This window comes from Triticum urartu, chromosome 4A (genome assembly GCF_056163025.1).
Source record: "Triticum urartu cultivar PI428250 chromosome 4A, HENAU_Tu73, whole genome shotgun sequence".
In the NCBI taxonomy this organism is placed as follows: Eukaryota; Viridiplantae; Streptophyta; class Magnoliopsida; order Poales; family Poaceae; genus Triticum; species Triticum urartu.
In genome coordinates, this window is record NC_141876.1 from 524,641,983 (window position 1) to 524,930,340 (window position 288,358).

Here is a 288,358-nt window from a genome sequence, read left to right on the forward strand (position 1 = left end):
ACACGCAAGTTGAAGGGATTGACTTCGATGAAACATTTGCTCCCGTGGCTAGACTTGAAGCCATACGCATACTGCTGGCCTATGCAAATCATCATAACATACTTCTATATCAAATGGATGTGAAGAGCGCTTTTCTCAATGGCAAGATTGAAGAAGAAGTGTATGTTGCACAACCACCTGGCTTTGAAGATCCAAAACATCCTGACATGGTATACAAGCTCAACAAGGCACTGTATGGCCTCAAACAAGCCCCTCGGGCTTGGTATGACACACTCAAAGACTTCCTGAAGAGCAAAGACTTCAAATCTGGTTCCCTCGACCCCACTCTCTTCACGAAGACATATGATGGTGAACTGTTTGTGTGCAAAATATATGTGGATGACATTATCTTCGGCTGCACCAATCAGAAATACAGTGAAGAGTTTAGATATATGATGCAAGAGCAATATCAGATGTCCATGATGGGTGAGCTGAAGTTCTTCCTTGGTCTTCAAATACGTTAGCAACGCAACGGTATCTTTATATCTAAAGAGAAGTATCTCAAAGACTGCTTGAAGAAGTTTGGTATGCAAGACTGCAAAGGCTTCACGACGCCAATGCCAGCCAAACATCATCTGGGTCCCGACGACAATGGTAAAGAGTTTGATCAAAAGGTATACCGCTCCATGATTGGTTCTTTACTTTATCTATGTGCATCTAGGCCAGATATTATGCTTAGTGTTTGCATGTGTGCTCGATTCCAAGCGGCACCAAAGGAATCGCATCACTTAGCTGTGAAGCGAATTCTTCGATATTTGGCTTACACCCCAACTCTAGGATTATGGTATCCAAAGGGCTCAGAGTTTGATCTGTTGGATTCTCGGATGCTGATTATGCTGGTGACAAGGTGTCTCACAAGTCTACATCAGGCACATGTCATTTTCTGGGACGATCACTTGTATGTTGGTCTTCAAAGAAGCAGAACTGTGTATCTCTCTCCACTGCTGAATCTGAATACATTGCTGCTGGATCTTGCTGCGCTCAGCTTCTATGGATGAAGCAAACACTCAAAGACTATGGCATTCATCTGAAGCAAGTGCCACTCTACTGCGACAACGAAAGCGCCATCAAGATTGCCAACAACCCAGTTCAGCACTCGAAGACAAAGTACACTGAAATTCGTCATCACTTTCTCAGAGATCATGTTGTGAAGGAAGATATTGATATCATACACGTCAACACTGAAGAGCAATTGGCAGATATCTTCACCAAGCCCTTGGATGAGAAGAGATTTTGCAAGTTACGATGTGAGCTAAATATCTTGGAATCCTCATATGTCATGTGATCAGGCACACATCCTAACACTTATGCATACTGATGACTTAGATGTGCAACACACGAAGTAAAGTATATCTTCAATCAATGAAGACATACATTCTAAGTGTGAATACATTAATGTGGAATTTGACTTCAGAGCGCCACGATAATTGTGTGCCGTGTCTGGGTCTAATACTTCCTATACGGTGGGTAACGCCACCACAAAATTCGTCTGTTTGAAGTGTTTTACCCATGGTGTTACATTTGCTGTGTCTTCACATTTGATTTGGCTTCAATCTCAACATGTCTTCATGATTATCTTCATTATGTTGATCATATATATATATATTAGTGTTATGTCCTCTACAGCATTCACTTATAGCTATGTCTTCTTGTTGAATCTTTTGAACAAAGTGAATGTGATCGGACCCTAACCTCTCTATGCTTTCTATCTCAAACTCTATCTCTCCAAATCATATGCATTCTATTGAAACTGCCGAATATCTTCTCTGCGTCCTTGTCAGCAGAAGATACAGAGACAAACATTAAGTCCGTTTTCAATGCTAATTCCTTCACCTGAAACTCGGAGAAGTGGGAACGACCACCGGACAATCCAGGCGTGCGTGGGAACGTGGAACAACCTCCGATATGTTGCATGATGGCCACGTGTTTTTCAGATGTGAATCGCCAGGGGCACCTGTGTAATAACGTTGTGCCGTCCCTGTCCCTATAAATACATGCCTTACCACAGTCATTATCCTTTCTTCCACTCTCGCACGAGCCCTAGCACCACCGCTAGCCCTCGACGACGCCGGCGACAAAGCGCTTAGCTGCCGCGACCTCTCCGACGCCGTCTTCACGCCGGCCGCGGACATCGTCTTCTCTGCCGTCGCCATAGGTGTCCTCCGTCGCCAAGTTAGGGCACGGACGATCGAACTGCTCGGCCTCCTCTTCCACTCCGTCTAGCAGTTCCTTGTGTGGTAAATAAAATTTCCTTTTTACGGCCCCTTTGATCCTATAGATTCGTCACTTTCTACCACAAGCAGTTTCTGTTCACACAAGTTGGATCCACTTCATACTGCATCTCATATTATGCCTAGTATGTTCACTTATGCTTCACAAAGTAGTTAGATTCCTCACTTGTACTGATCTATGGATTCGTACAAATCTGGAACCAACTCCTTATCTATGAGTGAATGTCTTCGCACGATGAGGTCAATGTCTTCTAAACTGATTTATCTTCAAAATCTTCTGAGAATGCATATGACCTCTTCCCCTTCCCTCGCACCTTAATGTTGTCACAGGTACATGTCCGTGGGAGAATCCCTTGGTTCTCATAGTCTGCATTCATTTGCAGAATTCTTACAGCATCATATAAATTCTCCCGAAGCCAGTTCATGTTTGTCCAGCAAGCGAAAGCCCTTGAAGCCTTTGAACGTATTGAAGCCATTCAGTTTAGCGTTCATGGCTGCAGAGAAATCAGCAAGGAAGGGTGGCAGAAAGCGTTGAGGTGAAACATCAAGAGATCTGCCTGATGACCTCTCAGAAGTGTACAAGACAGATCCAGAAGAGGATTACAATCAGCGCAAGACACGAATCCAATGGATTCGACGATATTGGGCAGAACAGTGGTTCAAGTACAGGTTTGTGACAAAGGAATATGCTGAGAAGAATGCCATCAAGCGACCATGGGGAGACATCCTATACAGAAATCTTCAATCCAGGTCCAGAGATGAAGCCATTGAACAAGGCTTCTATCCCTGCATGGTCCGTGGACCACAGCCTGCGGATGCTGACCCATCGTCACTGCTATGGTGTCGTGACGACAATATGTTCAAGCGCAACTTCCAGTTTGCCTAGAATTCGGCGAAGCAGAACAAGAAGTCATTGGGACTAGACTTCAACCCTGGTCCCTCTGCTCCCCGTGCAGATGGCACCCGCGATGCTGAACCCAATGTCGTTGGTCCGTTCTACAACCTGGATGGCCTCATCACTCACATCTTTGTTCAAGGTGCCAAAGTGGATCATTCTGATGATGATGCTGACACTGATGAAGCCCCAGCTCCTACTCCAAAGCCGTAGAAGCCAAAGCTACCTAAAGCTTCAAAGCCTGCCTCAGCACCAAAAATCTCACGGGCAAAGCCACTAGCTACTGCACCTCCTGAAGACAGTGTGCAGTCTGAAGATCTGTCACGCATCTCCAAGCCCCCGAGAGTCAAGATGCCTCTGCCACATACCAGCCAAGAACTGACTGCTGCTGCTATTCTGCGCAACGATGCCATTGATCTGTCCAGTGATGAAGATCTTGCAGATGACGCTCTTGAGCAACTGATCAAGAGCAAAGAAGAAGCAGAAATCTTCAACAATTTGCCTCTCTTTGACGTGGCAATCATCCACGACTTCATCGATGAGTGGTTTGACACGCCCAACCTCAGCTTTGACGATCTGCAACTTCCCATTGGCCTCGGTGTTGCCTTCCATGGCGCCATTCCTTCAGAGTTAGCTATAGCCCAGCGCATCGTTGAACTGAAGAAGAAGATTTACTTGGAGAAAGCTCAGTTCAAGAAGCATATGGCCAAGCTCAGCGTTCAAGAGGTCAAGAACTTAAAGATCATGCTGCGCCAGCTCAAAGAAGCCTTTCTCAAGAAGCGTGAAGAAGCTCAAGGTTCTCGTGAGCGCATGAAGAGCCTGGCTGACAAGTGTGTGCAAGCCTACAATGAGGCTGAGAAGAGCAAGGCCCTTGGGCGTCCTGGCATCGACCCCAGGATGGCTGCAAAGTAGAAGAAGAAGAAGCCTGCTATGGTCGAACCCGACGCACCAAGGAAGGAAGCACATCCCATTGTCTTCCCAACCAGCATGACTGGCTCGAAGCCAAAAGCCAGGTCTACCGCTTCAGAACTGAAGAAGACGAGGACTGCTGAGGCTGAAGCCGGAAAGAGGAAACATCCTGAAGCCTCTGCTGCTGCTCCCTCCAAGAAGAAGCGGAAGACCAAGAAGGAACGGGCTGCTCCCACAGAGCCCTTAATTGTTGAACCTATCTCCATGGTTCGCCCTGCCGCTGAACATCAAGAGTGCCAACTGACTGTCCATGAGCCTGCTTTCACAGAGGCTCATGAAGCTGAAGACATTCCAGCAGCTGATCCCACCGCTGCTGAAGACATTGGTCACCATGACAATGTTGACGATGATGTAGTTCTTCCTCTGATCGAGCACCAACAGGTATCATCGCCTGTGCTTACGCACAGCGAACTCATCAGCATTGGTCGTCCTCTGACGCCAATTGCTCAAGATGCATCATGGGCTGATCACCCACAACAACAAGTCACACCACCCCGTCAAGAAGAAGAAGATGACTTTGAGGCCCAGCCAACTCCATCTCCAAAGGTGTCGCCGGTGTTACGCAGGCTTCACAAAGGACCAAGGTCTCAAGTCTCCGAGTCTGAGGCTAAAACTGCTGAAGACATTCCGGCTGCATCAGCCGATGACACCCAAGAAGAAGAACGTGTCCCTACTCCCCCAACTACTGAAGAAGCCGTTCTAGAGGAGAACGTGTCTGTGCCCGACCCTCCAGTTCATCAAGTGGAGGTAGAAAATCTTGAGGCTGCCACCACCAACACCAATGAAGCCACTGACGCTGTCATGGCTGAAGCAAATGTGGAGCCTACACCAACCCAAGAACCAGAAGTCAGCGAAGCCAACGATGCTACTGCTTCTGTTCCTGCGCCTGCTGTTGGTCCTTAGTTTGACTATCATATTGAGCATAGGCCTCAGGTACAGAAGCCAATGCCAAGGTTTCCCAGGTTTCCAGGTCCTGCATCAGCACCTGGATCCTTCAATGTCAATGGCTTCAAAGCAGACAACACCTTCTTCAATAGCTCCAAGAACCCCTACTCAAGGGAACGAATATCTTCTGATTGGTTCTGGAGCTATCCGCAGCGAAGCTATTACTCCTGCATTCTGTACAATCAAGGTCGCATCTTCCCACATATGTGTCTTGACACCGAAGCAATAGCTGGTCTGCCCTGTTTGGAAGAAGCTCTTGATTGCTTCAAAGAGGTTGCACTGTTGCCTTTCGTCACCGACCAAGAGCACTGGAACGAAGAGTTGCTGCTCCAATTTTAAGCCACACTTCACATACATGGTTACAACAGAGATCCGAAGACTTGGGTCCTTGAGTGGATGATAGGAAATGTTCATCAAGAAGCCAAAGCCTTTGATATCATTGAGCTCACCGGTCTGCCCACTCCTGGAGATCTCTATGAACCTGGTTGTCAGCTTCACAATGAAGCTATGGAGAGCATCTTTCAGAAGCCTGAACCGAACATGAGTCAGATGCTCAGTATGATGAAGCCTTTGCCACAAGATGCTGCATATCCTAAGGAGTTCTTTGTTGATGACCTTCAGTATCTGCCAAGGACTATCTATCACATTATAAGGCAAACTCTCTGGCCCATCAAAGGACATTCTCCACATGCAAAGCTAGAAGGTGCAATGAAGACTTTGGTATTCTATATTCTTCATGGCAAATGCTTCAATGCACAAGACTTCTTCATCTGCCAACTTGCTGCATCAGGATCTGATCTTTTTGGCTTGAAGTTCTACGCTCCATGGATAATGCGGCTGATTAAACTCCACTCAGCTATCTCATATCAGCCATCTGCTCGCAATCATCGGATCTTTCTGCCTGATGTGGATATGTCTGTTGAAGCCATTTATCCAGAGCCTGCCAAGGAACCTCTTAGTCTTCAGAATGCGGAGCATCAAAGTTTCACTCAGAACATTGAAGGAGTTGAAGCAGTCACTCGTGTTTATCCTCTGGCTGGTACTACACATGCACCTCATCGTGCTCTTACTGAAGCCACTGAAAGCACTATTGCCCAACGACCCAAGAAGCGATCTCGTGTTCTCAATGACCGAGAGCTTCTGGTTGCTCTTCATCAGAAACAGGATAGGCATCATGACTGGCTGAAGCGCCAAATGCACAGCCTCTTGGTGGATGTCAACCGCATTCGCAATCTTGCCACCAAGAATGCCTTTGTTGCCCATGAAACCAGTCGGCGTACATGGAAAGGGCTGACGCTTATGTGTTTTGAGGATGATATTCAAGAGGATGGCTTCTCTGAACGTTTCAAGTTTGACTCCACACCTCCCCGAAGGGCTGTGCTGCGACGAACTCCATCTCTTGAAGACTCTGAGTTCTCTTCCTCTGCGGCAACTGTGAATGCCAGAGTGATCAAGGACGAAGATGATGCCACTTCACCGCCCCCTACTTCTGCACGCCTCGACACTGCCCCAAGTTCTACTGCACCACCGAACACCACCGACGACCCTGCTGCTTCACCTACTCTTCATGGGAACGAGTAGATGCTCTATGTCTTCAAACCTTCTTGGTCCTCACTGACAAAAGGGGGAGAAGCATATGAGTTTGATAGTCTTCAAGCGGGTCCATATGGGCGGTTACTTTATGTTTTGCCTAGTGTTTACAACTCTCGTTTTGATACATTTGGTTCTTTGAGTTGTAACACTTAAACTCGATGGTCGTCTTCTACTTATTTGCTATTTTGTGATGCGATGATAAATCCCGCATGTGCGACGATAAATTCCACACTTAGATCATTTTGCAGACATCCATTTTTCATTATGCATGTCATTATCTTCACATACCTTTCATGCATGATGAATTGTCATCATAAGTTGAAGAGGATCTCCACAAGTACAACCTGCCGTGTGCATTTGCACTCCAAAAGAAAATTACTTATATGCACATCTTCAGGGGGAGCCCTTGCAACTTATGAAGACAATTCCCTATCCTTTACAATTTCACATATTATATTCCCCGTTGAAAACTTCAACTAGTTTGTCATCAATCACCAAAAAGGGGGAGATTGTAAGTGCATCTAGTGCCACCCCTAGTTGGTTTTAGAGTATTGACGACAAACCTAGTTGAGGGACTAATGCGTTTGTGAGAATTGCAGGATAACACAGGTAGAAGTCCCTCATTGATTCGGTTTTCCTACCAGAGATGACCCCTAAAAATGTATGAAGACATTGAAGTCAAAGGTGGTAAGTGAAGACACTCACCTTGAAGACTATGACAAGAGGACATCGCATGAAGACTATGGAGCACGAAGACTTAGATCTTTCGTATTTCTTTTTCTTCTTTGTTGAGTCATAGGAACCACCGTACTATTAAGTGGGGTCCAAGAAAACCAGTCAGAATGACTGAAGTGATGCTTAACGAAAATCCTATGTCTTCGAGTGAAGACTATGAGAGGGAATCTTGTTCAGAGTTGGACAAGTCAGCTTTGCTTGTAGCCCAAGTAAAGTTGCCGTGTGTGTTTGAAATCTGATCGTTGGAACACGTGTCAGTTCCTTAGTGACCCAGGATCATTTCGGACAAATCAGGTCGGGTTGCCTAGTGGCTATAAATAGCCCACCCCCTACAACCATAAACGGTTGGCTTCTCAAATTTAAAGTACGGCTTTTGTCGTTTGAGAGCAACCCACCTCGAAGCCTTTGAGAGAGAATTCCTTGAGAGGATAAAGCCCTAACCACCCAGAGCCAAAGAGTGTTAGGCATCACTTAAGTCTTCTTGTCTGTGTGATCTGAAGACTTATTACACTTGAGGACTATGAATCCTCCAGCCGGTTAGGCGTCGCGTTCTGAGCATCCAAGAGTCGTTGTGGATCGCCGGTGAACAAAGTCTGTGAAGGCTTGGAAGTTTACCTTGAAGACTTACCAGAGTTATTGGGCGAGGTCTGTGTGACCTTAGCTCAAGGGGAATACAGAGAGGACTAAGTGTTCTGAGCTGTGTGCTCAGGACTAAGTGTCCGGGACTAAGTGTCCTCAGGTTTAAATACCTATCCGCTCTAACCAGACGTACAACTGTCACAGCAGTTGGAACTGGTCTACCAAACCTTTGTCTTCGTCACGCACACTGGTTCTATCCTTCTCATCTCTTTATTTACAGTTGGCTCTTGTAAAGTCAGTGCCTATTTGCTTTATCTATTTGTCTTCACTGTGTACCTGATCCTTACTGCCTAGCTACTATTAGTCAGTGTGGTTTCACTTCATTGAATGCTTGACTATTGTCTGTCTAGTGTAGTCTATCTTCCGCTGCATGGAAGTAGGTTCATTTCTATCATTTGTCTTTGAAACTTCCATGTTTTGAAGACTTTCATAAAATTCGCCTATTCACCCCCCTCTAGTCGATATAACACACTTTCAGCTACGATAAACCCCTGGAACGACACAGCTATCACATTCAACGGCGGCGACAAACCAAAGTATAGAACCGTGCGAGCGCCAGCTGCGTCAGTCCTTAGTCCCATCATGGATGGGTTTCGACTTACCCATGTCCTCATGGACGGTGGCAGCGGACTAAACCTCATTCATGAGGACACACTCCATAAAATGGAAATAGACAGGAGCCGCATCATGCAAAGCAACACAACCTTCCGAGGAATTATTCCTAGTCGGGAGGCGCGGTGCGCGGGCAAAATCACACTTGACGTAGTACTCGGCAAGCCGGAGAACTACCGGTCCAAAGAAATAACTTTCCAAGTGGCCCCTTTTAGGAGCTGATATCACGCCCTGTTGGGGTGGGATGCTTTTACACGCTTTTAGGCCATACCCCATTACGGGTATATGAAGCTCAAGATGCCCGGACCAAACGGTATAATCACTCTCGTCAGTGATCCGGACATAGCACTCCGTGCCGAAAACAAAACCGCATCAGTGGCCCTAGAGGAGCTATCTGAAGCCCTCGTAGCCGATGAATTAACTGCATTACGCTCCACAGTGGACAGGGACGACGTAATCCTTGACAAACGCCCTAAATCCACATCATTTAAACCAGCAGAGGAAATAGTCAAATTCCAGGTCCACCCAATGGACCACAAGAAGATAGCATCTATCGGAGCTCAACTGAACCCAACAGTTGACACCGCACTACGAGAATTCCTGCACGAAAACTGGGACATATTCGCCTGGAACCCTTCAGATATGCCAGGGATCCCACACGAGCTGCACGAAAAGGGGTTCAAACCGTTCAAGCAATCACTGCAACGCTTTTCCGAACCCAAGCGACAAGAAATGGGGGAAGAGCTGGCCAAACTCATCGAGGCCGGATTCATTAGAGAAATCAAACACCCGGACTGGCGGGCAAACCTGATGATGGTACCAAAGAAGGACAAATCATGGCGCCTATGCGTCAATTTCAAAGAACTCAATAAGGCTTGCCCTAAGGATCCCTTCCCCTCCCCCGCATTGATCAAATCATCGACGCCACTGCAGGACATGACTCATTGTGTTTCCTCGATGCATATTCTGGATACCATCAAATCAAAATGAAGGAGTCCGATCAAGACGCAACAACATTTATCACCCCATATGGGCCATTCTGCTTCAACATCATGCCCTTTGGGGTCAAGAACGCAGGCGCCACGTACCAACGCATGATTCAAACGTGCCTGGAGAAACAGATTGGCAAAACAGTAGAAGCTTACGTCGATGACGTCGTCGTCAAAACCAGGCACGACGAAACACTAATAGACGACTTACGTCTTACATTCAACAACCTCCGGGCATATGACATTAAACTCAACCCGGAAAAGTGTGTCTTTGGCATCCCCGCTGGAAAACTAATAGGCTTCATCATCTCCAATAGAGGAATTGAAGCAAACCCAGCGAAAATCCAAGCTCTGTCACAATTGGCTAAGCCAACAGACCTTAAACAAGTTTGAAAGCTTGCGGGCTGCGTAGCAGCTCTAAGCCGCTTTATCTCCAGATTGGGAGAAAAGGCACTGCCACTCTATCGCCTTCTACGGCAAATCGACCACTTCGAGTGGACGGAGGCGGCAACAGCCGGATTGGAGGAAATAAAAACCCTTCTTGCGAGCAATCCAATACTGGCCGCACCAAACGTCGGCGAACCGATGTTGTTATACATATCGGCAACACACCAGGTAGTGAGCGTCGTACTCGTCGTCGAACGAGAACAGCACGGACATAAATTCCCGCTTCAGAAGCCAGTATACTACGTATCCACTGTCCTCAGACCATGCAAATCCCAGTACCCTTATTATCAAAAAATAGCATGTGCGGTCTTCATAGCATCCCGAAAGCTCCGCCACTACTTCCAAGAGTGTTCGATCACGGTGGCTGTCACAGCCTCAGTTCAGCCCTTGCTTGACTTTGCTTGTTCATCATGCCATCATGTTTAAATTCCAAAGAAACTTGAAATGGGGATTGTTGAAACCCTAGCACCAAATGAAATTCAACCAGGTTCAATAAAAATATTTTCAATGATCCCAAATGCCCTTTAGAAAAGTTCATGATTTTAGTTAAAGGTGAAAACCTCTGCCAAAAATGATGAACATGTTTCTAGGCCATTCTGGATTTTTGATTTAACTCATAAAGTATTTGCATTTGGGCATTTAAATGCTATAAAATATTTTAAATGCTCAAATAATCATAAACTAAAATATTTATTATTGGATATATTCTAAGCAGTAGCCATGATTAATTTTATGATTTTTGGAAATGCCCTGGCATTTTTATTAAAGCCCTGAAGTTACAGAAGAAATAGAAAATAGAAATTATAGAGAGAGAGAGAGATTTACCTGGCCTCACATGCGCAGCCCACTGGCCTCCTCCTGTCGTCTTCCTCCTTACCAGGAGGACGGGCGCGTGCCCGACGCGCGCGCACCGCCATGCGGCCACCTCCACCCTGCCTGACTGCTCCCCCCCCCCCATCGCCCTGGACCTCCCTCGCGACGCGACGCACCCCCTGAACCTCTCTCGCTCTCTCCCCGAGCTCCTCTCCTCCTATGGCTCCTTCGCACGCAACCACCGAGCGCTGTCGTCGCCGTCGCCGAGCACAACCACAATCGGAGCCCCAAGACAAAGCACACGCCCGCGGGACGCCCGAAGCGACGCCATCATCCTCATCCCCACTGTCGGCCGCCGGAGATCCCCCTCGCCGCCCCGCTCGCTCCGATTCCGCCCCGACCTCGCCGTCTGCTTTGCCGTGACCGCTGTGAGCTTCTGCCTCTCCTCCCCCTCTCTGTTCTCGCTGCCGCGCACCATAGCATACGCACCGAGCACACCCGCATGCGCCACCGCCTGAGCTCGCCGCCGACGTGGCACCAGCCACGCAACGGCCACGTCGTCCTGTCCTTTGAACTCCTCGCACCTTGTAGGGTTTGTAGGAGTTAACCCCGAGCCTCCACGCACGCCGTGGCAACGGCTTCGAGTTCGCCCGAACTCCGGCCGCCGCCCAACTTACCGCCGCCGCCGCCACAGACCACCCCAGGTCCAGCCACCACCACCATCGGATGCGCCCTGCTGTGGGCATTCCAACACGCCCGGCCACGCGAGCTCCTGTCACCGGAGTTGGCCGGATGGGCGTCGCCGTCGTGTTGTGCTTAGCACCGGCGTTTAGCGGCCGACGTGGCACCTTCATTAGTGGGTAATGACGCTGCTAATTTAACCCCACATCCACTGACAGATGAGCCCCACACCCTAATTAATCCCAGTTTCATTTCTGGTTAGGTTAGTTTAAACCCCAGCGGGACCCACGTGTCGGAGTTGACTGTGCTGACGTGTCTGTTGACCGAACCCACCTGTCATTGACCCTAGGATGCACTGGTCACTGACCAGTGGACCCCACTGGTCAGGTTTGACCTGGACCAGCCCCTATTGACTCATTGACGTCATGCTGACACAGTAAAGGATTTTCTAGATTAAATCTAATTCAGGAAATCTCAGAAAATAGCCAAAACTTCTAAAATTCATAGAAAATCAACCGTAGCTCAGAATGAAATAAATTATATATGAAAAATGATCAGAAAAATCCAAAGAATCTGTTTATGGCATTTGCACGCCTGTTAGAGCAACTTATATCCTCTGTTTAGGACAATTCATTTAAATGGCATTTAAGAAAGCACATATGGGGTTTGAATGTGAACCTAGGGTTCAAACCCACTTCATTTAATATGGTTGCTAGTTGCATTAGTTTAATCAACAGCATATTGCCATGTCATGAGCATGCATCATATTGTTGCATTGCATTGATTTTGTTTCCTTCTTTATAGACGTGGTTTCGACGATGAGTTCGATGACACCGATGAAGAGCTATACTATCTTCAGAAGTGCCAGGCAAGAAAAACCCCCTTGTTCATTCCGATACAATCCCACTCTCTCGCTCCTCCTCTGTTTTATGGCATTAGGACAACAAGGATTCAACTCTTACATGATGCGGTAGTTGAACCCCTTTCCTCTGCATGACCTGTCATTGCCACAGTAAATAGATGAAACCCACTAGCATGAGTAGGAGTTGTTTGAGCCCTGATGTGCTACTCATTCATGCTTGTTTTTCATGCCTGCTACTGCCTAGAGTTGAGTCAGGTCTGGTTCATCGGGGATTAATCGGAGGTGTGTGAACATGTCCTACTGTGTGTGAGCTAAGTGTGTGGACACAATTTGGTAAAGGTAGCGGTGAGAGGCCATGTAGGAGTACATGGTGGGTTGTCTCACTGAAACCGTCCTCAGGAACTGAGTTATGTGTTTGTGATCCATGAAACAGCTACTACCACACATTGGGCCCTGAAATATGACCCCGCTCGACTTACTGACCCTCTCGTCCTCTGTCCAGGAGTTGCAACTAGTTTTTGGTGTTTATAGGATATGTGTTGGCGGCCGTGCGTAGTGCTGACCCTAGGGGTGGGCTATGATGCGATAGATACACCATGGTCGGGTATGTCGGGCACCCGTTTGGCATCTCAGGACCCTGTACACATCGTTTGGGGCCGTGGAGGACACCCCGGCCAGATTTCCTTGCGGATGGAACCCGAATAGGCGATAAACCTGGACTAGAGACTTGTGCGGTTAGTCAGGTCGTGGTCTACACCCACGTCGGCTTTCGCTTGAAGTCTGTCAAGCACATGTCGTGTGCAGACGCTAAGTGGTGGAAACATGTGTGACGAAGTACACCCCTGCAGGGTATAAAACTATTCGAATAGCTGCGTCCGCGGTAAAGGACTTCTGGGTTTCCTATAGCAGTTCTTAGACGAGTGAAAGTGGATACTCTAAAATGCGCAAGATAAGCGTGAGTGCTATGGATGGCGTTCTCGTAGGGAGACGGGAGCGGATCCATAGTGGTGTATTGATATGGTGAACATGTGGACTCGTGTGTGCCACCTCAAAAGAGTTACTTGTAGTTGTAGTTTAAGATAGCCACCGAGTCAAAGCTGGCTTGCTGCAGTTAAACTCCACCACCCCCCTGTTGATACCGATGCATATGTAGCTAGTTCTGATGTAAGTCTTGCTGAGTACTTTTGTACTCACGATTGCTTAATTTATGTTTTGTAGAGAGATTTCAGTCTCACTAGTAGTTTCGCGTGGACTTCGACGTTTAGCTTGATACCTCAGCTATGATCTTGTGCCCTCGGCAGGATCTGGTAGATAGTCAGGCTTCTCAACCTTTTTCATTTGTAGATGTCCGTACTCAGACATGTTAAGCTTCCGCATGTGCTTTGATTCGTTTGCTATGATTGTTGGGTCATGAGACCCATGTTTGTAATATCTCGCTCCTTGGAGCCTAATGAATAAATATTTGAGTCGTAGAGTTATGTTGTGATGCCATGTTGTATTTACACATATCAAGCATATTATGTGTATGATTGAAATGCTTGGTATGTGTGGGACCCGACAATCTAGTTGTTTATCCTTGGCAGCCTCTCTTATGGGGAAATGTAGTCTAGTGCTTCCATGAGCCATAGTAGTCCGCTACAGCCCGGTTCACCGGAGTCCTGCTAGCCCAGCACTACTGCTCAGGACACTTGACTGGCCGGCATGTGTTTCACTTGGTTCTTGTGTCTGTCCCTTCGGGGAAATGTCACGCGATGACATCCGGAGTCCTGCTTAGCCTGCTACAGCCCGGGTTCCCGGAGTCCTGTTAGCCCAGTGCTATAGCCCGGATTCACACGCTGCTGACTGACATGCTCGATGTGATTCATGTATGCCTGTCCCCATAGGTTGGTGCCGCTTTGGGTTCACGACTAGCCATGTCGGCACGGGTTCTCTGTCATATGGATGCTAGCGACACTATCGTATACGTGAGCCAAAAGGTGCAAACGGTCCCGGGCCATGGTAAGGCGACACCCGTGGGAATACCGTGCGTGAGGCCGCAAAGTGATATGAGGTGTTACCGGCTAGATCGATGTGACTTGGAATCGGGGTCCTGACAGTTTTGGTATCAGAGCCTGACTACCTGTAGGATTACCAAGCCAAACCAGTCGAAGTTGAGTCTAGAAATGCTTTAGTTATATAAGGGAATTGATTGTGGAAGGGAACATAAGGCTCTTTTACTCCTTTACCTTATGCCCTTCTGATCTGAGTCATCCTCTTCCTTTCTACGGGGTTAAGAAACTAGGCCTTCTCATCTATCTATCAGGATGACGTGTTACTAATCCATAGACTTATAGGATTGATGGATTCATGTCTCAGTTCGGTTTCCAGTACTTCCGTGTGTTCATAGTTGGTCTCGGAACCTTGATATTGTGTTGTTGAGTGGTTATGCCACCATTTTGCAGGATCTCTCAAATCTTTTGAGCATTTACAACCATTATGCTATCCGAGTTATCCCAGATTTCTAAATAGTATGATGCATTTGCAAATCCCTTCATCCCATTTCTGATTTCCTTTTGGGCCAGATTAAGCACACTAATCGGTCTGTTGAGGTACTCTGTTGCCTTGACGTGTATGTTGGAGTTAGTATTATGACCCTAGGTGTCCTCGAGAATTTAGCAATGCTTTCGTATCCCAAGTGTGATGATTCTGGCCATCATTCTTGAAAGCATCCCGTGATGCCATTTAGTAGTAGGTATTCTATTCATGGGTTCTTGACCCAAGATCCACTCTACTTACCTCGTGTTGATAGTGTTGCTCGTACCTTTAGGATATTAGAAATCTTTGTGATAGTCCTCGGGGTCCGTGGTATATCATTCTTCCAAATACCATGAACCATCATGGAAGAAGTTCTCTTGAACCAAAGATCACAACCAGGGTGCTCTTGAGGAGTACTCCATTCGTATTGTGAATCTGCCAGTTCCTTTTCCTCTGCATGGGTTATCCGGAAGAAATATGTTGAACTCGTTCGACATACTAATCTACGCATCCACAACTCAGAAAGTTATATGTTCCTTTGAGTTGTTCCCCTTCAGTTATATTCCGACCTTCATCTATCAATTGATAGTCAAGAGTATGTGAGCATTCGTTCATCGGTGCCTATCATTATTGTGGTATGTCAAACCATTCTAGTTCAGAATGACTAGGAGAAACAAACTCCAGTACCTCATCCATATCCAGGATTGGGTCAAAGTAGTTGTGTTCTGCAGATCAAATGCCCATCCAGCTTTTGCTCTGTTCTACCCTGGAGTATTACCCACTTTATGTCAGGAACATCATGAGAATTGCACCTTCTCTTATGAATTCTTGACGTAGAGATACTTCTCGCCATAAATGTTCATTCCTCGGTGACGTGTTGTCGCAACCGGAATGCCGACAAGTGCATCGTGATGTGTGAAATCAATACTCCTAGCAACAATTTGCTTGGTAGTAAATGGACAGTATTATCATTCTTAGTGTGTTGGTTATTAAATCATCATTCTAAGATTGATCGTGCTACCTAGTACTTATTTCTGGTGCACTCTTTGATCCATGAGTTAGGACTGTGTCAATCCCTTGCTCTTTTGATCACATCGTCTTATCTGAAAAGCAAGATTGTTCTCGAGTTTAGTAACATATTGATGGTTCATGATTTTCCGAATATCTTCTCAGAAGTATCACCAGGTTGTTCCCCGACTGTTATGTTGACCTCATGATCAAGTTGGTTTTCTTGTAAACCACCCTTTCTCCAAGAATCTGTGTAGGATACCCTGAGCTAGTTGGTTAAGCTAAACAACAACTTGGAGAGTTGGAAGGTAAAAGCTTGTCTGACTTAGTTCATGTTAAGGGATATCTTTTGTGTGTGTGTGTTGAAGAAAGATGATATCTCCATTGATTGGTCCTCGTGATCAGTTGTTGGATCTATTGCCTTGTCAAAACTTTGACTTGAGTACGGGCTATCGTCAAGTCAAATCAGAACCAACGATGTTCGTAATGTTGTCTTACTCGTGGTTGATTCCTCGAGCATACACCATTACATCCTTTGGTCTGACCAATGCTATCACTGTGTTCACATGATGGTGGAAGTCCAGCGATATGGAAATTCCGATGAGTTGCTATTGAGCCCATCAGCAACATTTTGTCTCCCCCATGATTCATGTTGAACATCAACCTAGTGTTGAAAACTTGTAAGCAATGCCTTCGTGTCCTGTTCATGAAGCATATGTTGGATGAAAGAAGTGACCTTCTCCGGTTCACGTGCATTTGGTGTAAGTTGCCACCGTGAGTTCGAGAAAGGTTGTTTTTGTTTCCTCTGGTACCATCCCAAGTCAGTTATGCATGTGCGAATGTATTCTATGGTTTGGTAGATTAATTACCTCCACTCCATATGTATTCCCTAGCACACCAAGCCACTGATTGAATTGTTCAAGGACAAGGAGTTGTTGTGCGAATACTAGTTCATGCACAAGGACTTCGATATCCTCAATGACGGTTCCCCACCTGAACTCGGTAGTGTTTTGTTGTAAGACTTCTACATGGTCATGCTTGTCTTGGACAACGTGTTCACATATATGTAACAGAACCAACTCATGTTTTGGAGTTTACTATCGTAGTTCAATTCCCGAGAATCTCGCAACATCGTCTCGTCGGTTTGTGTTGCAAACTTTCTTTCTGGACATGTTGTCTGAAATATCCCGTTACCAACCAAATCTGAATCTCAGGCAGATATGATGGTTGGAGCTATTCCAAGATTTATGATGTAGGTCCCGACAAGGTTGATGTTCTGGCCGACACACCTAGCCGGAAGATCTATCGTTGTAGTATCTTGATTGAGATATTTGACCATCTTCTCCATGAGGATTTAGTGCAACTTATTCTAGAAGTTGTTCCTCAGGGGTCGTTGTGCTCTCGGTTTCCTCGATTATGCTAGAACCATTCAAACAGTGGAATCACTCTCTACTGTTGAGTTTATCCCCAGTTACTAGAATCATTCCCAACATTTGCATTTTATTCCCAGCTTGCACCACCGTTGTGCCATTCTATCTTGGACTACCTTCTCGGTAATTCCTGGTCAGGATCATCTTCAACAGTGGTACTACCATGGGTCCCATCCATTTCTGATGATAAGCAAAATCATCCATTGCGTTTTCTTCAACAAGGTAGTCCACATCATCCATTCTAGTCGATATATGCTATTCTATCGAACCTCCCGAACGATCATTTGTGATTGCCTTAGGCTGGCATAAAGAGTTTCAATGAGCATTATATCAAAAGTAATTCTTTTTGCCACTTAAGGGAATAGCTCTATGAGTCACCCTCCTTGAGGTGCCCCGTTAGGTAATCATAGTAACTTATCTCCTTGCTGCTTTGACTCTCACTGACCATCTCACCTAAGCGTGGGATTGTTGCCTACCAATTTGGACCTTCGTCATATGTCCCTCTACATCCCTCTTGATATGTGTTTTGTGTCTCAGTTCGCGAGATGTTTCTATGTCTCATTCCGTGAGTTAAGACTGAGCTGCTCGATCTTTGAGAAGATCGATCCTTCTAGAGTTTATTTTCCCTCTCGTTGTCATGTTGGTAGGAGTTCCTGGAGCAAGACTTCGAGACAATGAAGGTGATCAAATCAACATTCTTATGGAGTGCACCAGTATCGCGAAGATTGTGTTGGTCTTGTGCCCCCTCTGTCTTCTTACCTCACGTCTTGAATCTCGGGACAAGATTCTTGTTTAGTGGGGGTGAGCTGTCACAGCCTCAGTTCAGCCCTTGCTTGACTTTGCTTGTTCATCATGCCATCATGTTTAAATTCCAAAGAAACTTGAAATGCGGATTGTTGAAACCCTAGCACCAAATGAAATTCAACCAGGTTCAATAAAAATATTTTCAATGATCCCAAATGCCCTTTAGAAAAGTTCATGATTTTAGTTAAAGGTTAAAACCTCTCACAAAATGATGAACATGTTTCTAGGCCATTCATGATTTTTGATTTAACTCATAAAGTATTTGCATTTGGGCATTTAAATGCTATAAAATATTTTAAATGCTCAAATAATCATAAACTAAAATGTTTACTGTTGGATATATTCTAAGCAGTAGCCATGATTAGTTTTATGATTTTTGGAAATGCCCTGGCATTTTTAATAAAGCCCTGAAGTAATAGAAGAAATAGAAAATAGAAATTAAAGAGAGAGAAAGATTTACCTGGCCTCACCTGTGCAGCCCACCTGGCCGGCCCAGCTAGCAGCCCAGCCAACTGGCCCAGCCCACTGGCCTTCTCCTGTCGTCTTCCTCCTTGCCAGGAGGACGGGCGCGTGCCCGACGCGCATGCACCGTCGTGCGGCCACCTCCACCCTGCCTGGCTGCCCCCCCCATCGCCCTGGACCTCCCTCGCGACGCCACGCACCCCCTGAACCTCTCTCGCTCTCTCCCCGAGCTCCTCTCCTCCTCTGGCTCCTTCGCACGCAACCACCGAGCGCTATCGTCGCCGCCGATGAGCACAACCGCGGCCATCGCCTCTCCCTTGCCTCTCCGTGCTATCCAGAGGCTCCGCCTCGACGCCACGGAGCCCCAAGATGAAGCACACGCCCGTGGGATGCCCGAAGCGACGGCATCATCCTCATCCCACTGTCGGCCGCCAGAGATCCCCCTCGCCACCCCGCTCGCTCCGGTTCCGCCCCGACCTCGACGTCTGCTTCGCCGTGACCATTGTGAGCTTCTGCCTCTCCTCCCCCTCTCCGTTCTCGCTGCCGCGCGCCATAGCAACCGCACCGATCACACCCGCATGCGCCACCGCCTGAGCTCGCCGCCGACGCGGCTCCGGCCACGCAACGGCCACGCCATCCTGTCCTTTGACCTCCCCGCACCTCGTAGGGTTTGTAGGGGTTAACCCCGAGCCTCCACGCACTCCGTAGCAACGGCTTCGAGTTCGCCCAAACTCCGGCCGCCGCCCAACTTGCCGCCGCCGCCACAGACCACCCCAGGTCCAGCCACCACCACCATCGGATGCGCCCTGCTGCGGGCGTTCCAACGCGCCCGGCCACGCGAGCTCCCATCGCCAAAGTTGGCCGGACGGGCGTCGTCGTCGTGCTGTGCTTAGCACCGGCGTTTAGCCGCCGACATGCCACCTTCATTAGTGGCTAATGACGCTGCTAATTTAACCCCACAGCCGCTGACAGATGGGCCCCACGCCCTAATTAATCCCAGTTTCGTTTCTGGTTAGGTTAGTTTAAACCCCAGCGGGACCCATGCGTCGGAGTTGACTGTGCTGACGTGTCTGTTGACCGGACCCACGTGTCATTGACCCTAGGATGCACTGGGACACTGACCAGTGGACCCCACTGGTCAGGTTTGACCTGGACCAGCCCCTGTTGACTCACTGACGTCACACCGACATCATGCTGACGCAGTAAAGGATTTTTTGGATTAAATCTAATTCAGGAAATCTCAGAAAATAGCCAAAACTTCTAAAATTCATAGAAAATCAACCGTAGCTCAGAATGAAATAAATTATATATGAAAAATGATCAGAAAAATCCAAAGAATCTGTTTATGTCTCTTGCGTGCATGTTAGTTCATTTAATATGGTTGCTAGTTGCATTAGTTCAATCAACAGCATATTGCCATGTCATGAGCATGCATCATATTGTTGCATTGCATTAATTGTGTTTCCTTCTTTATTGCCGGAAGTTGTCCCCTCTCGATAGACGTGGTTTCGACGATGAGTTCGATGACACCGATGAAGAGCTATACTATCTTATGAAGTGCCAGGCAAGCAAACCCCCCTTGTTCATTCCGATACAATCCCACTATCTCGCTCCTGCTCTCTTTTACTACATTAGGACTACAAGAATTCAACTGTTACATGCTGCGGTAGTTGAACCCCTTTCCTCTGCATGACCTGTCATTGCCACAGTAAATAGATGAAACCCACTAGCATGAGTAGGAGTTGTTTGAGCCCTGATGTGCCTACTCATTCATGCTTGTTTGTCATGCCTGCTACTGCCTAGAGTTGAGTCAGGTCAGATTCATCGGGGATGAATCGGAGGTGTGTGAACATGTCCTACTGTGTGTGCGCTAAGTGTGTGAACACGATTTGGTAAAGGTAGCGGTGAGATGCCATGTAGGAGTAGATGGTGGGTTGTCTCACTGAAACCGTCCTCGGGAACTGAGTTCTGTGTTTGTGATCCATGAAACAGCTACTACCACACATTGGGCCCTGAAATATGACCCCGCTCGACTTACTGACCCTCTCGTCCTCTGTCCAGGAGTTGCAACTAGTTTTTGGTGTTTATAGGATATGTGTTGGCGGCCGTGCGTAGTGCTGACCCTAGGGGTGGGCTATGATGCGATAGATACACCATGGTCGGGTATGTCGGGCACCCGTTTGGCATCTCAGGACCCTGTACACATCGTTTGGGGCCGTGGAGGACACCCCGGCCAGATTTCCTTGCGGATGGAACCCGAATAGGAGATAAACCTGGACTAGAGACTTGTGCGGTTAGTCAGGTCGTGGTCTACACCCACGTCGGCTTTCGCTTGAAGTCTGTCAAGCACATGTCGTGTGCAGACGCTAAGTGGTGGAAACATGTGTGACGAAGTACACCCCTGCAGGGTATAAAACTATTCGAATAGCTGCGTCCGCGGTAAAGGACTTCTGGGTTTCCTATAGCAGTTCTTAGACGAGTGAAAGTGGATACTCTAAAATGCGCAAGATAAGCGTGAGTGCTATGGATGGCGTTCTCGTAGGGAGACGGGAGCGGATCCATAGTGGTGTATTGATATGGTGAACATGTGGACTCGTGTGTGCCACCTCAAAAGAGTTACTTGTAGTTGTAGTTTAAGATAGCCACCGAGTCAAAGCTGGCTTGCTGCAGTTAAACTCCACCACCCCCCTGTTGATACCGATGCATATGTAGCTAGTTCTGATGTAAGTCTTGCTGAGTACTTTTGTACTCACGATTGCTTAATTTATGTTTTGTAGAGAGATTTCAGTCTCACTAGTAGTTTCGCGTGGACTTCGACGTTTAGCTTGATACCTCAGCTATGATCTTGTGCCCTCGGCAGGATCTGGTAGATAGTCAGGCTTCTCAACCTTTTTCATTTGTAGATGTCCGTACTCAGACATGTTAAGCTTCCTCATGTGCTTTGATTCGTTTGCTATGATTGTTGGGTCATGAGACCCATGTTTGTAATATCTCGCTCCTTGGAGCCTAATGAATAAATATTTGAGTCGTAGAGTTATGTTGTGATGCCATGTTGTATTTACACATATCGAGCATATTATGTGTATGATTGAAATGCTTGGTATGTGTGGGACCAGACAATCTAGTTGTTTATCCTTGGCAGCCTCTCTTATGGGGAAATGTAGTCTAGTGCTTCCATGAGCCATAGTAGTCCGCTACAGCCCGGTTCACCGGAGTCCTGCTAGCCCAGCACTACTGCTCAGGACACTTGACTGGCCGGCATGTGTTTCACTTGGTTCTTGTGTCTGTCCCTTCGGGGAAATGTCACGCGATGACATCCGGAGTCCTGCCTAGCCTGCTACAGCCCGGGTTCCCGGAGTCCTGTTAGCCCAGTGCTATAGCCCGGATTCACACGCTGCTGACTGACATGCTCGATGTGATTCATGTATGCCTGTCCCCATAGGTTGGTGCCGCTTTGGGTTCACGACTAGCCATGTCGGCACGGGTTCTCTGTCATATGGATGCTAGCGACACTATCGTATACGTGAGCCAAAAGGCGCAAACGGTTCCGGGCCATGGTAAGGCGACACCCGTGGGAATACCGTGCGTGAGGCCACAAAGTGATATGACGTGTTACCGGCTAGATCGATGTGACATGGAATCGGGGTCCTGACAGTGGCCTCCGAAGTACCCCTCAATGACATCATAAACAACCGCGATGCTACAGGCCGGATTGCCAAATGGGCCATTGAACTCATCCCATTTGATATTACATATAAACCACGTCGAGCCATCAAGTCCCAAGTATTGGCCGACTTCGTCGCCGAATGGCCAGAGGCTGAACTCCCTAAAGAGTACGGGACATACTCTAATTGGGTCATGCACTTCGACGGCTCCAAAATGCTGGCAGGATTAGGAGAGGGGGTCGTTTTAACGTCCCCTACGGGAGACATCGTCCAGTACGTTCTCCAAATACTATACACAGACTCCAATAATGCAGCCGAATAAGAGGCCTTATTACGTGGTCTCCGGATGGCTGTCTCCATGGGCATACAACGCCTAGAGGTACGCGGGGACTCGAACCTTGCAATATCTCAAATAAACGGAGATTTCGACGCTAAAGATCCAAAGATGGTAGCGTATCGTAACGCAGTCATCAAAATGTCGGACCGGTTTGAAGGACTCGAGTTCCATCACGTGGCCCGAGAAAGTAATCAAGCGGTGGACGTTCTTGCTCTTATCGGTGCTAAGCGCGAACCCGTCCCACCTAATATTTTCCTGGAAAGGCTCTTTAAGCCATTCGTGGTGTGGCGGGGGGAAACGGCAATACAAGTCCGGAATCAAACATAATCCAAGATTTTGGAAACACCGATGTCGTCGGGGGCTCAACCACCGAAATAACACCATTGGCGCATCTCATCATGGCAGTCATTGCCCCATGCACCGAACCCTTCCTGGGCTACCTCAACAGGAAAGAGCTTCCCGAGGACTAGAATGAGGCCCGCTGCATTGTTCGGCGTTCAAAAGCCTACAAGGTTCATGATGGAGAGCTCTACAAGAAAAGCGCCACCGGAGTCCTACAGCGATGTATATCCGAGGAAGAGGGGCGGCAACTCTTGGCTGAAATCCATGCCGCAGCTCGGGCCCTTGTTAGCAAGCCCTTCCGTATAGGATTTTATTGGCCGACGGCCCGAGCAGATGCACAGGACCTTGTCCAACGTTGCATCGGATGCCAACTCTTTGCCAATCAAAGCCATATGCCCCCCACCGCCCTACAAACAATCCCCATCACTTGGCCTTTGCGGTCTGGGGACTCAATATGGCCGGACCCCTTAAAGGGGGAAGCCATAAGAAAAACTATCTACTAGTTATGGTGGACAAATTCACTAAGTGGATAGAGGCTAAGCAGGTCAAAACGGCCGAATCCGGCCCGGTGATGGACTTCATATCTGACATTGTGCACTGTTACGGTGTTCCACACAACATCATCACTGACAACGGCTCTAATTTCACAGCCGGCGAGGTAAAAACCTGGTGTACTAATCTGGGTATTAAACTCGATTACGCCTCCATCTACCACCCACAAACCAATGGTCAAGTCAAACGGGCCAATGGTCTCATTATGAGCGGCATCCAGCCCAGACTAGTGCGGTCCTTGAAAGAATCAGACAAGCACTAGGTTGAGGAGCTTCACTTCGTACTCTGGGGGCTACGGACCACGCCCAACAGCACTACCAGATACACACCTTTCTTCATGGTGTATGCCGTAGAGGCTGTATTGCCTTGTGATATTATTCACGACTCACCCCGAGTGGGTATGTATGAAGAGAGAGAAGACGAGCTTGATCGGCAGGTGGCCTAGATGCCCTGGAGGAGGAACGCGATGTCGCAAAAGCCCGTTCAGCATTTTAACAACAGCAGGCTCGAAGATATCAAAGAAGAGAAGTACGGGCCAAGACTTACAACGTTGGCGAACTTGTTCTACGCCTACCGGAGAAGAAAAAGGACAAACTCAAGCCCAAATAGGAGGGTCCCTTCATAATTGACGAAGTCCTCACCGGAGGGGCGTACCGTCTTCGCGACGCATCAGACGATCGCCTCGAGTCGAACCCCTGGAACACGGCCAGACTCCAAAGATTCTATGCCTAGAGCCAAACCCCATGTTCGTCTCCTCCTCCCCTGTAGCTTCCATTATTTTTTCTCTCTTTGTCCATTATTTTCTTATTTCTTGCTTTAAAGCTTCGGTACGGCTAGACCGCACAACATCGACACATACATCTTTAAACATGTATGTTACTTGTACCTGGGGGCTTCTCGGACATAAGTTCTTGTCATTTATTGAGCATTAAGCTCCTCACATATGAGTTTTTGCATATGTACCTTTTCTTCACCACTATATGCATCGATATGACTTAAGTTTTGGCCAAGCTGGGTTGCCTGGCTCCTGTGTTTATGCCCTACGTTCCCGTTAGTTCGGCTAGGGCATAAAGGGAGCACCTCTGCGATTGTTACTGATGGGTCATCCGGATGTGTACCTCGGACTGGGTGAAGCTGAAAGCTAGCGTTCTTAAGGGAATATTCGGTCGATGAATTCAAGATGTTTTCTAAACTCACTCCATTGTGCACCCCCAGAAGTTATACAAACTGTGGTGCTCGCATCACAATTCGGACATGTGCATTAAATGGATGCACACCCAGGGAAAGGAACCCTTAACGGAACTATTCTCTCTGGAAGGTGTTTCTTACGACCTTAATGTAATATAACATAGCTAGCCGGATACAACTTGTCTGTTCAAGCAACTATGACCCCTACGCCTAGTTTTCCAAGAATACACCGGCCTATTCGGCCGCGACGGTATTCGGAAACACTCCGCACCTTAGAGTCCGGAGGTTGAGGCAGAAATGTCTGCCATGACAAATGATATACAATTCAGCTAGACGAGGAAAGTACACAGTCATTTGAACTCGAACACCTCTTCATCTACACCTTCCAACAGGCAGTCTAACTTACAATCCTGTTGGTAATATTTGGCGGCCACCTCTACTTGGCCATATACTATACTAACGGGAATTTCTTCCCCATTCAGCCCTATCGGCCCAACATGAGCCATGTGATTAGGATCCAGCTTGGTATAGCGCGTCTTCACCATGGCCCAGGCCTCTCGCGGACCCTCTTGGCAGGCAGATATATTCCACGGCCGGATACACCGCCGCGCTCCCTTGAACAGCTCTAACAACTTTTCCATGCTTCCTAGAGGGGAGTCGGATGGCCATAAAGCCTTGGCTACACTCGGCATAGCCTGCCAAGCTTTCTCGTGCAACTGTGACAGCTCCTGCAGAAGATCATTTGATGATCCGGACACTTCCTCTTCGGGGTGGTTCGTTAACACACCTGCAATTACAACTATATCAGCTACCGCCACATCCAAATTGTTATAAGACAAAAGCGGCCACATACTGAATATGCCGCCTCGGAGCTTCTTGTTCTCCTTCACAGAGTCGGCTAGTTGCGCTCGCACATCTTTCAGTTCTTCGCGTAGGTTGATGTTCGAATCCTGGAGTTTCTTTTTCTCTTCAACAACCATTGTCAATACACGCTCGCCCGCTTCTAGTAGCTTTTTGGCTACGTGTTCTTTGCCTCGAGCGGCGTCAAGCTGCTCTCGAATTTGGTCTAAACGACCCAACACAAAGATTAGAACCCATATTCACACTATCGGTGTAGCCTTATGAATTTTTTATGGAGGAAAACATTACCTGGAGATGCCTTGTATTTCTCCAGTTCGGCGTTAGCAGCAAGTAGCTGGCGCTGACACTTTTCTAGTTCCTGAGCCAGCTGGGTATTCTTCTTCGTAAGCACCTGGTTGTACATTGATCCTTAAATCAGTTGTTTCAACTCCTTTAAGTTCGGGGGCTACTGGCATATGGTTATCATAGTCAGACAAAGCAAATTTACCTACACATCTTTCAAATGTTGCTTTGCAGCCCTGATAATCCCATCTCGAGCAGCCCGGATGTATGCGTCGGCTGCGTTGAAGGCGTTAAACGACCCTTCCGAAAAGCCAGGATCTTGTAAAATGGCCCGGCGATGCCGATGATTCATAGCACTCTCCACTTCCGAGTTGGTGACGGATACATCATCCGAGTCCTCAGCTGGAGGACAGTCTGGCGTCGCCCCTGCATCAGCCCCCGTCTTCACGGCAGGATTTGAATCCTGGCTATGGGAAGTACGGCCGCTCGGACCCCTGGATATATTCCAGCGCATCTTCCTCCTTGAAAACGGAAAACGAGAAGGTCACGGTTGGACGTGACTGCTGAGGGGCAGGTTGGCGAATTCATACCTCTTCGATGAAGGCATGGCCGTATCTTCATTTGCTTTCCTCTTGGAAGGATTGTCCGGCGCGGGAGCCGATCTCTTCGAAATCGCTGAACGTCTCCCCTGTGAAGCATGATACAGTGCGATGGGTGAGACGGAATAAGAGCACTCTTTTAGAGAGGGTGTTTCTTAATTATTTACATGAGAAGCAGGAAGAAGGCCAGGGTAGTCTACAGTGATGGCCACTTCTGTGCCGTCACAGCTTGTCTGGTAGAACACTCCCCCCCCCCCCCCCCGTGATCACCACGAATATATCCGGATCCTCTTCAAACCCAGGATCTAGTTCCCGGTTGTGGGTCTCCGGCTGTGGGACAGGACTATGAAGTCCTTCGGTGACCTTCCGCCAGTGGTGCCACAAACAAACATACTTGAAATTTATCAAAAGTAATCCGGAAGGGGAATGAGTAGAATCGAAGGGTCGAAGCTTACCCAACTGGGAGATTTATACATAGAATATCCATCTTTGTGCTTAATGCGAAGAAACTCCTCTTCTTCCCCTTTAAAAAGCTCCGCCAATATTTTGGCCAGAGTGGCGGGGGTATCCGGACCCTTCCGTCCATAACGGGAAGCATCATCCTCTCCATTATAATGCCACATGGGCAGCCCTCTGTATTGTAGCGGCTGAACCCCACGCACTATGGAGATCGCCATTACCTCGATTATTGTAAGCCCGGACTGGGCGAGCATCTTTATCTTGCTCATGAGCTAGCGAACTTCTACACTGTCCTCCTCTTCCAGACTCTGAGGACGCCAACTGTGGTGTTTCCTCAGCGGAACGCTTGCAAATTCAGGAAGACCCTTTCAAACTGGGTCGGGAAGCGTGATGTCCTCAATATAGAACCATTTGGAACGCCATGCTTCAGATGCCTTCCTTGGTGTACCGGACAGATATCCGTTATCAGCGATGCGCCATACTTCGGCTCTGCCCACTTCAAATATGGACCCCTCGTGATTACGCGGGACAAGGCAGAATGACTTCCTCCATAGCTCGAAGTGAGCCTCGATACCGAGGAATAATTCACATAAAGTGACATAACCCGCGATGTGCAGAACGGAGGCAGGGATGAAGTTGTGCAACTGGAGGCCATAGTATTCTAGAAGCCCTCGAAGGAACGGATGAATGGGAAATCCAACGCCCCTTAGCAGGTAGGGGACGAAACATACTCGCTCTGCCCGGATGGATTGGTGAACTCCTCTGCCTGAATCTCACCGTCAAAGGAATCTAGCCCCGCTCGAACATGAACTAGATCTGCGGGGGGAAGAAATCTATGTGTCTGTAGCTCCGTCAATTAACTGTGGGACACTGAACACCTCTCCCACTGGCCTTTCTTGGGGCCGGAACGGGTGAAGGAGCTGGGGACGCTAGCCATGCTGGAATGGTTTCTCCCAAGCAGTTTCCAGGGATTTCCTCTGTATGGTGCTGAATGGATCTAGGATCCGATCTCTTTAATAGGCGCTCCCCCTTGCATAGGCGGGGTGTTATTTGCACAATTACCCTGACCTTCCGCCTTCACTTGATGCGTGGGAGGCGAAATTATTTACCGCGCAAAAGCCGAGGGGAGTGACGTGGAACCGATGGCCAAATGCATCACTTGGAGATAATTAAAGGATGAAGCCGCCTTGCAATGCCGAAGACAATCAGCGCGCCGAACTCCTCGTCATTTAAGCCGGGTTCAGGGGCTACTTAGGGAGTCCTGGACTAAGGGGTCCTCAGGCGTCCGGCCTGTTATCCATGGGCTGGACTGATGGGCTGTGAAGACATGAAGGCCGAAGACTATACCTGAGTCCAGATTGGACTCTCCTTGGCGTGGAAGGCAAGCTTGGTGACCGACTATGAAGATTCCTTCTTATGTAACCGACTCTATGGAAACACTAGAATCACCCAGTGTCTATATAAACTGGAGGGGATAGCCCGGAAAGGACACATTCATTACCATAGTCATATAGGCTAGGCTTGTAGGGTTTAGCCATCACGATCTCGTGGTAGATCAACTCTTGTAACACCTATATTCATCAATATCAATCAAGCAGGACATAGGGTATTACCTCCATAGAGAGTGCCTGAACGTGGGTAAACATTGTGTCCCCTGTCTCCTGTTACCATCGATCCTAGACGCATAGTTCGGGACCCCCTACCCGAGATCCGCCGGTTTTGATACCGACACCGGTACAAAGTTTGAACACAATAGATGAACTAGGGGTTGAGAGGAGATGATGCTGGCGAAGATGTTGATGAATATTGGCCTCCCCAAGATGATAGGGTTGTTGGTGACGATGATGACGATGATTTCCCCCTCCGGGAGGGAGGTTCCCCCTGCGGAATCGCTCCGCCGAAGGGCAAAAGTGTTCCTGCCCAAGTTCTGCCTCGAGACGGCGGTGCTCCATCCCGAAAGTCCTCCCCCTAATTTTTCTAGGTCAAAATGACTTATATACCAGAAGATGGGCACTGGAGGTGGGCCGAGGATGGCACAACCCACCAGGGTGCGCCTGGGCTCCCTGGCGCGCCCAGGTGGGTTGTGCCCACCTGGTGGGCCCCCTCTAGTAGTTATTCGCTCCAATAATTCTTATTTATGCCATAAAAATTCCTCGTAAAGTTTCAACTCATTTGGAGTTGTGCAGAATAGGTAGCCTAACGTAGCTTTTTCAGGTCCAGATTTCCAGCTGCCGGAATTCTCCCTCTTTGTGTGAACCATGCATATTATGAGAGAAAAGGCATTATAATTACTCCAAAAAGCATTATTATGCATAAAAACATTATAAATAACAGTAGGTAAACATGATGCAAAATGGACATACCAGACCTATATTGCCAAATTTATTTATGTTAGGATTATGTATAAGATATATTGAAATGTTTTTGTTAATATTTTCAACCATTGAAATGCAATGAGCATCAAGTTTGAATGCTCATGTGTGAATGCTCATGTGGCGCAGGGTACGTAGATCACAGACGAGCCAGTCGACGACACCTGCACCCTCGACAGCCATCGTCTGTAGTGGGTAAACATGTATATCTATTGTTGTGTACTAGCTAGTGTTGCTCAAATATGATGTAGATATAAACATGTATATCTAGTGTTGCTCAAATAGGATATGTGCTTGCCCAAGTGGCCTATGTTTGCAGGGAACACCTCCGAGTGGCCTATGTTTTGCCGGAGTGTTGATTAATTTTCGTTCTGGCAAATTTCGGGCGCTTGATATGTCCTTTTTAGCAAAGGTCATGCTGGATATTTTTCATGAATTTTAGCATGGCTTGTGATAGAATGTAGGAAATGTCGATTGGGCTGGATTTTTTGGAAAGAGCATTTAGCGACATTTTGGGTTGACTTCAAGTATGTTGGGGCTCCATATATGACAGTCAAAAAATAGTGAGGGAGTATCCACCATATATGAGAGAAGAAGAATGCCGACTGCGGTCGTGGGGGTCATTCTTCCTCTTCGTTCTCATGATAGACCTTTTGGCAATGCACGGGAAGGAAGAGAAGAATGACCATCACCGACGGTCGCAAATGTCAGAGAGGAAGAATCCCAACTGTTGTCGTGGGGGCCGCTTCTCCATTGTTCTCGTGTGCTAGACATTTTGGTGTAATGCACTCGGGAACGGAGGGAGGATCTACCATCACCGACGGTCGAAATAACTGTGAGGAAGTGCCCACCATATACGCCACATGAGCTAAGTGTTTTCAAGAAAAGACTCGACAGACTGATAGTCAACCTTCGGTCTTGGTGATCCTGAAGATGGCACTGACAAAGATAATATCGACGAATATAGTATCAACGAAGATATTATTGACATTTGGGTCGATGTTGATATGCCTCCACTTCTACCTCTATGTGGGTTTCTCAAAGATATTTATTAAGTAATGTATATTGTTTCTTTCAAAATAGTTGACAGCTTATTTTCAATCTTCAAAAAATGTACAAATAGTAGACAAAAGCTACTACACTGATGTCTCTGAATTAACTTATGAGGAGAAAGATCATATTATGTCATTTATTATTGATGTTTAGAATTACTATATCAAATATGAAACTCCTACACATTATGGTCAATATGTGCCACTAGTGCACGTGTTGACCTACGATAACATCCATGGATATGGCATGGTAAGATTTTTTACTATTATGACATCCGTGCATATTTTTCATACATTCTTATAAAGCTAAAACTATACATTGCTAACCATGACGTTATTATTATGTTTTTCAACAGAAAATCCCAAAGGATTGTGTGCCTGATCTGATGTTTCTGAAAGGTCGCCTTGATGTTATTAGCTTACGGCCAGGTCCGCCTAGGCTTCACCTCTGTTCATACAAGATTTCTCGAACCGATGAAGAAATGACAATCAAAGAATGGAATAAATGTATGGAGAATCATAGGGAGCTACTTGGAAGCAACATTGTGCGAAGCGCAAGAATTGGAGACAGGATAATCTCCATTCTCCATAATGGAGAGTCAGGGCCTATCTTGTTTTATGCTATTTTACCTTAGAGAGGGTAGTAGGTCCTGGCTAATACTCATGACCATGTGTTAAGAACAATTAAGTAGGGTTGCTTAGATGACTATGATGATGATGAGTATGAATTTTTATTATGATAACGAGTAGAAGTTGTTACATGACTATGATGATGATGAGTATGACCTATTATTATGATATCGATGATGAGTTATTATTAATGATGATGATGCTTAGTTGTTTTATCATTATGAACATGATCGGTTATTATATATTAGTCGGTGAAATAAACATGGACTAGATTCAAGTGGAGGCAACACATGGTGCAGATCGAAAGTACTACTAATCCAAACTTGATCATACTAATCCAAACTAAAGTGATCAAATTTGGATTAGTAGTACTTTGGATATGCACCATGTTGCCCCCACTTGAATCTAATCCATGTCTCTTTCACCCACTAAAATAATAACTCATCATGCTCATAAAATCATATGATGAGACTACTATATAAAACTAGTACAAATACAGCAGCAATATACAGCAGAAAATAAATAGCAAACTTTACTAGTAGCGTGGGTAGCCCACCAGGCGCTACTGCTAGGGAGGTGTAGTAGTAGCGCCCAGTGGAACAAACACGCTGCTACTAGGAAGGTGTATTAGTAGCATTGGGCGCCCAAAGAGCGATACTGCTATGCAGGATAGTAGTAGCGTGCCCAACCCGCGCTATTGTTGAACATTAGCTGTAGCACCGTATCAGTAGCGCGGGACCCCGCGCTACTGATAGAGCTTGGACCCGTGCTACTGCTAGCCTTTTCCCTAGTAGTGTAATCACATGCAAACACAACTTATAAAAATTCTTTCTCAATAGTAGCATAATTGCTTTGAGAACTATCCAAGGTATTACTAGCATAATGAATAACATTCAATTTCTTATCAACTCTTTGACCTAGAACAACACCAATAACATAATTTCGAAAGGCAAATTCCAATCCGGTGGTTGGACAATAGGTTCAGAAATTAAGGCTTTCTTAAGTATTTCAAAGGCTTCTAAGCAATCATCACCAAAAACAAAATGGAATATCCTTTTAAAGGAGATTAGTTAGCGGCCTAGAAATCTTAGTGAAATCTCTAAGGAATCTTCTATAAAAACCAGCATGTCGAAGGAAGCTACTTATGCCTTTTATATCTTTAGGGCATGGTATTTTCTCAATTACATCAACTTTAGCTTTATCTACTTCAATACCTCATTCGGGAATTTTATGCCCAAGGACTATACCTTCATTCCCCATGAAGTGGCACTTTTCCGAATTCAAGACAAGATTAGTTTCTTCACATCTCTACAAAACTCGATCAAGGTTTCTTAAGAAATCATCAAAAGAAGTCTTGTAAACGGAAAAATCATCCATGAAAACCTCAACAATCTTTTCACAAAAATCAGAGAATATAGCAGACATACATCTTTGAAAGGTATCAGGTGCATTATATAAACCAAAAGGCATACGTCTATAAGCATAACTTCCAAAAGGACAAGTAAAAGTAGTTTTATCCTGGTCTTCTTTTGACACAGGTATTTGAGGAAAAATAGAATGTCCATCTAGGAAACAAAAGTGTGTATGGTTAGATAATATTTCTAACATTTGATCAATAAAAGGCAAGGGCTAATTATATTTTTAGGAGCTTTATTTAATTTCCTGAAATCAATTACCATCCTATAGCCAGTTACAATTCTTTGTGGAATAAGTTCATTTTTATCTTTAGGAACAATAGTTATGCCTCCATTCTTAGGAACATAATGAATAGGACTTAACCATCTACTATCAGCTATAGGATAAATTATACCTACCTCTAGAAGCTTCAATATTTATTTCTTACAACTTCCTTCATTTTAGAATTCAGGCGTCATTGATGATCAACAACAAGTTTAGCATCTCACTCCATATTAATCTTGTGCTGACATAAGCACTAGTACAGTGAGGTGCTATACAAATAGTTTTTAACCCCTTTCCATGATGGCATTTTGAACCATCGCCAAGTGAATGTGGGTAATAGGGGGTTCCTCCCCACACAACCTAGAAACCCCCGTGGATCTGTGGAACCCGTAGAATATCGGGCGGGATCGCATCAGTGATCTCCCGGACACCATCCTTGGGGAGATCATCTTCCTTCTCCCCACCAAGGATGGCTGCCACACATAGGTCCTCGCATCTCGATGGCATACTCTGTGGCGCGCCGCGCCTCTTAATCTCAATTGTCGTCGGGTATCTGTCATTCATGATTTTGAACTCCACGGAGCCATCATCTCCTCCCACCAGGGCTCCGTTCAACACCTATGCATCCCAGCATGCTTCCTGTTGCACATACCCTGCACAGTGGATGCCTGGCTAACATCCCATCAATTTGAAAAACTCTAGCATCTTGAGTTCTACCATTACTATGCAAATAGCTTTCCACCAAGCATTGTAGCTGTGCCCTCACCACCAATGTCCATCTCATGGTTTTCCTCCTCTCTCCACACCGCCACCCTGGTCCGATGTCATCTACCAGACAATCTGGTACAAATGCTTCAACTCCCACTTCTAAAAAACTTGCGCTTGTGGTTGTGGATCTATCGGAGGCCTCACTGCACAGCATCATCCACTCATGTTGCACTACCCTAGAGCGCTTGTTGCTTGTTTTTGGAAAAGAAATCAATATCCGTTATCTCCAAATAAAGTCACCTCAGCTTGTAAGCATTGGAATTTGCTTAAAGGAGAGGAGCTCATCATCAAAGATGCCCTTCACTCCAAAGGTAGCTCCTTGATTATCGTTATGCACCTTTGCAAATAACTGTGGTCTCTGCGCCTAAACTGGAGACCTTGGGTGTAATTCCTGATCCGTTTGAAAGTTACAAGATGTTGGTTGGCTCCACACTTATTCAGGTATTGTATATTATCATCAACACTTTTGTAATCATAAGCTGCATTTTTCATTTGTGTGCATAAGTTTTATATAATCTTGGAGTACAGTTTTGGTACTAATATTATGTTCTATGCTCAATAAGAGTTTGTCCATGGGAACCCTATCAATGGTGTTGGATTCTATCAAGACGTTACATATTAGTATGTGTTGTTTTGATCTAAACATGATTATTGGCTTGCTGTGATGCCTTCCATGTCTGGAGAATTTGGATATAGAGGTGATGATATCAAGCACATTGATATACTTTATTAGAACTAACCGTTCAGCTGCACTATTTTTTTAGACATTAACTATTTTTCAGTCTTCATGTCTATTTAGGCTAAAGTACATGGACAAAAAGGTATAATCAATCGATGGCATAAGAAGCACCGCGATTTTCTCAGTTCTCATGACATTCATTTGAGGACAATAACACTGGAAGGATATGCATCCAACCATGCAAACACTAGCTTTGTCACATTCTTTCTATTGAATGCGAGAGTATTATTGTCCATGAGGATTAAGTTTTTTAATAAAAACTTTCTCATAGATGGACACATTGAGCATCATAAAAAGAAGTTTCAGGTGGACAAAAGGGCTTATCAACGTGCTCGGCTTCTATTTACAACAACTTGTCTTCATGTACCGGTAGATTTTCTGGCTCAGGATCTTGATTTTATGGATCAGGCCGATCCATTTGATTGTGACTACCGAAAAATTTGGTTGAGTTAGTTGTTATTGTCCTGTTCAATCTGGATTTCGTGTAAACCTGATGAACAATTAATCATCGTGCTTTTGTACCTTTTGTAAGCTAGAGTTAGATATTGCTGCCCTTGTCAACTCAGCTTTGACCCATATTTTCTTTCATACAAACCCGAGCTTCTATCAAGAAGCCTCATGGTTCCGAGAGGGATCTTGGTCACATGATCTATGTGTGAAACGACATGCGCTATACCTTCCCGCCTTGATTTATTTTACAGAGGCAACATGCAACTATGCTAAACATATGAAATTATTTTGGGTTTGTTTTGCCTTTTTATACATTGATTTTCCTAGGCATTTTTTACAAATAGCCACCACATTATTATTGTAAACGGTCGTATTAGTCCAACCATGGGCATTCAGCTAACCATTTACTACCGTGGGCAGCTGTTTGATTAGACGAGACGACTATGAGCAGTCCGCCGCGCACGCTCACCATACCAGGAAGTGAGCCGCGAGCGCTGCAATTTATTGCTGGTTTTGGACTTTTGTTTTGGCTGCCTCGGGAAGGTATGTAGAACAGTCCTCCGTTCTCATCTACAAGCACCGCTGCCGAGGATCGCCGCGTTCTGCGAGATGGAGGACGAGTCGGCCGACAAGCGGGGGCATGTCGAGCTAGAACCGTAAGAGCCTCCGGCGAACATGGACTTCATCAGCAGCCTCCCTGACGAGATGTTGGTAACCATCATATCCCACCTCCCCATCAAATTTGGCGTGCGGACCACTGTCCTCTCGCGGCGGTGGCGCCTCCTCTGGCACTCCACCCCCCCCCCCAGACCTCATCATCGACCATGAGTTCTGCAACGCGGAGAAGCAACACCTAGACGCATTGTCACACGTCCTCACCACGCACCCTGGGCCGGTCAGACACCTTGCTATCGGCAGGTTCAGTCCCCATTGCAAGTCCGAACCCAGGTTTCACTACTGGTACCTATCCCCAGCCCTAGATCGGCTAAAGGACCTCAGCTTTAAAGCTGGGCGTCCGTGCTCGCTACCACCGTCCGTGCTCTGCCTCACGCCCACGCTGTGCCACGCTTCATTTAGGCAGTGCATTTCCCGTGGATTGATGTCATGCGCTCTTCATCTCCCTAAACTTAAGCACCTCGAGTTCATTGCCATCCGCATCTCGAAGGAGGATTCTGAGCGCCTACTCGTCGGCTGTACAGCGCTCGAGTACCTTCGTCTTCATGCGATGGATGGGTTCAGTAGCCTCCAGATCACCTCGACGAATGTCCGTGCGATTTATGTGCATTGCTTGCACCGCCCAAGGCTGTCAGTTGAGGTGTTTCAGGATATGTTCATTGAGAATGCGCCTTTCCTCGAGAGATTGTATGTACTTGATAAATTAGGTCCAGCAAGAATCAGGGTCATTCACGCACCGAAACTGACAGTGTTGGGCTTTTCGTGTGCTGAATTCAACGAACTTGTTACTAAATCATTATGTGTTCAGGTACAACAGTCTTCTTCTTCTCCTTCTTATATATTATTGGACAACACATTTTATCGATTTTTTGTAGATCTAATATGTCCGCCTGTCATTCAGAAAATGATTCCCACAAGCTTGACCTGGCCTCTGCGCACAGTGAAGATCTTGGCACTACAATCAGCCGGCCCTGATCTGGATGAAGTTGTTAGATTCCTTAGATGCTTTCCTTCCACGGAGAAGCTATATATCGAGGTGATGCTCCTTTACTGTTAATTGTTAACCACAATGGAGCTCAATTTTTTGTTACTTTTACCCATGATTACAATGACAAATGTACAATGATTTCTAAAGGAAATTTGGAGGATTTTAATACATATATGTTTTGAGATGCTAGTGTTGTACGTGTTTTATTCCTTCGCCCGACATGCTTTCATGATAATAGTTTATCATGAAAGATTGAAGGTGGCATTTCACTCTTTTCATGTATTTTAGAAATCCTGCAAATCAAAGAGGCCCCAAGTGTTCACATCTACAGCTAGGCACTAACATATTGTCTTCGTTTGCAGATACTAGCAAGCCCGAAAGTAGAAATTTTGGGGAATATAACAATCCCATTGAATGCCTTGATCTTCATCTCACAAAAATTACTTTTAACAAATACCGAGGCACCACACCAGAAATTAAATTCGCCAGGTTCTTTGTTGAGAAAGCAAGGTTGCTCAAGGTAATGAGGTTTGCCCTATACTTACTATGCAGAAGTGAATGGATTGCTAAAGAGCGTAGGCGTCTACGGCTGAATGGAAAAGGCTCTGCAGAAGCTGAATTTCAGTTTGTAACTTCATATGACATATTATTCGAAAGTCACTGTATTTAGCCGCTATATGACTTCTCGATGGCTGATCCTTTCGCAGAAATAATGCATGGAGAAGATTCTGAAGAAGGTGAGTTTTATGTGTCAAAATAGTTTGAACCTTGTAATCTTTGAATTTGGGCCTTGTAATGCTGGAATTTGAACCTTGCTATTTATTGTATTTGTTATATAATGTAATTTGATGCTTAATTTGGTTTTGCAATCATGTCCTGTTATAAGTACATATGTGTTGTTCCTCTCTATACAGAGCAAAGATGTTGTGCAGACAAAGCATATCACATCGCACACGGACCACATTAGGGAACCCATCAGTGATGAATTCATCAATCGCAGACGGTTGTATACCAGCAAGCATTTGCCCACAACACACACGGCTTATTCGATCACAAACAGCTCGGATGGATCAATGTATGCATGCCATGTATCACACATGCAACTCTAATCTGATTCATGCTTCATGTCTCCGCCATCCATCGCACAGTTCATCTTATTTGTCATGTATCACTGTGCCGGCCTCTGCTCACGTCCCTCGGCGCGCTCTGCTCGTGTACCTCCACACGCTTGGCTTGTGGACAGCTTTTCCTTGCGTGTTCAACTGCTATATGCATATATATGGTTGCTTGCCGTTGAGGCGACCGCAAAGCGCTCTGCTCGTGTCCCTACGCGCGTGCTCTGCCAGCGGTTCGGGCCTGCGCACGATCACGTTGGGGACCCCATATGCATGCGGTTACACCACACGCGTCGCCACGATGCAGTTACGTGTGGCATGATGGAGTTACGCGCTGCAAATTAGAACTTCCATCCGGGCATAAGGATATTCCAGGACGTCCGGCTTCCCCATTAATTCCCGCGGCCATTATAACCTTAGTCTCTTCAACCTTTCGATCTCGCCCCACAACACAACAAGCACGCCCACATCAACCCGTCATTATAACCTTATGGAGTTCGGTGAGCATAAAGTGGAGACCCACGCGAGGGAGACGGATCTCTTGGTGGTGTACACCATCGACCCGTCTGTGGTGGAGGACCACATCAACACCGTGGAGTAGTTGCTTGCTCGAGAGAAGTACAAGGTGGTCGGCATCGACCTACAGTACACCGGTGGTCATCCCGGCAAAGATCATAAGGTTGTCGTCGCCTAGTTGTGCGTGCACCATCATGTCCTCATCTACCACTACTGCATGGCCACAGAGCCTTGCGACTGTTCCGCCAGGTTTGTCAACAACACCGACTACAAGTTCGCTACAGTGGACACCTCCAATGATGTAAAAGCGCTCATGGTTACGGGCTTGGCCTGCAAGAACCTTATCGAAATCAGTGACCACTACAGGGTCTGGGGCAGCACAGAGAAGGACTCTCTGGTTGAACTCGCCTCGGCCATCATCGACCCCTACTATGAAAAGATGAAGAAGGATGCCAACAGAACAAGTCCGGTATCCTGGCACGGGGCCTGGATGCGGCAACTAGATGAACCTCACCTCAGGTTCGCGGCCAAGAGTGTGTGCACATGCTATGAGATGCATAGGTGGATTGTTACCATGAGGAAGTGCCTCGTTCCCAAAATCGACGAGGTCGGATTGAGCCACAAACAGAGCAGTAGCGGCAAGTGTCACAAGAAGTAGATGATGATCAGATGATCGTTTATCCTAGTTAATTATGCATGTAATATATTGTTTACTTTAGTGTGTGAAAATGTCATGTGTGTAGTAGCCACCTATGTAATTATGCAGGTAATAGTTTACTTTGGTGTGTGCAATTGTCATGTGTGTAGTAGCCACCTATGTAATTGGATGTTTAATTTGTTGTTATGTATGCAATCCCATCACATAAAACACACGTCTTCTTAGCAGCAGTCGTCTTTGTTATTATCGGTCTTCGCACATATTTCTGATTACAGACCTGTTTGTCGTGTATCACACACATCTTGTTAAATTGAACGGTTTCTGTTCTCTTGGCTCAATGTAAACAGTTCATCCGAGTGAACTGTTTGCCCTCTATCGCACACACCTTGATCTGGCTGACCATTTCTTTTGTTCCGCCTAATCACAAACAGTTCATCCGAGTGAACTATCTGTCATATATCGCACACACCTTCATCTGGCTGCCCATTTCTGTTGGTCCACCTCATCACAAACAGTTTATCCGAGTGAACTGTATGCCGTATATCGCACACACCTTCATTTGGCTGCCCGTTTCTGTTGTCCTGTCTCATCGCAAACAGTTCAATGAACTGAATCGTATGCCCTGCATCGCACACGCAACTAAAATATGAACCGTGTTTGATGTATCCACCATCGCAAATGTTTTGCATCTTTTTTTATGGTTTTTTTACATCATCGTTTGCGACTAATACATCGCACACAGTTTCATCGAAGGTTCTGATTGTAGTGTCGCGTTAGCAGCATCCTGCAGTAGTGAAGGTGGGACTGATGCCCTTAAGATCATCAAGAGTATACCCAATAGCGGCATGGTGCTTCCTCAGAGTTTTAAGGAATCTCTTTTTTTCATGCTCTGAAAGGTTAGCATTGATAATAACTAGATATATCTTCTTTTCACCAAGATAAGCATATTTTAGTGTATCAGGCAATTTCCCTAATTCGAACACAGGATCACTTTTAGGTGGAAGAGGATCTCCCAAAGTATCAACAGGAAAATTGTGTTTAAGGATAGGGGTTTGTTTAAAGAATATCTCATCTATTTCATTACTTCCGTTCATATGAATATCATTTTCATAGTCTCGCAAATATTTTTCTAACGGATCAGTAGGAGGTACGGCAATAGAAGCAAGACCAATAATTTCATCTTTGCTAGACAATTCTTTCTCATGAGGTTGACTATGAAATTTGGAGAAATTGAACTCATGAGATACATCACTAAAATTAACACTAATTGTTTCCCTATTGCAATCAATCTTAGCATTAACTATATTCAGGAAGGTCTGCCAAATATAGTGGGACTAAAATCATCTTGTGGATCCAAGAACTAAAAAATCGGTAGGGTATTTGATCTTACCACACAAGAATTCGACATCTCTAACAATCCCAAGCAATGAAATCGTATTTGTTTTTGCAAGCTTAATAGTAACATCAATATCCACTATCTCAACAGGTGCAATATCACTCATAAATTCTTGATATAAAGTAAAAGGAATAGCACTCACACTAGCACCCACATCACATAAACCATGATAGCAATGATCTCCTATTTTAACAGAAACTACGGGCATGCCAATAACAGGTTTATTTTTATCTTTAGGGTCAGGTTTAGCAATCCGAGTTGCTTCATCACAGAAATATATAACTTGCCCATCAATATTATCAAACATAAGATCTTTAATCATTGCAACATTAGGATCAACACTTATTTGTTCAAAGGGTCTATATGTTTTAATATTACTCTTATTGACCACAGCTGAAGCTTTAGCATGTGCCTTAATCCTAACAGGAAAAGGTAGTTTATCAATATAAGCAGTAGGCACAACTAGATCAACATTATAAATGATTGTTTCGTCTTTAGCTATAACAGATTCCTCTAACATCTCTTCAATAGGTGGATGAAATTTAAACCACTTCTCCTTAGGGAGATCAACATGAGCAGCAAAAAATTCACAAAAGGTAGCTATTATCTCAGAGGCAAGTCCATATTTAGTACTAAACTTATGAAAAGCATTAGTTTCCATGAAAGATTTAACACAATCAAACTCAAGTTTTATACCTGAGTCTTTATCTTTGTCTAATTACCAATCTTCAAAGTTGTGTTTATTCTTTCTAGAAGACCCTATTTGAATTCAATAGTTTTCTTCATAAAGGAACCGATAGAAGAAATATCGAGCATGGATCGATCATTATGAGAAATCCAAACATAAAAGTTTTGAATAATAATTTCTCTTGAGAGCTCATGAATGGGGCATGTGTGCATCATGTACTTAATCCTCCCCCAAGCTTGAGTGGTACTTTCTCCTTCATGAGGCCAAAATTATATGTATATAATTCTGATCACAATGAACCAAATGCATAGGATAAAACTTCTGATGGAATTCCAATTTCAGTCGGTTCCAATCTCATGTTCCAATATCATGCAATGGCCTATACCATGTAAATTCCTTTCCTTCCAAAGATAAAGGGAATACCTCCTTTTGAACTCCATCCTCGGTTAAACCTACAAGCTTAAACAATCCACAAAGTTCATCCACATAGATTAAGTGCATATCAGGATGTACCGTTCCGTCTCCTACATAAGGATTAGTTAGCAGTTTCTCTAACATACCCGAAGTAATCTCATAATAAATATTTTCAATAGGTTGATGAGAAACTCCTATTGCTTCCGGTCGAGGAGAAGATACCCCAAACAAACCCCTCAAAGGATTATTTTCCATAGTGACAAGTGACAGAAAATTTCAGCATGTAATATAAATGTTTCCCTACCAAAGGCACTTCACTCCCCAGCAAAGGCGCCAGAAAAGAGTCTTGATGACCCACAAGTATAGGGGATCAATGGTGTCGGTGTACAAAAGTAGGGGCTCTCCTTTTGACCCCTTTACTTGTGCGCGGGCAGTCAGAGCCAAGCGTCGCGGCCACACTTAGTAGGGCAGAGGAGGGAAGCCGGAGAGAAGCTGAAGCACCAAGGCAAACAAGACAACGCTAAGGCTGGGATCACAAAGAGCAGAGGGAAGAAGCAGGTTCCCCCAGCAAGACCCTTGCCGGGGCGGCTCGCCCAACACCAGTGGAGTGCGCCACCATTGAGCCCACGGTCTCCAACAACATCAACCACGTTGGGCCAGGGCTCGGGAGGCACCTCCATGGTGGCATGCACATCTTTGTGAAGACAGAGAATACTCAAGATCAGATGAGGACCAGAAGACGGTGACCCTCGGCGGGATCCTAGCCGAGGAAGTCCACAAGGCCCCTGGTAAGACCCTTGTCGGGGATGACAGCAAGGCCCCTGGCAAGACCCTTGCCGGGGATGACGGCAACGCCACGGCAGAGACCCTTGCCAGGCCCCCGGCAAGACCCTTGCCGAGGGCATCAGGAGGGCCACTGACAGACCCGTACCAACCAAGGCTACCACTACCATTCGCATGCAGCTGCCAGCCCAACCAGCTGGGCAGGCACCAGCGTGGCAACATGCGACTCCCAGGACAAATTAGCAGGCACCTGCGTGACGGGGTGCGGACCTTCATGAAGGCCCTACCACCACGCCACCTCAGCTGCCTGCCTGTCTACACAACACTGCATGCATCGCTAGCCTGGGCGCGTGTCGAAGCGAGGAGGAGCGGCGACGGACGGGACGGGCCTCGTTCACGTCCCCGATAAAGCTAAGGGACACCTAAGCGACGCATTAAATGTGTCTTGTCCTGTAATGCGGGTGATAAGCTCGCAGTACTATAGCACTTTCCACCTCCTGTGTGCCACCATGGCAGCCCCTTTCGACTATAAAAGGAGGCATGTGGTGTACTAGAGGGGGATTCGGCTCTTCTGAACGACACAACCACCGTAGCTAGTTCGAGAGCCCAATAACACTCAATACATCCACCAAAGCAGGACTAGGGTTTTACGCATCCTCGCGGCCCGAACCTGGGTAAACGATCTTTGTGCTAACTGTTAATCCTGCTCTTCTCACGACCCTGCACCTCGGCAACCGTAGTAGGGATTCTTGTGATCCCATAGGTGTCGTTTCCCACCGACATCTTTGGCGCACCAGGTAGGGGGCTCCGTTGTGAGAATCTAGTCTAGCGGCCGGCTTAACAGTTCCTCATGGCCATGGCTTCCGCAGAAGAAGACAGCCAAGGGAACGACGCCGCATGCAAGCACGAAGGACGCCGGTGCGGCGACAAGAAAGCTAAGTCATACGAAACCTTAAGCAATTTCCTTTTTATATATGAGGTTATTGTCCTCGGAGGTCCTGCCCTTTGTATGAAAGCCTGCACGGAAAGGGGCCCTTCCGCAATTGGCAACTCCCTTGTTCTGTTTCGAGTCCACTCAACAGCTCTAGCGGCCGCGCCGAGAGTGGCAGGGTAGCCTTCCACAATTGGCAAAGCTCTCGGTTCTGACTCGAGTCAAGCTCGACAGTTCGAGCAGCCGCGTTGAGAACGGTAAGGTGGCTTGCTCAGTAGCAAGCACACCCGGCAGGCCATTGAGGATCCGTCCTCAAGGTGCCGCCCTGGGTTTACGCGCCGGCAAGCCTACCCGTTTAACGTAGGGTAAACACACAAAGGGGAAGATCGAACAGGAAGATAACACGCATTGTACCAAAAGTGTTGCAGAGTTATATTACATCAATTGTTGCTGCGGTTCTAACTAAAGATAAAAACTTTCTTGGTCATGAACCTGCAGCGACAGTGGGAGACGGGGTGCCTAATCTCGGTGATGGCCCTCCACCCTCTCGATTTCACCGATGCAGATGATGATGGGCTTGATACGCTCCTTGAGCGCCGCGAGGTCCACACCCGCCGGCAAGCTGTCCAGCGCGGCGTCGAAGTCGAGGTTGAGGTTCCAGTATGCCATCTTGGTGAGAACCTTGGTCATGGCACCCTGGCAAAGCCTCCGGGCCTCATTGTCCAGCGAGGCCGCCCGGTTGGCACGAAGCCGCTCCAAGGCACCGACAAGCCCTGGCCGTAGAGACAGACGCTCCCATGGCGGAAGAGATGCCTTTGGCCCTTGCCGTCGAGCCCCAGGCTTCGGCGTGGGCACAGCACATCGTCCGTTTCCTTCAGACAGGGGAACTTCTTGAGGAGCAGGAAGAAGCGGAAAAGGTAGCCCATCGGTCTGCCTTGTATCAGTTCGTCGATGACGTCCTATACAAAAAAAGACCGAACAGTGTGAAATTGAAGTGCGTCCCCCTGGAAGAAGTACTGGAGTTGTTGGCAGAGATACACGGAGGCATATGTGGCTCCCACATAGGGCCGAGGGCCCTTGCCGGCAAGGCGTTCCGGCAGGGTTTCTTCTGGCCCACTGCCCTCCAGGATGCAACGGCACTAGTAACCAAGTGTGAAGCGTTTCAGTTCCATACAAAGAAGCTTCATCAACCAGCTCAAGCCCTTCGACCACATCGGCGAGAGGTCGAGGAGCAAGATGCAGGGTTGGTCGGAAAGATTGTTTGCGTGCGCGGGATGCGAGACTCTTATTAAGTCTATTGCACAAGCAATTCCTACTTTCAATATGAGTTGCTTCCTCCTGACCAAAAAGGTATGCAAGAGTCTAACGCCGTGCATGGCAAAATATTGGTGTAGTTCGATTGATAAGCGGTCGCTCCACTGGATCTCATGGAAAAAACTGTCTACACCAAAGTGCAAGGGGGGAATGGGTTTTCGTGATCTTCATAATTTTAACTTGTCCCTGTTAGGGAAACAAGGATGGCGGCTCCTAACAAATCCCAACACTTTGTGTGCCAGAACTTTGAAGGGAAGGTATTTCCCTGACACTGATTTCATGCAAGCTTCGGCTCCCAAAAATTCGTCCGCAACTTGGAGAGCAATTATCTCTAGAAGGGAAGCGTTGCTTGCTGGTTTGATCAAGAGAGTAGGGGATGGGTCAACCATTGCGGTCTGGGATGATCGATGGATCCCGTCAACCACCACGATGACTCCGCTGTTTCGACCACCGAACACAAATGTTTCCCGGGTTGACGAACTGATTGATACTGAAAACTGGACGTGGAAGAGACAGCTGGTGCGAGACACTTTTATTTCACCAGATGCGGAAGCTATTTTGAACATCCCGCTTCGCTCTGGAGGACGAGAGGATTTCTTCGCATGGGCACACGAGCCCTCAGGCAACTACACCGTCAAATCGGCGTACCGAGCTCTAATGACTCAAAAAGAGCGTCAAGCTCTCGAGAAAGGGCAAGCTACTGGTCCTTCAACTGATAATCAACGGATGTGGAATGCCTTATGGAAGCTAAATGTGTTGCCAAAGGTCAGGGTGTTCTTCTGGCGGGTGCTTAGGGGCATTTTGCCGGATGAAAACACTCTTAAACACCGGCATCTGAGAGAGATCAGCACGTGTAAAATCTGTTTGGCAATGGATGAAAATCTGGAGCATGCCTTGCTAAAGTGCTCTCATGCACAACTATTTTGGGAGGAGGCCCAGCAGCTGTTTGACTTCCGTATGCCCAGCCTACATCCAGTTACATAGGCCCAAGATATCATATGTGATGATCGATTTTCTTCCAGAGCCCGAGCCATCATTGTTTCTGTTATGTGGTCGGTCTGAAACTCAAGAAACAAGTTGACACATGGGGAGGATAAACTGGATCCGGTTACTTCAGTCCGGAGGACCAGGGAGACACTTGCACTTCTAGATGTTCCCCGGCGCCAAGTTTTTGTGTTACCAGGACATGGTTGCCCCCCCCCCCCCCCCCCCGAGGCCGACCTCGTAAAGATCAACACTGATGCTGCTGTTCGGCGCGAGGACGGGAAAGGCGGAGGAGGCGGCGTGGCAAGATCACCAAGTTCCTTCCTAGGAGCTTGGAGCAAACCATACCCAGGTGTGATGGATCCTCTCATTGCGGAGGCGATGGCAGTACGAGACGGTGTCATCTTCGCCAAGCTGAGGGGCTTTACGAGCGTCATCCTCGAGACGGATTGTTTGGAGGTTGTAAACCTCTGGACCAATCGCCACGACTAGTGTGCAGTTGTGGCACCAATCTTAGTAGAAATTGAAGAGCTAGCTAGCACTTTTATCTCTTTTGTAATTGAACATGTATCCAGGTCAGCGAACGGTCCTGCTCACCTTTGTGCCAAGCACGCTTGCACAATTAACGTGACTGAGAGCTGGCTGGACAGTACCGCTAGCTTCCTGATCAGCAATATGTTGGCTGACTGTGATGTGAACGCTTTTATCTAATAAAGCTCTCGAATATCCTCCGCTAAAAAAGATCAACCTAGACACCATTACTATTTTACCCGGAAGTACAGACAGGTCCCCAATCTGCTTGCCCTGCAAAATTTACCTTTTAACCACTTCATGTCTTGCATGCATTGATCACAACTGGTAGCTGACGGAGGAGCTGAGCAGACGCGCACTGGATCGATCGATCGATCGATCTCGAGTCGAGCTATCGACCGCGATAGCGGAGGACCACGAGCAGATAATTAATCCCCGTAAAGACGAAACTACGGCAATCCGCTCGCTCGTACGTAGGCCCGCCACGGGCCGTGCTTGTCCCGAGTTAGCATTGGCGCTGTAATGCGTTGGCTTGCGCGGTTAGACGTACGATTGCATCTATCTCCAAATAATTTCTCGCGAGATCTATGAATGCGGCAGCGCCCTGCCTGTCTCCATCGATCGGTATATCATTTTCGCTGGTCCAGGCGATCCCCACATGGCACATGGAAACTAAGTGTTCAACAGCGTATTGATTATCTGATTGGAAGCAGCGTGGACGGGTGGATGGCATTGGATATTTGGATTAGCGAGAGCGGCCTACCCGTATGTGCAGTGCTTAATGTTTAGTCCGGAGATCCAGGGGGGGCAGGCCAAGAGCAAAGTGCCGCAGCTGATCGCCATCGACACGACAGCAAGGGCAAAAAGGGACTACCTGCATGCACAAATCTTGGAACCACACCGCTGGACCAGAGAGATTAACTTAACTAGCCAGGAGCCTATGAAGCATATGCATGTGCGGCAAGTTTGGGGCCATGCTATGTTTTGGAGGTTCTTAGTAAAATCGTGAGACGGTGAAGCTAGCTTTGGTGTCGTCTAGCTAAATGGAGCACATGACGATAGACAAAATATACGGATAAGTATATGTGAGCGGTCTGAATTGTTGATGACCCTTCAACCTGAGGTTATCAGAAATGTCGGTACGTAGGAGAGTGGTGCCCGTGAGTGAAATTTACTTCCTCTGTAAACTTTTATAAAACTTTTAGATCACTACAGTATAGGCATGTAGGTGGATCAAGGGCTGAACTGCAGTTTGGTTGCGCTCTGGACCTGCAGACATTCCTCTGCTATGTAGGAACGAATATTCCAACAGTTGAGCAATGAAATCCTTTTAACCCCGCAAGAAGAAACTTATGTACTATTAGTAGTGCTTTATAATTAACCTAAGTTAATTGATTACCGTAACGAATACAATTAATTCTGCAAAAAAATCATAGAGTTGCAAATTAAACCATGTAAAAGCAGTCACCCGGACAGTGTTAAATACTCCCTCCATTTTTATTTAGTCCGTCTATTAGTTTTGGTCAAAGTCAAGCTTTGTTCCCTACAAAAAAAAGTCAAGCTTTGTAAACTTGAAAATGTTTATAAACAAAAATATTAACATATACAATAACAAATCAATACCATTAGATTCATTATTGAATGTTCTTCGCAAAAAAAAGATTCATTATTGAATGTACTTTCACATCGTATAGATTTGTTATGTAAATTTTTATATTTTTTCTATAAACTTGGTTTACGAAGTTTTACTTCAGTCAAACCTAATATGCAAAGTAAATAAAAACGGAAAGAGTGACTTCAATTGTTCTGTGTCTGGATATGGCCTAGCGGCAGCTGGTACAATTCAAAAATAAACATCAAGCTTTAACCCTTATTTTCCAAGTAAGAGCACATAAAATTACGATGAAAGTACTACTCATCGTTATGAAACATGTCCCCTCCTAATCCAGTGAAGCGCATTCTCGAACAAGAATGAAGACGGTTTTCGTAAAAAACCAAGAACACAGCGTCGCAGCTCTAAAGCATATCGAATTATCGATCCGTTTGCTCTACGGCTAGCAGCAGCACTGCAAGACATATCACCAGAAACCAGTGGAGTGTTCGTGAAAACGGCCGGCCCATCTTTGGAGGAGTTGACTCCCAGGTCCTTGCCTGCGCGTACCTCAACTAGCTAGCTGTCCTGGGGAAGGCGTGTTGAGATGGAGAAGCGCGCGACAGGAAATGTATTATACGCCCATGAATGTCACGTCCAAGCAGCAGCCGGAGCCGCAGAGCGAGCGAAGGAGAAGCATCTAGCTAGCTAGGTAGCCATCGCCGCTCCCAGGTTCGGACCCGAGCACGAGCAGAGCGATGCGACGCGCGCACGGCACATCCGCCGCCGCGGAAGCACCACGCGTTCACGGGCGCTGCCTGAGCGGGACTGCGCGGTGTCGGCTGGATCCACTGCGCTGCGGTGCTGCCGCCGTGTTGTGTTGGGTCGGGGCTCGCGGCGGCAGCGCACTGACACCGCGGCGGTGATGCGACGGGCGGCTAGCTGGAAGAGACTTTCTTGTTTCTTCGGCGGATTCATTTGTTTGGGTTACCGAGCTCTGATCCGGTAGCCTGTACCGCACAAACAGCAGAATGCAATGTACATCACGTGAACAAGGCGGAATGTCCCAAGGGGCCACTTTACCACGTATTCCTAGAAATTTAGTGTGTGTGTGTGTGTGGTTTTTTTTTTGAGAATTACGTAGAAATTTAGTGATTGATTGATTGGGCCTCGCTCCTGCTGAAAGCCCATCTACCTATTTTCAGGTCCAGCCCGATGGGACCGCGAGAACTACATCTTTTTTATAGCGAGAGGAGCGTGAGAGCTCCTATTTGCCGCCAGCAGGCGGAATAGTGGAGGCTTCGCTGAAGAGAGGCGGGAATGTGTCGGGCCATTCTGCCCGCGAGTGATTTTTTTATCTTCGTTTTTTTAGCCAGTTTAATATACTGTAGCGACCCAAACCGTAGCATCCGCTTACTACATCGGACTATTTTTTGGTCGGATTTTATTTTGAACATTTTGAAATACAAACTAAACATTTTTAATATATGATGACCATTTACTTAATATGCGATGAACATCTTAATAGTTCATGCTGAACCTTTTTGCAATATACAATGAACATTTTGAAATGTACTAAAAAAATTGAAATATAATGTGAATAAATATTAAATACAAATCAAACACTTTTTTAATATAAGATTAACATTTTTAATACATGATGAATATTTTTATAATGTATGGTGAACTTTTTCATAATATAGCACGAACATTTTTGTAATGTAGAGTGAACTTTACATAAAATACAAAAAGAAAGAAAAACAGAAAAAGTGAAAGGGAAAAATGAAACGGAGAAGGAACCAATATAGAAAAAATAGAATAAAAAACACAAAACCAACCCACTGGAAACCGAACAAACAGTGAAATTTTGAAAACAAATAACCACAGAAGAAAAACGAAAAAACAAACGCATGAAAAAAGCAGCCAATGAATATCTCGCGAATCCCGTACCTGGGCAGGCCCAACTGTAGCCTCGCCTTAGCGAAGATATGCCTATTAGCCGCCCGCATGCGGCATATATGATTGAGCCGTCCTATTCAGCGTGCGACGCTGGGGGAGTCGGCATTTCCTAAACGGCGCCCGTTGCGCCTGTTACAGGCATCGGCGCAATCGGGCGCACACCCCTCGCCGCACCCGCTCGCTACGCTGGGCCGGCCCGTTGCTGAATGATATCATCGAAGCAAAAAATTACAGTGCGCGAGGCAGGGCTCGAACACAGGATCGATGAATTGAGAGTGAAGCGCACTCACCACCAGGATAAGAACACGCTTGTGCTTACAACTTCTTTCTTTTTTTAATCTTTATCTATGCTGTTCGCTGGTCAGTTTCTGGACGTTTTTTTTTCTTGTTCCTTTTTCCTTTTTCTTTTCTCATTTACTTTTTTTTCTTTCCTTAAATGCGCAAACTTTTTATCAAATTCGTGAATTTTTTTCAAATTCAACGAACTTTAATCAAAATCGATGAACTTTTTTCAAATTCGATGAGCTTTTTTCAAATCTGATGAACTTTTTTCATTTTCAATGAACTATTTTTTAAAATTGATGATTTTTTTATCATTTTTGATGAACTTTTTTCAAATTTGATGAACTTTTTTCAAATTCAATGAACTATTTTTCAAAACGATGAACAATTTTCAAATTCACTGAACTATTTTTTCAAAATGATGAACCTTTTTTCAAATCTGATGAACTTTTTTCATTTTTGGTGAACTTTTTTTCGAATTCCATGAATTTTTTCCAAAAATCGAAGAACTTTTTTTCAAAACCGATGAATCTTTTTTTCAAAATGATGAAACTATTAAAAATTTCGTGAACTTTAAAAAAAATGGTGAAGTAGTTTTCAAAATCAATGAACTTTTCAACTAATTTTCAGATTTACATTAATGTTTCACTAAAAATGGTTAAGTAGAACGTTTTCCTAGTTAAAGAACAACAGAACATCTTTCACAAAAAAAGAACAACAGAACGTGGTTAGTCTACTGGTTGTCGCGTTAGTGGAGAAAACTACATGCGGTCCTGAATTCGATACCCAGCTTCAGCTCTTTTTCTTCTTGTTCACTTTTTTTGCGTCGTGGTCAAAGCTTACCTGGGCCGGCCCAGTAGCGCCATGCTTCGAGCGCCACAACGCAAAACCAACGCTGAAGGCGCCGGTTAGGAGCTCCCGGGGGAGTCCCAGCACGCACCCCTGGCTCCCCCTCGCACGCCAATTTGGGTCGGCTCATGAGCGGTGGCGGAGCGCCCCCTATTTTATTTTTTTATTCCTCCATTTTTTTTCTTATTTAAATATTTTGGGATTTCGAAATAGTTCCAAAAATTCAGTAACATTTAAAATTTTAAAAAAGTTTGTGGAGCCAAAAAATGTCCTTGAATTCAAATAATGTTCATGAATTTGAAAAATGTCTGTGATTTCAAAAATTGTTTGATATTTCAAAAAAATGCTAGTGAATTTGTATAGATATGAGCATTTTTTTAATTTGCTCAACATTATGGTGAACAAATTTTGAACATGATGGACATTTTTTCAGATAGATGAACAATTTTTTTGAAAAAACAAGGATGAACAAAATTTTAATTTGATGATAGTTTTGAAACCAATGAAAAAATTTCGAATTTAAGGTAAATTTTATGAAAACAATCAATAAATTAAGAATTCGATAAACAAATTTTGAATATGATGAAAAAAATTGAATTTTGATGACCATTTTTTAAATCCCAGTGAACAAATTATGAATTCTATGAACATTTTTTGATTTCGACGAACATTCTTTGAAGTTGATGACCAAAACAATTCCGTGGATTTTAAAAGAAGAAAAGGAAAGGAAGAAAAAAAAACGAACGAAAAAAAAAAGATAACACACGAAAGAAAAGGCAGGTCAAGGAATGGGCAAAAGCTCAAAACATTAACCATCCAAAAAATGGAACCCTGAACTCGTGTTCGCTTTGCTTACTTGTCGATCTGCGACCTATGCGCTCACCCGCGACCGCGTCTCCACCCCACCTACCCCACACCCACGATCCCCACCTTGTCGCCGACCCCCCCGCGGCGGCGAGCCTCCCCGCCCCACACCCCGCCCCCATGCTGAGAGTCGACAGATCCACCTGCTCGCCGCCCCGCCCGGGCTCGACGATCCCGTACATGCCTCCCCCCGCCGTGTACCGGGCCTTCCCGGATATGTTGCGCCCGATAGGGTCGGTGTCGCCGGAGACGCTGCGGGCGACGAGGATGCAGCGGTGGACGGAGCGAGCCACGCGGATCCGCGACAACGCGTGCTCCTACCTCCTCTGTGTACGGGAGTGGAGGGCACTGCAGCTAAAGGCGGAAGCAGAGCCAGATCTGAAGATGAAGTTATGGGCGTCATGGGGAGTCGAGACCTATGGCCACACCGCGGATCAGGAACTCCTCAATCTGGCGAGGAGGATCTATTTCGAAGGCAATCGGGAAGAGAAGTGGAGGATGCCACATCCGACTGCCTCCTCGAAGGATTTCGTCAATTGGGCGCGGGCGGAAGCAAGGAGCGCAGATCCACAAAGGCGGGCAGGATGGGAATGTACCGAGGGGAAAATGCCAACGGCGCCGCCTTCTGACTCTGAAGAGGTCGACCCCTGGCCATACATGTCCCCTGCCCCAGCCAGGGACTGAGAGCAGAGGCATCCTGCAACAGTGGCACAAATGGCCCCGAATGTCACGAGTGTCCAGAGATAATTTGGCTGGATTCGGGGTTTGCTGGTCTTCACGATGTGGATTGCGGGCCGAGGTTTGCAGAGGGCATGGATAGAGTGACCTGAGCCTGCTCGGCCTACCATTCCGACCATGAGTGTGCGAGGAGCAACACCAATTCTAGAGGAGGAAGAGCTATAGATTGTGGAGCTCGCTAGGAAGCTGCAGAGAGAGTTGAGATTGCTCGGAAGGGGCGTAGAATCAACCTAGAAGCTCGTTACTCGAATCCTGATGCACGCAGAGGAGGAGGAGAGATTTTTGATTGCGCCAAGTCAAACTTGTTGGGCAACGCAGTAATTTTAAAAAAATTCCTACGCACACGCAGGATCATGGTGATGCATAGCAACGAGAGGGGAGAGTGCCGTCCACGTACCCTCGTAGACCATTAAGCGGAAGCATTATGACAACGCGGTTGATGTAGTCGTACGTCTTCACGATCGACCGATCCTCAGTACCGAACGTACGGCACCTCCGCGTTCAGCACATGTTCATCTTGGTGACGTCCAACGAACTCACGATCCAGTAGAACTCGGGGAAGTGTTTCGTCAGCACGACGGTGTGGTGACGATGTTGATGAAGCTACCGCGGCAGGGCTTCGCCTAAACACTGCTACAGTATGACCGAGGTGGATTATGGTGGAAGGGGGCACAGCACACGGCCGGGAGAGATCTTTGTGATCAACTTGTGTGTCTAGAGGTGCCCCCTGCCCCTGTATATAAAGGAGCAAGGGGGAGGCCGGCCAGCCCTTATCGGTGCGCCAGGAGGAGGAATCCTCCTCCTAGTAGGAGTAGGATTCCTCCCTTTCCTACTCCTACTTGGAGGGGAAAAGGAAGGGGAAGAAAGAGAAGGAAAGGGGGCGCCCCCCCCCCTCTCCTAGTTCAATTCGGACCAGAGGGAGGGGGCGTGTTGCCTGCCATAGGCCGGCCCCTCTATCTTTTTCTTATGGCCCAACAAGGCCCATTAGCCCCCGGGGGGTTCCGGTAACCCCTCTGGTACTCCGGTAAAATCCCGATTTTACCCGGAACTCTTCCGATGTCCAAATGTAGGCTTCCAATATATCAATATTTATGTCTCGGCCATTTCGAGACTCCTCGTCATGTCCGTGATCATATCTGGGACTCCGAACTACCTTCGGTACATCAAAACATATAAACTCATAAAACCGATCGTCACAAAACTTTAAGCGTGCGTACCCTACGGGTTCGAGAACTATGAAGACATGACCGAGACATGTCTCCACTCAATAACCAATAGCGGAACCTGGATGCTCATATTGGTTCCTACATATTCTACGAAGATATTTATCAGTCAAACCGCATAACACTATACGTTGTTCTCTTTGTCATCCGTATGTTACTTGCCCGAGATTCGATCATCGGTATCCCAATACCTAGTTCAATCTCGTTACCGGCAAGTCTCTTTACTCGTTTCGTAATGCACTATTCCGCAACTAACTCACTAGTTGTATTGCTTGCAAGGCTTATAGTGATGTGCATTACCGAGAGGGCCCAGAGATACCTCTCCGACAATCGGAGTGACAAATCCTAATCTTGATCTATGCCAACTCAACAAGTACCATCGGAGACACCTGTAGATCACCTTTATAATCACCTAGTTACGTTGTGACGTTTGGTAGCACACAAAGTGTTCCTCCGGTATTTGGGAGTTGCATAATCTCATAGTCATAAGAACATGTATAAGTCATGAAGAAAGCAATAGCAGTAAACAAAAACGATCAAGTGCTAAGCTAACAGAATGGGTCAAGTCAATCACATCATTCTCCTAATGATGTGATCCTATTGATCAAATGACAACTCATGTCTATGGTTAGGAAACTTAACCATCTTTGATCAATGAGCTAGTCAAGTAGAGGCACACTAGTGACACTATATTTGTCTATGTATTCACACATGTATTATGTTTCCGGTTAATACAATTCTAGCATGAATAATAAACATTTATCATGAAATAAGGAAATAAATAATAACTTTATTATTGCCTCTAGGGCATATTTCCTTCAGTCTCCCACTTGCACTAGAGTCAATAATCTAGATTACACAGTAATGATTTTAACACCCATGGAGCCTTGGTGCTGATCATGTTTTGCTCGTGGAAGAGGCTTAGTCAACGGGTATGCAACATTTAGATCCATATGTATCTTGCAAATATCTATGTCTCCCACCTGGACTTGATCCCGGATGGAGTTGAAGCATCTCTTGATGTGCTTGGTTCTCTTGTGAAATCTGGATTCCTTTGCCAAGGCAATTGCACCAGTATTGTCACAAAAGATTTTCATTGGACCCGATGCACTAGGTATGACACCTAGATCGGATATGAACTCCTTCATCCAGACTCCTTCATTCGCTGCTTCCGAAGTAGCAATGTACTCCGCTTCACATGTAGATCCCGCCACGACGCTCTGTTTAGAACTGCTCCAACTGACAGCTCCACCGTTTAATATAAACACGTATCCGGTTTGCAATTTAGAATCATCCGGATCAGTGTCAAAGCTTGCATCAACGTAACCATTTACGATGAGCTCTTTGTCACCTCCATAAACGAGAAACATATCCTTGGTCCTTTTCAGGTACTTCAGGATGTTCTTGACCGCTGTCCAGTGATCCACTCCTGGATTACTTTGGTACCTCCTTGCTAGACTAATGACAAGGCACACATCAGGTCTGGTACATAGCATTGCATACATGATAGAGCCTATGGCTGAAGCATAGGGAACACTTTTCATTTTCTCTCTATCTTCTGCAGTGGTCGGGCATTGAGTCTTACTCAACTTCACACCTTGTAATACAGGCAAGAACCCTTTCTTAGCTTGATCCATTTTGAACTTCTTCAAAACTTTATTAAGGTATGTGCTTTGTGGAAGTCCAATTAAGCGTCTTGATCTATATCTATAGATCTTGATGCCCAATATATAAGCAGCTTCACCGAGGTCTTTCATTGAAAAACTCTTATTCAAGTATCCTTTTATGCTATCCAGAAATTCTATATCATTTCCAATCAACAATATGTCATCCACATATAATATTAGAAATGCTACAGAGCTCCCACTCACTTTCTTGTAAATACGGGCTTCTCCAAAAGTCTGTATAAAACCATATGCTTTGATCATACTATCAAAATGTTTATTCCAACTCCGAGAGGCTTGCACTAGACCATAAATGGACCACTAGAGCTTGCACACTTTGTTAGTTCCCTTTGGATCAATAAAACCTTCAGGTTGCATCATATACAACTCTTCTTCCAGAAATCCATTCAGGAATGCAGTCTTTACATCCATTTGCCAAATTTGATAATCATAAAATGCGGCAATTGCTAACATGATTCAGAAGGACTTAAGCATCGCTATGGGTGAGAAGGTCTCATCATAGTCAACTCCTTGAACTTGTCGAAAACCTTTCGCAACAAGTTGAGCTTTGTAGACAGTAACATTACCGTCAGCGTCTGTCTTCTTCTCAAAGTTTCAGATCACGGGCTAAGGCATTTAGCGGCTGGCTCTGTGCCAACGCTATAGCTGCTATCACCGGCTATAGCGGCCGCTAACCCATTTCGCGGCTACAGTATTTGCACATGTATATCACACATCCATACTAATACATGTGCATGCTTTTCTCAGAAAACAAGGTATTTTCAGTACAAAACAAAGGATTCTCAATATAAATTCGAACATAACAAGTATAGTAGAGATCTGCAGCAGTTCAACAGATAAATAGAAATACAAATTCAAGACTTGCATCAAGCATAACATCAGAAGTTCGGCACTTACGTTCAGTAACAACAGCAGCATGTCCATAGTCCATTACATGCATCACAAAGTATTCAGAATTCATTTGTCAAAAGCACACAGGAAAGGATAGAATCATGAGCGCCAAAAGGAACTTCATAGAGAAACCCACAAGCTCACATGCCAGAAACAGAACTCATGTCGGTGTCCTTGTTGTTGTCGTCGCTTTCTAAAGCAGAGAAAGCAGAGAGCAGATCTTCTTGAGGAGTAATAGGGATCATCATCTTCTTCTTCCAATCAACAAACAAATCTGAATCCCTCCCAGAGCCTACAATCTGAATCAACAAACAAGTCTGAATATTCTACCAATGAACTATGGAATCGGAGGACTCATGTACCTTCTGGCGATGTGGTTGCCCCGGCTGCTGGAACCGTGTGAGAGTGAGACTAAAATGTCATCGTGGTCACAGAGGCGGCGGCGTGCAGAGGCCCCTCGTCGTCGGTCGCCTTTCCACCTCCCCCGCAATCGAATCTGGCTTCCAAGGAAGCATCAGTCGGCGCTGGTGGGAAGAACGGCGCAGCCGCCGCAAACTTTTTGATGGGAGGGAGAGAAGGGAATGGGGGGACACGAGCTAGGTTTTCTGGAGGAGGTGATATATACCATCGTGAAATTTGGGCCATTTTTGGTCTGTTTGGGCCTTGTGTTTCAGTCTTTCGGCCCACAACCGCGAATTTGCAGCGACAGCAAAGTCAAATAGCGTCTAATCGCGCGTGATCACGCAGTTAGCGGCAGATCGCGTTTTATAAGGGATCGCCTCGCGGGAAGGCTTCCAGCACGCGATAGCGCTGTTTTCGCCCGCAATCTGAAACTTTGCTTCTTGAAGATCCATTTATTCTCGATGGCTTGCCGATCATCGGGCAAGTCAACCAAAGTCCACACCTTGTTCTCATACATGGATCCCATCTCATATTTCATGGCCTCAAGCCATTTTGCAGAATCTGGGCTCATCATCACTTCCTCATAGTTCATAGGTTCGTCATGGTCAAGTAACATGATGTAACGCCCCGTATGTAGCTTGCCATATTTGTATTCCATCTCTTGCCATTTTCGGCTCTAAGTTATGATATTCCCTCGTGGTTGGGTTTTGTCTTCGTTTTGCATTTTGTCCATGTCATGCATTTCATATCATGCCATCATGTGCATCGCATTTGCATACGTGTTCGTCTCATGCATCCGAGCATTTTCCCCATTGTCCGTTTTGCGTTCCGACACTCCTATGTCCTCCGGTGCCTCCTTTTGCCTCTTTTCATGTGCAGGTGTTAAACGTTCTCGGATTGGACCGAGATTTGCCAAGCAGCCATGGTATACTACCGGTAGACCGTCTATCAAGTTTCGTGCCATTTGGAGTTCGTTTGATACTCCAACGGTTAACCGAGGAACCGTAAAGGCCTCGTGTGTGTTGCAGCCCAATACCCCTCCAAAGTGGCTCAAAACCTAGCCAAACCCCCTCCATCCTCTCGGCCGTTCGATCACAATCGCATGGCCAAAAACCGCACTCCATTTGGACTCTCCTAGCTCCTTCTATGTATAAATATGTGCCTCCCCCGTCCAAATTCGCGGATGAAACCAACCCTAACCTAGTCCCTCTCCGTGCCGGACACGTCCGGACGGCGCCGGATGCGTCCGTCGCTGTGCCCCGTCCACTCGCAGGCCGCCAAGTGGCGCCCGTGCCCACTTCCCCCCTGAAGCCCGCCGGGCCCGTCCCCGGCCCCCGCGGCCTGCTCCGCCCCGCCGCCTGCCCGGCTCCGCCCGCGCCCTCCGCCACCCGTCGCCGCCAGCCACCGCGCCGCCCGCCGCCGAGCACGCCGCCGCTCGCCCCCGCGTCGCTGGCCGCCAGATCCGGCAAGCCCGCAGCTGGATCCTGCCGTCCCGTCCTCGTCCGCCTCCGCCTCGCCGCCCGGCTCCGGCAACCTTGCCGGCGAGCTCTTCCGCGACTCCGGCCGCCGTCTCCTCCAACTCCGGCGTCGTCTCCGGTGAGATCCGCTGCCGCCTTGTTTTGCGTGCCCGGGTCAACCCTAGATCTACAGGTGATTTTTTCTTCTAAGTCCCCGGATCTGTAACTTTTTCAGGCCATGTTCATCGCACCATATCTCATCATCCGTAGCTCTGTTTTGCGCGTGTGAGATATCAAATTGTTCGTTAGGATGTCCTCTTCATTTCATTCCATTGCACCATGCTTGTTTGAGTCCATCTTGATGCCTAAAATGCTGTTGCAAGAGTGCTATATAATGATAGTTTCTGTTTCTTATCAGTTTATGAGCATTTGTCTTTTTGCCATGATTATTGTGTGCCTCCTATGAACTTGAGCCCTACATGTGTTTTGGGCTATGCCATGCCATTCCAGGGGATGCGACCGAACTCAAGTCGGAGTTCGACGAGGACTCAGGATGTTACTAGGTTTCCTTTCCAGACGATCAGTAGTGGAGCCCAGTTGGGGCGATCGGGGATCTATCGCATTTGGGGTTGTCTTTATTTTGGTTCCGTAGTCGGACCTTGATTGTATCTGGATGATGTAATGCTATATTTATGTATTGTGCGAAGTGGCGATTGTAAGCCAACTCTGTATCTCTTTCTTATTCAGTACATGGGATGTGTTAAGATTACCCCTCTTGCGACATGCCTACAATGCGGTTATGACTCTAAGTCGTGCTCCGACACGTGGGAGATATAGCCACATCGTGGGTGTTACAAGTTGGTAATCAGAGCCGTCCCTGACTTAGGAGCCCCCTGCTTGATCGAATCGCTGGCATTGTTGAGTCTAGAAAAAGGTTTTGAGTCTTTTAGGATTATATATATCGGAGAGTAGGATTCTTTTTACTCCTCAGTCCCTTTGTCGCTCTGGTGAAGCATCCTGACGTAGAGTTTTGACTCTTCTCTTCTCAAATTTCACTAAAAAAATTAGGATCACGCGGGTATCTTGGAATTGTTCCGATGGTTTTGTGACGAGAACATTGTTCTTGGTGCCTCCTGACATTTAGGTGTTGTGGCAGTGTCCCGGGGAGTTGAGCTCCGAGGTGTTGTCGTCACAATTTTATCGTTGCAGTTCTGGAATACCTGAGTTTTGCAGACATCGAAAATCTCTTTTATGCAGTTGTTGGTGAGATAACCTCGACGCCACCAAGTACTGGGGCGGGAGTTCGGGAGTATTGCCATAACTCGTATAACAGATGCTTTTCGAAGGTTGAGGTAAATGATTTCCGAAGGTTTCTTGGTTATGTGTTGAAGGATGGATATAGCTGGATGTAGGATTTGCTAGTTTTGGGTGAGATATTATGCGTCCCGTGTATCCCCAACACCCGATTGCATAACCGGAAAGTTTCGAGAGTTTCATAGGTGGGAATTCATGTAGCTCTAGTATTTCTTCCCGCGGATATTTGGTTTGTGATTGCGTAATCCTTACCAATTATTTGTTCATATCCGTACCTTGTTGTTTTATTCATCTACCTCTATCTAAGTGGCTTCTCAATTTATGGAACTGTGGTCATTTAATTTGGAATCCATTCGTTCATTCTTGTTCGAATGTTAAGGCTATATGTTGCAATTTCGATCCATTTGATTCAGCTTGAATATATGTCTTTCATGATGCTAACGGATGTCACCCTCTTCAAGATGGCTCCTCCAACGTGTCAGAATCCGGAACCTCCGCCACCACCTCCACCTCCGGAGGCATGGCAAGCTGTGATGGCCGCTACCAACGCCAACACGCAGATGATTATGCAACTCTTGCAAGAGCGCAACCAAGGAAATCAAGGCCATGGCAACAATCAAACTCAGTTTGCTACCCTCAACCAGTTCCTCACAAACCAGCCGAAGTCTTGCAGTAACTGTGTCGAGGCCACAAACGCTGACGATTGGCTCGTGGATATCTGCAAACATTTTGAGTGTAGCAACGTCAGGCCTGAGGACTTTGTCAAGTTTGCTTCGTTCCAACTCAAAGACCAAGCTGCTGAGTGGTATCAACAATACAAAGATTCCAAAGGAGGTCGTGTGATTACCCGGGATGATTTCCACCAAGACTTCAAAGATCACCACATTCCTCAGAGTGTTGTTGAGAGTAAGCGTGAGGAGTTCCGCAATCTGAAGCAAGGCAACTTGTCTGTTTACCAATACAACATCCTGTTCCAGAGGCTTGCTCGCTTCGCTAAGTAAGACGTCCCTAACGAGAAGATCATGATTAATCAGTTCAGAGGTGGCCTCAGAGAAGATCTGCAACTAGCTCTTGTGCTTTTTGAGCCGAAAAAGTATGATGAGTTCTACAACATGGCACTAAAGCAAGAGGTTGCTCAGCTCAAGTGTGATGCTTCTAAGAAGAGAGTCAGGGATGCAACTCCTTCTTCTTCTTCAACTCAAGTGGCGGCTAAGTAGAAAAAGTACTGGTTGCCTCCTCCTCCTCTGTTCCGTCAGCCTTATCAGTAGAAGAGCAAAGGTGGCAATGGATCTTCCCACCCACCCAACCCAGGCTTTTAGAACAAAGCTTCGTCTCATGCTCCAAGGTCAAGTGCTCCATATCACCGGCCGCTCTCAGAGGTTACGTGCAACAAGTGTCAGCAGAAGGGTCACTATGCAAACAAATGCTTCAACCAGAGGCGTCTTCCGCCTCCTCCTGTGAGATCTGCTAGCAATGCAGTGGTCAAGCATAATCCCAAGCATGCCAAGGTCAACATGATGAACGCAGCTCAGGCAGAGGACTCTTCAGAAGTGATCATGGGTAATCTTCCTGTTAATGATATTCCTGCAAAAGTTCTTTTTGATATTGGTGCATCGCATTGTTTCATCTCAAGACCATTTGCATCTAAGCATGAGTGGGTTTTCCAAGATTTGCCTAGTCCGTTAGCAGTTGTCTCGTCGGGTAAATGCTTGCACGCAAGTTACATGGTTCTGGATGTTTCTATCAAGATGGGTGACTATAAGTTTCTATATTCTCCAATGGTCCTTGGTGATTCGGATATTGATCTAATTCTCGGCATGGACTGACTTTCTAAGCACAAGGCTCAACTTGATTATGCTGCCAGGAAGATTCAATTGACACACTCGTCTGAGGATGTGATCGTCTTTGCCGCTCGTGATGATACCATTCGACTGTTTTCTCTCAATGAGAAGGGCGAGTTGAATGCCATCTCTCAGATTCCAGTCGTTTGTGAATATCAATACGTCTTTCCAGAAGAGCTTCCGGGAATGCCTACTCACCGGCCAGTTGAATTCGTCATTGATCTTGAGCCAGGCACAGGACCTGTTTGCAAACGTCCTTACAAGCTTGGACCTGAAGAGTTGAAGGAGCTGAAGAAACAACTCGATATACAAGAGCGTATGGGTCTGATCTGACCGAGTTCTTCTCCATGGGGTTGTGGTGTTCTTTTCTTCAAGAAGAAGGATGGCACGGATCGACTTTGTGTCGACTACCGCCCATTGAACAAGAAGACCATAAAGAACAAGTACACACTTCCCAACATCAACGAGCTTTTCGAACAACTCAAAGGTGCTTAAGTATTCTCCAATCTTGACCTCCGTATGGGCTATCATCAGATTCGCATTCGTGAACAAGATATCCCCAAGACAGCATTCAGAACAAGCTATGGTTCTTATGAATACACTGTCATGTCTTTCGGCCTTGTCAATGCTCCTCCAACGTTCTCTCGCATGATGAACTTCATCTTCAACCCTTACACAAATGACTTCGTCTTGGTCTATCTCGATGACATTTTGGTCTTTTCCAAGAACAAGGAGGATCATGCTAAGCACTTGAGATTGGTACTCGACAAACTCAGAGAACATCAGTTCTATGCGAAGTTTTCAAAGTGTGAGTTTTGGCTCGATGAGGTTCTCTACCTTGGGCATATCATCTCCGCCAAGGGCATAGCTGTTAATCCTGAGAAGGTATCTGCAATTGTGAATTGGGAACTGCCTTAGAATGTGAAGCAACTCCGCAGCTTCCTTGGGCTCGCAAGCTATTGTCGAAGATTCATTGAGAATTTTTCTAAGATCGTGAAGCCTCTTTCCAACCTTCTCCAGAAGCATGTGAAGTATGTCTGGACGCCTGAATGTGACATCGCTTTCAACACCCTCAAAGAGAAGTTAGTCACAGCTCCAGTTCTGACTCCTCCTGATGAATCCAAACCATCCGAGGTTTTCTGTGATGCTTCCCTTCAAGGTCTCGGTGTTGTGTTAATGCAAGAGAAGAAAGTTGTGGCCTATACCTCTCGCCAGTTGAAGCCCAACGAAAAGAACTACCCCACTCATGACCTCGAGTTGGCGGCAGTTGTCCATGCTCTTTTAACATGGAGACATCTCTTGTTGGGAAGGAAAGTGGACATCTTCACTGATCATAAGAGTCTCAAGTATATCTTCACTCAGCCCAACCTCAACCTCAGGCAGACTCGTTGGGTCGAGATGATTCAAGAGTATAATCCGAGTATTGAATATACTCCAGGCATGGCCAATGTCATTGTTGACGCTTTGAGCAGGAAGGCTTACTGCAACAGTTTGATTCTCAAGCCCTTCCAACCGGACCTTTGTGAAGCTTTCCGCAAACTTAATCTCCAAGTTGTTCCTCAAGGATTCCTTGCCAACCTCCAAGTATCTCCTACTTTGGAAGATCAGATTCGTGCGGCTCAACTTCTTGATGCAATGGTGAAGAAGGTGAAGATTGGGATTGCCAAGAGCCAACCCAAGTACAAGTGATATCGCCTTGATTACAAAGATACTCTATTCTTCGAGGATCGCACTATTGTTCTTAAGGGTGACCTTCATAAAGTCATTATGAACGAGGCTCACAATTCACTCCTTTCTATTCACCCTGGAAGTACAAAGATGTACCATGACCTCAAGCAGTCGTATTGGTGGACTCGAATGAAGCGCGAGATTGCTCAGTTCATGAATGAATGTGATGTCTGCAGAAGAGTGAAAGCAGAACACCAACGGCCAGCTGGTCTCCTCCAACCTCTTGCCATTCCATAATGGAAGTTTGATCATATTGAGATGGACTTCGTGACTGGATTTCCCAAGTCCAAGCGTGGCAATGATGCTATCTTTGTTGTCATCGACAAGCTCACTAAAGTGGCTCATTTTCTTCCTATCAAAGAATCTATCACAGCAGCTCAGTTGGCAGAGCTATATACCTCCAGGATTGTCTCGTTGCACGGCATTCCGCAGTTGATATCTTCAGATCGTGGAAGCATCTTTACTTCTAAGTTCTGGGATTCCTTCCAGAAGGCCATGGGCACCAGCATTCGCTTCAGCACAGATTTTCATCCTCAAACTAGTGGCCAAGTCGAGCGAGTAAATCAAATTCTTGAAGATATGCTCAGGGCTTGTGTCATTTCTTTCGGTATGAAGTGGGAAGATTGTCTTCCATATGCCGAGTTCTCCTACAACAACAGCTTCCAAGCGAGTTCAGGCAAGGCCCCATTCGAGATTCTCTATGGCAGAAAGTGTCGTACTCCTCTTAACTGGTCAGAGACTAGTGAACGCCAACTTCTTGGCAATGACTTGATCACAGAGGCTGAAGAAATGTGCAAAGTCATTCGTGAAAATCTCAAAGCCGCGCAATCGCGCCAGAAGAGTTACTATGATAGCAAGCATCGTGACTTGGCTTTCGAGATCGGAGACCATGTCTATCTCCGCGTCTCTCCAATGAAAGGTACTTGTCGCTTCGGTATCAAAGGGAAGCTCGCCCCTAGATACGTGGGTCCTTTCAAGATCTTTGGAAAAAGAGGCGATCTCGCCTATCAACTTGAGATTCTGCCCAACTTTGCAAATGTGCACGACGTGTTTCACGTGTCTCAGCTTCGCAAGTGTTTCAAGACTCCTGACCGCACCATCAACTTTGAAGAGATTGATCTCCAAGAAGACCTGTCTTATCATGAGCATCCCGTTGCTATTCTTGAAGAAACTGAGCGCAAGACTCGCAACAAGTCTATCAAATTCCTGAAAGTGAAATGGTCACACCATTCCGACCGTGAAGCCACCTGGGAATGCGAGGACCACCTCTGTTCCGAATATCTGGAGTTTTTCCAGTCCTAGATCTTGGGACGAGATCCTTTCGTAGTGGTGGAGTGTTGTAACGCCCCGTATGTAACTTGCCATATTTGTATTCCAACTCTTGCCATTTTCGGCTCTAAGTTATGATATTCCCTCATGGTTGGGTTTTGTCTTCGTTTTGCATTTTGTCCATGTCATGCATTTCATATCATGCCATCATGTGCATCGCATTTGCATACGTGATCGTCTCATGCATCCGAGCATTTTCCCCGTTGTCCGTTTTGTGTCCTGACACTCCTATGTCCTTTGGTGCCTCCTTTTGCCTCTTTTCGTGTGCGGGTGTTAAACATTCTCGGATTGGACCGAGATTTTCCAAGCGGCCTTGGTATACTACCGGTAGACCGTCTGTCAAGTCTCGTGCCATTTGGAGTTCGTTTGATACTCCAACGGTTAACCGAGGAACCGTAAAGGCCTCGTGTGTGTTTCAGCCCAAAACCCCTCCAAAGTGGCTCAAAACCCATACAAACCCCCTCAATCCTCTCGGTCGTTCGATCACGATCGCGTGGCTGAAAACCGCACTCCATTTGGACTCTCCTAGCTCCTTCTATGTATAAATATGTGCCTCCCCCATCCAAATTCGCGGATGAAACCAACCCTAACCTAGTCCCTCTCCGCGTCGGACACGTCCGGACGGCGCCCGACGCGTCCGCCGCTGCGCCCCGTCCACTCGCAGACCTCCATGTGGCGCCCGCACCCACTTCCCCGCCGAAGCCTGCCGGGCCCGTCTCTGGCCCCCGCGGCCTGCTCCGCCCGCGCGCGTGCCACCCGTCACCGCCAGCCACCGCGCCGCCCGCCGCCGAGCACGTCGTCGCTCGCCCCCGTGCCTCTGGCCGCCGGATCCCATCGTCCCGTCCTCGTCCGCCTCCACCTCGCCGCCAGGCTCCGGCAACCTTGCCGGCGAGCTCTTCCGTGACTCCGGCCGCCGTCTCCTCCAACTCCAGCATCGTCTCCGGCGAGATCCGCCGCCACCTCGTTTTGCATGCCCGGGTCAACCCTAGATCTGGAGGTGATTTTTTCTTCTAAGTCCCCGGATCTGTAACTTTTGAGGGCCATGTTCATCGCACCGTATCTCATCATCCATAGCTCCGTTTTGCGCGTGTGAGATATCAAATTGTTCGTTAGGATGTCCTCTTCATTTCATTCCATTGCACCATGCTTGTTTGAGTCCATCTTGATGCCTAAAGTGCTGTTGCAATAGTTTTATATAATGTTAGTTTCTGTTTCTTATCAAATTATGAGCATTTGTCTTTTTTGCCATGATTATTGTGTGCCTCCTATGAACTTGAGCCCTACATGTGTTTTGGGCTATGCCATGCCATTCCAGGGGATGCGACCTAACTCAAGTGGGAGTTTGATGAGGACTCAGGACGTTACTACGTTTCCTTTCCAGACGATCAGTAGTGGAGCCCAGTTGGGGTGACTGGGATCTATCGCATTTGGGGTTGTCTTTATTTTGGTTCCGTAGTCGGACCTTGATTGTATCTGGATGATGTAATGCTATATTTATGTATTGTGTGAAGTGGCGATTGTAAGCCAACTCTGTATCTCTTTCTTATTCAGTACATGGGATGTGTAAAGATTACCCCTCTTGTGACATGCCTACAATGCGGTTATGCCTCTAAGTCATGCTCCGACACATGGGAGATATAGCCGCATCGTGGGTGTTACACATGACCTCCAAAATAGGATTACCGTACCACTCTAGTGCGGACCTTGCTCTGGTTGACCTATGAGGTTCGGTAGTAACTTGATCTGAAGTTTCATGATCATCATCATTAGCTTCCTCACTAATTGGTGTAGGTGTCACAGGAACAAGTTTCTGTGACGAACTACTTTCCAACAAGGGAGCAGGTACTGTTACCTCATCAAGTTCTACTTTCCTCCCACTCACTTCTTTTGAGAGAAACTCCTTCTCTAGAAAGGATCCATTCTTAGCAACAAATGTCTTGCCTTCGGATCTGTGATAGAAGGTGTACCCAACAGTTTCCTTTGGGTATCCTATGAAGACACATTTCTCCGATTTGGGTTAGAGCTTATCAGGTTGAAGCTTTTTCACATAAGCATCGCGGCCCCAAACTTTAAGAAACGACAACTTTGGTTTCTTACCAAACCATAGTTCATAAGGCGTCGTCTCAACAGATTTTGATGGTGCCCTATTTAACGTGAATGCAGCTGTCTCTAAAGCATAACCCCAAAACGATAGTGGTAAATTAGTAAGAGACATCATAGATCGCACCATATCTAGTAAAGTACGATTATGACGTTCGGACACACCATTACACTGTGGTGTTCCGGGTGTCGTGAGTTGCGAAACTATTCCGCATTGTTTCAAATGTAGACCAAACTCGTAACTCAAATATTCTCCTCCACGATTAGATCGTAGAAACTTTATTTTCTTGTTACGATAATTTTCCACTTCACTCTGAAATTCTTTGAACTTTTCAAATGTTTCAAACTTATGTTTCATCAAGTAGATATACCCATATCTGCTCAAATCATCTGTGAAGGTGAGAAAATAACGATACCCGCTGCGAGCGTCAATATTCATTGGACCACATACATCAGTATGTATGATTTCCAACAAATCTGTTGCCCGCTCCATAGTTCCGTAGAACGACATTTTAGTCATCTTGCCCATAAGGCATGGTTTGCAAGTACCAAGTGATTCATAATCAAGTGATTCCAAAAGTCCATCGGTATGGAGTTTCTTAATGCGCTTTACACCAATATGACCTAAACAGTAGTGCCACAAATAAGTTGCACTATCATTATCAACTCTGCATCTTTTGGCTTCAATATTATGAATATGTGTATCACTACTATCGAGATTCATCAGAAATAGACCACTCTTCAAGGGTGCATGACCATAAGAGATATTACTCATATAAATAGAACAACCATCACTACTAGGAAAAGGCCTACTAGTGGCGCACCTGTTTTGCCTACTAATGGCGCACTACAGGTGCGCCACTAGTAGCACGTCATTAGTATTTTTTACTAATGGCGCACCAGTGGTGCGCCATCAGTATCTGGTATACTAATGGCGCACCATGCAGTGCGCCATTAGTATAGCCCACGGTGCGCCATTAGTATGCCTCCCAGGGGGCCATATTTACCCATGTGCTTTGGCATACTAATGGCGCACTGGTGGATGATGCGCCATTAGTGTGCTCTGGCTTACTAATGGCGCACTATGTGGTGGTGCGCCACTAGTATGAATATTAGGGATTTTTTCTTTTCTGATATTTTCACAGGTTACAAAATATATTATTGGACAGAATATAGCTAGCACCACACAGCAACAGCAGATTCATCGAATACAATAGAAGATTAGTCTCCGAATACAAATCATCATATTAGTCTCCGAATTCAAAAGACCGAACAAAGATAGACATTACAAGTCTCGAGACCGCGAGTAGCGAGTTTGTCGGAAGTAATACTAATCCTAACAAGTCCTACTAATCATCATCATACAACTTCTACTCGTTATTAATAACAAGTCATACGATCATCATCTTGATAGTCATCGAACCAACCCTACTTAATTGTTCTTAGCACATGATCATCAGTATTAGGCAGGACCTAAATACCCTATTTAAGGTAAAATAGCATAAAACAATATAGGCCCAGACTCTCCATTATGGAGAATGGAGATCATCCTGTCTCCAATTCTTGCGCTTCGCTTCCTTTTGCTTCCAAGAACCTCCTTATGACTGTCCATACATTTTTTCCATCCTTTGATTTTCATGTCTCCACTTCTTTTAGAAATCTCGTATGGACAGTTGAGATTCGTAGGATGACCTGGTTGTATGTTCAAAACATTAAGACTACCTTTCTGATACATCAAATGAGGCACACAATTCCCTGGGATTATCTGCTGAAAAACATAGTAATAACTTCATAGTTAGCAATGATGTACTAGTTTTAGGAGTATGCAAAAGATGCACGGATGTCATAATAGTAAAAAATCTTACTAGGGTATCTCCATGGTAGTTACTATAGTTGAACACATGTACTAGTGGCACGTATTGACCATAATGTTGAGGAGTTTGATTGTAGATATTGTAATTCTCAATGTCAGTACAAAATTCGACCAGATGATTTTTCTCATTATAAGTTGTTAATTCGGAGCCATCGGTGTAGTGGGTTTTGTCTACCATCTCCCGCACATTCTTTGAACAATAAAAATAAGCTGTCAATGGAAATAAGCTGTCAACTATTTTGAAATAAACAATATAAATTAGCTAATAACTATGTTTGAGAAACTCACATAGCAGTAGAATTGGAGGCGTATCAACAAGGACCCAAATGTCCATATTGTCTTGCTCGATTTTAGGATCACCAAGATCCATGGTGACAAGCATACCCTCATCAAAACCATACATCTTGCAAAATGCTTCCCAATTTTTGCAACCAAAATGGGTTACGCTCCCAGAATTATACAGATTTACTTCAAAATCCACATCATGATGAGTCCTTAGGTGAATTTTCTTTGTTTCAGAAATTTCATGGTCTTCAAAATCCATCCTCTCCAAGACATAGCGTCTTGCATGGCATGGGATAAGCTATACTCGAATTGTAAAAGATGAAAATTACACGTTGAAATAGTTGAAGTCATGCTTAATTATGAAAATAACACTTGTCGTCATTGTGTACTGTTTCAACTTCGAAGTCATGCTTAATGCTGAAGCGCTGATCATCGTCCAGGTGAGGCATGTCGCACAGACCTCGATCGTCGTGGCACCAGCCGCACTCCCCCGGGAGACTTTCGTCGTCCAATGACGACATATCCTACGTTCATAATTCAAAACTACATCATCTCTTGCGTTGGGTCCAATAAGATAATCCATAGTGTGGTGAAAACACGCCCTTCAAACTGGTTTGAGCTATTGGTGAATGGAGATGGTCCAAGATTTTCAGTAGTAAGAAGTGAAGTGGTAATTTTGAGAGCAAATGGTTAGGATGAGTGGTTCCTCTTTCCTGTTTAGCTTTACAATAGAATATTGTTAGTCATGCACACTTGTGCATTTTCAGCCAGGCCCAGTGGAGTTGGCCTAAAAACATTTCTTTCTTTAAGCCTGCTACATCCATCTCAAGTATTTATGGTCAAGGGTTAGCAGGGCCATCCAAATAGAATATGTGGTATGGGCTTTTTTAGTAGGTCTTCCTACCAGATTAGGGTTTATCGATGACGAGCAATTGACATTAGTAATAACTATGAGTTGATATCACACTTCTATATGTATAACACAAGAGGTAGTTGATCCTACTGAATTAAGTACTAAGATTCCTCGGCCCATGCATTAGTCCCAAGTACCCCATATGTCCTATTTTTAGCAAATTCATGCTAAAATTCACGGAAATTTCAGCATTACCTTTGCTGAAAATAGGACATATGGAGTACCCGAATTTGCCAGAACGGAAGTTAATCAACATTCCAACAAACTCAAGGGCCTCTCGGGGTACCTGCAAAATCATCACGACACGATGGTCGGAGACATGACCTTTGCTGAAAATTGTTTTCTGTAAAAGATGATCATGCCAGCCAGGCAGGCAGGTGATTGTCACTCAAATTAAGCTGGGCTTAGACTGACTGAAGCATCTTTCTTCCTCCCTTTCTTTCTCTCTCTTCCTTTCACATTAACTTTACTTTCCAAAGGAAATAAAAATACAATGCATACATACGTACTAAAGCAGGTAGATAGATAGTTAGATAGATGAGCATGTTCAGTTTACAAGAATGAATATAAACAAGCAAAGAATGCATGCATGCATATCAAGCCTGCCTTCTCTAGTCATGCCAAATAAGATACTCCTCCTCATCATCATATAAAAAATGACCAATCAGCACATGCATCAATATGCTCCTCTCCTCTGCTATTACTACTCTGCTGCTACAAACATAACCACAACAACAATAACAACTAGTGACCACCAACCAATAGCTGTTTTGTTAATGCATTACACTTCATTTATGCTAAGTATTCATATCGTTGCTTGTCTTTCCATGTAGGTACTGAGCATGCCTACAACCATATTTTGACCAGCCTTCCTAAACCTGAGGGTGGTGAATACGGGAAATTCTACAGCCTTCCTGCACTAAATGACCCAAGGATTGGTAATTGTTCTGCTTGCTTTTGGAACTTTCTGTGTTTTCACTTTATTCTTTGTCACTTACACTCTTATTATTTGGGTTGCTCTGTTCTGTTGAGTCTAATTCTTGCATCATCCTAGAATCAGGACAATTGTAACATGTGCAAGTCAACTCTGCATTCAGTCACTTCCCTTTAACTAGTTAGCATTGCTGTTTGAAAATGATTTGCTTCATATCATACTCTTCTTTACAAAGCTATAATTTACTTGCACACAGAATATATTATGCATGATAACATGTCAATTGCTATGTGCTCCCCTAAAACCTACATCGATTGTGTGTAGAGGAGCTCACCGTCCGGTGACGAGGTAGAGGCAGGTCGGCAGCGGCCGGCGTTGAAGAGGGGGGCGTCGTCGAGGAGGGCGGTGAAGAGGGGGGCGTCGGCGTCTCGCCTGGATGCTCTGCACGACGGGTGAGGGGGCGGCGTCCGGAGGCAGAGGAGATGGTGGGCACGGCCCTAAACTTGGGGTTGTCGGTGGAGGAGGAGATGGTGCGGGGAGCCGGCGGCGGGCGGAGTCGTCGGCGGCGGGGCTGGATTGGGGGGTGGGGGAGGAGGAAGGCAGTGGCGGGGCTGGATTGGGGGTGGGGGAGGAGGAAGGCGGCGGTGGGGCTGGATTGGGGGGTGGGGGAGGAGGAAGGTGGCGGCAACGGTTTGGTGGGGGTCGGGGGTGTCGAGGGCGGTGGGGCGACGGGCAGCGAGGCGCCGGGGCGGTGGTGGTCGAGTGCGGCGGGGGCAGCGGGCGCAGTGGATCAGAAAGGGGATTGGGGATTTTAGTGGGGGGAGGCTTAGCAATGGCGCACCCCCTAGCGGTGCGCCATTAGAAATTATTATTTTTGGATAGCAATGGCGCATCACTTGGAGGTGCGCCATTAGTAATCTTTTTTTTGAATAGCAATGGCGCACCCCTTAGCAGTGCGCCATTAGTAAAATAAATTAGATAGCAATGGCGCACCAGCCAGCGGTGCGCCATAAGTAAATTTATTATTATTATTTTTTGTTGCATCTAATAATTTTTTTAAAAATGAATATGAATATGAAACAGTAATAATTTTTTATAAAAACTGTAATAATTTTTTAAAGAATATAACCAAATTTGTTATTTGAAAATATTTATGAATATAAAAAAATATCATCAAATTTTTTATTATTTTTTGTTGCATTCATTAAATTTGTTATTTGAAAATATCATCCAATTTGTTATTTGAAAATATAATCAAATTTGTTTTTTTGGATTTTTAGTTGCATTCATTTGTGACGGTGGAGTGGGGGAGGATGCGGGGGGTCATCGGCGGCTGTGGAGCGGGGGAGGGTGCGGGGTGTCGGCGGCGGCGGCGGTGGAGCGGGGGAGGGTGCGGTGGGTCGTCGGCGGCGGTGGAGCGGGGGGTCATCGGCGGGGGGTCATCGGCGGCTGTGGAGCGGGGGAGGGTGCGGGGTGTCGGCGGCGGCGGCGGTGGAGCGGGGGAGGGTGCGGTGGGTCGTCGGCGGCGGTGGAGCGGGGGAGGGTGTGATGGGTCGTCGGCGGCAGTGGAGCAGGGGAGGGTGCGGTGGCTCGTCGGCAGCGGGGGAGGGTGCGGTGGGTCGTCGGCTTGAGGTGCGCCATTATAGTAGTTTTGCAAAAAAAACATAGTAGTGGCGCACTGTGTGACAGGTGCGCCATTACTAGTTAAACTAGTAATGGCGCACTGTTCCCTGGTTCGCCATTAGTATTTTTGGAAAAATATAAAAAAAATTGTTACTAGTGGTGCACCGTTGGTCTGGTGCGCCATTAGTGTCTACCACACTAATGGCGCACCACATGTCTGGTGCGCCATTAGTGGCCATATCATCTATAGCCCTTTTCCTAGTAGTGCATTATTCTTGGATTTAAATGAATAACCATTTCGCATTAAACAATATATAGATATAATGTTCATGCTCAACGCTGGCACCAAATAACAATTATTTAGGTCTAAAACTAATCCCGAAGGTAGATGTAGAGGTAGCGTGCCGACGGCGATCACATCGACTTTGGAACCATTTCTCACGCGCATCGTCACCTCGTCCTTAGCCAGTCTTCACTTAATCTGTAGTCCCTGTTTCGAGTTGCAAATATTAGCAACAGAACCAGTATCAAATACCCAGGTGCTACTGCGAGCTCTGGTAAGGTACACATCAATAACATGTATATCACATATACCTTTGTTCACCTTGCCATCCTTCTTATCTGCCAAATACTTGGGGCAGTTCCGCTTCTAGTGACCAGTCTGTTTGTAGTAGAAGCACTCAGTCTCAGGCTTAGGTCCAGATTTGGGTTTCGTCTCTTAGCAGCAACTTGCTTGTTGTTCTTCTTGAAGTTCCCCTTCTTCTTCCCTTTACCCTTTTTCTTGAAACTGGTGGTTTTGTTAACCATCAACACTTGATGCTCCTTTTTGATTTCTACCTCCATAGCCTTTAGCATCACGAAGAGCTCGGGAATTGTCTTATTCATCCCTTGCATATTATAGTTCATCACGAAGCTTTTGTAGCTTGGTGGCAGTGATTGAAGAAGTCTGTCAATGACACTATCAACAGGAAGATTAACTCCCAGTTGAGTCAAGTGATTATGATACCCAGAAATTTTGAGTATATGCTCTCTGACAGAACTATTCTCCTCCATCTTGCAGCTATAGAACTTATTATAGACTTCATCTCTCAATCCGGGCATTTGCTTGAAATATTAACTTCAACTCCTGGAACATCTCATATGCTCCATGATGTTCAAAACATCGTTGAAGTCCCGGTTCTAAACCGTAAAGCATGGCACACCAAACTATCGAGTAGTCATCAGCTTTACTTTGCCAGACGTTCTTAACGTCATTAGCAGCATCTGCAGCAGGCCTGGCATCCAGCAGTGCTTCCAGTACGTAATTCTTCTGTGCAGCAATGAGGATAATCCTCAAGTTATGGACCCAGTCCGTGTAATTGCTACCATCATCTTTCAACTTTGCTTTCTCAAGGAACGCATTAAAATTCAACGGAACAACAGCACGGGCCATCTATCTACAACAACATAGATAAGCAAAATACTATCAAGTACTAAGCTCATGATAAATTTAAGTTCAATTAATCATATTACTTAAGAACTCCCACTTAGATAGACATCCCTCTAATCATCTAAGTGATCACATGATCCATATCAGCTAAACCATAACCGATCATCACGTGAAATGGAGTAGTTTTCAATGGTGAACATCACTATGTTGATCATATTTACTATATGATTCACGCTCGACCTTTCGGTCTCAGTGTTCTGAGGCCATATCTGCATATGCTAGGCTCGTCAAGTTTAACCTGAGTATTCTGCGTGTGCAAAACTGGCATGCACCCGTTGTAGATGGACGTAGAGCTTATCACACCCCCGATCATCATGTGGTGTCTCGGCACGATGAACTTTGACAACGGTGCATACTTAGGGAGAACACTTTTATCTTGAAATTTAGTGAGAGGTCATCTTATAATGCTACCGTCAAACAAAGCAAAATAAGATGCATAAAGGATAAACATCACATGCAATCAATATAAGTGATATGATATGGCCGTCATCATCTTGTGCTTGTGATCTCCATCTCCGAAGCACCGTCATGATCACCATCGTCACCGGCTCGACACCTTGATCTCCATCGTAGCATCGTTGTCGTCTCGCCAACTATTGCTTCTACGACTATCGCTACCGCTTAGTGATAAAGTAAAGCAATTATGGGGTGATTGCATTGCATACAATAAAGCGACAACCATATGGTTCCTCCAGTTGCCGATAACTCCGTTACAAAACATGATCATCTCATACAATAAATATAGCATCATGTCTTGACCATATCACATCACAACATGCCCTGCAAAAACGAGTTAGACGTCCTCTACTTTGTTGTTGCAAATTTTACGTGGCTGCTACGGGCTGAGCAAGAACCGTTCTTACCTACACATCAAAACCACAATGATAGTTCGTCAAGTTAGTGCTGTTTTAACCTTCTCAAGGACCGGACGTAGCCACACTCGATTCAACTAAAGTTGGAGAAACTGACACCCACCAGCCACCTATATGCAAAGCACGTCGGTAGAACCAGTCTCGCGTAAGCACACACACGTAATGTCGGTCCGGGCCGCTTCATCCAACAATACCGCCGAACCAAAGTATGACATGCTGGTAAGTAGTATGATTTGTATCGCCCACAACTCACTTGTGTTCTACTCGTGCATAGAACATCTACGCATAAAACCTGGCTCGGATGCCATTGTTGGGGAACATAGTAATTTCAAAAAAATTCCTACGCACACGGGGGATCATGGTGATGCATAGCAATGAGAGGGGAGAGTGTCGTCCATGTACCCTCGTAGACCGTTAAGCGGAAGTGTTATGACAGCGCAGTTGATGTAGTCGTATGTCTTCACGATCGACCGATCCTCAGTACCGAACGTATGGCACCTCCGCGTTCAGCACACGTTCAGCTCGATGACGTCCCGCGAACTCACGATCCAGTAGAGCTCGGGGAAGAGTTTCGTCAGCACGACGGCGTGGTGACGATGTTGATGAAGCTACCGCAGCAGGGCTTCGCCTAAACACCGCTACAGTATGACTGAGGTGGGTTATGGTGGAGGGGGCACCACAGACGGCTGGGAGAGATCTTTGTGATCAGCTTGTGTGTCTAGAGGTGCCCCCTGCCCCTGTATATAAAGGAGCAAGGGGGAGGCTGGCCGGCCCTTGTTGGTGCACCAGGAGGAGGAATCCTCCTCCTAGTAGGAGTAGGATTCCTCCCTTTCCTACTCCTACTAGGAGGGGGAAAGGAAGGGGAAGAAAGAGAAGGAAAGGGGGGGGGCGCCCCCCACCTCTCCTAGTTCAATTCGCACCAGAGGGAGGGGGCGCGCTGCCTGCCCTAGGCCGGCCCTTCTCTCTTTCCCTTATGGCCCAACAAGGCCCATTAGCCCCCGGGGGGTTCCGGTAAACCCTCCGGTACTCCGGTAAAATCCTGATTTTACCCGGAACTCTTCCAATGTCCAAATGTAGGCTTCCAATATATCAATCTTTATGTCTCGACCATTTCAAGACTCCTCGTCATGTCCGTGATCATATCCGGGACTCCGAACTACCTTCGGTACATCAAAACATATAAACTCATAAAACCGATCGTCACAGAATTTTAAGCGTGCGGACCCTACGGGTTCGAGAACTATGTAGACATGACCGAGACATGTCTCCGGTCAATAACCAATAGAGGAACATGGATGCTCATATTGGTTCATACATATTCTACGAATATCTTTATCGGTCAAACCGCATAACACTATACGTTGTTCTCTTTGTCATCCGTATGTTACTTGCCCGAGATTCCATCGTCGGTATCCCAATACCTAGTTCAATCTCGTTACCGGCAAGTCTCTTTACTCGTTCCGTAATGCACTATTCCGCAACTAACTCATTAGTTGTATTGTTTGCCAGGCTTATAGTGATGTGCATTACCGAGAGGGCCCAGAGATACCTCTCCGACAATCGGAGTGACAAATCCTAATCTTGATCTATGCCAACTCAACAAGTACCATCGGAGACACCTGTAGAACACCTTTATAATCACCCAGTTACGGTGTGACATTTGGTAGCACACAAAGTGTTCCTCCGGTATTTGGGAGTTGCATAATCTCATAGTCATAAGAACATGTATAAGTCATGAAGAAAGCAATAGCAGTAAACAAAACGATCAAGTGCTAAGCTAACGGAATGGGTCAAGTCAATCACATCATTCTCCTAATGATGTGATCACATTGATCAAATGACAACTCATGTCTATGGTTAGGAAACTTAACCATCTTTGATCAATGAGCTAGTCAAGTAGAGGCACACTAGGTACACTATGTTTGTCTATGTACTCACACATGTATTATGTTTCCGATTAATACAATTCTAGCATGAATAATAAACATTTATCATGAAATAAGGAAATAAATAATAACTTTATTATTGCCTCTAGGGCATATTTCCTTCAAAACCACCCAGCCGTTGGAGGTGATTGCGTGGGCGCTTGCGGCAAGAACATCGAGACTCAAATCCAGAAGAGTGCGATGGGAGGCCTTCTATCGAGCTCAATCGCAAGAGAGTGTGGATCTAATGGAGAAATTTCCGAGTTCCAGACAAGCGGAGATGTGATTGTTCCTGACGAAACTGAAGCCATGTTGGCTATGGATCTCACCGGCGGCTTCAAAGTGATTCAGAGAAGAAGAGGCGCCAAAAGCGCTCACAAAAGTTTGGGGGGGAAAGCTTCCAGATCACCACGCTGCTTTCCAGCATGCCATGGTGACAAAGCGAAGCTTAGATACAGCCAGCTCTGGAGCAGTATAAAAAGCGCCGAGGGGGAGACAAGATTAGGGTTCCCACTTTCTCCTCCTCCCCACCCAACGCCGCCACCAACCCGTCCTCACCGAGTCTGACTGCCGCCGCTGCTAATCCCACCATGGAGGGAGGGAGAGGCTGTGGCCGTGGAAGAAGCAAAGGAGGAAGGGGAGAAACCTCCAACAACTGGCAGCACGAGCAGATGAACTCAGGTATGAACACCGGTGGGGATCAGCCGCCATTCTTTGGCTTCGGCTACCAAGGGACTTCCCCACCATGGGATTTCCCTCGGCAATTCCTGGCCAATTTCGGGAGGAATCATGGGGGGGAGCGCAGCAGCAATGGTATGCCCCCCCACAACAACAGATGCAAGGGCAAGCTGGGGGTCAGTCTTTGGACCCCAACAATAATCAGGGAGGGAGCTTGCATGAGAGCAAGAACCAGGGGAAGACTCAACAGAAGAAGAAACATGATGGGGCTCAGAAGCAACAGGGCAACTCAGGCCTGATGTCATACACAAGTGTCACTTACTACAATTGTGGAGATCCTGGGCACCACAAGGACAAGTGCACCAAGCCCAAAGGATGTTTCATTTGCAAGATGATCAGTCACAAGGTTGAGGACTGTCCTACCAGGAGAAGACCTCACTCAGCTGCCAAGTATGTGGGTTGTGCTGCACAGGGCTTGGGTTTCTACCACTTGGACATGCCAGATGTCAATGCCCAGCACCAGGGTTGGCTCAAAAATGTTGGTATAGTCTTTGTGAAGCAAGGAGGGGTCACTAAGCAAGAGTTGGCTAAGGAGTTTGCTAGTATCTATAAAATAAACTGGCCATGGGCCATCAACAAGTTGGATGAATGGACCTTTCTGGTCAAGTTTCCCCCAGAGATTGATGTGGAGCAAGTGGCTGGTTACCCTTGTTTTGGCCTAGCAAAAGAGAACACTATGGTCATTGTGGAAGCCTGGTTGGAAGATATCACTGCAGAAGATGAACTCCAAGAGGTCTGGCTGAAACTCAGGAAACTAACTCCTAAATGGTGTGAATGGACTGTCCTTGATCAGATCACTTTAACATTTGGGGTGCTGCTGGATGTAGACTGGCAGCACAACTTTCAGAGCTTCTATGAAACAGTTAGAGTCAAAATTTCATGCAAGGACCACAGGAGAATTCCACAGGAGAGAGTTTTTGGGATCCAGGGAAGCTGTACAGGATCCAAGTTGAGGTGGAGCCACCCCATGCTGATGCAGCGGTGGTTACCCAAGAACCTCCTAAAGCCAACAGCTCTATCTCTATGGACACTGATAGAGGGAGTGAGGGGGGATCTGGGGGCACAGAAATGCAGAAAAGTTCTAAGTCTACGGCTGGCAGTAACTCTAATGCTGGGAGTGGAAAGAGTGACAAGGGCTCTACCCACAACCAACTGTCAGTGAACACTGAACCACCCACACCCACCTCCCTCCTGAAGGCACAAGCTCCAGATTACCTACAACAGGCAAAAGGGAATGCTCTCAGCTGCTTCATGGACAGCAATGACGAAAACATAGATGGGTTTAACTTTCTAAGGGATATGGAAGGATGGAACAATGATGACATTGACACAGAAGACGAATGGGATGAGCTGCAAGAGGAGATGTAGGACAAGGCACCACTGGGACAGGATGAAGTGCTGATTACCAAGCAATATGAGGAGGATACCCACCCCTCCAGACCCAGGTGTCCAAGAGGACAGAGAAGTAGGGGCCCATCCAGGCTCCTAGGGCTAGTGCAAGGAATGCTGGAGATTCCAGAACCATCCTACAAAAAGCTGTAACGCCCCGAGACCGTTCCGTCAGGTGTCTTCTAGTTTTTTTGTTGTTGTTGCATTGTCTTTTGCTTGCGTGTTGCATCTTGCCATGTCATCGTGTGCATTGCATCATCATGTTTTCAAACTTGCATCTGTCCGGGTTCCCCGTTCCTTCCGTTATCCGTTCTGAGCCCAGACACACTTGCACGCGCCCGCGGCACGTTCGAAATATTATTATATAAGTGGCCAGAAAATGTTCTCGGAATGGGATGAAAGTTGGCATGCGGTGTTGTTATGTTGTTAGTAGGCCGCCTGCCAAGTTTCATCGCATTCAGAGTTCGTTTGATGCCCCAACGGATAACTATAGCGACAATATAGTCGGTCAAATCGTCGGACGTTTTCGGCCTCCGAAAACTGTTGTCGGGCTTTCCCTCTCTTTCCTCCCTAGACCGTCTACACAGTCCACTACCTACCGCTAGGCCCAACCTAAGCTCTCTTGTCAGCCCGCGGACCTCCTCGCGCGCGCGTCCAGAAGCTGTCCCGGACCCGACCCGGGCAGTCGTCACCGTTGGATTCGGATCATCCCCAAACATCTATAAAACATCACCGTTTTCTTATTTGGAATCCCTAGGCTATTTTTCTCGACCGACCGATTACGATCGAACGGACCGTATACCCCCCTAACTAATCCAATAATGTATATACGAGAGCAACCCTAAATTTTAGGTGAGTTGTCCCATCATTCCCCTCACCCACTGCCGCCACACTCCCGCATCCACCTTGGGATCCTCCCAGATCCGATCGAACCAACCCAGCACCTCCACTGTTTTCTTGTTGGGTTTCGTAGTAATTTCAAAAAAATTCCTATGAACACGCAAGATCATGTGATGCATAGCAACGAGATGGGAGAGTGTTGTCTACGTACCCACGCAGACCGACTGCGGAAGCGTTGACACAACGTAGAGGAAGTAGTCGTACGTCTTCACGATCCAACCGATCAAGCACCGAAACTACGGCACCTACGAGTTCGAGCACACGTTCAGCTCGATGATGATCCCCGGACTCCGATCCAGCAAAGTGTCGGGGAAGAGTTCCGTCAGCACGACGGCGTGGTGACGATCTTGATGTACTACCGCAGCAGGGCTTCGCCTAAACTCCGCTACAGTATTATCGAGGAATATGGTGGCTGGGGGGCACCGCACATGGCTAAGGAATAGATCACGTGGATCAACTTGTGTTTCTTGATGTGGTGCTAGCCCTGCCCCTCTATTTATATCTTGAGCCCTGGGGTCGAAACTTGGAGTTAAAGCCTTCACAAAGTTGGTTTTACCCGATAGGCAAGAGTCCTTCTCGGACTCCAGGGCCAGACGCCAGGGATCCCGGCGTCTGGACCCAGACGCCAGGGACCCTGGCGTCTGGCCCCTGGACTCCGCAAAACTTCCTTTTGCGCTTTCCAAAAACCTTGTGGGCTTTCCCCTTTGGCCCAAATAAAGTGTTCTCGTACCCAAACATTTCGGGAAACATCCAAAACCCCTTCCGATGATTTCCGGAACCCTTCCGGTGACCAAACACTATTATCATATATATCAAACTTTATCTCCGGACCATTCCGGAGTTTCTCTTCATGTCCATGATCTCATCTCGGACTCCGAACAACATTCGGTACATCAAAATGCATAAAACTCATAACAACTGTCATCGTAACCTGAAGCGTGCGGACCCTACGGGTTCGAGAACAATGTAGACATGACCGAGACACGTCTCCGGTCAATAACCAATAGCGGGACCTGGATGCCCATATTGGCTCCTACATATTCTACGAAGATCTTTATCGGTCAGACTGCATAACAACATACGTTGTTCCCTTTGTCATCGGTATGTTACTTGCCCGAGATTCGATCGTCGGTATCCAATACCTAGTTCAATCTCGTTACCGGCAAGTCTCTTTACTCGTTCCGTAATACATCATCTCACAACTAACATATTAGTTGTAATGCTTGCAAGGCTTATGTGATGTGCATTACCGAGAGGGCCCAGAGATACCTCTCCGACAATCAGAGTGACAAATCCTAATCTCGAAATACGCCAACCCAACATCTACCTTTGGAGACACCTGTAGTGCTCCTTTATAATCACCCAGTTACGTTGTGACATTTGGTAGCACCCAAAGTGTTCCTCCGGTAAACGGGAGTTGCATAATCTCATAGTTATAGGAACATGTATAAGTCATGAAGAAAGCAATAGCAACATACTAAACGATCGGGTGCTAAGCTAATGGAATGGGTCATGTCAATCAGATCATTCTCTTAATGATGTGATCCCGTTAATCAAATAACAACTCATTGTTCATGGTTAGGAAACATAACCATCTTTGATTAACGAGCTAGTCAAGTAGAGGCATACTAGTGACACTTTGTTTGTCTATGTATTCACACATGTATTATGTTTCCGGTTAATACAATTCTAGCATGAATAATAAACATTTATCATGATCATAAGGAAATAAATAATAACTTTATTATTGCCTCTAGGGCATATTTCCTTCAGTCTCCCACTTGCACTAGAGTCAATAATGTAGATTACACCGTAATGATTCTAACACCCATGGAGCCTTGGTGCTGATCATGTTTTGCTCGTGGAAGAGTCTTAGTCAATGGGTCTGCAACATTCAGATCCATATGTATCTTGCAAATCTCTATGTCTCCCACCTGGACTAGATCCCGGATGGAATTGAAGCATCTCTTGATGTGCTTGGTTCTCTTGTGAAATCTGGATTCCTTTGCCAAGGCAATTGCACCATTATTGTCACAAAAGATTTTCATTGGACCCGATGCACTAGGTATGACACCTAGATCGGATATGAACTCCTTCATCCAGACTCCTTCGTTCGCTGCTTCCGAAGCAGCTATGTACTCCGCTTCACATGTAGATCCCGCTACGACGCTTTGTTTAGAACTGCACCAACTTACAGCCCCACCGTTTAATGTAAACACATATCCGGTTTGCGATTTAGAATCGTCCGTCTCAGTGTCAAAGCTTGCATCAACGTAACCATTTACGACGAGCTCTTTGTCACCTCCATATACGAGAAGCATATCCTTAGTCCTTTTCAGGTATTTCAGGATGTTCTTGACCGCTGTCCAGTGATCCACTCCTGGATTACTTTGGTACCTCCCTGCTAGACTTATAGCAAGGCACACATCAGATCTGGTACACAGCATTGCATACATGATAGATCCTATTGCTGATGCATAGGGAACATCTTTCATATTCTCTCTATCTTCTGTAGTGGTCGGGCATTGAGTCTTACTCAATTTTACACCTTGTAACACAGGCAAGAATCCTTTCTTTGCTTGATCCATTTTGAACTTCTTCAAAACTTTGTCAAGGTATGTGCTTTGTGAAAGTCCAATTAAGTGTCTTGATCTATCTCTATAGATCTTAATGCCTAATATGTAAGCAGCTTCACCGAGGTCTTTCATTGAAAAACTCTTATTCAAGTATCCCTTTATGCTATCCAGAAATTCTATATCATTTCCAATCAGTAATATGTCATCCACATATAATATCAGAAATGTTACAGAGCTCCCACTCACTTTCTTGTAAATACAGGCTTCTCCGAAAGTCTGTATAAAACCAAATGCTTTGATCACACTATCAAAACGTTTATTCCAACTCCGAGAGGCTTGCACCAGTCCATAAATGGATCGCTGGAGCTTGCACACTTTGTTAGCTCCCTTTGGATCGACAAAACCTTCTGGTTGCATCATATACAACTCTTCTTCCAGAAATCCATTCAGGAATGCAGTTTTGACATCCATCTGCCAAATTTCATAATCATAAAATGCGGCAATTGCTAACATGATTCGGACTGACTTAAGCATCTCTACGGGTGAGAAAGTCTCATCGTAGTCAATCCCTTGAACTTGCCGAAAACCTTTCGCGACAAGTCGAGCTTTGTAGACAGTAATATTACCATCAGCGTCAGTCTTCTTCTTGAAGATCCATTTATTCTCAATTGCTTGCCAATCATCGGGCAAGTCAACCAAAGTCCATACTTTGTTCTCATACATGGATCCCATCTCAGATTTCATGGCTTCAAGCCACTGCGGAATCTGGGCTCACCATCGCTTCTTCATAGTTCATAGGTTCATCATGATCTAGCATCATGACTTCCAGAACAGGATTACCGTACCACTCTGGTGCGGATCTTACTCTGGTCGATCTACGAGGTTCAGTAGTATCTTGTTCTGAAGTTTCATGATCATCATCATTAGCTTCCTCACTAACTGGTGTAGGTGTCACAGAAACAGTTTTCTGTGATGTACTACTTTCCAATAAGGGAGCAGGTACATTTACCTCGTCAAGTTCTACTTTCCTCCCACTCACTTCTTTCGAGAGAAACTCCTTCTCTAGAAAGTTTCCGAATTTAGCAACAAAAGTCTTGCCTTCGGATCTGTGATAGAAGGTGTATCCAATAGTTTCCTTTGGATATCCTACGAAGACACATTTCTCCGATTTGGGTTCGAGCTTATCAGGTTGAAGCTTTTTCACATAAGCATCGCAGCCCCAAACTTTTAGAAACGACAACGTTGGTTTCTTGCTAAACCAAAGTTCATAAGGTGTCGTCTCAACGGATTTTGATGGTGCCCTATTTAACGTGAATGCGGCCGTCTCTAGAGCGTATCCCCAAAACGATAGCGGTAAATCAGTAAGAGACATCATAGATCACACCATATCTAGTAAAGTACGATTACGACGTTCGGACACACCATTACGCTGTGGTGTTCCGGGTGGCGTGAGTTGCGAAACTATTCCACAATTTTTCAAATGTACACCAAACTCGTAACTCAAATATTCTCCTCCACGATCAGATCGTAGAAATTTTATTTTCTTGTTACGATGATTTTCAACTTCACTTTGAAACTCCTTGAACTTTTCAAATGTTTCAGACTTATGTTTCATTAAATAGATATACCCATATCTGCTTAAATCATCTGTGAAGGTGAGAAAATAACGATATCCGCCACGAGCCTCAATATTCATCGGACCACATACATCTGTATGTATGATTTCCAACAAATTTGTTGCTCTCTCCATAGTACCGGAGAACGGTGTTTTAGTCATCTTGCCCATGAGGCACGGTTCGCAAGTACCAAGTGATTCATAATCAAGTGGTTCCAAAAGTCCATCAGTATGGAGTTTCTTCATGCGCTTTACACCGATATGACCTAAACGGCAGTGCCACAAATAAGTTGCACTCTCATTATCAACTCTGCATCTTTTGGCTTCAACATTATGAATATGTGTGTTACTACTATCGAGATTCAACAAAAATAGACCACTCTTCAAGGGTGCATGACCATAAAAGATATTACTCATATAAATAGAACAACCATTATTCTCTGATTTAAATGAATAACCGTCTCGCATCAAACAAGATCCAGATATAATGTTCATGCTTAACGCTGGCACCAAATAACAATTATTTAGGTCTAATACTAATCCCGAAGGTAGATGTAGAGGTAGTGTGCCGACCGCGATCACATCGACTTTGGAACCGTTTCCCACGCGCATCGTCACCTCGTCCTTAACCAATCTTCGCTTGATCCGTAGTCCCTGTTTCGAGTTGCAAATATTAGCAACAGAACCAGTATCAAATACCCAGGTGCTACTGTGAGCATTAGTAAGGTACACATCAATAACATGTATATCACATATACCTTTGTTCACCTTGCCATCCTTCTTATCCGCCAAATACTTGGGGCAGTTCCGCTTCCAGTGACCAGTCTGCTTGCAGTAGAAGCACTCAGTTTCAGGCTTAGGTCCAGACTTGGGTTTCTTCTCTTGAGCAGCAACTTGCTTGCCGTTCTTCTTGAAGTTCCCCTTCTTCTTCCCTTTGCCCTTTTTCTTGAAACTAGTGGTCTTGTTGACCATCAACACTTGATGCTCCTTCTTGATTTCTACCTCCGCAGCTTTCAGCATCGCGAAGAGCTCGGGAATAGTCTTGTTCATCCCTTGCATATTATAGTTCATCACGAAGCTCTTGTAGCTTGGTGGCAGTGATTGAAGAATTCTGTCAATGACGCAATCATCTGGAAGATTAACTCGCAATTGAATCAAGTGATTATTATACCCAGACATTTTGAGTATATGCTCACTGACAGAACTGTTCTCCTCCATCTTGCAGCTATAGAACTTATTGGAGACTTCATATCTCTCAATCCGGGCATTTGCTTGAAATATTAACTTCAACTCCTGGAACATCTCATATGCTCCATGACGTTCAAAACATCATTGAAGTCCCGATTCTAAGCCGTAAAGCATGGCACACCGAACTATCGAGTAGTCATCAGCTTTGCTCTGCCAGACGTTCATAACATCCGGCGTTGCTCCTGCAGCAGGCCTGGCACCCAGCGGTGCTTCCAAGACATAATTCTTCTGTGCAGCAATGAGGATAATCCTCAAGTTACGGACCCAGTCCGTGTAATTGCTACCATCATCTTTCAACTTTGCTTTCTCAAGGAACGCATTAAAATTCAACGGAACAACAGCACGAGCCATCTATCTACAATCAAACATAAACAAGCAAGATACTAATCAGGTACTAAGTTTCATGATAATTTTAAGTTCAGTTAATCAAATTAATTAAAGAACTCCCACTTAGATAGACATCCCTCTAATCCTCTAAGTGATTACGTGATCCAAATCAACTAAACCATAACCGATCATCACGTGAGATGGAGTAGTTTTCAATGGTGAACATCATTATGTTGATCATATCTACTATATGATTCACGCTCGACCTTTCGGTCTCCGTGTTCCTCGGCCATATTTGTATATGCTTGGCTCATCAAGTATAACCTGAGTATTCCGCGTGTGCAACTGTTTTGCACCCATTGTATTTGAACGTAGAACCTATCACACCCGATCATCACGTGGTGTCTCAGCACGAAGAACTTTCGCAACAGTGCATACTCAGGGAGAACACTTCTTGATAATTTAGTGGGAGATCATCTTATAATGCTACCGTCAATCAAAGCAAGATAAGATGCATAAAAGGATAAACATCACATGCAATCAATATAAGTGATATGATATGGCCATCATCATCTTGTGCTTGTGATCTCCATCTCCGAAGCACCGTCGTGATCACCATCGTCACCGGCGTGACACCTTGATCTCCATCGTAGCATCGTTGTCGTTTCGCCAAGCTTATGCTTCTACGACTATCACTACCGCTTAGTAATAAAGTAAAGCATTACATCGCGATTGCATTGCATACAATAAAGCGACAACCATATGGCTCCTGCCAGTTGCCGATAACTTGATTACAAAACATGATCATCTCATACAATAAAATTTAGCATCATGTCTTGGCCATATCACATCACAACATGCCCTGCAAAAACAAGTTAGACGTCCTCTACTTTGTTGTTGCAAGTTTTACGTGGCTGCTACGGGCTTAAGCAAGAACCAATCTCACCTACACATCAAAACCACAACGATAGTTTGTCAAATAGACTCTGTTTTAACCTTCGCAAGGACCGGGCGTAGCCATACTTGGTTCAACTAAAGTTGGAGAGACAGTCGCCCGCAAGCCACCTATGTGCAAAGCACGTCGGGGGAACCGGTCTCGCGTAAGCGTACGCGTAATGTTGGTCCGGGTCGTCTCGTCCAACAATGCCGCCGAACCAAAGTATGACATGCTGGTAGGCAGTATGACTTATATCGCCCACAACTCACTTGTGTTCTACTCGTGCATATAACATCAACATAAATAACCTAGGCTCGGATGCCACTGTTGGGTTTCGTAGTAATTTCAAAAAAATTCCTACGCACACGCAAGATCATGTGATGCATAGCAACGAGATGGGAGAGTGTTGTCTACGTACCCACGCAGACCGACTGCGGAAGCATTGACACAACGTAGAGGAAGTAGTCGTACGTCTTCACGATCCAACTGATCAAGCACCGAAACTACGGCACCTCCGAGTTCGAGCACACGTTCAGCAAGATGACGATCCCCGGACTCCGATCCAGCAAAGTGTCGGGGAAGAGTTCCGTCAGCACGACGGCGTGGTGACGATCTTGATGTACTACCGCAGCAGGGCTTCGCCTAAACTCCGCTATAGTATTATCGAGGAATATGGTGGCTGGGGGGCACCGCACACGGCTAAGGAATAGATCACGTGGATCAACTTGTGTTTCTTGATGTGTCTTTGGTGCTAGCCCTGCCCCTCTATTTATATCTTGAGCCCTGGGGTCGAAACTTGGAGTTAAAGCCTTCACAAAGTCGGTTTTACCCGATAGGCAAGAGTCCTTCTCGGACTCCAGGGCCAGACGCCAGGGATCCCGGCGTCTGGACCCAGACGCCAGGGACCCTGGCGTCTGGCCCCTGGACTCCGCAAAACTTCCTTTTGCGCTTTCCAAAAACCTTGTGGGCTTTCCCCTTTGGCCCAAATAAAGTGTTCTCGTACCCAAACATTTCGGGAAACATCCGGAACCCCTTCCGGTGATTTCCGGAACCCTTCCGGTGACCAAACACTATTATCAGATATATCAAACTTTATCTCCGGACCATTCCGGAGTTCCTCATCATGTCCGTGATCTCATCTCGGACTCCGAACAACATTCGGTACATCAAAATGCATAAAACTCATAACAACTGTCATCGTAACCTTAAGCGTGCGGACCCTACGGGTTCGAGAACAATGTAGACATGACCAAGACACATCTCCGGTCAATAACCAATAGCGGGACCTGGATGCCCATATTGGCTCCTACATATTCTACGAAGATCTTTATCGGTCAGACCGCATAACAACATACGTTGTTCCCTTTGTCATCGGTATGTTACTTGCCCGAGATTCGATCGTCGGTATCCAATACCTAGTTCAATCTCGTTACCGGCAAGTCTCTTTACTCGTTCCGTAATACATCATCTCACAACTAACATATTAGTTGTAATGCTTGCAAGGCTTATGTGATGTGCATTACCGAGAGGGCCCAGAGATACCTCTCCGACAATCGGAGTGACAAATCCTAATCTCGAAATACGCCAACCCAACATCTACCTTTGGAGACACCTGTAGTGCTCCTTTATAATCACCCAGTTACGTTGTGACGTTTGGTAGCACCCAAAGTGTTCCTCCGGTAAACGGGAGTTGCATAATCTCATAGTTATAGGAACATGTATAAGTCATGAAGAAAGCAATAGCAACATACTAAATGATCGGGTGCTAAGCTAATGGAATGGGTCATGTCAATCAGATCATTCTCTTAATGATGTGATCCCGTTAATCAAATAACAACTCATTGTTCATGGTTAGGAAACATAACCATCTTTGATTAACGAGCTAGTCAAGTAGAGGCATACTAGTGACACTTTGTTTGTCTATGTATTCACACATGTATTATGTTTCCGGTTAATACAATTCTAGCATGAATAATAAACATTTATCATGATCATAAGGAAATAAATAATAACTTTATTATTGCCTCTAGGGCATATTTCCTTCATTTCCCGCGATCCAATCCCCTCCGCCTCCACTCTCTGCCTCCACCGCACATCCATCTAGCCGCCGCCTTGCCTCCACTCCGGCAGCACGCGCCACCGAAGCCCCGAGCCACCACCTCGTCGCCGCTCTTCAGCAACATCGCCACTTCTCCTCCGCAACCCCGAACACACCTCACGAGCCCCTTCTTCCTCATGCTCCGTCGCCGTCCCGCTCATCCCAGCAGAGCACCGTCTTCCCCGTGCCTGTTCCATGCGTCCGGCGCGATGCCGGCAAGCAGCAGCAACAACCAAGCCACTGCACCTCGCCTTGGTCCCCTCCTTCCTCGCGATTATCCCATCTCTCTCTCTCTCACCCACTTCCTTCCTTTCGTTGTGCCTACAGGAGCTACGCCCGCGCTGCCGCCATGGACGGTCTTGACCGGAGCTTCGTATCCGCCTCACCTCCCATCCTTGCTGCCGACGAACGCAACAACCGGCGCCCTCCTCGCGCGTGACACCTTGCCTCCGCCGCCTTCTTCAAACCTCGCCGCCTCGCGCCTTCCCCAACCTCCGCTGCTTCGCTGGGAGGCACCCCTGTGCCCCTACTTCGAGCCGCCAGAGCAGCACGTCGCCGGATCCCATCCCTGTCGCCTGGATCCGTGCGTCCGCCACCGTCGGCTACCTCGAGGAGCGTCGCTGGCTGCTGCCTCCTCTGCATCAAGCATTGACCCCGCAGACGACGCCTTGATCCGCCATGGCCGCCCTCAAGAAAAGTGTTGTCGCCGGGGAACCAAGCCGCCGTGCCCTGCATCCTAGGAGCCAGCCGCACCTCAAGCCCCTACGTCCCTGCCGTGCGCCAAGTACCCGATGTCGCAGTCGCGCCCTGCTTCTGCCTCGCCTGCTCGACGCCGTTCTGCTTCACGCTGTGCCGCCATGCCCGCTGCGCCCCTGTCGAGCTGCTCTGCTTCGCCCGCTCGTCCCCGTTGACCCAGTTTAAGCGCCAGCGTGGCCAGCCTCCTGGGCCGCAAGCCAGCGTCAGGCCTACTCTAATTCCGACCGGGCCTCGGCCCATGGTGAGCAGCACCCGAGCCCCCCTGCACTATTGGGCTGACCAGTTTCGGACTATATCATGTTTTTTCCTCTGGACAAATTTGTCTAATTTTCCAGAGAATGTTTTTTTTTGCAGAAAACCCCCCAAGCAACATGCATTTAATAACTCACCAACCGTGCATCAGTTTAAAATAAGTTATAATTGAAAAATGCTTATAATTTTGTCTAGTTCCATAATATCCAACTTTCATGTGTGTTTAAAATGTTTAAATTGCCGTTTATGTTTATTTTGCATAATGCCATGTTAAAATGATTTATTTCATAACTAAATAACCGTAGCTCCAAACTTAACAAATTTTATATGTAAATGGGGTATAAAAATGCCTAGTTTAACATGGTGCACTCATCTTGCATGTTTAACAACTCTAAAATATGCTTTAGGACAGAACGGTACCAAATCTAATATATGCTCATGGGGATTTTCCGGATTTATTGTTTGTTATATCCGGCCTCATTTAAACTTGCCTAGATAGGTAGTTTTCATATGCTTCACCTCTTGCCATGTTTAACAACATTTAATATGTTGAGTACATAAATGGGAGAGAAGTAAATAAGTCATGTGGTGTTCCATCAATATGCAACTCGTTGCATATTGAGCTCCACTTAATTTGTAGTGTTGTTTGTTGCACTTTTCCATGCCATGCATATTTAAACCGGACATGCATCATACTTGGTTGCGCATCATGCCATGTTTATGTGATGGTTGTTTACTATGTTGCTTGCTTCTTTCTAGTTTGCTTCTCTCGTTAGCTTCGGTTTTGTTCCGAAGTTGTGAGGATCCGTTCGTCTACGCCCGTTTGTCTTCTTCATGGACTCGTTCTTCTTCCTTGTGGGATCTCAGGCAATATGACCATACCTTCGATATCACTTCTATCTTTGCTTTGCTAGTTGTTTGTTCTACCGCTATGTCGCGCTACCTACCACTTGTTATATCATGCCTCCCATATTGCCATGTCAAGCCTCTAACCCACCTTCCTAGCAAACTGTTGTTTGGCCATGTTACCGCTTTTGCTCAGCCCCTCTTATAGCGTTGCTAGTTGCAGGTGAAGATGAAGTTTGTTCCATGTTTGGAACATGGATATGTTGGGATATCATTATTATATCTTATTTACTTTAATGCATCTATATACTTGGTAAAGGGTGGAAGGCTCAGCCTTACGCCTGGTGTTTTGTTCCACTCTTGCCGCCCTAGTTTCTGTCATACTGGTGTTATGTTCCTTGATTTTGCGTTCCTTATGCAGTTGGGTGTTATGGGAACCCCTTAACAGTTCGCTTTGAATAAAACTCCTCCAGCAAGGCCCCAACCTTGGTTTTACATTTGCCTCACCACCACCTACTTTTCCCTTGGGAGTCGCGCTCCTGAGGGTCATCTTTATTTTAACCCCCCCCTGTGACGCCCCCGATTTAATCGTACACTAATCATACACGCAAACGTGTACGATCAAGATCAGGAACTCACGGGAAGATATCACAACACAACTCTACAAATAAAATAAGTCATACAAGCATCATATTACAAGCCAGGGGCCTTGAAGGCTCGAATACAAGAGCTCGATCATAGACGAGTCAGCGGAAGCAACAAAATCTGAGTACAGACATAAGTTAAACAAGTTTTCCTTAAGAAGGCTAGCACAAACTGGGATACAGATCGAAAGAGGCGCAGGCCTCCTGCCTGGGATCCTCCTAACTACTCCTGGTCGTCGTCAGCGGGCGCCACGTAGTAGTAGGCACCTCCGGTGTAGTAGGAGTCATCGTCGACGGTGGCGTCTGGCTCCTGGGCTCCAACATTTGGTTGCGACAACCAGGTAGAAGGGATAGGGGGAAAAGAGGGAGAAAGCAACCGTGAGTACTCATCCAAAGTACTCGCAAGCAAGGAGCTACACTACATATGCATGGGTAAATGTGTAAAGGGCCATATCGGTGGACTGAACTGCAGAAAGCCAGAATAAGAGGGGGGATAGCTAATCCTTTCGAAGACTACGCTTCTGGTAGCCTCCGTCTTGCAGCATGTAGAAGAGAGTAGACTGAAGACCTCCAAGTAGCATCGCATAGTATAACCCTAACCGATGATCCTCCCCTCGTCGCCCTGTGAGAGAGCGACCACCAGTTGTATCTGGCACTTGGAAGGGTGTGTTTTATTAAGTATCCGGTTCTAGTTGTCATAAGGTCAAGATACAACTCCAAGTCGTCCTGTTACCGAAGATCACGGCTATTCGAATAGATTAACTTCCCTGCAGGGGTGCACCACATACCCCAACACGCTCGATCCCATTTGGCCGGACACACTTTCCTGGGTCATGCCCGGCCTCGGAAGATCAACACGTCGCAGCCCCACCTAGACCAACAGAGAGGTCAGCACGTCGGTCTAAACCTAAGCGCCCAGGGGTCTGGGCCCATCGCCCTTAGCACACCTGCACGTTGCAAACGCGGCCGAAAGCAGACCTAGCCTAGTGGCCTTCCAGTCCAATCCGGCGCGCGCCACTCAGTCGCTGACGTCACGAAGGCTTCGGCTGATACCACGACGCTGGGATACCCATAACTACTCCCGCGTAGATGGTTAGTGCGTATAGACCAAATGGCCAGACTCAGATCAAATACCCAGATCTCGTTAAGCGTGCTAAGTATCCGCGAACGCCAACCAGGGCCAGGCCCACCTCTCTCCTAGGTGGTCGGAACCTGCCCTGCCGCTCCGCCTCAAAACTCCACTCGCGGGTGCTCCTCAAGCTGACCCGTCTTTAGTCACCACATGTATCATGTATAAAGTATGTAGTATATACCCGTGATCAACTCCCGAGTGATCACGGCCCGATAGTATAGCATGGTAGACGGACAAGGATGTAGGGCCACTGATGATAAACTAGCATCCTATACTAAGCATTAGGATTGCAGGTAAAGGTAACAACAGTAGTAGCAAGGATAGGCTATGCATCAGGATAGGATTAACGGGAAGCAGTAACATGCTACACTACTCTAATGCAAGCAGTATAGAGAAGAGTAGGCGATATCTGGTGATCAACGGGGGGGGCTTGCCTGGTTGCTCTGGCAAGAGAGAGGGGTCGTCAACACCGTAGTCGTACTGGGTAGCAGCGGCGTCGGTCTCGGTGTCTATCGAGAGAAGAGGGGGGAGAAACAATAAATATATAAGCAAGCATATGCATAGTGATGCATGACATGACAAGTAACGACGTTAGAGGTGCCCTAACGCGGTAGTAGGTGATACCGGTGAGGGGGGATGACATCCGGGAAAGTATCCCCGGTGTTTTGCGTTTTCGGACAGATGAACCGGAGGTGAAATGTTGCGAGTTTGATAGGTTAGGGATGCGTGGCGGACGAACGGGCTGCGTATTCAAATCCGTCTCGTCGTTCTGAGCAACTTTCATGTACAAAGTTTTTTCATCCGAATTACGGTTTATTTTATATTAATTATTAAAGATTTAAATCATTTTTAGGACTAACAGAATTAATTAATTTAGGAAATGCAATTATGACATCAGCATGATGTCAGCATGATGTCAGCGGTCAACTCTGACCGTTGACCAGTCAACTGGTGGGTGGGGCCCGTCGGTCATTGACTGTTATCTCATTATCAGAATTAATTAGCCTGATTAGGTTTAGGTTAACTAAATAGAATTAATTAAATTAATTAATTATCCTAATTAATTAATTATTATAATTCCTTTTTTTGGGGGCATGGGGCCCATATGTCATAGGCTCATAGTAATTAAATAGGGCTAATTAGCTTTAGCTAAATGATTAGGTTAATCTAATCCGATTTAACTAATTCTCTAATTAATTAATTAACATTTTAATTATTATATTTATTATTTATTTTTCTTTTTTTGTTAAAAACGTTCTGGTCGTGGGCCCCCCTGTCATAGGCACAGGGGGCCTTAACGGGTTTTGGGCGCCGCGGCGATGGTTGTCGCCCGAACGGGCGCGGTTGCGGGTGCCGGGTCGCCTGGACCCGGGCGGTGCCTTGCCGGCAGCCATGGCGGGGCACGACGCCGGCCATGGAAGGGAGCGGGCCACGGCGGATGCGGCGGACGGCGAGGACGGCGCAGAGGGCGCGGTGAGCGCGTGCTCACCGCAGGCGCACGCGTGGGCGGTCTAACGTGCGGTGATCGCGAGCGAGGGGCGAGGCAGAGAAGGCGAGAGGCCCGGGGCCTCACCAGCGTTGATGGGGAGAGGGGGCGACGAGGCGTGAGGAGGCCGGTCGTGGAGGAGGACGAAGACGGGCGGTCCGGCGACGCGGCGTCAGGGAGGCGGGGTGACTTCGGGGCGAGGTAGCGGCGAGGTCTAGCGGCTTCAGAGGCAGGGCGGCGTCGGGCTCGTTGCCCCTTCCTGATCCAGATTGGGTCGGGGAAGAGGAGCGAGAGGGGAGGTGAGCCGGGGACGGGCGGCGGGCTGGTGCAGATCCGGCGACGGAGCTCGGCGGCGGGGCAGCGCACGCGAGGCGACGCCTGGTGCCGACGATGACGACGGGAGGCGTCGGGCTTGGCGAGGTGTCGGTGGGGGAGGGTTCTGGCGCGGGAGTGGCGACGGAGGTGGGAGCAGGGGAGGGAGAGGCGAGCTCAGGGGAGGAGCAGGGCGTGCCCGGCGGGGGGGGGGGGGGTCCGGCGACGGGCGTCGGGGCGAGGGGATCGGGATCCTGATCCAGATCCAGCGAGGGGGGAGAGGAGTGGTGCGAGTGGGGGAGAGTGGGGATCGGGTGGGGGTTAGGGTTCGGGGAGGTGGCCTTGTAGGCCAGAGAGGAGGGTCGGCTGGGCCTGGTGGGCCGGCCGGTGCGGAGGCCAGCTGGGCCGCTCGGCCCAGCGTGGGGGGGTGTGTTTCTATTTTTATGTTTTTTTTGTTTGACCTTTTCCTTTTTTTCTATTTTCCTGTTTCTTTTAGTTTTACTTTATATGCAGTTTTTTTTATAATATATCAACTCAGCCCCTAAATTAGCATTATTAGTTAGGCTACTGTCATAATTAATTTGGCACTAAATAAATTAGTTTTACATTTGTTTATTATTGAAAAGTATTTAATAATTGTTTTAGCCCCTGTTTTTATTTAGTTTAGGCACTTAAACATTTTGAAAAAGGTTGGTTCCAGCACCCAAAATAAGTTACGGATTATTTGCCACATGATGATCATTTTAAATTCTAATGTTTGAAAACCTTTATTGTTTGCCTGATTTTGAATTTGAATTTGAATCGGCTTGAACCAACTCGAGTTTATCAACAGTAACCGAGGTGACGTGGCACCATTGGCAGAGGTTTACTGTAGCTTAATTATCCGGGCGTCACAATTCTCCTCCACTACAAGAAATCTCGTCCCGAGATTAAGAGGGAAGTAAAGGGGGAAGGTTCGGGTTACGAAATTCTAGGGAGTGTTCTTGGTCTCGGTTGTTCTTCTCGAAGAGGTCAATCCATTACATTGAAGTCTTCATTTGTCTACTTCAGGTTATCATTGTGATGTCGTTCTTTTCTCGGGAACTCCAACGTACTTACGAATAGGTAAGGGGCAGCTCGGCTACGACAGAATGCTTATGAGGGAAACAATCTGGGGGTTAACCCATGAATGAGCATAAGATTATCTCTCGAGTTGAACATATCGAATACATCAAGAGTAAGGTACGAAGGTACAATAAGAGGTTCCAAGTGGATAGATAGTTGCTCGAAGTCTGAACCAGAGTGAGAAAGGGTTTCAGAGCAGCGAGAGTAAGTATTGCGTCTGATACCAGAATAGAGCATTAGGAAGGTGGCCCGTGAATTAAATACGAAGCCAAGCGCGAGGAATAACTTCGACAACAGGGTGTATAGGAGAGTCAGGTTTCGATCCTGTGGAACTGTGGGTTATGGGCCCACCATGTGGGTTAAAAGTTGGAAGGGTGGAGACGTCTTGCGTGATCATGCAAGCAAGGCAAGTCAGAGGCTAGCCTGTCAATTATGTCGGCAACAACGACGGTACCAAGGGCGAGGGACGAAGAGAACCATTTTCCTGCTCGTCGAACGAGGCGGACCAATAGGCAAGGTTCTCGTCCATCGGTGGCTACCAGAATGTCATCAACAATAGTAACAGGGTCTTATTGACAGAGTCGTACAACCGAGGTGTTTATATAAGCAGCGAATCTTTACTTCTTAGATCATATAAATCACAATAAAGGTTAACCCAACAATGGAAAGGAAAATATGATTATCAAATTAAACAGAACAAGGGAAAGGAAAATGTGTTTAAACACATATTTCAGGGGTATATCCTTCCCAAGGACAAGCAGAGCACGATATCCATGAAAGGATATTATGTCGAAAACTCTTGAGGTAAGGGGAGAGAATATCATGACATTACCCATACAGCGGTGTTTGGATAATTTAGTAAGAAACATTTAGCATTGGCTTCAAATGTTCTTGTTGAAATTCGGAGTACCACAGACATGCTTCGAGATAGCATTGACATGGTCTTCAATCAAAGGCTAGACTTTGGATACAAAGGATCCATCGGAAACAACTTATAGAATAAGTCTTACAATTTCCTCATGGAAGAATGGATAACCTTGCTGAAAAGAAATATATAACAATAGGGCCTCCGCCTAGGTGGGCTAGGTATGATACCACCTCACCGGGTCATATAACGACCAACATTATAACTTTTGGAAATATGTTCCAACCACCATATCTGGCCGAGATTCAGAATTGATTGGTGTCAGGATACCTCAGACTCGGGATGCCTGAGAAGAAAAGGTGCAACACAATTTGACGAGATGACATTGTGAGATTCTCAGAAATGATCTATGTAAGTGAGCTCTGAAACAAGGGTTCACCAGTAAACTAAGGAGAGGACGAGGAGGTGGCTGATAGGCTCAGCAACAAATCATCGAGATTTCCAAAGGATTGATTTCCAAAATTATGTGAACAAGGAAATATCATTTGTCGGATCAAATTTCATAATGATGTATGCTCGAGGGAAACATACACAACTGAACAATGATAGAAGGGTGCACCCAGGAATCTGGACTAGGTAGCACGATCAATGTTTGAATGATGATTCAATAATCAGTAGACTTAGAATGAAACTGTAGACCAATACTTCAAAGCAATAGGGTTGCTAGAAGTTTAGAATTTACACATCATAGACCATTTGTCGGTATTCCGGTTAGAAACAACACAGAGACCAAGAAATGATCGCAAAAGGCGAGAGATATTACTATATCAAGAATTCTCAAGAGGTGGTAAAATTACCACGAATTTCTTGACATAAAAGGTGGTAACATTCCAAGGTAAAGAAGAACAAATGCTGGATAGCAAGGATCTCAAGGTATAACACAAAACACGAACAAGTTTGTGTTGAACGGAAGGCAATAAAGTGGTCGATGGTAACACAAATCATCGAGGGTAAGGATGGTATTACTTCATCATGAACTCAATTGATATCTTGGAAGAGCTCGGAATGCTGATGATGATCACAACACATTTGTCGAGAGATTTCATGGAGAAGTAATCAATCGGTGATGGCATCTAGTCAAACGAATGATGAAGCGAAAGGTTATTGGAACCATGGGTACGACACAAACTTGAAATCAAGTTTGTTGTTTGAGGTGAAACAATAAGACAAGGAAGATCGGCGTAAGCTTAGCCCATCGTCGAAATTGTGCTCCGGAAAGAAGGACCAGGTAGCACAGTTAAAATTTGGCACGATAATGATATAGCCGAGTAGGCTCGGAATGACGTGATCGAGTTCAGACTCGTAAGTAATGAAGGTTACCAAGAGTTGTTGAATCGTAGTGCGGACTCAATTCAGTTGTCGGTGTCCTTGAGGGGTTCTAACAACTAAGAACCCGTTGGAAAAATGGAATTGGCAAGAATATTAGTTGATGCAGAACTCATAAGAAGTTATGTATTCCGTGGTATCCTCGAGATACCAGGGGGTAATACTCGACGACAGATCAAAGTAGAGGTTGGACTGGGGTATTGCTCTGCAGAAGACAAGTGCCTAAACTTGCACGAGAAATGGTACCTAAAAGAGAACATGGTCGAAACCACGATTGCAAAAAGGCCAGATCCCAGATATAATATGAACTTATACCAAGGGAGTAATTAATTTAAGAGAAGCTTTAATGATAAGATCTACAACGTGTCCATGGGCATGAACACAAAGTTCAAGGTCGACTCCCACTTCTTCAATGCATAACCTTACATTTACCTCCCCTTTTTCGAAGTTGTAGTGTTGAGAAGTTATCTGACGAAGCGTCAGCAGGGTTTAACCCGCATAACTTTCGAGGTCACACAAATTAAGGAAGGCATAGGTTCAACCCGTCAGGGTATTGTGGAAACATATACCACAAGCTTTGAGAGTAAATATTACCAGCTCGAAAGCAGAGCATGGTTGGCAAAAGGAGAGGATACAATTTACCAAAGGCATTATGTATCGGAGAAAGAACTCACAAGGTGATTAATTATGAAGGACATTGTCGGATAATAATCTAACAGTGGATATGGTGATCCACAATGGAGCTGATGTGAGTATCAATACCCAATCAGAGGAAGAAAGAATGCAAATGCATCATTTTATAGAACATCTGAATAATTCAACGTTTAAATAACAAAGGAATTATGATTTTCGAATCAAGGGATCAAGAGCAAACGCTCTGATCAAGGACGGACAAGTTGAATAGACTTAGGGGTACAATCGATGGCAATCTGATTGGCCAGCTCGCGTTTTAAATGACATCTGAGCTGGAAGGATGAATTCTATGATCTGAGTGAGGATTGCGAGCATTCGCAACATATTGAGTCAATGGACTCAAAATGATATTGACAAAGGTTGCCAATAAGATTACTATACTTAATTATGGGATTAACCATAATGCAAGCAAGCAAGAATTTCAGGAGCAATAGGTTGCTCAGGATTTTCGGAAGACCGAATGGTATTTCGAAGAATTTTGTGAACTGCATGAATATCTGGGGATGAGCGGATACTCGATGAGTGCGAGAATTATCCGTAGGGGTATTCAGGTGACAAAGAACATCAAGGCAGTAAGCTCAAAGGATTATCGAAACAACGACGAGTATTTCGGGGTATCCTGTAATAACAAGACCAACTGGGGATGATTGTAAGAATAACAACTGAAAGTAGTTATCCCTAAGGGTTGACGGTGGAAGGGGAATTGCAAACGCGATGAACACAAGTCCTCGGGTTAACAGCGGAGAGTATCTTCAGGGTCTTCATGTGCAGCAGACGATCATCAGTAATAAGGGGCTCTCCAGGTGAAAGTGATAACGAGATCCTAATGTTAGGTTTAGCAAAATTCATTTAACCCGAATAGAAGAGAGTTCAGAATCCCGGAGTAAAGATCGAGGAGTAAAAGATCCTAATACCACCCGATGGCGACGTGGGCCCGTAAGGCACACAGCCAAGTTAGTAAAAGTTTTGCAATGTCTAGACTCGACTTCGGCCAAGGAGTGTGGAAGGGGAATTCCTACAGGCAGTCGGCTCTGATACCAACTTGTGACGCCCCCGATTTAATCGTACACTAATCATACACACAAACATGTACGATCAAGATCAGGGACTCACGGGAAGATATCACAACACAACTCTACAAATAAAATAAGTCATACAAGCATCATATTACAAGCCAGGGGCCTCGAAGGCTCGAATACAAGAGCTCGATCATAGATGAGTCAGCGGAAGCAACAAAATCTGAGTACAGACATAAGTTAAACAAGTTTGCCTTAAGAAGGCTAGCACAAACTGGGATACAGATCGAAAGAGGCGCAGGCCTCCTGCCTGGGATCCTCCTAACTACTCCTGGTCGTCGTCAGCGGGCGCCACGTAGTAGTAGGCACCTCCGGTGTAGTAGGAGTCGTCGTCGACGGTGGCGTCTGGCTCCTGGGCTCCAACATCTGGTTGCGACAACCAGGTAGAAGGGATAGGGGGAAAAGAGGGAGAAAGCAACCGTGAGTACTCATCCAAAGTACTCGCAAGCAAGGAGCTACACTACATATGCATGGGTAAATGCGTAAAGGGCCATATCGGTGGACTGAACTGCAGAAAGCCAGAATAAGAGGGGGGATAGCTAATCCTTTCGAAGACTACGCTTCTGGCAACCTCCGTCTTGCAGCATGTAGAAGAGAGTAGACTGAAGACCTCCAAGTAGCATCGCATAGTATAACCCTAACCGATGATCCTCCCCTCGTCGCCCTGTGAGAGAGCGACCACCGGTTGTATCTGGCACTTGGAAGGGTGTGTTTTATTAAGTATCCGGTTCTAGTTGTCATAAGGTCAAGATACAACTCCAAGTCGTCCTGTTACCGAAGATCACGGCTATTCGAATAGATTAACTTCCCTGCAGGGGTGCACCACATACCCCAACACGCTCGATCCCATTTGGCCGGACACACTTTCCTGGGTCATGCCCGGCCTCGGAAGATCAACACGTCGCAGCCCCACCTAGACCAACAGAGAGGTCAGCATGCCGGTCTAAACCTAAGCGCCCAGGGGTCTGGGCCCATCGCCCTTAGCACACCTGCACGTTGCGAACGCGGCCGAAAGCAGACCTAGCCTAGTGGCCTTCCAGTCCAATCCGGCGCGCGCCACTTAGTCGCTGACGTCACGAAGGCTTCGGCTGATACCACGACGCCGGGATACCCATAACTACTCCCGCGTAGATGGTTAGTGCGTATAGACCAAATGGCCAGACTCAGATCAAATACCCAGATCTCGTTAAGCGTGTTAAGTATCCGCGAACGCCGACCAGGGCCAGGCCCACCTCTCTCCTAGGTGGTCGGAACCTGCCCTGCCGCTCCGCCTCAAAACTCCACTCGCGGGTGCTCCTCAAGCCGACCCGTCTTTAGTCACCACATGTATCATGTATAAAGTATGTAGTATATACCCGTGATCAACTCCCGAGTGATCACGGCCCGATAGTATAGCATGGCAGACGGACAAGGATGTAGGGCCACTGATGATAAACTAGCATCCTATACTAAGCATTAGGATTGCAGGTAAAGGTAACAACAGTAGTAGCAAGGATAGGCTATGCATCAGGATAGGATTAACGGGAAGCAGTAACATGCTACACTACTCTAATGCAAGCGGTATAGAGAAGAGTAGGCGATATCTGGTGATCAAGGGGGGGGGGCTTGCCTGGTTGCTCTAGCAAGAGAGAGGGGTCGTCAACACCGTAGTCGTACTGGGTAGCAGCGGCGTCGGTCTCGGTGTCTATCGAGAGAAGAGGGGGGAGAAACAATAAATATATAAGCAAGCATATGCATAGTGATGCATGACATGACAAGTAACGACGTTAGAGGTGCCCTAACGCGGTAGTAGGTGATACCGGTGAGGGGGGATGACATCCGGGAAAGTATCCCCGGTGTTTCGCGTTTTCGGACAGATGAACCGGAGGTGAAATGTTGCGAGTTTGATAGGTTAGGGATGCGTGGCGGACGAGCGGGCTGCGTATTCAAATCCGTCTCGTCGTTCTGAGCAACTTTCATGTACAAAGTTTTTTCATCCGAATTACGGTTTATTTTATATTAATTATTAAAGATTTAAATCATTTTTAGGACTAACAGAATTAATTAATTTAGGAAATACAATTATGACATCAGCATGATGTCAGCGGTCAACTCTGACCGTTGACCAGTCAACTGGTGGGTGGGGCCCGTCGGTCATTGACTGTTATCTCATTATCAGAATTAATTAGCCTGATTAGGTTTAGGTTAACTAAACAGAATTAATTAAATTAATTAATTATCCTAATTAATTAATTATTATAATTCCTTTTTTTTGGGGCATGGGGCCCATATGTCATAGGCTCATAGTAATTAAATAGGGCTAATTAGCTTTAGCTAAATGATTAGGTTAATCTAATCCGATTTAACTAATTCTCTAATTAATTAATTAACATTTTAATTATTATATTTATTATTTATTTTTCTTTTTTTATTAAAAACATTCTGGTCGTGGGCCCCCTGTCATAGGCACAGGGGGCCTTAACGGGTTTTGGGCGCCGGGGCGATGGTTGTCGCCCGCACGGGTGCGGTTGCGGGCGCCGGGTCGCCTGGACCCAGGCGGTGCCTTGCCGGCAGCCATGGCGGGGCACGACGCCGGCCATGGAAGGGAGCGGGCCACGGCGGACGGCGAGGACGGCGCAGAGGGCGCGGTGAGCGCGTGCTCACCGCAGGCGCACGCGTGGGCGGTCTAACGTGCGGTGACCGCGAGCGAGGGGCGAGGCAGAGAAGGCGAGAGGCCCGGGGCCTCACCAGCGTTGATGGGGAGAGGGGGCGACGAGGCGTGAGGAGGCCAGTCGTGGAGGAGGACGAAGACGGGCGGTCCGGCGACGCGGCGTCAGGGAGGCGGGGTGACTTCGGGGCGAGGTGGCGGCGAGGTCTAGCGGCTTCAGAGGCAGGGCGGCGTCGGGCTCGTTGCCCCTTCCCGATCCAGATCGGGTCGGGGAAGAGGAGCGAGAGGGGAGGTGAGCCGGGGACGGGCGGCGGGCTGGTGCAGATCCGGCGACGGAGCTCGTCGGCGGGGCAGCGCACACGAGGCGGCGCCTGGTGCCGACGATGACGACGGGAGGCGTCGGGCTTGGCGAGGCGTCGGTGGGGGAGGGTTCTGGCGCAGGAGTGGCGACGGAGGTGGGAGCAGGGGAGGGAGAGGCGAGCTCAGGGGAGGAGCAGGGCGTGCCCGGCGGGGGGGGGGGGGGGGTCCGGCGACGGGCGTCGGGGCGAGGGGATCGGGATCCTGATCCAGATCCAGCGAGGGGGGAGAGGAGTGGTGCGAGTGGGGGAGAGTGGGGATCGGGTGGGGGTTAGGGTTCGGGGAGGTGGCCTTGTAGGCCAGAGAGGAGGGCCGGCCGGTGCGGAGGCCAGCTGGGCCGCTCGGCCCAGCGTGGGGGGGGTGTGTTTCTATTTTTATGTTTTTTTGTTTGACCTTTTCCTTTTTTTCTATTTTCCTGTTTCTTTTAGTTTTACTTTATATGCAGTTTTTTTATAATATATCAACTCAGCCCCTAAATTAGCATTATTAGTTAGGCTACTGTCATAATTAATTTGGCACTAAATAAATTAGTTTTACATTTTTTTATTATGGAAAAGTATTTAATAATTGTTTTAGCCCCTGTTTTTATTTAGTTTAGGCACTTAAACATTTTGAAAAAGGTTGGTTCCAACACCCAAAATAAGTTATGGATTATTTGCCACATGATGATCATTTTAAATTCTAACGTTTGAAAACCTTTATTGTTTGCCTGATTTTGAATTTGAATTTGAATCGGCTTGAACCAACTCGAGTTTATCAACAGTAACCGAGGTGACGTGGCACCATTAGCAGAGGTTTACTGTAGCTTAATTATCCGGGCGTCACACCCCCCCCCCTGGGCCAGTGCTTCTCTTAGTGTTGGTCCGAACTGGGCGATGTCCGGCGCCCCCTGGGTAACCAGGGTCTATGCCAACCCGACGTCTTGCCCATCTGGTGTGCCCTGAGAACGAGATATGTGCAGATCCTATCGGGATTTGTCGGCACATTCGGGCGGTCTTGCTGGTCTTGTTTTACCATTGTCGAAATGTCTTGTAACCGGGATTCCGAGATTGATCGGGTCTTCCCGGGAGAAGGAATATCCTTCGTTGACCGTGAGAGCTTGTGATGGGCTAAGTTGGGACACCCCTGCAGGGTTTGAACTTTCGAAAGCCATGCCCGCGGTTATGTGGCATATGGGAATTTGTTAATGTCCGGTTGTAGAAAACTTGACACTTAACTTAATTAAAATGAATCAATCGCGTGTGTAGCTGTGATGGTCTCTTTTCGGCGGAGTCCGGGAAGTGAACACGGTTTTGGAGTTATGTTTGAACGTAAGTAGTTTCAGGATCACTTCTTAATCACTTCTAGCTTCTTGACCGTTGCGTTGCTTCTCTTCTCGCTCTCATTTGCATATGTTAGCCACCATATATGCTTAGTGCTTGCTGCAGCTCCACCTCATTACCTTCTCCTACCCATAAGCTTAAATAGTCTTGATCTCGCGGGTGTGAGATTGCTGAGTCCTCGTGACTCACGGATACTTCCAAACAGTTGCAGGTGCCGATGATGCCAGTGCAGGTGACGCAACCCAGCTCAAGTGGGAGCTCGATGAAGATCTTGATCGTTGTTCTGTTTCGTTTCCTGTTGATCAGTAGTGGAGCCTAGTTGGGACGATCGGGGATCTAGCATTTGGGGTTGTCTTCTTTTATTTTGGTTCCGTACTCGGACCTTGTTTGTAATTTGGATGATGTATGTTTCACTTGTATTTGTGTGAATTGGAGATTGTAAGCCAACTCTTTATCCCTTTCTTATTCAGTACATGGGATGTGTAAAGATTACCCCTCTTGCGACATGCCTACCATGCGGCTATGCCTCTAAGTCGTGCCCCGACACGTGGGAGATATAGCCGCATTGTGGGTGTTACAAAAGCACAACAACTCAAGGAGGCTCAAGATGCTGCACCCAGAAAAGAGCAAGGTAAACAATCCACACCTTTCTCCCTCTTCAATAACCCTCATTTTATTCCAGTAGCTTCCAAAATAGGGATTGATGTAGACACTAGAGAAGTGAATGCAGTTAGCTTACCTGTATCTAGTCCCCTGAATCCTGACAGGAATGTTGATCCTGATTCAGGATTCCCCCCCCCCAATGCAGTATGGATGATGGGGGTGGGCTTAGTAGTAGCTTTAACTCTGAGGAAGTATGGAACCTGGTATGTAAGAATAAACGGGGCAAGCACCCCAGGACAAAGGTTTCCCCATGAATGCTATTTTTTGGAATGACAGGGGCATCTCTACTCTAGGGAGGAAAACCCTTATAGTAGATACAATTAGGAAGTCGCAAGCTTCTGTCCTTGGTTTCCAGGAAACCAAAAAGGAAGAATTTTATGATTCTTACCTTAAATCATTAGTAGGATGTAGGAATTTCTCTTGGCACCACCTCCCATCAGAAGGCTCTGCTGGAGGCATCCTGATGGGGGTGGATGCTGACATTTTTGAGATCATCTCCTGGTCTCATCTTGATTACTCTGTTAGTTGTGTTCTTAAGATGAAGAGCAAGGATGTAACTTTTAGAATCATTACTGTTTATTTATCTCCCTATGAGGAAGGAAAAGAAGCCTTTATCTCCGAGCTTCACTCATTGTTCATAGAGAATCCTTATCCAACCCTGATTGGGGGGGATTTTAGTTTAGTTAGATATGCTAGAGAAAAAATCAATGGGTTTGTCAACCATGGATGATGTGACAACTTCAATGCTTGGATAGAGATTTGGAGCCTATTGGAAATCAAGCTTTCCAGCAGAAAGTTCACCTGGGCTAATAACCAGGTTGACCTGATCATATCTACAATAGATAGACTTTTCTGCAATACTAAGCTCGACAAAATATTCCCTCTAGCCTCCTGCATTGCTATACCTAGATGTGGCAGTGACCATGCACCCATTATTTGGGATTCGGGTGTAGAGCAAATGCCTAAAAGTAGAAGTTATAGGATGGGAAAATGGTGGCTTCTTAGGGAGGACTTCTCCAATCTAGTTGCCAAGATTTGGAATAAACCCACCTTTAAGACCAACCCTTTGGATAATTGGCAAGAGAAGATGAGAAAACTAAGAAGGGTGACAAAAGGATGGAGCTCAAATGAAGAGGCTCAGCTTAGGAGATATAAGAAAATCCTTATAGAGGAATTTGACAAACTAGATATTAAATCTGAAACAACAGATCTCTCTAACTCTGAGTCCTCTAGACTCAAATTTACACATACTGAACTCCAGAAAATCTGGCTCCAAGAGGAGATCAAAGCAAAACAGAGATCTAGATATAGGGATATTAAGGAAGGAGACAGAAATACTGAGTACTTCCATGCAGTGGCAAACCAACGGAGGAGGAAAACAACTATCCACTCTTTGGATGGGCCATTAGGGCTAGTCACTGATACTAAGGAAATGCTTGGAATTGCATGTAACTTCTATAAAGATCTTTTCAAAAAAGAGGAAAGAAGTGGGATCCAATTGGACTCAACCTTTTTCTCATATGAAGAGAAAGTTAATAATGCTGAAAATGAGGCCCTTAAGCCCCCCTTCTTGGAAGAGTAAATTAAAAGAGTTGTCTTTGAATAATACTCTGATGGTGCCCCTGGCCCTGATGGTATCCCCTTCTTTTTCTACCAGCACTTCTGGGAGCTGGTTAAAAAAGACCTGATAGCCATGTTTGAAGTATTCCATCAAGGGATGCTAGCTATTCATAGGCTTAATTTTGCCATGCTGACCTTGATCCCCAAGGAGGCTGATGCCTCCAGTATGAAAAAATTTAGTCTTCACTAAGGTCCTTACAAATAGACTAGCTGGGATCCTATAAAGGCTCATAGCAAGTAACCAATCAGCCTTTCTTAAAGGCGAATATATCTTAGAAAGTGTGGTTACAGCTCATGAGATTTTGCACTCCATCCACTCTACCAAGAGGCAGGGCTTGGTACTTCAGTTAGACTATAAGAAAGCCTTTGACAAGGTAGATTTGGAGTTTCTTGAAGAGCTGCTTAGGAAAAGAGGCTTTGGGGATAAATGGGTCCATTGGATCATGCAAATCACTCGGGGAGGATCAGTAGGTGTGAAGATGAACAATGCTGAGAGTGATTTTTTCCTCACAGGAAAAGGGGTGAGGCAAGGGGACCCCATTTCCCCCCTACTGTTCAACCTAGTAGTTGATATATTGACCAGAATGTTGATGAAAGCAGCTAATCATCAGCTAATACAAGGGCTATGTACTGAGATCTGCCCTGGTGGAATTATATGCCTCCAATATGTTGATGATATTATTTTGTTTTTAGATAACAACCTAGATCATACCAGAAACCTTAAAATGGTTCTCTCTAGTTTTGAAACGATCTCTGGCATGAGAATCAACTATAGTAAAAGTGAACCCATACCAATCAACATAGATGCTGCTGAGGTGAGGGAGTCCCTAGGTATACTAGAATGTACTGAAGGTACCTTCCCCATTAAGTATCTTGGGATACCATTACACTATGATAAGCTTAGAAGAGAGGATATCCAACCACTTATTGATAAGATAGTGAAGAGAAATGCTGGGTGGAGGGGAAAACTTCTTTATTACAAAGGAAGAATTGTCCTCATCCAGGCATGTTTAGCTAGTATCCATGTGTACTTGCTTTCTTTCTTTAATTCCCTAAATGGGTAATAGAGCTTACTAATTCCCACATGGCAAACTTCCTGTGGAATGATTTTGAGGGGCACAGAAAATTGCACTTAGCCAACTGGAAGATGGTCTATATGAAAAAAGAATTTGGGGGGCTGGGCATCACAAATCTGCAAGAGGGCAACCTCTGCCTCCTAGGATCTTGGGTTAAAAGATACTATGAAGGTGAAGGGAAACCCTAGAAGATGATGATAGACCAGAAATATATCAGAGGCAAAACTAATGTTTTCCCCCCAAGTACCTCCACCAGTACCTCCAGGTTCTGGAAAGGAGTGAAATCCATCATCCAAACCCTGAAATTTGGTTATAGATGGAAAATAGAGACAGGAGACAAGATTAGGTTCTGGGAGGATACTTGGTTTGGCACCTCCCCCCTAGCAGTACAGTTCGGACACATCTACATGGTTTGCAATGAGCAAAACAAAAGTGTCAGGGATGTCTGGGATGGTGAAACACTGATGTTATCATTTAGAAGGAATTTTGACAGTAAAATGATGGAACAATGGTACCAGCTAGTTGAGATTGCTAAAGAAATCACCTACACTGGTGACTCTGATGCACTGATCTGGCAACTTGAGGATAAAGGGGTATACTCCTCTAGTTCTTTGTACCATGTGATTAACTTTAGAGGAATCCAACCCCTGTTCCTGCCAGCTGTGTGGAAACTGATTGTACCTCCAAAGATTCATGTCTTCCTTTGGCTTTTTTTTCCAAAACAAGCTGATGATTAGAGACAATCTGAGGAAGAGACATAACTAAACCACTTAACTGTGTTTTCTGTACTGAGCAGGAAACAAATCACCATTTATTTTTTGACTGTGTAGTAGCCAGTAATATTTGGTCGTTTGTCAATCTCTTTTTCCAAAAGAATCTGGGTACAGACTTTGAATCTGTGGCCCATTTTTGGATATCTAATAATAAGAACTTAGCTTTAAATGTAGTTAGCTCGGCTGCCTTATGGTGTTTATGGAAATATAGGAACTCTATGATTTTCAATAACACCATTCGGACATCTGTTAAACAGGTGTGGAGACTGACTCACAGGTTGCTCAAGGCCTGGGTGGTTCTGATCCCAGAAGCAAGCAAAAGTCGAGTGGAGGAGTTCTTGACTGCGCTGGCAAAGCTGATCCAGCAACCCTTGATGATCTCATGTGGCTAAAAGCTAAAGGTTCTGGGTTGGATGCTGGTGTAAGCCGGGACAACCTCAAAATCTCTTAAGACGGTGGATTCTCCTCTCCCGCCAAGAAGCGTGACACGGACCACAAGACCATGGTGAACAACCCCGTGTCTACCTTCGCAATCTGCTGGTCGCCCCAGGCGACCCTGGCGCCACCATTCAAGTTCAGGAGGGGAGCGGGTGAGGTGATCACACCCCTCTGATCTGCCAAGCGTCTACCTTTAGATTCATTGTCCTTTCGTTTTGTCCTTTGGCTCTTAGTTGAGCAGGGCTGTGATAATTGCTTAAGTCTAGATCGCTGAACTTCAGCCTTTGTAGTTGCAAAAGACTCTGTATGGTTTCATTCTGGTAATGGAACCGGGGAGAGACCTCCCTATTCTTCTAAAAAAACAAACGAAAGAAAAAAAGAAATGGGCTCGCCCATACAACACCCGCGCTGCGAGGGGGTATGCGCAACCTCGATCCCAAGCACCCTACGTGCCATACGGGATTCCCCTATACGATTGGCTGAATAGCAGGAGCACATATGTCTCGGGACCTCCTATTCGGTGACCTGCACACCAAAATAGGAAGGAAATGCCCTGCTCCCACGCAAGCATTTCCAGGCCGGCCCATATGGGACGTGTGACACCCCTCTTTTTTCCATTTTGTTTTTCCTTTTTCCTTTTACTTTTTTCTTTCCCAGCTTTTTTTATTATTGAAAAAAATTCAAGATTTCAAAAAACTTAACGAATAAAAATATGTTTCAGAAATCATAAAATGTCCGTGAAGTCATAAACCGTTCATGATTCCGAAAGTGTTCTTGGATTTAAATTATGTTCGTAGTTTTGAAAAAAATGTTCGCATACCCAAAAAATGATCATGATTTTGAAACATCTTCGGGATTTCATAAAATGTTTGCATATGCACAAAATGTTCGTGAATTTAAAAACTATTCATGAATTGAAACAATGTTCATGAACTTTTAAAAAATGTTCAGAAAGAAAACATGGTTGAATTTTCAAAATTAGTCTGAAATTTTAAAAGAAGTTCGTCCAAAAGATGATTGCTGATTCAAAAAGGTTCATGCATTTAAAGGATGTTTTTATTGAAAATAAAAGAATCATGAATTTGAAATAGTGTCCCGAAAATGCAAAAAATGTTCATCGATTCAAAAAAATTCAAGTGTTTCAATAAAATCTTCAAAATTTCTAACAAAAGTTCATGAATTTATAAAAGATGTTCCAGATTTAAAAAAATGTGCAGGAATATATTAAAAAATTACAAATTTGAATCATGTTCATGATTACAAAAATTCTTCACAATTTCAAGAAAATGTTCGCAAACTCAAAAAGATATCATGATCACCAAAAGTGTTCACATTTCAAAAAATGTTCACGAATTTGAGAGGTGTTCGAAAAATAAAAAATGAAAAATGAAATAAATAAAAACGAAACTAAAAACACAAAAGAAATTGGAAATAGTGGAAAAGGGAAAAGAAAGAAAAACCAGAAGGAAAACTAAGGAAAACAAGAAAGCTGGAACCTACCCGTAACCGGAGGGGAAAATCTAGTCTCTGTCAGCCCATACACTGGACATACATGCGAGGGGGGGAATGCCCTAGGTTGTTATAGCTACCTGCGCATTAGTAGGGAACTGACCTTTCTCTCGCTTAAAGCAAGACGTATGGAAGCCTCACTTGGCTCAAGATAGTCCGGCATACGATTGGGGGAGGCCACAGCCTGGGTTTTTTTTCTTCACATTTATTGTTTCCGTGTTTAACTTTATTTTTTACTCTTGCATTTACTTCGAATATTCTATATAATTATATTGCAACAAACACTTTACATAATACATTTAAAATAAATGTTAACCAAGCATTTGAAAAATGTTAGATGTGTACAGAGAAAATGCTCCTCATGTATAAAAAATATATATTTGTGTCTGAAAAAAGTCGATCATGTATTCAGAGTATTAATCAAGCTTTTAAATGAATGTTAAGCAAGTATTTGAAAAAGGTTAATCAAGCATTTGGTAATGTTAAATGTGTATAGAAAAATGTTGAACATGTATTAAAAAAATTAGTCTTGTATTATAATAATCCTAAAAACATATAGAAAAGGTGGACCATATATTAGAAAATAATCTTGTATTTGAAAAATGTTAATGAGGCATTTGATGAAAATGTTAAATGTCTACAGAAAAAATATTGACTATCAATTCAAAAAATGTAGATCCTGTATTGGAAAAATGTTAAACGTGTATTAGAAATTAGATCCCTGCAAAATTATTAGATATACCAAAAATGAACAATGCCTATGAAAAGAGGTAGACATAAAAAAATATATGTTTTCATAAAATATTAAGCATGTATTTCAAAATGTTAAACATGTATATAGAAAATGTTTCTGATGTATATAAAAAAATGTTGAATGTGTACTGTAAACACAATGATGAGAAACAAAGAAAAATGATGATAATGAGAAACAAAGAAAACTGACGAAATATGAGAAGGAAAGAAAAAACCCGCAGAAAACGAAGAAAAAAAAAGAGAGAGAATAAAAAAATAATGAAAACCGAAAAAACAGGGGAAAACCCTGAAGAAAATGAAAGAGAAAATAAAGAAAAGGGAATACTAATGAGAACAGAGAAAGAAACGAAGAAATATGATTAAAAAACCAGTGGGAAAACCGGCTCATTTACCTCAAGTTTGTCACGCCTCGAATTTTACCACCAACTCTTGTTCCTCAATGGCTAGCAACGCTATACAGCACCGAGCAGACGTGGGATCGATCACTTTATTTTTGCGCTAATGGGTCGGCCCATTAATGCAGACACTTCCAGCAAGAGCTTCATCGTCTTGGCATAAGCGAGATATAGCTCTTGCAATTTTTTTGAGAAATTATAGCTCTCGCAAATAGTAATGTTCGTCTGGCTGCAGGTTTTTATCCCACGTGACTTTACCAGGCCGACACATTTAGTCTACATTTTGGTAAGCTAGGTTTCGATTGAAAACGCTCGCCGTTGGGTTTTTCAGTATTTTTTCTTTCACTTCTTTTTCTTCGGGATATTTAGTTTACTCTTTGGTTTTGTTCGGATATTTTTCTTTGTCATATTTGGTTAACTTTCGTTTCTTATTCGATTTTCTTTCTTTCTCTGTTATACTTTGGTTTTCTTTGTTCCTTTCTTAGTTTTCTCTGTTTTTCTTCTTATTTGTTTGTCTCCTTTGTTTTTTTAACACATCTACCTTTTCTCAATACATAGTCTATATTTCCATTTCACATGTGGAAAAAAATTAATACACAGTGGACATTTTTCAAACAATTTTCGGAACACACTATGACATTATTCAAATCATGCATTGGTACAATTTTTAACATCAACCAAAAAATTTAAAACTACCAGAACATTTTTTGTATTTTATAAAAGTTTCTTTAAATTGTCACAACATATTTTTAAATGTGATAATATTTATTTAGATTATCACGAACATGTTTAAAAGGCAGGAACATAATTTTCCATTGTACAAATAGTTTTTAAATGTCATGACTATTTTTCTGAAACACGAGAATATGTGTTGAAAATATTATGTATATTTTTAATGGTATGAAACACTGTTTTATTAAAAAAAATCTAACAATATACGCACTTTAAAAAATCACATTTATCTTTTTGAAATGCGGGAATATTTTTTTCAACTTGATGAGCATTCCTCTAAAAGCTAACAACATTATTTTAATTGTGTAGCAAATTATTTATAGTACGTTTACCTTTTTTAATTTCCAGACTGTTTTAGAAAATAAGTAAATTTGTGTTTTATACTGTCTTCATTTAAACTAAAAATAAAATTAGAACGAAAATAAAGACAAGTTTGGTTTGACATCTTCATGACATCAACATTGCCAAACCAAACATCTACAGAATCAAAAATCATCTACAGAATCAAAAATCATCTCTGACGGCCTTTTGTTTCCCTCATACTCCTTCAGAATTAGCACACTGAAATCATATTGCCATGGCCCATTATTCATTGCATGTTTCCAATCCCCCTCACTGCCAAAGTGCACCTCAAAAACGTTTGAACCCAAATCTCTGAACTGGGCTTCTCTGTGCAAACCCCAAGCTCTTTGCATTGTTCTTTCTAGTGCACTCTTGATCATCGGTCTCTTTGAGCAAACCTTCCCTACTGCAGACCACCTTGAATTCTTCGGGATTACTTCTTCAGGTTCATCAAAGATCAGTCCCTCTACCTCCTTATCCATCAGTACCATGCCACCCATCCTTGCTGAAAGACTCGACGTAGGATCCGGAGTTTTGCACTCTAACGGGGATTTTGAACTTTGTTTTTGAAAAAAACTAACTAATTTCGAAATTACAAATATATTTTAAAAATAGGAAAAAAAATTACAATTGTGTTTTTTCTAAAAAAAATCAAAAAATTGAGAAATTTTTTTGAAACTTCAAACAAGCATTGAGTTTTTTTTAATATTATAAACATTGTTTCTAAAAAAACTAAAAATCCCAATAAAGAGAAAACAGAGAAAAAATAGTCAGAATATTCTAAAAGGTTCGCAAAACCGGAACCAAAAACCCTCATGCTAGCCCTAAAAGGGCCTGCCTCCTTGCTCGCTTGGTGTGCTATTCCCTAAGTGAGGCAGCGACATAATACGCGGCACATAAGATTTTCCCAGCCCGACTACGTCAAAAAGGCTAACAAATTACGAAATGAAATGAGAAAAGGAGGAGTCGAAAAATCAAAAAATTGAGAATTTTTTTTCAAACTTCAAACAAGCATTGAGTTTTTTTTAATATTATAAACATTGTTTCTAAAAAAACTAAAAATCCCAATAAAGAGAAAACAGAGAAAAAATAGTCAGAATATTCTAAAAGGTTCGCAAAACCGAAACCAAAAACCCTCATGCTAGCCCTAAAAGGGCCTGCCTCCTTGCTCGCTTGGTGTGCTATTCCCTAAGTGAGGCAGCGACATAATACGCGGCACATAAGATTTTCCCAGGCCGACTACGTCAAAAAGGCTAACAATTACGAAATGAAATGAGAAAAGGACGACTACGTCAAAAAGGCTAACAATTACGAAATGAAATGAGAAAAGGAGGAGTCGAACCCTGGTCTCAAGGGAGATCGCGCGCTGCACTAACCTCCCTGCCAAAGTTAGTTTCATAGTTAGAACTAGGGGCGCGTCATACTTGACGATACTCGAGCGGTTTTCTTCTATATAATAGGTTTTCCTTTTTTATTTTATTTTGTTTCTTTTCTTTTTTTCTTCTCTGTTTTATTTCATTCTTTTTCATTCATTTTTGCGTTTTGTTTCTTCATTTTTTATTTTCTTTTTTCTTCTCCATTGTTTGTTTGGTTTTATTTTTTCTTCTCCATTTTTCGGTTTTCATTTTTTTCGTCTTTTCTTTGTTTCTTTTTGTTCCATCCTACATTTTTATATACATGATCAATATATTTTTTCAAATACTTGTTCAACATTCTTCAAACACTTGTTCCACATTTTTATATACATGGTCAACATTTTTTCCAATAACTGTTTAACATTTTTCCAAATACTTGCTCAACATTTTTATATACATGATCAACATTTTTTCAAATAATTGTTCAACATTTTCAATTAATTGTTCAAAGTTTTTTAAATACTGTTCAACATTTTCCAAATACTTGTTTAATATTTTTATATACATGATCAATATATTTTTAAATACTTGTTCAACATTTTTCAAATACTCGTTCAACATTTTTTAAATATTTGCTCGACATTTTGTCAAATGCATGATTAACATTTTTCTAAATATTATGTAAAGTATGTTTTTGTAATATATATGTCTATACTATTCGAAAGTGTAAACAAAATGAAAAAAATGGAATCAAAAAACGAAATAAAAACATGAAGAAAAAACAGAAGAAAAAAACGACATAGTGTAGTACATGCAAACTTGGTCCGGCCCATATGCTCCCGCGCTTCAGCGAGTCGAAAGCCTCGACTCATTGAACGCGACACATAGTGAGTGATGCCTGTCAGCTACTCTCTTTGTGGCCAATTCCTTGGCGCTTGACACCTTATCTCGTGTGCGTGTAGTTCCCATATGGGCCGATCCATGTAGGAGTCTTTCCAGCGGTTTTAGGAAACTTCTGGAAGTTTCCATCGTATTTATCCCGGTTAGGTTTTGTTCGGGTTTTTTCATTTTATTTTAAATTTTTTTAAAAAAATTCATTTTCTCTTTTTGTTTTGAATTTCCGCAACATGTTTTCATTTTTGTGAACATGTTCAAAGCGCGGAATTTTTTCAAATCCGTGAACATTTTTTAAAATCCGCGACCACTTTTTAAATTTGGTACTCCCTTCATCAGCACAACGGCGTGGTGACGATGATGGTGATGTGATCCGCGCAGGGCCTCGCCTAAGCACTACGACAATATGACCGGAGGAGTAAACTGTGGAGAGGGGCACCGCACACGGCGAAAAACAACTGTTGTCCTTTGGGGTGCCCCTGCCCCCATATATAAATGAGGAGAGGGAGGAGTCCGGCCACAAGGGGGCGCGCCATGGGGGGGAAACCGACAAGGACTCCTAGTCCTAGTCGCCCCCTTCCTTTCTTTAGGAGGGGGAAAAGGGAAGGAGAAGGAGAGGGGGAAGGAAAGGGGGGACCGTGCCCCCTCCCCTTGTCCAATTCGGACAACCCATGGGGGGGCGCCTCCCCTTGTGGGCTTCCCTCTCTCTCCCCTATGGCCCATGTTGGCCCATTACTCCCTCCCCGGGGGGGGGGGGGGTCCGGTTGAGGGAGTCCTGGATTAGGGGGGTCCTCGGACAACCGGACTATATACTTTGACCGGACTGTTGGACTATGAAGATACAAGATTAAAGGCTTCATCCCGTGTCCGGGTGGGACTCTCCTTTACGTGGAAGGCAAGCTTGGTGATTCGGATATGTAGATCTCCTTCTCCGTAAACGACTCTGTGTAACCCTAGCCCCCTCCGGTGTCTATAAATCGGAGGGTTTAGTCCGTAGGACAACAAAAATCACAATCATAATCGTAGGCTAGCTTCTAGGGTTTAGCCTCTACGATCTCGTGGTAGATCAACTCTTGTAATACTCATATCATCAAGATCAATCAAGCAGGAAGTAGGGTATTACCTCCATCGAGAGGGCCTGAACCTGGGTAAACATTGTGTCCCCCACCTCCTGTTACCATTAGCCTTAGATGCACAGTTCGGGACCCCCTACCCGAGATCCGTCGGTTTTGACACTGACATTGATGCTTTCATTGAGAGTTGCACTGTGCCGTCACGATAAAGGCTTGATGGCTCATTCGATCATCGGTAACGATGCTATCCAGGGTGAGGTTTTTCTCCCGGGACAGATCTTCGTATTTGGCGGCTTCATACTGCGGGTCAACTCGTTTGGCCATCTAGAGCAGATCGATAGCTACGCCCCTGGCCATCAGGTCAGATTTGGAAGCTTGAACTACACTGCCGATATCCGCAGAGACTTGATCTTCGACGGATTCGAGCTCATGTCAGGCGCGCCGCACAGTCACGACGAGCATGACTTAGCTCTGCCATCGGACGGTGTTCGGGAGATCGCACCTGCGGTTACTCCGGCCCTCAATCCGGAGCAGATCGTGCCATCCGAGGACGGGTGGATTGTAACACCCACGATGCGGCTATATCTCCCATGTGTTGAAGCACGACTTAGATGCATAACCGCATAGTAGGCATGTCACAAGAGGGGTAATCTTTACACATCCCATGTGCTGAATAAGAAAGGGATAAAGAGTTGGCTTACAATCGCCACTTCACACAAATACAAATTATACATACATCATCCAGAATACAATCAAGGTCCGACTACGGAACCAAAGTAAAGAAAGACAACCCCAAATGCTAGATCCCCGATCATCCCAACTGGTCTCCACTACTGATCAAAAGGAAACAAAACAAAACAACGACCAAGATCTTCATCGAGCTCCCACTTGAGCTCGGTTGCGTCACCTGCACTGGTATCATCGGCACCTGCAACTGTTTGGAAGTATCTGTGAGCCACAGGGACTCAGCAATCACACACCCGCGAGATCAAGAATATTTAAGTTTATGGGTAGGAAAGGGGTAATGAGATGGAGCTACAGCAAGCACTAATCATATATGGTGGCTAACATATGCAAATAAGAGCAAGAAGAGAAGCAGCGCACGGTCGTGAAGCTAGAAATGATCAAGAAGTGATCCTGAAACTACTTACGTTCAAACATAACTCCAAAGCCGTGTTCACTTCTCGGACCCCGCCGAGAAGAGACCATCACAGCTACACATGCGGTTGATGCATTTTAATTAAGTTAAGTTTCAAGTTTTCTACAACCGGACATTAACAAATTCCCATCTGCCCATAACCGCGGGCACGGCTTTCGAAAGTTCAAAACCCTGCAGGGGTGTCCCAACTTAGCCCATCACAAGCTCTCACGGTCAACGAAGGATATTCCTTCTCCCAAGAAGACCCGATCAGACTCTGAATCCCGGTTACAAGACATTTCGACAATGGTAAAACAAGACCAGCAAAGCCGCCCGAATGTGCCGACAAATCCCGATATGAGCTGCACATATCTCGTTCTCAGGGCACAGCGGATGAGACATCCTACAAGTAAAACCAAACCTCAAGTTTCCCTGAGGTGGCCCCGTAGTCTACTCGGTTCGGACCAACACTTAGAGAAGCACTGGCCCGAGGGGGTTAAAATAAGATGACCCTCGGGTTAATTACTCCCAAGGGAAAAGTTTAGGTTGTTAGGCAAATGTAAAACCAAGGTTGGGCCTTGCTGGAGGAGTTTTATTCAAGGCGAACTGTCAAGGGGTCCCCATAACACCCAACCGTGTAAGGAACACAAAATCAAGGAACATAACACCGGTATGATGGAAACTAGGGCGGCAAGAGTGGAACAAAACACCAGGCATAAGGCCGAGCCTTCCACCCTTTACCAAGTATATAGATGCATTAATTAAATAAAAGAGATTGTGATATCCCAAACATATCCATGTTCCAACATGGAACAACCTTCATCTGCACCTGCAACTAGCAACGCTATAAGAGGGGTTGAGCAAAGCGGTAACATAGCCAAACAACGGTTTGCTAGGAAAGGTGGGTTAGAGGCTTGACATGGCAATATGGGAGGCATGATATAGCAAGTGGTAGGTATCGCAGCATAGCAATAGAGCGAGCAACTAGCAAGCAAAGATAGAAGTGATTTCGAGGGTATGGTCATCTTGCCTGAGATCCTGCAAGGAAGAAGAACGAGTTCATGAAGAAGACAAACGGACGTAGACGAATGAATCCTCACAACTCCGGAACAAAACCGAAGCTAACGCGAGAAGCAACCCAGAAAGAAGCAAACAACAGAGTAAACAACCATCACATAAGCATGGCATGATGCATAACCAAGTATGATGCATGTCCGGTATAATGAGGCATGGCATGGCAAAGTGCACAAGCAAAACTACAAGTTAAGTGGAGCTCAAAATGCAACGAGTTGCTTTTTAGCGAAACACCACAACAATTATTTAGTTCTCTCTCGTTTAAGTACTCAACAACATTAAATCTTTGTTAGCATGGCAAGGGGTGAAGAAAAAGAAAACTACCTATCTATGCAAGTTTAAATGAGGTCGGAAACAACGAACAACAATTCCGGTAAATCCCCATATGCAATTTATGGATTTGGTACTGTTCTACCCTAAACATAATTTTAGAGTTGTTAAACATGCAAAGTACGTACACCATGATAAACTAGCCATTTTCCACCCCATTTACATATAAAGTTTATTAAATTCCGAGTTACAGTTATTTAGTTATGAAATAAAGCATTTTAGCATGGCAATAGGTAAAATTTAAACAAACAACATTTTAAACATGGATGAAAGTTGCAAATTATGAAACTAGATTAAATTCTAGTCATGTTTCATATATAAATCATTTTAATCCGGTGCACGGATGATGAGTTATTAAATGCATGAAGCTAGGGGGTTTTCTGTAAATCTGTCGTTCTCTGGATAAAAAGGAACATCGCTGAAAGAAAAAAACAGAAGCGGGCCAAAACTGCTGGGCCCAAGGTGCACACGAGAGGGGGCGGCTCACCCATGGGCCATGGCCCGGCTCGGAGGAGGGGACTGGGCCTGCTGGCGCTGGATGCGCGGTCACCGCTCGGGATGAGCGGGCCGCTGCTGCTCTTTGTTCTGAAGAAGAGAGATGACAGAAGGCCATGGCGATGGAGAAGACGCAGGCAGGGGCCTTGGCGACAGGGTCGGCAGGAACCGGAGGAACGAGAGGATCGAGTCATCCGGCCTCGGTTCCAGGCAACGGTGGCGGACGGAGCTCCGGCAGGAACTTGGCGCGCGGGCGCAGCGACCTGAAGGAGGCGGCGAATAGAGAAGGCTGCGGTTGGATTTGACGAATGGAACGGCGAGGCGAGGTGGACCGCGGGGGAGGTCAAGGATGAAGGGGCCCGACGGATCCGGACGGGGCGGCGCTTGACGGCGGAAGGCGACGCGAGGCAGAGGAGGAGCAGAGGCAAGCCGGCGGCATCCATGGAGGTCCCCTGTCCAAAGGAAACGAGCAGAGGGATGAGCAAAGGGAGAGGAAACCAGAGAGGGAAAAGAAGGGGAAGGGGAAGGGGGTAGCGGTCTTGTTCTTGTCGCCGGTGGTGGTCGCCGGCAGCAGGTTGAGCTCCTGCTCGAGGAAGGAGGCACGCGAGGGGCTGGGCTTCTTGGTTGGAATGGATCAGGAGGGGATCGAGGGGAGGAGGTGGTTGGCCCAGTGGATCGGGCAGGGGAGATCCCGAGGGGGGATTTGGGTCAGGTGGCGGCGGCGATGGGACAAAATCTCCTAGGTTTTAGGGTTTGATCTGATATATATATAACAAGTGGATTTTTTGATAGGGGCATTTGGTACCTCCGATCTTAACCATACGGTCCCGGATAAATAGGTTAGGGAGCCCAATTAAGAAAACAGAGACGTTTTGTAGATGTTTGGGGATGATCTGGATCCAACGGTGACGACTGCCAGGGTCGGGTCCGGGACAGCTTTCGGACGCGCGCGTGAGGAGGGCTGCGGGCTTACAAGAGAGCTTAGGTTGGGCCTGGCGGTAGGTAGTGGACTGTGTAGACGGTCTAGAGAGAAAAGAGAGGAAAATCCCGGCAACAGTTTTCGGAGACCGAAAACGTCCGACGTTTGACCGACTATATTGTCGCTATAGTTATTCGTTGGGGCGTCAAACGAACTCCGAATGTGATGAAACTTGGCAGGCGGTCTACGGACAACATGACAACACCACATGCCAACTTTCAACCCATACCGAGAACATCTTTCGACCACTTAAAAAAACTATTTCGGACATGCCACGGGCGCGTGCAAGTGTGTCTGGGCTCAGAACGGGCAACAGAAAGAACTGGGAAACCCGGATGAATGCAAGTTTTGAAAAACATGATGATGCAATGTGCATGATGACATGGCATGATGCAACACGCAAGAAACTGACATGGCAAAGACAGCGAATAACTGGAAGACACCTGGCGCATCGGTCTCGGGGCATCACAACACTCCACCACTACGAGAAGATCTCGTCCCGAGATCTAGGATGGCACTAGAGGGAAAAGGAAGAGGAAGAGTAGAGGTAAAACTAAGTTGCTTCTTTGACAAACGAGTGAAACCAAGAACCTTGAGAGGTTAAACCATCTTCGAGAAAAGAATACAACGAAGATGAACAAAGTTGAAAACACTCCGTTAGAAAAGAGGAACAAGGAACATTACGGAAACCTTGTAGGTTGAAAGGCATAAGAAAAGGGTTGCAATTGACAAGAAGTACATGCAAGCACTCCGGTTAAGAAAAGATGCAAGACCTGACAAAATGGGAAGAACCTGAAAAGAGGGCTCGACACTCCGGTTAAAAGGATAAGCAAGGAAAAGAACGTGATCTTGACAAAACAAGATGATGGGTCGAAGAGAGCAATATCACAATGCCTCCGGAACAGAAGAATAGAAACTAGATCATTGGAAATGAAAGAATTGAGAAGAAAATGACAACTTCTGCCACAAATGAGCTTGGAAAACACCCTTCCAAAAAGGTTATAGCGGAGTTGTTGGAAAAAATCAACAACGAAACGAATAAACTTGTAGTGGGCTTATGGAGAACTTCTCAAGATTGAGGCGAAATTCTGCCACTACGGAAACAAAAGATTGGATTGATATCAACAAGGAGACGAGAAGCTTATTTCCCCGGGAGGAAAAATGAAGAACTTGGGTCATTTATAAGCACCATAAATAGCAACAAACCTTAGGGAAGGCTTTAGGTGAAAAATGACACAAGATGACTCCAACGAAGGGGTTAATGGATTGGAAAGGATCTCCTGAACAAAAAGAAAATGAAGGGTTTACATATCTCATCCATGAAAACTTGGGAATCATGAAACACTAATGGAAATTGTCAACAATGACATAACACCACCTCAAAAGATAAGTTAGAAATAATTGCACTTCGGAATGCAAGATGAAGAATGCTTAAACTCCTCAAAACAAAACATGTGTTGAACACCATGTTTATTTTAGAGTATAGCTTGGCGTAACATAACTCCGATAGAAATCTTGAAGAACAATTGAAGAATGAAAGGAATCCTTGACGAACCACCATGAAGAACCTCCATGAAGAACTCCGGTAACAAAATGATGATAAAAAGAAAGAGAAGTTGACAACACAAGGTGAAGCCTTATAATGATTTAGATGGATCTCCGTGGTGATATAATTGAGAGAGCTTGGAACTCTGGGAAAGAAAAGATGAAACAAATGAAAATTGAGAATTTATTCATCATGAACAAACTCCGAAGGAAGGAATTAATCACTTGGTTGAAATAAGAATAAGAATTAGATTATGCGTATCCTTCACCAATTAAATTGATGGCAAGCAATGGATTTGACATACTGCTTATTCTCGTAGAAAGGATTAAGAGAGATATAGATCAATCTTGAGGAGGTCTTCAATGATACGCCGGTAGGATTTGGAAAGAACGAATGAATTGATATGATAACGAAGGAAGAGAAATCTTGAATGAACCGCCGTAAGAATTGAAAATGAACGAAGAAAAGATAGAAACACCGGGAAGAATTGGAAAACGAAAGAAGATACTTGAGAGAATTTAGATACATGAGAACGAATAGATCACGAGCTGATTAGAGAATATTTGAATGATGCACCGGTAAGATTTGGAGAACAATAGCTGAAAGCTAAGAATGAATAAACCCGAAATGATGGCCTTCGGAGAATCAAACTAAAAAGAATCTCGAATTGCTCTGGATAGGTGAAAATAATTCTCACAATCAAAACCAATTATGAGAGGATGGCATCAAGCTTGAACTACGCATCTTCGAGAGAACGGACAAGATTTAAGAGAAAATCTTCTTCGGTCTTCCGATGTTGAGAATGATGATGAGAAACACCACCATGATTATTGAGGCACTCCGGAACAATGAAGGATAGGAAGGTTGAACCAACGATGAAAGAATTTGAAAGATCTTGGAGAAAGACATTTGACTCATGACAAATCATTCCTACGTCAAACTTTGAAATAAATTTGAGGATAACACCGGAAAAATAGAAGAGTCAGGTAAGATCCTAGGAAAAAACCTGTGGGTTAGGGCCCACTCAAAAGATACACTGTTGAAAGATTTAAAAGAGAGATTGCGCCGGTTGAATTTAATGGCTTGAATGAGATAACAACCTCGAGATAGCTTAAATGAATTAGCAATGGAAACACGAATCTTCTGAGATATCTTTGGCACTCTGGAACACTTGATTAGCGAGAAGTGGATGATTAAGAGGTGAACCGGCATGAGAAGACATTTGAAATAAGGAAATAGATATGATCAACAGCGAAAGCTTGAATTGAATCCAACGGAGAAGAAAAGAGAATGAAGAATGATGAACTTGAAGCTCCGTTAGTATCTTCATGAGAAATCACCGGATAAGAACATTGAAAGAAAAGAATGGAGAGACTTCACATCCATAAGATGGATAATTGATTAAGAAATCCAAGTCCTTGAAGAAACAAGAGTGGGAGGGTGGGAAAACAAAGACAACTTGGGATGTATGAAACGAACACCATTGAGAAAACTGAGATTGGATCTTGCGAATGGGAAAAAAATGATAGGATCATCTTGAAGAGAATCACACCGGTTGGAAAGAATTGACATGACAACCTCAATGATCAAGAAGGATTGGTATTCACATAGAAGTATGAGAACACCACTTAGGGAAGGTATGGAATCAACATTTGACATTGAAGCAACTCAAATACCACAAACCAAAATAAAAACAAAGGATTGGCTTGCAGAATAAGCCGGAACAAACATATGATAGAGATTTCATCCGAAGTTTTCGTGGCAGGGCCCACACGGGCTCGATCGTACATCACCATCATGTACAAGGCAGTGCACATGACATACGAAGCGTCCCCGAGTCAGCATAGCCCAAGGACTCTTTAAGACACAAGGAGACCACTGTAAAACCAACCGTGGATAGGTGGACCACTAGACGTCGAACCCCAATCTCATATCATGCATCTGTCGAAAAGATATCCTAAGAGCTACTTGAATTCCCACTTATAAACTCCTGAAACTTTCTGGTTATGCATTCAGGTGTTGGGGACACATGGGAAGCATAATATCTCACCCAAACTAACAATCCCACATCCAGCTGTATCCATCCTTTAACACATAACCAAGAAACCTTCGGAAATCATTTACCTCAACCTTTGAAAAGCATCCGTTATACGAGTTATGGCAATACTCCCGAACTCCCGCCCTAGTACTGGGTGGCGTCGAGGTTATCTCACCAACAACTGCATAAAAGAGATTTTCGATGTCGGCGAACTCAGGTATTCCAGAACTGCAATGATAAAATTGTGACGACAACACCTCGGAGCTCAACTCCCCAGGACACTGCCACAACCCCTAAATGTCAGGAGGAACCAAGAACAATGTTCTCGTCACAAAATCATCGGAACGATTCCAAGATACCCGCGTGATCCTAAAAAAAACTTTCGTGAAATTTGAGGAGAGAAGAGTCAAAACTTCTACGTCAGCAGGCATCACCAGAGCGACGAAGGGACTGAGGAGTAAAAAGAATCCTACTCTCCGATATATATAATCCTAAGACTCAAAATTTTTTGTTCTAGACTCAACAACGTCAGGATTCAATCAAGAAGGGGGATCCTAAGTCGGGGATGGCTCTGATACCAACTTGTAACACCCACGATGCGGCTATATCTCCCACGTGTAGAAGCACGACTTAGAGGCATAACCGCATAGTAGGCATGTCGCAAGAGGGGTAATCTTTACACATCCCATGTACTGAATAAGAAAGGGATAAAGAGTTGGCTTACAATCGCCACTTCACACAAATACAAATTATACATACATCATCCAGAATACAATCAAGGTCCGACTATGGAATCAAAGTAAAGAAAGACAACCCCAAATGCTAGATCCCCGATCGTCCCAACTGGGCTCCACTACTGATCAAAAGGAAGCGAAAAAAACAATGAACAAGATCTTCATCGAGCTCCCACTTGAGCTCGGTTGCGTCACCTGCACTGGTATCATCGGCACCTGCAACTGTTTGGAAGTATCTGTGAGCCACAGGGACTCAGCAATCTCACACCCGCGAGATCAAGACTATTTAAGCTTACGGGTAGGAAAGGGGTAATGAGATGGAGCTGCAGCAAGCACTAAGCATATATGGTGGCTAACATACGGAAATAAGAGCAAGAAGAGAAGCAGCGCACGGTCGTGAAGCTAGAAATGATCAAGAAGTGATCCTGAAACTACTTACGTTCAAACATAACTCCAAAGCCGTGTTCACTTCCCGGACCCCGCCCAGAAGAGACCATCATGGCTACACACACGGTTGATGCATTTTAATTAAGTTAAGTTTCAAGTTCTCTACAACCGGACATTAACAAATTCCCATCTGCCCATAACCGCGGGCCCGGCTTTTGAAAGTTCAAAACCCTGCAGGGGTGTCCCGACTTAGCCCATCACAAGCTCTCACGATCAACGAAGGATATTCCTTCTCTCAGGAAGACCGGATCAGACTCGGAATCCCGGTTACAAGACATTTCGACAATGGTAAAACAAAACCAGCAAAGCCGCCCGAATGTGCCGACAAATTCCGATAGGAGCTGCACATATCTCGTTCTCCGGGCACAAAGGATGAGACATCATATGAGTAAAACCAACCTCAAGTTTCCCCGAGGTGGCCCCGCAGTCTACTCGGTTCGGACCAACACTTAGAGAAGCACTGGCCCGGGGGGGGGTGGTTAAAATAAGATGACCCTCGGGCTAATTACTCCCAAGGGAAACGTTTAGGTTGTTAGGCAAATGTAAAACCAAGGTTGGGCCTTGCTGGAGGAGTTTTATTCAAGGCGAATTGTCAAGGGGTCCCCATAACACCCAACCGTGTAAGGAACGCAAAATCAAGGAACATAACACCGGTATGACGGAAACTAGGGCGGCAAGAGTGGAACAAAACACCAGGCATAAGGCCGAGCCACCCTTTACCAAGTATATAGATGCATTAATTAAATAAAAGATATTGTGATACCCCAAACATATCCATGTTCCAACATGGAACAAACTTCATCTTCACTTGCAACTAGCAACACTATAAGAGGGGCCGAGCAAAGCGGTAACATAGCCAAACAACGGTTTGCTAGGAAAGGTGGGATAGAGGCTTGACATGGCAATATGGGAGGCATGATATAGCAAGTGGTAGGTATCGCAGCATAGCAACAGAGCGAGAAACTAGCAAGCAAATATAGAAGTGATTTCGAGGGTATGGTCATCTTGCGTGAGATCCCGCAAGGAAGAAGAACGAGTCCATGAAGAAGACAAGCGGACGTAGATGAACGAATCCTCACAACTCCGGAATGAAACCGAAGCTAACGCGAGAAGCAACCCGGAAAGAAGCAAACAACATAGTAAACAACCATCACATAAGCATGCCATGATGCACAACCAAGTATGATGCATGTCCGGTATAATGAGGCATGGCATGGCAAAGTGCACAAGCAAAACTACAAGTTAAGTGGAGCTCAATATGCAATGAGTTGTATATTAACGAAACACCACAACAATTATTTAGTTCTCTCCTGTTTAAGTACTCAACAACATTAAATGTTTTTAGCATGGCAAGGGGCGAAGCTAAAGAAAACTACCTATCTAGGCAAGTTCAAATGAGGCCGGAAACAATGAACAACAATTCCGGTAAATCCCCATATGCAATTTATGGATTTGGTACTGTTCTGCCCTAAACATAATTTTAGAGTTGTTAAACATGCAAAGTAAGTACACCATGATAAACTAGGCATTTTCCACCCCATTTACACATAAAGTTTATTAAATTCCAAGTTACGGTTATTTAGTTATGAAATAAAGCATTTTAGCATGGCAATCGGCAAAATTTAAACAAACAACATTTCAAACATGGATGAAAGTTGCAAATTATGAAACTAGATGAAATTCTAGTCATGTTTCATATATAAATCATTTTAATCCGGTGCACGGATGATGAGTTATTAAATGCATGAAGTTAGGGGTGTTTTCTGTAAATCTGCTATTCTCTCGATAAAAAGGAAATCGCTGAAAGGAAAAAAACAGAAGCGGGACAAAACTGCTGGGCCCAAGGTGCACATGAGAGGGGGCGAGTCACCCATGGGCCGTGGCCCGGCTTGGAGGAGGGGACTGGGCCTGCTGGCGCCGGATGCGCGGTCACCGCTCGGGATGAGCGAGCCGCTGCTGCTCTCTATTCTAAAGAAGAGAGATGGCAGGAGGCCATGGCGACGGAGAAGACACAGGCAGGTGCCTTGACAACAGGGTCGGCGGGCACCAGAGGAACGGGAGGATCGAGTCGTCCGGCCTTGGTTCCAGGCAACGGTGGCGGACGGAGCTCCGGCAGGAACTTGGCGCGCGGGCGCAGCGACCTGAAGGAGGTGGCGAACAGAGGCGGCTGCGGTTGGACTTGACGAATGGAACGGCGAGGCGAGGTGGACCATGGGGGAGGTCAAGGACGACGGGGCCCGATGGATCCGGATGGGGCGGCGGTTGACGGCGGAAGGCGACGTGAGGTAGAGGAGGAGCAGAGGCAAGCCGGCGGCGTCCATGGAGGTCCCCTATCCAAAGGAAATGAGCAGAGGGATGAGCAAAGGGAGAAGAAACAAGAGACGGAAAAGAAGGGGAAGGGGAACGGGGTAGCAGTCTTGTTCTTGTCGCCGGTGGTGGTCGCCGGCAGCAGGTCGAGCTCCTGCTCGAGGAAGGAGGCGCGCGAGGGGCTGGGCTGCTTGGTTGGAACGGATCAGGAGGGGATCGAGGGGAGGAGGTGGTTGGCCCGGTGGATCGGGCAGGGGAGATCCCGAGGGGGGATTTGGGTCAGTTGGCGGCGGCGATGGGACAAAATCTCCTAGGTTTTAGGGTTTGATCTGATATATATATACACATACATATATATGCATATATATAACAAGTGGATTTTTGGATAGGGGCATTTAGTCCCTCCGATCTTAACCGTACGGTCCCGGATAAATAGGTTAGGGAGCCCAATTAAGAAAACAGAGACGTTTTGTAGATGTTTGGGGATGATCCGGATCCAACGGTGATGAGTGCCCGGGTCGGGTCCGGGATAGCTTTTGGTTGCGGGCTGACGAGAGAGCTTAGGTTGGGCCTGGCGGTAGGTAGTGGACTATGTAGACGGTCTAGAGAGGAAAGAGAGGAAAAGCCGGGCAACAGTTTTCGGAGACCGAAAATGTCCGACGTTTGACCGACTATATTGTCGCTATAGTTATTCGTTGGGGTGTCAAACGAACTCCGAATGCGATGAAAGTTGGCAGGCGGCCTATTGACAACATAACAACACCGCATGCCAACTTTCAACCCATACCGAGAACATCTTTCCGCCACTTAAAAAAACTATTTCGGACATGCCACGGGCGCGTGCAAGTGTGTCTGGGCTTACAACGGGCAACAGAAAGAACTGGGAAACCTGGATGAATGCAAGTTTTGAAAAACATGACGATGTAATGTGCATGATGACATGGCAAGATGCAACACGCAAGCAACTAACATGGCAAAGACAACGAATAACTGGAAGACACCTAGCGCACCGGTCTCGGGGCGTCACATGGATGGACCCCGTCACGGAGGCCGCACACTCAGCGGCGATAGAGCCGAATACTGACTTCACCTCCTATGAGACCTGTGTTACCGGACCCTTGGATTCGTCCCCGGCCACAGGCTCTAAACCGCCTGCGTCCGTGCCTATCAATCTGATTGGGCACCGATCATGGAGTTTACCTCGATGGATATTTTTCAGCACTCGCCCTTGGGCGATGTGCTAGATTCATTGAGGTCTCTCTCCTTGTTAGGGGACCCTCGGCCGAACTATGTCAGGCTCGAGTGGGAAGCAGACAACGAAGGAATTCGTTCCCCACCCACCACCCACTTAATAGCCATTGTCGACAACTTAACCGACATGCTTGATTTCGACTCCGAAGACATCGACGGTATGGATGACGATGCAGGAGAGGAACAGGAACCACCGCCTACAGGGCGCTGGACAGCCACTTCATCACACGATATATACATGGTGGATACACCCAAAGAAAACAACGATGAGGAACGGAAGGATGCAGCGAAGGATAGTCCCCTCGAGAAGCAACCAAAGCTACGACGTAGGCGCCGCTCCAAATCCCGCCTCAGCAAAAACAGCGATAACAACGCAAGAAAGAATAATACCCCGGTCGACTCCAAAGGAAACAACGACCACATGGACCCAGCGATGGAGCAGGATGAGCCAGCGGACGACGAACATAGTACGGAGCCGCTGTCCGATCACGGCGACGTCAAGGGTAAAGCTCATCAACCTGTCTCCGGAGAGGAGAACAGTCCGGACGACGATGCACACATCATCCCGGAAAGACACTTGGAACAAGAGAACCTCCATAGAAGGCTTATTGCCACCGCGAGGAGCCTGAAGAAGTAGAAGCAAAGGCTTAAGGCCGCGCAGAATACGCTCAACAGCAGATGGAATAAAGTTCTTGACACTGAAGAAAAGTACGGTGGCAGTCGCCTCACAAAGAGCTATCCAAAGCGCAAGCTGCTGCCTGAATTCGACGACGAGGCTTTAGAGCCCATTCAGCCGAAAAATAAAACGGCCGATCAGCCGGATCGACCACCCCGTGGCCGTGACAGGGCGGCTATTGATGTCGCACACAAGTCAGCGCATGATTTACGCGAAGACCTGCACAAAAAAGCCGGTATGGCCAGGTCCATCTACGGATCCAGGAAGCACGCTCCGTCACAGAATCATGGCCTCCCAAACGATTATATTGACCGAATAACAACTCAATATCAAAACCAAACACTACAACCGTCCGAAGAATGCCATGACACATCCAAATACAGGGGTGCCGCGCACCCCCTATGCTTCACCGATGAGGTGCTGGATCATGAATTTCCAAAGGGATTCAAACCCGTGAACATAGAGGCACACGACGGAACGACAGACCCTGGGGTCTGGATTGAGGACTTTATCCTTCACATCCACATGGCTCGCGGAGATGATCTCCATGCCATCAAATACCTGCCCCTCAAGTTGAAAGGACAAGCTCGGCACTGGCTGAAAAGCCTCCCCGAAAACTCAATTGGAAGCTGGGAAGAGCTTGAGGATGCTTTTAGGGCCAATTTTCAAGGGACCTATGTCCGACCTCCGGACGCAGATGATTTAAGTCACATAATTCAACAGCCGGGAGAGTCAGCCCGAAAGCTTTGGAACAGATTTCTCACAAAGAAGAATCAAATCGTCGACTACCCGGATGCCGAAGCCTTAGCGGCTTTCAAGCACAGCGTCCGGAACGAATGGCTCGCCAGACACCTCGGCCAGGAAAACCGAGGACAATGACAACCCTAACAAGCCTTATGACCCGCTTTTGCGCGGGCGAAGATAGTTGGCTGGCCCGTAGCGGCACCAGCAACCCAGGCACATCCGAAGTCAGGGATGGCAACGGGAAACCGTGATGGAATAAAAGCAAGCGTCGAAACAACAAAGACAGCCCAGACAACACGGCGGTAAACGTCGGATTCACGGGCTCTAGACCCGGTCAATGGAAAAAGCCATTTAAAGGCAGCAGAGATGGACCGTCCAGCCTAAACAAGATTCTAGTGTAGCGACCAGACCTCAAACAGTCTGATCTCTGTGCTTTAGTGTCATCCCTGGATCAGTAATGCTGACATGCACAGTACTTGAAGGATTTATAATAGAGTAGCAATCACACACTTATTACATCGAATGTCTCAAAAGAGAACTTATTACAATAAGTATGGCTTAAGGCCATCTAATAACGATAACAACGGAAGGCTTGGAAGATAAGTGAGTCCATCAACTCCAATGGCATCACTGAGTATAGAACCACGACCTAAAGGCACCTTACTCGTCGTCTGAAAAGTCTGCAACATGAATGTTGCAGCCCGAAAACGGGTCAGCACATGGAATATGCTGGCAATGTAACACATAGAGAGTAATGGAAGAATAAAGCTATACTACATGCATATATGGCTGGTGGAAAGCTCTATGGTTACAGTTTTGCGTAAAGCCAATTTTTCCCAAATGCAAAGGAATAAATCTTATTTAACTATCATGGTAGTTGTTAAACATTGAGAGTGTAGACACCCTGTCAATCCCAATTTAGTATCATCATTAAAACCCAACAGTATTAATTTAAAGTAACATGATGAGATTCACATGATAATCCAAGTACTAGATACTCAAGACGTCCATAACCGGGGACACGGCTAACCATGATTAGTTTATACACTCTGCAGAGGTTTGCACACTTTTCCCCACAAGACTCGATCTCCTCCGTTGGGATTCTTGCACTACATGGTGTTTGCGAAACGGATGACCGAGACATAGTCTTTCAGAAGCGCTAGTACCTTATGATCGGGTAGGCAGTACCAACCTACATCCCCTACATCTGCTAGTCTACCACTGTAAGAGTTCGCATGGCTTAATCGACTATGCTAGAGCCCATAGTAGCTTGTGGCTGCACACGGAAGTTTATAGTATGAATAAATCTCATGATCCCTTTGAGCCTGGGTGGCGGTCCATAAAGAAAAACAGGCAATCGCTGGAATACCCAGGTGCCTCAATCCACCCAGATGTGTGTTTAAGTTGCCACCTTAAATAAACCATTAATTTATCAATCTCACATCTTTCATGGATACACTCTCCCAATCCACGTCTACTAGCATAGCATGGCATAATAAGCAAACGTAGAAGTAACTCCCAAGGGTTGATAATAAAACAGGTAATAGGTTCTACCTCATCTACTTCCCAAAACCCACATATTAATTAGATCCTAATCGCACAATTGTTTGAGGATTGATCTAATGCAATAAAACTGGGTAGTAAATAGGTATGATCAAAGTGTTACTTGCCTTGCTGATGATCCGTGAAACCTAGAGATTCGAAGTAGCAAGCGGCGCACTCCGAGTACTCTACTGCAAACAAACAAGCATACAATAGGTACTCATCTAATGCAAGGGTAAAACTCAAATAAGAAACTAACCAGAAAGTTCAACTTAAGAACTCCGGTTTGTAAAAAGAATCAAATCGAACGAAGCAACGAAAATCAAACGGTGAAAGAAACAAGCTTCATTTACTAATCTGGATCTAAGTCAAATTTTATAGATGCAAAAACTTGTTTGAGTTGGTTAAACGGAAAGAGGGTTTCGAGACGAAACTCCAGGCGCTTGAATCGCCTAATTCCGATAAACGAGCGAAAAGTTGTACTAGAACGAAAATCGGATCAGAAATCGCGATCAAAAATCGCGATCAGAAATAACCGCGGAAAAAATTCAAGAAAAAGAAAAACTGATGAACAGATTAACGAACGAACGTCCGTTAACTGAAACTAAACGACGAATTCGTCCGTTAAAACGAACGAACGGGCGAACGCTCGCTAAATAAATAAACCGGAAAATAAAACCGATCTATTTATAAAAAAAGAATCTAGGGTTTTTCTAAAAAACCGGATCGGTTTCTTTAGAAAAACCAGGGCAGCGGGCGGCTACCTCGGCTCGGGCTCCGGCGAGGTCCGGCGGGGCTTCGGTGGCGGTGGGCGGCATGGGCTGGCGGGGCGGCGGCTCCTGGCGGCGGCGGCGCAAGGCGGCGGGGCGACGGTGGCTTGCGGGGCAGCAAGTGGCGGTGCGGGCGGCGAGGGGCTGCGGTGGCGGCGACTCGGGGCTCCAGGGGGGCCCCGGGGTGGTATTTAAAGGGGTAGAGGCGGCAGCGGCTCCGACTTGGGGAGGGGGTCGGGCGGCGGCGGCTCGGACTCTCCCGAGTCCGGCGGCGGCACGGGACGGGGAGGCGGTGGCGCGGGCGGGCCGGCCTGGCTCGGCTGGGCTTCGGCCCAGTCGGGCGCGTGGGAGGTTTTTTTTTTAAAATCCCGCCGAACTAAGAAAAAACCTAGAAAAATAAATAAAAATCTAAAAATGCCAAAACAAATTTTCACCGTCTAAATAAAATATTTAGAAGAGGATGAACGTTTTCTTGGCCCTAAAATACAGTTTTGAAAATGTGCAATTTTTCCTAAATTGAAATAAAATAGCGAGAAAACTCCGAAATAAAATCTTACTTGATTTTTTATTAAACCTTCAATATTTCTTTATTTTGGGAAAGTCCTTTTATTCCCTCTCTCATATTTTTATTATAGAAATAATTGAATATAGAATAAATAAAATCAATGATCCTATTTTCAAAATTTGAGAAAAACCCAAATATGAAAATAACGAAATCCCCAACTCTCTTCGTGGGTCCTTGAGTTGTGTAGAATTTCTGGATCAGGCCAAAAGCAAATAAAATATGATATGCAGTGATGACCTAATGTATAACATTCCAAATTGAAAATTTGGGATGTTACAAACCTACCCCCCTTAAGATGAATCTCGCCCTCGAGATTCAGGTTGGCTAGAAAATAGGTGAGGGTGGTCCTTCAGCAGTTCTTCCTCTCGCTCCCAGGTGGCTTCATCCTCGGTGTGGTGGCTCCACTGAACTTTGCAAAACTTGATAACCTTGCTGCGGGTGACTCGGCTGGCATACTCAAGAATCTTGACTGGTTCCTCCTCATAGGTTAAATCACTATCCAACCGAATTGCTTCCAGCGGCACGGTATCTCTCAGCGGTATGTCCGCCATCTCTGCGTGGCACTTCCTCAACTGGGAGACATGGAACACGTTGTGAACTCCCGACAATCCTTCAAGCAACTCCAACTTGTAGGCAACTTCTCCCATACGCTCCAAAACTTTGTATGGTGTGGCGCTAACATTCCTTTAACTCCAAAGCGCTTCACTCCCCGAAGTGGAGATACTCGAAGATAAACTCGGTCTCTGACTTCGTAAACTGTCTCCTTGCATTTAGGATCCGCGTAGCTCTTCTGCCTGGACTGGGCTACCTTGAGCCTATCACGAATCAATTTCACTTTTTGTTCAGACTCGTTAATCAAATCCGGTCCAAACAACTGGCAGTCTCCAACTTCATCCCACGACAATGGTGTTCTGCACCTTCTTCCGTACAAGGCTTCGAAAGGGGCCATCTTCAAACTGGATTGATAACTGTTGTTGTAGGAGAACTCTGCATATGGCAAATTGTCGTCCCAACTAGATCCATAATCTAGCGCACAAGCTCTCAGCATATCCTCCAAAATCTGATTGACTCTCTTGGTCTATCCATCTGTCTGCGGATGAAAAGCTGTACTGAACTCTAGCCTGGTACCCAAAGTTTCATGCAATTGATTCCAGAACTTTGAGGTAAACTGGGTTCCTCTATCTGATACAATGCTCCTTGGAACTCCATGCAGTCATACGATCCTGGTCATGTATATCTTTGCCAACTTAGCGCTGGTGTAGGTGGTCTTTACTGGGATGAAATGAGCTACCTTCGTCAAGCGATCGACTACAACCCATATCGAGTCATAGCTTGAACGGGTCCTGGGTAATCCCGTGATGAAATCCATGCCTAGCTTATCCCACTTCCATTCGGATATCAGCAATGGTTGTAGCAATCCTGCTGGCTTCTGATGCTCTGCCTTTACTCTCTGACATACATCACAAACTTCTACATACTCCGCAATATCCTTCTTCATTCCGGTCCACCAGAAAGTATCCTTCAAATCCAAATACATCTTGGTATTTCCTGGGTTTATCGAGTATGGTGAATCATGGGCCTCCTGCAGAATCAACTTCCTGATCTCCAGGTCGTTAGGCACATAAACACGATCTTCAAACCATAGGGTATCGTGCTCATCCTCACGAAATCCTTTAACTTTACCTTTGCTCATCTTCTCTTTTATAGAGGCAACCTCCTTGTCAGTTTTTTGAGCTTCTCTGATCTTATCCATCAAAGTAGACCGAATCTCCAATGCTGCTACATAGCCTCTCGGAACTATCTCCAAACATAGCTCACGGAGGTCTTCGGCTAACACCTTCGATAAATCTCCCATCATTAATGTGTTGACATGGCTCTTATGGCTCAGCGCATCGGCTACTACGTTAGCCTTTCCGGGATGATAATGCAATCTCATATCATAATCCTTGATGAGCTCCAACCATCTCCTTTGCCTGAGATTTAGCTCCTTCTGCGTGAAAATATACTTCAAACTCTTGTGATCCGTGTATACTTCACAATGGTTTCCAATGAGAAAATGTCTCCAAGTCTTCAATGCATGCACTATGGCTGCTAACTCCAAATCATGCGTGGCATAATTCAACTCACGAGGTTTCAGCTGTCGTGAAGCATACAAAACAACTCTTCCCTCCTGCATAAGCACTGCTCCAAGTCCTCGACGTGAAGCGTCGCAATACACCTCACAATCCTTGCTCTGATCTGGCAGAATCAACACTGGTGATGTAACCAAACGTTTCTTCAACTCCTGGAAACTGGCCTCACATTTCTTAGTCCATTTGAACTTGGTATCCTTCTTCAACAACTCCGTCATAGGCTTCGCAATTTTTGAGAAATTCTCAATGAATCTCTGGTAGTATCCTGCAAGTCCAAGAAAACTCCGGATCTCTCCAACTGTTGTTGGTGCTTCCCAATTTGTCACAGTGACAACCTTGGTGGGATCTACTGCTATACCTTATCCGGATATAACATGTCTGAGGAATCCAACTTCCTTCAACCAAAACTCACATTTACTGAACTTGGCATATAACTGATGTTCTCTGAGCTTCTCAAGTACCAAACGCGAATGCTCCTTATGCTCCTCTTCGTTCTTTGAGTAGACTAAAATATCATCAATGAACACCACGACGAACTTATCCAAAAACTCCATAAACACCTTGTTCATGATGTTCATGAAATATGCAGGTGCGTTAGTCAGACCAAATGACATAACGGTATACTCGTATAGCCCATACCTGGTGGTAAAAGCCGTCTTAGGTATATCCTGCTCTTGAATCTTCAACTTATGGTATCCTGATCGCAGATCGATCTTGGAAAATACCTTAGCTCCTTGCAATCAATCAAACAGATCATTGATCATCGGCAGTGGGTACTTGTTCTTGATTGTTACTTCGTTCAATCCTCGATAATCAACAACCATCCTTAACGATCCATCCTTCTTCTCCACTAGAAGTACTGGCGATCCTCAAGGTGAAGAACTTGGGTGAATATAACCTTTATCCAGTAACTCCTTAATCTGCTTCTTAATCTCCTCCAAATCTTTTGCGGGCATCCTGTATGGTCTCTTAGATATGGGCCCTGTGCCTGGAAAAAGCTCAATCAAAAACTCAATATCTCTATCCGGTGGCATGCCTGGCAACTCCTCCGGAAATACGTCAAGGAAATCCTTCACCACTGGTACTTCCTCCTACACAACTCCTGATAAGGAATTTACTTGAGTCCTCTTTGGCACATGCCGGGATACATACTTGATCCTTCTTCCTTCTGGAGTTGTAAGAAAAATTGACTTACTAGCGCATTCAATGTTCCCTCCATACTTCGATAACCAATCCATGCCTAATATCACATCTAATCCTGGAGATTCCAATACTATTAGGCCTGAGGGAAATACATAGTTACCAATCCTTAATGGTAACCGATCACACCATAGACTAGCCATATACTCTGCTCTAGGCGAGGTTACTAACATGGGTGACCTAAGGGCTTGGGTTGGCAGTTTATACTTATCCACAAATCCCCTTGAGATGTATGAATGCGATGCACTAGTATCAAAAAGAATGAGTGTAGTAAATGACTTAACCAAAAACTTACCTATTACTGCATCTGGCTGAGCTTCAACCTCCTCCACGTTAACGTGATTCACCTGTCCCCTATTGAAAGGGTTCGGCTTCTTCCCAGAGCTTACAGTGCCATTTCCACTCTGGGCTTCAGGACATTCATTGGCGTAGTGTCCAGTCTTCTGGCACTTATAGCAAGTCACTTGGCTCAGGTCTCTCTTGGCTGGCGTCGATGGGTTGGTACGGTTCTGGCCGTTGCTTCCTCCATTCCCGTTACCATTCTTGGGGCCATTATGATTGTGCGAGCTGCCTCCTCCATGGGTATGCTGAAAATGTCCTCCCGGTTTAGGGGTAAAACGTGGCTTCTGCTGAGCTCCAGAATTGTACTTCCCTTGTCCATACTTCCTCTTGCGGTTTTCAATCTGCTGCTGCTTCCCTTCAATCATAAGAGCGCGATCTACCAACTCCTGGTAGTTGTTGAAGCTTGCTACCATCAACTGCATGCTCAACTCATCATTCAGTCCTTCCAGAAACTTCTCCTGGTTAGCTGCATCCGTAGCAACTTCATCCGGGGCATAACGTGCTAGCTTACTAAAGTCATCCACATACTGGCCAACTGTCTGTCCTCCTTGGCGCAAGTTGCGAAACTCACGCTTCTTCATGGCCATAGCTCCTGCTGACACATGGGCAGTATGGAAAGCCTGCTGAAATTGGTCCCATGTCACCGTGGCTATAAGGTAGGTGACAGTGTAATTCTCCCACCATGATACTACTGGTCCATCGAACTGATGTGCGGCAAAGCGCACCTTCTCAGCATCAGTACATCTTGTAGTGGTTAACTCCCTTCCAATCTCGCGAAGCCAATCATCTGCTACTATAGGCTCGGTGCTACTAGAGAACACCGGCGGATTCAGCCTAAGAAAACGGGTTAAGTGATCCACAGGTGGTGGCGGTGGTGGGTTGTTGTTGTTGTTGTTGTTCCCCTGATCCTGATTCTGGACTAGCAACTGCATCAACGTATTCTATTGCTAGATCAACTGGGTGAGCTCCGGTGGGAAAGCAAATCCATTGTCATGTCTGGGAGGCATCTTGGGGGGTTTAGAAAAGAGGAGAATATAGAATAGAATGAGGTCTAGAGGGAAAACACTACCCATATGCACATGAGGCAAATGCAAACAAAATCACTTCATTCAATCAAACAAGGGCATACAACGGTCTATCTATCGTTAAAAAAGTGCTCGGGCTATACTAGGTACATGGGGAAATACTACTACTGATATGGGGGTCGACTAGAAAAACTGCTCCGATGAAGACTCCATGATATCTGCTCCGGCTTCATCAACATAGTCATCATCGCTATCGTCTGGGCCCGAGTCGGTGTCGTCGATGATGATGTAGTTCTCTGGACAAGTGCAATCTTCGTCTTCTCCACCAATTGCGGGAAATCCCATGAATATTTTTAGCTTCTTCTTCAGATCATCGTTCTTCTCCACAAGTGTTGCTATTTCCTCCTCATATCCATCGCGTGTAGAATTGAGTAGCTCCGTGATCTTGGTCATGGCCTTCTTCAGGTCTATCATGCCTGCGCACATCTGGTTCTCCTGGCGTCGAATGTGCTGGTTTAACTCCTGGATGAAAGCTGCAATTGCTCTATCCTTCCTGGTGCTGATCATCTTCCATTGCTCATCTCGGCGCCCACAAATCTGGTAGATAGTATCCTTGAGATCCTTGTGGTAGACTTCTCTAATGCGTCCCATAGTGATGTGGGCTGCCATGCTCTTTCCTAGACTCCAGGTTGGTGCGTCAAAGGAAAACTCTACGGCCTCAGTGACGGGCATGAACGTCCTTCCTGAAACTTGAACTTGAATCATCCAACGCTCCTCTTTAGGTAAAGTGGCGTTGTAGGTTCCGGTGAAGCTTGGTACTCTGATGTTCAGGTATCTAGTAACTTCCTTCAAGTGACGTCCAAAGGGTGTATCTTCATCCGGTTGCGTGAACTTGTTCCTTGAATCCGCCATCCTAAAAGAGTAGAAAAGATGAGGAGTCAGAAATGAGAAGAGGGAGTATTGATCTAGGGCTTTAGCTTAGTGGTCGTGTCCTACAGTCAGCGTGTGCTCTGATACCATCTTGTAGCGACCAGACCTCAAACAGTCTGATCTCTGTGCTTTAGTGTCAACCCTGGATCAATAATGCTGACACGCACAGTACTTGAAGGATTTATAATAGAGTAGCAATCACACACTAATTACATCGAATGTCACAAAAGAAAACTTATTACAATAAATATGGCTTAAGGCCATCTAATAACGATAACATCGGAAGGCTTGGAAGATAAGTGAGTCCATCAACTCCAACGACATCACTGAGTATAGAACCATGACCTAAAGGCACCTTACTCGTCGTCTGAAAAGTCTGCAACATGAACGTTGCAGCCCGAAAACGGGTCATCACATGGAATATGCTGGCAATGTAACACATAGAGAGTAATGGAAGAATAAAGCTATACTACATGCATATATGGCTGGTGGAAAGCTCTATGGTTACAGTTTTGCGTAAAGCCAATTTTTCCCTAATGCAAAGGAATAAATTTTATTTAACTATCATGGTAGTTGTTAAACATTGAGAGTGTAGACACCCTCTCAATCCCAATTTAGTATCATCATTAAAACCCAACAGTATTAATTTAAAGTAACATGATGAGATTCACATGATAATCCAAGTACCAGATACTCAAGACGTCCATAACCGGGGACATGGCTAACCATGATTAGTTTATACACTCTGCAGAGGTTTGCACACTTTTCCCCACAAGACTCGATCTCCTCCGTTGGGATTCTCGCACTACATGGTGTTTGAGAAACGGATGACCGAGACATAGTCTTTCAAAAGCGCTAGCACCTTACGATCGGGTATACAGTACCAACCTACATCCCCTTACATCTGCTAGTCTACCACTGTAAGAGTTCGCACGGCTTAATCGACTATGCTAGAGCCCATAGTAGCTTGTGGCTGCACACGGAAGTTTCTAGTATGAATAACTCTCATGATCCCTTTGAGCCTGGGTGGCGGTCCATAAAGAAAAACAGGCAATCGCTGGAATACCCAGGTGCCTCAATCCACCCAGATGTGTGTTTAAGTTGCCACCTTAAATAAACCATTAATTTCTCAATCTCACATCTGTCATGGATACACTCTCCCAATCCACGTCTACTAGCATAGCATGGCATAATAAGCAAACGTAGAAGTAACTCCCAAGGGTTGATAATAAAACAGGTAATAGGTTCTACCTCATCTAGTTCCCAAAACCCACATATTAATCAGATCCTAATCGTGCAATTGTTTGAGGATTGATATAATGCAATAAAACTGGGTAGTAAAGAGGTATGATCAAAGTGTTACTTGACTTGCTGATGATCCGTGAAACCTAGAGATTTGAAGTAGCAAGCGGCGCACTCCGGGTACTCTATCGCAAACAAACAAGCATACAATAAGTACTCATCTAATGCACGGGTAAAACTCAAATAAGAAAACTAACCAGAAAGTTCAACTTAAGAGCTCCAGTTTGCAAAAAGAATCAAATCGAACGAAGCAACGAAAATCAAACGACAAAAGAAACAAACTTCATTTACTAATCTGGATCTAATTCAAATTTTACAGATGCAAAAACTTGTTTGAGTTGATTAAACGGAAAGAGGGTTTCGAGATGAAACTCCAGGCGCTTGAATCGCCTGATTCCGATAAACGAGCGAAAAGTTATACTAGAACGAAACTCGGATCAGAAATAACCGCGGAAAAAATCTGAGAAAAAGAAAAATTGATGAACAAATTAACGAACGAACATTCGTTAACTGAAACTAAACGACGAATTCGTCCGTTAAAACGAACGAACGGGCGAACGCTCGTTAAATAAATAAACCGGAAAATAAAATCGATCTATTTATAAAAAAAGAATCTAGGGTTTTCTAAAAAAACAGATCGGTTTCTTTAGAAAAACCAGGGCGGCGGGCGGCTACTTCGGCTCGGGCTCCGGCGAGGTCCGGCGGGGCTCCGGTGGCGGTGGGCGGCATGGGGTGGCGGGGCGGCGGCTCCTGGCAGCGGCGCAAGGCGGCGGGGCGGCGGCAAGTGGCGGCGCGGGCGGTGAGGGGCTGCGGCGGCGGCGAGTCAGGGCTCCAGGGGGGCCCCGATGTGGTATTTAAAGGGGGAGAGGCGGCGGCAGCTCCGACTTGGGGAGGGGGTCGGGCGGCGGCGGCGGCTCGGACTCTCCCGAGTCCGACGGTGGTGGTGCGGGCGGGCCGGCCTGGCTCGGCTGGGCTTCGGCCCAGTCGGGCGCGCGAAAGGTTTTTTTAAAAAAAATCCAGCCGAACTAATAAAAAACCTAGAAAAATAAATAAAAATCTAAAAATGCCAAAACAAATTTTCACCGTCTAAATAAAATATTTAGAACAGGATGAACATTTTCTTGGCCCTAAAATGCAGTTTTGAAAACGTGCAATTTTTCCTAAATTCAAATAAAATAGCGAGAAAACTCCGAAATAAAATCTTGCTTGATTTTTTATTAAACCTTCAATATTTCTTTATTTTGGGAAAGTCATTTTATTTCCTCTCTCATATTTTTATTATAGAAATAATTGAAGATAGAATAAACAAAATCAATGATCCTATTTTCAAAATTTGAGAAAAACCCAAATATGAAAATAACGAAATCCCCAACTCTCTCTGTGGGTCCTTGAGTTGCGTAGAATTTCTGGATTAGGCCAAAAGCAAATAAAATATGATATGCAGTGATGACCTAATGTATAACATTCCAAATTGAAAATTTGGGATGTTACATCTAGACAGACCATGTCAGATTCATGGCACCTCCGACAAACCTGCAAATCACACCAACAGAGAATGCTGGGTCTTCAAGCAGGCTGGCAAGCTAAACACCGAACATAAGGGGAGGGAGACACCAAGAGAAGACGAGGATGAGCCTTGCCAGCCGAACACTGGGGGACAGAAAGAATTCCCACCAGAGGTCAAAACAATGAACATGATTTACGCAACTCACATACCGAAGGGGAGGTGCAAACGCGCACCCCAAGACGTATACACCGTGGAGCCCGTCACCCCCAAGTTCAACCCTTGGTCGGCCTGCCCGATCACTTTTGATCGCAGGGATCACCTGACTAGTATCCAGCACGGAGGATCGGCTGCCTTGGTGCTAGACCCAATAATTGACGGATACCATCTCACCCGAGTCCTTATGGACGACGGCAGTAGTGTTAATCTGATATATCAGGACATCGTCCACAAAATGGGGATAGACCCATCTAGAATCAGCCAAAGCAATACTACCTTTAAAGGAGTAGTACCAAGCCCAGAGGCCCGCTGCACGGGCTCTCTAGTGCTAGAGGTTGTATTCGGTTTTCCGACAACTTCCGAAGAGAAGAATTAACCTTCGACATCGCTCCATTCCGAAGCGGCCATCACGCACTACTCGAAAGAACGACCTTCGCTCGTTTTAATGCAATACCGCATTACGCTTATCTTAAGCTTAAGATGCCCGGTCCACGTGGCATCATCATAGTTAATGGAAACACAGAGCGTTCTCACGTACGGAGGAATATGTGGCGGCTCTAGCAGCCAATCACTGAACGGCCTCTCCAACCAGAATAAATGATCGGTCGGCAAGACCGAGGACACGGTTAGATGATTCTGGTGCACCACCAGCTGTAACAGCTCAGATAAACCTGAGATTGGGTCGATGGATATACCCCCATAGGTGGTGCTAGGGGCTTCCCGCATGTAAAATGGGCTATAGTTTGGATTGACCCTATTTAGATTACATTTTAATGGTTCATTAAGAATAACCAATTTTTCGCACGAAGACTTTCACCTGGGTTTTTCTCTTTTACAGATGATCATCGTGCTACACCCTTCCAGGATACGACACAAAGGAGACACATGCGCAGACGTGCAGCAGGGCCCCGCTCAAAGGCTTCTTTTTAGATTAAGACCCTGTGTAAACCTTTTTTTTACTGTCTCTTGTTTCTTCACTCCCTCCGGATACTCTACACAACCGAAAGGGATGCTGGCGTTATTGGCATTTCGTCACGTCAGGCTAATGCAAGTACCTGGAAATTCAGGGCTCATTATCGAGGGCGTTACTCAACCCAGTATATGTTGTAAAGTCTGAATACCTTAGGGAGTGTTCGGCGTCGCGAGTTTGGCCTTATATGTATCAGCTCCGAATCATGTCTTTGGTCAATAGTTGGGTTTGCCCGGCTCCCGTGTTTTGCTACCTTATGTTCCTCTCTATTGGCTAAGGTGGCACCGGGAGAACTACTATGATTGTGCCCTGGTTCATCTGGATGAGCACCTTAGTAATGAAAGCCGAAAACTGACCGCCATGATAAAGCGCGAGACTGGTCAACTACTCGATGACTCAGCGGAATCTTCGCGATTCCTCCGCATTAATGAAGGACCGGTTTCTGAGTCATGTATGTACGCGCACCATATTCGGATGAGCGCGGAAGTACCAGGGGCTATATAGTAGCCCCACCATCAAACTCCTATGGCTAAGTGAAAGTGTTAAAGCTATATAGTCTGATTGCCTTGTTCGCCGCGCTATCACCTCCTTAATGGACCAAGACGTTGGGTCAAGTGTGAATACGTGCTTTTCTGAACACCCCCGCATTATGTGCGTGGGGGCTGAAGCCAATGACTGCAAACTTTCAGGTTATATACATACATAAACGGCCGCACAGGAGGCATCATAATAATTTCAGGCAAAAGTATAAACACAGCCTTTATAATCCAAATAGCATTGTTTTTACAATTGGGATACATGTCACTCGAACATGATACTCTTCGAGCACCGAGCCTCTATTAAACAAGCGCCTTCTAGGACTTCTTCAAAATAGTGCTCAACCGAGACTTGGCCTACGGCCGGATCCCGGGTTGCAATAGCGGTGGCCTCCATCTCTGCCCAGTATGTCTTAACACGGGCAAGAGCCATCCGCACACCCTCTATGCACGTCGACCTCTTTACAGCATCGATATGAGGCACAACACCAAGGAATCGTTGCACTAAACCAAAATAACTATCCGGACTTGGTCCCTTTGGCCAAATATGATCCACGACAGACCTCATGGCAAGTCCGGATAACCTATGGAGCTCGGCCCACTCGGCCATTTGTTCATTTAACAGCAGCGGACGCGTTGGAGCACTGAACTGCGAGCAGAACAATCTTTCCACTTCATGATCTTTCTAATCTTTGAAAAACTCAGTCGCATCAGCAGCACTCATTGCCAAGTCCAAGTACGCGTCTGCAGTACTCCATAATTGATCTAGAGGGCCATACTTCGGATCTTCGAACTTTGTCCGCAACAAAAAGGGCTTCCCAGCCATGATATCTCCGGCTTGATGGAGCTCCTCCTTGGCTGCTTCCACGGCTTTCTTCAGGTCAGCCGCTTTTTCTTGGCTTTCCTTTTCAAGAAGCTCATATCGGCCGGCGGCATCTTTCAGCTCAACAACCATCTTGGCTATTTTATCTTCGCTCTGGCGATGAGCAGCCTGTTCGGCTCTTAAGTCTTCGGCCGCCTTTAGGGTGGCCGCATCACTTCTCCTGGCTTGTTCCTTGGCTCGGGCAAGTTCCGCCCGAAGGGTCTCCACGGCGGCAGCTCCATATGCAGTCATAGCATATTATAGATACTAGCATCATGCTCCTCTTAATATTTGTTGACCACCCAAAAATACATACCCTGTGCCACGTCAAGCCGCTTGTTCACAAGCGCAATGTCAGCATCTGTCGCGTCAAGTTGCCGCCTCAGTCCGGCAAACTCAGCAGTCCGGCCAGCCACCAGACCCTCAGCCGCCTGCACATGAAAGCAGCGCGATCGTTACCTGGGACTATGATCCTCTGTTTGTCACCTCTGGACAGCAACCAGAGTCTCAGGGGCCACTATCTATATAGGGCACACCTAGCGTGTGCGGTGATACGTCCATTTTGCATCATGCTTTTATATCGATATTTATTGCATTATGGGCTGTTATTACACATTATATCATAATACTTATGCCTATTCTCTCTTATTTTACAAGGTTTACGTAAAGAGGGAGAATGCCGGCAGCTGGGATTCTGGGCTGGAAAAGGAGCAAATATTAGAGACCTATTCTGCACAGCTCAAAAAGTCTTGAAACTTCACGGAAGTCATTTTCAGAATATATAAAAAATACTGAGCTCAAGAAGTTCACCAGGGGGGCCACACCATGCCCACGAGGGTGGGGGGCGTGCCCTATCCCCTGGGCATGCCCCCTACCTCGTGGGCCCCCTGGTGGTCCTCCGATGGCCATCTTCTGCTATATGGAGTCTTTCAATGAGGAAAAAAAATCATAAGCCATCTTTTCGGACAAGACTCCACCGCCACGAGGCGGAACCTTGGCGGAACCAATCTAGGGCTCTGGCGGAGCTGTTCTGCCGGGGAAACTTCCCTCTGGGAGGGGGAAATCATTGCCATCATCATCACCAATGCTCATCTTATCGGGAGAGGGCAATCTCCATCAACATCTTCACCAACACCATCTCCTCTCAAAACCCTAGTTCATCTCTTGTATCCAATTCTTGTCTCCAACTCCGGGATTGGTACCTGTGGGTTGCTAGTAGTGTTAATTACTCCTTGTAGTTGATGCTAGTTGGTTTATTTGGTGGAAGATCATATGTTCAGATCCTGTATGCATATTAATACCCCTCTGATTATGAACATGAATATGCTTTGTGAGTAGTTACGTTTGTTCCTGAGGACATGAGAGAAGTCTTGCTATTAGGCCCTATTTGGTTCAGCTTTTATCAATGGATTCCGCTGCCGCGCAGCAGAATCTGAACTAATGGACGAACCCAGCAGAATCCGATTCCAGAAATCCGCTGCCAAAATCTGAACCAAAAGCGGAAGCAGCCCAGGACGTGCTTTCCAAAATCTGATTCCGCTGCGGGGCAAAATCTGAAAAAGCTGTATCAGCTGGTTTGCCAAATGACCTACATCTTTTTCACATCAGATTTTCCACAGCAGACTTTTCACAAATGCTTTTAGAAATCCACAGCCGAACCAAACAGGGCCTTAGTAGTCATGTGAATTTGGTATTCGTTTGATATTTTGATGAGATGTATGTTGTCTCTCCTTTAGTGGTGTTATGTGAACGTCGACTACATAACACTTCACCATTATTTGGGCCTAGAGGAAAGCATTGGGAAGTAATAAGTAGATGATGGGTTTATAGAGTGACAGAAGCTTAAACCCTAGTTTATGGCGTTGCTTCGTAAGGGGCTGATTTGGATCCATATGTTTCATGCTATGGTTAGGTTTACCTTAATACTTTTGTTGTAGTTGCGGATGCTTGCAATAGAGGTTAATCATAAGTGGGATGCTTGTCCAATTAAGGGCAGCACCCAAGCTCCGGTCCACCCACATACCAAATTATCAAAGTACCGAATGCGAATCATATGAACGTGATGAAAACTAGCTTGACGATATTCCCACGTGTCCTCGGGAGCGCTTTACATCATATAAGAGTTTGTCCAGGCTTGTCCTTTGCTACAAAAAGGATTGAGCCACCTTGCTGCACTTTATTTACTCTTGTTACCTGTTACTCTTTACAAATTATCCTATCACAAAACTATCTGTTACCTATTATTTCAGTGCTTGCAGAGAATACCTTGCTGAAAACCGCTTATCATTTCCTTCTGCTCCTCGTTGGGTTCGACACTCTTACTTATCGAAAGGACTACGATAGATCCCCTATACTTGTGGGTCATCAAGACTCTTTTCTGGCGCTGTTGCCGGGGAGTGAAGCGCCTTTGGTAGGTGGAATTTGGTAAGGAAAAATTTATATAGTGTGCTCAAATTTACTGTCACTTGTTACTATGGAAAGTAATCCTTTGAGGGGCTTGTTCGGGGCATCTTCACCCCAACCAGTAGAGCAAAGAGTTGCTCCTCAACCTACTGAACCTAATGAAAATGAAAATGTCTGCTTTGAAATTCCTTCGGGTATGATAGAAAAACTTCTAGCTAATCCTTTTGCAGGAGACGGAACAATGCATCCTGATGAACACCTAATACATGTGGATGAAGTTTGTGGATTATTTAAGCTTGCAGGTGTACCCGGAGATGTTATTAAGAAGAAGGTCTTCCCTTTATCTTTGAAGGAAGATGCATTGACATGGTATAGGCTATGTGATGATACGGGGTCATGGAACTACAAATGATTGAAATTGGAATTTCATCAGAAGTTTTATCCTATGCATCTTGTTCATCGTGACCGCAATTATATATATAATTTTTGGCCTCGCGAAGGAGAAAGCATCGCTCAAGCTTGGGGGAGGCTTAAATCAATGTTATATTCATGCACCAATCATGAGCTCTCAAGAGAAATGATTATTCGAAATTTTTTATGCTCGGCTTTCTGATAACAATCGCACCGTGCTTGATACTTCTTGTGCTGGCTCTTTTATGATTAAGACTATTGAATTCAAATGGGATTTATTGGAAAGAATTAAACGCAACTCTGAAGATTGGGACCTCGACAAAGGTAAGGAGTCAGGTATGACACCTAAGTTTGATTGTGTTAAATCTTTTATGGATACCGATGTTTTCTGTAAATTTAGCACTAAATATGGACTTGACTCTGAGATAGTAGCTTCTTTCTGTGAATCTTTTGCTACTCATGTTGATCTCCCTAGGGAGAAGTGGTTTAAATATCATCCTCCCATAGAAGTAAAAGTAGCTGCACCTATTAAAGTTGAAGAAAAGACTATCACTTATAATGATCATGTTGTTCCTACTTCTTATGTTGAGAAACCACCTTTCCCTGTTAGGATAAAGGATCATGCTAAAGCTTCAACTGTGGTTCGTAAAAGCAATATCAGAACTTATACACCTCCTGAGCAAATTAAAGTTGAACCTAATATTGCTATTGTTAAAGATCTCTTGTCTGATAATATTGAAGGGCATGTTATTCATTTCCGTGATGGGACTGCTAGAATTGCTAAAGTTGTGCTAAAGATAAACCTAGATCTTTGGTAGGCATGCCTGTTATTTCTGTTAAAATAGGAGACCATTGTTATCATGGCTTATGTGATATGGGTGCCAGTGCTAGTGCTATACCTTTTGACTTATACAAAGAAATTATGCATGATATTGCACCCGCTGAGATAGAAGATATTGATGTCACAATTAAACCTGCCAATAGAGATACTATTTCACCAATGGGAATTGTTAGAGATGTTGAAGTCTTGTGTGGGAAAACTAAATATCCTGCTGATTTTCTTGTTCTTGGTTCCCCACAAGATAGCTTTTGTCCCATTATATTTGGTAGACCCTTCTTGAACACTGTTAATGCTAAGATAGATTGCAAAAAGGATGTTGTTACTATTGGTTTAGGTGATATGTCTCATGAATTTAATTTATCTAAATTTCGTAGACAACACCGTGAATAGGAATTGCCTAGTAAAGATGAAATTATTGGTCTTGCTTCTATTGCCGTACCTCCTAGTGACCCCTTATAATAATATTTGCTAGACCATGAAAATGATATGTTTATGAATGAAAGAAGGGAAATAGACGAAGTATTCTTTAAACAGGAACCCATCCTGAAACAGAATTTGCCTGTTGAAATCCTAGGGGATCCTCCTCCACCCAAGGGTGATCCCGTGTTTGAGCTTAAACCGTTACCTGATACTCTTAAATATGCTTATCTTGACGAGAAAAAGATATATCCTGTTATTATTAGTGCTAACATTTCAGAGCATGAAGAAGAAAGATTATTGAAAACTCTAAAGAAGCACCGTGCTGCTATTGGATATACTCTTGACGATCTTAAGGGCATTAGTCCCACTCTATGTCAACACAAAATAAATTTGGAGGAAGATGCTAAACCAGTTCATGATCATCAACGACAGCTGAATCCTAAGATGAAGGAAGTGGTAAGAAAGGAAATACTAAAGCTTCTTGAGGCAGGTATAATTTATCCTGTTGCTGATAGTCAGTGGGTAAGTCCTGTCCATTGTGTCCCTAAGAAGGGAGGTATTACTGTCGTTCGTAATGATAAAGATGAGTTGATCCCGCAAAGAATTATTACTGGTTATAGGATGGTAATTGATTTCCACAAATTAAATAAAGCTACTAAAAAAGATCATTACCCCTTACCTTTTATCGATCAAATGCTAGAAAGGTTATCCAAACATACACATTTTTGCTTTCTAGATGGTTATTCTGGTTTCTCTCAAATACCTGTGTCGGCCAATGATCAATCAAAGACTACTTTTACTTGCCCTTTTGGTACTTTTGCTTATAGACGTATGCATTTTGGTTTATGTAATGCACCTGCTACCTTTCAAAGATGCATGATGGCTATATTCTCTGACTTCTGTGAAAAGATTTGTGAGGTTTTCATGGATGATTTTTCCGTCTATGGATCCTCTTTTGATGATTGCTTAAGCAACCTTGACCGAGTTTTGCAGAGATGTGAAGAAACTAATCTTGTTTTGAATTGGGAAAAGTGCCACTTTATGGTTAATGAAGGTATTGTCTTGGGGCATAAAGTTTCTGAAAGAGGTATTGAGGTTGATAAAAGCCAAGGTTGATGCTATTGAAAAGATGCCATGTCCCAAGGACATCAAAGGTATAAGAAGTTTCCTTGGTCATGCCGGATTTTATAGGAGGTTCATTAAGGACTTCTCCAAAATTTTCCGACCTTTGACTAATTTATTACAAAAATATATACCATTTGTCTTTGATGATGATTGCGTTGAAGCATTTGAAATACTTAAGAAAGCATTAATCTCTACACCTATTGTTCAGCCACCTGATTGGAATTTACCCTTTGAAATTATGTGTGATGCTTGTGATTATGCTGTAGGTGCTGTTCTAGGGCAAAGAGTTGATAAGAAATTAAATGTTATTCAATATGCTAGTGAAACTCTAGATAATGCCCAGACAAATTATGCTACTACTGAAAAAGAATTCTTAGCAGTTGTATTTGCTTGTGATAAGTTTAGACCTTGTATTATTGATTCTAAAGTAACTATTCACACTGATCATGGTGCTATTCAATATCTCATGGAAAAGAAAGATGCTAAACCTAGACTTATTAGATGGGTTCTCTTGCTACAAGAATTTGATTTGCATATTATTGATAGAAAGGGAGCTGAGAACCCCACTGCAGACAACTTGTCTAGGTTAGAAAATGTGCTTGATGACCCACTACCTATTGATGATAGCTTTCCTGATGAAAAATTAAATGTCATAAATGCTTCTCGTACTGCTCCATGGTATGCTGATTATGCTAATTATATTGTTGCTAAATTTATACCACCTAGTTTCACATACCAGCAAAAGAAAAAGTTCTTTGATTTGAGGCATTACTTTTGGGATGACCCACACATTTATAAAGAAGGAGTAGATGGTGTTATTAGATGTTGTGTACCTGAGCATGAACATGAATAGATCCTACAGAAGTGTCACTCCGAGGCTTATGGAGGACACCATGCTAGAGATAGAACTGCACACAAGGTATTGCAATCCGGGTTTTATTGGCCTACTCTCTTCAAGGATGCCCGTAAGTTTGTCTTGTCTTGTGATGAATGTCAAAGAATTGGTAATATTAGTAGACGTCAAGAAATGCCTATGAATTATTCACTTGTTATTGAACCCTTTGATGTTTGGGGCTTTGATTATATGGGACCTTTTCCTGCCTCTAATGGATATACACATATTTTAGTTGCTTTTGATTACGTTACTAAGTGGGTAGAAGCTATTCCAACTAGTAGTGCTGATCATAACACTTCTATTAAAATGCTTAAAGAAGTTATTTTTCCAAGGTTTGGAGTCCCTAGATATTTAATGACTGATGGTGGTTCACATTTTATTCATGGTGCTTTCTGTAAAATGCTTGCTAAGTATGATGTTAATCATAGAATTGCATCTCCTTATCACCCTAAGTCTAGTGGTCAAGTAGAATTGAGTAATAGAGAACTCAAATTAATTTTGCAAAAGATTGTTAATAGATTTAGAAAGAATTGGTCCAAGAAACTTGATGATGCATTATGGGCCTATAGAACTGCATATAAAAATCCTATGGGTATGTCTCCGTATAAAATGGTTTATGGAAAAGCATGTCACTTACCTCTCGAATTAGAACATAAGGCTTATTGGGCTATTAAAGAGATCAACTATGATTTCAAACTTGCCGGTGAGAAGAGGTTATTTGACATTAGCTCACTTGATGAATGGAGAACCCAAGCCTATGAGAATTCCAAATTATTTAAAGAAAAAGTTAAAAGATGGCATGACAAAAGGATACAAAAGCGTGAGTTTAATGTAGGTGATTATGTATTTCTATACAACTCTCGTTTAAGATTTTTTGTAGGAAAAACTTCTCTCTAAATGGGAAGGTCCTTACGTTATTGAGGAGGTCTATCGTTCCGGTGCCATAAAAATCAACAACTTCGAAGGCACAAATCCGAAGGTGGTGAACAGTCAAAGAATTAAACATTATATCTCAGGTAATCCTATAAATGTTTAAACCAATGTTATTGAAACCGTAACCCTGGAGGAATACATAAGGGACACTTTCCAGAACGTTCCAGACTCCGAAAAGAAATAGGTATGTGGTACGGTAAGTAGACCGACTCCAAAACAGTTCTAATGGAAATTTTCTTCCGTTTTGGAATATTTAGAAAAATAGAAAAATAAGAAGCAGTCCGGGAAGGACACGAGGGCTCCACGAGGGTGGAGGGCGCGCCCTACCCCCTGGGCGCGCCCCCTACCTCGTGGGCACCTCGTGTGCTCTCCGGACTCTACTTTCTTACCCGACACGTATTTTGGTCGGTAAAAATTCATTATATAACCTCCTGAAGGTTTTGACCCCCGTATCACGCAAATATCTCTTGTATTTGTTTGAGCTGTTTTTTGTCAGGGTTATCAAGGCCAGGCATTATGTCGTCTCCCTCCTCCTCCAACCATGAGGGCAACGATGCTTGGCTAATGAAGATAGAGCTGAAGAGAGAAGAACCCATGGAGATCAACAAGGATGAAGGGATCAAGAAGACCACGTAGGACCAAGTTCCGACGACAGAAGACCTCCTACGCTCAATGTGCATCTATCCATCACCAACAACTCCACCTTCTTCACCAAGAAAGGAGACATAATCACATGGGTATGGGCACTCCCCTTGGTAACTGCCAAGCTTGGGGGAGTGCCCCGGTATCGTATCACCATCACTTTTATCTTTACCATTCTTCTTAGTTCGATCCTTTTGATAATATTTTGATCTAGTAGAATAAAAGCTTTTAGTATGATCTAGTTGTGAGTTTTTCTTTATGATCCTTCTATGTAATCGAGTCCGTGAGCTATATATAATAAAGATTAGTGTTGAGTCAAGGGCTTGATTATTTTGCCATGATCTTGAGTGAATAAAAGAAAAGAGAAAGAATAAAAAGAAATAAAAGAGATCATATGGATCTTATGGAGAGTAATGAGTTCACATATAAAAAGTATGATGAATAAAAGTTGTTGAGAGTTGACAGACATAGTTTTGGTCATCGTTGCAATTAACAGGAAGTAATAAAGAAAGAGAGGTCTTCACATATAAATATACTATCTTGGACATCTTTTATGATTGTGAGCACTCATTAAAATATGACATGCTAAAGGGTTGACGTTGGACAAGGAAGACAACGTAATGGGTTATGTCTTCTTACATCTGAGATAAATTATATTGTCATGGATCATCCAACATGGTTGAGCTTGTGATACGTCTCCGTCGTATCTACTTTTCCAAACACTTTTGCCCTTGTTTTGGACTCTAACTTGTATGATTTGACTGGAACTAACCTGGACTGACGCTGTTTTCAGCAGAATTGCCATGATGTTGTTTTATGTGCAGAAAACAAAAGTTCTCGGAATGACCTAAAACTCCACAGAATATCTTACAATAAATAATAAAAATCCTCACCAAAGATGAAGACCAGGGGGCCCACACCCTTCTCACGAGGGTGGGGCGCGCCCCCCCTAGGGCGTGCCCCCTACCTCGTGGCCCCCTTGGAGACCCCCCCCGACTCCAACTCCAACTCCATATAACTGCTTTCGGGTAGAAAAAATTCAGAGAGAAGAAATCATCATGTTTTACGATACGGAGCCACCGCCAAGCCCTAAAACCTCTCGGGAGGGCTGATCTGGAGTCCGTTCGGGGCTCCGGAGAGGGGGATTCATTGCCGTCGTCATCATCAACCATCCTCCACCACCAATTTCATGATGCTCACCGCCGTGCGTGAGTAATTCCATCATAGGCTTGCTGCACGGTGATGGGTTGGATGAAATTCACCATGTAATCGAGTTAGTTTTGTTAGGGTTTGATCCCTAGTATCCACTATGTTATGAGATTGATGTTGCTATGACTTTGCTATGCTTAATGCTTGTCACTAGGGCCCGAGTGCCATGATTTCAGATCTGAACCTATTATGTTTTCATCAATATATGAGTGTTCTAGATCTTATCTTGCAAGTCTATAGTCACCTATTATGTGTTATGATCCGTTAACCCCGAAGTGACAATAATCGGGATACTTACCGGTGATGACCGTAGTTTGAGGAGTTCATGTATTCACTATGTGCTAATGCTTTGTTCCGGTTCTTTATTAAAAGGAGGCCTTAATATCCCTTAGTTTCCATTAGGACCCCGCTGCCACGGGAGGGTAGGACAAAAGATGTCATGCAAGTTCTTTTCCATAAGCACGTATGACTATATTCGGAATACATGCCTACATTACATTGACGAATTGGAGCTAGTTCTGTGTCACCCTATGTTATGACTGTTACATGATGAACCGCATCCGGCATAATTATCCATCATTGATCCAATGCCTACAAGCTTTCCATATACTGGTTTACGCTTATTTACTTTCCCGTTGCTATTGTTACAATCACTACAAAACACCAAAAACATTACTTTGCTTTCATTACTCTTTTGTTACCGTTACCATCACTATCATATTACTTTTCTACTAAACACTTTGCTGTAGATACTAAGTTTCCAGGTGTGGTTGAATTGAAAACTCAGCTGCTAATACTTGAGAATATTCTTTGGCTCCCCTTGTGTCGAATCAATAAATTTGGGTTGAATACTCTACCCTCAAAAGCTATTGCGATCCCCTATACTTGTGGGTTATCAAGACTAATTTCTGGCACCGTTGCCGGGGAGCATAGCTCTATTCTTTGAGTCACTTGGGATTTATATCTGCTGGACACTATGAAGAACTTGAGAGATCCAAAAACCATGATCTATCCCTCAACTACGAGGGGAGGTAAGGAACTGCCATCTAGCTCTGCACTTGATTCACCTTCTGTTATGAGTAAGCTTGCGACACCTACACCTGCTTCTGCTATTCATTCTGATATGTCGCATGTTATTGATGATGCTACTTCTGCTATGCATGATACTTATGATGAAACTACCTCTATGCTTGATACTACTATGCCACTTAGCGATTTTCTAGAGGAACGACTTGATAGGGCTAGAGAGATTGAAAATATTGAATCTGATTATGAAGATGAAAGTGATGATGAAGAATCACTTGTTATTCCTGAGGGTTATTTATTTGATCAAGATGCTTCTTTAGCTATTTTATCCTGCAAAGATAGATATGAACTCAAAAGGTTATTAGCTAAATGGAATAAGCAATCTCCAAATGCTAGGATGAGACCTGACCCTGCTTTTGCTACTTCACCTATATGTGTTGCTGATAAGGATTATGAATTCTCTGTTGATCCTGATATAATTACTTTGGTTGAATCTGATCTTTTTCATGGCTACGAATCTGAAACTGCTGTAGCACATCTTACTAAATTAAATGATATAGCCACCCTGTTCACTAATGATGAGAGATCCCGCTACTTTTATATCCTTAAAATATTTCCGTTCTCATTAAAGGGTGATGCTAAGATATGGTTTAATTCTCTTGATCCTGGTTGTGTGCGTAGTCCCCAAGATATGATTTATTACTTCTCTGCTAAATATTTCCCTGCTCATAAGAAACAAGCTGCTTTAAAGGAAATATACAACTTTGTGCAAATTAAAGAAGAGAGTCTCCCACAAGCTTGGGGGAGGCTTCTCAAGTTACTTAATGCTTTGCCTGATCATCCTCTTAAGAAAAATGAAATACTTGATATCTTTTATAATGGACTAACCGATGCTTCCAGAGATTACCTGGATAGATTTGCTAGTTCTCTTTTTAGGGAAAGAACACCGGATGAAGCTGAAATCTTATTGAATAACATGTTGACAAATGAAAGTAATTGGGCACCTCCTGAGCCAGCTCCTAAGCCAGCTCCTGCTCCAATTAATGATCCTATTCCTAAACCAACTCTGAAGAAGAGAGGTGTTCTATTTCTCAGTCCTGAAGATATGCAAGAGGCAAAGAAATCTATGAAAGAAAAAGGTATTAAAGTTGAAGATGTTAAGAATTTACCTCCTATTGAAGAAATACATGGTCTCAATTTACCACTTGATGAAGAAATATATGATCTTAATCCTTTATTTATTGAAGAACCTCCAGACCTCGATAACCCGACACAGGTAGTAAAGGTAAATTCTCTCTATAGATATGATAAAGCTGAAATCCCTCCTACTAAAATTGCTAGTCAATGCTTGGATGAGTTTGATAATTTTATGTTTAAGCAAGAAGACTTCAATGTTTATTTTGGTAGATAATTAAAACAAGATGCTGATATGATTAAATACTTGGGTGATTATATGGCTAATATTAGAGGTGAACTTAAACTTGTTAGCAAACATGCTTCTATGGTTACCACTCAAGTAGAACAAGTACCTAAAGCTCAAAAAGAATTGCTCAATGAGATGAATAGTAAGAAAAATAACTATGCTGTTAAAGTGGCTACTAGAACTGGTAGAATGACTCAGGAACCTTTGTATCCTGAAGGCCACCCTAAGAGAATTGAGCAAGATTCTTAGAGAAATAAAATTGATGCACCTAGTTCTTCTAAAAGGAAGAAAAAGAAAAATGATAGAACTATGCAAACTTCTAGTGAACTTATTGCTGAACCACCTGATAATCCAAATGATATTTCTATTTCTGATGCTGAAACTCAATCTGGTAATGAACATGAACCTAATGAAAATGTTAATGATGATGTACATAATAATGCTCAACCTAGTAATCATAATGATGTAGAAATTGAACCTGCTGTTGATCTTGATAACCCACAATCAAAGAATCAACGTTATGATAAGAAAGACTTTGTTGCTAGGAAGCATGGTAAAGAAAGAGAACCTTGGGTTCAGAAACCCATGCCTTTTCCTCCCAAACCATCCAAGAAAAAGGATGATGAGGATTTTGAGCGCTTTGCTGAAATGATTAGACCTATCTTTTTACGTATGCGATTAACTGATATACTCAAAACAAATCCTTATGCTAAGTACATGAAAGATATTATTACAAATAAGACAAAGATACCGATAGCTGAAATTTCCACCATGCTTGCTAATTATACTTTTAAGGGTGGAATACCAAAGAAACTTGGAGATCCAGGAGTACCTACTATACCATGCTCCATTAAAAGAAACTATGTTAAAACTGCTTTATGTGATCTTGGAGCCGGTGTTAGTGTTGTGCCTCTCTCTTTATATCGTAGACTTGATTTGAATAAGTTGACACCTACTAAAATATCTTTTCAAATGGCTAATAAATCAACTGCTATACCTATCGGCATTTGTGAGGACGTGCCTGTTGTGGTTGCAGATGTTACTATTTTAACGGACTTTGTTATTCTTGATATTCCCGAGGACGATAGTATGTCTATTATTCTTGGAAGACCTTTTCTTAATACTGCAGGGGCTGTTATTGATTGCAACAAAGGCAATGTCACTTTTCATGTTAATGATAATGAGCATACAGTACACTTTTCGAGGAAACAACCTCAAGTTCATAGTATCAATTCTATCGGAAAAATTCCATCGATCATATTTGGAGGTTTTGAATTTTCTCTTCCTGCTGTCAAGAAGAAATATGGTATACTTATTATTGGGGATGTGCATATCCCTGTTGAGGTAACCTAGTGTTATTCGAAATTTCTCCGGTTTCATGTTAATTGGAATGGGTTTGTTAACAAGACTTGATCAACCTTGTTAGTGGATTCCTTTTGACGAGCATGAGATGGATGAAACTAGAAGCACAACCTTCTGTACCCTCTCTATACTTTCTGTTATTTAGTTAAAATAAAGTAAAAATAAATAATTTTCTGTGTGTTATCTGATTATCCATGCAATATAAAAATACCTCGAAAATAAAAGTTCTCCAAATTCCCTAAAAATTAAATATGATTTTTTATAGAATATTTGAGGATTTATGGAACAAAGAACACACACCCGGGGGCCAACCACCTTGCCACAAGGGTGGAGGGCGCGCCCACTCCCTAGGGCACGCCCCCCTGCCTCATGGGCCCAAGGTGGCCCTCCTCCACTTATTCTTCCAGCCACACACTTCATCTTCCTCCCCCAAACACGAAAAACCAACTCAAACCCGAGTCCAAGCTCGTTTTGCTGTCATTTTCAATCTCCTTGCTCAAAGCACCTCTCACAAAATTGCTTGGGGAGATTGTTCGTTGGTATGTGACTCCTCCATTGGTCCAATTAGTTTTTTTTCTAGTGCTTTATTCATTGCAATTTTGTGTTGCTTAGGTGACCCTATTCTTGAGCTTGCATGTGAAATTTATATGGTCAAAAGTAGTTTTGATGTATGATATAGGCCCTAGGCACTTGTAGGAGTACTTGCTATCAATATTATTGAGTTTGGTTTACTTTTATTTTGAAGTTACTAAAAATTTCATAATTTTTCAGAAAATGATGAGGAGCTTATTGAGGGGCTCATCGAGCTAAAGCTCGAAGGAAAAGGCACCGAAACCCAAGTATAATTTACCACGCACCGCGGAGGTTCGGGCGTGTGAATGGCCTTCTGAGGATTTCTTGAGAGCAGCCAGGATTTATGAAGATTTTCATGAGTTGGCTCATAATGCAGGCCTCACTGCTTTCCTCCATGACCAATGCGATCAGTATCTCTTGCTCACAAATACCTTTGTGGAAAACTTTCATTTTCATTCTAGGAACTCACCACCTACGGTGGAGTTTCATTTATATGATGAGCATAAGGAGATGTCACTTTATGATTTCTGTCAGATTTGTTTAGTCCCTTTTGGGGGCAAGACATAAGAACCACATCATGATGATGTGAAGGGATTTATTAATACTATCACTTTAGGGGAAACTAGGAAGGTTTCCGATGCACGAACCACTAGCATACATTTTCCTGTCTTACGTTACTTTGCATTATTTGCTAGTCGTTGCTTAATTGGTCGCGGAAACTGTGGAAACCTTAGTATCCCTGATATTATTATTTTGCTCCATGGTTTATACAGTGATAACACTTTTAGTATGGGCGGCATTATTGCTAGACGGTTAAGTATGAACCGTACTAAGGGTCCCATCTTTGGAGGCATCTATGCTACACGCCTAGCTGCACATTTTAACATTCTTATTAGGCATGCTAAGAAGGAAGAAAAAGTGCTGCCTCGCATTTATTTAGATTATAAAAGTATGGTGGCACATGATTTTATTGTTAAGAATAGGGCAGGAGAGCTTAAATATCAATTGTTCTTCAATAAACATCATCCTGAGACCATTACCTTGCTTGCTCCTGCTTTGTTTGATTTGACTGTAGGCAAGTACCTTGTTCCCTTGACGGCTATCCATGCCTACCGGAACCCTGCACCAGCCGAGGAGCCAGAACCGGAACCACAATTTGATCCTTCGCGATAGTCTAACTATCAGTGGGATCCAGAGATGATTGCCAGCCAGTGGCAATCGGAGCCTTCTTCTTCCTCATCACAGTACGACCCCAACAACTATTATAATGGATATCAGCCAGGCCAGCCATGGCCATAGACCAACTTAGGCCAAAAGCCTAAGCTTGGGGGAGTACGTATTTCTCATCGATATTACATTTATGTTCACACACACTCATTGCTAGATGTCGGTGCTCATACTTTTTCATTGTATCATCCATACTAGTTTATTTTCTTTTATGCTTTCTTCTTGTGTGTTTAATAAACCTTAAGAAAAACCAAAAACAAATTAGTTGTAGCTTTTAATTAATTTACTTTCCATGCTTGTAGTATTAATTAAAAATAAAACCCGAAAATATTTCCTGTTCTTCTTTTGCTTGTTGGTAGCTTTCCCGTGTAAATAGTTTTATTTCTTTTCTTTTCTTTGGGGGTCAGTAGGAGAAGACCATGATTAAATTGTTGAAGTGGCTCTTATATGCATTATTGTTGATTTAACCAAGAGCCCATATTGCTTTGTCTTCTCCTGTTTATTGAATGCTTGCCGATTCCAGCTTAGTCCAATGCAGGTGCACTCTTATTATTATTCACATCGTTCAGTCATGCAAGTGAAGGGCAATTATGATGATATAAGATGGACTAACTGAGATGAGAAAAGCTGGTATGAACTCGACCTCTTTTGTTTTTGTAAATATGATGAGTTCATCATTCTTGATTCAGCTTGTTATGAATAAACATGTTTGCAATGACAATTAGAGATCATAGTTGCTTGTGCCATGCTTGATTAGTAATGAGTTATAATGGTTTACCTTGCATGCCAACATGCTATTAAAATGGTTATGATGTGGTATGATAGGGTGGTATCCTCCTATGAATGATTTAAGTGACTTGACTTGGCACATGTTCACACATGTAGTTGAAACAAATCAACATAGCCTTCACGATATTTATGTTCATGGTGGTTATACCCTACTCATGCTTGCATCCAATGTTTATTAATTTTAATGCATGTACATGGCTGTTGTCGCTCTCTAGTTGGTCGCTTCCTAGTCTTTTGCTAGCCTTCACCTGTACTAAGTGGGAATACTGCTTGTGTCTCCAAACTCCTTAAACCCCAAAGTTATTCCACATGAGTCCACTATACCTTCCTATATATGCGGTATCTACCTACCGTTCCAAGTAAATTTGTATGTGCCAAACTCTAAACCTTCAAATAATCATCCTGTTTTGTATGCTCGAATAGCTCATGTATCAACTAGGGCTGTCTGTATCTTCCATGCTAGGCGGGTTATTCTCAAGAGGAGTGGACTCCACTCCTCACTCACGAGATAAATGGCTGGTCACCGGGATGCCCAGTCCCATGCTTTATGCAAACTAATCAAAATAATTGCAAACAAAACTCCCCCTAGGACCTGATGTATGTTGGAGGCACTCGTTGTTTCGAGCATGCCATGGATTGCTGTTTGTTGGTGGAGGGGGAGTATAAACTTTACCATTCTGTTTGGGAACCGCCTATAATGTGTGTAGCATGGAAGATATCACCATCTCTTGGTTGTTATGTTGACAATGAATGTATACCTCTCAAAATATTATTCACCTCTATTTCAAAACCAAGCTCTGGCACCTCTACAAATCCCCGCTTCCCTCTGCGAAGGGCCTATCTATTTACTTTTATGTTGAGTCATCACCCTCTTAATAAAAAGCACTAGCTGGAGAGCGCAGCTGTCATTTGCCTTCATTATTGTTAGTTTACATTGGGTGTGACTATGATTGGATCTCTTTTACCATGAATTACAATGTTTAGTCAGTCCTTGATCTTTAAAGGTGCTCTGCATTTATGTTTTGCGGTCTCATAAAGGGCTAGCGAGATACCCATATTATGATTGTTTTGAGAAAGTGTTGTCATCCAAGATTTATTATTATGGCTTGCTAGTTGATTATGTTATTGATATGGGTAATCATGAGACCTGAGAATTATTGCAAATGTGGTTAGTTATAATCTTTGCTGAAAACTTGAATGCTAGCTTGACATATTTACAACAACAAGAGCAAACAGAGTTTGTAAAAGTTTTTCTTTATTTCTTTCAGTTTGTCAACTGAATTGCTTGAGGACAAGAAAGGGTTTAAGCTTGGGGGGGTTGATACGTCTCTGTCGTATCTACTTTTCCAAACACTTTTGCCCTTGTTTTGGACTCTAACTTGTATGATTTGAATGGAACTAACCCGGACTGACGCTGTTTTCAGCAGAATTGCCATGATGTTGTTTTATGTGCAGAAAACAAAAGTTCTCTGAATGACCTGAAACTCCATGGAATATCTTACAATAAATAATAAAAAATCCTCGCCAAAGATGAAGACCCGGGGGCCCACACCCTTCTCACGAGGGTGGGGGCGCCCCCCTAGGGCGCGCCCCCTACCTCGTGGGCCCCTTGGAGACCCCCCGACTCCAACTCCAACTCTATATAACTGCTTTTGGGGAGAAAAAAAATTAGAGAGAAGAAATCATCGCGTTTTACGATACGGAGCTGCCGCCAAGCCCTAAAACCTCTCGGGATGGCTGATCTGGAGTCCATTCGGGGCTCCGAAGAGGGGGATTCGTCGCCGTCGTCATCATCAACCATCCTCCATCACCAATTTCATGATGCTCACCGCCGTGCGTGAGTAATTCCATCGTAGTCTTGCTGCACGGTGATGGGTTGGATGAGATTCACGATGTAATCGAGTTAGTTTTGTTAGGGTTTGATCCCTAGTATCCACTATGTTCTGAGATTGATGTTGCTATGACTTTGCTATGCTTAATGCTTGTCACTAGGGCCTGAGTGCCATGATTTCAGATCTGAACCTATTATGTTTTCATCAATATATGAGTGTTCTAGATCTTATCTTGCAAGTCTATAGTCACCTATTATGTGTTATGATCCGTTAACCCCGAAGTGACAATAATCGGGATACTTACCGGTGATGACCGTAGGTTGAGGAGTTCATGTATTCACTATGTGCTAATGCTTTGTTCCGGTTCTTTATTAAAATGATGCCTTAATATCCCTTAGTTTCCATTAGGACCCCGCTGCCACGGGAGGGTAGGACAAAAGATGTCATGCAAGTTCTTTTCCATAAGGACGTATGACTATATTCGGAATACATGCCTACATTACATTGACGAATTGGAGCTAGTTTTGTGTTACCCTATGTTATGACAGTTACATGATGAACCGCATCCGGCATAATTATCCATCATTGATCCAATGCCTATGAGCTTTCCATATACTGGTTTACGCTTATTTACTTTCCCGTTGCTATTGTTACAATCACTACAAAACACCAAAAACATTACTTTGCTTTCATTACTCTTTTGTTACCATTACCATCACTATCATATTACTTTGCTACTAAACACTTTGCTGCAGATACTAAGTTTCCAGGTGTGGTTGAATTGACAACTCAGCTGCTAATACTTGAGAATATTCTTTGGCTCCCCTTGTGTTGAATCAATAAATTTGGGTTGAATACTCTACCCTTGAAAGCTGTTGCGATCCCCTATACTTGTGGGTTATCAGCTTGCCTTTCCCCCTCATGCTAGCCAAATTCTTTGCACCAAGTAGAGATACTACTTGTGCTTCCAAACACCCTTAAACCAGTTTTGCCATGAGAGTCCACCATATCTACCTATGGATTGAGTAAGATCCTTCAAGTAAGTTGTCATCGGTGCAAGCAATAAAAATTCTCTCTAAATATGTATGATTGATTGGTGTGGAGGAAATAAGCTTTATATGATTGTGTGATATGGAAGAAATAAAAGCAATGGACTACATAATAAAGGTCCATATCACAATTGGCAATATAAAGTGACGTTCTTTCGCATTAAGATTTTGTGCATCCAACTATAAAAGCGCATGACAACCTCTGCTTCCCTCTGCGAAGGGCCTATCTTTTACCTTTATCTCCTACCTTACATAAGAGTCATGGTGATCTTCACCCTTCCTTTTACATTTTATCTTTTGGCAAGCTCAACATGTTGGAAAGATCCTGGTATATATGGCTAATTGGATGTGAGTTTTCATGAACTATTATTGTTGACATTACCCTTGAGGTAAAACTTTGGGAGGCAAAACTATAAGCCCCTATCTTTCTCTGTGTCCGATTAAAACTCCATACCCATAAGTATTGCGTGAGTGTTAGCAATTGTGAAAGACTATATGATAGTTGAGTATGTGGACTTGCTAAAAATCTCTTATATTGACTCTTTCCTATGTTATGATAAATTGCAATTGCTCCAATGACTGAGATTATAGTTTGTTAGTTTTCAATGAAGTTTATGATTCATACTTGAAATTGTGATTGAATTATTACTCTAGCATAAGAGATCATATGACAAGAATTATATAAGTTGTTGTTCTAAGAATGATCATGATGCCCTCATGTCCATATTTTATTTTTATCGACACCTCTATCTCTAAACATGTGGACATATTTTTCGATTTGGTCTTTCGCTTGAGGACAATCAAGGTCTAAGCTTGGGGGAGTTGATACGTCCATTTTGCATCATGCTTTTATATCGATATTTATTGCATTATGGGCTGTTATTACACATTATATCACAATACTTATGCCTATTCTCTCTTATTTCACAAGGTTTACGTAAAGAGGGAGAATGCCGGCAGCTGGGATTCTGGGCTGGAAAAGGAGCAAATATGAGAGACCTATTCTGCACAGCTCCAAAAGTCCTGAAACTTCACGGAAGTCATGTTCAGAATATATAAAAAATATTGAGTGCAAGAAGTTCACCAGGGGGTCCATACCCTGCCCACGAGGGTGGGGGCGCGCCCTACCCCCTGGGTGCGTCCCCTTGCTCGTGGGCCCCCTGGTGGCCCTCCGATGGCCATCTTCTGCTATATGGAGTCTTTTGATGAGGAAAAAAATTCATAAGCCATCTTTCCGGATGAGACTCCGCCACCACGAGGCGGAACCTTGGCGGAACCAATCTAGGGCTCTGGCGGAGCTGTTCTGCCGGGGAAACTTCCCTCCAGGAGGGGGAAATCATCGCCATCATCATCACCAATGCTCCTCTCATCGAGAGAGGGCAATCTCCATCAACATATTCACCAGCACCATCTCCTCTCAAAACCCTAGGTCATCTCTTGTATCCAATTCTTGTCTCCAAGTCCGGGATTGGTACCTGTGGGTTGCTAGTAGTGTTAATTACTCCTTGTAGTTGATGCTAGTTGGTTTATTTGGTGGAAGATCATATGTTCAGATCCTATATGGATATTCATACCCCTCTGATTATGAACATGAATATGCTTTGTGAGTAGTTACGTTTGTTCCTAAGGACATGGGAGAAGTCTTGCTATTTGTAGTCATCTGAATTTGGTATTCGTTCGATATTTTGATGAGATGTATGTTGTCTCTCCTCTAGTGGTGTTATGTGAACGTCGACTACATAACACTTCACCATTATTTGGGCCTAGAGGAAAGCATTGGGAAGTCATAAGTAGATGATGGGTTGCTAGAGTGACAGAAGCTTAAACCCTAGTTTATGCGTTGCTTCGTAAGGGGCTGATTTGGATCCATATGTTTCATGCTATGGTTAGGTTTACCTTAATACTTTTGTTGTAGTTGCGGATTCTTGCAATAGAGGTTAATCATAAGTGGGATGCTTGCAATAGAGGTTAATCATAAGTGGGATGCTTGTCCAAGTAAGGGAAGCACGCAAGCTCCGGTCCACCCACATACCAAATTATCAAAGTACCGAACGCGAATCATATGAACGTGATGAAAACTAGCTTGACGATATTCCCATGTGTCCTCAGGAGCGCTTTACATCATATAAGAGTTTGTCCACGCTTGTCCTTTGCTACAAAAAGGATTGGTCCACCTTGCTGCACTTTATTTACTCTTGTTACTTGTTACTCGTTACAAATTATCCTATCACAAAACTATCTATTACCTATTATTTTAGTGCTTGCAGAGAATACCATGCTGAAAACCGCTTATCATTTCCTTCTGCTCCTTGTTGGGTTCGACACTCTTACTTATCGAAAGGACTACGATAGATCCCCTATACTTGTGGGTCATCATGTGGTACTGTCAAAAAATTTATATATTACTTTGCGTACCTCAAAGCCTCTTAGCAGGCTCATAAAAGCCTCATGCAACCCACTTTTGGCGGATGAAATCCTCTCAACCACCGTACCCATTAAAGTACGATGCACCTCTGAGATAGTCGCTTGCTTCAAAAGACCCATCAGTGCGTCTGGTTGTGCACCGAACAATCCCAGACTCTTTCTGTTGTTCTCCTTAGGAGCTGAATACTCCGGACTTCGGGTGGCCGAAGGGTTACCTTCTGGCCTTGGCGGATCAGGAGAAATCCTCCGTGATGACACCTCAGGGTCATCCGCCCCAGGAGGCGGGGAGACAGGGGGAGGTGTTTCGCTCTCCATCATCTCCGGAAGAAGATCCCCTGAAGACGAACTCTTTCGAGAAGGGCTACAAGGCGGACTGCAAGATATATGCCTCGGTTATTGTCCTCGGAGATAAAGCAAGATATATTTACCAAAAGTACTCTTGTTCACTTACAGCTCGGTGGAAGGCTGCCCCCCTTGCGGGCGCTGTGCGGTAAGGATACCCTCCGGGGCAGGACCCCCTGGCGCAGGTTTCTTCCCTTGTTTGGAAACCTTCGTTTCCATGTCTTCAGAGACGGTCCTTTTCCTTCCTTGGGGAGAGGGGATTCTAGATTCTTCTCCTCGATTATCCTCCTTCACGGAGACATTAATTCCCCCGGTTTGGATGAGTAATGTGTGAAGTCCGCTTTCGGCTTCTTTATTCCTCCCTTTATCTTCCCCTGATGGCACTTGATAAGGTGGGTGCTCAAGCATCCTGGCTAGTACAGGATCCGGCGAGGCTTCGAGAAGGGGGGCCGAACACCTGATCCTCTCCGCTTTTCCTATCCAGTCCTGGCCGAGAGCGATTTTTTTCACAATGATGTTATGACAAATAAAAAGACAGCATGTTCGGCCGCAGAATTACTTATGTGGGTATCTAAACGGTTGCAGTTGAGACCCGCATCCTCGGTGGTGTCCGGACACTTTATTCATGATCCGAAGAACAATCCATACATCTCTTCGAGCATCACGCCGAAGAATTGCTGAATAGTTCGCGGTCCTTCCGAGTTGAAATCCTACATACGGAGAGATCAACGTTGGCATGGAGGACCCGACGAACTAGCATAACTTGCATTACCTTGACAAGACTGACATCCCTCTTGAGGAGATCTCGGATGCGACTTTGCAATGTCAGCACGTCATTAACTGGCCCCTAGTCCAGCCCCTTGTTGACCCATGACGCCAGTTGCGGCGGGGGACCCGAGCGGAAGGCGGGGGCAGCTACCCACTTTGTACCTCGGGGAGCTGTGATGTAAAACCACTCCCGCTGCCGTAAGTTGGATACCTTCGGGAAGGAACCCTTTGGCCATAGAGCATCATCGCCTTTGCTTATTATGGAACCTCCGCATTCTGTGTGTCGCCCATCGATCGTCTTCGGCTTCACATTGAAGGTCTTGAGCCATAAGCTGAAGTGTGGGGTGATGCGGAGGAAGGCCTCACACACGACGATAAATGACAAGATGTGAAGGATGGAATCTAGAGCTAGATCATGGAAATCGATCCCGTAATAGAACATAAGCCCTCTTACAAAGGGATCAAGACTAAAGCATAGCCCTCGGAGGAAGTGGGAAACATATACGACACTCTCGTTGGGTTCGAGAGTGGGGATGACCTGCCCTTGAGTAGGCATCATGTGCGATATTTCGACGGTCAGATACCTGGCTTCCTTTAGCTTCATGATGTCCTCCTCTGTGATAGAGGAGGCCATCCACCGACCTTGAAGGTTGGATCCGGACATGGTTGAAGGTCCGAAGCACTTAGCCTGAGCCTTGGGTGTTGGAACTCGAGGTGGGGGAAGGGAAGGATCGAGCGCGAGAAGAAAAGGACAGGCCTTGGCCCCTTTATAAAGAGGGTGAATATCAAGCGTCCTCCGCGTGGCCGTTTGGAACTTGCCTAAAATCGAGGAGTCATACTAACAAGCACTATTGGGTTACCCACACCCGTATTGATGAGAATCCCGTGATAAGGGGAACACGATCTTTGCTTCGACGAGACGTGCCAATAAAACCACCTCGCAACACGTGAAGTGGCAGGCTGGGAAAAACGGTTCGTAATGGCCGGACCACGGCAGATGTCACTTTATGAAAAGTTGTCAGTAGATTAGATTTGTGGAATATTATACTCTCTACGGTGGTATGTGGAATTTTTTTACAGAGCTGGACACAATCCTTGTGTTCAAAATCTTCTACGGAGTATTCGGAGAAGGAACCCGCCTTGCAATGCCGAAGACAATCTATGCGCCGGACTCATCGTCATTGAAGCATGGTTCAGGGGATACTGAGGGAGTCCTGGATTAGGGGGTCCTCGGACAGCCGGACTATATACTTTGGCCAGACTGTTGGACTATGAAGATACAAGATTGAAGGCTTCGTCCCGTGTCCGGGTGGGACTCTCCTTTGCGTGGAAGGCAAGCTTGGCGATTTGGATATGTAGATCTTCTTCTTTGTAACCGACTTTGTGTAACCCTAGCCCCCTCCAGTGTCTATATAAACTGGAGGGTTTAGTCCGTAGGACAACAACAATCACAATCATAATCATAGGCTAGCTTCTAGGGTTTAGCTTCTACGATCTCGTGGTAGATCAAGTCTTGTAATACTCATATCATCAAGATCAATCAAGCAGGAAGTAGGGTATTACCTCCATCGAGAGGGCCCGAACATGGGTAAACATTGTCTCCCCCGCCTCCTGTTACCATCACCCTTAGACACACAGTTCGGGACCCCCTACCCGAGATCCGCCAGTTTGGACACCGACACCGGTAACCTCCTGGTGCTTCGAAAAATACCCGAAACGATCCGGAACCATTCCAGTGTCTGAATACCATCGTCCAGTATATCAATCTTTACCTCTCGACCATTTCGAGACTCCTCGTCATGTACGTGATTTCATCCGGGACTCCGAGAAAACTTAGGTCACCAAAATACATAACTCATAATACAAATCATTATCGAACGTTAAGCGTGCGGACCCTACGGGTTCGAGAACTAGGTAGACATGACTGAGGCACATCTCCGGTTAATAACCAACAATGGAACCTGGATGCTCATATTGGTTCCTACATTTTCTACAAAGATCTTTATCGGTCAAACCACAATGACATCATACATTATTCGCTTTGTCATCGGTATGTTACTTGCCCGAGATTGGATCGTCGGTATCTGCATACCTAGTTCAATCTTATTACCGGCAAGTCTCTTTACTCGTTCCATAATGCATCATCCTGCAACTAACTCATTAGTTACATTGCTTGCAAGGCTTATTGTGATGTGCATTACCGAGAGGGCCCAGAGATACCTCTCCGATACTCGGAGTGACAAATCCTAATCTCGATCTATGCCAACCCAACAGACACCTGTAGAGCATCTTTATAATCACCCAATTATGTTGTGACGTTTGATAGCACACAAGGTGTTCCTCTGGTATTCGGGAGTTGCATAATCTCATAGTGAAAGGAATATGTATAAGTCATGAAGAAAGCAATAGCAATAAAACTTAACGATAATGATGTGATCCCGTTCATTAAATGACAACACATGTCTATGGTCAGGAAACTTAACCATATTTGATTAACGAGCTAGTCAAGTAGAGTCATACTAGGGACACTCTGTTTTGTCTATGTATTCACACATGTACCAAGTTTCCGGTTAATACAATTCTAGCATGAATAATAAACATTTATCATGATATAAGGAAATATAAATAACAACTTTATTATTGCCTCTAGGGCATATTTCCTTCAGTCTCCCACTTGCACTAGAGTCAATAATCTAGATTACATTGTAATTATTCTAACACCCATGGAGTCTTGGTGTTGATCATGTTTTTCTTGTGGAAGAGGCTTAGTCAACGGGTCTGCAACATTCAAATCCGTATGTATTTTGCAAATCTCTATGTCTCCCTCCTTGACTTGATCGCGGATGGAGTTGAAGCGTCCCTTGATGTGTTTGGTTCTCTTGTGAAATCTGGATTCCTTCGCTAAGGCAATTGCTCCAGTATTGTCACAAAAGATTTTCATTGAACCCGATGCACTTGGTATTACACCTAGATCAGATATGAACTCATTCATCCCGACTCCTTCATTTGCTGCTTCCGAAGCAGCTATGTACTCCGCTTCACACGTAGATCCCACCACGACGCTCTACTTGGAACTGCACCAACTGACAGCTCCACCATTCAATATAAATACATATCCGGTTTGCGACTTAGAGTCATCTGGATCAGCGTCAAAGCTAGCATCAACGTAACCATTTATGACAAGCTCTTTGTCACCTCCATAAACGAGAAACACATCCTTAGTCCTTTTTAGGTATTTCAGGATGTTCTTGACCATTGTCCAGTGATCCACTCCTGGATTACTTTGGTACCTTCCTGCTAAACTTATAGCAAGGCACACATCAGGTCTGGCACACATCATTGCATACATGATAGAACCTATGGCTGAGGCATAGGGAATGACTTTCATTTTCTCTCTATCTTCTGCAGTGGTCCGGCATTGAGTCTGACTCAACTTCACACCTTGTCACACAGGCAAGAACCCTTTCTTTGACTGATCCATTTTGATTTTTTTCAAAACTTTATCAAGGTATGTGCTTTGTGAAAGTCCAATTAAGAGTCTTGATCTATCTCTATAGATCTTGATGCCAATATATAAGCAGCTTCACCGAGGTCTTTCATTGAGAAATTCTTATTCAAGTATCCTTTTATGCTATCCAGAAATTATGTTTTATTTCCAATCAACAATATGTCATCCACACATATAATATTAGAAATGCTATAGAGCTCCCACTCACTTTCTTGTAAATACAGGCTTCTCCAAAAGTCTGTATAAAACCATATGCTTTGATCACACAATCAAAGCATATATTCCAACTCCGAGGGGCTTGCATCTGTCCATAAATGGATCGCTGGAGCTTGCATACTTTGTTAGCACCCTTAGGATCGACAAAACCTTCTGGTTGTATCATATACAACTCTTCTTTAAGAAATCCATTAAGGAATGCATTTTTGACATCCATTTGCCAAATTTCATAATCATAAAATGTGGCAATTTCTAACATGATTCGGAGAGACTTAAGCATCGCTACGGGTGAGAAGGTCTCATCGTAGTCAACTCCTTGAACTTGTCGAAAACCTTCCGTAGCAAGTTGAGCTTTGTAGACAGTAACATTACCATCAACGTCTGTCTTCTTCTTGAAGATCCATTTATTTTCTATGGCTTGACAATCATCGGGCAAGTCAACCAAAGTCCATACTTTGTTCTCATACATGGATCCCATCTCAGATTTCAGGGCTTGAAGCCATTTCGCGGAATCTGGGCTCATCATCGCTTCCTCGTAGTTCGTAGGTTTGTCATGGTCTTGTAACATGACTTCTAGAACAGGATTACCATACCACTCTGGTGCAGAACGTACTCTAGTTGACCTACGAGGTTCAGTAGTAACTTGATCTGAAGTTTGATGATCATCATCATTAGCTTCCTCACTAATTGGTGTAGGCATCAGTGGAACTGATTTCTATGATGAACTATTTTCCAATTCGAGAGAAGGTACAACTAGCTCATCAAGTTCTACTTTCCTCCCAATCACTTCTTTCGAGAGAAACTCCTTATCTAGAAAGGATCCATTCTTAGCAACAAATATCTTGCATTTGGATCTGTGATAGAAGGTGTACCCAGCTGTTTCTTTTGGGTATCCTATGAAGACGCACTTCTCAGATTTGGGTTCGAGCTTACCAGGCTGAAGCTTTTTCACATAATCATAGCAACCCCAAACTTTAAGAAACGACAGCTTAGGTTTCTTGCCAAACCACAGTTCATACGGTGTTGTCTCAACGGATTTATATGGTGCCCTATTTAATGTGAATGCAGCTGTCTCCAATGCATAACCCCAAAACGATAGTGGTAAATCAGTAAGAGACATCATAGATCGCACCATATCTAATAAAGTACGGTTACGACCTTCGGACACACCATTACGCTGTGGTGTTCCGGGTGGCGTGAGTTGCGAAACTATTCCACATTGTTTTAAATGAAGACCAAACTCGTAACTCAAATATTCGCCTCCGCGATCAGATCGTATAAACTTTATTTTCTTGTTACGATGATTTTCCGCTTCACTCTGAAATTCTTTGAACTTTTCAAATGTTTCATACTTATGTTTCATTAAGTAGATATACCCATATCTGCTCAAATCATTTGTGAATGTCAGAAAATAACAATACCCGCCGCGAGCCTCAATACTCATCGCACCGCATACATCAGTATGTATTATTTCCAATAAGTCAGTGGCTCGCTCCATTGTTCCGGAGAATGGAGTCTTTGAAGGAAATATGCCCTAGAGGCAATAATAATGTTATTATTTTATTTCCTTATATCATGATAAATGTTTATTATTCATGCTAGAATTGTATTATCCGGAAACATAATACTTGTGTGAATACATAGACAAACTAAAACGTCACTAGTATGCCTCTACTTGACTAGCTTGTTAATCAAAGATGGTTATGTTTCCTAACCATAGACATGTGTTGTCATTTGATTAACGGGATCACATTATTAGGAGAATGATGTGATTGACATGACCCATTCCATTAGCTTAGCACCTGATCGTTTAGTATGTTGCTATTGCTTTCTTCATGACTTATACATGTTCCTATGACTATGAGATTATGCAACTCTCGTTTGCCAGTGGAACACTTTGTGTGCTACCAAACTTCACAATGTAACTGGGTGATTATAAAGGAGCTCTACAGGTGTCTCCAAAGGTAAATGTTGGGTTGGCATATTTCGAGATTAGGATTTGTCACTCTGATTGTCGGAGAGGTATCTCTGGGCCCTCTCGATAATGCACATCACATAAGCCTTGCAAGCATTGCAACTAATGAGTTAGTTGCGAGATGATGTATTACAAAACGAATAAAGAGACTTGCCGGTAACGAGATTGAACTAGGTATTGAGATACCGACGATCAAATCTCGGGCAAGTAACATACCGATGACAAAGGGAACAACGTATGTTGTTATGCGGTCTGACCGATAAAGATCTTCGTAGAATATGTGGGAGCCAATATGAGCATCCAGGTTCCGCTATTGGTTATTGGCCGGAGACATGTCTCGGTCATGTCTACATTGTTCTCGAACCCGTAGGGTCCGCACGCTTAAGGTTTTGATGACAGTTATATTATGAGTTTATGAGTTTTGATGTACCGAAGTTAGTTCGGATTCCCGGATGTGATCACGGACATGAAGAGGAGTCTCGAAATTCTTGAGACATAAAGATTGATATATTGTACGGCTATATTCGGACACCAGAAGTGTTCCGGGTGATTTCGAAGAAAATCGGAGTGCCGGAGGGTTACCGGAACCCCCCCGGGAGAAGTAATGGGCCATATGGGCCTTAGTGGAGAGAGAGAGGAGCAGCCAGGCTGGGCCGCGCGCCTCCTCCCACCTGGTCCGAATTGGACTAGGAGAGGGGGGGCGGCGCCCCCCTTTCCTTCTCCCTCCCCCCTTCCTTTCCCCCTCCTAGTAGGAGTAGGAAAGAGGGGAGTCCTACTCCTACTAGGAGGAGGACTCCTCCTCCTTGGCGCGCCATAGGGCCGGCCGGCCTCCTCCCCTTGCTCCTTTATATACGGGGGCAGGGGGCACCCCTAGACACACAAGTTGATCCACGTGATCGTTTTCTTAGCCATGTGCGGTTCCCCCTTCCACCATAATCCTCGATAATATTGTAGCGGTGCTTAGGCGAAGCCCTGCGACGGTAGAACATCAAGATCGTCACCACGCTGTCATGCTGCCGGAACTCTTCCCCGACACTCGAGCTAAACGTGTGCTAAAACTCAGAGGTGTCGTAGTTTCGGTGCTTGATCGGTCGGGCCATGAAGACGTACGAGTACATCAACCGCGTTGTCATAACGCTTCCACTATCGGTCTACAAGGGTACGTAGATCACACTCTCCCCTCTCGTTGCTATGCATCACCATGATCTTGCGTGTGCGTAGGAATTTTTTTGAAATTACTACGTTCCCTAACAGTGGCATCCGAGCCTAGGTTTTATGTGTTGATGTTATATGCACGAGTAGAACACAAGTGAGTTGTGGGCGATATAAGTCATACTTCTTACCAGCATGTCATACTTTGGTTCGGCGGTATTGTTGGACGAAGCGGCCCGGACCAACATTACGCGTACGCTTACGCGAGACCGGTTCTCCCGACGTGCTTTGCACAAAGGTGGCTAGCGGGTGTCAGTTTCTCCAACTTTAGTTGAACCGAGTGTGGCTACGCCCGGTCCTTGCGAAGGTTAAAACAGCACCGCTTGACAAACTATCGTTGTGGTTTTGATGCGTAGGTAAGATTGGTTCTTACTTAAGCCCGTAGCAGCCATGTAAAACTTGCAACAACAAAGTAGAGAACGTCTAAATTGTTTTTGCAGGGCATGTTGTGATGTGATATGGTCAATACATGATGCTAAATTTTATTGTATGAGATGATCATGTTTTGTAACCGAGTTATCGGCAACTGGCAGGAGCCATATGGTTGTCGCTTTATTGTATGCAATGCAACTGCGCTGTAATGCTTTACTTTATCACTAAGCGGTAGCGATAGTCGTGGAAGCATAAGATTGGCGAGACAACAACGATGCTACGATGGTGATCAAGGTGTCGCGCCAGTGACGATGGTGATCATGACGGTGCTTCGAAGATGAAGATCACAAGCACAAGATGATGATGGCCATATCATATCACTTATATTGATTGCATGTGATGTTTATCTTTTATGCATCTTATCTTGCTTTGATTGACGGTAGCATTTTAAAATGATCTCTCACTATTTATCAAGAAGTGTTCTCCCTGAGTATGCACCATTGTGAAAGTTCTTCATGCTGAGACACCACGTGATGATCAAGTGTGATAGGCTCTACGTTCAAATACAACGGGTGCAAAACAGTTGCACACGCGGAATACTCAGGTTATACTTGACGAGCCAAGCATATATAGATATGGCCTCGGAACACGGAGACCGAAAGGTCGAGCGTGAATCATATAGTATATATGATCAACATAGTGATGTTCACCAATGAAACTACTCCATCTCACGTGATGATCGGACATGGTTTAGTTGATTTGGATCACGTAATCACTTAGAGGATTAGAGGGATGTCTATCTAAGTGGGAGTTCTTTAGTAATATGATTAATTGAACCTAAATTTATCATGAAATTAGTACCTGATAGTATCTTGCTTGTTTATGTTCGGTTGTAGATAGATGGCCCGTGCTATTGTTCCATTGAATTTTAATGCGTTCCTTGAGAAAGCAAAGTTGAAAGATGATGGTAGCAATTACACGGACTGGGTCCGTAACTTGAGGATTATCCTCATTGCTGCACAGAAGAATTATGTCCTGGAAGCACCACTGGGTGCCAGGCCTGCTGCTGGAGCAACACCAGATGTTATGAACGTCTGATAGAGCAAAGCTGATGACTACTCGATAGTTCAGTGTGCCATGCTTTACGGCTTAGAATCGGGACTTCAACGACGTTTTGAACGTCATGGAGCATATGAGATGTTCCAGGAGTTGAAGTTAATATTTCAAGCAAATGCCCGGATTGAGAGATATGAAGTCTCCAGTAAGTTCTATAGCTGCAAGATGGAGGAGAACAGTTCTGTCAGTGAGCATATACTCAAAATGTCTGGGTATAATAATCACTTGATTCAATTGGGATTTAATCTTCCTGATGATTGCGTCATTGACAGAATTCTCCAATCACTGCCACCTAGCTACAAGAGCTTCGTGATGAACTATAATATGCAAGGGATGAATAAGACTATTCCCGAGCTCTTCGCAATGCTGAAAGCTGCGGAGGTAGAAATCAAGAAGGAGCATCAAGTGTTGATGGTCAACAAGACCACTAGTTTCACGAAAAAGGGCAAAGGGAAGAAGAAGGGGAACTTCAAAAAGAACAGCAAGCAAGTTGCTACTCAAGAGAAGAAACCCAAACCTGGACCTAAGCCTGAAACTGAGTGCTTCTACTGCAAGCAGACTGGTCACTGGAAGCGGAACTGCCCCAAGTATTTGGCGGATAAGAAGGATGGCAAGGTGAACAAAGGTATATGTGATATACATGTTATTGATGTGTACCTTACTAATGCTCACAGTAGCACCTGGGTACTTGATACTAGTTCTGTTGCTAACATTTGCAACTCGAAACAGGGACTACGGATTAAGCGAAGATTGGCTAAGGACGAGGTGACGATGCGTGTGGGAAATGGTTCCAAAGTCGATGTGATCGCGGTCGGCACGCTACCTCTACATCTACCTTCGGGATTAGTATTAGACCTAAATAATTGTTATTTGGTGCCAGCATTGAGCATGAACATTATATCTGGATCTTGTTTGATGCAAGACGGTTATTCATTTAAATCAGAGAATAATGGTTGTTCTATTTATATGAGTAATATCTTTTATGGTCATGCACCCTTAAAGAGTGGTCTATTCTTATTAAATGTCGATAGTAGTGACACACATATTCATAATGTTGAAGCCAAAAGATGAAGAGTTGATAATAATAGTGCAACTTATTTGTGGCACTGCCGTTTGGGTCATATCGGTGTAAAGCGCATGAAGAAACTCCATACTGATGGACTTTTGGAACCACTTGATTATGAATCGCTTGGTACTTGCGAACCATGCCTTATGGGTAAGATGACAAAAACACCGTTCTCTGGTACTATGGACAAAGCAACAGATTTGTTGGAAATCATACATACAGATGTATGTGGTCCGATGAATGTTGAGGCTCGTGGAGGATATCATTATTTTCTCACCTTCACAGATGACTTAAGCAGATATGGGTATATCTACTTAATGAAACATAAGTCTGAAACATTTGAAAAGTTCAAAGAATTTCAGAGTGAAGTTGAAAATCATCATAACAAGAAAATAAAATTCCTACAATCTGATCATGGAGGAGAATATTTGAGTTACGAGTTTGGTGTACATTTGAAACAATGCGGAATAGTTTCGCAACTCACGCCACCCGGAACACCACAGCGTAATGGTGTGTCCGAACGTCGTAATCGTACTTTACTTCATATGGTGCGATCTATGATGTCTCTTACTGATTTACCACTATCGTTTTGGGGTTATGCTCTAGAGACGGCCGCATTCACGTTCAATAGGGTACCATCAAAATCCGTTGAGACGACGCCTTATGAACTGTGGTTTGGCAAGAAACCAAAGTTGTCGTTTCTGAAAGTTTGGGGCTGCGATGCTTATGTGAAAAAGCTTCAACCTGATAAGCTCGAACCCAAATCGGAGAAATGTGTCTTCATAGGATATCCAAAGGAAACTATTGGATACACCTTCTATCACAGATCCGAAGGCAAGACTTTTGTTACTAAATTCGGAAATTTTCTAGGGAAGGAGTTTCTCTCGAAAGAAGTGAGTGGGAGGAAAGTAGAACTTGACGAGGTAACTGTACCTGCTCCCTTAATGGAAAGTACCACATCACAGAAACCAGTTTCTGTGACACCTACACCAATTAGTGAGGAAGCTAATGATGATGATCATGAAACTTCAGAACAAGATACTACTGAACCTCGTAGATCAACCAGAGTAAGATCCACACCAGAGTGGTACGGTAATCCTGTTCTGGAAATCATGCTACTAGATCACGATGAACCTACGAACTATGGAGAAGCGATGGTGAGCCCAGATTCCGCAAAATGGCTTGAAGCCTTGAAATCTGAGATGGGATCCATGTATGAGAACAAAGTATGGACTTTGGTTGACTTGCCCAAAGATCGGCAAGCAATTGAGAATAAATGGATCTTCAAGAAGAAGACTGACGCTGACGGTAATGTTACTGTCTACAAAGCTCGACTTGCCGCAAAAGGTTTTTGACAAGTTCAAGGGATTGACTATGATGAGACCTTCTCACCCGTAGCGATGCTTAAGTCTGTCCGAATCATGTTAGCAATTGCCGCATTTTATAATTATGAAATTTGGCAGATGGATGTCAAAACTGCATTCCTGAATGGATTTCTGGAAGAAGAGTTGTATATGATGCAACCGGAATGTTTTGTCGATCCAAAGGGAGCTAACAAAGTGTGCAAGCTCCAGCGATCCATTTATGGACTGGTGCAAGCTTCTCGGAGTTGGAATAAACGCTTTGATAGTGTGATCAAAGCATTTGGTTTTGTACAGACTTTTGGAGAAGCCTGTATTTACAAGGAAGTGAGTGGGAGCTCTATAGCATTTCTGATATTATATGTAGATGACATATTACTAATCGGAAATGATATATAATTTCTTGATAGCATAAAGGGATACTTGAATAAGAGTTTTTCAATGAAAGACCTCGGTGAAGCTGCTTACATATTGGGAATTAAGATCTATAGAGATAGATCAAGACGCTTAATTGGACTTTCACAAAGGACATACCTTAACAAAATTTTGAAGAAGTTCAAAATGGATCAAGCAAAGAAAGGATTCTTGCCTGTGTTACAAGGTGTGAAATTGAGTAAGACTCAATGCCCGACCAATGCAGAAGATAGAGAGAAAATGAAAGATGTTCCCTATGCTTTAGCCATAGGATCTATCATGTATGCAATGCTGTGTACCAGACCTGATGTGTGTCTTGCTATAAGTCTAGCAGGGAGGTACCAAAGTAATCCAGGAGTGGATCACCGGACAGCGGTCAAGAACATCCTGAAATACCTGAAAAGGACTAAGCATATGTTTCTCATATATGGAGGTGACAAAGAGCTCATCGTAAATGGTTACATTGATGCAAGCTATGACACTGATCTGGACGATTCTAAATCGCAAACTGGATACATGTTTACATTAAACGGTGGAGCTGTCAGTTGGTGCAGTTCTAAACAAAGCGTTGTGGTGGGATCTACATGTGAAGTGGAGTACATAGCTGCTTCGGAAGCAGCAAACGAAGGAGTCTGGATGAAGGAGTTCATATCCGATCTAGGTGTCATACCTAGTGCATCGGGTGCAATGAAAATCTTTTGTGACAATACTGGTGCAATTGCCTTGGCAAAGGAATCCAGATTTCACAAGAGAACCAAGCACATCAAGAGACGCTTCAATTCCATCCGGGATCTAGTCCAGGTGGGAGACATAGAGATTTGCAAGATACATACGGATCTGAATGATGCAGACCCGTTGACTAAGCCTCTTCCACGAGCAAAACATGATCAGCACCAAAGCTCCATGGGTGTTAGAATCATTACTGTGTAATCTAGATTATTGACTCTAATGCAAGTGGGAGACTGAAGGAAATATGCCCTAGAGGCAATAATAATGTTATTATTTTATTTCCTTATATCATGATAAATGTTTATTATTCATGCTAGAATTGTATTATCCGGAAACATAATACTTGTGTGAATACATAGACAAACTAAAACGTCACTAGTATGCCTCTACTTAACAAGCTTGTTAATCAAAGATGGTTATGTTTCCTAACCATAGACATGTGTTGTCATTTGATTAACGGGATCACATTATTAGGAGAATGATGTGATTGACATGACCCATTCCAATAGCTTAGCACCCGATCGTTTAGTATGTTGCTATTGCTTTCTTCATGACTTATACATGTTCCTATGACTATGAGATTATGCAACTCCCGTTTGCCGGAGGAACACTTTGTGTGCTACCAAACGTCACAACGTAACTGGGTGATTATAAAGGAGCTCTACAGGTGTCTCCAGAGGTAAATGTTGGGTTGTCGTATTTCGAGATTAGGATTTGTCACTCCGATTGTCGGAGAGGTATCTCCGGGCCCTCTCGGTAATGCACATCACATAAGCCTTGCAAGCATTGCAACTAATGAGTTAGTTGCGAGATAATGTATTACAAAACGAATAAAGAGACTTGCCGGTAACGAGATTGAACTAGGTATTGAGATACCGACGATCGAATCTCGCGCAAGTAACATACCGATGACAAAGGGAACAACGTATGTTGTTATGCGGTCTGACCGATAAAGATCTTCGTAGAATATGTGGGAGCCAATATGAGCATCCAGGTTCCGCTATTGGTTATTGACCAGAGACATGTCTCGGTCATGTCTACATTGTTCTCGAACCCGTAGGGTCCGCACGCTTAAGGTTTTGATGACAGTTATATTATGAGTTTATGAGTTTTGATGTACCGAAGTTACTTTGGAGTCCCGGATGTGATCACGAACATGACGAGGAGTCTCGAAATGGTCGAGACATAAAGATTGATATATTGGACGGCTATATTCGGACACCGGAAGTGTTCCGAGTGATTTCGGACAAAACCGGAGTGCTGGAGGGTTACCGGACCCCCCCGGGAGAAGTAATGGGCCATATGGGCCTTAGTGGAGAGAGAGAGGAGCAGCCAGGGTGGGCCGCGCGCCTCCTCCCCCCTGGTCCGAATTGGACTATGAGAGGGGCGGCGGCGCCCCCCTTTCCTTCTCCCTCCCCCCTTCCTTTCCCCCTCCTAGTAGGAGTAGGAAAGAGGGGAGTCCTACTCCTACTAGGAGGAGGACTCCTCCTCCTTGGCGCGCCATAGGGCCAGCCGGCCTCCTCCCCTTGCTCCTTTATATACGGGGGCAGGGGGCACCCCTAGACACACAAGTTGATCCACGTGATCGTTTTCTTAGCCGTGTGCGGTGCCCCCTTCCACCATAATCCTCGATAATATTGTAGCGGTGCTTAGGCAAAGCCCTGCGACGGTAGAACATCAAGATCGTCACCACACCATCGTGCTGACGGAACTCTTCCCCGACACTTTGTGGGATCGGAGTCCGGGGATCGTCATCGAGATGAACGTGTGCTAAAACTCGGAGGTGCCGTAGTTTCGGTGCTTGATCGGTCGGGCCGTGAAGACGTACGACTACATCAACCGCGTTGTCATAACGCTTCCGCTGTCGGTCTACAAGGGTACGTAGATCAATCTCTCCGCTCTCGTTGCTATGCATCACCATGATCTTGCGTGTGCGTAGGAATTTTTTTGAAATTAATACGTTCCCTAACAGTCTTAGTCATCTTGCCCATGAGGCATGGTTCACAAGCATCAAGTGATTCCAAAAGCCCATCTGCATGGAGTTTCTTCATGCGCTTTCACACCAATATGACCTAAACGGCAGTGCCACAAATAAGTTGCACTATCATTATTAACTTTGCATCTTTTGGCATCAATATTATGAATATGTGTATCACTATGATCGATATTCAACAAGAATAGACCACTCATCAAGGGTGCATGACCATAAAAGATATTACTCATATGAATAGAACAACAATTATTCTATGATTTAAATGAATAACTGTCTCGCATCAAACAAGATCTAGATATAATGTTCATGCTCAACGCTGGCACCAAATAACAATTATTCAGGTCTAAAACTAATCCCGAAGGTAGATGTAGAGGTAGCGTGCCGACGACGATCACATCGACCTTGGAACCATTTCCGACGCGCATCGTCACCTCGTCCTTAGCCAATCTTCGTTTAATCCATAGCCCCTATTTCGAGCTGTAAATATGAGCAATAGAACCAGTATCAAATACCCAGGCACTACTATGAGCATTAGTAAGGGATACATCAATAACATGTATATCAAATATACCTTTCACTTTGCCATCCTTCTTATCCGCCAAATACTTGGGGCAGTTCCGCTTCCAGTGACCAGTCCCTTTGTAGTAGAAGCACTCAGTTTTAGGCTTAGGTCCAGACATGGGCTTCTTCTCGGGAGCAGCAACTTTCTTGCTATTCTTCTCGAAGTTCCCTTTCTTTCCTTTGCCCTTTTTCTTAAAACTAGTGGTCTTGTTAACCATCAACACTTGATGCTCCTTCTTGATTTCTACCTTCGCAACTTTGAGCATTGCGAAGAGCTCGGGAATAGTCTTTTCCATCCCTTGCATATTATAGTTCATCACGAAACCTTTATAGCTTGGTGGCAGTGATTGAAGAACTCTGTCAATGACACTATCATCTGGAAGATTAACTCCCAGCTGAGTCAAGTGGTTATGGTACCCAAACATTCTGAGTATGTGTTCACTGACAGAAGTGTTCTCCTCCATCTTGCAACATAGAACTTGTTGGAGACTTCATATCTCTCAACTCGGGCATTTGCTTGAAATATTAACTTCAGCTCCTGGAACATCTCATATGGTCCATGACGTTCAAAACGTCTTTGAAGTCCCGATTCTAAGCCGTAAAGCATGGCACACTGAACTATCGAGTAGTCATCAGATTTAGCTTGCCAAATGTTCATAACATCCGGAGTTGCTCCTGCAGCAGGCCTCGCACCTAGCGGTGCATCAAGGACGTAATTATTTTGTGCAGCAATGAGGATAATCCTCAAGTTACGGACCCAGTCCGTGTAGTTGCTACCATCATCTTTCAACTTAGATTTCTCTAGGAACGCATTAAAATTCAAGGGAACGGTAGCACAGGCCATTGATCTACTACATAGATATGCAAAAACTATTAGGAGTAAGTCCATGATAAATTTAAGTTCAATTAATCATATTACTTAAGAACTCCCACTTAGATAGACATCCCTCGAGTCATCTAAATGATCACGTGATCCATATCAACTAAACCATGTCCGATCATCTTGTGAGATGGAGTAGTTTTCAATGGTGAACATCTCTATGTTGATCATATCTACTATGTGATTCACGTTCGACCTTTCGGTCTCAATGTTTTGAGGCCATGTCTGTACATGCTAGGCTCGTCAAGTTTAACCCGAGTATTCTGAACGTGCAAAACTGTCTTGCACCCGTTGTATGTGAACGTAGAGCTTATCACACCCGATCATCACGTGGTGTCTCAGCACGATGAACTGTAGCAACAGTGCATACTCAGGGAGAACACTTATACCTTGAAATTTAGTGAGGGATCATCTTATAATGCTACCACCGTACTAAGCAAAATAAGATGCATAAAAGATAAACATCACATGTAATCAAAATATGTGACATGATATGGCCATCATCATCTTATGCCTTTGATCTCCATCTGCAAAGCACCGTTGATAACCCACAAGTACAGGGGATCGCAACAGTTTTCGAGGGTAGAGTATTCAACCCAAATTTATAGATTTGACACAAGGGGAGCCAAAGAATATTTGAAGGTATTATGAGCTGAGTTGTCAATTCAACCACACCTGGAGATTAATTATCTGCAGGAACATGATCAGTAGCAAAGTAATATGATACTTTTGATAATAGTAGCAGTAGCAATGGTAACAGTAACAGTGACATCAATAGTTTTGTAGTAAGTGCAACAGTAACGATAGCAATAGTAACTTAGCAAGAACAATATATGATAAATTCGTAGGATTGGATCGGTGACTTGTTGGATGATATTCATCATTAGATAGTTATAAACTAGGGCAATACGACACTAGGACCAGTTCATCAATATAATGTAGGCATGTATTCCGTAAATAGTCATACGTGTTTATGGAAAGAACTTGCATGCCATATTTTGTCCTACCCTCCCATGGCAGCGGGGTCCTATTGGAAACTAAGGGATATTAAGGCCTCCTTTTAATAGAGAACCGGAACAAAGCATTAACACATGGTGAATACATGAAATCCTCGGTCATCACTGGAGTGATCCCGACTATTGTCACTCCGAGATTGCTGGATCATAACACGTAGTAGGTGACTATAACTTGCAAGATCGGATCTAGAACATGGATATAATGATGATAACATAAACAGTTCAGATCTGAAATCATGGCATCCGGGCCCAAAGTGACAAGCATTAAGCATGGCAAAGTCATAGCAACATCAATCTTAAAACATAGTGGATACTAGGGATCAAGCCCTAATAAAACTAACTCAATTACATGATGAATCTCATCCAACTCCTCACCGACCAGCGAGCCTACAAAGGAATTACTCACTCCCGGTGGGGAGCATCATGGAATTGGCGATGGAGAAGGGTTGGTGATGATGAAGAATGAAGACCCCGCCCTCTCTGGAGCCCCAAACGGACTCCAGATCGGGCCTTCCGATGAAGAACAGGAGGTGACGACGGCTCTGTCTCGTGGATCGCGATAATTCTTTCTCCCGTATTTTTTTAGAAAAATAGGTATTTATGGAGTTGGAATCAGGGTCTGCGGGGCCACCAGGTGGGGACAGCCCACCTGGGCGCGCCAGGAGGGGGGGTGCCCTGGTGGGTTGTGCCCCCCTCCGGTGGTTCTTGGCTCCAGAAATTCTTGTTTATTGTATAGAAAATCCTCGCAAAGTTTCATTCCTTTCCGAGAACTTTTATTTCTGTACAAAAACAACACCATGGTAGTTCTGCTGAAAACATCGTCAGTCCGGGGTTAGTTTCATTCCAATCATGCAAATTAGAGTCCAAAAAGAGGAAAAACGTTAGGAAAAGTAGATACATTGGAGACGTATAAAATTCCCCAAGCTTAAACCTTTGCTTGTACTCAAGCAATTCAGTTCATAAACTGAAAGTGAAAAAGAAGAACTTTTACGATCTCTTTTGCTCTTGTTTGCATAAATAAGGTTAAAAACACCCAGGTTTTCAGCCAACATTATAACTAACCATGCCGACAATAACTCTTAAAGATTATATTTACTCATATCAATGACATAATCAGCTAGCGAGAAATAATAAAATATCTCAAACAGCAACATGTTGTCAAAACAACCATGATATAATATGACAATAGTGGTATCTCGCTAGCCCTTTCTGAGACCGCAAAACATAAATGCAAAGCACCTCCAAAGTTCAAGCAGCGACTAAACGTTGTAATTCATGGCAGAAAAGATCCGGTCATGATGCACCCAACATTAGCTACACACAATGCATAAGTCATGACAACAGTGCTCTCAGGTTCTGGCGCTTGTTTTAGAAGGTGATGACACAACATAAAAGTAAATAGATAGTCCCTTCACAGAGGGAAGCAGTGATTTGCAGAGGTGCCAGAGCTCAAGTTTTTAAAACAGAGGTAAATGATATTTTGAGACATGCACCCTTCTCATTTACTTCACGACTATCAGTTATCAATATCTTCCATGCTAAGCATGCTAGTGGCAGTTCCCAAGTGATAAAAGTAAAGGTTTGACTCCATTGGGAGTTTTTGTTTGATTCTTTGTATGCTTTTTCTGTTTGCAGTTTGGGATTCAGTATCCCTATTACCGCCCTTTTCTCATGCGATGGCGAGTGAATAAACACTCGACCTGAGAATAACCCGCTTAGCATGGAAGATACCGACCACCTCCTGTCGTTCCATGAACGATCCAGGCACACAAAAAGGATATTTTTAGAAGTTTTTAGAGGTGGCACATGCAAATTTACTTAGGACGGCAGGATAATACCACATATAGGTAGGTATAGTGGACTCATCTAGAATAACTTTTGGGTTCAAGGTTTTTGATGTACAAGCAGAATTCCCACTTAGTACAGGCGAAGGCTAGCAATTATATTGAGAAGCGGACAACTAGAGAGCAACAATGGTCATGAACATGCATATGCGTAAGTAACATTGGACACTAGCATGAGTAGGATATGAACACCATGAACATAAATTTCATAGAGGCTATGTTGGTTTTGATTCAACTACATGCATGAACATGTGCCAAGTCAAGCCGCTCGAACATTCAGAGGAGGATACCGTATCATCATACTACATCACAATCATTTTAACGCAATGTTGATATCCAAGATAAATCATTATCCACTCCCAGCTACTATTGCATGGCATGAGAAACTATAATCTCTAATTGTCATTGCAAACATGTTTAATCATAATGGGCTGAATCATGGATACTAGGTTAAACATATTTACACCAATAGAACAAGTCGAGTTCATACCCGTTTCTCTCTGCCACAACCATTTCATTGAATATCACCATTATTGCCTTTCACTTGCATGACCAAACGATATGAAAATAATAATAGTGCAAGAGTGCCGTGGAGTAAGCTGAAATCTACAAACATTTTATTCAACAGGAGAAGACAGGGTAGAATGGGCTCTTTATTAGATCAACAGTTATTCATATGAGAGCCACTCAACATTTTCATCATGGTCTTCTCCTTGGTACAACTCGAATAAAAAGAAAAGAAATTCAGAGAAACACACTGAAATATTTTTGGATTTTTTGGTTTTCTTAAACAAGCAAATAAAAGGGAAAAGCTAAAATGAGAAAAATTATTTACACGGGAAAGCTCCCAACAAGCAAAAGAAGAACAAGGAAGTCTTTTTGGGTTTTCTTTTTAGCGCTACAGCTAAGCATGCATAGAAAGTAAACTAACTACAACTAATTTTTTTGGTTTTTCTAAGGTTTTTCAAACACACAAGAAGAAAGCGAGAAAAAAAATTAACCATGGATGATACAATGAAAAAGTGTGAACACCGACAAATATAATGAAATGGACATGAATGTATTGTCGGTGAGAAACACATACTCCCCCAAGCTTAGGCTTTTGGCCTAACTTGGTAATGTATCAGAAGCCTGGGTAGTAGTTGGGGTACTGAGGAGCGGGCATCCACTTGTCCCACTGCTGAGGCTCTTCCTCCTCCTCTACAGCCTGCTCGTTCCGGTAGGCGATGATGTCCGCAGGCATAATCCTATATCCGCCCCTGGTAACAGGATCAAACAAAGTAGGAGCAGGCAATGGAATAACATCACGAGTGATAACGCTGAAAACCAGGTTATATGGAATAGGGATGTTAGGAGATTCGATATCAGTAAAATGGTGGTGATCCATGGCCGCGCGTTCTAGGTAAACCTTGGTCAGAGGGTAATCATGAGGGCGTATCTCAACCTCGAAGTGAGCCACCAAACGAGTAGCGAAAATACCACCATGTATTTTACCCTTGGACCTATTAATGTGGAAGCGACGTGCCACAATAGCTCCCAAGCTATAAGTGTTGTCGCCCTCTAGTGCACGACGTAAAACAACAAAGTCTGGTGTGCTGAGCGCACCCACTTTTTCCCTAGCAAGCAAACACTTAGCAATAAATAAAGTAAAGTAATGCACTGCATGAAAGTGTATGCTAGTGGCAATGACGGCCGACACCCCTCTCCCATCTCCCACTGTCAAAGTACAATAAAAGGCCTCAAACTCTGTCGGCCTAGGCTCAACTAAACTACCATCAGAAGGGATCATGCATATGTTACAAAATTCAGTAAGTGGTATCTAATGGGTTTCAGCATATAAATCAAACCGTACTTCAGGAGGATTATTCGTAGGAAGGAAAGTAAAACTTTGAAAAAAAATGTTTGTGAGGATATGATATTGTTCGCATTCATCTGGGATGAAGTTAGTGAGGCCGACATTAGCAGCATATTGTGTGAATTCCTAAAGGATTCCAGCCTCTTCCATGAACAGGGTGTGCGGCCATTTGCATGGTCGTACTTCCGCCAACCTCCGAGGATGAAGATCACTGTCAGATGACTCCCCAATAACACCCTTGGAGTTCTTCTTGGAACCAAACTTCCTAAAGATATTCATGGTTTTCCTGAACAAAAATTCTGAAATTTATTAGCCCACAAAATTTTCTCAGCAAAACTTCACAAAAATGATGCCAACTACTCATATGAATACATAGAGGCCATAGCAAGCATTCAAACTACTTAGAACTCTAAGAATTCAACATGCAAGCTCATCTACAGCAGCACCAAGGGTAGCTAATTATTCAAAATATAAAGCACTAAAACAAAAACTAATTGGACAAATGGTGGAGTCACATACCAAGCAACAATCCCTCGAAACAGCTTTAGAAACGGAGCTTCGAGCAAAGAGATAGAAATCCGCGGGCTTGAGAGCAAGAACACGGGGGAGAGAGCTATGGGGAATTTTTTCTGGAGGTAGGTGATGATGTTGTGTAAAGAGATAAATGAGGGGGCCCACGTGGGGACCACAACCCACCAGGGCGCACCTGGGGGTCCTGGCGCGCCCAGGTGGGTTGTGCCCACCTGGTGCACCTCCCTCTGATATTATTTGCACTAGAAATTCAGAAATATTCAGAAAAATCGTATTAAATTTTCAGAGCATTATGAGCACTTTTATTTTTGGGTCATTTTTTTATTGCATGGGAAATTCAGAAAACAGACAAAACATGGCATTTTATTTTATTTAACTAATAAAAACAAAAAACAAAAAGTAGGGACAGAAGGTAGTGCTTACTAAATTCATTGACTTCATACCGCTAAAAAATGATCCATTAATAAGGTTGATCAAGTCTTATTAACAACCACTTTCAATTAGCATGAAACCGAAGAACTTTCGTAAATCACTAAGTTACCTCAATGGGGATATGAATGTCCCCAACAATAAGCATTTCATATTTGTTTTTGGCAGTAGGTAGAGGTATTTGAAAACTTCCAATAGTGATTATCGAAGATTTTTCAATAACATTAATACCATTCACTTGGAATTTTTTCTTCAAAAAGTGCACCGTATGCTCATTACCATTGATATGAAAAGTGACCTTATTTTTGTTGCAATCAATAATAGTTCCTGCAGTATTCAAGAAGGGTCCGCCAAGGATAATCGACATGTTGTCGTCCTCGGGCATCTCAAGTATAAAAAAGTCAGTCAAAATAGTAACATTAGCAACAACAACGTGCACATCCTCACAAATACCGATATGTATGGCAGTTGATTTGTCAGCCATTTGCAAAGATATTTCAGTAGGTGTGAGCTTATTCAAATCAAGTCTTTTATATAAAGATAAAGGCATAACACTAACACCAGCTCCTAAATCACACAAAGCAGTTTTAACATAATTCTTTTTGATAGAGCAAGGTATAGTTGGTATTCCTGGATCTCCAAGTTTTTTAGGTACTCCATCTTTAAAAGTATAGTTAGCAAGCATAGTGGAGATTTCAGCTTCCGGTATTTTTCTTTTATTAGTGATGATGTCTTTCATATACTTTGCATAAGGAGGCATTTTAAGGATATCAGTCAAGCGAGTACGCAGAAAAACTGGCCTCAGCATTTCAGCAAAGCGTTCAAATTCTTCATCATCATTCTTTTTAGTTGACTTAGGTGGAAAATGCATTGGGTTTTGAACCCACGGTTCTCTTCTTTACTGTGTTTTCTAGCCACAAAGTCTTTTTTATCATACCTTTTATTCTTAGGTTGTGGGTTATCAAGATCAACAGGTGGTTGTATCTCAACATCATTGTCTGGTTATTTATTATTATTAGGTTGAGAGTCTTCATGAACATCAGCATTATCTTTTTCATTATCATTAGGTGAATTTTCATTACCAGACTGAGTTTCAGCATCAGAGATAGAAGCTTCATTATCATTATCAGGAGGTTTTTCTATTTTAGGTTCACTAGAAGCATGCAAAGTCGTATCATTTTTCTTCTTCTTTTTCTTTTTAGAAGAACTAGGTGTAGTGGTATTGTTCCTTTGTGAATCTAGTTCAATTCTTTTTGGGTGTCCGTTGGGATAAAGTGGTTCCTGAGTCATTTTACCTCCTCTAGTTGCAACTCTAACAACAAAGTCATGTATATTATTATTCATTTCATCAAGCAATTCTCTTTGAGATTTAGCAACTTGTTCTAACTGAGTATGAACCATAGAAGCATGCTTTCCAACACCTCTAACATCATTTGAAATTATAAATAACAAGTCACTCAAGAAAGCAATCATATCAAAATTATATTTCAATTGTTTCATAACATTTGCATTGAAGTGATCTTGTTTTCTAATATAGTTTTCAAACTCATAAAGGCATTGGCTAGGGTGCATATTGTGAGGATTGTCATTATCATTGAAATTCATAAGAGAATTACCTCTACCACCTTAGGCAGTGGTGGTGTATTAAGCCCATGTGTTTCTTCAATAGGAGGTAAATTTTTAACATCCTTAGCTTTAATACCTTTTTCCTTCATAGATTTCTTTGCCTGCTGCATATCCTCAGGACTGAGATATAATATACCCCTCTTATTTGGAGTGGGTTTAACCGGTCGTTCAGGAAGAGCCCAATCATCATAATTTTTAATATATTATTCTATAATTCTTCAGCTTGCCCAACAGTTCGTTCCCTGAAAACACAACCAGCGCAACTATCTAGGAAATCCCTAGAAGCATCGGTTAGTCCATTATAGAAGATATAAAGTATTTCATTTTTCTTAAGAGGATGAGCAGGCAAAGCATTAAGTAACTTGCAAATCCTCCCCCAAGCTTATGGGAGACTCTCTTCTTTAATTTGCACAAAGTTAAATATTTCCTGCAAGGCAGCTTGTTTCTTATGAGCAGGAAAATATTTTTCAGAGAAGTAATAAATCATATCCTAGAGACTACGCACATAACCAGGAGCAAGAGTATTGTACCAAGCTTTAGCATCACCCTTTAATGAGAAAGGAAATAATTTGATAATAAAGTAATAGCGAGTTTTCTCATCATGAGTAAAAAGGGTGGCTATGTCATTCAACTTAGTAAGATGTGCCACAACAGTTTCAGTTTCATAACCATGGAAAGGATCAGATTCAACCAAAGTAATCAACTCTGGGTTGACAGAGAATTCACAATCCTTATCATCAATAAAGATTGGTGAAGTAGCAAACTCAGGATCATATTTCATTCTAGCATTCAGAGAGTTTTCTTTATACTTGCATAGTAATTTCTCTAGATCATCTCTATCACTACAAGCAAGAATATCTCTAGTTGTCTCCTCATTGATAACATAACCTTCCGGTACCTTAGGCAATTCATATATAGGAAGGCCAGTTCTAGCAGGTGTCTCAGGAGTTTTAGTTTCAAGCTCATCATCAGATTCAACAACATCATGTTGTATTACTCTAGCAATTTGTTTATCAAGAAATTCACCAAGTGGCACATCATCATTATCAAGAAAGGTACTAGCATCATCATAAGCATCATTAGTAGCAGAAGTAGTATCATCAATAACTTGCGACATATCAGGATTAATAGAATGTGGTGGTGTTGCAAGTTTACTTATAACAGAAGGTGAATCTAAAGCAGAACTAGATCGCAGTTCCTTACCTCCCCTCGTCTTTGAGGGAAAAATCTTAGTCTTAGCATCCTTCATATTCTTCATAGTGACAATTTGATAATAATCCTAGGTGACTCAACAAATATAGCTATGCTCCCAGACAACGGCGCTAAAAAAAGGTCTTGATAACCAACAAGTATAGGGGATCGCAACAGTTTTCGAGGGTAGAGTAATCAACCCAAATTTATAGATTCGACACAAGGGGAGCCAAAGAATATTTCAAAGTATTAGCAACTGATTTGTCAATTCAACCACACCTGGAGATTAATTATCTGCAACAACGTGATCAGTAGCAAAGTAATATGATAGTTTTGATAATAGTAGCAGTAGCAATGGTAACGGCAACAGTGACAACAATAGTTTTGTAGTAAGCGCAACAGTAACGATAGCAATAGTAACTTAGCAAGAACAATATAGGATAGATTCATAGGCATTGGACTGGTTACTTGTCGGATGATATTCGTGATGAGATAGTTATAACCTATGGTGATACGACACTAGCTCCAGTTCATCAATATAATGTAGGCATGTATTCCGTAAGTAGTCATACGTGCTTATGGAAAGAACTTGCACGACATCTTTTGTCCTACCCTCCCGTGGCAGCGGGGTCCTATTGGAAACTAAGGGATATTAAGTCCTCCTTTTAATAGAGAATCAGAACAAAGCATTGACACACGGTGAATACATGAACTCCTCAAACTACGGTCATCACTGGGAGTGGTCCCGACTATTGTCACTCCGGGGTTGCTGGATCATAACACGTAGTAGGTGACTATAACTTGCAAGATCGGATCTAGAACATGGATATAATGATGATAACATAAACAGTTCAGATCTGAAATCATGGCACTCGGGCCCAAAGTGACAAGCATTAAGCATGACAAAGTCATAGCAAAATCAATCTTAGAACATAGTGGATACTAGGGATCAAGCCCTAACAAAATTAACTCGATTACATGGTGAATCTCATCCAACTCCTCACCGACCAGTGAGCCTACGAAGGAATTACTCACTCCTAGTGGGGAGCATCATGGAATTGGCGATGGATAAGGGTTGGTGATGATGAAGAATGAAGACCCCGCCTCTCTGGAGCCCCAAACGAATGCCAGATCTGGCCTCCCGATGAAGAACAGGAGGTGACGACGGCTCCATCTCGTGGATCGTGATAATTCTTTCTCCCTTATTTTTGTCTGAAAAATAGTTATTTATGCAGTTGGAATCAGGGCCTGTGGGGCCACCTTGTGGGGACAACGGACCTGGGCGCGCCAGGAGGGGGGCGTGCCCTGGTGGGTTGTGCCCACCCAGGTGGCCCCCTCCGGTGGTTCTTGGCTCCAGAAATTCTTGTTTATTGTATAAAAAATCCTCACAAAGTTTCATTCCATTCCTAGAACTTTTATTTATGCACAAAAACAACACCATGGTAGTTCTGCTGAAAACAGCGTCAGTCCGGGGTTAGTTTCATTCAAATCATGCAAATTAGAGTCCAAAACAAGAGGAAAAGTGTTAGGAAAAGTAGATACATTGGAGACGTATCAACTGTCATGGTCTCCATCGTCACCGGCTTTTCACCTTGATCTCCATCATAGCGTCATTGTCGTCTCGCTAACTATTGCTACTACGACTATCGCTGACGCATAGTGATAAAGTATAGCAATTACATGGCGATTGTATTTCATACAATAAAGCGACAACCATAAGGCTCCTGCCAGTTGCCAATAACTTTTACAAAACATGATCATCTCATACAATGACGTATATCACATCATGTCTTGACCATATCACATCACAGCAAGCCCTACAAAAACAAGTTAGACGTCCTCCACTTTGTAGTTGAAAGTTTTATGTGGCTGCTACGGGCTTCTAGTAAGAATCGTTCTTACCTACGCATCAAAACCACAATGATTTTTCATCAAGTGTGTTGTTGTAACCTTCAACAAGGACTGACCGTAGTCAAATTCGATTCAACTAAAGTTGGAGAAACAGACACCTGCCAGCCGCCTTTATGCAAAACAAGTTGCATGTTAGTCGGTTGAACCGGTCTCATGAATGTGGTCGTGTAAGGTTGGTCCGGGCCGCTTCATCCAACAATACCGCCGAATCAAAATAAGACATTGGTGGTAAGCAATATGACTATGATCGCCCACAACTCTTCGTGTTCTACTCGTGCATATCATCTATGCATAGACCTGACTCAGATGCCATTATTGGGGAATGTAGCATGCAATTTCAAAAGAAATCCTACGATCACGCAAGATCTACACTACTACAGGATGCTGCTAACGCGACACTACGATCAGAGACCCTTTGATGAAACTGTGTGTGATGCATTAATCACAAACGGGGATGTAAAAAACTGTCAAAAAAGGTGCAAACCATTTGCGGTGGAGGATGCATAAAAAACGGTTCATATTTTAGTTGCGTGTGCGATGCAGGGCACACGGTAAACCCATTCAAACTATCTGCGATGAGGCAGAACAACAGAAACGGGCAGCCATATCAATGTGTGTGCGATATACGGCATACAGTTCGCTCCGATTTTGCTATTAGGGAGTGCAACATAAACGGTTAGCCAGATCAAGGTGTGTGTGATATAGGGCATACAGTTCACTCGGACGAACTGTTTTCGCTTAGTGAACGCAACAGAAATGGTTCAACTTAAAAGATGTGTGTGATATGTGGCAAATAGCCGACTCGGATGAACTGTTTGCGATGAGAATTTACAACACAGACGGTTAATACAGTTAGTTCATGTGCGATTCTGTGTGTCCAAAAAACTTTGAAAAATGCAAACTAGTTGCTTGCGGTGGCTAGGAGTATCGCACACAATGTGTCTGCGAGTACTCGTGTGCGATGATTAGTAAGTTACACATGCATTTCCTTATGTTAACACTTGTGTGATAAATAACACGTGGCACTGGATACGGTATTCGGGCTGTGTGTGTGCTCCACTTAGTCTTCCTGCGCTCCACATGGGTGAATTGTAAAACCCATGCCTATTCCCTCACCGGGTTCCCGCCACCAGCTAACGGCTTACTACATATAACCCAGGCGGCAATGCACCGCCATGACACTCTGCAAAGATCTAGTACTCACCCATCTACCAATAGTTATTCCAAGCATGCCAGGCATCGACCAAAGCTTCAACGCCCACGCCTACCTGCGTTACATCTTCGGTGAGAAGAACGAGCCGGAGCAGGTCGGGGAGCAAGAGCTTCATCGGCCGGTGCAGACACCATGGCCCATCGGTAGCGATATCGGTGTCACAGTCCTTGGGAGCACAATCAACATATTGCAGAGGAGGTGTGATGAGCAGTTTGCCATCCACCGTGCAAAAGATCCAGAGCTGCTCGGCGGCATGATTGATGACCCACCTGAAGAACCGCCATCACGAGTGCTCATCGAGAGCCTGATGCCCTGCAAGGAATGGGCAGAGGACCTCTGCGATTTAGTCAAGACAAAGGCAGCCTGCAACTTCATCATTGCCCGCGGCGGCTGTGTCAACCTCGATCCCAATGATGTGGTGGCCAGGCTCGAGTGCATCATTGGCGGAGCTGATGTCCCCGACGAAGTATAACATCGCCAACGTGATGTCTTAAGGTTGCAGGTGATCGACGGAATTTGCTACCAGGCCAGAGACATGGAAATGGAGTGGTTCTGCAGAGTTGTCATGCGCATGATTGCACGCTATCAAGCTCTTCTAGAAGAGGCCCAGCAGCCCCAAGAGCCTCCCAGCGCCAGCAGCTCCGTAGGCGGAGGCGGGTCGGGACACTCGGAGTGAACGACCGCAAGGGTGCTATGCTCATTATGGAGTCCGAGAAGACCATCGTCAGAAGGCCGCCAGCTCAGCCTTTTAGCTTATATTTTATTATAATTGTATGCATATGTAGGTCGTGAGTGTTCTGGGCCTTGCCGCATTTGGCATTTTAAATTATCCTGAATATGTAAGACAATTATTAAGAATTATTAACCGTTGCCATTGTAAATTTGCCTCAATGACGAGCACAGCGCGTGCAGGGACGCCAGAGCAGAGCGAGCCGCGGCTGCCTCAATGGCGAGTGTCGGTGTCAAAACCGGTGGATCTCGGGTAGGGGGTCCCGAACTATGCGTCTGAGGCGGATGGTAACAGGAGGCAGGGGACACGATGTTTTACCCAGGTTCGGGCCCTCTTGATGGAGGTAAAACCCTATGTCCTGCTTGATTATTCTTGATAATATGAGTAGTACAAGAGTTGATCTACCACGAGGTCGGAGAGGCTAAACCCTAGAAGCTAGCCTATGGTATGATCATTGTTGGGGAACGTTGCAGAAAACAAAAATTTTCCTACTCGTTTCACCAAGATCCATCTAGGAGTTCATCTAGCAACGAGTCATCAGATGCATCTACATACCTTTGTAGATCGCGTACGGAAGCGTTCAAAGAACGGTGATGATGTAGTCGAACACGACGTGATCCAAATCACCGATGACCAAGCGCCGAACGGACGGCACCTCCGCGTTCAACACACGTACGGGACGGGAGACGTCTCCTCCTTCTTGATCCAGCAAGGGGGAAGGAGAGGTTGATGAAGATCCAGCAGCACGACGGCGTGGTGGTGGATGCAGGGCGTCACAGTAGCAGGGCTTCGCCTATACTACGAGAGAGAGACGTAACGGGGAGAGAGGGAGGCGCCAAGGCTGAGGTATGAAGTCCCTCCTCTCCTCAACTATATATAGGGGTGCCAAGGGGGGGCGCCGGCCCTAGTAGATGTAATCTACTAGGGGGGCGGCGGCCAAGGGGTGGGGGGCTTGCCCCCCAAGCAAGGGGGCGCCCCCCTTAGGGTTTCCCCCAAACCCTAGGCGCATGGGCCCTTCGGGGGTGGCGCCCCAGCCCACTTTGGGCTGGGTCCCTTCCCACTTCAGCCCATGGGGCCCTCCAGGATAGGTGGCCCCACCCGGTGGACCCCCGGGACCCTCCCGGTGGTCCCGGTACAATACCGGTGACCCCGAAACTTGTCCCGATGGCCGAAACAGCACTTCCTATATATAATTCTTTACCTCCGGACCATTCCGAAACTCCTCGTGACGTCCGGGATCTCATCCGGGACTCCGAACAACATTCGGGTTACTGCATATACATATCTTCACAACCCTAGCATCACCGAACCTTAAGTGTGTAGACCCTACGGGTTCGGGAGACAAGCAGACATGACCGAGACGACTCTCCGGTCAATAACCAACAGCGGGATCTGGATACCCATGTTGGCTCCCACATGCTCCACGATGATCTCATCGGATGAACCACGATGTCGAGGATTCAATCAACCCCATATGCAATTCCCTTTGTCAATCGATATGTTACTTGCCCGAGATTCGATCGTCGGTATCCCAATACCTCGTTCAATCTCGTTACCGGCAAGTCACTTTACTCGTACCGTAATGCATGATCCCATGACCAGACACTTGGTCACTTTGAGCTCATTATGATGATGCATTACCAAGTGGGCCCAGTGATACCTCTCCGTCATACGGAGTGACAAATCCCAGTCTTGATCCATGTCCCAACAGACACTTTCGGAGATACCCGTAGTCTACCTTTATAGTCACCCAGTTACGTTGTGACGTTTGGTATACCCAAAGCACTCCTACGGTATCCGGGAGTTACACGATCTCATGGTCTAAGGAAAAGATACTTGACATTGGAAAAACTCTAGCAAACAAACTATACGATCTTGTGCTATGTTTAGGATTGGGTCTTGTCCATCACATCATTCTCCTAATGATGTGATCTCGTTATCAATGACATCCAATGTCCATAGTCAGGAAACCATGACTATCTGTTGATCAACGAGCTAGTCAACTAGAGGCTTACTAGGGACATGTTGGTGTCTGTTATTCACACATGTATTACGATTTCCGGATAACACAATTATAGCATGAATAAAGACAATTATCATGAACAAGGAAATATAATAATAATGCTTTTATTATTGCCTCTAGGGCATATTTCCAACAGTCTCCCACTTGCACTAGAGTCAATAATCTAGTTACATTGTGATGAATCGAACACCCATGGAATTCTGGTGTTGATCATGTTTTGCTCTAGGGAGAGGTTTAGTCAACGGATCTGCTACATTCAGGTCCGTATGTACTTTACAAATCTCTATGTCTCCATCTTGAACATTTTCACGAATGGAGTTGAAGCGACGCTTGATGTGCCTTGTCTTCTTGTGAAACCTGGGCTCCTTGGCAAGTGCAATAGCTCCAGTGTTGTCACAGAAAAGTTTGATTGGCCCCGACGCATTGGGTATGACTCCTAGGTCGGTGATGAACTCCTTCACCCATATTGCTTCATGTGCTGCCTCCGAGGCTGCCATGTACTCCGCTTCACATGTAGATCCCGCCACGACGCTTTGCTTGCAACTGCACCAGCTTACTGCCCCACCATTCAAAATATACACGTATCCGGTTTGTGACTTAGAGTCATCCAGATCTGTGTCGAAGCTAGCGTCAACGTAACCCTTTACGACGAGCTCTTCGTCACCTCCATAAACGAGAAACATTTCCTTAGTCCTTTTCAGGTACTTCAGGATATTCTTGACCGCTGTCCAGTGTTCCTTGCCGGGATTACTTTGGTACCTTCCTACCAAACTTACGGCAAGGTTTACATCAGGTCTGGTACACAGCATGGCATACATAATAGAACCTATGGCTGATGCATAGGGGATGACGCTCATCTCTTCTATATCTTCTGCCGTGGTCGGACATTGAGCTGAGCTCAATTTCATACCTTGTAACACAGGCAAGAACCCCTTCTTAGATTGATCCATATTGAACTTCTTCAATATCTTATCAAGGTATGTGCTTTGTGAAAGACCTATGAGGCGTCTCGATCTATCTCTATAGATTTTGATGCCTAATATATAAGCAGCTTCTCCAAGGTCCTTCATTGAAAAACTCTTATTCAAGTAGGCCTTGATGCTGTCTAAGAGTTCTATATCATTTCCCATCAAAAGTATGTCATCTACATATAATATGAGAAATGCTACAGAGCTCCCACTCACTTTCTTATAAATGCAGGCTTCTCCATAAGTCTGCGTAAACCCAAACGCTTTGATCATCTCATCAAAGCGAATGTTCCAACTCCGAGATGCTTGCACCAGCCCATAAATCGAGCGTTGGAGCTTGCACACCTTGTCAGCATTCTTAGGATCGACAAAACCTTCCGGCTGCATCATATACAATTCTTCCTTAAGGAAACCATTAAGGAATGCTGTTTTGACGTCGATTTGCCATATCTCATAATCGTAGAATGCGGCAATTGCTAACATGATTCGGACGGACTTTAGCTTCGCTACCGGTGAGAAAGTCTCATCGTAGTCAACCCCTTGAACTTGTCGATAACCCTTAGTGACAAGCCGAGCTTTATAGATGGTCACATTACCATCCGCGTCTGTCTTCTTCTTAAAGATCCATTTATTTTCTATGGCTCGCCGTTCAACGGGCAAGTCAGTCAAAGTCCATACTTCATTTTCATACATGGATCCTATCTCGGATTTCATGGCTTCTAGCCATTTTTCGGAATCCGGGCCCGCCATCGCTTCTTCATAGTTCGAAGGTTCACCGTTGTCTAACAACATGATTTCCAAGACAGGGTTGCCGTACCACTCTGGTGCGGAACGTGTCCTTGTGGACCTTCGAATTTCAGAAGGAACTTGATCAGAAGTATCTTGATCATTATCATTAACTTCCACTCTAGTCGGTGCAGGCACCTCAGGAACATTTTCTTGAGTTGCGCCATTTTCCGGTTCAAGAGGTAATACTTCATCAAGCTCTACTTTCCTCCCACTTACTTCTTTCGAGAGAAACTCTTTCTCTAGAAAGGACCCATTCTTGGCAACAAAGATCTTGCCTTCGGATCTGAGGTAGAAGGTGTACCCAATAGTTTCTTTTGGGTATCCTATGAAGACGCATTTTTCCGACTTGGGTTCGAGCTTTTCAGGTTGAAGTTTCTTGACATAAGCATCGCATCCCCAAACTTTTAGAAACGACAGCTTAGGTTTCTTCCCAAACCATAATTCATACGGTGTCGTCTCAACGGATTTCGACGGAGCCCTATTTAAAGTGAATGCACCAGTCTCTAAAGCATAGCCCCAAAAGGATAGCGGTAAATCGGTAACAGACATCATAGATCGCACCATATCTAATAGAGTGCGATTACGATGTTCGGACACACCGTTACGCTGAGGTGTTCCAGGCGGCGTGAGTTGTGAAACTATTCCACATTTTCTTAAGTGTGTGCCAAACTCGTGACTCAAGTATTCTCCTCCATGATCTGATCATAGAAACTTGATTTTCCTGTCACGTTGATTCTCAACCTCACTCTGAAATTCCTTGAACTTTTCAAAGGTTTCAGACTTGTGTTTCATTAAGTAGATATACCCATATCTACTTAAATCATCAGTGAGTGTGAGAACATAACGATAGCCACCGCGAGCCTCAACACTCATTGGACCGCACACATCAGTATGTATGATTTCCAATAAGTTGGTTGCTCGCTCCATTGTTCCTGAGAACGGAGTCTTGGTCATCTTACCCATGAGGCATGGTTCGCATGTCTCAAATGATTCATAATCAAGAGACTCTAAAAGTCCATCTGCATGGAGCTTCTTCATGCGTTTGACACCTATGTGACCAAGGCGGCAGTGCCACAAGTATGTGGGACTATCATTATCAACCTTACATCTTTTGGCACTCACCTTATGAACATGTGTAGTATTACGTTCGAGATTCATAAAGAATAAACCATTCACCATAGGAGCATGACCATAAAACATATCTCTCATATAAATAGAACAACCATTATTCTCGGATTTAAATGAGTAGCCATCTCGAATTAAACGAGATCCCGATACAATGTTCATGCTCAAAGCTGGCACTAAATAACAATTATTAAGGTTTAAAACTAATCCCGAAGGTAGATATAGAGGTAGCGTGCCGACGGCGATCACATTGACCTTGGAACCATTCCCGACGCGCATCGTCACCTCGTCCTTTGCCAGTTTCCGCTTATTCCGCAGCCCCTGCTTTGAGTTACAAATGTGAGCAACTGCACCGGTATCAAATACCCAGGAGCTACTACGGACACTAGTAAGGTACACATCAATTACATGTATATCACATATACCTTTTGTTTTGCCGGCCTTCTTGTCTGCTAAGTATCTAGGGCAGTTCCGCTTCCAGTGACCGCTTCCCTTGCAATAAAAGCACTCAGTCTCGGGCTTGGGTCCATTCTTTGGCTTCTTCCCGGCAGCTTGCTTGCCGGGCGCGGCAACCTCCTTGCCGTCCTTCTTGAAGTTCTTTTTACCCTTGCCTTTCTTGAACTTAGTGGTTTTATTGACCATCAACACTTGATGTTCCTTCTTGACTTCTACCTCCACTGATTTCAGCATTGAGAACAACTCAGGAATGGTCTTTTGCATCCCCTGCATGTTGAAGTTCATCACAAAGCTCCTGTAGCTTGGTGGAAGCGACTGGAGGATTCTGTCAATGACCGCATCATCCGGGAGATTAACTCCCAGCTGAGACAAGCGGTTATGTAACCCAGACATAGTGAGTATTTGCTCACTGACAGAACTATTTTCCTCCATCTTACAGCTGAAGAACTTATCGGAGACTTCATATCTCTCGATCCGGGCATGAGCTTGAAAAACCATTTTCAGCTCTTCGAACATCTCATATGCTCCATGTCTCTAAAAACATTTTTGGAGCCCCGGCTCTAATCTGTAAAGCATGCCGCACTGAACGAGGGAGTAGTCATCAACACGTGTCTGCCAAGCGTTCATAACGTCTTGGTTCTGTGGGACGGGAGCTTCACCTAGCGGTGCTTGTAGGACATAATCTTTCTTGGCAGCTATGAGGATGATCCTCAGGTTCCGGACCTAGTCCGTATAGTTGCTGCCATCGTCTTTCAGCTTGGTTTTCTCTAGGAACGCGTTGAAGTTGAGGACTACGTGGGCCATTTGATCTACAAGACATATTGTAAAATATTTTAGACTAAGTTCATGATAATTAAGTTCATCTAATCAAATAATGAACTCCCACTTAGATTAGATATCCCTCTAGTCATCTAAGTATTACATGATCCGAGTTAACTAGGCCGTGTCCGATCATCACGTGAGACGGACTAGTCAACATCGGTGAACATCTTCATGTTGATCGTATCTTCTATACGACTCATGCTCGACCTTTCGGTCTTCTGTGTTCCGAGGCCATGTCTGTACATGCTAGGCTCGTCAAGTCAACCTAAGTGTTTGCATGTGTAAATCTGTCTTACACCCGTTGTATGTGAACGTCTGAATAAAACACCCGATCATCACGTGGTGTTTTGAAACAGCGAACTGTCGCAACGGTGCACAGTTAGGGGGAACACTTCTTGAAATTATTATGAGGGATCATCTTATTTACTACCATCGTTCTAAGTAAACAAGATGCATAACATGATAAACATCACATGCAATCAAATAATAAACGTGACATGATATGGCCAATATCACATAGCTCCTTTGATCTCCATCTTGGGGCTCCATGATCATCTTGTCACTGGCTTGACACCATGATCTCCATCATCATGATCTCCATCATCGTGTCTCCATGAAGTTGCTCGCCAACTATTACTTCTACTACTATGGCTAACGCGTTTAGCAATAAAGTAAAGTAATTTACATGGCGTTTCTCAATGACACGCAGGTCATATAAAAGAATAAAGACAACTCCTATGGCTCCTGCCGGTTGTCATACTCATCGACATGCAAGTCGTGATTCCTATTACAATAGCATGAACATCTCATACATCACATATAGATCATTCATCATTCATCACAACTTTGGCCATATCATATCACAAACCACTTGCTGCAAAAACAAGCTAGACGTCCTCTAATTGTTGTTGCAAGTTTTACGTGGCTGAATTAGGGTTCTAGCAAGAACGTCTTCTTACCTACGTTAAAGCCACAACATGATTTGTCAACTTCTATTTACCCTTCATAAGGACCCTGTTCATCGAATCCGCTCCAACTAAAGTGGGAGAGACAGACACCCGCCAGCCACCTTATGCAACTAGTGCATGTTAGTCAGTGGAACCGGTCTCACGTAAGCGTACGTGTAAGGTTGGTCCGGGCCGCTTCATCCCACAATACCGCTGAAGCAAGAAAAGACTAGTAGCGGTAAGAAAGTTGACAAATCTACGCCCACAACAAATTGTGTTCTACTCGTGCAAGAAGAACTACGCATAGACCTAGCTCATGATGCCACTGTTGGGGAACGTTGCAGAAAACAAAAAATTTCCTACTCGTTTCACCAAGATCCATCTAGGAGTTCATCTAGCAACGAGTCATCAGATGCATCTACATACCTTTGTAGATCGCGTACGGAAGCGTTCACAGAACGGTGATGATGTAGTCGAACACGACGTGATCCAAATCACCGATGACCAAGCGCCGAACGGACGGCACCTCCGCGTTCAACACACGTACGGGACGGGAGACGTCTCCTCCTTCTTGATCCAGCAAGGGGGAAGGAGAGGTTGATGAAGATCCAGCAGCACGACGGCGTGGTGGTGGATGCAGGGCGTCACAGTAGCAGGGCTTCGCCTATACTACGAGAGAGAGAGACGTAATGGGGAGAGAGGGAGGCGCCAAGGCTGAGGTATGAAGTCCCTCCTCTCCTCAACTATATATAGGGGTGCCAAGGGGGGGCGCCGGCCCTAGTAGATGTAATCTACTAGGGGGGCGGCGGCCAAGGGGTGGGGGGCTTGCCCCCCAAGCAAGGGGGCGCCCCCCTTAGGGTTTCCCCCAAACCCTAGGCGCATGGGCCCTTGGGGGGTGGCGCCCCAGCCCACTTTGGGCTGGGTCCCTTCCCACTTCAGCCCATGGGGCCCTCCAGGATAGGTGGCCCCACCCGGTGGACCCCCGGGACCCTCCCGGTGGTCCCGGTACAATACCGGTGACCCCGAAACTTGTCCCGATGGCCGAAACAGCACTTCCTATATATAATTCTTTACCTCCGGACCATTCCGAACTCCTCGTGACGTCCGGGATCTCATCCGGGACTCCGAACAACATTCGGGTTACTGCATATACATATCTTCACAACCCTAGCGTCACCGAACCTTAAGTGTGTAGACCCTACGGGTTCGGGAGACAAGCAGACATGACCGAGACGACTCTCCGGTCAATAACCAACAGCGGGATCTGGATACCCATGTTGGCTCCCACATGCTCCACGATGATCTCATCGGATGAACCACGATGTCGAGGATTCAATCAACCCCGTATGCAATTCCCTTTGTCAATCGATATGTTACTTGCCCGAGATTCGATCGTCGGTATCCCAATACCTTGTTCAATCTCGTTACCGGCAAGTCACTTTACTCGTACCGTAATGCATGATCCCGTGACCAGACACTTGGTCACTTTGAGCTCATTATGATGATGCATTACCGAGTGGGCCTAGTGATACCTCTCCGTCATACGGAGTGACAAATCCCAGTCTTGATCCATGTCAACCCAACAGACACTTTCGGAGATACCCGTAGTCTACCTTTATAGTCACCCAGTTACGTTGTGACGTTTGGTATACCCAAAGCACTCCTACGGTATCCGGGAGTTACACGATCTCATGGTCTAAGGAAAAGATACTTGACATTGGAAAAACTCTAGCAAACGAACTATACGATCTTGTGCTATGTTTAGGATTGGGTCTTGTCCATCACATCATTCTCCTAATGATGTGATCTCGTTATCAATGACATCCAATGTCCATAGTCAGGAAACCATGACTATCTGTTGATCAACGAGCTAGTCAACTAGAGGCTTACTAGGGACATGTTGGTGTCTGTTATTCACACATGTATTACGATTTCCGGATAACAAAATTATAGCATGAATAAAGACAATTATCATGAACAAGGAAATATAATAATAATGCTTTTATTATTGCCTCTAGGGCATATTTCCAACAGTCTCCCACTTGCACTAGAGTCAATAATCTAGTTACATTGTGATGAATCGAACACCCATGGAATTCTGGTGTTGATCATGTTTTGCTCTAGGGAGAGGTTTAGTCAACGGATCTGCTACATTCAGGTCCGTATGTACTTTACAAATCTCTATGTCTCCATCTTGAACATTTTCACGAATGGAGTTGAAGCGACGCTTGATGTGCCTTGTCTTCTTGTGAAACCTGGGCTCCGAAATTGAGGGAGGCCAGATATCGGAGTTGAGGACATAATCACGGAGGAGGACATCAAGAAGTTGAGGGAGGCCAGATATCTGACCGCCGAAATTTCGCATAGGCTGCCCGCCCTAAGGCAGGTCGTCCCTACTCCCGAACCCAACGAGAGCGTTGTGTTCGTCTCCCACTTCCTCCGAGGACTAGGCCTCGCACTGGATCCCTTTGTCAGGGGTCTCATGTTCTATTATGGGATGGATTTTCACGATCTGGCCCCGTATTCCCTTCTTCACATCTCGTCATTTATTGTCGTTTGTGGGGCCTTCCTCCGCATTACCCTTCACTTCGGCCTGTGGCTCAAGACCTTCGATGTGAAGACCAAGATGGTCGAGGGGCAGTACACCGCGTGCGGAGTTGCTCTAATAAGCAAAATTCCTGACGCTCCATGGCCAAAGGGTTCCTTTCCAGAGGTGTCTGGATTGTGGCAACGGGAGTGGTTTTATGTCACAGCTCCCCGAAGTGCCAAGTGGGTAGCTGCCCCCACCTTTCGCTCGGGCCCTCCACCACAACTGATGTCATGGATCAGCAGGGGGCTGAGCTGGGGTCCAGCCAAAGACGTGCCAATATTGCAGAGCCGTATCCGAGATCTCTTCGAGGGATATTTCAGTCTGGTTATGGTAATGCAAGTTATGCCGGTTCGTCAAGTCCAGCCTTGCAAACGCCAGCCCCTTCGCATGTGGGAATTCAACCCGGAAGGACCGCGCACTATTCAAAATTTCCTCGGCATGACGCACGAGGAGATGTACAAATCGTTCTTCGGACCCCAAATAGAGTGTCCGGACACCACTGAGGACGTGGGCCTGAGTAGCAACCGCACTGCTGCGCAAGTAAGTAATCCCATGGCCGAACACACTATCCTTTTATTTATGATGACATCATTCTGAAGAATCTCTCTTTGACCAGGACTGGATAACAAAGGCGAAGATGATCCGGTGTTCGGCCCCCCTTCCTGAAGGTTTGGACAATTTGGTGCTGGAAAATATGCTCAAGCCAGCACCTTGTCTAGTGCCCTCAAAGGAAGATGAAGGGGGAATAAAGAGGGCAAAAGCGGGCCTCCATCGCTACCTATTCCAATCGAGGGAATAAGCGCCTCTGTGAGGGAGGATAACCAAGGGGAAGAATCCGACATTCTCTCTCCCTGGGGAAGGAAGAGGACTACCTCTGAAGATCCGGAAACTAAGGCTTCCAAACAGGAGAAGAAATCTCCGCCAGAGGGTCCTGCCTCGGAGGGTATTCTTGCCGCACAATGTCTGCGCGGGGATCAGCCCTCTACCGAGCTGTAAGTAAAATGGTATTCAATAACGAAAATATCTTGTTCTATCCCTGAGAAAAATAATCGAAGCATTTACCTTGCAGTTCGGATCTTAGCCCTTCTCAGCAGAGCTCGTCTTTGGGGGATCTTCTTCCGGAGATGATGGAGAGTGAAACGCCTCCCCCTGCCACACCGCCTTACGAAGCAGGCGACCCCGAGGTGTCGTCGCAGAGGTCTTCTCCTGATCCAGCAAGGCCAGAAGGTAATCCTATGGCCACCCGAAGTCCTCAGTATCCGGCTCTCGAAGAGAGCGATCAAAAGAGTCCGGCACCGTCTGGTATGCGGTTGGATGTGCGGAGGGATATGCTGGGGAAAGCGGCTATCTCAGAAGAGCACCGCACATTCATGGGTACGGTGATTGAAAGGATTTCATCCGCCGAAAGTGGGCTGCATGAAGCCTTTATGAGTCTACTGACGGGTTTTGAGGTACATGAAATGATGTATATTTTTGAAAGTACCGCACATTTTTAGATGTGCCTTGTGTAGATAGTAGCCCCTGAGACTCTGGTTGTCATCGAAAACGGTGGCAAACAGAGAATCATAGTCCCAGGTAATAACCAGACCACCTTTATGTGCAGGTGGTGGAAGCTCCGGTGGCTAGCCGGACTGATGGGTATGCCGAACTAAAGCGGCAGCTAGATGCGGCAGATGCTGACATCGTTCCTGTCAACAAGCGGCTTGACGAGGCGCAGGGTCAGTGATTTTTTTGGCGATTATCACATAATAAGAGAAGCCTGATGCCAGTATCTTTAATATGTTGTGACTGCAGATGGAGCGACCACCGTGGAGACCCTTCAGGCGAAGCTTGCCCGAGCCAAGGAGCAAGCAAGGAGTAGCAATGCGGCCTCTTTACAGGCAACCGAAGAGTTAAGGGCCAAACAGCCGCACATTGCAAGAGCAAAGAAAAGATTGCCAAGATGGCCGTGGAGTTAAAAGATGCTGCTGACCGTTACCGGCTTCTTGAAGAGGAAAACCCGGCCAAAGCGACGGACCTGGAGAAGGCCCGGGTGGCTGCCAAGGAAGCCCGCTCCAAAATTAGAGTGACGAAGGAGGAGCTGAATCAAGCTGCAGATATCGTGTCTGGGAAGCCCTTCTTGTTGCGGACTAAGTTCGGAGAACCGAAGTATGCTCCTCTTGACCGGCTATGGAGTTCTGCGGACGCGTACATGGATTTGGCTGCCAGCGCTGCTGATGCCGCCGAGTACTTCAAGGATCAGAAAGGTCCCGAAGTGGAGAAGCTGTTCTGGTCACAGTTTCACTCTCCAGTCTGTCCGCTGCTGCTGAATGAGCGATTGACCGGTTGGGCCGAGCTCCATAGGTTGTCCGGACTTGCCATGAGGTCCGTTGTGGATCACCTGTGGCCGGGAGGGCCAAGGCCGAGTAGCTACTTTAGCTTAGTGCAACAATTCCTTGAAGTTGTGCCACGCATCGATGTTGTAAAGAGATCAGCGTGCATAGAAGGTGCGCGGATGGCCCTTGCCCGTGTCAAAACATACTGGGCGGAGATGGAGGCCACCACTATTGCGGCACAGGGTTCGGCCATAGGCCGAGTGGCTGCCGAGCACTACTTTGAAGAAGTCCTTGAAGGCGCTCGTTCGATAGAGGCGCAGTGCTCGAAGAATATTATTTTCTAGTGACATGTAGTCCCATTGTACAAACAATGTTTTATTAAATTTATTAAGGCTGTATTTATAATTTTGCCCGAAAGTGCTATGATGCCTCCTGTGCGGCCGTTTATGTATATATGTATATAACCTGAAAGATGGCAGTCGTCAGCTTCAGCCCCCACGCATATAATGCGGGGGTGTTCGCAGAAGACGCGTGTTCACACTTGATCCAATGTCTTGGTCCGTTAAGGAGGTGATAGCGCAGCGAACTAGGCAACCGGACTATAATGCTTTAACACTTTCACTTAGCCAGAGGAGTTTGACACTAGGGCTACTATATAGCCCCTGGTGACTCCGCGCTCATCCAGATTCGGGGCACGTACATGCCTGGCCGAGAAACGGCCCTTCATTAAGGCGGAGGAATCCCGAAGATTCCGCTAGGTCATCGAGTGGTTGACCAGTCTCACGCTATATCATGACAGTCAATTTTCGGCTTTCTCTACTGAGGTGCTTGTTCGGATGAACCAGGGCGCAACCGCAGTAGTTTTCCTGGTGCCGCCTTAGCCGATAGAGCGGAACGTAAGGCAGCAAAACATAGGAGCCGGGAAAACCCAACATTTGACCGAAGACATGATTCGGAGCTGATGCATATAAGGCCAAACTCGCGACGCCGAACACTCCCTAAGGTATTCGGTCTTTATGATGTAAACCGGGCCTAAACAGTGCCCTTTGTAATAAGCCGCTGGTGTCCAGGTACGTGCAATATTCTGACGTGGCCACATGCCAAGACGTCAGCATCCTTCTCAATTGTACTGAGAATCCGAGGGATGTGTATCAACAAGAGATAGTAAAAAAAGGTTTACGCAGGGTCTCAATCTAAAAAGAATCCTTGGAACGGGTCCCTGCTGCACGTCTGCGCCTGTGTCTCCGTTGTGCCGTATTCTGGACGGGTGTAGCACGATGGTCATCTGAAAAAGAGAGGAACTTAATTAAAAAGTTGCCGTGCAAAAGGTAAGTTATACTAAATAAACAATATATAGTTCGAAATGAGTAAAGTTGAGCCTAATTGCCACTTGTGCGCGCGCGTTGAGCCCCTTGTATTGTAATAGGGGTATAGCCATCAAACCTGTATCAATTACATATAGCTGCACCAGACTCGTCCAACCGTATCCGTGGTCTTAATGACCTGTCAGATGCTTTAGTTGGTAAGGCTGTTTAGTGTGCGGCTGCCAAGGCAGCCGCACGGTCTTCCGCGCACAAGGAGCGCTCAATATTTCCATTGACTGTAATGATGCCATGTGGACCGGGCATTTTAAGCATGAGGGAAGCGTAATGCGGTATTGCTTTAAAGCGAGCGAAAGCTTCACGTCCGAGTAGTGCTTGATAGCCACTTTGGAATGGAGCGATGTGGAAGGTTAAATTTTCGCTGCGGAAGTTATCGGGGAAGCCGAATATAACCTCTAGTAGTAGGGAGCCCGTGCAATGGGATTCTGGGCCTGGCATTACTCCTTTAAAGGTAGTATTGCTATGGCTAATTTTTGTTGGGTCTATCCCCATTTTGCGGACTGTATCCTGATATATTAGGTTTAAACTACTGTCGCCGTCCATCAGGACTCATGTGAAGTGGTATCCGTCAATTATCGGGTCTAACACCAAGGCAGCCCATCTTGCACGCCGTATACTTGCCGAGTAATCCCGATGGTCGAAGGTGATCGGTTGGGACGACCAGTGGTAGAACTCCGCTGTGATAGGCCCTGGGACATGTGTCTCTAGGAGTGCCGCTTTGTTTCTCCCCTTTGTCACGTGTAACATGTTTACTGTTTTAACTTCTGGTGGGAATTTCTTTTGTTCCCCAGTGCTTTACTTGCGAGGCTCGTCCTCGTCTTCGCTTGGTGTATCCTGCCCCTTGTGTTCGGTGTTGAGCTTGCCGGACTGCTTGAAGACCCAACATTCTCTATGGGTATGATTTGCAGGTTTATCGGGGGTGATGTGGATCTGATATATTTTGTCCAGAATCTTGTTTAGGCTAGACAGTTCTTCTCTGTTGCCTTTGGAGGGCAGCTTTTGCTGACCTGGCCGAGAGCTTCTGAATCCGGCGTTTACCACCGTGCTCTTTGGGCTGTCTTCTTTATTCCGGCGCTTGTTTTTGCTATGTCGTGGTTTCCAGTTTTCATCCCTGACTTTGGATGTACTTGGGTCGCTGGTGCTGCACCGGGCTAACCAGCTGTCCTCGCCCGCGCAAAAGCGGGTCATGAGGCTTGTTAATGCTGCCATTGTTCTCGGCTTTTCTTGGCCGAGGTCTCTGGCGAGCCATTTGTCTGGAACGCTGTGCTTGAAAGCTGCTAAGGCTTCAGCATCTGGGCAGTTGACTATTTGGTTCTTTTTAGTGAGAAACCTATTCCAAAGCTTTCGGGCTGACTCTTCGGGCCGTTGAGGTATATGACTTAAATCGTCTGCATCCGGTGGTCGGACATAGGTTCATTGAAAATTTGCCCAAAAAGCGTCTTCGAGCTCTTCCCAGCTTCCAATGGAGTTTTCGGGGAGGCTTTTAAGCCAGTGCCGAGCTAGCCCTTTGAGCTTAAGGGGTAAGTACTTGATGGCATGGAGATCGTCTCCTCGAGCCATATGGATATGGAGAATGTAGTCCTCAATCCAGACCCTAGGGTCTGTCATTCCGTCGTACGCCTCTATGTTTACGGGTTTGAATCCCTCTAGAAATTCAAGGTCCAGCACCTCATCGGTGAAACATAGGGGGTGTGCGGCACCCTTGTATTTGGGTGTACCGTGGTGTTGGGATGTTTGTTGTGTTGCATTGCATGCTGGAGCACGCTTGCGTGGCCCGTAGATGGATCTGGTTGTGCCGTCCTTTTGATGCGAGCCCTCACGTGGATCGCGTACTGGCTTATGTGCGGCGTCGTTTGCCGCTCTATGTTGGACACGAGGTCGTCTATCCGACCAGATGGTCGCTTTGTTTTTTGGTTGTGGGGGATCTAAGGCCTCCTCATCGAATTCAGGTAGCAACTTTCGCTTCGGGTAGCTCTTGGTGTGGCGATTACCGCCGTACTTCGCTTCAGTGTTGAGTACTTCACTCCATCTGATTCTGAGTGTGTCTTGTGCAGCCCTGAGCCTGTGCTTCTGCTTTTTCAGACTCCTCGCCATGGCAACCAGCCTTTGATGGGCATTCTGTTGCTCCGGGTGCCTATCCGATGTGATGTCATCCGGACTGTTATCTTCGACGGGGTCGGGTTGTTCGGTTTGATTCTCTGTGTTGCCCTGGTCGGGCGATGGTTCACCCTGCTCTATCGCTGGGTCTATATGATCGCTGTTTCTGCCGAGGCGGGATTTGGAGCGGCGGTTACGCTGCCACTTTGACTGCTTCTCAAGGGAACAACCCTTCTCAGGATCCTTCCATTGCTCATCGTCGTTTTCTTTGGGTGTGTCCACCATGTATACATCATATGATGAAGTGGGAGTCCAGTGCCTTGTGGGCAGTGGTTCCTGTTCGTCTCCTGCATCGTCGTCCATACCGTCGATGTCTTCGGAGTCGAAGTCAAGCATGTCGGTCAAATCATCGAAAGTGGCTACTAAGTGGATGGTGGGTGGGGAGCGAATTTCTTCGTCATCCGCATCCCAATCCTGCCGAACATAGTTCGGCCCAGACTCTCCTGACAGGGAGAGAGACCTTAATGAGTTCAATATGTCGCCGAAGGGCGAGTGCTGAAAGATATCCGCGGAGGTGAACTCCATGATCGGCACCCAGTCAGATTCGATAGGCGCGGGCGCAGGCGGTTCGGAGTCTGTGGCCGGGGAAGAATCTGGTAGTTCGGCGTCACGGCTCCCATGAAGGGTAAGGTCGATATTCGGCTCGATCGCCGCTAAGAATACGGCCTCCGTGGCGAGGTCTATCCACCCGTCCATGATGGCGCAATTGGCTCCGAATTGAGGGCCGGAGCGGTCACCGGTGCGGTCTCCTGAACACTATCCGATGGTAGAGCTACATCATGCTCATCGTGACCATGCGGCGCACTCGGCAGGGGCTCGAACCCGTCAAAGATCAAGTCTCCGCGGCTGTCGGTCGTGTAGTTTAAGCTTCCAAACCTGACCTGGTGGCTAGGGGCGTAACTCTCGATCTGCTCCAGATGGCCAAGCGAGTTGGCCCGTAGTGCGAAGCCGCTGAATACAAAGATCTGTCCAGGGAGAAAAGTCTCACCCTGGACTGCATCGCTATCAATGATCGAAGGAGCCATCAAGCCTAACGGTGACGACACAGAGGAACTCTCAATGAAAGCACCAATGTCGGTGTCAAAACCGGCAGATCTCGGGTAGGGGGTCCCGAACTGTGCGTCTAAGGCGGATGGTAACAGGAGGCAGGGGACACGATGTTTTACCCAGGTTCGGGCCCTCTTGATGTGCCAGGACCCCTATTCCAAGTCACATCGATCTAGCTGGTAACACCTCATATCACTTTGCGGCCTCACGCATGGTATTCCCACGGGTGTCGCCTTACCATGGCCCGGGACCGTTTGCGCCTTTTGGCTCACGTATATGATAGTGTCGCTAGCATCCATATGACAGAGAACCCGGGCGGACATGGCTAGTCGTGAACCCAAAGCGGCACTAACCTATGGGGACAGGAATACATGAATCACATCGAGCATGTCAGTCAGCAGCTTGTGAATCCGGGCTGTAGCACTGGGCTAACTGGACTCCGTGAACCCGGGCTGTAGCAGGCTAGGTAGGACTCCGGATGTCACCGCGTGACATTTCCCCGAAGGGACAGACACAGGAACGAAGTGAAACACATGCCGGCCAATCAAGTGTCCTGAGCAGTAGTGCTGAGCTAACAGGACTCCGGTGAACCGGGCTGTAGCGGACTACTATGGCTCATGGAAGCACTAGACTACATTTCCCCATAAGAGAGGCTGCCAAGGATAAACAACTAGATTGTTGGATCCCACACATACCAAGCATTTCAATCATACACACAATATGCTCGATATGTGTAAATACAACATGGCATCACAACATAACTCTACAACTCAAGTATTTATTCATTAGGCTCCGAGGAGCGAGATATTACAAACATGGGTCTCATGACCCAACAATCATAGCATACAAATCAAAGCACATGTGGAAGCTTAACATGTCTGAGTACAGACATCTACAAATGAAAAAGGCTAAGAAGCCTGACTATCTACCAGATCCTGCCGATGGCACAAGATCGTAGCTGAGGTATCAAGCTAAACGTCGAAGTCCACACGGAACTACTAGCGAGACTGACGTCTCTCTGGAAAACATAAAATAGGAAAACGTGAGTACAAATGTACCCAGCAAGACTTAAATTAGAACTATCTACATATGCATCAGTATCAATAAAGGGGGTGGTGGAGTTTAACTGCAGCAAGCCAGCTTTGACTCAGTGGCTAACCTGAACTACGACTGCAAGCAACTCTTTTGAGGTGGCGCACATGAGTCCACATATTCACCATTCAATACACCACTACGGATCCGCTCCCGTCTCCCTATGAGAAGGCCATCCATAGCACTCACACTTATCTTGTGAGTTTTAGAGTATCCACTTTCACTTGTCTATGAACTATTATAGGCAACCCAGAAGTCCTTTACCGCGGACACGGCTATTCGAATAGATGATGTTAACCCTGCAGGGGTGTACTTCTTCACACACGCTCTCGCCACTTACCACCATGTACACGTCGTGTATCTCGGCAACCTTCAAGCGGAAGCCTGGCGAGGGAGTCGGCCACGACCTGACTAATCACACAAGTCTCTAGTCCAGCTTTATCGCCTATTCGGGTTCCATCCGCGAGGAGATCCGGCCGGAGTTTCGCTCACAGCCCCAAACGATGTGTGCAGGGTTCCCGAGACACCAAACGGGCGCCCGATACACCATGCCATGGTGTATCTACCACATCATAGCCCACCCCTAGGGTCAGCGCTACGCACGGCCGCCAACACATATCCTACAAACACCAGAAACTAGTTGCAACTCCTGGACAGAGGACAAGGGCAGTTAATAAGTCGAGAGGGTCCATTGGTTTCGGGCCCAATGCGTGGTAGTAGCTGTTCATGGATCACAAACACAGAACTCAGTTCCTAAGAACGGTTTCAATGAGACAACCCACCATGTACTCCTACATGGCCTCTCACCGCTACGTTTACCAAATCATGTTCACACACTTAGCTCACACACAATAGGACATGTTCATCACTGTTCCAATCATTCCCAATGAATCAGACCCGACTCAACTCTAAGCAGTAGCAGGCATGACAAACAAGCATGAATGAGTAGGCACATCAGGGCTCAAACAACTCCTACTCATGCTAGTGGGTTTCATCTATTTACTGTGGCAATGACAGGTCATGCAGAGGAAAAGGGGTTCAGCTACCGCAGCATGTAACAGTTGAATCGTTGTTGTCCTAATGCAGTAAAAGAGAGCAGGAGCGAGAGAGTGGGATTGTATCGGAATGAACAAAGGAGTTTTGCTTGCCTGACACTTCCGAAGATAGTATAGTTCTCCATCGGTGTCATCGATCACATCATCGAAGCAACGTCTATTGAGAGGGGACAATTACCGGCAAACAAAGAGGAACACAATCAATGCAATGCAACAATTATGATGCATGATAATGTCATGGCAATATGATGTTGACTGAGCTAATGCAACTAGCAATCGTATTAAATGAAGTTCGTTTGAACCAAGGGTTCAAATTCAAACTCCATATGTGCTTATTTAAATGTCAATTATGCAAATTGCCCTGTACAGCAACCCTAGGTTGTTCAAACATGCATGCAAATGCCATAAACAGATTCCTTGAATTTTTCTGATAATTTTTCATATATAATTTATTTCATTCTGAGTTATAGATTATTTTCTATGATTTTTGGAAGTTTAGGGGATTTTCTGAAAATAAATAAATCATTTAGATTTATTTAAAATACAGAAAAGCATTTACTGCGTCAGCCTTGCATCATGCTGACGTCATCTGGTCAACAGACGCAGTCCAGGTCAAACCTGACCAGTGGGACCCACTAGTCAGTAGTTAGTTAACTAACTAAAGTTAGTTAGTGTTAAACTAATACTAATCCTAGTTTAGTTAGTGGCCTGGGGCCCACACGTCAGTGACCCAGGGGGTCAAACTAGGCCCACATGGTCAACGGTCAGCGGGGTCAAACCCACCGGCGACTCGACGCCAGCGAGGCCCGAGACGGTGGTGCGGCTCAGAAAACGCCCACAGGGCACGGGCGAGGCCATTCTTGGGCTCGTTGGAGAGCTTCTGCAGGCGCACGTCTAGTGGTGGTGGAGGCCGGTTCTATCATGGCTGGTGCCAATGATGGCAAGCTCCAAGGCGGTGGCCAGAGTTCGGCCATGTGCGGGGTTGGGGCTGCGACGTGTAAACATGGAAACTGAGGCGCTAGCGAGGCACTACGTGATGTGGCAAGCATGTTGGGTAGCACGGGATGACCAAATGGTCGCCGGAGCGACAAGCTCGAGCGGAGGCGAGCTTAGGCCATGGTGGAACTATGTCCTAGAGGGTGCAAACGCGCGGGAAAGAAGAGGGGAAAAGCGGCGGAGCTCACAGGGAGGTCGATGAGCAGATCAGTGGGCTCGGGGGCGACCGGAGCGAGGCGAATCGATGAACGGCGTCCAACCGGTACCGAGGTTGAAGACGACCCAATGGCGGCGATGCAGGGCCTCCGGCGAAGCGTGGCTCGGTGGGGAGGGCGAGGGCGTCGCGGCGGAGCTTCAGGACTCATCGGTAGGGCGAGGGATGGTCGGTGGCTGCGGCGGCAGCGAGCGGCGGCGACGGCTCCGCTCGGCTTCGGGAGAGAGAGTGAGATAGAGGAGGGGGAAAGAACGAGAGAGAGTGAGAGAGGAGCGGGGCGTCTTCGTGGCACATCCAGAAAAGTCGGGGCGTCGCGGTGGAAGTAGGAGCTGGCGCACGCGCGGCGACCACGCGCCCTGCCTACTGGCGTGAGGAGGAAGACGACAGAGGGGGCTACGGTGCTGGGTTGGGCTGCACAGTTGGGCCGCCAGGTGGCTAGGTGAGTTCTTCTCTCTCTCTGTTCTAATTCTGTTTCTGTTTTTCTATTCTTGTTATTTTGTTTTGATTTAGTTTATAACCCAAATCATTTTAATAAATCTTGAAAATAATTGTGGGCATTAAGTTAATTATTACAGAGGCCCTTAACTATTTTCAGAATCGTTGGAGCATTTAAAAAATATTAATAGTATTTAACTGCCCCAATTCAAATACAATATGGGTTATTCAAAAATCCAGAATGGCCTAAAAAATATTGGCATCATTTTTCGCAGAGGTTTTCACCTTTATCAAAAATCATGAACATTTTCAAAGGCATTTTGGGTTCATTGAAAATATTGTTCATTTGAACCTAGTTGAATTCATTTAGTGCTAGGGTTTCAACATCCCCATTTCAAGTTTTCTTTGGGAAATACACATGATGACATGATGAGCAAGCAAAGTCAAACAAGAGCTGATCTGAGGCTGTGACAGCTCACCCCCACTAAACAAGAATCTCGTCCTAAGATTCAAGACGTGAGGTAAGAAGACAGAGGGGGCACAAGCTAACACTGTCTTCACCATCTAGGTTGCACTTCATAGGAACGTTGACACGATCACCATCTTTGTCTCGATGTCTTGCTCTGAGAACTCCATCCAACACGATAACGGGAAGAAAAGAAACTCTCGAAGAATCGATCTTCTCGAAGATCGAGCAACCGACGATCAACTCACAGAACAAGACATAGTGACATCTGTCGAGATGAGACACGATACCACATCAAGAATGCTGGAAATGAGCATATGACAAGGTTTAAATAAGTAGCGGAATTCCCACACCTAGGAGGGTGGTGAACGGTGTCAACATTGCGAGGAGTTGGGTTGCCATGATACCACAACGAGACACCTTAAGGAAGGTGACTCGCAGAAATATTCCCTTAAGTGGCAAAAAGAATTACTTTTGATATAAAGATCATTGAAACTCTCTATACCAGCCTAAGGCAATTCTCAAACGATCGTCTGGAAGAGTTCAAAGGAGTGGCATACTCAGACTAGGATGGATGATGTGGACTAGCTTGTTGAAGACAACGCAATGGATGATTTTTGCTTATCATCGGAAATGGATGGGACCCATGGTAAGTCCTCTTTTGAAGATGATATTGGACAGCAACTACCGAGAAGGGCAGCCTATGGGGAATTGGCACAATGGCGGTGCAAGCTGGGAACAAAATGCAACTATTGGGAATGTTCCAACCATCATATCTGCCTGAGATTCAGATCCGATTGGTGATAGGATACTTTAGACTCGGCCTGTCTAAAGAGAAAGTTTGCAACACAATTCAACGAGATAGCATTGCGAGATTCTCAAGGAATGAACTAAGATAGCAAACTCCAAAACATGAGCTGGTTCTGCTACATACAAGTGAACACACTGTCCCAAACAAGCATGACCACGTAGTAGTCTTATAATAAAACACTACCGAGTTCAGGTGGGCACCATCAACGAGGATATCAAAGTCTTGTGCATGAACTAGTATTCGCACAGCAACTCCTTTTCCGTGAACAAATCAATCAGTGGCTTGGGGTGCTAGGGAATACATATGGGCTAAAGGTTGCAAGTCTTCAAACCATAGAATAGTTCACATATACGCATGACTGACTTGGGATGGTTCCGAAGGAAGCAAAAGCATGCTTTCTCGAATTCACGGCGGTAACTTACATCAAATGCACGTGAATTAGAGGAAGTCATTCCTTTCATCCAAACGTATACCTCCTGAGCGGAATATGAAGGCAATGCTTACAAAGTTTCCAATACTAGTGTAATGTTCAACATGAATCATGGGGGAGACAAAATGCTGCTGTTGGGCTCAATAGCAACTCATCGGAATTTCCATATCACTGGACTTCCACCATCATGTGAACACGGTGATAGCATTGGTTAGACCAAAAGATGTAATGGTGTATGCTCGGGGATCAACCATGAGTAAGACAACATTACGAACATCATTGGTTCTGATTTGACTTGACGATAGTCCATACTCAAATCAAAGTTTTGATACGACAATAGATCCAACAACTGATCACAGGGACCAATCGATGAAGATATCATCTATCTTCAACACACGCAAATATATCCCTTGAAATGAACTAAGCTGGCAAGCTTTTATCTTCCAACTCTCCAAGTTGTTGTTTAGCTCAACCAACTAGTTCTGGGGTATCCAACACAGATTCTTGAAGAAGGGGTGATTTATAAGAAAACCAACTTGATCACGAACTTAACATAACAGTCAGGGGACAACCTGGTGATACTTCCGAGAAGATAATCGGAAAATCACGAACCACCGATATGATACTAAGCTCGAGAACATTCTTTCTTTTCAAGGCAAGACGATGTGATCAAAAGAGCAAGGGTTTTACAAAATCCTAACTCATCGATAGAAGAGTGCACCAACAAAAATGGACTAGGTAGCACTATCAGTCCTAGGATGGTGATTCAATAACCAACACGCTTAGGATGAGAATATTGTCCTTTAACTACCAAGCAACGCAATTGCTAGGAGTATTGATTTCACACATCATGATTCACTTTTCAGTATTCCGGTTGCAGCAACACGGGAACCAAGGAATGAACAACGATGGCGAGAGGTATCACTATATCAAGAATTCATAAGATGGTGTGCAATTCCCATGACATTCTTGACATAAGATGGTAATACTTTGGGGTAGAACAGAAAAAAAGCTGGATTGGCATTTTGATCTGCGATACACAACTATTTTGACCCAATCCTGGATATGGACGAGGTACTGGAGTTTGTTTCTCCTAGTCATTCTGGAATAGAATGGCTTGAAAGACCACAAGAGTAAAAGGCATCGATGAACATGAATGCACAACTACTCCTGACTATCAATTGATAGACGAAGGTCAGAAGACAACTAAAGAGGGACAACTCAAAAGAATATCTGATTTTCTGAGTTGTGGATGCATAGATTAGTGTGTCGAGCAAAGCTCAATATTTCTTCCGGATAACCCATGCAGAAAGGTAGAACTGGCAGATTCACAAGGTAGAATGGAGAACTCCTCAAGAGCACTCTTATTGTGATCTTTCGGTTCAACGAGGAACTTCTGCCATAAGTAGTTCATGGTATTTGGAAGAGGAAAATACCACGGATATCGAGCTCTATCGCAAAGGTTACTAATATCCTAAAGGAACTAGCAAACACTATCAACATGAAGTAGGGTGAATCTCGGGTTTCAAAAACCTAGGAGTAGAATACCTACTACTAAGTAGCATCACGGGATGCTCTCGAGAATAATGGCTAGAATCATCACACCGGAAACATAAAACATGGCTAGATTACTAGGTGACTCCCTAAACACATAGGATCATAACAATAGCTCCAACGTATATGTTGAGGCAATAGAGTACCTCAACTCACCGATTAGTGTGATTAATCTGGCCCAAATGGACATCAGGAACATGGAGGAATGATTGCAAGTGCATCAAACTATCTAGAAACCTGGGATGACTCGGACAACATAACGGCTATAAATGCTTGAAAAATATTTGAGACATCCTACAAAATGGTGGCATAACCACTTAACATCACAATATCAAAGTTGTGGTTCAATGGACAACATATTAAAAGTAGTAGAAACTGAATTGAGGCCTGAAACCAACAATCCTATAAGTCTATGGATTAGTAACACGTCATCCTGATAGATAGATGAGAAGGCCTAGTTACTTAATCCCCGTAGAAGAGAAGAGGTTGACTCATATCAGAAGGCCATAAGGTAAAGGAGTAAAAAGAGCCTTATGTTCCCTTCCACAATCAATTCCCCTACATAACTAAAGCATTTCTAGACACAACTTCGACCAGTTTGGCTTGGTAATCCTACAGGCAGTCAGGCTCTGATACCAACACTGTCAGGACCATGATTCCAAGTCACATCGATCTAGCCGGTAACACCTCATATCACTTTGCGGCCTCACGCATGGTATTCCCACAGGTGTCGCCTTACCATGGCCTGGGACCGTTTGCGCCTTTTGGCTCACATATATGATAGTGTCGCTAGCATCCATATGATAGAGAACCCGGGCCGACATGGCTAGTCATGAACCCAAAGCGGCACTAACCTATGGGGACATGCATACATGAATCACATCGAGCATGTCGGTCAGCAGCGTGTGAATCCGGGCTGTAGCACTAGGCTAACAGGACTCCGGGAACCCGGGCTATAGCAGGCTAGGCTGGACTCCGGATGTCACCGCGTGACATTTCCCCGAAGGGACAGACACAGGAACAAAGTGAAACACATGTCGGCCAGTCAAGTGTCCTGAGCAGTAGTGCTGGGCTAACAGGACTCCGGTGAACCGGGCTATAGCGGACTACTATGGCTCATGGAAGCACTAGACTACATTTCCCCATAAGAGAGGCTGCCAAGGATAAACAACTAGATTGTTGGATCACACACATACCAAGCATTTCAATCATACACACAATATGCTCGATATGTATAAATACAACATGGCATCACAACATAACTCTACAACTCAAGTATTTATTCATTAGGCTACGAGGAGTGAGATATTACAAACGTGGGTCTCATGACCCAACAATCATAGCATACAAATCAAAGCACATGTGGAAGCTTAACATGTCTGAGTACAGACATCTACAAATGAAAAAGGCTAAGAAGCCTGACTATCTACCAGATCCTGCTGAGGGCACAAGATCGTAGCTGAGGTATCAAGCTAAATGTCGAAGTCCACATGGAACTACTAGCGAGAGTGACGTCTCTCTGCAAAACATAAAATAGGCAAACATGAGTACAAATGTACCCAGCAAGACTTACATCAGAACTATCTACATATGCATCGGTATCAATAAAGGGGGTGGTGGAGTTTAACTGCAGCAAGCTAGCTTTGACTCAGTGGCTAACCTGAACTACGACTGCAAGAAACTCTTTTGAGGTGGCGCACACGAGTCCACATATTCACCATTCAATACACCACTATGGATCCACTCCCGTCTCCCTACGAGAAGGCCATCCATAGCACTCACACTTATCTTGTGAGTTTTAGCGTATCCACTTTCACTTTTCTATGAACTGTTATAGGCAACCCAGAAGTCCTTTACTGTGGACACGGCTATTCGAATAGATGATGTTAACCCTGGAGGGGTGTACTTCTTCACAGACGCTCTGGCCACTTACCACCATGTACACGTCGTGTATCTCGGCAACCTTCAAGCGGAAGCCTGCCAAGGGAGTCGGCCACGACCTGACTAACCACACAAGTCTCTAGTCCAGGTTTAACGCCTATTCAGGTTCCATCCGCGAGGAGATCCGGCCGGAGTTTCGCTCACAGCCCCAAACAATGTGTGCAGGGTTCCTGAGACACCAACAGGCGCCCGATACACTGTGCCACGGTGTATCTACCGCATCATAGCTCACCCCTAGGGTCAGCGCTACACACGGCTGCCAAAACATGTCCTACAAACACAAGAAACTAGTTGCAACTCCTAGACAGAGGACAAGGGCAGTTAATAAGTCGAGAGGGTCCATTGCTTTCGGGCCTAATGCGTGGTAGTAGTTGTTCATGGATCACAAACAGAGAAATCAGTTCCTAAGAACGGTTTTGGCCATGTGCGGGGTTGGGGCTGCGGCGTGCAAACACGGAAACTGAGGCGCTAGCGAGGCACTACGCTATGAGGCAAGCATGTTGGGTAGCACGGGATGACCAAATGGTCACCGGAGCGACTCCGACGACAAGCTCGAGCGGAGGCGAGCTTCGGCCATGGTGGAACTATGGCCTAGAGGGTGCAAACATGCGGGAAAGAAGAGAGGAAAAGCGGCGGAGCTCACAGGGAGGTCGATGAGCAGATCAGTGGGCTCGGGGGCGACCGGAGCGAGGCGAATCGATGAACGGTGTCCAGCGGGTACCGAGGTTGAAGATGACCCAATGGCGGCGATGCAGGGCCTCCAGCGAAGCGTGGCTCGGTGGGGAGGGCGAGGGCGTCGCGGCGGAGCTTCTGGACTCATCGGTAGGGCGAGGGGTGGTCGGTGGCTATGGCGGCGGCGAGCGGCGGCGACGGCTCCGCTCGGCTTCGGGAGAGAGAGCGAGAGAGAGGAGGGGGAAAGAACGAGAGAGAGTGAGAGAGGAGATGGGAGTCTCCGTGGCACATCCAGAAAAGCCGGGGCATCGCGGTGGAAGCAGGAGCTGGCGCGCGCGCGGCGACCACGCGCCCTGCCTACTGGCGTGAGGAGGAAGACGACAGAGGGGGCTGCGGTGCTGGGCTAGGCTGCACAGTTGGGCCGCCAGGTTGCCAGGTGAGCTCTTCTCTCTCTCTCTCTCTCTTCTAATTCTGTTTCTGTTTTTCTATTCTTGTTATTTTGTTTTGATTTAGTTTATAACCCAAATCATTTTAATAAATCCTGAAAATAATTGTGGGCATTAAGTTAATTATTACAGAGGCCCTTAACTATTTTCAGGATCATTGGAGCATTTAAAAAATATTAATAGTATTTAACTGCCCCAATTCAAATACAATATGTGTTATTCAAAAATCCAGAATGGCCTAAAAAATATTGGCATCATTTTTGGCATAGGTTTTCACCTTTATCAAAAATCCTGAACATTTTCAAAGGCATTTTGGGTTCATTGAAAATATTGTTTATTTGAACCTAGTTGAATTCATTTAGTGCTAGGGTTTCAGCATCCCCATTTCAAGTTTTCTTTGGGAAATACACATGATGAAATGATGAGCAAGCAAAGTCAAACAAGAGCTGGTCCGAGGATGTGACATGATGGAGGTAAAACCCTATGTCCTGCTTGATTATTCTTGATAATATGAGTAGTACAAGAGTTGATCTACCACAACATCGGAGAGGCTAAACCCTAGAAGCTAGCCTATGGTATGATTGTATGTTGTCCTACGGACTAAAACCCTCCGGTTTATATAGACACCGGAGGAGGCTAGGGTTACACAAGGTCGGTTACAAAGGAGGAGATATGCATATCCGTATTGCCTAGCTTGCCTTCCACGCCAAGTAGAGTCCCATCCGGACACGGGACGAAGTCTTCAATCTTGTATCTTCATAGTCCAACAGTCCGGCCAAAGGATATGGACCGGCTGTCCGGGGACCCCCAAATCCGGGACTCCCTCAGCGAGCAACTACATGGTCAACCTTCTGCCATCAATAAATTTTGACCTTGTTTCTCGTCACATTGCTGATTACAACGCAATAAGTAATTGCAAATCCGTTCACATCTATCAAACTAATATGTGTTCACACTTAGCACTGGGCTATAAAAACTACCCACTCGAAAATTACTTCACAGTTCCTCTCCTCATCACCCACAAAACTAGTTTTTTCTGTCAAGTCATTCCGCCATGACCGGTAGGAGGAGTTTAGGGTGGACATATAACCAGACAGCAAAGACCAAGGACGCAGAAGCACTAGAGAGGTCTCGCCGCGAAGCCGCAGCCGTAGCAGAGATGTCCCGGCGCGCCGCGGAGCCCTCAAACAAGCTCTCACGGGCACGCGAGGGCTCTCACAAGTGCATTTGCGGCATCGGCCATCACGATGAGCCGGCGTTCCTGAAGTCCTTCGCTAGCGATGACGACATTCTCACCGGCATCACTACGCAGCAGGAGCTGGTCGACGGCTTGATGAAGCTGCTCAAGATCAGCGATGCCTCGGTTGACAAGGCGACCAGCCTCGTCGAGCAACTCATGGGTGACAATGCGAAGCTCCTCAAGTTGGTCGCCGAGAAGGAGGAGGAGGCCACCGGCTGGAAGATGCTACATGAGCAGAGCAATGCCTCGGAGATGATGCTGAAAGCGGTCGTCGAGGAACTCACGGTTGGCTTGAGGAAGCTCCAGATCGAGCGCAGGCAGGAGGTGGAGGAATCCGTGGCTGCTTTCATGCACATTCATGAGGAATTGAAGAAGGAGGTGGAGGATTTCGCCACCCGACGATCCATCGACGAGTAGAGACAGTAGCGACCCAGATCCTTGTCTACAATTTCCTTCTTCTCTTGCCCCTGTGTCTTCCGGGCTTTGCCGCATGTGGCATTTTAAATTATCCGGAATATGTAAGACAATTATTATCTGCGCGATTGTAAATTTGTCGTCGTATTATCTGTTGCCATTTTATTTGTGGTCTTATTATCCGTTGCCCTATGTGGCAATTTAAATTAGGGCAGAATACGAGTTGAAAACACTAAAAAAGCAAATGCTGCCATGGGATCACAAGCAAACACCTCCATCCAGGTGCTTTAATTAACCCATTAATGGAGAAGTGAGCGAGGCAGGCGGCGGCTGGTGCATGGAGGTCAAAGAGCTCGCTTCCCGGTGAGCATGGGCGGCCTTGCTGCTCGCACGTGTCCCGTCGAGCCTGTGAGGTGGACAGGATGCACGCGTCCCATCGATCCTGCGCGGCGGACTGCTCGCACACGTCCCGTCGAGCCTGCACGGCAGACTTCTCGCGCTCGTCCCGTCTAATCAAACAGCTGCACACATGCCATCGAGTATGGTTAAATTTCGACATGGTTAATATAATACAACCGTTCACGATATTATCATGTCGGTTTTTTGTCTCAAAAAGGACTTCGTTGGCTACTAATGTGTGCGCCTCTTCTCAAACTCGACATTTTTTTACCATGGCATATATGTGCCATGTCATGAAACCATGCCAAGTTTCATGTTTTTGGGTGACTTTTTGATTTACTGGGATTTAAAAACCTAGATTCTCAATGTTTCAGGATTACTACAAGTTTGTAATTCATTCCCATTCCTTAAACATGACCTAAACATGCACCCAATGACACATGTACGATTTCCCACCCATTTTGCTTCACTGGAGCATGTGGTTGTAGTTCAAATTTTAATTATGGATTACATTAAATGCATAGAAAAATTAGTAATTAGTAATATATATATAAAATGGCCAAATGAGCGCCGAACAGTTTCAAATTTCAGCCCGACACTCCTGTTATTCTATGTTGCCTGTAGAAAACAAAGTTCAAGGCGACAAGAGGTAGCGATTATCGTTTCGCCCACAAGAGGGGCATGTTTCCCTACCGGAACCACGAGGGTTGCGACAGGCTCCGGTTTGTAAAAGGCTTGTAATATAGATTCCCCCAAATTGGACAATTACATGTACCATGTAGTGATACCATGCCAAGTTTCATGATTTCCTGGTGAGTTTTGGATTTATAGAGATTTAAAAACCGAGATTCGCAATGTTTGTGGCCAAGCCAGGACGGCGAGACGATTGAGTTCGTTCCATGGGACCTAAACATGCACCCCAAGGAAACATGTACGTTTTTTCTAGCCATTTTGGTGCACTGGAGCATGCAGTTGTAGTTCAGATTTGAATTATGGACATGAAATGCCTAGAAAACTCAATTAATGAATAAAAAAGGTCAAATGAACCCTGAATAATTTCAAAGTTCAACGCGAATCTCCAGTTGTTCCTTGTCGCGTGTAGAAGAAAATATGAGGCTAGAAGAGGGAGTGATTATCGTTTGGCCCACAAGGGGACATGTTTCCCTATTGAAACCACGAGGGTTCTTGCGACAGGCTCCGATTTGTATGAGGTTTGTAATAAAGCTTGGCCCAAATTGACAATGTTTTTACCACGACATATATGTGCCATGACGTGACACCATGCCACCTTTGATGACTTTCTAGTGAGTTTAGGATTTATGGGGACTTAAAAACTGAGATTCGAAATGTTTGAGGACGAGCCAATACACCGGTATGGTTGTAATTCGTTCCCATTCCTGGCATGAGACCTAAACATGCACCCAAGGACACATGTATAATTTTTCTAGCCATTTTGGTGAACTGGAGCATGTATTTGTAGTTCAGATTTGAATTATGGACATTAAATGCCTAGGAAACTCAATTAGTGTATAAAAAGCTCAAACGAACCCTGAATAAGTTCAAATTTCAGCACGGATATCATGTCGTTCGATGTTGCCCGTGGAAGAAAATACAAGGCGAAAAGAGGCAGTGATTACGTTTCACCCACAAGGGGAACATGTTTCCCTATTGGAACCATGAGGCTTCTTTGAGAGAAGCTCCAATTTTTTAAGAGGTTTGTAATAAAGCTTGTCCCAAATTGGACAATGTTTTTACCATGACATAAATGTGCCATGATGTGACACCATGCCACATTTGATGACTTTCTGGTGAGGTTAGGATTTATGGGGACTTCAAAACTGAGATTCGAAATGTTTGAAGACGAGCCACGACACTGGTACGGTTGTAATTTTTTCCCATTCTTGGCATGGGACCTAAACATGCACCCAAGGACACATGTATAATTTTTATAGCCGTTTTAGTGAACTGGAGCATGTATTAGTAGTTAGAATTTGAATTATGGACATTAAATGCCTAGGAAACTCAATTAGTGTATAAAAAGGCCAAACGAACCCTGAGTAAGTTTAAATTTCAGCACGGATATCCTGTCGTTCCATGTTTCCCGTCGAAGAAAATACAAGGCGAAAAGAGGCAGTGATTATGTTTCGCTCACAAGGGGGACATGTTTCCCTATCAGAACCATGAGGCTTCTTTGAAAGAAGCTCTAGTTTGTAAGAGGCTTGTAATAAAACTTGCGCTACAATGGACGAAAAAAATTCCTCGACATATAAGTGCCATGTTGTGACACCATGGAAGGTTTCACGATTTTCGGCTTAGTTTTGGATTTACGGGGATTTATAAATCGAGATTCTTCTCACGAAATGTTTTCAAATAGCACATGGTTCACTCACGAAAGCCAATATTCAATGAAAACTTCATGGAAACCATATTTTAAAGTTTCGTAAAAATCTGAAAAAATGTGGGATGTTAAGAAGGTGATGTTTTATTGCAACACAAAATTTCAAGTTGAAAAATATTTTGAGATGTGAGCTATGAAAAAGACAAATTCAGCCCTGAATAGTGACATTACTATTTAGCACTATTCAACACTGCTTTTGTCTTTTTCATAGCTCACATCTCGTAATGTGTTTCAACTGGAAATTTTGTGTGGCAATAAAACATCATCCTCCTAACATCCCGCATTTTTTTCAATTTTTTTGAAACATCAAAACATCTTTTTCTCGTGGTTTTCACCGGTTTCCACCAAATGTTGGTTTTCGTATGATATCCCCCCCGCTGCGCGTGTGATCTGAGTCGTGCGTTCTGACTGGCCAGTACCCAAACCCCACGGATCATACGTGTTCATCGTTGGATGCTCCCAGATCGAGCGGCAACCCTGAGCCCTTTCGACAGCACATGAAGTACATGGGTAAGCACTATGCACATGCGTCATGTAGCTCACGCTTCCTTTTAAACTAGGTTTTCATTCAAAAGAGGCTACCGTTTCTCACAACTCCTCTCATCGGTTTCCCACCTCTTCTCCCAGATATGCATGATGTAGATGTTCATTTAATTCTTATAGTTCATATCATCCAAAATCAATTAGTTTTATAAAAAAATCTATTTTAAGATTCATGGAATTGTGCATTGTAAAGGTAAAAACAAAAAGTGACAATTCATTTAGAAAAAAATAGTTTGGGTAATTAAGATATGGAAGATTCTAGAGAACAAAGGATAAGTGCTTGTGTTTTGAGGTTTGTGCATTATGCTTAAGTTCAACCATGGAGTATTCTAAATTGTACATGTGGCAGAATCTGGTGGAATGTAGATGATATCCAACGGCCAGTAGTGCTCGGATTTGCCATCTCTGTACCGTCGGATTGGCTTCGTCCAACGAGCAACTTTCAAAGTTATTCGCACACTATATAGGTGTATAGATGTATGGATATATATAGATGTGTCCCATGCCGCCGCCTCGAAGTTGGGAATCTGACATCGTATGTATTGAACCAGGCTTGGAGTCGGATACGATGTTCGTTTTGTAATGTAGTTGGTGGCCCATCGAAGTTGTGCATTTGGGATTTAAACACATCATACACCATCGTACCCACACATATTTTTAGGCCACATGCAGTGTATACGGGGTCTTCTGATTGACCACATCTCCCTTGTGCGGTTTTTTGTGACGACACGGATATCTGTGGGCTCCCCGAGTGTATATATATATCATACCTTTGACCGATAATGAGGGGTATGTGTTGGCCATGAATGGATTCCTCCTAGTTCGTGTTAGGTCCGGTCACCGTCAAATGTCGGTCAACCAAAGCTCGAGCTCATGCGTTGTCAGGATTCCCTCCCAAATCCTTGGACATGAGTCCACATATTCACCAATCAATACACCACTATGGATCTGCTCCCGTCTCCCTACGAGAACGCCATCCATAGCACTCATGCTTATCTTGCGCATTTTAGAGTATCCACTTTCACTTGTCTATGAACTGTATAGGCAACCCAGAAGTCCTTTATCGCGGAAGCGACTATTTGAATAGATCATGTTAACCCTGCAAGGGTGTACTTCTTCACACACACTCTCGCCACTTACCGCCATGTACACGTCATGTATCTCGGCAACCTTCAAGCGGAAGCCTGGCGAGGGTGTCAGGCACGACCTGACTAACCACACAAGTCTCTAGTCCAGGTTTTTCGCCTATCCGGGTTCCATCCGCAAGGAGATCTGGCCGGGGTTTCACTCACGGCCCCAAACGATGAGAGAAGGGTTCCCGTTGCACCAAACGGGTGTCCCGATACACCGTGCCTCGTGTCTCTACCGCATCACAGCCCACCCCTAGGGTCAGCGCTATGAACACCCCCCAACACATATCCTACAAACACCAGAAACTAGTTGCAACTTCTGGACAAAGATCAACGCGATTAATAAGTCGAGAGGGGCACTTAAGCATTCCAATGCGTGGTAGTAGCAGTTCATGGATCACAAACACACAAATCAGTTCCTGAGGACGGTTTCAATGAGACAACAAACCATGTACTCCTACATGGCCTCTCATCGCTACCTTTACCAAATCGTGTTCACACACTTAGCTCTCAACAGTAGGACATGTTCACCACATTCCAATTCAGCCCCGATGAATCAGATCTTACTCAACTCTAAGTAGTAGCAGCCATGACAACAAGCATGAATGAGTAGGCACATCAGGGCTCAAACAACTCCTACACATGCTAGTGGGTTTCACTATTTAATGTGGCAATGACAGGTCATGAAGAGGAAAGGGGTTCAACTACCACAACATGTAACAGTTGAAGCGTCATTGTCCTAATGCAGTAAAAGAGAGCAGAAGCGAGAGAGTGGGATTGTATCGAAATGAACAAGGGGGTTTTGCTTGCCTGACACTTTTGAAGTAGTATAGCTCTTCATCGGTGTCAACAATCACAACGTCAGAGCAACATCCACTGAGAGGGAAGAACACCGGCGAAAGAGAAGGAACGCAATCAATGCAATGCAACAATATGATGCATGATCATGACATGGCAATATGCTGTGATTTGTGCTAATGGAACAGAAAGTCATTTTGATTGAAGTGGAATTCAAAACTAGATCAAATTCCAACTCCAAGTCTATTATCAAATTTGTCCTAATCATGTTTCATCCTAAACAGTGAGGTTAACTTGCTCAAACATGCATGAAAATGCCATAAATAGATTCTTTGGATTTTTCTGATCATTTTTCATATATAAATTATTTCATTTGGAGTTATATATATATATATATTAATTTATATGATTTTTAGAAGTTTAGCACATTTTCTGGAATTTCCTGGATTATTTTACATCCAGAAAATGATTAACTGTGTCAGCACTGAGTCACTGTGACGTTAGCAGGTCAACAGAACGGGTCCAGGTCAAACCTGATGTGCGGGTCCCGCCTATCATGGACACAGGGACTAACCCGTGGTTAATTAGCAACGTGGGGTCCACTCTCAGTGACTATAGTTAAACTAACTAGGTAATTAGACTAACATCATCCGCCCACGTCATCGGATTAACTCCGGCGATGACCAGAGCACTGAGGTGCTGGTCGTCCGGTCGTTTCCTGCGACGGGAGCAAGCGTGCTTAGGCTCTTCGGGTTCAGCGAGACTCCGCGCATCGGAGGGTGGCAGCGGAACGAGCTGGGGTGACCGGAAACGTCGCCGGCGACAAGCTCAAGTGGCGGCGGCGGTCAGGCTAGCATGGACACGCGGTTATAGCTTGCAACTGAGCGAACAGAGTGGCGCAGGAGCATCTACAGAGCAGTAGAAGCACGTTGCTGCCACATGAGAGAGCTGAGGGGCTCGGAAGCATGGGATCCATCGGTCATGGCAGTGGGGAGCTTCGGCGTCCGTGCAACTACGGCCTAGAGGACGCGGGCGAGCAAATGGAGAGAGGGGGAACATGGCGGAGCTCACAGCGTGTTGAACGGAGGCGTCGGTGAGCTTAGGGAGGGGTTGGTGATGACGGGAGGTCGCCGGCGATCTCAGCGACCCTAGGAAGAAGAAGGTGTCGGGGCAGCTCTTCGAGGCGTCCGACGTCTCGTGGCTTGACGGAGAGGATGAGGGAGACTTGGCGAAGCTCTTGGACTTGTCGGGGAGGCGAGGCGGTTGCTGTGGCTACGGCAACAACGAGCGGCGCTGTCGGGTGCGCTCGGTGACGCGAGGAAGAGAGGGCGGAGGAGGGGAGGAGCTTCGGGTGCCATAGAGAGAGGTCAGGGGGGCACGTGGCGTCATATAGAGCCTCCAGGACGTCGAGGGGGAGCCGGACAGGCAACTGCCATTGTGGCGCGCCGTGGTTAGCTTCTCGTCTGCCTACTAGCAAGAGGTAGAAGACGAGGCTGCCCCTGGTGGGCTGGGCCTCCAGGTGGGCTGCTGCTACAGGTAAGCTGGCCTAGGTGAGTTCTTCTGTTTAGATATGTTTTATTTCTGTTTGTTTTCTTTTTATTTATTTGGCCACTGTTCTAAATTCAAAAAAGATTCAAAACCTGTGCCAACTTATTTGAAATATTTTTATGTTGCTAGATGGACTTTCCCAAGCACATAAAACATTTCAGTGGCATTTGATGTTATATTCTAATTATATGAATATAATTCAAATTCAAATAGCTATTAATCTAAATTCCAAGTCCCAAAAATAAATCCTTAAAAATGTTCAGTAATTTTGGTTTGGACCAGAACCCTTGCCAAAATTGTCAAACATCAATGAAGGAGTTTTTGGAAACAATGAATGAGATTTTTGGGTTCTTAAGCTTTATATCTAATTTGAGGCTTTGAAAATTCCCTCAATTACAAATTTATTGAATATAGACATGATGCATGATGCACTCTAATGCAACTATTTACAAGCAAAATCTAGGGCTGTGACAACTCACCCCCACTAAACAAGAATCTCGTCCCGAGATTCAAGACGTGAGGTAAGAAGACAGAGGGGATACAAAGCTAACATGATCTTCATGATCCATTGCTTCAAATTGATCTTGGTGTCTTTGCTTTCGAGATCTTCATCCAACACGATGATGACAGACAGAAACTCTATGAGAATCGATCTCCTCAAAGATCGAGCACTCAAGATCAACTCATGGAGTGAGACGTAGGAACATCTCTTGAGTTGAGACAGTGGATGGAAAGAAACAGATAATGAAGGTTCAATTTGGTAGGCAAGAATCCCACGCCTACGTAAGACGGTGCATAGGTTTGAAATTAGTGAGGAAGTAATTTCCACGATTCCATAACGGGACATCTGAGGGAAGGTGACTCGTAGAATTATTCCCGTAAGTGGCAAAAAGAATTACTTTTGATATAGAGACCATTGAAACTCTCTACACTAGCCTAAGGGAAATCACAATCGATCATTTTAAGGAGTTCGAAGGAATGACATGGCAATATGATGTCATTTGTGCTAATGGAACAGAAAGTCATTTTGATTGAAGTGGAGTTCAAAACTAGATCAAATTCCAACTCCAAGTCTATTATCAAATTTGTCCTAATCATGTTTCATCCTAAATAGTGAGGTTAACTTGCTCAAACATGCATGAAAATGCCATAAACAGATTCTCTGGATTTTTCTGATCATTTGTCATATATAAATTATTTCATTTGGAGTTATATATTAATTTCTATGATTTTTAGAAGTTTAGCACATTTTCTGGAATTTCCTGGATTATTTTAAATCCAGAAAATGATTAACTGCGTCAGCACTGAGTCACTATGCGTCAGCAGGTCAACAGAACGGGTCCAGGTCAAACCTGACGTGCGGGTACTGCCTGTCATGGACACAGGGGCTAACTCGTGGTTAATTAGCGACGTCGGGTCCACTTTTAGTGACTACGGTTAAACTAACTGGGTAATTAGACTAGTATAATCCGCCCACGTCATTGGATTAACTCCGACGATGACCGGAGCACTGAGGTGCTGGCCGTCCGGCCGTTACCCGCAATGGGAGCAAGCGTGCTTAGGCTCTTCGGCTTCGGCGAGACTCCGTGCATTGGAGGGTGGCAGCGGCACGAGCTGGGGTGGCCGGAAACATCGCCGACGACAAGCTCAACTGGCGGCGGCGGTCGGGCTAGCATGGACAAGCGGTTATAGATTGCAACTGAGCGAACGGAGTGGCGCAGGAGCATCTATAGAGCAGCAGAAGCACATTGGTGCCACAGGAGAGAGCTGAGGGGCTCGAAAGCACGGGATCCATCGGCCATGGCAGCGGGGAGCTTCGGGGTCTGTGCAACTACGGCCTAGAGGACGCGGGCGAGCAAATGGAGAGAGGGGGGACACGGCGGTGCTCACATCGTGTTGAACGGAGGCCTCGGCGAGCTCGGGGAGGGGCTGGCGATGATGGGAGGTCGCCGGCGATCTCGGCGACCCGAGGAAGAAGAAGGCACCGGAGTGGCTCTTCGAGGCGTCCGGCGTCTCGTGGCTTGACGGAGAGGATGAGGGAGACTCGGCGAAGTTCTTGGACTTGTTGGGGAGGCGAGGCAGTGGGTGTGGCTATGGCAACGACGAGCGGCGCTGTCGGGTGCGCTCGGTGACGCGAGGAAGAGAGGGCAGAGGAGGGGAGGAGCTTTGCGTGTGAGAGAGAGAGATAGGTCAGGGGGTGCGTGGCGTCGTCTAGAGCCTCCAGGACGTCGAGGGGGAGCAAGACAGGCAGCTGTCGTTGTGGCGCGCCGTGGTCAGCTTCTCCTCTGCCTACTGGCAAGAGGTAGAAGACGAGGCTGCCCCTGGTGGGCTGCTTGCTACAGGTAAGCTGGCCCAGGTGCTTGCTACAGGTAAGCTGGCCCAGGTGAGTTCTTTTTGTTTAGATATGTTTTATTTCTGTTTGTTTTCTTTTTATTTATTTGGCCATGTTCTAAATTCAAAAAAAGATTCAAAACCTGTGGCAACTTCTCTGAAATATTTTTATGTTGCTAGACGGACTTTCCCAAGCACATAAAACATTTCAGTGGCATTTGAAGTTATTTTCTAATTATATGAATATAATTCAAATTCAAATAGCTATTAATTTAAATTCAAAGTCCCAAAAATAAATCCTTAAAAATGTTCAGTAATTTTGGTTTGGACCAAAACACTTGCCAAAATTGTCAAATATCAATGAAGGAGTTTTTGGAAACAATGAATGAGATTTTGGGTTCTTAAGCTTTATATTTAATTTGAGGCTTTGAAAATTCCCTCAATTACAAATTTCTTGAATTTATACATGATGCATGATGCACTCTGATGCAACTATTTACAAGCAAAATCTAGGGCCGTGACAACTCACCCCCACTAAAAGAGAATCTCGTCCCGAGATTCAAGACGTGAGGTAAGAAGACAGAGGGGATACAAAGCTAACATGATCTTCATGATCCATTGCTTCAAATTGATCTTGGCGTCTTTTCTTTCGAGATCTTCATCCAACACGATGATGACATACAGAAACTCTACGGGAATCGATCTCCTCGAAGATCGAGCACTCAAGATCAACTCATGGCGTGAGACCTAGGAACATCTCTTGAGTTGAGACAGTGGATGGAAAGAAACAGATAACGGAGGTTCAATTTGGTAGGCAAGAATCCCACGCCTAAGTAAGACGGTGCATAGGTTTCAAATTAGCGAGGAAGTAATCACCATGATTCCATAACGGGACACCTTAGGGAAGGTGACTTGTAGAATTATTCCCTTAAGTGGCAAAAAGAATTACTTTTGATATAGAGATCATTGAAACTCTCTATACCAGCCTAAGGGAAATCACAATCGATCATTTTAAGGAGTTGGAAAGAATGACATACTCGGACTAGAATGGATGATGTGGACTACCTTGTCGAAGACAACACAATGGATGATTTTTGCTTATCATCGGAAATGGATGGGACCCATGGTAAGCCCACTTTTGAAGTTGATTCTGAGTAGGAATTACTAAGAAGGGCTTTGAGGGAGTCCTAGATTAGGGGGTCCTCGGACAGCCGGACTATATACTTTGGCCGGACTATTGGACTATGAAGATACAAGATTGAAGACTTCGTCCCGTGTTCGTTTGGGACTCTCCTTTGCGTGGAAGGCAAGATTGGCAATTCGGATATGTAGATCTCCTCCCTTGTAGCCGACTGTGTGTAACCCTAGCTCCCTCCAGTGTCTATATAAACTGTAGGGTTTAGTCCGTAGGACGACAACAATCATACCATAGGCTAGCTTCTAGGGTTTAGCCTCTTCGATCTCATGGTAGAACAACTCTTGTAATACTCATATCATCAAGATCAATCAAGCAGGAAGTAGGGTATTACCTCCATCGAGAGGGCCCGAACCTGGGTAAACATTGTTCCCCCCGCCTCCTGTTACCATCCGCCTTAGACGCACTGTTCGGGACCCCCTACCCGAGATCTGCCGGTTTTGACACCGACATTGCTGCTTTCATTGAGAGTTCCATTGTGTCGTCATCATAAGGCTTGATGGCTCCTTCGAGCATCGGCAACGATGCGATCCAGGGTGAGGTTTTCCTCCCCGGACAGATCTTCATATTCGGCAGTTTCGTACTATGGGCCAACTCGCTCGACCATCTAGAGCAGATCGAGAGCTACGCCCTGGCCATCAGGTCAGGTTTTGAAGCTTGAACTATACCGCCGACATCCGCGGAGACTTGATCTTCGACGGATTCAAACCCATGTCAGGTACGCCGCACAGTCACGATGAGCATGATTTAGCTCTGCCATCGGACAGTGTTCGAGAGATCACACCTGTAACTACTCCTGCCCTCAATCCGGAACAGATCGCGCCGTCCGACGACGGGTGGATGGACCCCGCCACAGAGGACGCACACTCAGCGGCGATAGAGACGAATACTGACTTCACCTCCTATGAGACCTGTGTTGCCGGACACTCTGATTCATCTCCGGCCGCAGGCTCTAAACCGCTCGCGTCCGTGCCCATCCAATCTAATTGGGCACCGATCATGGAGTTCACCTCCGCGGATATCTTTCAGCACTCACCCCTAGGCGACGTGCTAAACTCATTACGGTCTCTCTCCTTGTCAGGAGACCCTTGGCTGAACTATGTCCGGCTCGAGTGGGAAGAGGACGGCGAAGAAATTCGTTCCCCACCCACCACCCACTTAGTAGCCATTGTCGATGACCTAACTGACATGCTTGACTTCGACTCCGAAGACATCGACGGTATGGACGACGATGCGGGAGACAAACAGGAACCACTGCCCACAGGCGGTGCTAATGACTGCCACCTCATCGTATGATATATACATGGTGGACAGCCCCAAAGAAAGTGATGGCAATAAGGCAATGGAGGATAACCCCCCCCCCCCCGAGAAGCTATCCAAGAACCGGCGTCATTAGCACCGCTCTAAGCCCCGCCATAGCAAAAACAGCGATACCGGCACAGGAGACAATAACGCTGAAAATAGTGCCGAAGACGAAGACAATCCCCTCCAGCCAGGCTTTGAGCAGGAGGATGGGCAAGCCAGCCCCAAGGAACAGGCAGCAGACGGAGAATCAGAGGATGACAATTACATGCCTCTCTCCGAATACGAGGTGAGCCTCGGCGACGAAGAATTTATCGTGCCTGAGGATCCCGTCGAACAGGAGCGCTTCAAGTGTCGGCTTATTGCCACAGCAAAAAGCCTGAAGAAAAAGCAACAACAACTTCAAGCTGAGCTAGATCTGCTAGCGGATAGATGGACTGAGGTCCTGGCAGCCGAGGAACACGAACTCAGGTGCCCAATCAAAAGTTTCCCAAAGTGCAGGTTGCTACCCCAACTTGAAGAGGAAACATTAAAGCCTGCGCTTCCAGGGTATGATGCGGCAGACCGGCCACCTCATGGCCGAGACAAAGTGGCATATAAGCCCGAAGTCCAGCCCGCACCCCGTGGCCAGTCAAACAAGAACAACAAGGCCCGGGGTAACACGCAGGACCTATGAGACATATTGGAAAACAAAGCAGGACACAAAAGATCGATCTTCGAATCACGAGGGCGCGCCCCAACACATGACGATGACCGTCATGCCGGATATACCAAAAGCAAATCCGTCCGAGCCGAACACAGCAGACAAGACTCATACGAATTGCGTCATGACATAGCCCAGCACAGAGGCGCCGCACACCCCCTATGCTTCACTGATGAAGTAATGGATCATGAATTCCTAGAAGGGTTTAAACCCGTGAACATTGAATCATACGATGGTACTACTGACCCCGCGGTATGGATAGAGGATTTCTTCCTCCACATTCATATGGCCCGCGGGGATGATCTACACGCCATCAAGTACCTCCCGTCAAAACTCAAAGGACCAGCTCAACATTGGCTAAATAGCTTGCCAGCAAACTCCATCGGAAGTTGGGAGAACCTGGCAAACGCATTTCTGGACAACTTCTAGGGTACTTTTGTGCGACCACCGGATGCTGATGATTTAAGTCACATAACACAACAGCTCGGAGAGTCAGCCAGGAAATTTTGGACTTAGTTCCTAACAAAAAAGAACCAAATTGTGGACTGTCCAGATGCCGAAGCCCTAGCGGCCTTTAAACATAATATCTGTGACGAGTGGCTCGCCAGACATCTCGGCCAAGAGAAGCCAAAGTCCATGGCAGCCCTCACAACACTCATGACCCGCTTCTGCGCGGGCGAGGATAGCTGGTTGGCCTGTAGCAACAACACAACAAGCAAACCTAGCACATTGAAGGTCAGAGACAGCAACGGCAAGCCACATCACAACAGATACAAGCGCCGCAACAACGGCGATAACGCCGAAGACACGACAGTCAATGCCGGATTCAGTGGCTCTAAATCCGGTCAGCGGAAAAAGGCATCCAAAAGAAACAATCCAGGCCCGTCCAGTTTGGACCGCATACTCGACCGCTCATGTCAAATTCATGGCACCCCCGATAAGCCAGCCAACCACACGAACAGAGAATGCTGGGTGTTCAAATAGGCCGGCAAGTTGAATGCCAAAAGCAAGGCAAAGGGCTGCATAGCGATGACGAGGAGGAGCCCCGGCCGCCGAACACAGGAGGACAGAAGAAATTTCCTCCCCAAGTAAAAACGGTGAACATGATATACGCAACCCATATCCCCAGGCGGGAACGGAAGCATGCACTTAGGGACGTCTACGCGATGGAGCCAGTTGCCCCAAAATTCAACCCATGGTCTTCTTGTCCGATCACTTTTGATCGCAGGGACCACCCCGCTAGTATCCGTCATGGCAGTTCTGCCGCATTGGTCCTTGATCCTATCATTGACGAATTCCACCTCACCCGAGTCCTTATGGACGGTGGCAGCAGCCTGAACCTGCTTTATCAGGATACGGTGCGCAAAATGGGTATAGACCCCTTGAGGATCAAACCCACAAAAACCACCTTCAAAGGTGTCATACCAGGTGTAGAGGCCTGTTGCACTAGCTCAATCACACTGGAAGTGGTCTTTGGATTTCCGGATAACTTCCGAAGCGAAGAGTTAATCTTCGATATCGTCCCCTTTTGTAGTGGCTATCACACACTACTCGGACGAACCGCATTTGCTAGATTCAATGCGGTACCACATTGTGCACACCTCAAGCTCAAAATGCCAGGACCTCGCGGGGTTATAACAGTTAACGGAAACACAGAACGCTCGCTCTGCATGGAGGAGCACACTGCGGCCCTTGTAGCAGAAGTGCAAAGCAGCCTTTTGAGGCAAACTGCCAATTCGGCAACAAGGCCCACAGACACATTCAAGCGAGTCCGGAATAACCTGCAACAAAATCGACATGCGCGTTTAGAGCTCGCATATCAATCCGGCCTCCATCCTAGTCCCAATCAAGCGACAAAATTTGTGCCGCGCGTACATAACTACGCACTAAATATACCATGGGTATAGGCGGAGGCACGGCTATGGCACGTCCCACAATGCGGTTCAACCGCCTCAGGACTAGTATATCTTTATCATTTTCTTCCTTTCAGGACCCTATTCTCTGGAGGCCCTCTCCAATAGCTAGATCATCGAAACCATCATGGGAGGGAAGCACCAAGGGAGCAAGAAGCTTTGACGTAAAAGGGAATACCCAGGTGGTCTCTCATACCGATCGTTATACCTGTTTTACATACCCGCACGCAACTAGCCCTTGGATCGGACATGTCAGATAGCCCTATTTTTGCTTATTGTACTACTTATACACATACGCTTTGACGTATCCTATAAATAACAATGCACAGCGTCAGCTTATTATTACATTTCTTCATCTTCCTTTTTTTCTTTTTCCTTATTTGTCTATTCACGACAAGTTGCTCCCGTACATTCTGGTACGTTCAGTACGCCAGGGGCTTCAGTGTACCCCATAACACGGCAAGAAAAGTCTAAACACTTTCGGCAGTGCGGCACCCCGAACTTATAGCATTATATGCATCAGCTCTGAATCATGTCTTGGGTCAATAGTTGGGTTTTCCCAGCTCCCATGTTTTGGTGCCTTACGTTCCGCTATATCGGCTAAGGTAGCACTGGGAGAACTACTGCGATTGTGTCCCGGTTCTTCCGGACGAGCACCTCCATAGAGAAAGCCCAAAACTGACTATCATGATGCGGTGAGAGCTGGTCATTGTTCGAGAGGTCCCAAACCCCTAAAGATTTTTTCCGCTTCAGGCGAGGAGTCGGCCTTGTCCGATTTAGGCGTTCATAGCGCCCCAAGTTCGGCCTTTCAAATACTAGGGGCTTCGCCAAAATTTAAAATTGTAGACTTCTATGGCTAAGTGAGAGTGATAAAGCTTTATAGTCCGATTGCCTGGTTCGTTGTGCTGAACACCTCCTTCGAAGGACCTAAAACTAGGATAAAGAGTGATCAGATTTATCCCAAACACCTGAGTACTATCTACATCGGGGCAAAAGCCGATGACTAGCCAACTCTCAGATTTTATAAACGGCTGCACAGAAGGTAATATTTTAAATCAACAAGCGTTATATAGCACAGATGAACTCGTTTTCATATTACAGGATCACGTGAGTACATTCATTCAAATATTATATCCTTAGAACATTCCTCCGCCACAAGGCGGGCACCCTTCAGGATGCTGTCATAATAATTTTCGGGGCGGCGATGCTCCTTGCCCTCCGGCGGCCCCTCCTTCACCAGCTTCTCGGGGTCCATCTGCGCCCAGTGCACTTTCGCTCGGGAAAAAGCCCTGGGTGCACCCTCAATGCAGACGGACCGCTTTATGACTTCAAGCCATGGGCAGGCATTCACAAGCCGCCTCACCAGGCCGAACTAGCTGCCAGGCAGGGGCTCACTAGGCCACATCCGGACTATGAGGCCCTTCATGGCCTGTTCGGCCGCCTTGTGGAGCTCGACCAATTGATTCAACTGGTCGCTCAAGGGCATCGGATGTTCAGTCCCAGTATACTAAGACCAGAACAAATTCTCCATCGATCTCCCTTCCTCGGCCCGGTAAAATTCCGTGGCATCACACACACTGCGGGGAAGATCTGCAAACGCTCCTGGAGAGCACCGAACTCGAGTAAGTAAAAGGAAAGTTTCCTTCACATGCTTGCTTTGCATAATGAATTCCTTACCCGCCGCTATCTTCTGGACCGCCTGAAGCTCCTGGAGGGCCTTGTGGGCTTCGGCCTTGGCATTTTTTGCGTTCTCAAGGGCCTTTGCAAGCTCAGACCCTTGCGTCTTAGAGTCACGCTCCAAAGACGAAATCCTGGAGCTCTTGCTGCACCTCACCGACTCGAGCCTCTTGCTTCCCGCGCTCGGTGCGCTCCTTGGCCGCTTTGTCTTCGGCTTGGACAACGCCTCCTTCAGGGCCGCCACTTCGGTCGTGGCCCCTAGCAAAATTCATGATGATCCTGTGACTTAACAACCACATTCTTTTTATTCCTTATCAATATACGGATGGGTATTACTTACCTTTGTTCTCTTCGAGCTGCCTCTTGGTAAGGTCGAGCTCTTTTTCAGATCGCTCAAGGTCCCGCTTCAGTGCGGAGACCTCCGCAGTGCGAGCGGCAGCAGCCAGCAGCGAAGCCTGCTTATTCACATAAGACACATTCTGATTAGACTCCTGTGATTACTATTTCATCCTCTGTTCGAACTTTCTTTGTGAACGCCAAACAAAGCATCAGGGGCTACTGTCTATACTATTACATTTTCTTATAAATTGATTACTTACCTCAAAGCCTGTTAGGAGGCTAGCACAGGCTTCAGTCAAACCGCTTTTAGCAGACAGAACCTTCTCTACCACCGCAATCATGATAGTGCGGTGCTCTTCGTCAATGGAAGCGCCGCGAAGCGCTTCCAGCAAGTTGTCCGGTGCCTCTGGATGGACAGAGGCCATCGGCATAGACGGCTCGCCCCCCTTAGTGAGGGGTCGCCCAACAGAGTCCGGAACCACGGGAGGTTCTGGCGCAGTATTCGTCTGGGGCCGGACTTGCTGCCCCCCGTCATTAGGGCCCATGGGAGCCTTGCCTCCCATGCGCCCAGCGTCTGGGAGGTCGCCTTGGGGCGCCCCTAGAACTACCTTCCCTTGGCTTGGTGCCCTTCGGGACAACACCTCGGCGTCGTCCGTGGGGCGGGGGGAGGAGGCGGTCGGGAGCGAATCACTGGTCATCTCCAACAGGCCCAGAGACCCATCCGAGGAGGATACGTCGAGACGGTCCTTGGGTGGGCTGCATGATCATGTTCGGCATGGTAAGAAACAATAAAACGACATATACCAGAACTGTTATGGTATCCGGATACTTACGACTTCGCCAGGGTCTTGTCCCTAGGCAACCACTCCTCGTCATTGAACGCGGACGTGGTGGAGCGGTCCGAAAGGAGGGCTCTTCCCTTCTTGGACCATTCGGCCTCCCCGGATGGGGCGGCCTTCCTTTTCTTATCTCCCCCGACTGGATGTGGAGAATTTTGCTCTTCCTCCTCCTCGTCTTCGGGGGAGGAGGGCGTCTCGGTGTTATCGGACGACGATTCCGATACAACCTTGCGCCGGAGACCTTTCCTGGTCCCCGCGGCCTTCTTCTTGGCCTTCTTCTTCGGCACCTCGTAGGGTGCCAGAAACAGCATCTCCATCAGGAGAGTACTGGCTGGATCTTCGGGCAGTGGGGCCGGACAATCGATCCGCTCCACTGCCGCGACCCATTCCTGTCAAATAATGTCGAGGTTTAGATCCCTCACATAATTATACTAGGGAAAGAAACGCCTTATGAGATATAAGTAGCTTACCGGATTAGCAGGGCGCTTTGCGCTGAGTCCGTGGTCCTCGGTAAGGGAAGGAGGTACCTCGGTAGACTTGAACAGCACCCTCCAGATGTCCTGGTGCGTCGTGTCAAAGAGCTCTCACAGCGTCTGGTGCCTTGCCGAGTCGAACTCCCACATATTGAATGCCCGTCTTTGACACGGGAGGATCCGGCGGAAGAGCATGACCTGGACCACATTGACAAGCTTGATTTTCTTGCTTATCATGTTTTTAACACAGTTCTGGAGTTTGGTCAGCTCCACCGATGAACCCCAAGATAAGCCCTTCTCTTTCCAGGAGGTGAGCCGCATGGGGATGCCGGACCGGAATTCGGGGGCCGCCGCCCAGTTGGTGTCGCGCGGCTCGGTAATGTAGAACCACCCCGATTGCCACCCCTTTATGGTCTCCACATAGGAGCCTTCGAGCCAGGTGACATTGGGCATTTTTCCCACCATGGCGCCTCTGCACTCCGCTTGCTGGCCGACCACCACCTTCGGTTTAACTTTGAAGGTCTTCAGCCATAGGCCGAAGTGGGGCTTGATGTGGAGGAAGGCCTCGCACACGACGATAAACGCCGAGATGTTGAGGATGAAATTGGGGGCCAGATCATGGAAGTCCAGCCCGTAGTTGAACATGAGCCCGCGAACAAATGGGTGGAGGGGAAATCCCAGCCCGCGGATGAAATGGGTAAGGAATACAAACCTTTCGTGGGGCTCGGGGGTAGGAACGATCTGCCCCGCGCCTGGGAGCCGGTGCTCGATATCTACTGCCAGGTATCCGGCTACCCGGAGCTTCGTGATGTTCTCCTTCGTAACGGAGGAGTCCATCCACTTGCCTCCCGCTCCGGACATGTTCGGAGTGTTTTTGCAGAGAAGATGCGAACTAGGGCGCTGGAGCTCGAGTGCGCGAGAATGGATGGGCAGGGAAGAAGAAGGCGTGGGTAAAAAATAGGAGTCCTTATCCCTTTATAAGGGCGGTAGAAACTGCGTGCCTCCCCACTTGCCTGGTAAAACTCGCTTATTCCCCAAGCGTCGTGATTGATGGCACGGTTGGGTTACCCACACCCGTATTGATGAGGATCCCAGAATAAGGGGACATGATCTCTGCTTCGACAAGACGTGCCAAGAAAACCACCTCGCAGTATGTGCAGTAGCTGGTTGAGAAAGACGGTTCAAATAATAACCGGGGCCATGGTGTGATGTCACGTTATGAAAAGTTGTCAGCGGATTAGATTTGTGGAAATATTATACTCTCTATGGTGGTATGTGGAATTTGTTTTGCAGAGCCGGACACTATCCTTGTGTTCAAAATCTTCTATGGAGTATTCGGGGGAGGAACCCGCCTTGCAATGCCGAAGACAATCTGCACGCCGGACTCGTCATCATTGAAGCCTGGTTCAGGGGCTACTAAGGGAGTCCTGGATTAGGGGGTGCTCGGATAGCCGGACTATATACTTTGGCCGGACTGTTGGACTATGAAGATACAAGATTGAAGACTTCGTCCCATGTCTGGATGGGACTCTCCTTTGCGTGGAAGGCAAGCTTGGCAATTTGGATATGTAGATCTCCTCCCTTGTAACCGACTCTGTGTAACCCTAGCTCCCTCTGGTGTCTTTACAAACCGGAGTGTTTAGTCCGCAGGACGACAACAATCATACCATAGGCTAGCTTCTAGGGTTTAGCCTCTCCGATCTCGTGGTAGATCAACTCTTGTAATACTCACATCATCAAGATCAATCAAGCAGGAAGTAGGGTATTACCTCCATCGAGAGGGCCCGAACCTGGGTAAACATTGTGTCCCCCACCTCCTGTTACCATCCGCCTTAGACACACAGTTCGGGACTCCCTACCCGAGATCCGCCGGTTTTGACACCGATAGGCTTCCCATGGGAAATTGGCACAATGGCGGTGGAAGCTGGGAACAGAATGGAAATGATGGGAATGTTCCAACCATCATATCTACCTGAGATTTAGATCTGATTGGCGTTAGAATATTCCAGACTCATCAAGTCTAGAAAGAAAAATGAAAGTTTGCAACACAAATCGATGAGATGGCGTTGCAAGATTCTCGGGGAATGAACTATGATAGCAAGCTCCAAAACATGAGCTAGTTCTGCTACACACATGTGAACACGTTGTCCCAGACAAGCATGACCACGTAGTAGTCTTACAATGAAACACTACCGAGTTCAGGTGGGGAACCATCATTGGGGATATCGAAGTCCTTGTATAAGCCCGGGTCATAAGAAGGAACTTCTTTTCCTTGAACAAGTCAATTAGTGGCTTGGCGTGCTACGGAATTCATATGAAACGAAGATGATCAGTCTAATAGACCATAGAATACTTTGCACGTGCATCGCTGACTTGGAATGATTCCATAGGAGGCAAAACTAACTTTCTCGAATTCACGGTGGCAACTTGCATCAAATGCACATGTATTAGAGGAAGTCACTTCTTTCATCCGAACATATTCTTCATGAACAAGACATGAAGATAATGCTTATAAAAGTTTCCAACACTAGCTGGATATTCAACACGAATCATGGAGGAGATAAAAATGTTGCTGATGGGCTTAAAAACAATTCATCCAGGTTTCCATATAAGTGGAATTCCACAATTATGTGAACAAGATGATAGCATTGGTCAGACCCAAAGGATATAATGGTGTGTGCTCGAGGAAACAACAACGAGTAAGACAACATTGCGAATATCGTTGGTTCTGATTTGATTTGACGATAGCCCATACTCAAATCGAGGATTGGATAAGACAATAGCACCGACAACTAATCACGAGGATCAATCGATGAAGATATCATCTTTCTTCAACCCACACACAAACGCAGAGATATCCCTTCGGAACTAACTAAGTTAGGCAAGTGTTTATCTTCCAACTCTCCAAGTTGTTATTTAGCTTAACCAACTAGCCCATGCTATCTAGCACAGATTCTTGGAGAAGGGGTGGTTTAGAGGAAAACCAACTTGATCACGAGCTCGACATAACGGTCAGGGAACAACTTGGTAATAGTTCCGGGAAGATATTCGGAAAATCACGAACCACCGATATGTTATTAAGCTCGGGAGCAATCTTGCTTTTCAGGCAAGACGATATGATCAAAAAGAGCAAGGGTTTGATAAAATCCTAACCCGTCGATCGAAGAGTGCACCAGGAAAATGGACTAGGTAGCACGATCAACCTTAGGGTGATGATTTAATAATCAACATGCTAAGAATGAGGTTATTGTCCATTAACTACCAAGCAACACGGTTGCTAGGAGTATTGATTTCACACATCATGGTTCACTTGTCGATATTTTGGTTACAACAACACGGGAACCGAGGAATGAATGATGCTGGTGAGAAGTGTCACTACATCAAGAATTCATAGGATGGTGTGCAATTCCCATGACAATCTTGACATAAAGAGGGTAATACTTCAGTGTAGAACAAACTAGGAGCTGGATTAGCATTCTTAATCTGCAGAATACAATTACTTTGACCCAACCCTAGATATGGTTGAGGTACCGGAGTTTGTTTCTCCTAGTCATTTCGGAATAGAATGGCTTAGAGGACCACAAGAATATGAGGTATTGATGAGCATGAATGCATGACATGCACTTGACTACCAAATGATAAACGAAGGTCAGAATACAACTAAAGAGGGACAACTCAAAGGAACATATAACTTTCTGAGTTGTGGATGCATAGATTAGTATGTCGAACAAAGCTCAACATATTTCTTCCGGATAACCCATGCAGAAAGGTAGAACTGGCAGAGTCACAACATAGAATCAAGAACTCATCAAGAGCACTCTGGTTGTTATCTTTCGGTTCAACGAGGAACTTCTGCCATAAGTAGTTCATGGTATTTGGAAGAAGGAAATCCCACGAACCTCGAGGACTATCGCAAAGGTTACTAATATCCTAAAGGAACTACCAACACTATCAACATGAATGAGTAGAGTGAATCTCGGGTTCAAAAACCCACGAATAGAATGCCTACTAATTAAATAACAGCACGAGATGTCTCAGGACCCCGATTCTAAGTCACACCGATCTAGCACGTAACACGTCATATCACTTTGCGGCCTCACGCACGGTATTCCCATGGGTGTCGCCTTACCATGGCCCAGGACCGTTTGCGCCTTTTGGCTCGCGTATATGGTAGTGTCGCTAGCATCCATATGACAGAGAACCCGGGCCGACATGACTAGTCGTGAACCCAAAGTGGCACTAACTTACGGGGACATGTATATATGAATCAACATCGAGCATGTCGGTCAACAGCGTATGAATCCGGGCTGTAGCAACTGGGCTAACAGGACTCCGGGAACCCGGGCTGTAGCAGGCTAACAGGACTCCGAATATGTCCGCGCGACATTTCCCCGAAGGGACAGACACAGGAACGAAGTGAATCACATGCCGGCCAGTCTAAGTGTTCCGGAGCAGTAGTGCTGGACTAGCAGGACTCCGGTAAACCGGGCTGTAGCAGAATACCAAGGCTCAGTGGACGCACCAGACTACATTTCCCAATAAGAGAGGCTACCGAGGATAAACAACTAGATTGTCGAATCCCACATACCAAGCATTCACAATATGCTCGATATGTGTAAATACAACATGGCATCACAACAAAACTCTACAACTCAAAGTACTTTATTTAGAAGGCTCCAGAGAGCCATACATAATATGTTCATACAAGTAGGGGTCACACGACCCGACACTCAAGTCATACAAACATACAAGCACATGCGGAAGCAAACTTGTCTGAGTACAGACAACTAGAAAGCAAGAAGGCTTGACGAAGCCTGTCTATCTTCAAGGCCCTTCACGTCTCAAGATCACCACCTCGGTGGCAAGTCACTCGTCAACGTCGAGATCTACATAGAAACCATTGGAGGGGGCGGTGTTCTCTTCTGCAACAGTAATTAAGCAAACATGAGTACAATGGTACTCAGCAAGTCTTACAACAGATCCTACTATACATGCAACATTCTCAAGAAGGATAGTGGGGTTATTGCAGCAAGCCATCTTTGACTCTTGGCTAAGCTATCCTACGAGAAAGCAAATTGTAAATGTTTTCCGAACATGAGTCCACTACTCACCACAACAATACACTACCGTGGATCCTCCTCCGTCATCCTACGAAAGGGCCATCCACGGCACTCACACTTGTCTTGAGGCTTTTAGGAGTATCCATTTACTTGTCTATGAACTGTATAGGCAACCAAGTAGTCCTTTACCGTGGACGCGGCTATTCGAATAGATGACGTTAACCGTGCAGGGGTGTACTTCTTCACACACTCTCTCACCACTTACCACCGTTTACACGACATGTACTCGGCAACCTTCAAGCAGAAGCCCAACGAGGGTGTCGGCTGATGTCTACTACACAACCTTCTTCTTGTAGACGTTGTTGGGCCTCCAAGTGCAGAGGATTTTAGGACAGTAGCAAATTTCCCTCAAGTGGATGACCTAAGGTTTATCAATCCGTAGGAGGCGTAGGATGAAGATGGTCTCTCTCAAGCAACCCTGCAACCAAATAACAAAGAGTCTCTTGTCTCCCCAACACACCCAATACAATGGTAAATTGTATAGGTGCACTAGTTCGGCGAAGAGATGGTGATACAAGTGTTATATGGATAGTAGATAAAGGTATTTGTAATCTGAAATTATAAAAACAGCATGGTAACAAGTGATAAAAGTGAGCGTAAACGGCATTGCAATGCTAGGAAACAAGGCCTGGGGTTCATACTTTCGCTAGTGTAAGTTCCCTCAACAATACTAACATAATTGGATCACATAACTATCCCTCAACATTCAACAAAAGTCACTCAAAAGTCACTAATAGCGGAGAACGAACGAAGAGATTATGGTAGGGTACGAAACCACCTCAAAGTTATTCTTTCCAATCAATCCGTTGGGCTATTCCTATAAGTGTCACAAACAGCCCTAGAGTTCGTACTAGAATAACACCTTAAGATACAAATCAACCAAAACCCTAATGTCACCTAGATACTCCAATGTCACCTCAAGTATCCGTGGGTATGATTATACGATATGCATCACACAATCTCAGATTCATCTATTCAACCAACACAAAGGACCTCAAAGAGTGCCCCAAAGTTTCTACCGGAGAATCACAACGAAAACGTGTGCCAACCCCTATGCATAGGTTCACAATGTCACGAAACCCGCAACTTGGTCACCTTAACATACATCAAGTGGCACGTGGTATCCCATTATCACCACAGATATCCACGGCAAGACATACATCAAGTGTTCTCAAGTCTTTAAAGAATCAATCCGATAAGATTACTTCAAAGGGGAAACTCGATTCATTACAAAAGAGAAGAGGGGGAAGAAACATCATAGGATCCAAATATAATAGCAAAGCTCGCAATACATCAAGATCGTATCATCTCAAGAACACGAGAGAGAGAGAGAGAGAGAGATCAAACACATAGCTACTGGTACATACCCTCGGCTCCAAGGGAGAACTACTCCCTCCTCGTCATGGAGAGCACCGGGATGATGAAGATGGCCACCGGTGAGGGTTCCCCCCTCCGACAGGGTGCCGGAACCGGGTCCCGATTGGTTTTTGGTGGCTACGGAGGCTTCTGGCGGTGGAACTCTTGATCTATCTTGCGTTTTGGAAGTTTTAGGGTACATGGAGTTATATAGGCAGAAGAAGCACGTCAGGGGAGCCACGGGGGCCCCAAGAGGCAGGGGGCACGCCCCCACCCTCGTGGGCAGCTCCCGTATCTTCTGACGTGGGGTACAAGTCCATCAGGTGTGTTTCCTTCCAAAAATAACTTCTCCAGTTGATTTCGTTCCATTTCGACTCCGTCTGATATTCGTTTTCTTCAAAACACTGAAATAGGCATAAAACAGCAAATCTGGGCTGGGCCTCCAGTTAATAGGTTAGTCCCAAAAATAATATAAAAGTGGATAATAAAGCCCAATATTACCCAAAACAGTAGATAATATAGCATGTAGCAATCAAAAATTATAGATACGTTGGAGACGTATCATCGGCCTCGGCCTACCTAAACACTCAAGTCTCTATTCCAGGATTATCACCTATTCAGGTTCCATCCATAGGGATTCCGGCCGAGGTTTCCACATACGGCCCCGAACGATGTGTACAGGGTTCCTGGGACACCAAACGGGCGACTCGGTACACCGTGCCATGGTGTATCTACCGCATCATAGCCCACCCCTAGGGTCAGCGCTACGCACGGCCTCCAACACATATCCTATAAACACCAGAAACTAGTTGCAACTCCTGGATAGAGGACTGGGTGGTTAAGAAGCCGAGAGGGTCCATTGGTTTCGAGCCTAATGCATGGTAGTAGCTGGTTATTAAATCACACATACAGATCTCGGTGCTTAAGGATGGTTCCAATGAAACCACCCACCATGTACTCCTACATGGCCTCTCATCGATACCTTTACCAAATCGTGTTCAACACATCACTCACATTACCGACATATTCATTTCACACTAGCCCATCACCCAGATGAACCAGACCTGACACAACTCTAAGCATAGCAGGCATAGCAAGGTAGGAAACACAGACATGGCTCAATCAACTCCTACACATGCTAGTGGGTTTCATCTAGTTACTATGGCAATGACAGGTCATGTAGAGGAAATGGGTTCAACTACCGCAGCACACAGCAGTTTGAAACGTTGTTGTCTTAAATGCAGTAAATGAGAGCAGGAGAGAGAACATGGGATTGTATCGATATGATCAATGGGGTTGCTTGCCTGGCAGATCAGTAGAATGGTATGGTCCTTCTCTTGGGTACTCACGGTAATCCTCCGGGACAGAACCTACCACAGAGAGCACCGGTAACACAATCAATAGCAAACAATATGCAACAATATGATGCCTGCATGTGACATGGAAAAATGAGTGTGTTGGACTAATGCATCTACAACCAGATGGGTTTGAGCCAATTTGAACCAAAGATTCAAAGTTCAAACTCATTTGTGATCTTAAATAGTGCTTTTTCATGTTTTGCACTAAACAGCAAGTTAACTTTTTTAAACATGCATGGAACCAGTACAGATGGATAGATTGGATTTTTCTGATCATTTTTCATATATAACACTTTGCATTTGGAGCTACAGATTATTTTCTACGATTTTTAGAAGTTAGCACTATTTTCTGGAATTTCCTAAATAAGAATAAATCCAGAAAAGGCATTACTGCGTCAACATTGCGTGAGTACCCAGGTCAATGGGGCCGGTCCAGGTCAAACTGACCAGTGGGTCCCGCGTGTCAGTGGTTAATTAAACTAACTAAATTTAGTTAACCCTAACCTAGGTTAATTAGCAGGGCAGGGCCCCACCTGTCATTGACCCAGGGGGGTCAAACTGGGGTCAATCCAGGTCAAACTCGCCGGAGTTGACCCGGGACTCGTCGCCGGCAAGGCCAGGGACGGCGGAGAGGTGCGGGTTTCCTCCTCCGGCAACCAAATGGATGGTGGAGGGCATCTACGTGACGCCGGGAGTGAGCCGCATTGATTGGTGGTGGCAGTGGAGCTCGGGGTCGCCGGAAACGACGTCGGCGACGACCTTGGCAGACGTCGGAGCTCGGGTGAGCTCGGGCTCGTTTCTAGGGGGCACGGCGAGGTGCGTGGAGTGGTGCTACGGGCTCCTAGGGATGCGGTGAGTGCGGTGGCGTGCTCGGTTTCGAGCCAATGTGGCTGTGGCCACGAGGCAACAAGCAGAGGCGGTGGCGGGTGCGGGCAAGCTTCATGCAATCGCTACGGTGCTCGAGAGCGAGAACGGGAAGGGGGAGGAGGTAGCTGGGCTCACGGCGGTCATGGCAGTGCAGACGGCGAGGTCGGGGAGGAACCGGAGCGGTCAGGGCGTCGAGGTGGATCTCCGGCAATGATCGGTGAAGACGAGGATGTTGCGGTGGCTCCAGGGCAGGCGAGCGCTCGGGGCTCGGTCTGCTCGACGGAGAGGAGGACGGCGAAGCTGCTAGACACGATGGGGCGACGAGGAGGCAACGGTGGGGGCGTCTACGTCGGCGGTGCAGGGGGCGAGGGAGAGGTGCAGGGGGCGAATGGGGTGTCGGTGAGGTCGGGGCGGCACCGAGGAGGCATTTCGAGGCGTTGTCGCGCTGTCCAGGCGATGCAGATGAGTAGGGAGCTGCGTGGCGAGCTCGGTGGCATCGCGTGTCCCTCCTCTGCCTACTGGCAGTGGTAGGTGATGACTGGCATGGGCCAGATGGGCCGGGCCAGACAGGTAAGTGGCCTCTGGCCTTTGCTCTCTCTCTCTTTTCTATTTATTCCAGTTTTCTATTTTCTGCAATGTTTTTGGATTTTCTAAAAAATACCTAGGAACTTTCAAAAATCACCAAACTACTCATGCCCACTATATAGAATAAATCCAACAAGGAACATTTCAGTTTAGGATTATTTGAGCATTTAAATTATTTACTAGCATATAAATGCTCAAATTCAAATAACTAATGATTTAATCCAGTGACCTTAGGATGACCTAGAAAATGTGCACCATTTTGGTCAGAGGTTTAGGACCAAGGCAAAGATGATGAACATTTTAGAAGGGCATTTCAGGTTCATTGAATATATTTTTAGTAAACCCTAGTTAATTCCAGGGGGTGCTGGGGGTTCTGTCATCCCCATTTCGAAGTTTCTGATAAAATTAAACATGATACAAGCACTCTAATGCATGAACTAGCTAGGGTGTGACAACTCACCCCTACTCAGAGAAATCTCATCCCGAGATTCAGGGTCCGTCGGAAAGAAGGTGGGGTATTCAAGTCGAAGACGATCCTCCCTTTCCCAAGTGGCTTCTTTCTCAGAATGGTGTGACCATTGAACCTTGAGAAACTTGATGTTATGGCATCAAGTGGTACGCTCGGCTTGATCAAGGATACGAACGGGATATTCCCTATATGTGAGATTATCTTGGAGATCAAGCATTTCGTGGTCCACTCCACGGATAGGATCCGAGAAGCAACGCCTGAGTTGAGAAATGTGGAAGACATCATGAACTCTGGAAAGATGCGGGGGTAGTTCCAATTGGTAGGCAACTTCTCCTCATTTGGCAAGAATGCAAAAGGGACCAATGTATCGAGGAGCAAATTTGCCTTTGATACCGAATCGATGGGTTCCCTTCAGAGGAGTAACCCGAAGGTAAGCCTTCTCGTCGACTTCAAAAGTCATGGCCTGATCTTTACGATCATATTGGCTCTTTTGACGAGATTGGGTTGTTTTCAACTTTTCACGAACAATGCGAACTTGCTCTTCTGCTTCCTGTATCATATCCGGGCCAAAGAATTGTCTTTCCCCGGTTTTTGACTAGTTAAGAGGCGTTCGACACCTTCGTCCATAGAGAACCTCAAAAGGAGCTTTGCCCAAGCTAGATTGATAACTATTGTTATAAGCAAATTCGGCGAATGGAAGGCATTTCTCCCAATCCATACCGAAAGAGATGACAGAAGCTCGGAGCATATCCTCTAGAATTTGATTGACTCATTCTACTTGACCACTTGATTGAGGGTGGAAGGCCGTGCTAAAGGAGAGACGAGTTCCCATAGCATTTTGGAAACTTTCCCAAAATCGAGAGGTGAAGAGACTTCCACGGTCTCAGTTAATCTCCAATGGAACGCCATGAAGAGACACTATTCGGGAGATGTACAAGTAAGCTAGCTGGCTAGCAGTTATACTCTCACGAACAGGTAGGAAATGGGCTACTTTGGAAAGACGATCAATGACAACAAAAATAGCATTATTCCCTTTCTTGGTCCTGGGAAACCCGGTGATGAAGTCCATACCGATTTTATCCCATTTCCATTCAGGAATAGCTAAAGGTTGGAGGGTGCCAGCAGGCCGTTGATGCTTTGCTTTAACACGACGACAAACGTTGCAATTTTCAATATATTGAGTGATTTCTCTCTTCATCCTAGTCCACGAAAACCTCTGGCGTAGGTCTTGATACATTTTAGTACTACCGGGATGAATGGTGAGAGGGGATTCATGTGCTTCCTTAAGGATCAGCCGCCTCAGGTTTCGTGCCTTGGGAACCACTAAGAGGTTTCCAAAGAACACGACACCTTGATCATCAATGGAGAAAGAATTCACGACTCCTTTCTTGATGTTTCTCTTGATACGGGAAATTCCCGAGTCAACCTTCTGTGCTTTGATGATCTGATCCGTAAGGGTAGGTTTCGCCACCAAGGTAGATAGGAATCCTTGAGTAACAATGTGAAGGTTAAGCTTTCGAAATTCCTCATGGAGAAGTGGTTGACTTTGTTGTAACATCAGGTTGTTACAATAGGATTTATGACTTAGTGCATCAGCCATAACATTGGCTTTTCCCGGGGTGTAAGTTATCCCTAAGTAGTAATCTGAAATCAACTCGACCCAACATCTTTGTCTGAGATTCAAATCCGGTTGGGTGAATATATATTTCAAACTTTGGTGATCGGTGAAGATCTCGCAACGATTACCGAGAAGGTAATGTCGCCAGGTTTTGAGTGCATGGACTACAGCTGCAAGCCGTAGATCATGTGTGGGATAGTTTTCCTCATGTGGATGTAACTGTCAAGAAGCGTAGGTAATCACATGATGATCTTGCATGAGTATGCAGCCTAGTCCTTATCGTGAGGCGTCACAATAGATAACAAAGTCCTTAGAAAAATCTGGTGGTACGAGTACGTGTCAGGACCCCTATTCCAAGTCACATCGATCTAGCCGGTAACACCTCATATCACTTTGCGGCCTCACGCACGGTATTAACACGGGTGTCTCCTTACCATGGCCCGGGACCATTTGCGCCTTTTGGCTCACGTATATGATAGTGTCGCTAGCATCCATATGAGAAAGAACCCGGGCCGACATGACTAGTCGTGAACCCAAAGTGGCACTAACTTATGGGGACATGCATACATGAATCAACATCGACCATGTCGGTCAGCAGCGTGTGAATCCGGGCTGTAGCAGTCGGCTAACAGGACTCCGGTGAACCGGGCTGTAGCAGGCTAGGCAGGACTCCGTATGTCACCGCATGACATTTCCCCAAAGGGACAGACACCAGAACGAAGTGAATCACATGCCGGCCAGTCAAGTGTTCTGGAGCAGTAGTGCTGGGCTATCAGGACTCCGGTGAACCGAGCTGTAGCGGACTACTATGGCTCATGGAAGCACAAGACTACATTTCCCCATAAGAGAGGCTACCAAGGATAAACAGCTAGGTTGTCGGATCCCACACATACCAAGCATTTCAATCATACACACAGTATGCTCGATATGTGTAAATACAACATGGCATCACAACATAACTCTACGACTCAAGTATTTATTCATTAGGCTTCGAGGAGCGAGATATTACAAACATGGGTCTCATGACCCAACATACAGAGCATACAAGCAACAAGCACATGCGGAAGCTTAACTTGTCTGAGTACAGACAACTACAAATGAAGAAGGCTGAGAAGCCTGACTATCTACAAGACCCTCCCAAGGGTACAAGATCGTAGCTGAGGTAACAAGCTAAACTTCGAAGTCCACGCGATACTACTACTGAGACTGAACTTTCTCTGCAAAACATAAAGTAGGCAAACGTGAGTACAAATGTACCCAGCAAGACTTACATCAGAACTAACTACATATGCATCAGTATCAATAAAGGGGGTGGTGGAGTTTGACTGCAGCAAGCCAGCTTTGACTCGGTGGCTATCCTGAACTACGACTGCAAATAACTCTTTGAGGTGGCGCACCCGAGTCCGCATATTCACCATATCAATACTCCACTATGGATCCGCTCCCGTCTCCCTACGAGAAGGCCATCCATAGCACTCACGCTTATCTTGCGCATTTTGGAGTATCCACTTTCACTTGTCTATGAACTATGCAAGGGGTCCAAGTTTCCATATCCGAGGAATCCGGCTATTCGAATAGATAATGATAACCCTGCAGGGGTGTACTTCTTCACACACGCTCTCGCCACTTATCGCCCTGTACACGTCATGTACCTCGGCAACCTTCAAGCGGAAGCCGGGCGAGGGTGTCGGCCACGACCTGACTAACCACACAAGTCTCTCGTCCAGGTTTATCGCCTATTCAGGTTCCATCCACAAGGAGATCCGGCCGGGGTGTCGCTCACGGCCCCAAATGATGTGAGCAGGGTTCCCAAGCCCACCATCCGGGTGCCACTTGGTACGCCGGGCCACTATGCCTAGTTTGTCCCAAGCCCACCTGTACCGGGTTCCACTTGGTAGACTACTAACACTACCTACAAACACCAGAAACTAGTTGCAACTCCTGGACAAAGATCGAGTGGATTAATAAGTCGAGAGGGGTCGAGTTACCAGAACCCAATGTGTGGTAGTAACTCTTCATGGATCACAAACACAGAACTCAGTTCCTAAGAATGGCTGCAATGAGACAACCCACCATGTACTCCTACATGGCCTCTCACCGCTACCTTTACGAAATCGTGTTCACACACTTAGCTCTCAACAGTAGGACATGTTCACCATGTTCCAATTCATTGCCGATGAATCAGACCTGACTCAACTCTAAGCAGTAGCAAGCATGACAACAAGCATGAATGAGTAGGCACATCAGGGCTCAAACAACTCCTACTCATGCTAGTGGGTTTCATCTATTTACTGTGGCAATGACAGGTCATGCAGAGGAAAGGGGTTCAACTACCGCAACATGTAACAGTTGAATCGGTGTTCTCCTAATACAGTAAAAGAGAGCAAGAGCGAGAGAGTGGTATTGTATCGGAATGAACAAGGGGGTTTTGCTTGCTTGGCACTTCTGAAGATAATATAGTTCTTCATCGGTGTCATCGATCACATCGTCGGAACCACGTCTATCGGGGGGAACAATCAGCGGCAAACACAGAAAGAATATAGTCAATGCAATGCACACTATGATGCATGATCATGACATGTCAATATGCTGTGATTTGTACTAATGCATCTAGCAACAATTTAAATGAAGTCCATATGAACCAAGGGTTCATATGCAAACTCCATAAGGGGTATTTAAAATGCCATTATCATGTTTTCACTTATACAGGGGGTATAAGTTGGTTGAACATGCATGAAAGTAGCATAAATGGATAGATAGGATTTTTCTGATAATTTTTCATATATAAATTATTTCATTTGGAGTTACGGTTGAATTTCTACGAATTTTAGAAGTTTAGGATATTTTCTGAAATAAATAAATCATTTCTCATTTATCTAAAATCCCAGAAAACATTTACTACGTAAGCATGACATCGGTGTGACATCAGCAAGTCAACAGAGGCGGTCCAGGTCAAACCTGACCAGTGGGACCCGCACGTCAGTGTAACAGGGCAGAGACAGAGGCTGACTGGTGGGTCCGGATCAACGATGACGTGGCATGGTCAAACTGACACGTGGGGCCGACTATATTAATCTAAACTAAACAGGGAATAAATCCCGGGGTTAATTAAGGCATGGGGCCCATAGTCATTGAGAGAGGGGGTTAGTTAGTGGCATCATTAGCCACTAATGACGGCGCCACGTCGACACGGCCAAAGTTAAGCCGCCGACGACCTTCCCGCGCGGCGGAGTCCACATGGGACGGCGCTATAGGAGGCGGCTGGGCGAGAGAAGGGCACAAGGAGGAGGCTCTCGCTCGCACGCATCCAACGGAGCAGGTGGGAGGTCGCTGGGTGGACGGAGCTCGCCGGAAGTGAGCTCGCGGCGGCCCCGGAGTTTGGGTGAGTGCAGGGTTGGCGATGTGGTGCGCGGAAGGGCGGGTTAGCGTGTGCGTTAGGCTCCTGGTGGCTTCCCGAGCGGGTGATGTGCTCCGAATCGAGCTCAAGCGCCTGTAGTGACGGCGGCGACATGGCCGGCGGCAAGGGAAGCTCGGCCACAGCAGTTGCTGATGCTAGGGGTCGAAAGGGACGGAGGTAACGAGGGAGAAAGGACGGAGATCTCATAGCGCGTTGACGGGTAGGCTCTGCGTGCTCGGGGAAGGCCGGAAGCAGGCGAATCGGTGGCGGCGGTCGACGATGCCCGAGCTTGAAGAAGAAGACGATGGCGACGATTCAAGGCCTCCGAGCTCACATGCGTCAGCGTGGAGATGATACGGACGTCTGCGGGGCGTCTGGACACGACGGAGAGGCGAGGAGATAGCTATGGCCGCGGCGAATGTCATCGGTGGCGATGGCGGTTCTTGGGTTCGGGCGAGAGAGAGGGAGCAGAGGGGAGGAGGGCCTCGGGGAAGAGTGAGAGGGTACGGGGCTGGCACGTGGCATCGCAGGAGGCAACCAGGGGAAGGAGGGGGCAGCCAGGCAGGCAGCTGCCGGCGTGGCGCTCTGCCTACTGGCAAGAGGTGGAAGACGAGGCTGCCCCTGGTGGTCTGGGCCTCCAGGTGGGCTGCCAGGTAAGTCAGGCCAGGTTTGCTCCCATTTCCTTCTTCTCTTTTTATTGTTTTCTATTTTGTTTTTCTCTGTTTTGATTTAGTACTAATACTAAACCATTTTTGTTGCTTCTGAAATTATTTGTTGATGCAATATGGATTGTTCCAAAATTCCACAAAATGTTTCAGAATAATTGGAGCAATAAAAATAATTATAGGATTTATTTGCTCCAACTCAAATACAATATGAGTTAATTCAAAAAATCCAAAAATGTCCTAGAAATATATTCATCTTTTTTGGCAGAGGTTTCTACCTTAACCGAAAATCATGAACTTTTCTTGAGGCACATTGGGTTCAATGAAAATATTTTTAGGTTGAACCTAGTTGAGTTCTTTTGGTGCTAGGGTTTGATCAATCCCCATTCCCACTTTAAATAAAATTTAAACATGATGCAACAAGATCAAGCAAGGACAACAAGGGCTGAGCTAGGGCTGTGACAGTACGAGAGCAGATGTCAGGCGTCTTTTCAGTTCCTGAAAGCTGAACTCGCACTGTGGGGTCCACTCGAACTTTTTATCTTTCTTGAGGAGTTCAGTTAGAGGTTTAGCAACCTTGGACAAATTCTCGACGAAGCAGCGACAGTAGCTCGCTAAGACAAGGAAACTCCGAACATGCTTGACCGTTTTAGGTGGAGTCCAATCAAGGATAGCTTGAACTCGCTCGGGATTGATAGCAATACCCCTACCAGAGATTACGTGGCCTAGATAGGTCACTTCTGGCAACCAGAATTCACACTTGGAGAATTTGGCATAAAGACGATGCTCTCGAAGTTTCGTCAATACTAGCCTTAGATGCTCGGCATGATCTTCCTTGTTCTTGGAGTAGATGAGTATATCATCCAAATATACCACTACGAATTTATCCAAGTACTCCATGAAGATCGAATTCATCAAACGAGAGAAGGTGGCTGGAGCATTGGTTAAACCGAAGGACATGATGGTGTACTCGTATTGGATATAATGAGTAACAAAGGCCGTTTTGGGAATGCCCCCATTCTTGATTTTGATTTGATGGTAGCCCAACCTCAAATCCATTTTGGAGAAGACTGAGGATCCAACGAGCTGATCATATAGGTCGTTGATCCTGGGGAGCGGATACTTGTTCTTTATGGTAACCAAGTTGATGGGTCGATAATCTACAACCATCCGATCCGTACCATCCTTCTTCTTGATGAAGAGGACGGGGCAAGCCCATGGCTAAGAACTAGGACGGACGAAACCCTTTTTCAAGGACTCATCGAGTTGTTTCTTAAGCTCAGCTAGTTCTAGGGGTGCCATCTTATAGGGTCTTCTAGAGATTGGAACGGTTCCTGGTACAAGGTCTATCACGAACTCGACATCCCTGTCAGCCGGAACACCTGGTAATTCTTCTGGAAAGACATCCGGGAAGTCACGGACTACCAGAATATCTTCAAGGTCTGGAAGAGGGTTGGCATTTAGGGAGTAGAGCTGACGCTTGGCCATTCGGGTTAAGACATTGACTGTCTTGCCTGATGGGTGAGTAAGTTGAGAAGTTCTAGTGGCACAATCAATCTTAGCGTAATAGGCTGACATCCAGTCCATACCTAAGATCATATTTATGTCCGAGGACTTGAGAGCTATTAAGGATGCAAGGAAGACAAGTCTATCGACAAGAATTTCATTCCCATGGCTTACTCTAGAAATTTGCCATTTGGAACCCGGAGTTTGAATTACCATGGAAGTGGGCATGTCACAAAATGTGGTGTTATGCAATCGAGCATAGCTCTCAGATATGAATGAACGAGATGCTCCAGTATCGAAAAGAACAGATGCCGGATGGCAGTTAACAAGGACCGTACCAAGGACGACGTTAAGATCATCATGAGCCTCCTCTGCTGAGACATAGTTAATATGGCCACATGCAGTGGTGGCTGGCATGGCATAAAGCACCTTTCCCGCTGTCTTACCATGGCCAACGGACTTTCCAGGCTAGTTTGGGTTGTTGTTCTAGGGACACTCTCGAATGTAGTGACCTGACTCTCCACACGTGAAGCATGTCATTGTGTTGGTGCGCGGAGCAGCATTGGCGGCCGGTCCACCATAAGCCTTAGGCGGTGCATGCTGCTGGGTTGGGCGAGGCACCTCATAGGATGGCCTCAGAGTGAACCTGGGTGGCAGAGTTGTGTTTGGAATCCACACCCGGCGCTTCTGAGAACCAGAGTTGGATGAATAACCAAAATCACGGGAATGCTTACGTGTAGCTTCATAGTCAGTCTGACCGGTTTCAGCACTGATGGCTTTGTTCACAAGCTTCTGGAAGGAGGTGCACTCGTGTAAACAGAGGTCACGGCGAAGCTCGGGGCTAAGTCCCTTCCGGAACCTCGCCTGCTTCTTGGCGTCAGTGGACACTTCCTCAGGTGCATAGCGTGCCAAGTTTCCAAACTCACGACTGTAGGAATCCACTGTCAGTCTGCCTTGGGTGAAGTTGTAGAATTCCTCTCTCTTACGATCCATAAGACCCTCCGGAATGTGGTGTTCATGGAAAGCCGCGCTGAATTCTACCCAAGTGGTAACCTGGTCGGCTGGGCACATAGCCTCATAGTTTTCCCACCAAAAGCTAGCAGGGCCCTCAAGGCGATAAGCAGCGTAAGTGACTTTGTCAGCTTCGGCTACGCGTGCAGAACGTAGCTTATGGGTAATACTGCGAAGCCAATCATCTGCATCAAGAGGCTTGATAGAATGATGGAAGGTTGGTGGGGTCAGCTTGATGAAATCATTGAGAGACACCAAGTCATTCCTCTGGGAACGTGAAGTATTCTGCTCGATGCGTTCTAACAACCGGTTGGTCTCGCGTTTATTCCTTTCTGCCTCCAACATGACTTCAGCCAAGAAAGGTGGATGGTGCAGATTCCCATCCCTAGCTCCACTGGCTTCACCCTGCTCCTGAACAGTAGGGGTGCTTCAGGTGTTCACCATCCTAGGAAAACAAAACAACAGTTTAGACAAGGATGGCAAAACTCTGGCACAGGAATGCAGAATGTAATGGAAGACACGATATGCAGAGATGTTCATTTGTACGACATGGTAATACAGAAACTACCATATATACACCATCGGTCATACACACAATACATAGTTTAGTACAAGACCAAGCTGAAGTACAACTATGGTGAAAGAACAGTAACTCTCATCAGAGGCATTCCAAGCTCCTATACATTATTTATCTACGCCTCCGGAATTCAGTACACACTAAGTCATACTAGTCGTCAACCCGTGCACCTGCACGGGCTAGCAGTTTCAAGACCACAAAGTTGTATTTGATGTTTGGCAAAATGCGATAATACAATTTTTGAAATGTTGGCACTAAAAAAGTTTTATTGGTCCGCAGAAGGATTATTAAGGATTATATGCATTCGCAACATTGTTTCATGGTGATACATTCTCGTGCAAATTGTCTTATTTGTTAGATCCCTCATGCTGATTAGAATATTGTTATCGGATGTAACTGTATAGTGATGCACTTCTCTTTTTTTGATGTATTTATCTTGTATTTTTATTGGACATGTACAGATGCATGCATACTTAGAGCATATTTCAGTCATATCTAACTTTGACATAACTGACTTTAGGCCAACTGATCCTTGTCTAGAACTGTGGCCAAGGCTAACAAAAGCTAGGGCATAATTAGGAAAAATAGCAAAATATAAATTATAAGCTAGATGTAAATGTATAAACATTAAAGTGTAGAAAATCACAACTGCATGTGGTATAAATCAAATACATACCTCACAGTTTGCGCCCTTCATTATATTGAATCTATGTACTTCATTTTACTTCCAGCATTAATATGTATATGAAATCTAAGACATTGGTAATGTTGTATACATATGCATGTGATTGGACCATTAGATAATCTACATAGATAGGTCTCTTGTATATTTTGTCCAATGTTTTACTGTATTTGCGAAGTCGAGATTTGAAGGTATTTTCATACAATAGCATGATATACTGAGAAGGGATTCTATCATTAGTCATAAAACATCGCTAGGCGATTAATGGGATTATCATCAATATGATAGGCCACACATAAGAGCAGAAACTGCTACATGCATAAATATGATGAATAAGAACATACATGTATATATGTCAGGCACCAATGGGAATCATGTGATTAAGATGGCTAATGTGAGATATCATACATAAACAAACTGACCATGTAAATGGCCATTAGTCCATCACCAACATGCGTTTTCTGTCTTCCTACCACCAAACATCTTCCAGTAGAAACGCTTTGAAACTGTTGTCGTAGACGACCGACGCCAACAACCATCATTGATATATCTTGATCAAGGGTATCGAGCACCTCTTAACACCCAACATGTAAAATTCCTGGGACCATGAGACATCGTCAGCCGGTTACCATCTGAGCCTTTTAGACTTGTGCTTTATTTTGTAAGATGAGGCTTCGACTTAAACCAACAATTCTACATTTGAAGCATCTACAATGGAATCTGTACACAAACAAATTCTGGGTGCGATAAGCTAATAGTAGCATTAAATTCGCACCAAAAATACATGTGAATAAGTCATAAACCAAGTAGTGTATGCAAAATATTAAAGGAGATTTAAATTGGTATAATAGTATATATAATATGAGTGGGCAGGCTGTTCACATATGGTGTGCAGCCTAGCATGATAAATTATTTGTTTATAAATTTCTGTTATGAAAAATATTGTTCATATAATTTGACATATCAAACTGGAAAACATGCTGGGGGTCGGGGGGGTGTAAAATACTTAGTTGTGTTTTCATTGGTCACACTTCATGTTACAATTCCTAATATGGTTCATCTGTTTTTCTTCTTTTCTTTGTGAACAAATCCAAGACGTTGCATGTGCACGTGGCGTTACAAACAAACATACCAATCTCCTGATGGAAACCCACGTATGTACGTAAGCAGCCTGCATATGCATGGCGGATACATGGTGGCCTACATCATAACAAATTCGCTTGCATCCGTATGCGGCTAAATTAATGATACACATGATTTAGGGATACCTATAGGCAGAGATGATGCGACCAGCTTGCCATATTACTGGAGCGTGCGTGCTGCCTCTTCCATTGCCGCCGAGGAAGCTTCCGTCTGATGTGAGATGGGAAGAGGAGGTGGGGGATAAGTGCAGATACATTGTTAGATGTACCACAGCCAAGCAATAGCTACAAATACAACATCCTTGTGAATCTGGTGACACCCATGCTGACCGCGGTAGCCGCTGGAAGGATCATAAAATTAATATTAAGGTTGCCGATCTGTTAGCTCTCTCGGTCGGTTCTGCTTACCGTTCTTTGATTTTTGTGTGTTTTCTTGATCCTTCCCGAGTCCAGCAGCACGTGCACTGCTGCCTCCAAACGCATGTTTGTCGCCACCTGGCCGAGTACAGCGCGATCAACGCACAGACTCTCGTTCACATCAAGGTATGTAGGTTCGGCAAGAATTTCAGCAGATGAGAAAGAAGAACAGTATCAGCTCCAGAGCCGTGACTGCTCACAAATAGGAAAGCACGGTCTCTCTTTTTAGATGGGAAAGCAAATAATACATGGAGGATTCGTCCTTGATTTTACCAGGTTAGTGTGCGATCCAGGAAGGCGTGGCGCCGTCCGTATTGTCTGGTTCTCAATCCTGATCGACTCCATGTCAACAAACTTGTGCTTTCATTCTACCTTGAAAAAATGTACTCAACCGCAAAAAATAAGAACTGAATTATAGAAGAAGAAAAATTAAGATCTACGATAAATTGAATTCTGAATAAAGGAAAATATAACTGCAATGCAAAACCTTATTTCTGATGGCTGGCAAGGGAAGCTCATCTTCTATGCGGCACCTTGTCTCGGACTCTGTGTTGTTCACCAACAATTGAAATTTATTTTAACGGGAGGAGAAGGCAACGATGTTTTTTTTAATCCAAATACTTTTTTCTATCCGCCATCTGTTTGGAGAGAGCGTACCAGATCAAAACATGGTCGTGGGTGACAGATCCTTTTTTGTTGGACGATGGAGTTTTAATTGGTGGAGACTTCTATTTTCTTCCATTATCGATGGATGGACATGACAGATCCTTTTGTGCTTCTATTTTTTATTCCACTACAGGAGGACCTGACAAATCCTTTTGCTGGACCATGGAGTTTTAATTGGTGGAGGCTTCTATTTTTTTTCACCACCGGTGGACGTGAAAGATCCTTTTGTACTTGACCATCTTTGTTACACAACTTTCCTTTTATCTTAACCGTAAATTCTCTAATCCAACGCTAGAGTTAATATTGATGATGTGGGTTAATTAAACGGCTTGAAAGGTGCCTCCAATTAGTAAATATAAGATTCCACTAGACGCGCAGGACTATGGAAATACAACTGTTATAATACTAGTGAAGCTACTACGAACTCAGACGTCTCCATACTAATCTTCATAGAGATTACCACCATGTCCTGGGAGTTGAACATGATCTTCTGGAAATAGTCGGTCCTGTGGAGCTTGCGGTCCATAAGGACTCGGATGTGGCCTGGGACCAACGAACGGTGGCATACGGGGTCCACGGGGAGGGGTGATGCCTCCTACATCACGCTAGTCCATACGATCCGACAGACCAGACCACACGGGGTACAAATCCCTCATGTCCATATACCCAGCATGCACGACAGGTACAAACCGTGTCAGTGTGGCCTAGTGGTTAGCTCGAGTGTTGAAGAGCTCCAGTCGCAAGGCACGATTCTCACGGTCCTTGTCGTCAAGCATCTCTGTGGTCGTGCGGAGTAGCGAATCCTCATGGGAGGAGTCAGTGTAGAGAGCCTGGTAGTAACCTTCTGCCCGAGGGAGTGATGCTGGCATATAGCGGAACTCAGTGTTCCGAAGCAAGGCAAGTCTAGCTCGCATGATAGTCATCATCGAGTAAGCAGCGTCCTGCACGGACATCTCGATGGTAACCCCAAGTCCATATGAACAATGGAGGGGTTCAGTAGCTCTAGGATAGGAAGGGTATATCCTGACTGTGCAAAGGTATTGGCTCTGATTGAAATCTCGATACTGCTCCTCAACGGTATACTCATGATACCATCAATAGCCAGCCTTGATCATCACGCGGACCAGCATCGCCGTGTGACGAGGTACATCGAGGCACCAATTCAAACGGACCACTTGATTCTGGGTGCGGGTGGCCATCTAAAAGCACGAAATAATGCAAAGGCATTAGAATTTTCCAGGAGAAATCGGATAGCATAACGGCTATAAATGCTCAGAAAAAGATTTGAGACATTCACAACAGTTGGCAAAGCCACTCAACAACATCATATCAAGGTTCTGGTTCGACTGACAACATACTAAAAGTAGTAGAAACTGAATTGAGGCCTGGAACCAACAATCCTAAGTTTCTACGGATTAGTAACACGTGAACCTGATAGAAGATGAGATCCCAGTTCTTAATCCTCATAGAAAGAGAAGAGGATGATTCAGATCAGAGGGCATAAGGTAAAGGAGTAAAAAGAGCCTTACGTCCCTCCCACAATCAATTCCCCTACATATAACTAAAGCATTTCTAGACTCGACATCGATCAGTTTGTCTTAACGAACCTACAGGCAGTCCGGCTCTGATACCAACGCTGTCAGGACCCCGATTCTAAGTCACACCAATCTAGCCTATAACACGCCATATCACTTTGCAGCCTCACGCACGGTATTCCCACGGGTGTCGCCTTACCATGGCCCGGGACCGTTTGTGCCTTTTGGCTCACGTATATGATAGTGTCGCTAGCATCCATATGACAGAGAACCTGGGCCGACATGACTAGTCGTGAACCCAAAGTGGCACTAACTTACGGGGACAGGAATACATGAATCAACATCGATCATGTCGGTCAACAACGTATGAATCTGGGCTATAGCAACTGGGCTAACAGGACTCCGGGAACCCGGGTTGTAGCAGGCTAACAGGACTCTGGGTGTCTCCGCGTGTCATTTCCTCGAAGGGACAGACACAGGAACGAAGTGAATCACATGCCGGCCAGTCTAAGTGTTCCGGAGCAGTAGTGCTGGGCTAGCAGGACTCCGGTAAACCGGGGTGTAGCAGACTACCAAGGCTCAGTGGAAGCACCATACTACATTTCCCCATAAGAGAGGCTACCGAGGATAAACTACTAGATTGTCGGATCCCACATACCAAGCATTCACAATGTGCTCGATATGTGTAAATACAACATGGCATCACAACAAAACTCTACAACTCAAAGTACTTTATTTAGAAGCCTCCAGAGAGCCATACATAATATGTTCATACAAGTAGGGGTCACACGACCCGACACTCAACTCATACAAACATACAAGCACATGCGGAAGCAAACTTGTCTAAGTATAGACAACTAGAAAGCAAGAAGGCTTAACGAAGCCTGTCTATCTACAAGGCCCTTCACGGCTCAGGATCACCACCTGGGTGGCAAGTCCCTCGTCAACGTTGATATCTACATAGAACACATTAGAGGGGGCGGTGTTCTCTTCTGCAACAGTAATTAAGCAAACATGAGTACAAAGGTACTCAGCAAGTCTTACAACAGATCCTACTATACATGCAACATTCTCAAGAAGGATAGTGGGATTATTGCAGCAAGCCAGCTTTGCCTCTTCGCTAAGCTACCCTACGAGACAACAACTTGTAAATGTTTGGCACACGAGTCCACTACTCACCACAACAATACACTACCATGGATCCTCCTCCATCATCCTACGGAAGGACCATCCACGACACTCTCACTTGTCTTGAGGCTTTTAGGAGAATCCATTTACTTGTCTATGAAGGCAACCAAGTAGTCCTTTACCGCGGACGCGGCTATTCGAATAGATGATGTTAACCCTGCAAGGGTGTACTTCTTGACACATGCTCTCACCACTTACCGCCGTTTACACGACATGTACTCGGCAACCCTCAAGCGGAAGCCCAATGAGGGTGTCGGCCATGGCCTACCTAAACACTCAAGTCTCTAGTCCAGGTTTACCGCCTATTCAGGTTCCATTCGCAGGGAGTCCGGCCAAGGTTTCCACATACGGCCCCGAATGATGTGTACAGGGTTCCCGGGACACCAAACGGGCTCCTGGGGATGCGGTGAGTGCGGTGGCGTGCTCGCTTTCGAGCCAACGTGGCTGTGGCCACGAGGCAACAAGCAGAGGTGGTGGCGGGTGCGGGCAAGCTTCATGCGATCGCTACGGTGCTCGAGAGTGAGAATAGGAAGGGGGAGGAGGTAGCTGGGCTCACGCCGGTCACGGCAGTGCAAACGGCGAGGTCGGGGAGGAACCGGAGCGGTTAGGGCGTCGAGGGGGATCTCCAGCGATGATCGGTGAAGACGAGGCTGTTGCGATGGCTCCAGGGCAGGCGCGTGCTCGAGGCTCGTTCTGCTCGACGGAGAGGAGGACGGTGAAGCTACTGGACATGGTGGGGCGGCGAGGAGGCGATGGTGGGCGCGTCTACGTCAGCTGTGCGTCTGCAGCTGCGTCTGCCATGGTGGGAGAGGGCGAGGGAGAGGTGCAGGGGGCGAATGGGGTGTCGGTGAGGTCAGGGCGGCACCGAGGAGGCGTTTCGAGGTGTCGCCGCACTGTCCAGGCGATGCAGACGAGCAGGGAGCTGCATGGCGAGCTCGGCGGCTTCGCGGTGTCCCTCCTCTACCTATCGGCAGAGGTAGGTGATGACTGGCACGGGCTAGATGGGCCGGGCCAGACAGGTAGGTGGCCTCTGGCCTTTACTCTCTCTCCTTCCTATTTATTCTAGTTTTCTATTTTATACAATGTTTTTGGCTTTTCTAAAAAATACCTACGCACTTTCAAAAATCACCTAACCGATCATGCCCACTGTATAGAATAAATCCAACAAGGAACATTTCAGTTTAGGATTATTTGAGCATTTAAATTATTTAGTAGCATTTAAATGCTCAAATTCAAATAACTAATGATTTAATCCAGTGACCTGATGACCTAGAAAATTGTGCACCATTTTTGTCATAGGTTTAGGACCAATGCAAAGATGATGAACATTTTAGAAGGGCATTTCAGGTTCATTGAAAATATTTTTAGTAAACCCTAGTTGGTTTCAGGGGGTGCTGGGGGTTCCGTCATCCCCATTTCCAAGTTTATGATAAAGTTAAACATGATGCAAGCACTCTAATGCATGAACTAGCTAGGGTGTGACAAGATGCCTTCGAGAATGATGGCCAAAATCATCACACTAGGAATATAAAGCATTGCTAGACTACTGGGTGGTTCTCTAAGACACCTAGGGTCATAATAATAGCTTTAACATATATGTCGAGGCAATGGAGTACCTCAACACACTGATTAGTGTGGTTAATCTGGCCCAAAGGAACATCGGGAACGGGAAGAAGGGATTACGAATGCATCAGACTATTTAGAAACCTAGGATGAATCGGATAGCATAATGACTGTAAATTCTCAAAAAGATTTGAGACATCCTGCAAAATGGTGGCATAACCACTCAACATCACAATATAAAGGTTCCGAGATCAACTGTCAACACATTGGAAGTAGTAGGAACTAAAATGAGGCATGAACCCATCAATCTTATAAGTCTACGGATTAGTAACACGTGACCGTAATAGAAAGAAGAGAAAGCCTAGTTCCTTAGCCCCATAGGAAAGATAGGACGACTCGGATCAGAAGGGCAAAAGGTAAAGGAGTAAAAAGAGCCTTAAGTTTCCTTCGACAATCAATTCCCTTATATAACTAGAACATTTCTAGACTCAACTTCGACCAGTTTGGCTTGGTAATCCTACATGCAGTCAGGCTCTGATACCAAAGCTGTCAGGACCCCGATCCTAAGTCACACCGATCTAGCATGTAACACATCATATCACTTTGCGGCCTCACACACGGTATTCCCATGGGTGCCACCTTACCTAGCCCGGGACCGTTTGCACCTTTCGGCTCATGTATATGATGGTGTCGCTAGCATCCATATGACAAAGAACCCGGGCCGACATGACTAGTCGTGAATCCAAAGTGGCACTAACTTACAGGGACAAACATACATGACCCAGCAACGAACGTGTCGGTCATCAACGTATGAACCCAAGTCGTAGCAAGCTACAAGGACTTAAAGGAACAACACGTGACATTTCCCCGAAGGGACATACACAGGAACGAAGGAGGACACATGCCGGCCAACCTACGTGTTCCAGAGTAGTAGCAAGCTACCATGGCTCAGTGGAAGCACTAGGAGACATTTCCAGGTAAGAGAGGCTACCAAGAATAAACAACTAGGTTGTCGGATCCAACACATACCAAGCATTTCAATAACATACACATGATATGCCCGATATGTGCAAATACAACATAGCATCACAATAAGACTCTACGACTCAAAGTATATAAGGGGGGCATTGGTCACGGTTGGTGGCACCAACCAGGACTAAAGGGGGGCATTGGTCACGGTTCGTGGCACCAACCGTGACCAATACTCTATGTATATAAGCAGGACTTAGGAAAATTTGACGAACTCATCGCCAGTTGCCCCCCGGCCCGCCCGACGATGCCGAGCTCATCGACGCCGCAAGGCTGCCCAGATCGACGCCGTCCGCCGCCCCCCGAGCCCGCGCGCCCCTGCCCTCGCCCCCGAGCACGCCTTCACCGTCCGCCGTCCCCGAGCCTTCCTCGTTGCCGACGCCACCTCGCTGTGAGCGTCGCCCGTTCCCCTGCTCCTCCTCTTGTACTGGCCACTGTCGCCGTCGCCCCTGCTCTTCGCGCGTTGCCGCCCTGCGCCGCCCCTGCCCTGCGCGGCCGCCGCGTGCCGCCCCTGCCCTTCGCTGCCGCCGCACGCCGCCCCTGCCCTGCGCAGCCGCCGCGCGCCTCCCCTGCCCTTCGCGCGCTGCCGCCCTACGTCGCCCCTGCCCTGCGCGGCCACCGCACGCCGCCCCTGCCCTACGCGGCCGCCGCGCGCCTCCCCTGCCCTTCGCGCGCTGCCGCCCTACGCCGCCCCTGCCCTTCGCTGCCGCCGCACGCCGCCCCGCCGCGCGCCTCCCCTGCCCTGCCGTGCCGCCGCCCCTGCGCGCCCTTCATTTTTATTAGTTTTTGTTCATATATATAATGTATATGTGTATGTATATGGCTATGTGTATGTATATGTGTATTTTTTTGTTCATATGTGTATTAATCTTTTTCCATATATGTAATTTTTCTGGTTCATAGAAAGAAGAGGAAGAAAGAAGAATATTTTGTTCATAGAAAGTTTTTTGTTCATATATAGAAAGTTAGAAGAAAATTTAGAATATGCTAAAATTTAGAAGAAAAAGAAGGATATGAAAGAAGAAAATAAGAAGAGGAAGAAAGAAAGAAGAGGAGAGAAAGAAGAGAAGAAATAAATAAGAAGAGGAAAAAAGATGAAAAAGAAGAGGAGAAGAAGAAAGGAATAGAGGAGAAGAAAAGAAAAATAGAATATATATTCTATTTTGTCTTTTCTCCTCTATTCCTTTCTTCTTCTCCTCTTTTTTTCTTCTTTTTTTCTTCGAAACGTGGGGGGGGGGGTCGAGAACGTCGGACATTCATGAGAGAGGCGAGGAAGAAGGGGAAGAAGAGGGAGAAGAAGAGGAGAGGAAGAAGAGGAAGTCTTCTCCTCTATTCTTTCTTCTCTTCTTTTTTCTTCTTCTTCCTATATGTATTAGTTTTTTTATTTAGGTTTTTAATTAGTAGATATTAATTTTGTTCATATATGTATGGATGCATGTGATATGTATGTATGTATCGGGTATGTCGTTGTCGATATACCCCCTACCCGATAACTTCGACATGAGGGGGTCGAGAGGGGGTCTAGGGTCGCCGAGGGGTCGAGGGTCGTCGAACATGAGAGGAAGAAGAGGATAAAAAAAGAAGAGGAAGAAGAAAAAAAAGAGGAGAAGAAAGAATAGAGGAGTTCTTCTCCTCTATTCTTTCTTCTCCTCTTTTTTTCTTCTTCTTCCTCTTTTTTTATTGGGAACGAGGGTCCTCGAGGGTCGCCGAGCGGTAGAGGAAACCCTAAATAGAAAGTATCATCGGTGTGAGATACATGTGGCCGTCAGTGTCGGACACTACATCCACGTCCCACAAGTGGCCTCGGGCTTCAACGCCCACGTCACTTGTGGGACGTGGATGTAGTGTCCGACACCGACGGCCACATGTATCTCACACCCACGATACTTGCTATTTAGGGTTTCCTCTACCGTTCGGCGACCCTGACCCTCGACGACCCTCGTTTCCGATAAAATAAAGAGGCAGAAGAAGAAAAAAAGAGAAGAAGAGGAAGAAAAAAAAAGAGAAGACAACGCCCACGTCACTTGTGGGACGTGGATGTAGTGTCCGACACCGACGGCCACATGTATCTCACACCCACGATACTTGCTATTTAGGGTTTCCTCTACCGCTCGGTGTCCCTCGACGACCCTCGTTCCCGATAAAAAAAGAGGAAGAAGAAGAAAAAAAGAGGAGAAGAAAGAATAGAGGAGGAAGAAGAAGAAAAAAAGAGGAGAAGAAAGAATAGAGGAGTAACTCCTCTATTCTTTCTTCTCCTCTTTTTTTTCTTCTTATTCCTCTTCTTTTTTTATCCTTGAAGCGTTGTCGAGGCCACCCCAAACCCTAGAGAAGCAGCGTTGAGGTCACCCCAAACCCTAGAGAAGCAGCGTCGAGACCACTAATTAATATTAGTTCTACATTTGCCACTAATATATCCATCCGTCATGTTTGAATAATAATTGCCATGTTGTCAATATTTGTAGAAACTATGGACACCGCCCGAGACGAAGTACAAGAAGAGTTGTTGGGGGACATAATCGCACGAGGAAGTGATGCCGTCGTCCCGTTGTTTCTCAATGACACCGATGGTCTGGAAGCAGCTGGCTATGATTATGATGGCTCCGGTGACCTAATGCCGGTGCAAGAAGGAGACCGTGAGGACGGCTCCGGTGACCCAATGCCGGTGCAAGAAGGAGACCGTGATGACGTCTTCGGTGACCGAACTGAGTCCGGCCAGGTATATATATTAGTTAAGCTTCTGCTGACTAGCTAATTGATGCATTCATTGTTTTGGTATGTACACATATTAATTAAGTCTTTGTTCTTTTTTCTAGCCCTCCGGATCTAGCACAACTTCGGTAAAGAGACGAGGCCCGAAGAAAAAGTTGAGCTCGGATAAAAAGTTTGAGATCATAGCAATCGTGCCCGACGGCCAACCGATTGAACCCCTCCGGACAAAGAGCGCATTTGTTGCTCAGTGTGGGGTTTTGGTTAGGGACAAGATCCCGATCAGCATCCAGCAATGGTTAAAGCCGGCTATAGAAGACCCTGAGGTGTCTTATGTCAATGATATGTAGAAAAATGATCTTTGGACTGAGCTGAAGTCAAATTTCACCCTACCGCCATAGGATGATCCAGAGAAGCCAGTTAAAGAGCAATTAATCAAGTCTTTTGCTCTTAAGAGGATGGCAGAACTATTCAGGAGGTGGAAGAAATAGCTGAATAAGTTTGTTGAAAATAAAGAGACACCAGAATTTAAGGGCAGATATGAGAAGATCAGAGATCACTGGCCCGCATTTGTGGCCCACAAGACATTGGAAAAGAGTAAAAAGATGTCGGCGACAAACAAGCAAAATGCTGCGAAGAAGAAGCATCACCATCGCACATGGTCAGGTGGCTACCTCGTAGCCCGGCCTAAGTGGGCCAAGACCGAGAATGATCTGGTTGATAAAGGGATCGAACCAGAGACAATTAACTGGCCAGACCGTTGTCGGACTTGGTTCTTCGGGGCTGGCGGAACCTTGGACCCTGTAACAGGGAAGTGCATTTGGACGAACGATCAAATGGACATACCAGTCAGGAAGCTTCAGCAGTATATCGAAGCAGCGCATCAAGGGACGTTCTTTCCTGATAGAGAGAACGACGAGCTCACAATGGCCCTCGGGAATCCTGAGCACCCTGGACGGACACGAGGCATGCCAGGCTCCATTCCGTGGAAGGTTGGGTTTCCGGACGCCGGCGGTTACAAATCCTAGGAGAGGAGGAAAAAATTGCAGCAGACCCAAATGCAGGCGCTGCAAGCAAGGGTACAAGCGATAGAGGAATGAGAAGCAAATCGCAGCAAACGTACTGCCGAAGCTTCCCCCGAAGCTACCCCGCCATCTCAGCGGAGAAGCAGCGTGGCTTCCACCGAGCTGCTTCAGCCGGAGCATGCCTTGACGGCTCCTGCCAGCTATCCCGTGGATGCTATCACGGAGTCTCAAAATTGCCACCTTATGACGCAATGGATGAATTTGAAGGTCAAGGCGGCTGTTGGCTCTGTTTATCCTACTGAACCCGGCACAACTTTTCACTGCCGGCCGATTCCAGAAGGATATGCTAGGGTGATGGTGGATGAAATAACGGAGGGATTTGAGGACCTCCAGCTTGACCACCCTACCGGTGAAAGGGAGAATAGGCTGGAGTCTGCTTTGAAGACTCCATGCCTATGGCGGAAGGAGCTCATCAACCTTCCGAACAGGACGCCTCCGCCTCCTCCTCCTCCTCCGGCAAGTCAGGGCACTCCGCCTCCTCCTCCGGTGAGTTAGGGCACCCCGCCTCCTCCACCGCCTCCTCCTCCGGTGAGTGACGATCAGGGCACTCAATCGGCTCCTTCTCCGGCGCGTGGCGGCACTCCGCCTCCTTCTCCTCCTGCGCCGACGCGCCCGAGCAGCCAGCCTCCTCCTTCTCCGCCTCATCAGCAAGGGCGGAAGAGACCTGCCGCCACTCCGGCTGCTCCGGCGCATCGTAGTCCTTCTCCTACGCATCGTAAGCAAGTAAAGAAGACAATCGCTCCGTCTGCTCTGCCGGCGTCTAGCAGTACAGCCAAAGGCGGGAGGAAATACAGATTCGGTCCTTCTCTGAAGACTCCAGAGAAGTTACCATACGAGAGGACCCCGGAGGAGAACACCGAGATTGCACGAGAAGAAGTGAGGAACTACTTTGAAGGGGTGAAAGCAAAGAAACATCCACCTCCGTAGGAGAAGGTAGATCCGGTGAAAGCGAAGCACACTCTGGCTGCCCTGACAAAACCACCCAAGTCTCCACCGAAAGGAAACTATGAGCGCATTATTGGAAAGGAATTTGCCGAAGCGGAGCGGTCGGGAAGTACTGTCAGTGATCAAAGGCTGAAAGAACGACGAGCTGGGAAACAAATTGCCCAGCTCGGCGAATAGGCGAAGCAATCGTGCCCCCCACTCAAGGTGCCTAGCGACAACGTCGCTAATGATCCGAGGATGGTGCCCGGTTATAGCAATCTTGAAAATTACCTGCCCAACGATTTACATTGTGATTTCATGGAGGTGCAGATACAAAGATACGAGTACGGGAAGCCTCTTGTCAAAGATGAAAGATCTCTATCAACAATGATGCGAAGATTGCATGATTGGTACTTGAAAATCTGCAGAGACTCTGGGGGGAGGAGTACTTTGTATGTGAAAGTTAAAAAGGAGCATGACCTTGTTGGAATTGAACTGTTGCCTATTCCATTTGAGGAGTTCTTTCAGTTTTTCAATCAATTGGCCCTCGATAAAACAACGGTCGCCTGCTACTGTCTATAAGTAGTACTACTTCTGTCATTAAGTCTCTCTATATAGCTCAGCTCTTTCGTTGCATTTATTTATAATCATCCTCACTATATTATGCAGATTGAAGATCGCCGAATTGAAGAAAAGACAAGTCGGTGATATTGGGTTCATTAACACATATCTCATAGATGCAACTCAGGTTAAATTTCATGCCGCAGCTACCGAGGCCAACTTGCTACGATCGTTGGTAATAAATGAAAACAAAGATATAATACTCTTTCCTTACAACTTCAAGTGAGTGTTACTGTCTTGTGCGTATTCGGTTTCCCTTATATATTAGTCAAGGATATAGTAATGTAATTGATGAGTTATGCATGTGTGTGCAGTTACCACTATATTCTCCTAGAGATTAAGCTTGAGCAGGGACTAGTAACCGTCTTAGACTCAAGACGAAAAGATCCCCAGGACTATGCGGACATGACTCAAATGCTCGAGAAGTAAGTTAAATCGATCATTATCCACCATATCAGCAACTTTGTTCATTTCCTGATATATCAAGTAATTGTTTTCTTTGTCTGGCAGGGTTTGGAAAAAATTCTCCAAAAAAGCTCCAGGACTCCCGAAGAAGCTGTAATTTAGACACCCGAAAGTAAGTACTATAGTAGCATGTTCCGCGCATCTCCTATTGATTTGGCATTCTTGCTTATCAGTTTGATTGACCTCTATTTCTTGTAAAGTGGTTGTGGCAGGAACAAGGGAATGATTTCTGTGGATACTACGTTTGCGAGTCCATCCGCCACACGACCTGTGAGTGGGGCTACACTGACGAACAATATGAAGTACGTAAATAACAACATTCACAATTTTATTTTATTACCATCATTTGTGTTGAGTTTCATTCATTCATATATATATATATATATATATATGTATTGACCCCCTTCTTCAAATTAGATGTTTCGGAAGCGGGATGAAGTCCTAGCACCAGCTCGCATGCGAGCAATTCAAGAGGAATTGGTGGCATTCTTTCTTGATCACGTGATCGCTGAAGACGGAGAATACTATGTGGACCATGAGTCCGTATGATTATATTTGTAAGAGATAATTATTGTATATATGTAGCCGGTAGTGTCAGATAGATATACGAGAACTTGTTGTTTGACCAATCTCTCAGAGAAGGAGAGGTGGTCGATATCACTTCTCTCTGTATGCATATATGTTCATGACGATCTTGTGTTTCCTTCGTTTGCTTACTAGCTAGCTAGCATGTCTAGTCCTCTCTATACGTATGTATAGTACGTAGCGTCGACCAAGCACGGACATAAGAGAGGACACTTCTCTCTATTAATTATAGCTAGCTAACACAATATATGAAACACCTAAATTAATCCCCCAAAACCCCCAAACCCCCCCTTTCAAAAAAAACAAAAACCCCAGCCACAGAAATGCTGACGCGTGGATGCCTATTGGTCCCGGTTGGTGCCACCAACCGGGACCAAAGGGTCTCCTACCTGGGCTCTGCGCACAGGCCACATGGAGGCCCATCAGTCCCGGTTCTGGATTGAACCGGGACTAAAGGGACAGGGCATTAGTACCGACCCTTTAGTCCCGGTTCAGGAACCGGGACAAAAGGCCCTTACGAACCGGGACAACAGGCCCTTTTTCTACCAGTGTTATGCTATCTTGAGAGAAGCCACTAATGAAACCTATGGCCCCCGGGTCTATTCTCCATCATACAAGTTTCCAATCTATTTTATCTGCAATCTTTACTTTCAATCTATATCATAAAAATACCAAAAATATTTATCTTATTATTAATATCTCTATCATATCTCACTCTTGTAAGTGGCCGTGAAGGGATTGACAACTCCTTTATCGCGTTGGTTGCGAGGTTCTTATTTATTTGTGTAGGTACAGGGTGACTTGCGCGTGGTCTCCTACTGGATTGATATACCTTGGTTCTCAAAAACTGAGGGAAATACTTTCCCTGCTTTACTGCATCACCCTTTCCTCTTCAAGGGAAAACCAACGCAGTGCTCAAGAGGTAGCAAGAAGGATTTCTAGCGCCATTGCCGGGGAGATCTACGCCAATTCAAGACATACCAAGTACCCATCACAAACTCTTATCCCTTGCATTACATTATTTGCCATTTTCCTCTCGTTTTCCTCTCCCCCACTTCACCCTTGCCGTTTTATTCACCCTTCTTCTGTTTGTCTTTCCATTTGCTTTGATGTCTTACTTGGCTCGTTTGCTCGTTTGGTTGGAATAGTTGTTTATTTATTGCTAAACAGAGAATCTAAGATCTATGGATCCTCATCCACTTGCTAATATTTTTGAGAGATCCAATTATGATGAACCAATTGCTAGTGAGTTCTGTGCACTAGATTATCTTTATGAAGTTTTGCTTCAAATTCGTGAATCTGGAAATTGTGATGAAATACTTTATGGAGTGATTCATGATGGATCTTTGAGTGGAAAGCATGATTGCAATGATGATAGTATAAATTCTATTAAAGTCAATTGTGCTTATAATATGCAAAACCCTAAGCTTGGGGATGCTAGTTTTGCTATGTCTACTACTTGTTGCAATGATCATGATTGGGGTGATTCTTCTTTTGATCTTGAAAATTTATTTAAGCCCCATGATGAATATGAGATTGATAATAATGCTTGCAATAATATTGAAAGTGGGTTTGGAAGAGTGTCAACTTTAGATCCCACATATTTGTAGAATGTTCAATCTGATGAAGTTTTTGATAAAAGTGGGTTTGGAAAGGTCATGACTTTAGTTAATGTTAATCCCACTATTTTGGAAGAGTGTCAACTTTAGTTAATGTTAATCCCACTATTTTGGAAAATTTATTTAAGCCCCATGATGAATGTGTTTTGTGATAGCTATATTTTTGAATTTGACTATGATCCTACATGTAATTATTATGAGAGAGGAAAATATGGTGGTAGAAATTTTCATGTTACTAAATTACCTCTCGTTATGTTGAGATTGCTATTGTTTCTTTCCGCTTCCTTGCATATGCTAGTTTTTGCTTGCCTTGATAATTTGTTTGCCTATAAGATGCCTATGCATAGGAAGTATGTTAGACTTAGATGTGTTTGTCATGTGTTTTATGATGCTCTCTTTGTGCTTCAATTCTTGTCTTTCATGAGAGCATCGTTGAAATCTTATGCCTAGCTATATGGGTTTAAGGAAAAGCGCTTGTTGGGAGATAACCCAAAATTTTTCCTTGCTGTTATTCAATAATTAATTTATCTAGCCTATGTTTTGGTTGTGTTTTTTGTGTTTAATTAGTGTTTGTGCCAAGTAGAACCGTTGGGAAGACTTGGGGAAAGCCTTTTTGATCTTGCTGTAAAAAACAGAAACTTTAGCGCTCACGAGAATTGCTGCCATTTTTTATTGGAGTTATATTTAGTTAATTATTTTTGAAGATGATTAATAGATAAATTCCTCACGTCCAGAAATTTATTTTAGAATTTTTGGGGTTCCAGAAGTGTGCGTTAGTTACAGATTACTGCAGACTGTTCTGTTTTTGACAGATTCTGTTTTTCATGTGTTGTTTGCTTATTTTGATGAATCTATGGCTAGTAATGGAGTTTATAAACCATAGAGTAAGTTGTAATACAATAGGTTTAACAACAATATAAATTAATAATGAGTTAATTACAGTACCTTGAAGTGATGTTTTGTTTTCTTTCGCTAACGGAGCTCACGATATTTTCATTTAAGTTTTGTGTTGTGAAGTTTTCAAGTTTTGGATAAATATTTGATGGATTATGGAACAAGGAGTGGCAAGAGCCGAAGCTTGTGGATGCCCAAGTCACCCCAAGGTAAATCGAAGGACACCAAAAAGCCTAATCTTGGGGATGCCCCGGAAGGCATCCCCTCTTTTGTCTTCATTCATTGGTAACTTTACTTGGAGCTATATTTTTATTCACCACATGATATGTTCTTTTGCTTGGAGCGTCTTGTACGATTTGAGTCTTTGATTTTTAGTTTACCACAATCATCCTTGTTGTACACACCTTTTGAGAGAGACACACATGAATCGGAATTTATTAGAATACTCTATGTGCTTCACTTATATCTTTTGAGCTATAAAGTTTTTGCTCTAGTGCTTCACTTATATATTTTAGAGCACGGTGGTGGTTTTATTTTATAGAAATAATCGATCTCTCATGCTTCACTTATATTATTTTGAGAGTCCTTTAGAACAACATGGAAATTTGCTTTTAGGCATAATAAAAACTTTCATATAAGTGCATTGAATACTAAGAGAAGTTTGATACTTGATAATTGTTTTGATATATGGAGATGGTGATATTAGAGTTATGCTAGTTGAGTAGTTGTGAATTTGAGAAATACTTGTGTTGAAGTTTGTGATTCCCGTAGCATGCACGTATGGTGAACCGTTATGCGATGAAGTCGGAGCATGATTTATTTATTGATTGCCTTCACTACAAAAAAAGACAGATCCATGACATTTTGGGCCGAATGAATTTTTTTTTGTCATACATATGACACTTCTATGACGATAATTGTGACAAAACCCGGTATCATCATATATGTGGTGGGCTCCTACTTCTATGACAAAAAATCATGACAGAAAATGGGCTTTTCGTCCTGGGCGGGCCGGAGACGCGGCTGAATGACATTCTTTGGGCCGTCCATGACGGAAAAAACCGTGGTAGAAGCGAGGGGGAGGAAAATTTCGGGGAGTTCCCGCTTACGGTGGGAGGTCGGGGGCCGAGCGATGCGTGTTTCTCTCGCACACGTACGCGCGTGTGTGCGAGGCGTTGGCTCTAACTGAACCCGAGTGAGGCGTTGGACTCTAACTGAAACCGAGCGATTGCACTGCAGGCTATGCGTTACAGAACCCGAGCGATCGATCGATGGATGTTAACTGAACCCGATCGAGCGATTCCTTCGCTACTGCTGCTAACTGAAGCCGATCGATGCTGCCTCTGGGATGAACAGTGAGCGTTGCGGGGGGGGGGGGGGGGGTTGGATGAATAGTGAGCGGTGGCGTTGCCTCTAGATGAACAGGACCCCATGGTGTGGTGGAGGGCTGGATGAATAGTGGACGGTGGAGGGGTGCCCGTGGAGGGGTGGTTGAACAGGACCCCGTGGTGTGGAGGGCTGGATGAATAGTAGATGGTGGAGGGGTGCCCATGGAGGGGTGGTTGAACAGTAGCCGGTAGAGTAGCACGCGGTGGAGGTTGGAGGAACAGGAGCCCTAGGAGGCTAGAGGAGGTCGACGGTAGCCCGTGGAGGCTGGAGGAGGTCGACGGTGGAGATGAACAGTATCCCATGGAGTCCCGTTTTACGGTACGCCACACCCCTCCCGATCAACAGGACCCCGTTTCAACCGTAGGAGTTCCGTTTCATCCGTTTTACGGTACGCCAGACCCCTCCCGATGAACAGGATCCCGTTTCGAACGTGGCCGGTCAAACACAGGGCCGTTTCCTCCGTTGTGTGGTATGCCAGGCCTCGTTTCCATCGCCTGTTCCGTCCAAGCCCTCCTGGTGAACACGACGACGCATTTCGTTCCGACCCAGCCGGTTGGCTCCCATGCGTTTCGTTGCCTCCCTATGAACACGACGCATTCCATTGCCTCCCCATGAACACGACGCATTTCGTTGCCTCCCCATGAACACGACGCATTCCGTTGCCGCCCCATGAACACGATGACGACGCTGTTTCTCCGTTTCGACCCAGCCATGTACACGAGCCCTGCCGTACATATGCGCGAGTAGGCATTCGAGGCCCCGCCCGTATGTACACATACGTGGCCGTTTTTTCTTTCTTGCACCCTCGCCGTTGTACGTACGTGTACATGCTACGTGCGCGCCAATACTACGACACGTACGTGCCTCTACTACGACACGTGCGCGCCTCTATATGCACCAATATATATGTACGTACACGTTCGTGACCAGAATGACAACGCTATGTACGCTTCGACCAGGTGGGTCCCGACTGTCAGGCACTTCCTTGCCTGCGAAGATGTAGCTGGTGGGTCCCAGCAGTCAGGGGGGCGAATCATTTTTTCCCCGACACACTTCCTTGTGTGCGAAGATGTAGCTGGTGGGTCCCAGCAGTCAGGGGCAAACGTTTTTTCGCGAAATACAATGGCCCGTCCGGTGGGTCCCCGCTGTCAGGTGGAGGAATAATTATTTTGCACGTAATAAGGAGACACTTCCTTGCTGCGGCCGTGGACCCAGCTGTCAGCCTCTCCACGTAAAGTCCACGTCCGATGGAAGCCGTTCCTTGACCACGTTGACCACGCCGCGCCGAGAGCACCAGGGCGGTGGACCACTACAAGAAATATGTCAACTTATGACCTTCTGTCAGTGACCCTGAAAGAATTGGTCATAAATCTATGACCATGTTAGACCAATTGGTCAAAACCTGTTCGGGGGGGCTCCAAACCCTAAACCATTGCGACCATTTTGGTCAGAAAGGTCGTAATTTCTTTACACGAAATGGTCATAAAGCAGACAGCACTAGTCCGCTGCCTTATTTCTAGCTGATCATGACCAATATAGATGGTCATAACCTTGTAAATTGTGGTGGATTGGTATGACTTGGCGCCACCTCATCAGTTTTGCCTATGTGTCATGTCCATGTGTCAATTTTTGCCCTAGGTTGTGAAGCAACCTATATTTCTGTGATTCTGAAAATTCCCAAAAAATCTCATAAATTCTTTGGGTCATATCTTCATCAAATATGTAAAAATCCTTTCTTGCCTAGTTCAAAAATAATTCAACAATATTCATTTTCCTATTCCGTTCACAACATCACTTTATGAAGGAAGTGCTATTTATATATTCTTGATTGCCCTCAGAATTCTTGGTCACTCTTTCCTATCCAAATAATTGCCGCATGACAAAATTCAGCTCCATTTGCCTAGCACATCTTCCTCGGCAAATTTCCAAAGTTTTTGTCCACCTAGAAGCATTGTGAAGGAAGTACCTTTTTTATATATCCAAATGACATGAAATTTATACAGTTCCTTCATATGCCCAAATTATCACCGTCCTCCAAATTGCAGCTCAGTCAAATCATCTATGTGAGCCCAGGTTCAATTTATATTTTATGGCGAGAGTGGCACGTTGCAAAGCAAGTGTTATCTAGACCCCTCCTATTACCCTGAAACTCTTTGGGCACTCTTCCATACCCAAATCATTGCCACATGATAATATTCAGCTCCATTTTCCTAGTAAATCTTTCTCAGGAAATTTCCAAAGTTTCTACCTCGAGAGAAGCTTTGTGAAGTAAGGACTAGCTAGGCTTACCCAAATGATCTAAAAATCTACCAGCGCATGACCATACCTATGTAACTTACCTACACCAAATTTGAGCTCATTTCATTCATCCAATTTCTCTCACTAGTTTTCCCAAGTTTCTGTCCATAGAAGAGCATTGTGAAGGAAGTACCACTTTGGCATGTCCAAATGGTATTAATTTTCTACGGTGCTTTCCAATGCCCAAATAACCATCCTCCACCAAATTTCGGCTCAATCCATTCATTATTTTGAGCCCAACTTCAACATTCATATTTCTGTCCAGTGTGGTACTTTGCAAAGCTAGTACCACCTAGGATCCTCCTTTTGATCCGAAAATTTGTGAAGACATTCTTCTTAGTAGATGATCATCCTCAGCCAAAACTCACGCCCATTGGCCATGTGCATTTTCCGTACTGCCAATCAAACACTTGGCTGCTAATTCATCTTTGAGCATAGGTCGGTCTCCTCGTGAGATTCTTCTGTTGTAATTTTCTTCCTAGCACCTACCTGGGGAGTACCCAACCCACTAGACATGCCTAGACCTCCCAGAACGCATGTCAACACCAAGGTCACGCGGTGACCACGCACCAAGCATGCGAGTTCACGCGCTTTGGAGTTGGGGCCCTGGGCCACCATCCAAACCTCGATGTATCACCACCAAACCATGTATTTATGCTTAAATAGATACTTATGTAACTAGAAATGATATTTGGAAAAAAAATAAAAAGCAAACAATAAGGCAACTGTAGTTCAAATTTGACCCGCTTCCTCCTGAATCAACGGGGTTTTTGTCTTTTTCACCAGAGGTGGATCAAAACTTTTGACACCCAACCATTTTGTCAATTGTGCATTAAATATGGCCTAGTATTTTAGAAAATTGATTTGGTCCAATTTTGCAACCAATATATGGTAGGTCCTTCACAAAAAGAACTCAATTTGGGCACTCGGAAAATGGAAAATGAATTTTCCGTGCAAAGAAAATAAAAACTCCCTTAGGCAACATTGTTTGGAATTCCAAGAAGCACCCTTGTGCACAATATGAGATCATTTGAACAAACTATGCCATGAATGTGGCCATAAGATTGATCATTTGGCTTGAAAACCCTGAATCTTCACGCGTGATAGCTCATTTCTGACAACACCTTTTTAAAATAATTGTCTTATTACAAGTTTATTATTTTTCCTGGAAACTTGATCACATATAATGACAAAATGCGAAGGTTTCCCAATTTTTTGATTTTTTTGAATTTTTTATGCCCGTTTCAAAATGCGGTCAAAATGGCGGGCATGACCGTTCCTAGCTAGTGGTTGAATCTTGCAATTTTTTTGGTGTTTCTCTGATTAAATAGATACTTATGTACCTAGAAATGATTTTTGGAAAAAATAAAGAGCAAACTATGAGACAGCTGCAGTTCAAATTTGACCCGCTTCCTACTGAATTAGCGGGAATTTGTCTTTTTCACCAGAGGTGGATCAAAACTTTTGACACCCAACCATTTGGTCAATTGTGAATCAAATATGGCCTAGTATTTTAGAAAAATGATTTGGTCCAATTTTGTAACAAATATATGGTAGGTCCTTCACAAAAAGAACTCAATTTGGGCACTCGGAAAATGGAAAATGAATTTTCCGTGCAAAGAAAATGAAAAATCCCTTAGGAAACATTGTTTGGAATTCCAAGATGCACCCTTGTGCACAATATGAGATCATTTGAACAAACTATGCCATGAATGTGGCTATAAGATTGATCATTTGGCTTGAAAGCCATGAATCTTCACGCTTGATAGCTCATTTCTGAGAACACTTTTTAAAATAATTTCCGTATTACAAGTTTATTATTTTTCCCGGCAACTTGTTCATATATAATGACACAATGCGAAGGTTTTCCAATTTTTTGATTTTTTTGAATTTTTTATGCCCGTTTCAAAATGCGGTCAAAATGGCGGGCATGATCGTTCATAGCTAGTGGTTGAATCTTGGAATTTTTTGGTGTTTCTCTGATTAAATAGATACTTTTGTACATAGAAATGATTTTTGGAAAAAATAAATAGCAAACTATGAGGTAGCTGCAGTTCAAATTTGACCCGCTTCCTACTGAATCGGCAGAAATTTGTCTTTTTCACCAGAGGTGGATCAAAACTTTTGACACCCAACCATTTGGGAAATTGTGCATTAAATATGGCCTAATATTTTATAAAATTGATTTGGTCCAATTTGGCAAAAATTATTTGGTAGGTTCTTCACAAAAAATCTCATTTTGGGCACTCAAAAAATGAAAAATGATTTTTTCGTCCAAAGGAAATGAAAACTTCCTTAGGAAACATTGTTTTCCATTCCACTATGCACCCTTGTGCACAACATTTTTGGAAATTGATTTGGTTCAAATTTGCAACAAACATTTGCTAGGTTCTTCAAAAAAAAACTCATTTTCGACACTCGAAAAATGGACGAGAGGTGGACGGAATACTTTAAAGAGGAAACCATTTGGTCAACTGTACATAAATACGGTCAAATATGTTCGAAAATTGCTGTGGTCCAACTTTGTAACTAATATTTGATAGGTTCATCACATAGATGAAAACAAAAAAGTGAAACAAAAAGAAAAAAACGCATTTGCATAAGCTTAATTATCATTGGTGGAGATGTTTGTGCCATGGATTGATGACATGGCACACATCCAACCATCCATCCATCCACCCACCCAGCCGCAGACCAAACCCTAACTCCACTCCTCCGTCGGACCCCTCTCCCCCGATTCAGATCCACCCTTCGCCGCCGCTGCCACCTACCTCAAGATGATCCAGCCGCCCGGGCCCGCGCGCCACCACCGCTCTTCCTCTGCCCGCCGACCCACCCCGTCCCTGAGGCCTCGCTCGCCGGCTTCCGCCACGGGGCCGAACCCAACCCAAGCCTCGCTGTGGACCAACTCCTCTCCCCCAACCCCGCCGTCGCGGGCCTCCTCTTCTCCAACCCCGGGCTTTCTAGCGTCGGTGCACCGCTGCCGCCCCCACCCTCTCCCCTTCCCAAGCTGCTTAGGCGGTGCCCAGATCTGCCACCGCCATCTTCTACAACCACACCCGTGCAGCGGCAGATGAAGGAGGAGTTAGGGGCGGAGTGGCGGGGCCCTTCCTCCGCCTCCGTGGTACATGGCATCTACGAGCCATTCCTCCGCCTCTACCTCGCCGACTCTCATCGCCTCTGTGGAGTGAAGATCTTGGTAACGAATCCGAATCACCTCTGTTCTGGGTTTCTTCTTCTTCCAATCCCTCCTTTCTTGATCTCACATCTCACACCTCCTCCCCTGATTGATTCAGACAGGACTGCCTCCCTCTGCTGCCTCGCTCCCCACGGCGGTGAGGCGAGACCGACCGGCGACGCGCGGCAAGGTAACGCTCCCTCCCTTCCCTTCCCTTTTCCCCTGCTCCGCTCCAATCACCTTGCTCGAGCTCTTCGATCTGTATTCCATAAGCCGTGGGACTCGGGCGGATTTGGTAGAGGTCTAGATGATGAAGGGGATCCATCATTGGAGAGACATTTGATTGGGACATTTGAGAGAGAGAGGGGAGAATGCGTCGGCCTACCCAGTGTTGGCTGTACTGTCGACATGCATGCTGAATCTCATGTCTCAAACAGTTTCAGAGCTTCAGGCTGTGGCAGCAGCCTCTTTACTGTATTTCCTGGTTCCTCTGCGTATCTGTTTTCTTTAGCAAGATCAAACATCTTGTTTTTATTTGCTCGAGTGTTTGTTTTGCTCGAGTGTTTTTATTGTACACTTATGCTAGCTGTTATTGAAATTTTCCCTGTGAATTCCTTACTGAAATTTCCTCCTGTCGAATTATTAATGAAATTGTAAGCTTTGTTACTGAATTACAGAAGTATCATTGCTTATTCAAGAACAAATGTTTGACTGTATCTCCAATGCACTCAATCATTCTTTGTTATTACAATTTTAACTGTATCTCCAACATTGACAAATACCATTGCTTGTTCAAATTTATACTGGAGTTGCTTGTTCAACACTGATAAAATATCATTGCTTGTTTAAGGACTCCACTATACTAAAACAAATGTATTAATCCAGTATAAATCTCCAAGGATTATGTGCAAGCAATTTCTAGGATCAATATTCAGTTTAGATGCAGATCCAGTCAACACTAGGGATCAATAGTCAGTTAACACTAGGATCAATACTCAGTGCAACAATATTTAGTTAACAGTATTCTTCTTCCAGGCCATCGGGGGAGCTCTGGCGGCAGCACAAGGAGCAGAGCGGCGGAGCAGCAGCACTGGCACGGGCTTATATATTGTTGGCTTGTAGCATAAATTGTTGGCACGACAGCATAAATTGTTTGGCGTCTTGACACACTAATGCAATCGTACTGACAATTACTAGTAACCAAAATCATATAAAGGCAGTCTTCTCTCCTTTAAATTATATTTCATGAACTATATTGAACCACTACAGCTGCTATAGATTTGAGATTCACATCTTTTTACATTGCTTGCTCTAGGAAGTTACTGTTGCGTAGTTATCTTTTTGCACTGCATTTGTACAATTGTATATTCTTGCCACTACTAGGTGATTCCTTGAATTATTCAGTTCATTGTAGCATACCAGTTTGATGGAATGCCTAAGGTCTAAGGAGATAAACATTGGTATCCAGAATAGATGTACCTAAACCAATAGGCACAAAACATGCATATCGCTTTAATCCGCATTAGTGCGTCTAAGTGGTTATTGTATTGTAAGCTCCATCCATGGAGCAGTGAAATAAAATGACGCTATATAACGTGCAGCTATCTTGCTGTTTAGACATTTTCCCGTTTTTAAGTATTACTTTTCTCTATATCTGTGAATTGGATTGTCAATCTTTCCTGGAGTCGATTTTACGCTAGAGCTTCTAAAACTAACCAGTCCAGGGAAGAACTTCTTTCTTATCTTAATGTTTTGTAGAACCCCCAGATTGATCATATATATTGCATGCTATCATTCACGATAGATGTTCTGTCCATTGTTTTTAGTAATCAGATTACATTTATGTTTGTTATGGTAATATAAAAAATATTTGTGCTGTCAAAATTTTCACAGTGTGTGCCTTTCATTTCTTTAGTTTGATTGTTTCCCTTGTATTCAATATGCTTTTAATGGCTGATCCTTCCATTCTTGTTATGGCTATTTTCACAGGTGTTATGTGTTCTGGAAGATGGAAGAGGAAGAAAACTTATTTTTGTTGAACTAAATTTTTTGTATTCTATTTTGCTGTACGTATCATTTGTTAGTTTTGTATAGGAACAAGTGATACTATTTTGTAGGGCTTTATGGCCTGTGATGTAAACATATTTAGTGCTGAAATATGAAATTATTTGCAAAAAATTGTTGAAAAGGAGGATCATATGTATGAACATGTGAATGGGCTGAAAAGAGTACTGGACCAACTCCAGGATTGAATTATTATTTGAATGTATAAAAAGGCTGAATATAAACCAGAAATGGGCTGCACAAAATTGTACATATATTCTTGAAAGGCCAAACGTGCATAAAAATTGATGGGTTGACCAATTGGGCTTGGCCCATGTAGCTGACAAAAATTAACAAAAAAAAATATACTAAATGGGTTGAATTGTTGGGCTTGGCCCATGTAAAACACCGAATCGGACCGGGCTGATTCTTGTGCCACATCAGCTTGCCACGCTGGATGCCTACGTGGCCGCCTGAGGAGGTTGCTAGTGACTAAACATTTGGTCGTGGAACCAACGACCTTTTACAGAAGGTCACTAATTTCAGTTTACGACCGCCAACTTTTGACCTTCTGGTTTTGGTCACAAAAAGGTCGCAAATGAAAAACCATGACCTTTCAAAGACCAATAGTGAGGGTCATAAGTTGACATATTTCTTGTAGTGGACGACGGCGAGGCCTAGGAAGGGGACGACGCAGAGCCGAGGAATAATTATTTTGCACGTAATAAGGAGGCACTTCCTTGTTGCGGCCGTGGACCCAGCTGTCAGCCTCTCCACGTACAGTCCACGTCCGATGGAAGCCGTTCCTTGGCCACGTTGACCACGCCGCGCCGAGAGCACCAGGGCGGTGGACGACGACGAGGACTAGGAAGGGGACGACGCGGAGCCGGGGAAGACGCGGCAGTGGATGCCCACGCGTTGAGGAGTACGATGGTTCACTGGTTCGCTGCGGTGTGAGGCTGCCGTTGCCACAGAATAACAGGGGGTGTGGGTGAGTAGAGGGATGGCCTGGCCAGCGGTGCATTGCAGCCGGCCACAGGAGGCAGGAGCACGAGGCACGACCGAAGCTGATTTGGGCCGCTGGAGCAAGAAGACCAGAGGTTGAAGAAGCACTACGACCGTTGGATGGACATCGTACGGTCACTTGAGCTAGAATCGTGCATATTGACTAAGTTGACAAAGCCCTCCGTCCCCGTCAACTTAGTAGGCCCACAAGTCAGCCTGCCACTATACTCGTTCCCAGCTAATAGGGGGAGTATTCATTTTTTTGTGCATAATAAGGAGGCACTTCTTTGCGTGCGAAGATATAGCTGGTGGGTCTGAGCTGTCAGTGGCGGTAATGTTTTTTTCGTGAAATAGAGAGGCCTTTTCGGTGGGTCCCTGATGTCAGGTGGAGGAATCATTATTTTGCGCGTAATAAGGAGGCATTTCCTTGCGTGCGGTCGTGGACCCAGCTGTCGGCCTCTCCACATACAGTCCACTTCAGATGCATGTCGGTCGTTGACCACGTTGACCAGGCCGCGCCGAGAGCACCAGGGTGGTGGAAGACGGCGAGGCCTAGGAAGGGAACGACATGGAGGCAGGGAAGACTCGACAATTGTTTCCCACACGGAGGGGAGTACGACTGTACGAGGGTTTATTGGTTCGTCTTCCGTCGCCGGAGAATACCAACAGGTGTGGGTGAGTAGAGGGATGGCTAGGCCAGCGATGGGAGTATGGTTGGGCGGTGAGGCCTACGCGGCAGCACAGCCGGCCGCGGGGAGGAGGGAGCAGGCAGTCCCGCCGGCGCTTGTTTGAGCGGCTGGAGCAGGAAGAGCAGAGATTGAAGAAGCACGACGGCTCAAATCTGTGGAAAACAACATACAACCCATCTGCCATTATTTCTAATAATTTACAGCCCATTTGCTAATTATTAAGGTTTTTTTGGAGCACATATTCTTTTTGTTAGCATTACAGCCCATATTGTGGCCACGGTTAAAAAATTATACGAAATTTTGCATATTTCGGTGTGGTCCGAACTATTTTTAATCCCGAAATTTCGACTCACATTCAAACTGATTTTAAAAATAAATGTATATCAATATAAAATCCAACAAATTCTCCACACATAAAAGTTAATGTAATTTAAAATCTCGAAATGAAAAAAATAATATTTGAAACTAATTGCCGATTTGATGTGTTTTAAAAATGTACATCCCATTTCTCATTACTGATGGGCCATTTTCTTGGCCAGCCGAATGAAAGTTCTCCTCGTCTTGAAAGATTTGCAGCCCAACAGGCCTGACAAAGCGACTTACTTGGCAAATCACAAAAAAACTAGGTTGTGGCCGTGGACCCAGCTGTCAACCTCTCCATGTACAGTACTCTTCCGATGGAAGTCGTTCCTTGACCACGTTGACCATGCCGCGCGGAGAGCACCACGGCGGTGGACGACGGCGAGGCCTAGGAAGGGGACGACGCGGTGCCGGGGAAGACACGGCAGTGGAAGCCCGCGCGGAGAGGAGTACAAGGGTTCACTGGTTCGGCTGCGGTGTGAGGTTGCCATCGCCGCAGGGCAGGCCAGCGGTGGGAATAGTAGGGGCGGTGAGGCCTCCGTGGCAGCACAGCCGGCCACGGGAGGCAGGAGCATGCGGCATGACCGGCGCTGCTTTGGGCGGCTGGAGCAAGAAGACCAGAGGTTGAAGAAGCACTACGGCCGTTGGATGGACATCGTACGGTCACTGGAGCTAGAATCGTTCATATTGACTAAATTGACAAAGCCCTTTGTCCCCGTCAACTCAGTAGGCCCACAAGTCAGCCTCCCACCAAGGTGGGTCCCAGGTAGCCGGAGGAGTATTCATTTTTTTGTGCGTAATAAGGAGGCACTTCCAGTGGGTCCGAGCTGACAGCGGGGGGAACGTTTTTTTCGCGAAATACGGTGGCCCGTCATGTGGGTCCCAGCAGCCAGGGGGAAAACGTTTTTTTCACAAAATACGGTGGTCCGTCCAGTGGGTCCCTGCTGTCAGTTGGAGGAATCATTATTTTCCACGTAATAAGGAGGCACTTACTTGCTGTGGCCGTGGACCCAGCTGAGACTCTCCACGTACAGTATACTTCCGATGGAAGTCGTTCCTTGACCACGTTGACCTCGCCGCATTCTGTTGCATGCATGCGTCCATGGGCGTGGTGCGTCCCCACTGTCAGCCTCTCACGTACAGTCATCTTCCGATGACTCTCGGTTGTTGACCATGTTGACCACACCGTGCCGAGCGCACCCAGACTGGAACGACCCGGAGATGAGGAAGACGGGACAGTGGAGTCGCAGATGGAGAGGAGTGGGAAACTTCACTAGTTCGGGTGCTCGGCAGCACAGCCGCGGTGCCGCCCACGGGAGACAGGAGCAAGAACAGAGGTTGAAGAAGGAGCACGGCTGTTGGATTAACATCCAACGGTCCAGCTGCTAGAATCATTTGTTGATTAAGTTGACAAAGTCGTGCGTACACGTCTGCTTAGTAGGCCCACAAGTCAGTCACCAAATCTGACGGGTCCCAGCTGTCAACGGGATGAATAATTTTTTTCGCAAAACAAGGAGGCACTTCCTTCCGTGTGAAGATACAGCCGGTGGGTCCCAGCTGTCAGGTGGAGGAATCATTTTTTCCGCTTAATAAGGAGGAACTTTCCTTGCGTGGGACCATGGACCTCGTGGGTCCCAGCCGTCAGGCTCTCCATGTACACTCCTCTTCCGATGACTCTCGTTTGTTGACCACACCGCACCGAACGCAGCGAGGCGGTGGACGACGCCGAGGCCCCGGACGGGAACGACTCGGAGATGGGAAAATGCGGCAGTGTAGTCGCAGATTGAGAGGAGGAGAAGGGTTATAACTGGTTCTGTTGCGGCGTGGGGCTGTAGTCTGTGGATAATAATAGGATGTGTCGAGGGGTGGAGGGATAGCTTGGCCGACGGTGGGGTAGCACTTCGCAGCGATGCGTGCTAAGCAGAGCCGCTAGCCGCCGGAGGCCGGACTAGGCGGTCCCGGCAACGCTGGAGGGAGAAGACAAGAGATTGAAGGTGCATGCCAGCCGTTGGATATAAATCCAATGGCTGTGGATGACACAATCATTTGTCGACCAAGTTGACAACGCCCTGCGTAGGCTTCAACCTATTGGCCCACATGTCAGCCTGCAAAAATGTGGCATATATTTAACCTATGTTTTCTAGAATGTACAGTCCATTTGCTGGGCTGGGTGAACAAATAATTTCGCGTCAATCAGGCCCATTTATATTTTCTAAGAAATCCCAGCCCATTTGCACTTCCTTGAAATACACGTATTAGGTGGGCTTGTTATATATATAATGTTATGTTAGAAGGAGCAATTAATATCAAAGAATAAACTGGAGAGGCACATTATATATATAATTAATAAATTAGCGAGTTATTGCTGAAAATAAAAATGAGCACGTTATTATTAAATTGGTCCTTAAAATCTTCGCAAGCTTTTGTACGCAATCACCAGGATTTTCCTTGCCTGTGAGTCAAAAACAACCAGGATTTTCCTTGCCAACTTCCGTTAAACATTTACTTTTATAAGTTAATAACACATGGGATGTTTTTATAATGTATATATAAGTCTCTATAAAATATACGATAATAGTAATTATATAAATCTTTCCTTAATAATAAAGCACACATTGACTATTTGGGTTCACCGTCACAATACGCTTCTTTCCGTGAATTTACGCTTTCAGTTTTTTTCCGTCAGTTTTGATCGACAGTCCGTCCAATTGCTGCAAGGCGGTACTAAAAACTTTATCCATCCAATTGGTCCACATCCACATTCTCTTATTGGGCCTGCACGCATGTTTCGGCCTGCATGCACGCTTCTGTATCTGTACCTTACCTGATTTTCACACATGTACTCGGAGTAATCCCACCTCGATTTCTTACATGAAAGTCTACTAGTTTATATACCTGGAAAATTGCATATCAATAACAAGCCTCTTGAATCAACAACAGAAAGAGAACGAAGGGAAATTGTACAACAAAACGGCAGTCCGGCGCAAAGCTGTTTAGTCCGGCGCTCGCCGGGGTGAGGAAGTGGAGGAGCAGCGCACAGATGCCAGCGACGCAGCCAGTTCCACACGCTGGCCACCTCTACAACACGGATGACATGGACACGAGCGCGGCGGCAGGGTGGCTTGAGGCTCTTGGTGGACCGGATCAAGTGAGGGGAAGGTCGGATCCGTCGGCTTGGAGAGGGAGGTGTGGAGGAGCACGCGAGACAGAGGGCGGAGGAGGATGGAGGCGGAATGCCGAGGTCGGGCTGTGGACTCGGAGTGGAGGAGCCACGGAGAGGCCTGGGAGCCACCACGGCAGCCACCAGAGCGAGATGGGCCTGGCCATGCTCAGCGGTCGTCAGCCGACTTCGTGTTTCTCTGCTGATGATCCCTGACCACCTGCTGCCCGGGGTCGGCTACATGATGTTATCTCAGTTTGCTTGGTAGTTTCATTCTTGCTTAAGATTAGACCTAGCCGTGTAGATGCAGATGGACATTGGAGGTACACTGTTGGCACTGACGACTTGGATAAAAATATTTTTGTATGCACTCCGAGTGGGTCAGTCTGTATACTCTTAAATTTTCACATTCAGTTTCCTTCAGTTAGACGACAGCAAGGAGATAATGCACTCCTTTTTTCTGAAAAAATATCATAAGGGACATCTTCTGGAAGAATGACGAGCCATGTTGGCCATAGTTGGAGTGAAAGAATTACAACTTTTTTGTGCCAAATAATCAAATATAGCACTGGTTCAGAAGAAAAAAAACCAAAACCCTGAGAAATGTTGTTGTTGGACGTCAGTGCGCATCATATATCCTCTTGGCCATGCCGGTCATAACAGCAACAACTTTCTTCAGGCTGGTGATGCCCATATTGTCAATCATTCTCATCGTGGTGCCTGAGACAAAAAATCCTAAGGCAGTTTGGTAATTTATGATGTTATTACACCGGAGCACATGTAATGACAGACCCGGTAAAGAAGAATAGAACGTAATTGTATGCCATATTTTTTTCCCGATGCAACGCACGGGCCCTTATGCTAGTATATATAATGTGGTAGAAGGGAAAACATAAATTAGACACAGCATTACTTTTATAAGAGACCTGCATTTTATACCCCACAGTAGGCATACTAACAAGTTCACACACAAATACAACAGAAAAGGTAAACATTCATATCAAACTCAGATTCACAGGACACGTTCATATTCATAACCAACATTCACTATCAACAACTCAAAAGATTCATATATACACAAGCTCAGCATATCTATGCATCCAAATGATTGATAGATCACACGACAATATTCATACATAATTCACAAAAAGATTCAGATATACACATGTTCAGTATGTTTATGCATCAAAATGATTGAGATCACAATATGATCCATGGACTAACTTTAATTACCTTGGGTACAGACTGGTAAATGGTGTTCAATCGGAGGTACTTCTTGCTAAAAATAGTTCTTGTACGAGTAAACTTTCGAGTACATAAGAGCCAGCATAGACAATCTGAACTTTGCTTGTAGGTTTATCCTCAAATAGTGGCCTC